The 282,573-nt window shown below is 43.1% G+C and overlaps 20 protein-coding genes across 30 annotated transcripts in view; 9 read left to right on the top strand and 11 right to left on the bottom strand.

Annotated features, from left to right (window-relative positions):
- The window catches only part of septin4b (septin 4b), a 14,924-nt gene extending 3,076 nt beyond the window's left edge, over window positions 1-11,848 (top strand). The window contains exons 2-11 of the mRNA XM_069148008.1: window positions 5,167-5,263; window positions 5,401-5,487; window positions 5,628-5,751; window positions 5,972-6,106; window positions 7,089-7,206; window positions 7,344-7,445; window positions 8,074-8,170; window positions 8,313-8,475; window positions 8,813-8,912; window positions 10,262-11,848. Of these exons, the coding sequence (XP_069004109.1) occupies window positions 5,167-5,263; window positions 5,401-5,487; window positions 5,628-5,751; window positions 5,972-6,106; window positions 7,089-7,206; window positions 7,344-7,445; window positions 8,074-8,170; window positions 8,313-8,475; window positions 8,813-8,912; window positions 10,262-10,330 (1,092 nt within the window). The 3' untranslated portion in view covers window positions 10,331-11,848. The remainder of the gene's footprint in view (window positions 1-5,166; window positions 5,264-5,400; window positions 5,488-5,627; window positions 5,752-5,971; window positions 6,107-7,088; window positions 7,207-7,343; window positions 7,446-8,073; window positions 8,171-8,312; window positions 8,476-8,812; window positions 8,913-10,261) is intronic.
- Window positions 11,849-14,564: 2,716 nt separating this feature from the next.
- On the bottom strand, window positions 14,565-29,832 carry mnta (MAX network transcriptional repressor a). Its single transcript, XM_069148007.1, is given in 12 exon segments — window positions 14,565-14,792; window positions 14,795-14,911; window positions 14,914-15,142; window positions 15,144-15,529; window positions 15,902-16,025; window positions 16,027-16,095; window positions 22,175-22,286; window positions 22,512-22,553; window positions 23,060-23,672; window positions 29,039-29,214; window positions 29,484-29,527; window positions 29,708-29,832. Coding segments are annotated over 10 exon segments (1,839 nt in total). The 5' UTR covers window positions 29,112-29,214; window positions 29,484-29,527; window positions 29,708-29,832; the 3' UTR covers window positions 14,565-14,718.
- Window positions 29,833-31,445: 1,613 nt separating this feature from the next.
- Window positions 31,446-55,461, bottom strand: mettl16 (methyltransferase 16, N6-methyladenosine). Of its 2 annotated transcripts, none has more exons than XM_069148006.1 (10): window positions 55,393-55,461; window positions 54,942-55,089; window positions 44,923-45,110; window positions 43,069-43,209; window positions 41,972-42,087; window positions 41,625-41,767; window positions 38,899-38,968; window positions 37,359-37,448; window positions 32,670-32,843; window positions 31,446-32,309 (listed from the first exon to the last, which is right to left on the bottom strand). In XM_069148006.1, the coding sequence occupies exons 2-10, from the start codon at window positions 55,067-55,069 to the stop codon at window positions 31,689-31,691; spliced, it is 1,671 nt and encodes a 556-aa protein (XP_069004107.1). In that variant the 5' UTR covers window positions 55,070-55,089; window positions 55,393-55,461; the 3' UTR covers window positions 31,446-31,688. The 2 variants fall into 2 exon arrangements, with proteins under 2 accessions (XP_069004107.1, XP_069004106.1); XM_069148005.1 differs by having other exon boundaries at window positions 55,297-55,442.
- Window positions 55,462-55,995: 534 nt separating this feature from the next.
- LOC138197291 (lissencephaly-1 homolog) lies at window positions 55,996-92,156 on the bottom strand. 3 transcript variants are annotated; one of them, XM_069148002.1, is made up of 11 exons: window positions 91,900-92,156; window positions 83,885-84,198; window positions 72,900-72,984; window positions 69,697-69,771; window positions 69,209-69,415; window positions 65,046-65,214; window positions 63,559-63,661; window positions 63,176-63,404; window positions 61,672-61,773; window positions 61,365-61,521; window positions 55,996-60,057 (listed from the first exon to the last, which is right to left on the bottom strand). In XM_069148002.1, the coding sequence occupies exons 2-11, from the start codon at window positions 83,914-83,916 to the stop codon at window positions 59,984-59,986; spliced, it is 1,233 nt and encodes a 410-aa protein (XP_069004103.1). In that variant the 5' UTR covers window positions 83,917-84,198; window positions 91,900-92,156; the 3' UTR covers window positions 55,996-59,983. The 3 variants fall into 3 exon arrangements, with proteins under 3 accessions (XP_069004103.1, XP_069004104.1, XP_069004105.1); XM_069148003.1 differs by lacking the exon at window positions 91,900-92,156 and adding an exon at window positions 90,513-91,393; XM_069148004.1 differs by lacking the exon at window positions 91,900-92,156 and adding an exon at window positions 87,125-87,207.
- A 912-nt stretch (window positions 92,157-93,068) lies between these two features.
- On the bottom strand, window positions 93,069-112,699 carry cluha (clustered mitochondria (cluA/CLU1) homolog a). 3 transcript variants are annotated; one of them, XM_069147998.1, is made up of 27 exons: window positions 112,317-112,699; window positions 106,285-106,472; window positions 105,852-106,023; window positions 105,138-105,281; window positions 104,398-104,525; window positions 104,079-104,233; window positions 103,321-103,446; window positions 102,789-102,936; window positions 102,594-102,686; window positions 101,952-102,386; window positions 101,563-101,822; window positions 101,059-101,474; window positions 100,343-100,444; window positions 99,675-99,775; window positions 99,437-99,589; window positions 99,286-99,348; window positions 98,940-99,184; window positions 98,717-98,801; window positions 98,443-98,596; window positions 98,190-98,329; window positions 98,009-98,089; window positions 97,789-97,914; window positions 97,069-97,190; window positions 96,879-96,972; window positions 96,661-96,795; window positions 96,494-96,567; window positions 93,069-96,275 (listed from the first exon to the last, which is right to left on the bottom strand). In XM_069147998.1, exons 1-27 carry the CDS (start codon window positions 112,438-112,440, stop codon window positions 96,149-96,151), a joined length of 4,191 nt encoding a protein of 1,396 aa, XP_069004099.1. In that variant the 5' UTR covers window positions 112,441-112,699; the 3' UTR covers window positions 93,069-96,148. The 3 variants fall into 3 exon arrangements, with proteins under 3 accessions (XP_069004099.1, XP_069004101.1, XP_069004102.1); XM_069148000.1 differs by having other exon boundaries at window positions 101,146-101,474; window positions 112,317-112,698; XM_069148001.1 differs by lacking the exon at window positions 112,317-112,699 and adding an exon at window positions 111,273-112,273 and having other exon boundaries at window positions 101,146-101,474.
- A 1,070-nt stretch (window positions 112,700-113,769) lies between these two features.
- Window positions 113,770-127,073, bottom strand: ccdc92ba (coiled-coil domain containing 92Ba). The gene is made up of 4 exons (XM_069147997.1): window positions 126,648-127,073; window positions 126,163-126,303; window positions 121,211-121,258; window positions 113,770-118,552 (listed from the first exon to the last, which is right to left on the bottom strand). The coding sequence occupies exons 2-4, from the start codon at window positions 126,293-126,295 to the stop codon at window positions 117,828-117,830; spliced, it is 906 nt and encodes a 301-aa protein (XP_069004098.1). The 5' UTR covers window positions 126,296-126,303; window positions 126,648-127,073; the 3' UTR covers window positions 113,770-117,827.
- A 1,061-nt stretch (window positions 127,074-128,134) lies between these two features.
- tlcd2 (TLC domain containing 2) lies at window positions 128,135-148,333 on the bottom strand. The gene is made up of 4 exons (XM_069147996.1): window positions 147,758-148,333; window positions 147,314-147,396; window positions 144,781-144,863; window positions 128,135-131,924 (listed from the first exon to the last, which is right to left on the bottom strand). The coding sequence occupies exons 1-4, from the start codon at window positions 147,934-147,936 to the stop codon at window positions 131,538-131,540; spliced, it is 732 nt and encodes a 243-aa protein (XP_069004097.1). The 5' UTR covers window positions 147,937-148,333; the 3' UTR covers window positions 128,135-131,537.
- A 7,641-nt stretch (window positions 148,334-155,974) lies between these two features.
- aifm4 (apoptosis inducing factor mitochondria associated 4) lies at window positions 155,975-163,672 on the top strand. Of its 2 annotated transcripts, none has more exons than XM_069147993.1 (19): window positions 155,975-156,096; window positions 156,742-156,832; window positions 156,962-157,071; window positions 157,150-157,259; window positions 157,758-157,802; window positions 157,899-157,980; window positions 158,213-158,325; window positions 158,458-158,544; window positions 158,702-158,793; window positions 158,955-159,085; window positions 159,309-159,424; window positions 159,528-159,599; window positions 159,888-159,951; window positions 160,237-160,313; window positions 160,553-160,670; window positions 160,814-160,912; window positions 161,004-161,079; window positions 161,169-161,273; window positions 162,676-163,672. In XM_069147993.1, exons 2-19 carry the CDS (start codon window positions 156,744-156,746, stop codon window positions 162,704-162,706), a joined length of 1,617 nt encoding a protein of 538 aa, XP_069004094.1. In that variant the 5' UTR covers window positions 155,975-156,096; window positions 156,742-156,743; the 3' UTR covers window positions 162,707-163,672. The 2 variants fall into 2 exon arrangements, with proteins under 2 accessions (XP_069004094.1, XP_069004095.1); XM_069147994.1 differs by lacking the exon at window positions 155,975-156,096 and adding an exon at window positions 156,109-156,590.
- Window positions 163,673-164,060: 388 nt separating this feature from the next.
- On the bottom strand, window positions 164,061-167,488 carry LOC138197286 (arsenite methyltransferase). The gene is made up of 10 exons (XM_069147995.1): window positions 167,357-167,488; window positions 166,496-166,629; window positions 165,940-166,090; window positions 165,725-165,861; window positions 165,547-165,616; window positions 165,376-165,457; window positions 165,138-165,269; window positions 164,916-165,058; window positions 164,597-164,719; window positions 164,061-164,426 (listed from the first exon to the last, which is right to left on the bottom strand). The coding sequence occupies exons 1-10, from the start codon at window positions 167,390-167,392 to the stop codon at window positions 164,349-164,351; spliced, it is 1,086 nt and encodes a 361-aa protein (XP_069004096.1). The 5' UTR covers window positions 167,393-167,488; the 3' UTR covers window positions 164,061-164,348.
- Window positions 167,489-169,184: 1,696 nt separating this feature from the next.
- prpf8 (pre-mRNA processing factor 8) lies at window positions 169,185-185,982 on the top strand. Its single transcript, XM_069147992.1, has 43 exons — window positions 169,185-169,362; window positions 169,985-170,111; window positions 170,231-170,399; window positions 170,565-170,729; window positions 170,863-171,081; window positions 171,188-171,400; window positions 171,617-171,742; window positions 171,868-171,973; window positions 172,284-172,474; window positions 172,616-172,735; window positions 172,853-173,042; window positions 173,254-173,373; window positions 173,745-173,879; window positions 174,042-174,171; window positions 174,300-174,496; window positions 174,879-175,085; window positions 175,575-175,738; window positions 175,859-175,985; window positions 176,309-176,501; window positions 176,694-176,881; window positions 177,021-177,259; window positions 177,429-177,575; window positions 177,712-177,922; window positions 178,049-178,165; window positions 178,290-178,537; window positions 178,652-178,831; window positions 178,960-179,095; window positions 179,328-179,497; window positions 179,727-179,856; window positions 179,966-180,112; window positions 180,262-180,422; window positions 180,656-180,847; window positions 181,042-181,279; window positions 181,489-181,617; window positions 182,051-182,164; window positions 182,293-182,466; window positions 182,768-182,961; window positions 183,133-183,372; window positions 183,546-183,687; window positions 183,855-183,995; window positions 184,088-184,227; window positions 184,719-184,921; window positions 185,338-185,982. The coding sequence occupies exons 2-43, from the start codon at window positions 169,994-169,996 to the stop codon at window positions 185,490-185,492; spliced, it is 7,026 nt and encodes a 2,341-aa protein (XP_069004093.1). The 5' UTR covers window positions 169,185-169,362; window positions 169,985-169,993; the 3' UTR covers window positions 185,493-185,982.
- A 442-nt stretch (window positions 185,983-186,424) lies between these two features.
- Window positions 186,425-194,365, top strand: rilp (Rab interacting lysosomal protein). The gene is made up of 8 exons (XM_069147990.1): window positions 186,425-186,995; window positions 188,493-188,616; window positions 190,086-190,207; window positions 191,228-191,413; window positions 191,722-191,891; window positions 192,109-192,234; window positions 192,348-192,446; window positions 192,998-194,365. Exons 1-8 carry the CDS (start codon window positions 186,669-186,671, stop codon window positions 193,122-193,124), a joined length of 1,281 nt encoding a protein of 426 aa, XP_069004091.1. The 5' UTR covers window positions 186,425-186,668; the 3' UTR covers window positions 193,125-194,365.
- Window positions 194,366-194,838: 473 nt separating this feature from the next.
- scarf1 (scavenger receptor class F, member 1) lies at window positions 194,839-202,105 on the top strand. The gene is given in 12 exon segments (XM_069147985.1): window positions 194,839-195,073; window positions 195,455-195,516; window positions 195,689-195,790; window positions 196,304-196,371; window positions 196,373-196,845; window positions 196,994-197,212; window positions 197,921-198,049; window positions 198,585-198,691; window positions 198,791-198,902; window positions 199,353-199,477; window positions 200,189-200,326; window positions 200,447-202,105. Coding segments are annotated over 12 exon segments (2,754 nt in total). The 5' UTR covers window positions 194,839-194,972; the 3' UTR covers window positions 201,565-202,105.
- An 86-nt stretch (window positions 202,106-202,191) lies between these two features.
- vtna (vitronectin a) lies at window positions 202,192-206,896 on the bottom strand. 4 transcript variants are annotated; one of them, XM_069147988.1, is made up of 8 exons: window positions 206,826-206,896; window positions 205,927-206,046; window positions 205,372-205,821; window positions 205,107-205,246; window positions 204,849-205,005; window positions 204,562-204,714; window positions 203,955-204,491; window positions 202,192-202,969 (listed from the first exon to the last, which is right to left on the bottom strand). In XM_069147988.1, exons 1-8 carry the CDS (start codon window positions 206,881-206,883, stop codon window positions 202,848-202,850), a joined length of 1,737 nt encoding a protein of 578 aa, XP_069004089.1. In that variant the 5' UTR covers window positions 206,884-206,896; the 3' UTR covers window positions 202,192-202,847. The 4 variants fall into 4 exon arrangements, with proteins under 4 accessions (XP_069004089.1, XP_069004090.1, XP_069004087.1 ...); XM_069147989.1 differs by lacking the exon at window positions 205,927-206,046 and having other exon boundaries at window positions 206,826-206,892; XM_069147986.1 differs by lacking the exon at window positions 206,826-206,896 and having other exon boundaries at window positions 205,927-206,351.
- Window positions 206,897-208,566: 1,670 nt separating this feature from the next.
- Window positions 208,567-214,727, top strand: sarm1 (sterile alpha and TIR motif containing 1). 2 transcript variants are annotated; one of them, XM_069147981.1, is made up of 9 exons: window positions 208,567-209,051; window positions 209,275-209,738; window positions 210,383-211,001; window positions 211,084-211,296; window positions 211,406-211,497; window positions 211,593-211,919; window positions 212,026-212,215; window positions 212,763-212,884; window positions 213,214-214,727. In XM_069147981.1, exons 2-9 carry the CDS (start codon window positions 209,275-209,277, stop codon window positions 213,323-213,325), a joined length of 2,139 nt encoding a protein of 712 aa, XP_069004082.1. In that variant the 5' UTR covers window positions 208,567-209,051; the 3' UTR covers window positions 213,326-214,727. The 2 variants fall into 2 exon arrangements, with proteins under 2 accessions (XP_069004082.1, XP_069004083.1); XM_069147982.1 differs by having other exon boundaries at window positions 208,569-208,652.
- slc46a1 (solute carrier family 46 member 1) lies at window positions 214,722-219,173 on the bottom strand. The gene is made up of 5 exons (XM_069147984.1): window positions 218,546-219,173; window positions 217,944-218,422; window positions 217,023-217,106; window positions 216,560-216,716; window positions 214,722-216,423 (listed from the first exon to the last, which is right to left on the bottom strand). Exons 1-5 carry the CDS (start codon window positions 218,977-218,979, stop codon window positions 216,369-216,371), a joined length of 1,209 nt encoding a protein of 402 aa, XP_069004085.1. The 5' UTR covers window positions 218,980-219,173; the 3' UTR covers window positions 214,722-216,368.
- Window positions 219,174-219,741: 568 nt separating this feature from the next.
- LOC138197276 (solute carrier family 13 member 2-like) lies at window positions 219,742-232,785 on the top strand. The gene is made up of 15 exons (XM_069147980.1): window positions 219,742-220,117; window positions 221,816-221,896; window positions 223,591-223,721; window positions 226,307-226,435; window positions 226,600-226,736; window positions 227,277-227,530; window positions 227,655-227,717; window positions 228,109-228,280; window positions 228,904-229,026; window positions 229,126-229,335; window positions 229,467-229,564; window positions 230,772-230,887; window positions 230,979-231,140; window positions 231,706-231,843; window positions 232,152-232,785. Exons 1-15 carry the CDS (start codon window positions 219,883-219,885, stop codon window positions 232,278-232,280), a joined length of 2,178 nt encoding a protein of 725 aa, XP_069004081.1. The 5' UTR covers window positions 219,742-219,882; the 3' UTR covers window positions 232,281-232,785.
- Window positions 232,786-237,090: 4,305 nt separating this feature from the next.
- Window positions 237,091-247,917, top strand: foxn1 (forkhead box N1). Its single transcript, XM_069147983.1, has 9 exons — window positions 237,091-237,245; window positions 240,849-241,032; window positions 241,773-242,084; window positions 242,415-242,501; window positions 242,676-242,797; window positions 243,062-243,158; window positions 245,182-245,389; window positions 245,598-246,047; window positions 247,143-247,917. Exons 2-9 carry the CDS (start codon window positions 240,868-240,870, stop codon window positions 247,454-247,456), a joined length of 1,755 nt encoding a protein of 584 aa, XP_069004084.1. The 5' UTR covers window positions 237,091-237,245; window positions 240,849-240,867; the 3' UTR covers window positions 247,457-247,917.
- A 1,331-nt stretch (window positions 247,918-249,248) lies between these two features.
- On the bottom strand, window positions 249,249-270,126 carry unc119a1 (unc-119 lipid binding chaperone a1). Its single transcript, XM_069147978.1, has 5 exons — window positions 269,644-270,126; window positions 253,408-253,521; window positions 252,132-252,225; window positions 250,710-250,882; window positions 249,249-250,497 (listed from the first exon to the last, which is right to left on the bottom strand). The coding sequence occupies exons 1-5, from the start codon at window positions 269,765-269,767 to the stop codon at window positions 250,385-250,387; spliced, it is 618 nt and encodes a 205-aa protein (XP_069004079.1). The 5' UTR covers window positions 269,768-270,126; the 3' UTR covers window positions 249,249-250,384.
- Window positions 270,127-271,682: 1,556 nt separating this feature from the next.
- On the bottom strand, window positions 271,683-274,653 carry crybb1l3 (crystallin, beta B1, like 3). The gene is made up of 6 exons (XM_069147308.1): window positions 274,540-274,653; window positions 273,141-273,214; window positions 272,916-273,034; window positions 272,689-272,821; window positions 272,096-272,238; window positions 271,683-271,851 (listed from the first exon to the last, which is right to left on the bottom strand). Exons 2-6 carry the CDS (start codon window positions 273,204-273,206, stop codon window positions 271,683-271,685), a joined length of 630 nt encoding a protein of 209 aa, XP_069003409.1. The 5' UTR covers window positions 273,207-273,214; window positions 274,540-274,653.
- A 3,161-nt stretch (window positions 274,654-277,814) lies between these two features.
- cryba1a (crystallin, beta A1a) lies at window positions 277,815-281,002 on the top strand. The gene is made up of 6 exons (XM_069147309.1): window positions 277,815-277,872; window positions 278,403-278,469; window positions 278,623-278,741; window positions 279,131-279,272; window positions 279,718-279,860; window positions 280,670-281,002. The coding sequence occupies exons 2-6, from the start codon at window positions 278,431-278,433 to the stop codon at window positions 280,815-280,817; spliced, it is 591 nt and encodes a 196-aa protein (XP_069003410.1). The 5' UTR covers window positions 277,815-277,872; window positions 278,403-278,430; the 3' UTR covers window positions 280,818-281,002.
- Window positions 281,003-282,573: the final 1,571 nt, after the last annotated feature.

Raw genomic sequence — 282,573 nt, 5'->3', positions numbered from 1 at the left:
AAGCGTATTGATTTATCTGCTTCACGCACAACAGCCTGACGTTGGTTTTCTATTGTCTCCGGATAGGAAGTGCTCATTCTTTTGGTTTGGACAGGCTGACTTATAGGAAATACCTGCCTGTGAGTTTTGCCGATGTCAGACCATTTGCTTTGGAGGACTGCAGGAGTTATGCACTCAATTCAGTGCGAATAAATCCAAGCGAAGGATTAGATGCTGCTGCTTTTCTGTGCGACGGGAGAAAATGGCTTAATGGAGTTGGTGTTTGGATGAGTGGAAATATAAGCATGTAGTAAAATCTTATCAAATGTCTCTTATTTGTTGAACTTCTAGGAAGAATTCTCCTGTTTCTCTTTTTACTGGAGAAAGGAATACAAACTTCACGCCAAATAACAATCCGCTCTGATAGCTCTTGACTTCTGTTCACCTTGTGCGGCTTCTTTCTTGTGCTTTGTTCTTTGTGTTTTTTTTCTTCCAGCTGACTCAAGTTTATTAAATACGGAGGCCGTCAGAAAATGAAATCCCTTTCTTAAAACTTTATACGCTTTAAAAAAAAAAAAGGATTTAATGTCAAGACTAAGAACATCATGGCGTGATGACCTGACTCGTTCAGTGGGAGACGGGAAAGTTGTGTTCCCGTTTTGATTCGATCAGTCTGTCACACAAAGCTGCTCTAGAGCGCGCAGAGGAAACCAAACGCACCACCTGTACGCAGTAATGCCTTCCTCATCAGTTCGGATTTAAAGATGGCGTAACCTGATAGTATCCGCGGCTTCGAGAAGAAATGGGCGGCCGGGCCTCTGAGGTTAGGGTCATGTTCAGGAATGCCACCGAGGGAAACAAAAGGAGACACAGACACAGCCCTCAAGACCGGTAACAGATGTTTTATGTGCGTTGCATGCGCCCAAAACAAAAAAAAAAAAAAAGAAAACGGGAGGAGAAATGATGGCGGTCTGGGATATAATAGCTAATGAGGCCGTATGAGTCGTATCATCGCAGACACCCGATAGTTCACGTTGAGGAGCAACTTGCTGCATAAATTTGCTTATGAATGAGGAAATCATCTTAATTCTTAATGCTTAATGCGGTGCGCAAGTCGGTTGGTATATAAATACTTTATAATTAATTCATTTATTAGTTTAATGAGTGAACTCATTAGCCGAGCTGGCGGTTATGTTTAGCTGATTATGACGGGGCCTCCAGCAGCTCAACTTCTTGCAATTTGGATGCACCTTTTTGAAGAACCGTACTGAACCGGGTGATTGGTTTCATCTCGAAATGATGACTTGTTTGCTTTTCATTCTTCTTTTTTGTAAATTGGACTGTTTGTCAGACAAAACCAGACATCCCTCCCAACCCTCACAAATGCGCACGTCTTTTCCGCTACTTTTTTGACAATTTCAAACATCGACGCGTACAAAACCGTCTCGGTTGTCGTGACTTAGTTTTTGACAAGCAGCTCGGCAGCTCCAATGTTTCGGTGGTCAGTGCACTTCCCTTTTTGGAGGACGTACTCCCCCGTCGGGGTCGGCGTGACGTCTGAACGGTGACGTGTGGCTCGTCAATGCTGCCGATCGATCGCGCCCCCCCCCCCCCCCCCCCGGGGGGGGCCGCCGAGTAGCTCGATTGGAGCTGAAGGACGCCGTGTCCTCTGGGAGGAGGCGTATAAAAGCTGGAGCCTCTGGTCTCTGCTCGTTGCTGCCCGGTGGAGGTGGTGCGATGACGAGCGGTCTACGCCGAGGCGAGAAGAGGCTATACGCGCTGGTTAAAGGTACCGCAGGTGAGGCGCCACGCGAGAAAAGGAGGTGAGGCCCTGCATGGATGCTGAATGCGGTTTTATGATCAACGTTTCTGCGGGACAATTAGTTCGTGCTTTTAAGTTTGCGTCTGCGATCGATGGATGTGGGATTTTAGCTGCAGATTGCGCCTGATGTTGCTGAAAGTTGTTTTCTCCTCTGTCTGTTTTGCAGCTTTTCAATATTCAGTGAAAAAAAAAAAATGTTCTAATACATTTGTGTGCATTTCAGCTGTCAAAGCTTCGCGATCGACCATTTCCTCAATGTAGGTCACAAAACTCTCCATGTTAAGCATTGATCTTTGGTTGTAGCACAGGAAAGCAGGTCACCGATTTCCTAAACTGTGAAACTATCAATGCCCTGAAGCCCTTAACCCCAGTATGATGGAAACTGTAGCCTGTGGGAGGGCATAAACCATCTAGTAATGACAGAGGAGTTTTAGAATTACATGCATTGAATCATGAAGGATATCAAAATTAAAATGGTAAGATTCTCTCTTTAATTATTAGTATCAGACTTAAAGTAGTTTCAAGTGGCGAAAATAACGTGAAATAAACAATACTGGAGCGTTGAGTGGGTCTAAAAATAAAGGAATGTTTTTGGGATGATGTGTGAATTCTTTGGCGTTTGACTTTTCATCGGACCTTGAAGTGACTTTTCATTTTCTTGCATTGTGTAACTGCTGCTGAGCCAGATAATCGCATCTTCTGGCTCTGACATGAGGCGGAGTGGAGCAAATCTGGTGGTGCTTCACACATTTAATAGGACAATACCACAGGAATGAATGACAACTAGAAGTGGGCCAATACTATATTGGAAAAACTGTGGAAACGGACGCCCCTCAAAATGCCATTATGCATCACGCAGTCATCTCATCTGCTCTGTAATCATACCATCTCTGTGGTAAATGGTATGTTGTTTCATATGCTGTTCCTTTGCCTTTATTTAATCTTTTTTTTTTTTTTTTTTTCCCACCTTCCTCCTCATCTTCATCTGTCTTGCCTGGACACGTTCGCCTCCTCTTGTTTTACTTCTCGTAACTCTTAAAAACCTCATGCACCTAATTCCCCCCCCCCCCCCCCCCCCCCCCCCCCCCCCCGGCGGACTCTTGGGGCTCCTTCTCCTTCCCCTACTCGACCGAACACCCCCCCTCCCCGCCCTGTTTTTGGCCCTTGCTAAACCTCGCCACGCGTGTGCTCCCTTCTGGTTGGAGATTGCAGAGTGCACTGCAGCCCCAGTTGCGATGGAGGACAGTGACCATGAGCCTCCGTCTTCATCAGACGAGCACGACTCCCGCCCAGCCTCCCCTAATCCCAGCAGGGACCATGATGATGGTGAACAGGTATCAGTCGCAACCCCCCCTCCCCCCAACAACAACAAAAAAAAAACCCTCCTGAGAGTACAGTTAGAAGATGAAATCCTGACTCGTCTTTTGTTCAAGCCCGTCCTCAGCATCTTAACTTTAATTGTACCCATTGGACCAAAACTCTGGAAACAGCTATATATATATATATATATATATATATATATATATATATATATATATGTATGTGTATATATCTCAAACAGAAAATTGTCCCCGTGTGCTTCGCGTGTCCTGCCACAGCAACTCTTAATCTAATAAAGAGTGCATAAACATAGCATGAGTGCACAGTGCGGGCTCAGAGCTGAATTTAAATGGCCCCGTTGCTCTCGGAGGGACGCTGCATTATTTATCGAGCAGGGAGACTTTTGTCTGGGGGACTGGGCGAGCTGGAGGAACTGGAGTCTATGATACACACAACAGAAGGACACTTCAGCTGTGTATCCTCCGGCAGGAAAAGCTACAGGGTTTTTTTTTTTTTTTATCTTTTATTTTTTAATGAAGAATAAACCACAGGCATGTGAAGATGAACCGAGTCGTCCTTTGATGACAATTATAAAGAAAGCTTGTTGCTTCACATTAGTTCTGCAAAGTTACGGAGCGGCCCTGGAGATTTATAACCCTTAATGTAGGAAGAGGGATTTCACTCGCCGCTTCAAAAACTTTTCTATCACAGCTCAGTCGATATTAGTTTCGTCGTGACCGAACAACACGCAAATCAACTCACTGCAGACGCCTGTTTCTGCTGTTCAGCTCTAACGTGATCCTTCTGATGAATACGGGTCATTCAGCCTCCATCTTTTTCATAGTCAAAGGTTCATCCAGAGTTGTTGTTTTTTTTACAACCAGTTAAATCAGTTTCTTTCCTTTATCTGTCACCTGCTGGCCTTAAACTACAAGTGAGAAGAATCTGTTTTAAATAAACTCAACATTTTCACGTTCGGGAAGGAGACTGCGGCTGGCTCGTGCTCATATTTAAGTATCCGTCGTAGAAGAGAAGATTTCCTCTTGTCTTACTTCTTGCAGTGAATTGTCAGCTTTGTAAATGTCTTTGTTGCCGCGTCTCAACTCTCAAAATTGAACGCCGTCTTCCATGAAATATTAAGACCGTTTCTAAAAAAGTGTACTGTTTTTTTGTTTTGTTTTCCTGCCCTCTGGATCTCACACCCTCCCTTGTACGCCGTCGCTGTGCCTCTCCTCAACCTTTCTCGTCCTCCTCCCGTGTATTTTCCTTCCACCTCGTCCTCCGCGCCGCCGCCGCCTCTCACCCGTCCCTCCCCCCCCACGACCTCGGTGTCCCTCTAGCATTCGAGCCAATCGGACGACGCAGAGGTGGAGAACATTATGCAAGACCCCCAGGACCACCGCCGGGCTCACGATGCGGACAGGGAGGCCGAGGGCGAAGGTCGCCCCCACACCCCGTCTTATCTGCGGCCGCCCGTGGCGGGTAGAGCCCAGTCAGATCCAGGTTCAGACCCCGGCTTGCCGCAGAACAGAAGCGTGGAGTTTGACTTGTCCTCCATCAGTCCCTGCAGGTCAAAGAGCCCCTGGGGTCGATTCGACCCGTATGACAATCACGAGGTAATACGAGGAAGCTCCGTCAAGAAACCCCAAAATAAACCAGCCCCCGTGTGCCTTAGTCGCGCTGTTAGATGCGACACGTCCTGTGCGAGTCCGCCCGCAGGCCGACTGACGCGCTTCACGGGACGCAACCGAGTTTTTAGAGGACTGTGTTCGAGTCTAAAACTGATATGAAGCTTTCTGTGGTAAAAAAAAACAAAGCAAAACAAAAAGCAGTTTATTTGTGCTTATTTGTCTGTTGTTGTTGTTGTTGTTTTTTTTTGCTCTTGTGTTGTTGACTTAATCCAGGGGCCAAACGTTGACATATTGAGACTGGGACAATCTGTCCAACATATTTGGAGTGGTTGGCGTTGAAAAACGACAGCGTCGTATAAGCATGGTAATGTGCGTGACCCTGATGGACTCTCTCGTCTTTGTGTTCGTTTTTAGGACCAGGACAAGGAATATGTGGGTTTTGCAACGCTGCCAAACCAGGTGCACCGCAAGTCGGTAAAGAAGGGATTTGACTTCACGCTGATGGTGGCAGGTAAAATACCACTTCGCACATTGGCGGACATTTGATGTTTAACCCACCTTTTACTTTGAAGAGACTGATAATCACAAAGCTTTAAGCCTCCCTGTCTTTTTTTTTTTTTTTTTCTCTTTGTTGTTGTTTGTTTGAAGGCGAGTCTGGCCTGGGAAAGTCCACCTTGGTCAACAGTCTCTTTCTCACAGATCTTTACAAAGATAGGAAGCTGCTCAACGCTGAAGGTGAGGAACCCGCAAGACTTTCATTTTTTTTTTTTTTTTTTTTTTTTTTTTTTGCTTTGTTGGATATTCTTCGTGCCGCCGCGAGCAGTCGCCGATATTTAAAAAAAAAAACCTGATGTCCGTTTGTGTCTCTCCCGCAGAGCGAATCACGCAAACGGTAGAAATCACCAAACACACAGTGGACATAGAGGAGAAAGGCGTCAAGCTGAAGCTCACCATCGTGGACACCCCCGGGTTCGGGGACGCTGTAAACAACACTGAATGGTGCATGTCAAACATCTTCCAATCATTAAATAAATAACTGCAGTCTGAATGAAACCGTGAGCCTTCACGGCGCGCGGAGGGAGAAGCTCTATTTCAGCGCCGCTGCGGGTAGCGGAAAGTCGGGCGCGGCGGTTCAGCCGCCAGGCGGCCTTCGCTGCCTCGGAGACTGAACAGTCCCCCCCCCCCCCCCCCCCTCCCCGTTTGTGTGTTTCTGCTCTAGCTGGAAGTCGGTGGCCGACTACATCGACCAGCAGTTCGAGCAGTACTTCAGGGACGAGAGTGGCCTCAACCGCAAGAACATCCAGGACAACCGCGTACACTGCTGCCTCTACTTCATCTCCCCCTTCGGTCACGGGTACGACAGCGCCGCAGTTCTCCTCTGGGGATCAGTCGGCCGGCACACACACTCTCTCTCTCTCTCTCTCTTTTATATCACTCCCGATATTGGTGAACGGGGGAAACCCTTTCCTGCTGAAAAGCAGGGGAAGCTCGTTGGACCCGTGTCCCCTTCCCTTTTCATTCCGCCGCACACGTGCTCCTCCGCGGCCTTTTGTCTTTTAGCGCCCGGCCGCCCGAGTAACGAGAGATCCGTCGCGCGTATCCGGTGTTCCGGTATTTACCTGCAGCGCCTCCGGCCCCCCCCCTAAATTGTTAATGCAGCCTCTCTCGGCCGGAGCCGAGCTCTCGGCCGCCTTCGGGTGAATTTAAATCCGGTGCGGCGCTTTCACGCTGGTCAGTTGTTTGTGCCGAGTGGTGCTTTTCAGTGTTATTTTGCGCGCGCTCAGCACCGTTCGGCATCGCTGGTCGTCGAGGAAATCTACCATAAAGCTCAGGCGATGATGCCGCCGCGGTGCATTTTTCGACGTGACAGTGATGGAGGAACTGCTCCCTCTGTTGGTGAGCTTATGACATTACCCATCGCACACCACGCACACACACACACACACGAGCAAACCTTTGCTGCCGCTGGCAGAGACGTCATCTCATGGATTCATTTGAACGTCAAATCAACATCTTCGGGCTGTCAACGTACAATTACAGATCAGACTTGTGGGTTTATTGTTTGACCAAAAAAAAAAAAACCCGCGCGTATGGATAACTGCGGATCGCCACCCAGGATAAATGCGTTGTCCCTTCATCCCGATCACAGTCCGACCATTAACATTTTATTTTACACCATCTTATGAGCAGACGTGGTATCGATCGGTCTTCTGCCGTAACAGTGAATCACCCATTTCCCTCCCGTCTGAGGACTCCTGGCGTTCGCTCGCCGCATGTAGAGAGAGTATTGTGTCTCATTGTCCTTTTTTAAAAGTCTGTTTTCGTGTCTCTTCCAGTCTCCGGCCTCTGGACGTGGAGTTTATGAAGGCTCTGCACGAGAAGGTCAACATCGTCCCCATCTTGGCCAAAGCAGACACACTCACCCCCGCCGAGGTCAAGAAAAAGAAATTTAAGGCAAGGCGATCGATAAACTGTTGACTTGCGCACGGGTAGATCGACAGAGACGTATTCCTTTGATCCACTTTAATCCACTCTCTCCGTTTCGCACGTTTTCACTCCGCGGTTTCGTCTCCCCGCGCGTGTCCTCGCAGATCAGGGAGGAGATCGAGCAGTACGGCATCAAGATATACCAGTTCCCCGACTGCGACTCCGACGAAGACGAGGAGTTCAAGCAGCAGGACCTGGAGCTGAAGGTGAGCCGGAGCCGTCGTTCGTCCTCCCGTCCCCGTCCGTTCGGCAGTTTGGGGTTTTGCGCGGCGCTTTCGTTTAACGGATCATACAATTATCCATCAAACGCGCGTGACCTCGACGGTTAAGCCCGCCGCGGGCTCCGGGGTCTCGGCGAGCCGTCCTTTCTCCGCCCCTCTCGCCCTCTCGAGAGGGTGCAGTCGGCGTGCCCGGCGCGCCTCTCCGTCCCGGGGCGGCCTCCGATGAGAGCGGCGCGTCAACAGACCGAATGGGAAAGCGGCGAAACGAAAAGTCCCTCTTCGCAAATATCGGGGTTAAAAAATGATGACTTGTTCCTCCGGTTCGGATTAAACGGAGACGACGAGGAGGGGGGAGGAGGGGGGGGAGAAAGATGGACGGAGACACTGAAGAGGCAAAACCCGCGACCACAAAACACACCTGCGCTGCAGCAGTCCGGTACTGCAACCGGTCCGTCCTTAAATACCGACACGCCGAAAGCACCTGCCGTGCCAGACACTTTGTTTTTTGTGTTGTTGTTGTTGTTTTTAAAAAAAAAAAAAAAACGTCATTTTGATTTTACGAACCTTTCTGTCGTCCCTCCCCCCCCCCCCCCCCCCCCCCCCCCCCATCAAGGAAAGCATTCCCTTCGCGGTAATCGGCAGCAACACGGTGGTGGAGGCCAAAGGGAAGAGGGTGCGAGGCCGTCTCTACCCCTGGGGCATCGTCGAAGGTACGCAACTCCGCAAATCGCCGCTGCCGGGGGGGGGCGGGGGGCGCCGTCCCGCGGACCCCCGTCACAATCCCGCGAATCGCGTCTCGCCGCGTCCGCGGCGTTAATTCATGTAAATTGATCCTCGCGTTGTGGTCCGCAGTGGAGAACTCGGCGCACTGCGATTTTGTGAAGCTGAGGAACATGCTCGTGCGCACGCACATGCAGGACCTGAAAGACGTGACCCGGGAGACCCACTACGAGAACTACAGAGCCCAGTGCATCCAGAGCATGACCCGCATGGTCGTGAAGGAACGCAACCGCAAGTACGCGCGCACACACACACACACACACACACACACACACACACACACACACACACACACATTACGCAAAGAGAAATGTGCAGAAGAATGAACGTGACTGAGCTGAAAGAGAAATAGGAAACATCGAGACAAAGTTATGAACGATACGGATGTTAAAACGTTTTTTTTTTATTATTGAAAAGTTAAAAGTGTGAACTAAACTTTAAAAAAAAAAAATATATATATATATTTTAAATAGATGAAAGCTGTAACTACTTTTTTTCCAAAAAAAAAAACCAGCTGTAAATATGAAACGGTCCCCCCCCCCCCCCCCCGGTGACCCGTATCTCTCCCGCAGTAAACTGACCAGGGAGAGCGGCACGGACTTCCCCATCCCCGTGGTGCCCGGAGCGGTGGAGAGCGAGACGGAGAAGCTCATCCGAGAGAAAGACGAGGAGGTACGGCACGCCGACCGCGAACCGGAGTCGCGCCACGACCGCGACCCCGACCGCGACCCCGACCACCACCGCCACGAGCCCTCGGACGCTCAGACCAGCCCGGAGACGCGCTCGCCCGATATAGGCGACGAAGCTCTCTGAGGCCCGTCGGCAAGCTCAAGACGTGTTGTTTCTCGGACGGCGCTGGTCCGGATCGCGACGTCCTCTGGGGGTTGACGAGGAGTTGCGCGTTTACCTCGAACGCCGCGGGTCGATTGCGAATTCGAGGGGCAAAATAGAAGTTCTGTAAACGATGATATTTTTTATATATAAAAAATTAAAAAAAAAAAAGCTTTTGTGTCCCGTCAACAGAGCGGGTCACTGTTACGACAAATATTCTTAGAGGAAATGTTACTGTTGTAAGTTACTATTAATTCAATTCTATAGATATGAGCCCGACGCCCAAATATTAGGGTTATTTTAAAGTCCCAGTTCAGCCGAAGGTCGAGCGGACGGGAACAGAGAAGTTACCTGTGGTTTTAGAGGTTGTTCGGTGCGGTCGGGATACGTTGATAGAAAGAGATCCAGCTGATGATATGTTGTCAAATGTGTTTCAAGTTCCTTCCCTCCCCTCCACCTCATCCTCCAACATCTATTTATTTCATTCAATAAAGACATTATTATTTCCCCCCCCTCATTTCTTTTTATTTTCTTTTCTTTTCCGTGTAAACAACATTAAAATTAAAGTCTCACTGTGACGTCATACTTTGTTAGTACACGTGTGATTTTGCCCACGAGTGCTATATTCAGCACCGCACGGTCCAATCACAGCGCAGCGGCCGGCCGGACCGAACATCTGCACACCGTCAGTTCCCACAAAGCACGGCGGCACATTTAACGTGGGGGGGAGAGGGGGGGAGTGGGAGGTGTGTGTGTGGGGGGGGGGGTGACGACATCAGTTTGATTCAACAGAATAAGTCAACATCATTAAAAAAAAAAAAATCATAAGAAGCTAACGGGGCATCGGTTGATTTGATATCCTGAACACGCTGCTTCGGTATTATTCAATATTCCGGCGTGGGGCGGGGCGGGGCGGGGCGGGGCGGAGGAGCCCGGCGGTTTCCGCGCGGGTCACGTGACCTAAAAGAGCAAACTCATCTCCCGAACTGTTATCGATCCGTCGTCGTCCGCGCCGGTCACGTGTCAATAATTTGCCCCCCCCCCCCCCCCCGGTTAAAAAAAAACAAACAAACAAACAAAAAAAAACCAAACAAACAAAACAACAACCCCGCCGCGGCTCGTTGACGCGACTCGAAGGGTCGCATCAAAACCACGTGGCTAACGTGGCTTTTCTCGTCTCTCCTCCACAGCTGCGGCGGATGCAGGAGATGCTGCAGAGGATCCAGGATCACCTGATCACTCAGAAAGACGCCTATTAACGCAGGACCCCCCCCCCCCCCCCCCCCCCCCCCGAGTCAACGCTGTCCACACGTCTCTCCTTCACTGGGATAAAAGAAAAAAAAAAAAAAAGAAAAAAGAAAGAAATAAAAAAAGAAAAAAGAAAAGAAGGCACCCAGGAAAACCTTTCCTTCGCTCTCGAACATTGACATCCTCTTCCGGGTGTCCAGCCAGCCGCCACTCAGCCTCATCAGCAGCATGTTACCAACGTTGGATCGGGAATGGGGGAGGAGACGTTGGAGGAGGAGGAGGAGGAGGAGGAGGAGGAGGAGGTGGTAGGATGTTTCTGGACGTTTGCAGCTTCAGCGACTCTCTTTATCTCCTCCGGAACCCGCAGAGCACCCCGAGCCTCCGCTCCGCCGTTTTAAACCGGCGTCGCCCGGTCCGGTCGAAGGAACCTCTCGGTCTCGGGGTTCGAGGGTTAATTCACATATCGTAATTGTTTTTTTTGTTTTTTTTTATTTAACCACATGATCATCACGGGGTTGTTTTAGGAGCTTTACATCAAAGTACCGGTGACGTGCTTACGATTCTTTAAGCACACTTTTCTGGTGCAAGTTTTGTTTTTAAATTTTTTTTTAATTATTATTATTATCTCTGTAGGTCAACATACATATATATACTGTAATAATTACATTTTGCATATTACACTCCTTTTAAGTTTTCCTGTTTTTTTAAAAAAAAATTTTTTATTTAAATACACCCCGCCGCACCGCTTGACATTATACGTAGAGTCCGTCTCCCCCCCCCCCCCAGAAAAAAGCTCGTCGTTTCACGGTCGACCCCCGCGACCTCGATCGGACAGGAATCTAGATTCGCATGAGGTGAGCGTCCCAAGGTCGGGGGTCGCGTCAAAAAAAAAAAAAAAAAAAAGGCCACGCGGTGTATTTATTTTTGCACGTATTGTGTGAAGGTTACTCAGATTGCAGGTCAGTTTAGTGATCAACTGTCGAGGAAAATATGAAAATATATTTAGAACAGTTGGGGTTGTTTTTTTTAATTTTCTTTTATTTCCTTTATATTGCGGTCGGTTAAAGGTTCTCACTTCAAAGGCTCTTCTGTATTACGTGAATACTAATCTTAATGTTTATCTTCTAACCAATGATAAACTTAATTGACCCAAATGTTGGATTTATCTTCAAAAGTATGATTTTTTTTTTTTTTTTGTAATAACTTATCAAATGCCAAGAGTAATGATCAAAATTACGAAATGAACATGATTCTCTTGCCAATTGTTTCCAATGTCGCAAAGCTTTTCTTGACTCTGCTCTGACTGGTGTGACCTTTCGTTTAAAAACCATATTACATTCCTTCAGCTTCCATCCCGGAGTCAGGTCGTATTTTTGTTTCTGAATTTGTTTTATATTAAATTTGTCTTTTGTTATGCTACATTTTTGAGTATATTTAAGTAATAAATTTATAAATGAAAGGAGGATGGAGAGGGCGATATGTACAAATTCTAATATTGTAATAAAATACGAATATAATTTCATGCTCAATCGGACATTGGGTGTTATTTTCTGATGTGATATTGCATAATTTTGATTAAAAAAAAAAATTCTGTTATAAAAGTTTTTAAGTCACCGAGGCCCTATAATAAATAGATGGCGGTCAGTAAAAATAGGGGCTTTTTTTTTTTTTTTAGCAGTTTTGACTTGAATGCAGCTGCCTCTGTTAAAGCCCCGCCCCCCTCAGGTGTGTGTGTGTGTGTGTGTGTGTGTGTGTGTGTGTTAAAGCCCCGCCCCTCTCAGGTGTCTGTTATGCCTCTCTGGTTTTTATTCTACATTTGATGATGTCACTTGGCGCCTGTGATTGTCAGATGCATTGATTATAGTTTTATTTTCCGGCATAATAACAGTATAAAGCCCCATTTTATTCAAACTCTTTATGTACACAAAGCCCCCCCCCCCCAAAAAATGGAAAATTCTGCAAACCAAAATATAAAAATACCAAAAGAAACAGAAGCAGCCCCAGACATTTGTAAACATAATACAATTTATTAAGTATCTTTTTTTTTTTTTTTGTAATTTTTTTTTTTTTTGTAATAAATTTTAAATTTGACATATTTCCCCCAGCTTTTTAAATAATACAGGTAGATCTAAATGCAGCCCAACATTTACAGGCTATATACAACTTAAACTTTCTCCATAGGGAAAACACGCATGTATATTGTTGCTTCTTCAAGTATCTGCACCCCCGTTAACTTTGAACACATTTTGTTTTGTTGCAAAATGATTTGTAAGTGCAACTGTCCAGGGTCATTTGCATAAAGTCTTAAGGTGGCAAAGGTTTCGATTTATCATTGCACTGAAGGAGTTCTTGTGTGTGTGTGTTGGGGAGGGGGGGAGGAGGAGTGGGATGAGGGGGTGGTGGTGGTGGTGGTGGTGGGTCTCTCTGCTGTAATCATATTGCATCAGATCAAAATACTAAATTAAGGGTTGAATACTTTCCAAAGTGGCCGAATGTGATATCAACGTGGGAAGAGGTCTGTACAGTCGTCGCCCCCGTCATATACAGCACTGTACATGGTCCCAGGGAAAAAAAAAAAAAAAAAAAAGAAAAGAAAAGAAACATAGGAAATTGACATTAAACGGAAGAAGTTATTCTCCAGATGAAACAAGCAACGGTAAATCTTAAAATACAAAAATCATTTTTTTTTTTTTTTAAATGTCTCACTTTACATACACTTGATACTTCAATAAAGTAATCGTATTTTTTTTTTAAAAAAACAACAAAAACAAAACAAAAAAAAAACCGGTTTTAACTTCTGCTAAGTGCGCGCTACTCCGCATCCCGTTCACAGATCAGTACATTCAGATTACATGAGGACAGCACAGCTCGCCGCTGTTCTACTGAGTGCTATGTTAAACTGGCTGTCAACTTTGAGACTAGTAGAAATTTTCACAGTGCTAGCTTTTGGGGGGAGGGGGAGAAAAAAAAAAAAAAAAAAAAGGGGGGGGTAGTCTTGAATAAACACACGTCCGAATGGGTTTACGTCAGCCGTTAAAAGTCACTTTTGCACCGATCCCCTCCCCCCCCCCCCCAGACGCGCATCCTACTACCGTACGCGACACAAAACGGCACGGAGACGCACTGCACCGTATATATATGTAATATATATATATATATTTTTTTTTTTTTTTTGGACCTTTTTTTTTTAATTTTACTTATTCACATTCGACATCTTTAAACTCGTCGCCCTCCGCCGCACCTCGCGGGAGTTTAAAAACTGCATCTTCGACGAAGCCGCTCGTCGGCTGCGTGTGCGTCCGGCGGCGTGTGGATGTAGAAACTGATACTATTTGGCAAAAAAAAAACAACAACAAAAAAAAAAAAAATAGGATAAAACATTAGCAGCAGCTGTGACAAAAACAACAAAAAAAAACAAAAAAAAAACAAACATAACTTTATCCTAAAACACTTAACTTGTGCTCAGTGGCCTTTATGTTTGTAGGAAAGATTACTAGAGAGAAGTAACAATTTGATTGTCCTTTAATTCCCAGCGCGAGAAACCAAAAACCCCGTCCAGACTGCGTATTGTAGCGGCTGTTGTGTGAATAATGTCCGTCGGCGTGACGCTTCACTTGAAACGGCGTTCTTCACACATCGCAGTGGTGCTCGTTTCGGACGTTAAACGCAGACGGCCAGCAGGGGGAGCTGTTGGTGTTTGTTGCCCTTTCCCCCCCCCCCCCCCCTCCAGGACTGCAGCTCCTGTGCAGCAGGAGGTTCAGTTCGGTCCGTGATTTAGCTCCAGCATCTGCAGCATGTGCGCTGCTGGAGGAGAGGAGGAGCTCCCTTAAATCACATTTCCAGTGTGCTGGTATGATGGTTGAGCGCTCTGATCTTACACCGTCTGCCGCTCTGTCCCCGGTAACGTCTCTCTCTTCCCCCCCCCCCCCCCCCCCCCCCCGTGTGAAGCCGGTTCTGTTAAGCTCGTGTGAAAATAACTACTCGCTGTAATATATGCAACAATCGATGGATGGCAAGCGAGGACCTAAGAACTGCACCTCTACGCCCGCCGCCCCCCCGCCGCCCCCCCCCCCCACGCCCACTGTGTACCACCGCACAGCACACGCAACATGATGACTGTCGACCACATGCGGCCAGGCATAACCTAAATTAGGGATCAAGTTTTCAGGACACTGTGGTATACTAGTATTGAAAGAGGGTTTGTGGTTTGTTTTAGGATTGTTCCCGGCTGTAATGCTTCGATGGTAACTCTGCATATTGGCGAGGTCTGCGGCAGCAGCAGAGGCTCTCCTGCCCTAACGGTGGGCCTGCCGACGGCCCCACCCCACCCCCCTCCCGCCTCCCGCCCCGCCCCGCCCCGCCCTTGTGGGCGTCTCGTGGGTCCCTCTGTTGGCAGTGTTCAGGCCAGCTTCAGAGTGCTGATGGGAAAGGAGGGCATGGTCACCATTGTCACAGGGTTCAGCACAGTCTGACCACCAGCTGCGGGTGGTGCGCCATCATTTGGGCGCTCATCGCTGTCTGCTTACCGACGATGGCGGCAGCTTGCTGGGTCGGCGCGGTGCCGTTCAACTGGGGGCGGGCGTGGTTTAGCGTGTGTGAGCGATGTGACCGACCACGGCCGGCTGGGCGACGGCCACCGGCTGGGGGTAGATGGCCGGCAAACGCTGGCCCAGGTGGGCCACCGGGTGCACGGTGATGTGGCCGATGGGCTGGTGGCCGGGGGCCAGCTGAACGGAGTTGGCGGCGGCGGGGGGAGCCAGGTGGGCGATGTGTTTGGGAACCCCTCCCTGTATGACGTGGTTGACCGCCTGGATGACCGAGGGGGTGGGACACCGACGCGTGCGCGATGACGGTGGGGTGCAAACCGGACGTGGCCACCATCTTGGTCTGGGTGGGGATCAAGGGCTGACCGGGAGCGCCGGGTGTCGCGGCCGCGAGCGCAGGCGGAGCGGCGAGCTTCAACAGAGGCTGCGGAGGAGTCACCGGCGGCGGCTGAGGCTGGTGCAGGAGGGCTTTGTGCTGGATGGAGATGTGTTGGGTGATGAAGGAGGGTAGCGGCGGCGGCGGGGGGGGGCGGGGCCGGGGGCTGAGTGGGGCGTCGCGGTCTTGTGCAGCTCGGGTTTTCGTGGCGTGAGGCACAGCGGGTAAGGCGGTCGGCGCTCTCGGTGCCGTCTCTTCGTCCAGGTCATCGTCCATGATGTCTTCGCCCTCTGCGACGCCAACAAACGGGGGGAGGAGGGGAACAAAAACAACCAACAACAACGACACTGTAGTATTTGATGCCATTTGAGTTTGCACTTGAGATTGAAATGTGGTCCCGATGCCGTGGTTGATTGGACATTTTTCGGATCAGAACGGTTACAATATAATAACACGTAATATGGACTTTAAAATCTAGTCTAATGTTTTATACAGGGGGCAAGATGGCAACCTATCTGCTGGCTATAATGTGTGTGTGTGTGTGTGTGGCTGGGTGGGGGGGAGGGGGGGGGTGAGTAGTTTCAGATGCTATTTTAACACGTAGGTCAGATAAGACCATAAAACCCGCAAATCCCCCCCTCCCCCCCCGACCGTCCACCTACCGGAGGCCGTGGAGGTCGAAGCCTGGTCCTCCTCCGGCTGCACCGTCTGTCGAAGGACGCGGTCGATCTCGATCACGTCCATCCACTGGCTCAGGTCGTTCTTCAGCTCCGACAGTCGCTGTTGGGGTGGCGATCTTCTCTCTGGCCAGTCGCTCCATGTCGTGCTCGTACTCCTTCTCTTTACGCTTCAACGTCTGAAGGGGGACGGGCAAGAGGTGAAACTCTCGCTCGTCAAATTGTGAACAGAGCGGCTCCCGCCGTGCTTCGAGCCGCCGCCGCCTCCGCCGCCAACAAATGCACCGGGTTAACGTTTTTTTTTTTTTTTAATTAGGTTCACGTGCGGTGTGATGCAATCGTCCCAATACAACAGCCTCGAAATAAAACACGACTAAACTGACATGGAAAGTAGGAGGTGCTTCCGGGCAGCGGCTCTCTTGTGACCTAATTTGCCCCCTCCCCCCCCCCCCCTCCCCCCACCTCCCCCCCCCCCGAACCAGCTGATACAGGACAACACCAAACACACGGAGCCGGACTTCCCTGCAACACGGCAACATGAGGACAAGTTCGAAAAGTAAATAAATAAATAAAGTGTGAAAAACTGAACCGAACTTTCAACAAAAAGACAAGAAATGTGTGTTTACAGACAAAAAAAATAAATAAAAAAAATCACCTGAAATACTTACTGTCCAACGAAATAAGTCTAAAGCCACACAGACGGGGCAGGAGGTGCGTTTCGACACGACGTTACGCAATTTATTACACGTGGGGACTGTCCGGCGGGCTCTCTGACCCGGTGAGGGAGAAACCTGACGACTCAGGATCACGAAGCCCCCCCCCCCTCCCCCCCCCCGACGGTCGGACTTCCTGCTGGCGGTCACGCCGCCCGTCTACGCTGCGTGTGCAAGTCATCTTGTGAGCCGGATTATAAGAGGCGGCATCTGCATGTGTAGACGTTTCACAGGGAGGTTTGTGCGTGTGTGTGTGTGTGTGTGTGTGGGGGGGGGGGCTTTCTGGGCCACTTCTTTTTAAAGTTTGAGATATCTGCTTGCGTGCGCGTCTACGGGACAATGCACATGTACACGAATAGCAAACGGGGGACAACAGGCGGGCCTTGTGTGACTCGGCACCTGTCTTGCTCCAGGCCTCATCCAGGATTAGAACCGCATGGGCCAAGAGGACTGAGCTTTGGCTGCTTCCCACTGGAGGGGAGGGGGAGGGGGGGTGTTGTTGTTGTTGTTGTCGTCGTCCGTCACCCACATATAAATACAATTTAACAGGAAGTCGTGTTTACTTCTCAGTTAAGCCAAGACAAAAGAAGAAACAAAACGAAGTCGGCTAAACCCAACACGAACCAGCTATTTTAATCTCTTAAAAAAAAAAAACCACGACGTCGATACGCTCGCGGCGGATTTTGTTGTTGCGACAAACGACACAGGCCGAGACGGGACGCGGTTCTCTCGGTTGGGGGAAAAAAAAACGACACGCAACGGTTTGTTGGTTTCGTTACTCGCTGCCCGACACACGTTGCACACGGACACCGAACCGATGTCGCTCCAATGATCTGACATCACGTTTATAAGCCCACCTCTGCTTTCAATACCTTTCTTCAAAGGCCGGTATCCAAACAATAATCCCCCCCCCCCCCGTCTTTTAATAGCACTCTCCGTCATGGCAATGTAATGTGGGTATGCAACTCATTTGGAAGCTTAATGAGCAGCTAAGGTCCCGTCAGTTAATGAATAACTTCCTCCTTACGAAGCGCTCGTAAACATTTCGACACGCGTGTAACTCGGTACACGTAAACTGCTCTGAGGCGGCCGACATCTCCCTCTCTCTCTCTCTGTGTGCAAGTTGGGAAACTCAATACTTCAGTCTGAACACGTTAAAAAAAAAGATCATTGGTCTCAAAACGTGATGTATTGAAATGGCCTCATCTTTTGGTCGTCAGGGAAACTGAAAACCTCTCTAAGGTTTCCTCGGTAACGAGACCGAGCATGCCTCCATGCGCTAAAGATGCCTTTAGTCGATCCTGATCGTGTGCCGGCCTCTAAAAACGCGTTCAAAAAGTCAGTCTGGGAGGGGGGGGGGGTTCATTTGTGACACGTGGACATAAAAAGGGCCGGCTGCCTCCTTTTTACCCTCACACAGCCGGCAGCCTTACAGGAGCTCCGCAAACACGGAGACCCACTGAACTCTCTCCTGCAGCAGCAGACACCGAGCTCGTCTGGTTACAGACGTCCAGCCTGAGATTATAACCACGTAAACCTGATGACACTCTGCAGCAGATGGATCCCACATGACTTCATCACCGTGCTAATCATGTCACCGGGTTGCTAGGACATAAGGTGCCGAGAACCTTTTGATTCTCTGCCCCCCCCCCCCCCTTAAACGGCCCCACCTTCTCCTCCTCCTCCTCCTCCTCCTCCTCCTCCTCCCGCAGACACAAAGGCTTTCGCCTGGGCTCCGCTTGTGTGTGAAAATCTACATCCGCACAGAGATAGGCTGCGTGATGCGGATGTGGGTGTGTGTAAGGTAAACACCGCTCAAGCGCTGTCACAAGCAATGCGAGTGCCGAGCACATGGCCCCACGGAGGAGGGGGGAGGAGGAGGAGGAGGAGGAGGAGGGGGCGGGAGGGAGGGAGGGAGGGAGGCGACAGATAGCGGGGGATCGAGGGAGAGCAATACAAGCTGTACTCACTGACTCACTTTTGCAGCAGCCGGGAACAGACAGCACAAGGCTGGGTTGTTTTTTTTGTTCCCTTCTTCTTCTTAAAGGGCCAGCAGCACGTTAGGCCACGTTGCAGACACGCTGCTCAAAGCCCGGCCGACTGATCGGGCCTCTCTCCACCGCAGGTCTTGTGACACAGTGGTAAAGCATAAACCCTCGTCTTAATGGGCCTTCAAGCTGGAACAGAGAACTTCACGTGGTGCCCGACTTTATCAATAAAAAAAAAGGCTTGTGTGTGCGTGTGTGTGTGTGTGTGTGTGTGTGTGTGTGTGTGTGTGTGTGTGTGTGTGGAAAAAAAAAAAAAAAAAAAAATACGCACTTTTTCACCACATCATTGTTTTCGTGCGAGTCTGCGTTGGTCACAGCGGACCTGATGACCTCATCTCGGTTAACAACTAAACTGGGCAGGAGACAAATCAGGCTGACTTTCATGTAGACTGTGCTTTAAAAAAAAAAGAAAAGAAAAGAAAAAAAAAAAGGCTTATTAATAATAAAGACTGTACTATAAAGAAGAAGCGCGTCAACATGAGAGAACGATGGTCGTTTTTCGAGGGTCGAGGCGGGATGACCATGAAAACGTCCCGGGAAATTAGCGCCACTTGTGTTTTGAAGGCAACGCTTCGAAGGAAATGTGCCACGCGGGCGTTAACGTGAACACAGTCGACGTGAACGAACTGTGCCGTGAATTGGGGACACGACGCGTTTCGGACTGGCTGTCGGTCAGCTCGGAGGGGGAGTAAACCGAGCCTTGTTGTTTACCGCTCCGCGCTCCCTCACTGCTGCTGCTGCTGCTGGCTGCTAAGACCGGTGGCACTGGAGAGTCCTGCCTGTTGCAGTGCTGGGTGGGGGCCCAGCACGGGGGTGGGGGGGTGACGTCACGCGGCTCAGGCTAGCCATGTGCTTGCTGCTCATGTGGCCTTAAAAGCTCAGAGAGGCAGGATGGAGGGAACGAGGGGGGGAGGGGGGGGAGTACGGAGGAGGAGCGCCAGTGCATCGGGGTTTTTGCGGCGCCACTACAGGCTCCAGGGTGGAAGCGTTTAGGAACAAGACGTGACACATTTTAATTACAAAGTGAAACCCATTTATAGCTCCAATAAAACACTGTCACAATCAAGGATTGCATAATCTGCTGGTATTTAATGCTTTCTGGTCACAGAGGATGACTCATTTGCACTCCAAATGTAATGAGGAAGTGATACTCGAGCCAACCGAGAGACTTTCTGTGGAAAGCTTATAAAAATCCAGCCACCGTTGCCGCCGTCTGTATTTTCAGAGGAGCTCTGCTCATTTACAAATTACCGCTGGGGATAACATGCAAGATAAATGACATGAAATGTGATGCCGAGCCTGGAGCCTCTGATTTGAACCTCCTCTGAGCTCTGAGTGTTTTTGTATGCAAGATGCTTCCCTGCTGCCAGCCCAGAGGGGGGGGGGAGGGGAGAGGGAGGGAGGAGGGGGGACAGGGGAGGGAGGAGGCAGTGTTCAGGGAGAGAGGTGTATGCAAGCAAGACACGGGTCTGTACCACTAATGTCAGGATGCCAATGTGCGCACGTGCTCAGTCTTTTCATTTTTTTTGGCCTCCGATCACCCAAAGTTTCCCTCCTTTGACTCCGTCCCTCCAAGTCAAAACACCAGTCTGGCCAATGAAGACGTGTCCTCCAGACAATGTACGAGTAAAACTTCCAAAAGCAGCTGGAAGGGCTATGACCTACAATCCATGAACTGCTGGAGCGCCTGGTGAGCCTTAACTGCTCGCAGTTTTGCACGAGGGGGTCTTAGTCGGCGACGTTTTTCTTTTTCTATTTGCTTTAACTAGATGTCGCCCACGTGCAGCTCAGCTGTTGACAGGAGGGTCGAATAGGCGGGTCAGTCCGCCAGTTGAACACACCGTGTTGCTTAATCACAGAGACGGCCGCATGGAGGGGGATCGGGTGACGAGCTGCGAAACCACACTGTCCTAGTTTTTGTCCGTATCCTCCTTCGCCGACTGCTCAAAGCATCAAACCGGCAGCACGCTGTCCGGTTCAATATTAACGGTAGTAAACATGCGCCGCAGTTATACCATGAAGATAATGTGAAAAATATACAAGATCGATTCTGTAAAAGAGGCCTTCAATGCTGATGAAACAAGCACGGCTATCACTATGGTTACCAAATATTACAGGTTTCGGTTAACCAATCGACTAACAAATAAAAACGACCAGGCGAGTACCTCCTTATACGTGTGGATTAGAAATCACACTTCAGCGTAACTCGACAAACGTAAACACAGTGTAATCTGCTTGACTGCTCTACAATACGCTCGGATCACGTGATTACAATAATTGCAGCCTCGGGCCCGTGGGTCAACCTGTGTCTAAGATTCAAAATTACAGACACGGCAGATATCTGTAGGAAGAGGGGAAAACACGAGCCACTGTAAACACTGTAAACACTGTAAACACTGTGAACACTGTGAACACTGTGACACGCTGAGCAACACAGTCTGAAAGAGTTGACGTGACCTGCGGGGGACCTTCGAACCGGCTGTTTACAACCAGGAGACTCGGTGAGCGCCTGACTTGCACACATGGCCGGTCATACGTGGACGGTGCACACTTAACGAAAGAGGAAGCCTCAGAGATGTAACACAGATCAGAGAGAAGGATCAATACGGAATTTTTAAGGCTGATTAAAAAAAAAAAAAATTAAAAATCGATTTATTTGTTTTTTGTGACCGATACAAGACCATAAACATTTATATTAACCTTACAATTACAAAAATGTAAAAAAAAAAAAATAATAATAATAATTTTTTTTAGATTCACAAGCTTATTTTTGTAATACCTAGTCATGCAAATAATTATTCAATTAACCAATTAGTCAGCTGACAGAAAATTAACCAGAAACTACGCTTGTAATCAATTGATAAATGTGGGTGTTTTTTTTAGTTTTTTTTTTTTTTTAATTGGAACATTTTCTGTTTTCAGCCTCTTAATTGCTGAAATTTGCCTTCTAAAAATATCTTTGAATTTCGGCGTAGGAAGACATTTTGTTTGCCGTCATTTTGACATCTATTCATCACTATCTCCTCAAATTCAGAAATGAATCTACAAATCCTGACAATTACAGTTGTGATCCCACGTTTACTGCGAAGGGGCTTCTGTTGTGCAACTCCTCCGGTACCCGACGCTCAATATGCTGGCGTGGACTCCAAACAATGGAGGCTTCGCCGTTCTGTAATTATCACGAGTGCCAGCGGACCTGAACAAACAAGTCGAAACAATATTCACAAACATGCGCTGGATAATATATACAGGCTGAGGCATATAGGTTGGTCATAATTATCAGGCTATTTGGCACAAGTTTAAAATCGGCGTCGCTGTTTAGCCATCGACCTTTGCGGAAAATATAAAAAAATTAAAAAAAAAAAAAAAAAAAAAATCTACAAATAAAGCCAACGTCAGCGCTGAGAACAAAATACAATCATCAGCTCAAATACACAATCACTCGGAAAGTTTGCACACCTACGGGTAGAAATTTAGTGGCCGAACCACGAGCTTACCTGAATGTATCTCAGCGCACTTCTCAGCACGCTCAGATTGGAGGTTTTCTTCTCATCGATGTTTGGGATGTTCTTTTTCAGCGTCTCAAAGCACTCTTTCAGGTGTGCTCGTCTGACAGACACAAAACACAGAGAGGCAACTTGAGAACGGGAGAGCCACGCTTTGATTCTTTTTCTTTTTTTTTTTTTTCGGTAACTTTCTTGAGCCTCAAAATCACGCTTGGTATTGAAATTAAACTGCTAGAAATAAAGGCATCACTTAATTTCAGAGAAACCTTTAATCAGATGCAAAGACTCACAGGGTACACTATTATTCTAGAAGACAGGTTGAACCCACCTGTTTTTCTCAAGCTTGTTATGCACTTCTCTTGTGCCTGCCCTGCAAGAGCACAGATGAGAGCACGGTAAGAATTTGATGTCCAAAAGGACAACAGGACAATAAAAGTCTAAATCAGCCAAAGACGACGTTTCTTACTTTGTTTCTAGCGGATGGCTTTCGTGACGCATGTCCCATTTAAAGTAACATGTATCATCTCAGCTTAATAATTCGAACTTTAAACTGCAGTTAGTGCGTTAGTGCTTAGAAAGTATTTAACTAACGGGACAACAGATTTCTCTGATGATAATTGATCCATTTTAGTCCTTTGCTGGTGCTAGACCAATAAGAGCTTTACAAATGCTACGTTTTGCTTGGACTTTGAGGTCTACGTTACAAAAGGTACCTCCGGACTCCTCGTCCACATTTTTGACATTTTATGGACCGATATATAAAATAAAATTACAAAAAAAAAAAAAAATACAGATCAATTTAAAACTATCAGTCGCAGCCCCCATTTCAATTATAATACATTGAGTTAAGGAGTTTAGACTTTAGTTTAGACGTACCCTCCGGGCCTTTTCTTGCTGTCCGGGTGGCGGCTGTCGTCAGGAGGACTTGCGCTGCCGATGGGGCCGTTCTGCAGGGGAGCCTGCTGCAGCACGGGGCCCGAGTGAGGCAGTAAGGCGTGTTGCAGCGGCGGCGAGACGATGGAGCCGGGATAGCGCTGAAGGTGCTGCGCCTGCTGCTGCATTTTAGCGTTGTTGGTGTGGGCGACGAGCTGCGGGTGATGGTGGTGGTTGGGTAGCGGCTGCTTGTGGTTGGCGGTCACCACGGTCGGGTGCTCGGGTTTGGGTTGCGGAGAGCACGGCGGGGCCGCGGCACTCTGCTCCTGAGGGGAGTGAGGGTCTCTCTTTGGGGAGGCCAGCGGAGGGGAGAGCGTGGCGACAGGAGGCAGAGTGGGCGAGCCTGCGGGGTTGGGGGTGACCACAGGGGCGGGGATGACAGCGAGAGGCGAGGAGGGCGGGGGCAGAGAGGGCGGTGTTGGGGGCGGGCGGCACTCGGCTCGGCGCTCCTCTCCTTTGGGAACATTGTTGACGTGGATTGTCGAGTTGTAGTTGACATCGGAGCGCCTCTGCTCGGTCAGCTGCTGGAGACGCAGCTTTTCCTTCAGTTCATCCTCTGCGGAAGAAATAGAGGCACGTTCAGTTCCCCGTCGGAAACGGCCACGGGGGAAAAACAGGACTTGACAAAACATTTGGGAGAAACAAACCAAGGCTTCCCACCCACACAATACCTCCAATCCTGCTTGTCCTAATGATAGGATATCAGAATAACAACCCTTCAACATTTAAATTCACTGGTATCTTCACTGCAGGCAGCAACATGAAATGTTGAACTGGACCCAAAACTTGCGCAACGTGATGTCAGCAGCGCACGTCGCGTTTGTCTTTATCAACGCAGCAGTAAGGCCAAAGAAATGAGGACAAACGTCTTCCAGGAACAGCCTCGGATGCTCCGTCATCTGGAGACGGATTGTACCGCACGGGTCATCCTCATGGGATCACGTCATAACAATAATAGTAATAGTACTTAATGTTCAACGAAATGTTATTTCATCTGCGCAGCGTCAAATCACAACATCAGTAAGCTCCGGCTTTGCTTCGTGAGGTCGAGGCCGTTCAACTTCAGAGAGGGAAGCCCAACAAGTCAACAGTTCCCACGTGAGCCACAGAGTGAAGAAACATCCGAGTTAGTAGACAGGAAGATCTTTTCTTTCGATGTCGCTACTTTGATTCTTAAAACTTCTGAGCATTTGTTCATTTGAAGAATCTCGCCGAACTGCAAAGCACACTCTTACAAAAGAGGCCCTTTCCTTTCATAGAGGTACACGTTGCTGTAACACAATACCAGTCACACTCCGCTGGACAAGTTGCGCTGGGGAGGTGAGTGCAAGTCAGCTAACAAAGCCTGAGGGACTCCATAGCACCAACACACATGTCGCACAGTTTGCTATAATAAAAGGTCTGTAAAAGCACATTGCTTCGGGATATAAGCTACCGCATGTTGTGAAGAGTTACAGAAACCCATTTTGGAGGTTAATAATCACCCATCCGAGCCGAGTTAACAGTTGTTATCTGTTTACGCCAAACATTGGGACCTCTGAGTCGACCGTCCTCGCGGCTGTGGAAACGGCTTGTGGAGGTAAGTCCGACTTGCCCGGACATATTACTGAAGAAGCGGGGAAGGCTTGGTAACACACGTCAAAACATTAAATCAGAAAGGTCTCGCAGCGCCGTCCAATCATCTTCAGGACGCCCCCCCTGTGTAATATATGAATGCTGCGTAAATGGGCTGTAGTTGCTATGGCAGCTGTGATACACGTTAGTCGTCATCAACATCGTTACGAAGGAGACCTGAGCACTGCAGCGCTACACTCATCCCTTCACCGAGGAACTCAACAGCCTTTGGCGGGTGAAACTTTTTTTTTTTTTTTTTTGGGGGGGGGGGGTGTTATCACGAACCGATGAAAATGAGATAAATGTTAAATTAAAAGTTAAATCCAATGAAAACAGAGACTTGCAAACCGAAAACCCTACGTTCTCAAAAAAAACAACAACAACATGACATGTTGACAACTATAGCGGTAAATTCAAATGTGACCGTTCCCTGTTGGGAGGGGGACGGGAGTGGGGGGGGGGAGGCAGTGTTGTAATTGCAGACTTGTAGCCTGAATATAGAGAGCTGTCCGTTTATTGTACATCTCCACGTGTCTCTACACTACAGTGCTGCAGTAAATCCAACCTGTGAGAGGGTTTCAACGTTCGGGTTTTTTTTTGTGGAGCGGTTTTAAACAGGTGTTGATTCAACAGGATTTCAGATGTTGTGCGTGTTGCTGGTGAACTGTGCTGAACAGACGGGTGGTATTGTTCTTTAGCCTACCTCCGAAATAACACCACCACCTGTCGCCTGCCGACATCACAGTCAACACCTCTCTTAAGAAACTCCGCTGGCCCTCATGAAGGTAGGTACGGTTGCAGGACTGCTCGTCTGCGCTGATTTTAGACGGATGTACTAATAAAACAAGCAACAGGGAACCAAGAACTAAAATTAGTTACGCTTTTCCCTCGTCGGTGAGGTGTTATAGTCAATTGGGTTCAATTAGGGAAAAAAAAAAAACTTTAAATATGTGACAAACATGACCTCCCCCCCCCCTGCAGTGTAAAGTCCCCCACAGATAAAAAAAAAAAAAAAAAAAATACTAACATTTTATTTGTCCAAAGTTGAACATTAACACCCTGCTTCTCTACACACACAAACCTGTCAAGAGGCTTGGTCCAACTATTACATCAAATAAAGCTTCAAATAAGCTGGGGGGGGGAGAGGGGGGGGAGGTGTGTGCTAGAAGGACTGGGTTTAAAAAAAAAAAAAAAAAATCTATATTCCGATTCAAATCGATCTTCACTTGAATAATCCAATATTGATTCATAAAATCCCAAGACCAATCTTTTAACATGTCCCATTTTACAGGCCTTAAACCGTTGATACAGGAAGCTTTAACCAGGTGAATCTCGCACGACGAGATCTGGGCACCTGAGACGTAGGAAACATCAGCGAGTTTAAATGCGGACTTCTCGGTTGCGTTTCAAGGTTTGAACGTTTCGGAGACGGCAAAGCCGGCGAGTGAGCTGTGCAAAACGGAGAGTGAAGTAATGTGGAAACACCACGACTCTCCGAAACCATTTGACGGGGCGTTATTGTTGATACGCTTATCTACAAAAAAAAAAAAACGTCAGAGCAGAAACAAACAAACTCCGCTCTTGCGTGCGAGTTCACTTTCCAATTTGCTTTGACGAAAAGCTTTTTTTTTTTTTTCCTTTTTCCAAAAGAACAAGATGTTCTGGTGCTGTGCTTGCCGCCTCTCTGGCAGACTGCTGCACGCTCCGTTGTGAGAGACTGATAGTTTAGTATTGTAGTGTCATCACCGCGCGCGCACACAGACACACGCGCGCGCACACACAGACACATACAGACACGCACGCGCGAGCGTCTCTTCTTGGAGGAAAGCTATAAAACACGTAGAAAAAACAAGAGGGTTTTCTATAGACATTATATAACTGCAGCAGCACAGAGAAACACTGGCCTACTTTCCTCCACACAGTGACCTGCTCTACAGTAGCAGGGAGGAGGAGGTGGAGGAGGAGGTGGAGGGAAAGGGGGGGAGGAGGAGAGGAGAGGTTCTCTTTGCAGCAAGGCCGGAGGAGATAGGAAGAAAGAAAGCGGGAGGTCTCACTCTGACCTTGTTCTGGAGACAACAAAGGTTGGAGGACTACAGCCTTTTATCAGAATTTGTAAAAGTCCTGGTTCACCATTTTGCTGAAGTAATTAAGACTCCAGCCTCCACACACAGACACTGGAGCACAGTCTCAACACTTGGCACACGTCTACACCGGCAGGCAAGCTTTAACAACACAGGAAATGAAGTGTAAAGATAAGGAGATCTTGTTTGGCGTGGAGGGAGAGTTGTTCCTTAAATTCTGCGTGGAGTCAGTTAGAAACCTTTTGTAGAAGTAGTTTTAACCCATCTGTTGTCTGAGTCTCGGCTGCAGCTGCACAAGAAGCTTCCGGGGTCGAGAGGCCGTATTATTTTCACTCCCTTGTAAAAAAAAATAAAAAATAAAGTTCACGTGTCTGCTATTATTCACATCTGAGCTGTAGGCAACTTTAAAATATTACAAAGGCAGATGGGCAGTGGTTCCTGGACCCTTTACAGACATCACAATGACGTGTGCAAATTAAACGGTTCATTTTACATGTTCTGTAATTACAGCACCAGCTTCCTATGAGTCTCGGCACGCTTTTGAGAAGATAATCGTTACACAGATTTTGATTCTGGTTCAGGATTGAGGCGTAGAGCTTTTTCATTAATGCCACATGGCTCTTCCAGACATTGTGACGTGAAATTGCTCCAGTTGTCATATTCTTCGAGAACATCAGCATCAGATCAGAGCAATGCAAGGAAGACCTGAACGGTGACGATGACATCGGAGAGAATATTTAGGAAGTCAGAATGCACACTTATAATAACTAATGATGTACACTATTATCCCACAGTGTAGCAAAAGTAAAGGGTTTAATAACGACTACAGAAATATAAAATAAAATGTAGATGTTGGTGAAACAGCTCCGGAAAGTCGCAGGAAATTAAAAAAAAAAACATGTAGCGGCGCGCATTTATTGGTTTTGATTGACATCTGACAGTCCAAATTGTTTCTTTTACTGTAAAATACGCATATTTATTTCGCATTATAAGTGCAAACACACTAGGTCCCTATCTAAAATTTAGCTACCGAGTTACAGCGCGTTTATATTGACGGTTAAACGCGCTCCAAAATGAGTTTACAGAAAACAGCAACGTGATAATAGTCCAGGTTTAACTCGGTAGTGACCCATCTTCTTGATAAACAATCTTTGGGAGGGGTTGCCCAAGCACGCACGTGGTGAAAGGGGCTGGGCTACCCCCGCTGTTAGGATACAGGGGCGTGTTTTTTTTTTTTTTTTTTTTTTTTAAATACGCGTCATCGACAGACATTCAAAGCCCCCTCCACGAGCGTCTCAAAGACCAGGGAGTTTGTTGGTTTTTTTTTTTTTTTTTTTCCACCGTGACACAAACAGACCTGAATGTGTACACACACGATGCAAAAACAGCATCACAACACACAACACCTTGCACGGCTTCAACCAAGCGGGCGGTGACCGAGCAGCACAGAGGATGCACGTCGGGGAGGCTGAAAGTCAAGTCACTTGATCCGACGATGTCAGGTCATTATGTAAAACCAGCTTGGCATTCCCTGCGCCACCGCCCTTTATCCCCCCCCCCCCCTCTCCTCCACCACCACCCTCCACCACCTCCACCCCCGTGTTTTGGGTTTTTTTCTCATTTGGTTTCGCGCGTGCAGATAATCCTTAATGTACTGACCCGGGAAAAGCATAGAGGGAAAAGGATGAGCGAAGTTTACAGTGCTGCTGCTGCTGCGTCCCCCCCCCCCCATCCACCACCACCACCACCACCACCCTCCTCCTCCTCCTCCTCCGTGTTGCACGTTAACTGTTAATGCAGCAGGTTTCAATGCAGTCCCTCCTGACACTGCAGCAGATATGCAGCGCGTGTGTTTCACAGCTCTGATTCGGGTTAATACGCAAACATGAAACAAAGCGGGAGGTTAATAAAAAAAAGAAAAAAAAAAAGAAAGAAAAAAAAAATGCGCACACGGCGTCTGCACAACTAAACGAATATGAAAGTAAAAACTGAAATGCCACAGACAAGACTGAAACCCCATTTCTCTCAGCAGATATATTTGAATTAAAAACACACACTGGTACAGGGGGAAAAAAAAAAAAAAACAAACATCTTTCAGCTGCACTTTTCCCAGAAATGGTTGGAGCTTGTCGCAGTTAATTCTCTTAGTTACCAGTGTTGGGAAGGGAGAAAAAAAAAAAAAAAAAAAAAAAAGAATAAGTCTATTTGTAATAAAACAGGAACTTACCACGTGCTTTCTGTTGTTGCTGGGCTTGCAATTCCAAAAACTTGGCTGCTTCCAGGAGCGTTTCGATGCTCATTTCTGTCCACTTGGAAAGAGCGGCTCGGCGTTTGAAGCGAAAAGCAGTAAAAGCAAACGCGATCTGCGCCTGTGTAGGACAGGGAGAGGTTCCCAGGCTGAAGCTGGGAAAAAAAAAAAAGGGTAATCGGATACCCCCTCGGTAGAAACTCTGCCACTTACGTAGAAGAGTTACAAACAAGATGGCGCTCAAAGTAGTACCGAACAAATAAGGTTTGTGAATCACGCAAGCGTTTGTAAACGCCCACAAGACAAAAGACTCCCTCCCTTCACGAGAGAGACCGCGACAAAACATGGAGCATGATGCGAATGCTTTTCTGCGCTCTGAAGCTCCGGTCACGGGCCTCCGGGGCTGAGTCACGTCCCGTCTCACCAGTAAAATGGGTGCTTCCTCCGTCTCCGGAGCGGCCGGCCGCGCTAAAAAAAAAAAAAAAAAAACACAACAAAATGTTGCCCACGTAGCCGCTCGGGGGGTGCTCGCGCCGCTGTCGCTTAGCAACCACCTTAGATCAACAAGGCAACCGCGTCTCTTAAGCGACACGCGGACCTTCGTAAACGGCTACTAACGGGGTCCGGGGGGCTGTTTGATATCCTCACCTGCAACTCGGGTCAGATGTTGTCGACTTCCTCGACCTGCCGCCTTACCCGAGGCTCGTTTCTGTCAACGGTTTAACGGCGCAACTGCCGGGAGAAAAGCAGCGACGCCGTCAAAGTCGTCTTCCACAAATGTCTGGACTACTTGTCATATCTGCAGCACATTTACATGTCATTAATGTTTCGTCCGCCAATCAGCGTGAAGAACAGCGCGGTGGGGGGGGGGGGGGGGAGGGGGCGGGGGGTTGGCGTCTGCACACGTGGGTCCGAGCGACGCAGCATGTTTACCTCCCGCCGCACAGGCGGACGCGGTTATAATGCAGCTACACGTAGGTCACTACATTTCCCTGTAAAAGGAGGGAAATTATAAATTAGTATCAACTGGAAATAATTGAATAAAGTAACTCAAAATTGTACAGCAGTTTAGTAAATGTTATTTACTTTCCACCGCTGAATGAATCAAATGTCCATGCACTTTGCAGAGGGGGCTGTAGACTACTTCAGTTCCTGTTCACCATGTAGATTAATTATACAAAATGTAATCAACAAATAGAATATGATGTATTACAAGAAGCTTGTTTTTTTTTTAAACAACCCATCAGTATGTGATTAAAGTAAACAGATGTAGCTCCACCAGCTGCAGCATAAAAGTGACGGGACACATTAATGCATCAGGGCAACGAATTCAGGCTTTACTGCAGCATCGCTTTGCAAATACACGATGCAAACATAACCAAGTAAATATGGACTATATAATATGTGACCTGCCAGCAAAACACATGGTCTCGGTATATGTTAATTGCATGGAAACAACTGAGTTATTTTCAATATTGATTATTTTTAATAATTCTATAAAATGTTAGAAAATTGTGAACACATTTTGTCTAACCAACGCTGCCAAACTTAAAGATATGCAATTTACAAATCTGTCAAACAGGTGAAAAGTCCTCACATTTGAGTGGATCAAGGCCACACAGTAAATGTTTTACTTAATTAATAACTCTTATCTGAATTCATTTCCTGTCCCTCATTTAATTAATTTGCCGATTCTTTCAGCTCTTGTTAAATTGTTATTGTAATCACTCTTATTCAAATCAGCCCAAAATGGCAGCAGTAGCCAGAATGATATTTTAAGTTGTTTGTACGTCAGGAAACTTCCTCTTTGTGTCGGAACAGCCTCTCTAAGCAGGAAGAAATAAATATCTTATCCTAAACTTTTTTTTAAATGGTTGAAAAATGATTATTATGATCAGCAGCCAAATAAAATAAAAGGAGGACAAAAGTGCTTGTTTTCAACATCGTAGCTCCACTTTCCTGAGCTCTCACGTAACACACACGCACACACGTGGAGTCAAAGTCCAGCCGTGTACCAGCACATGGCCCTGGGTCTATAACAGTGTTTTCCTGTTATTCACTTGGCCCTGTTGAGGAAGCGTGTCTCCAACGGCAGATGAATAATAGCGTACTACAATACTGAAGGCTCTACAGGCTCAAGAAACACTGAGGGGCTGCAGGAACGGCCTCAATTACTCCCGGCTGTGTGCACATTTAAAAAGGAGCAAAACCGTCATTCCAAAACACAGCGTGTCATCTAGCAGCAACTGCAGGATTAAATCCGAGTACAACAGATCAGGACAGGAAGAGAAGACACACTCGCACTGCCCTCTGGTGGCCATTTAAATGTACTGCAGGTTAAAAGACCACAGGTGTAAAGGATGCACTGCGATGAAGCGAACATGTTATAAAAATGTACATTTATTCCAAAACTTTTGATAACTTTGAGGACAAAATACTACTGAACAGTGATTAATACCTTAACAGGTAAACTAACAAGAAGCAGTAGTTGTTGTCAGACCTTTCCAAAGCCGCCCTAAAAGAAACATCGACAGACAAGCCCTTGACAATCATCTCTAAAATAATACTTTCACTGTTTTACACCTGAATTAACCATTGTGAGCACAAGAGGACCTGTTGTTCTGACTATTCAGGACTTCGCGACAGATTTTAAAAGTGTGTTCTTGAGGAACGTGCAGAGCTGGTTCATCAGGTCTTTGTTCTGACCCTCCACCCAGTGCATCTCAACCACTACATCGCCCTCCTCCTGCATCACACTGAGCAGACACTTGAACAGGAAGTGTTGGACGGCGGCGGGGCTCAGGGGTCGTTTGGAGGGCAGTTCACTCGCTGCAGCAGCCGTTTCCTTCGTCTCCGTTTCCTGTCCGGCTTCAGTGCAGGTGGACGACTCCATGTCCACATCCTCCACTGTCACAGCGTCTAAGACCTCTCTCTGTTCTGCGCTGATGTCCCGGGCTGCCTCCTGACCGGACTCATGAGAAGACGTGGTTTTGTTCTCGGTGTTCCCGTCCTGGCCGCTGCTGTTCGTCGCGGTGGCCGGCTGGTTGAGGGCGGGTGCGGGGGGGCCGGGAGCAGCTGGGGCCCCCGTGGGTTGGGAGCCGTTTCCAGCACAGCGAGGCGCTCTGGGAAGCTCTCGCAGCTGACGCTTCTGTTCACGTTTCTTCTGTCGGCCGTGGATCCAGGTGTTCTCCACAGCTGTCAGGAAGAGGCTCTGCTCGTGCCGCCTGCACGGGACACGTTTGTGCAGCACCTGCAGAGCGACGCACAAGACCACCCAGGTCAATACTTGAGGGGGTGACGTACCACGCCATCTTACTCATTATCGTGGCACACGTTTGACCTCAACAAAGACTGCATTCAAACTGTGAGCTAAGAGTGTGTTCAGAGCGCTGCAGAATACGTTTGTCGTTTTTAATTCTTTTCAGTACTACACTGCACCTTATTGTGAAGTATTCTTCCAAAATGACATCTGTCCTCTGAAGTGCGTATTAGTGATATGAGCCGTGAAGTCTTTGACCTAATGCTGCACAGAGATGCATTCAGCTCCAGACGCTGAATGCACAAACACCCGTGAGGTCCGAAGGGTCCAGAACGCAACACTGACTCTCACCCGCAGGTCCGTGAGCGTCTTCTCCAGCAGCGCGCCGATGCTGTCCACCGGGCCGCGGCCCGTGCAGCCTGCGGCCGAGGCTTTGGCCTGCAGCTCCTTCAGTCCTGCCTTCGCCAGCGTGAACGACAGCGGTTTCCGGGCCTTCTCCAGTTTACGCTTCTTACTGGGAGGAGACTGAGACAAAACAAAGAGAGACAAAGATTTCAACAGCAGTATCTGCACCAGACATTGCTCTGGACAGGTCGAACAGATATTCAAATCAAAAGGTATATTTATTTGAGAGTAAAACAGAGTTGCAAGAGGTCACGGATAAATCAAAAAGGGGCGTGTGCGGTTATCAGTACCACAGAGAGCTGTGGCACTGCAGTCAATAAGATCCTTCATAAGGTGCATGATCCCTTTAGAAATATTCAAGACCAGAGAATTTGGTTCAGCCAATGTAAACAGAGTAAAACGTTCTGCAGATTAGATATCGCTGAAATAGTTTTCTATATCTGCTCTGCATCCTCTTCTCCAGCTCTTCCGTGTTACAAACTAAAGGACGCAGTCAGTGTTTGGTTTTGGTCCACATTTTCAGACGTCTACATCAGAGACAGGAAATGACTTGATTGATAGTAAAAGTTCAAACATGTCCAAACTGAAGCTGCCAGCAGATGGAAGCGTTTACTCGGTAAAAGCTTGTATTTTGGCAAATTTAGAAATCTTGGAGAACAAAGTTGTTTAACAACTGACTGCACCGCTTTCCTTTCTGCACCGGAAGAAAAGTCTTTCAACAAATTCATACACACTGGTCACACGGTCAGGCCTGTGTCTGAAAGTCCAACACCACCAATACAACTCAGTTAGTCATATCCAATAAGAAAATCTGAAACTGGGGAACAGTTCTACTTTTGTCTCCTTCAGAAGAACAAAGCTGTCACTCAGCACTGCTCCTCATACACCAACTTCCATTTCCACCACAGCAAGTAAACACAGCACACAGGATGACATATGACAAACTACGACAGTGTAAAAACTATTACACTCAAATTTCAATTAAAAAAATGTCAATTCTTTTTTTTTTTTTAAACAGGGAATAAAACTGATTGTTAGCAAGTGGTGGGAATATAAATCACCTTTACACTGTGCCACTTAGAGCTCAGATTCCTGCTCTTCTTTCATTTGTTCTTTACATTTTAGTCGGTAATTTAACGAAGCAGATTTCTTCTCTGGACGTTTGTTAAACAAGTCTGGGTTTTTTTTGGGGCTAAAATGAAAACAAGCTGAATAAAAAAACATTCTCTGGCATCAGTAGGATTGATGCACAGTGATACAGATCAGTGCATGACGACATCAAGGACAGATCTAAAGAGGATGGATGATTTTAACACACCACGAGAGGGCGCTCACACCACGCCAGCTCCACCTCAACCTGCAGTGAATTAAACTCTTTCCTTTTTCTAATCCTCTCTAATGTCACAGTAATGGCGGTGGAGGTCACTACTCGACCGTGTCCGACTGCAGGAGCTTTGATGCGATGGTCCGCTACACGTCCGCTGCGGCGTTCACATGTCTGCTGAAAGTGTGTGAGCAGCGGTGACGGAGCAGACAGCATGGCCGACTGACCTACAAACAGCAGAGGGAAGGAGCAGACTGTAACCTTCACACTGTTACGCTGATCAGGGGTTAACTTTCAATGACTCCTGTAGTTTAGCACACTAGAAGACTTTTACTGTAGTCTGTATTTATAATATTTCCTTTGTATTTTATATTTTTCCGAGATGAAAAAAAAGAAAGAAAAGAAATGGAATAAATAAGTGGACACATCTTCTCTCGTCTATGCTGCACTGTCGAGGGAAAAAAAAGCAAAGTGTTCACTCCCACTAAAAGCTCTGTAGTCTCCATCTTTTGATGAGGAGTTAAAATTATGGTCCGTTGTAGATGCACATTTAGAAGAGATGGACACATTTAATTAATGGGCTGACGATGGGTGCTGCCTTGTCTGGCTGCTTGTTAGAGCTTCTTTTATTTCTCATTGTTTGTCCCAGACGTTTCTCCCCTTTTCTCCGCGCTCGGCAAGCCCAGCAGCTCATCGTACCAGGGAGGAAATCAATAAAATCCATCAAGCCAAACCTGTCTGTTTGTATAGCGCATCCTTGACACAGATTCTCACACTAATGCATGGTATATAAACACACACACACACACACACACACACACACACATACACACACACACACACACACACAAAGAACATGAAACCCACATGTAAGGTTTTACAAGCAGACCTCTCCACTGAATCACAGCCTCTTCTGACTCTGCTGCTCTTTCACTCTATTATTAATCCCACTTATCCACTCTACCTCATTGCAGTCACACACACACACACACACACACACACACACACACACACACACACACACACACACACACACAAATACAACATAATAAAAGCCTGGCCCAATTTCCAAAACTAGACATGGTAAAAAAAAATCTTCGAGTCCAACAAGAGCCATTCATTCTCTCCAGATATAATGTTGTTCAATCATCTATCTTGACCCACAAGGTCCATATGCATACACACAACATGCACACGCACACGCGCGCACACACACACACACACACACACACACACACACACACACACACACACACACACACACACACAGGAGAAACAAAATGCTTCTATTTCACCTGCAGGCAAACACTGTAAAATCATATTGTGATCACCGCTCGCCTCCCAACCCCCATTTCCTTTTTGTTAAGTCCCAAACCTCCTGCCTGGACTGCCGACCTCCTGATCCCTCATCCTGCCAGAGGCCTGTATGAGCAACAACAAGCCTCAGGGCTCAGATAAAGCCTGACAGTCTTTTCTGCGTGTGCATCCTCCTCTTTTGTCTGCATTTGTTAGATTTCTTCACCCACATTGTGTCGACCTTCACTCCAGTAAATCCTCGCCAATGGTCTTTTACTTCTAAATTAAAAATAACAAGATCTAATATCATTCGACATCCAAATGTAAACAGTCACGTTGGAGGTTCGACAACAATGACGATGTTACGGCAACTTCTTCTTCCTCTCATGTTGGACTGAGGCCGCTACAGTAACTCACTAGCGCCTCTTGAGGTTCGGGCTTGTACTGCCAGGGCTAGCTGATTAGCATGCTAACCTCAGCAGACACTTGTGCGAAGCAACACAAAGACATCAGCGCTGTTGTTTCTCGTCATTCTGTTAGAAATATTAGTGACAGATTGAATGTTTTAAAATAAAAATCGCACCCATCTGTAACCGAGGCTTGCTGATGTGAGGATTGTTGAACTGTTGGGTTTCTCTCAGTATAATATGGGAAGGTCTTGACCTCGGTGTGTACAACGCCCCGAAATGACTGAAGTTGTGATCTGGTGCTATTATAAAGGTGCAATCAAAAAAATTCAGAGACGGCTAGTGTTGCATGTGAACCACTGGTATTTTGAATTTCACAGTGGGCCTGGAGAAAAGAGCAAATCTTGTGTCAAACTGAGAAAATTTGCAACAGAGACCCTTGAAATGCTTCAGAAAATCAATGTAAATGAAGCAATGAGCCGTGTTTTGAATGACATTCGTGTGGCAGAACGTCGCTGTCCAAAGCTGAAGAAGGCGTGAGGAGCAACCGGAGGGTTTTCTTTGACCCTCGCAGGGTTGTGCACCGCGAAGTCATCGTGTGTAAATCAGGTGCTCGTGAAGGTTACGGCTTCCCCGGGCAGTCTCTGAACTTTTTGATTGCCCTCTTCTAAATAAAACTGAATTGAGTGTGACACCTTTAAATAAAAGAGAAGAGTAAATGCTTGAGATAAAACTGGTGTTGATAATGTTTCGCAGGCCGCCGCGGTGATAGGAGGGTTAAAGTAGGTCAAAGTTGCATGCATGTCACGTATGTTACAGTCTATATGTAACATTAATGAGCACCCCCATGCGCATACATGTGTACCGGACGAGTCCAGAAACACGCGTGCAGGCAGAATTAGGTAGTCGACCATGCAGAGAATCACACAAGCAGAAACATCTGCCGTGTAACCACATACACACAAACACACATGCTGGAGGGGTCTGCCTGGTAATGATGGCGAGCAGCTCCCAAGTGTACATGACGGTGGATCTGTGTGGATGTGGAGGAGGAAGAAGAGGAGGAGGAGGAGGAGGAGGAGGAGGGTAGCAGGAGAAAATGTAGGCCAATCATTCTGCTCAACTGATTTTGTGCTGAAAAGGCCATAAACGGAGATGAGTCCAACAAACAGCCCTCATCACGCGGCCTCTCCTCTACCGGCCTTCATTCGTTTGATTCAATCGGCATTGTTTTTAGTCCTCTCTCTGTTCTCCTCTTCATCTCCAACTCTCTTCCTGTCCAGACAAGTCAGCGTTGCAGTGTGTGCGAACAGTCCTGCCCTGGCAACTGTTGCCTGGCTACAGCATGTTAGAAATCACATGAACATCTCCCCAGAGGAGGGAGTGAGTGCACATAATGGAACGGGGCTGGAGGGAAAGAGGATCGAGGGTGGAGCGGGACTGAGGTGGTGCATTATTGAGGAGGAGATTTTTAGGAAACATCCTCCAGCAGAACAAGAATGTGTTGAAGAGGTGACCTGCTCAGGCCCCGGCTGACCCGAATTATCCAGAATTTTGTTACCCAGCTCCAATAAACGCAATCTGAACTACACGTTTGTACGAACTTACCGGAACAATCACGTCGTCATAGAAACTCCAGGCCAGCGCCCACCTCATGGTGCGTCCCTGGCAGAACTCGGTGTGCGTCACTTTGGGCACCTGAACAAAAGGAACACAGAAAACACAGCTAGGCATGACGCCAGCCGCATACAACCAAAAACAGCATTTAAATATCGGCGAAGCTCAAGTAACCAGGCCAAATATGTTATGATCAAAATATCGAATGCATCAGAAATGACGGCAACAGAAACTAATGACATGCAGTGAAAAGTCTGATTCTTGGATCCCACTGCTCCGGTTTATAAAGAGTCATAAAGGCATTTAAAGCTGCTTCATCTGAACGGTCCAACAGCTTTCAAATTCATAAAGAATAGTGTGCAAAGTCGCATACGGTGTGTCAGGTGGTTATTTTATATGTACGTTAAGAAACATGTTTGTCTGCTTGTCAAGATGTAGTTAATGCATCCATAACAGCACTCCCATCCTCACCAATCCCAGGAAGTAAATACCCCTGAAATAAAAAAAAAACAACCAAAAACATTAAAAGCTAACTCCACAATAAAAACATACAAGATGTGGAGCCTCTGAACTAACCGACAGCCGTGACCGAGGGTTGACTGATATGTTTGGTGTCTGTGATTAAAAGTCACTACAGTTTGAGAGTTAACTCTGCAGCTTATTCTTCTGACTATGAAGCAGGAACTGGTCACACTGGTGATGAGTCGACGAGATGTGCTTCCACTGACTTTTGACTGCCAATTGTGGGTGAGAAAATAACAAGTACGGACTCATGATGTGAAAAAAGCCACAACCCATTTAGTGTGAAAATCCTTGTGCTAACAGATCACCTTAACGGACTCTGAGGATTGCTTCAGTAAATAGGGGGAGGAGGTCTCTTAGAGGAAGATCAGAGGTCAAACCTCTCGGAGCCTAAGGCACGTTTTTATACGTAACCAGCAGTCACATTTTTCTAAATTAAAAAACGCAAAGAGAAACGAGGAGAGGAAGCAGAGTAATGAGTGACGAAGGCATGAGCAGGTTTCTTTTTACACACACACTTTAAAATGAGGCGTCGGCCTCCTCCTGGACGTCAGCCAGCGCTGCACTCACTCTGACGAGCAGCGACGGCAGCCTTAAACCTCCGGCGGAGGGCGGAGGGGCGGCAGGTGCAGAGGAGAGGGGTGTCTTTCTGTTGGTTTTAACCATGTGAGGAAAGACTGGCGCCGAACCAGAGGCCTGCAGCAATCACAAGTCATGTGCTGCGCTATTATTCAGGCTAATGACTCTAATGCATGTTCGCTACAGAGTGCCGTGTGATGCAGCCACGCACTGCAACAGAAGTCGGCTCATTCATGACACCGCTCAGCTGGCAGATCAGAGAGGGCCAATCTGATCAATACACAGAGGGGTGTTGGTCTGACAGCGTTGTAACAAGCCGTCATCAAACCGTGTGAAGAGCAGCGAGCTCCTGCAGGAACACACCGAACACGCCGAGTTGCTGGATGTGAGCGTGTGTTTGTCTTTGTTCTGGGTCTCTCTGGCTACTCACCCCTTGCTTCCTCAGCTCCTCTTTCAAAGGTGCCAGGCTACATTTCTTCCCCAACATGCAGCTGTACCACCTGCGGAAAGAAGAAACCCCGTCAGCCAGCTGTGTGTGACTGTCGGCAGCCGACGAGCCGAGCAGAGATCAAACGAGCAGAGGTGGGCGCAGGGGAGCAACCCAAAGGCGAAGTGAAACATGAGAGACAGAAAAACATCCGGGTGTGCGCGGTCCCACAGTGGAGGAAAAAGCTGTTTTGAAGTCGACCCGTGGTGGAGGCCTGATCAATAATCTCTGCTGTGCAATAAAGACGTGAGGTTGGTCCGGATCAATGAGCAGCAGAGGCCTGCTGGGAAGATGGAGGAAAGATGAACACATCAGGGAGTCGGTGTGGAGGGACGGCTGGTCAAATTCACCGACTGCAATTTTCATTCGTTTTATTTGAAGCTAATCATCTGGTTGATATCTCATCACGACAGGTTGATAAAAAAAAACCAAAAAACATGTAAGTGGGGACTAAATAAATATGTTAGGAACGTGAATATTGAAACAAAGTCCGGCCGCCGTGTTCTCTCCACTTTTATGGGTGAGTTCGGTCAGTTAAACCTCCTCCGACTGTCTCGCTGCGGAAATCCAACCGAGAGAAGCTCCAAACTGATCCGAATATCGACACTCATCCGAGTCGCCTTCATGTGTGCAGTCGCAGCTACTAAGAGCTTGTTTTGTCCTGCTTTTTGCCTCTCAGGCCGGCCACACACTTCTAAGTGGTGGTTGTTGGCCCGGTGTGCAGCGTGTGGGTGGAGACTGCAGGTTCAGCTTCTTCTGCAGCTGCTGTCTCCACCTCCTTCATTCTGAACAGGGTAGCGGGGCGGCTGGAGCCCCTCCCAGCTGACTGGACAAAGGCAAGGTACTTCCTGGACAGGTCAGCAGTCCATTTTAGGGCTGACGCAGAACATGCATGTCTTTGGACTGGACACAGAAAGCCCCCGCCCCGCCTGCAGCTCTGATGCATTTTGATGGGTGCTTTTCATTATTATCAAGATATTTATAGACTAAACAATAAGACAATTAATCAAGAAATATACAAATAACTTGTTACCGAGTCAGTTGCATGTCAAGTTATTACTAAATAAAACTCAACATAATCTCAGAATCATTCAGTCCCTCAATTACACTTAATATGGTTTTAGGTGACATGAACACTCTGGCATTTCTAGGTCTTATTACACTAAGATTAATACAGAAAACATGATAGTCTTTAGTATAAATATATATAAATGTGATGTCCCTGTTAAAAAAGCTCTAACTTTATTGTGTCCCAAAGCAAACCTTTGTACATCACTGACTGACGACAAAGGTGCCGTTAAACTGAGCTCGACAAAATGACATCATGCAAACTGTTTATCTTGTGACTGGTAGAAGGAAAAGGGCACCAACATGTAATCAGGTTAGGGAGGTATGAAGATGCCCAGAGGGTGGAGGGGGGGCTGGGAGAGTAGCATGTCAGCCCCAGTTGACACAATGAAATATTAAAGAGCTCTAATATTCACAGATGTTCAGCACAGTGGGGAGAAACCCCCAGAAGAGATCCCCGAAGGCTCCACCAACCTCCACCTGCAGCTTTTCATGAGTCCCTAAGAGTGCAGCTGCATTAGCATCCCCATTCACGCCTCTCGTCCCTGAAGCACAAGCACGTGATTACAGTCTTATTAGCAGAGATGGTGATTTTCATATCAATGGCACGATGAAACATTACGACATTTCTAACTGCAGTTTTTGGGGATTTGGCTGCATGTTATCTCACCTCTGTCTGACAGTAATTACCCTTCGGTAGAAAGAAGGGAAAGAGGAGCAGGACAGGGAGGTCCATAGAGACACCCCGTCTCTAAGGACCAATCGGAAAGGCTGGCAGTGTTGCCATGGACACCCGGTGGCTCTGGCGTCCCAGCACGCTTTTGGGAGTGACAGTCGGCTCCAGTTGGTTTGGCCGGAGCCTCAAACCTGTTAAATAATGCTGGATTCGCTCTTTCCTCACTACAAAAGTGTCACACAGAGCTGCACAGGAGCAGGCAGGTGTTAACATCAGTCCCTCCCAGGGAGCTCGTCTTTCCACTGAAGCATTATGCACGCGCGCGCACATGCACACGCACGCACACACACACACACACACACACACACACACACACACACACACACACACACACACACACACACATACACACACACACACACACACACACACACACACAGAGCTCTCCCTGCAGGAGGCCGAGCAGGCAAGGCACGTCTAATCAGTTTTATTAGCACCACTCTGCTCGGGTCTCACTCGGCTGCCCCGGTGACAGCCGTGGTAACACGGGAGGGTAAAGTGACGGCCGCCAGAGACGCCCCCACCCACCCAAACACAGCTGTTCCCTGTGGGTTCCCGGATACACAGCGGCGTCAGTGTGTGCCAAAATCATTAAAGCAACTGTGGGTGACAGCTCCATCATCATGCAGCAACCCATCTGCCTATTTTACCTCTTGGTGTCTCCCCTTCACTACAGCTCTCAGCAGCCATTTCAACCTCTTCAAACCTCTCCAGAGCAAAAACGACTGCAGCACTGCTCTGCATCCATCTGCCAATTTAAATATGTATCTGTGTGCTCCTGGAGTTTGTCTGCGATCGGGCAGTTTAGATTCAGTTAGACAGAAAATACACTCGCTAGAAAAAAATATCCCGTCGTCTTGCTCACCGCAGGCGTTTCTTCAGCTGCAGGCTGTCATGAATGATCCTCTTGACAAACTCCAGTTCCCCACCCTCTGCCATGATCTCCGTCACCCCGCCTGTGTTCACTGAGCTGGGAGGAGGTCGCCGTGAGTTCCTAGAGTTTACCCCCTGGAGAGAGCAACAAGACAGACAGAGATTAGGGCAAAATCCTATTAGGAGCCCGTTAATATCATGTAAACAAACAGGTGAACAAGAACTCTGTTGACTCTCCATCAGTCACATCTGTCATGTTCAAAGACGTGCTGAATGATTAAATGTTTAGACAGGACTCCAGTAAAAGATTTAAAATGTTAAAGGCAGGGAAAAGTTGACCTTTGCTTCTAGCTGGTTGGCAAAAAAAGGAGGGTTGCACATGCAGAAGTCGTACACGATTTCTGTCTCTTCTTTCAAGGCGTCCATCAGTAAAGTCTTCTGAGGGACTTTCACAACTGGGGAGAGTAAAAGAAACACTGAGGTGAGACAATGATCTGCAGGCTGGATGTTTCATGAGGTAGCACTTTGACATTTATGATTATCAATCCAGAATATGGGGCTCCTGGAACAGATAGTGTAAAACACTCAGAGATTCGCAGACCAAAGACAGACTTACTGCCCAATTCTGACAGTATAATGAATCTAATTCTTACAGTGTGACTGTTTAAGACCCACACCGATAAAACCTACAGAGAAATTGTCAAATTGTTGCTGGGACAACACATTTTTCTTCTGTATTTTCAATAAACGATGCAGTAAAGATGGACGTGAGCAGATTGATGCATCTGTTTACATCAATTAAAAAAAGAAGAAGAAGATGTACAGTCTACAGCTACAAAGAACAAATTTTAGTTTCTTGATTGTTACAAAGTGTAAAAAAATGCCGAGGCTGAGGATGCCGGTGTCAGTTTGCTTGTTTTGTCCGACCAAGAGCCCAAAACCAAAAGATATCTAACTTACTATCACAAAATGCAAAGAAAATCAGCTAACTCTTCAGTTTAGAAGCTGAAACCTGAGAATGTTTAGTTTAACGAGGTCCCGTCCAATCACAATGACCGAAACCGTGGTTGTATCAGAGCCTGTCACACAGAGTGGACAGTTCTTTAAGAGAGACTAAAAAACGTTTTAAAAGGGGAAACGCCCGAATATTCTTCTTTAAAAAAAAAAAGACGTTGAATTCATGAGCAAAAAACACACTTGGTCAGATATGACCAGCAGCTTACGGTTGGTTATGTTAGCTGAATTTTAATAGACGCTATTGACATTTCTGAGTCTCACCATCATTCTGTAACTGTGACTCAAGAGGCCGCAGTGCAGACGAGGCTACTTAATCCCCCTTTAAGACACACCATGTTAAGAATACACAGATGGCTGCTGTTTGAATCGTCTAATGTCTTGAGATTTGTGATTGTAGAGGATAAGCGGACCACACTGACCTTTGACCAGGTCCGACAGCTTGTTCTGCTCCACATTTTTGGTTGCGTAGTCGAAGCAGATGTCATCCACCTCTGTGGCAAGGAAGAACCAGCCGTTCATCGTGGCTCCCAGGAGGGGATAGATGCAAGACGCCCCGGTGCCTGAACACACAAACACATGCATGTTCCTGGCAGCTTGACAGTGATGTATTTACTCACGATGATGATGGTTACAGCTTCCAGTGGACAATATGGAAATGTGTTGTTTAAAGTAAGTGATTGTGCGAAGGGAAGGATGTCCAAGAACGTGACATGATGTGTTTCTAAAAGAATTATCTTTGACTTAGTGTCCTTAATGGACGATAAATGTCAGTTCCAGCAGCTTTTATTAAATCATTCACATCTAACAAAGACCAAAGCTGCATAATTCAGTCGAAGGCTCAGACAGAGAGCACATCCGTTAGTAAAGGAAACGCCCAGCAGTGATCCATCAACGAGCAGACAGCCCCAGCCTGCTGCCAGAAAGGTCCAGGGTCACCACTCAATGACCTCAGGCCGTACAAAGGACACACACACACACACACACACATACACTTACACTTACACATACACACACTGACATTTGGATGGGATCTGGCTGATTTGTACTGGGAACACTGGGACTGACTGGAATCATTTGCTTCAGGCACCAACTGACATTTCATGTGCTGCTCTGAGCTGCAGGCAGCAGCATAAAAAAAACAAGGGTAGATAAAAAAAAAGAAAAAAGAAAAAAGAAAAAAAGTTCCCCCACAACACCATTCATGACCAACACGAGCACCTGAGTTACACCCGTTTTTATGACCACCAGTCCGGAAAATCTGTGATTTCTCTCCATGCACATGAAACCTGAGCGGGGAGGGCACTTCAAAGCTGCAGCAGAGAGCCGACCCCAGTGAGTAGGGGTGGTGGGGAAAGACGGTTGTGTTGTTGTGGAGGAAAAACGTGCGCCTTTTCAATGTGAGCGGGCGCATTGTCATGTTGGAGAACCATGTTGCCATGGCGTCACAGTTCAGGTTTTTCTGCCTTCAGGACGTCACAGTAGAACTCCGTGTTGACGATCCGACTCTGAGGGATGAATTCACGAATGTCAACGAAAACCCCCTGGTTGCTACTGACCTGACGCACCTTCTTCAGTCTTGGACGGTGACGTTACGCCCTTCAGAAACGCCAACGCCACTAAAAACACCTCTCCAGGCTCACTGCTTCATTGTCGGAAGCTTGCTGAAGCATGTCAAGGGTTTGACACCGAGTTTGATGTGCGCCTTTTCCTCACGTCTACAGAGAAATCACAGACGCACCCTGAACACTGCTCACAAAAACACGTTAAACTCAGGGGCTGATGTTGATCATGCAACGACACTATAAAAATGTACTCATCATAGTTAACTCCTTCCCCGTCTCCGTGCACATCCACCAGTAACAAGAACAGTCCCAACTTTTTGGTCCACAAATAAACAAGAGCTGTTAAATCAACATTTAAATGAACCAAAAAACTGATCAGCAAAGGACCTTTTTTTTTTTTTGACCTTCTTTCATGTTTACAGTTTACAGGTGTCAGAGGAGCCGTGCTGTTGGCTTAAAGGGAAAATCCACCAATTCTACAAAAGTCAGTTCACAGGTCGAGTACCACTGCACGTGTGAACACAGTTATATGGACCTGTTGTTGCTCCAGCGGGACGCTGGGTTTAAACATAAACATGAATCCAGCCCCTCCGTCGCTAGTTTGAAGTGGTCAACCTCAACATTCATCTCAAACCCTGCAGAAACTAATAATAAGTAAAAGTGAGAGGACATTATCCTTATGACACGTGTACAGAACTAAGGCGGTGGTACCGATGTCGATGCCCCTGCGTGGTTGCTTCTGCCCATCGATGAGGTCCTCCACCCAGTGGATGTAGTTGAGGCGCAGGGGGACGGTGGGTATGAGGCGCTCCAGAGGGATCTCGATGGTCAAACCAAAGTCCTCCTTCAGCAGGGTGCAGGTCAGCGCTCGCACCGCCTCCGGCTCTTTGAAATTCACACTGGAGGAAAAACACATGTGGTCGAATGAGTAAAACATTTCGACCTCAAACACCTGGCAAAGGCAGCTGCACAGAAAGCGGAAAACACAAAGCTAAACTTTATCTGATGGAAAGAAGGAAATTCAAGGTTGATTACACAGATAAAATGTTGTAATCAAAAACATTGATGTTAAAACAGACTCCGACCTGGTAGGAAACAGGTTTTACATAAAGTTTAGCCAGCGAAGCCACTCGGCCTCCTCGTCCTCCCACCACAGATGTTTCCATGTTGCCGGCTCCTCAACATTTATCTTGGTGAATATGTGCTGCTGTCACTAACTGGGGCCGGTGGACAGAGCTACATTAATAAAACCAGGTTGTGTCCAACTAGACTTTCACTTTAAAAGGATGATTTCCTCTTTTTCACAGCAAGATATTTTTCAGGATTTTGTTTTCCACCACCGCCTCAATGTAGCTGGTCGTCATAGCGACGTTTCAACACAACACATTTTTGTCAACCAAACAGAAAAGCATCTGCATCTCATCGACTGACCACAGGATTGTTGTTTAATAGAGGACTGAATGAAAAAAAATAAAAAATCGCAGCCGCCATAGTAGCTAAGCAAGATCTGCAGTTTGTGCAGAATGTGTCGCACAATGATGAGAAAGTGATGACGACTCTGTCTGACCAATCAGCTGGCTGCTGTGTTCTTGCGTCACCTTTTAGTATCGGCTCAACTCGCTTTGAACCTCGACAAAAGTGATACCCAAAATTTTTTAATAAAATTAACAAATTACCAGCTACTGTGCGCAACTTTTGCTCGATGGAAAACCAAAGAAGTCGAGGAGAGCAGGGTCGTACCGTGTGGTGGAAAAGAGGCTTTGCTGATCCTCTTGTTTTAACACTGAGGCCACCTGACAGCAATTTACCAAACTGCTCTTAATACAGCACTTCATTAACCTCCTGCTCCTCCTCTCTGCACTGAACCCCCTCTCACTCACACACACACACACACACACACACACACACACACACACACACACACGGGACAATAGGGAGATAAGTAGCCCATCAATTCACAATCCCCTGCTGATGACAATGAATTTCACGTTTCCAACACAACTCAGACCTCCCACTTTTTTATTCCCAGTCCTCAGTCCGCTCGTTTGGCTCTCCCGTCTCTTTCCTCCCGACATGTTTAATGATTTCAGCTGTCACACGAGCAGGCAAAAGAGCGCCAGACAAAACGCGTGGGCGAGATAGGTATAATTAAAGCTTTGCGGAGGGCTTTCGCACCTTGGCAGATGCAATTAGCCACATACTGGTGATGGGAGCATCTGGCACCTCCCGAGTTGGGTGTGAGCATAATCCAGCAGAAGAAAAACAGGTATGGCTGGTAGAGACGGAGCAACAGTTCCCGCTTCAAAAAAATCCAAAGCTGATTTCTTTTTTCACAAATCAATTACACGTAAACAGCTGAGATGTTTTGCTCTTTTAGTATTCAGCTTCTCTCCATAACAAAAAAAGAGTGAATCCCCATTTCCATTTTGTCCATCTTACGGGCCTTTGTGACAACTTCCCAGCCTCCAACTATTTAATTTAAACAAGTGCAAAAACAATCCTGCGTCAAAAAAAAATTCAAGGGGCTTCAGGTAACGGTGACATATGAAGTCCAGTTTGAACCAGGAGGTTTACCGGTGGCGAAAACGCAGCCCCGAGGTTTCTACCGTGAAGAGAGGGATGCGTGCCGTCACATTTGAGACAAGCGCAGTGGTTTTCAGCATGAAATCCTGACGTGTTGCAGGAGACGTTGAGCACGTTCAACTTTCATGTTGGACAACAAATCAAGTTTGAATTCCTTGAAATGTTTCAGCTGACTGCAAGGTGACAGGATGCCTAGCCGTAAAAATATTTCATTACATTATCACAGACTCGCAGCAAACCTGGAGCATGTTGGTATTAAGAGTGGAGGAAAGCGGCGTGTTGGGGGTCCAGTAGAGGCCCTCAGCGCCCTGCGAGTGGTGGGGAAGCAAAACAGACCAAACACAGGTTTTGTGATGGTAGATGATGCGATTTTAGCCACAATGCAAGTCAGGACATGAAATGGTCAGTGAGTGACACTTATAGCTCACAAAGCACTTTATAATTTTTGCCTTACATTTATATACACACACACACACACACACACACACACACACACACACACACAATCAGGAGCAACTAGGGGTTCAGTGTCTTGCCCAAAGACATATGAGCAGGAGGAACCAGAAATTGGACTTCCAACCTCACAATTAGCAATTTTCCCACATCAATATGAAATCTTCTTATGTTAGATGTTAGAGCAGATGAGTGGTTTGAACCTACTCCATGTGTTTTTTTCAGTTTATTGTGAACAAATGAACTGAACCACAGGTGTGAAAGCACCTTCAAAAAAAAAAAAAAAATCAGGAGGTGGTCCCTGGTGGCGCAGTCTCTCTCCTCGTTTCCCCGTCATCTCTCTACAATGATCTGTCTAATAAAGCCATAAAGTGGCCAAAAGACATTTCTTTAAGAAGCAGGTGAATTTATCTGATGAGTTAAAAAAAAACAGGAGACAAACATGCCGCTGAGGTGATTCTGCTCACTGATCTCTGCATCTTCATTCAGGAGTGACAGTGAAGACAAACGACCCCAAATGAGAAGTGATTTACCTTCACAGCCCTACATCAATCTTACCCAGCGTCTCTTCACCTAATGAACATATAAGGTTAATGGTCCAGTTTCAACAGCTGCCGACCTCTCACAGAAAACTACACCTGGTTCCTCAGAGGACCGACGACAGAACCATGAAAAAAAAACAAAAAAACAAATTTGCACTTTAAAAACGGCCCGAGCTCCGAGGAGGAATCGGGCTAATGAGGGAGAAGTGATAAATCAGCATAATGCTCACACTTTCCCAAAATGAAAGCCGGCCTCTCTCATCTGTCCGGCTTTCATTTCTCCTCAGAGGCATCATTAGATAAGGATCAATATTCAGAGAGGAAGCCTGCTCAGGCCAGCCCTCTATTTTTAGCCACTCATGTATGTGTGTGTGTGTGTGTGTGTGTGTGTGTGTGTGCAATGCAGACTGATCACTCCCATCAGCAGCACTGCGAATGCCACATCGCCATGGCAACCCCACCTACCGAACAGATGAGGAGAGCACGCAAATCCGGCCACGCTGGAGCAATGGCTGATGCCAGAAGGAGCGTGAGCGTGCCCGCGATTTACGCCTCCGCTGCCACGTAGGTTCACCGCTGCGAGCTTACGCCATTGACGACGGGGTACAGTGTGGGACAAATCCGAGTGGGACGGTTGTGATGAGATACTGTGTACTCTAACAGCACTGCAAATACTAAAGAGGCTCGTGTTCGGGGGAAATCCAACTGGACCGGGTGAGACGGAGCGACGGTGTCTGCCGAGTCGGTGGAGGAGAAAGAATAAAGAGATTGAGCAGCAGAAAAGTTCCTATTCCAGGCGGATGAAGAGGACGGCGTCATTGAACTGAAGCGGAGTTTACTGCTGAGACAGACACCACGCTACATGATCAGCATGAAACACACACACACACACACACACACACACACACACACACACACACACACACACACACACACACACACACACCTTCAATCTGCGTCCACAGAGAGATGACCTTCAAGGTACATCTACTTCACTCTGAGAGCGCTGGGAAATATTTTGTGCTGATTAGCAGCAACTTCTCTCATGTCAGGTGTTTTTCTTTTGCACACATTGAGTCCTCACAAGAGCAGCAAGGACAGCAGCCCATAAAACTCACCATGAATTTAAAGATAAACTAGTTATGAATATCTCTGAGCTCATTTTGTGGTTCTGCATTCTGCGGATATGCCGAAGAGACGAACCATCAGGATCCCAAAAACAACCAGCACCGAAAAACCATCACGATTATCATTCTGGTTATTTATAGGCTCTTGATATAATTATTGAAATTACTGGAGTTTTGCAAGTGCTAGCCATGGTCTCACTTGTCATTGTTTAACACTGAACATAGGGCGGCACAATTAGTCGTAATAAAATCAAGATCTCGATTAATGATCTCATATTTAAAAGACAACGATTCTGACGCATTTTCATTCAGGACATCAGCTACAAGCGCTCCTACATTCTCCACAAACAATTTACAAGCTTTCCTTGCTTGATCTCAGTATTTGTATTATTATTATTATTATTATTATTATTAACATTTTTACTAGAATATTGTGTAGCCTATATCAGGCACCATTATAGTTTAGTTGTCTTCTGTATCAAATAAAAGAGAGCAATAAACATTTAAATTGACAAACATCGTGAGAGAATTGTGATTTTATTTTTTTTTTGCCTAAATATTAAACAAATAAATCAATTAACTGACTGTATTAGACAAGCCACCAGCATTACAAAGTACTATACAAAGTGTTATATGGAGTAAAAGCAGCAACAGCTGTGAATGGAGGAATGAGGTTTGCTCCTTCACATTAGATTTAGTGGGTGAAATATGGAAATATATCATGTGAGTTTCTTGGATCACAGTAAAAATTCAGCATGTTGACAATTACATTTGTCAGTTTTGAATCATCACAGGTCCTATTTGTCCATTACTTTTTTTCTCTATTGTCAAGAACTTCCTTAATAATATATCTCCGAACAAAACCGGAGTGCAAATTGAAGATTTTCAAATTAAATGTCACCCGTGCGGTTGCATTTTTAATAACCATGCGTGCCTCCTAATCCCACGCCTCTATATCTGTCTGATCAGAGCCCCTTCCTCCTTCCCCCCCAAAAAACTGAAACAAACCAACACTCAAGACTATTTTGGGGTTTATCGGTTCCCCGCTTTAAATCCAATCAAATGCACCATATTCCTGCTGCTGCCTCTGGTCTGAGCGCTCCTCTCCGCTATCAGCCCTCCCCACTGACGGCCCCTGAATGAGGGGACACATATCTCCCATGTGGATTGACAGAGTGTCTCCCCAAGATTACTCTCATCCCCCAACTCTCTGCTTAAATACTTAAAAACCCAGTAGATGAATTCATTGAAAAATACAAAACCACACTAATCCCTCCACTGATGGAACGACGGGCTGACGGGGAGGAAGAGACAAAATTTCTGCACACATCTAACCAGAGCTGCTACCACATAAATGAGACGCAAATCCTGGACATCCGTTCGCACTGCAGGCAAAGAGGACAAACTGGCAACTGACTCTGAACTGTTTTCAATCAATGTCTGTTCAATGTACTTTAATGGTCAAAAAATTATTTAGAAGAAGGTACAGCTTTTTTTTTGTTTTGGCCATTATGTTTTGGTGACGAAACAAATGTGGTATATCATGTTGTTTATAAAAACACTGTTATAAATCCCAACATAAATACGGCACTTGTCACCAATCGTGAGGTCAGCCATGACTTTGTGAGCTGGCCGTCACCATCTTGCTATTTTGGAGCCAGAAGTGACCATATTTGGATGAGACGGGGGAGGAGCGAGAGGTGGGTCTGATCCAGAAACCCCAAGGACACTGAGCCCCGCCCACCAATAGCCGAAACATGACTGCACCACAGGCCTGTCAATCAAATCGACACACACCCAAAAAAAATAGCACTTTTTGAGTCCTAATATCGAATGACAGGAATATTTTCACAAGTTCCACCAGAACCCTGATCAAAAGGAGTGAATCCATAAAACGACACTATTAGAGGACTTGTGGCCTCACTTTTCATACCCGGAAGCTACGTCCACTTTTATATGCAGTCTATAGTTGCAACAAACCATAAACCTCCAGAGTCGTCCAAAAACTGTTAAAAACACGTCAGTAACCCACAGTGGAACATTTTCCTTCATTAACACAAACACAGGCACTGTTGTTCATCGCCCGCACAAAATTTCACTTTCATGAACCAAACAATGACTATTCATTAGCCTCAGGTCAAAGCTAACATGCTAAACTAAGATGGAGAACATTACAACAGCTCAAAGCACCGCGGTGCCAAAGTCCGTGAGAGTCGCAACAGCTCAGGACTTTTAAAAGACTGGTAGCTGGATAAATGGTTTTATAGATTTATCACATAGTTGTTGTCAATATATTTCGGTCAGGTAACTTAAAAACGATCCGCTGTAAGCACTAAATAGAATAAAATAATGTATATTTCCTGCAAGTTTGGCCCAGGGAAGTCAGTCTGAGCCGCCTGCTTTACTTCTGGTACGCAATGCTTCATTTTCGTGTCTGATCATATTTTTCAGTTGACATAAACATTCACACGCGTAACTACCAGCAAGCTATCACGTTTCCTGCTCGTCTAAATTTAAATTCCAGGCTGAGCGTCTCACCCAAACAGTGCCAGCCCATTGTTTGTCACCTGTCTATCTGTCTGTCCACAGACAGACGCAGAGACGCTACAAGCTGATAATTAACACCTGTCACAGACGGATATCCAGGCAGGTTTCACAGCGCGCCCGCATAAGATGATTGACTGGCCACCTCACGAGCACAAAAGACTAGCCCACACCAATATGTTCACAGTCACACACAGATGTTCGGACTCGCTGTAGTGACACCGCGTCCGCCTTCATCTGCATAACACAGACAGACAGACAGACAGACAGACAGACAGAAGCGCTACCTGTCTCGCACAACAGGAACAAAGGAGGACGACAGAAGTCCGACAATGACTGTCAGTTCTCACATTCACCGTCACCGTCTTTTTGTTTTCCGCTTTGTTCTGGTTATATCTACTGAAAGAAATTCAAAAATAAAAGCAGCATGTTGAGACGTCATCCTAAAGAAATAAATAGTAATACAGTTGTGATTTCGGCTACAATACGCAGAGCCGAGTATCTGCGGTAGCGCTGTTAAAACTGGGTTTTCCAAGATCTCATATTCAGAAGTTTCAACGTTTTTCATTTAACTAGATGAAATAGAAAACGTTTCAAATGGTCCAGTGATCAAAAGATTACCAGAAGTATCATATAAATAAGAAAATATCTAATAAAAGAATTAAGTGAGAAAGATCAGACCAAGCATTCAATCAAGAAGCTGAACAAGCATTCGATGTAAAGTTTCTGTGGCAAACAAGGATTTAAGTTCAATATTCAACTCAAAAGAGGAAAAGTATCGTCAACAATGTCGTATAACCGATCAAATCTGGAAAATATAAAATTCTATTTGGAGGATTATTAATTTACTCTAAGGTTTAGTAATGAATTATTATTACTAAAAATAAGTTCCTTTCTCAATAAAATTATTCTGATTACTTGTCTTAGAAAACTATAACGACACATTAATGAAACACGAATCACAAAACACCAGAGTTGTGTTGTCACAGGTTCAAATATCCTCGCCTGACATCTGCCTCTCATCCTACATGTTTCCTTTATGAAAGCGCTGTTATTTTAAAATGAAGTAGAGTCAAAAACATCCCCCTTGAGTCACCTGGATGTTCAGATTTATGTTAATCCCTGGAGACAGCTCAGGACACAGGACAAACTCTGGAGGCAAACCACAGCTCCCAGTGCCACGACTGCACAAACACAGCAAAAGGAAAAGACAGAAAACTAAGAAATGGAGAGCTGTTCATGTTTCTTTCCCACAGCAGCAATCATGAGCTCCCACTGTTTGATGTCAACTCCACTAATCCCACCAGACATACTCTTCCTTTGTTCTCCTGCCTGGACTTTTCCTCATTTCTCAGCAGCATCTCGCTGAAAAGGACACACACACACACACACACACACACACACACACACACACACACGTAATATACATATAATTTGTGTCCAGTTTGAGTGGCACACAGGAAGCTTACTGGCACGTTTTGATTAATACACTAACCTATTTTTTTTTAGCTGAATTGTGAGTTTGATTTTAACCGCCAACTATTATTGTGAAGTCTCAGTAATGCAGAATGAGAGCAGCAGGAGAGGATGAAGTGAAAAAGAAATCTTTTGATGTTGGGTCCATTAATCATTTGTCCAGCGTTGTTGCCAGAAGCTGAATGAGCAGGAAACATCAGACTGAGTCAGCCGGGACGTGAGCGGTGCTGAATGTGTTCCTCGGGTCCTGATACTGAGTGAGGCTGGCATGTTGCGGAAAATAAGGTCAGCTGATGGCCAAAAGTGTGTGGACACCTAAACATTATACCCCTACAGGAGCGCTGGGCCGTTCTCTACAATCATAACAGCCTTCTGGTTCCAGGCTCCCTACAACCTGGCAGCAGGGATTCACTCCACATTCACACCTGCTATGAGGTCAACCGCTGGGCCTGGATGATAATGCTGCATTCATATTACATGGTAAAGAAGAGAGTAGATATAGTGGAGAGTTGTTCACGTGAGGATAAAAATACTGTACACGAAGAATACAGCACTGTATTCTAATTGGATATAATTACCTTCAATTGTTCTCTCACATGAAACCATTTCTATGTGGATTTAAAACAGGCCATTCAGAAACTGCTGGCACACAGTTAGGGCCTTCGCCAATCCCAGCTCTGACTGATCACCATCATACTATGAAACACAAACTCATATATCACTACTTCTGTAATGTGGATGTTTGAAATCTTCTTAAGAGACTTAATATTGTGAGACAAAACAATGAAAAGTAGTAAAACTACACTAGTTCCTGAAACTAAGAAAGTTCCCTATTATCTAGATTCACACGAAAAATGTAAAATTAAAGGTGAAGCTGTCTAAAAGTATGTGGACAGGGACTGTACCAGGGACGATCAACACTGTTCATGTCCTTTTGTTAGTAAGTCTTCAAAGTTGCGTTGCTTGATCAACATTAGCACCCAAGTTACACACGTTTTGTGATCATTGGTACGCGCGTACTGCTGCGCTCCATTCGTGCACAACAGGAACAGTCTCAGAACTTTTTTTGCAAGCAGGCTAGAACAGACCAATCAGACAGCAGGTTAGAACAGACCAATCAGACAACAGGTTAGAACAGACCAATCAGACAGCAGGTTAGAACAGATCAATCAGACAGCAGGTTAGAACAGATCAATCAGACAGCAGGTTAGAACAGACCAATCAGACAACAGGTTAGAACAGACCAATCAGACAACAGGTTAGAACAGATCAATCAGACAGCAGGCTAGAACAGACCAATCAGACAGCAGGCTAGAACAGACCAATCAGACAACAGGTTAGAACAGACCAATCAGACAGCAGGTTAGAACAGACCAATCAGACAGCAGGTTAGAACAGACCAATCAGACAACAGGTTAGAACAGACCAATCAGACAACAGGATAGAACAGACCAATCAGACAACAGGTTAGAACAGACCAATCAGACAGCAGGTTAGAACAGACCAATCAGACAGCAGGATAGAACAGACCAATCAGACAACAGGTTAGAACAGACCAATCAGACAGCAAGTTAGAACAGACCAATCAGACAACAGGTTAGAACAGACCAATCAGACAACAGGTTAGAACAGACCAATCAGACAACAGGTTAGAACAGACCAATCAGACAGCAAGTTAGAACAGACCAATCAGACAACAGGTTAGAACAGACCAATCAGACAACAGGTTAGAACAGACCAATCAGACAGCAAGTTAGAACAGACCAATCAGACAACAGGTTAGAACAGACCAATCAGACAACAGGTTAGAACAGACCAATCAGACAACAGGTTAGAACAGACCAATCAGACAGCAAGTTAGAACAGACCAATCAGACAACAGGTTAGAACAGACCAATCAGACAACAGGTTAGAACAGACCAATCAGACAGCAGGTTAGAACAGCCCACCTTTCACTTTGACATGGTCTCTCCTGTAACGGTAACCGGACAGACTCGGTACTTACACAGGTCTCCCCGTGAGGCTGGTGTGAACGTGCTGCTGGAAGTCCGGGTACTTGGAGGCCAGGTAAGTGAAGTCCGGTGGTTTGTCCTTGTACCGGTTCCGGGGATGCATGGACTTATTCAGAGACATGTCCACGAGAGAGTTACGGACTGAGTAGAAAAAGACAAAAGAGTGTGAAAATTATTACTCGCGAGAAACTTTCTTTACCCGCTGTTTACAGTAACACTCATGACGGTAACAAAAGTTGTTGTTTTTTTTTTACATCTGAAACCGAAGTAAAAAAAAAAAGTAGCGTATTGGAGGAGCTAGTTTGAGGCTAACTACAGAAGCTAACGTGTGCACGTGTGCCTGCTTACCGTCACGGCAGCTTTATCTTGCGGTTGTTAATGTTAATATCCGACCGACGCTGACTTTTTACACTTTTCAAAAGCGTGAAGAAAAACAACACTCACGTTGTCCAAACGTTTTCCCACTCTGTAACTCTCTTCCTGGACGCCGTCGACGTCACCGCTTGACACCGTTGCGCGTTGACGTCATTAAAATAGCCTCCTCCCCCCTCCGCTAGTTTACTGGGTAAATTTATTGTCGTCAATTAGACTTTTCTGTAAAAAAAAAAATAGGAAAATCACTATTTTAAGATGAATTTGATTATATATATATTATAAACACTATTTAAGGCTCTGTGGTTAAGATATATTGTTTAAGAGCCAAAGTTTAGTTTTATTATAAATATGATTTTACAAGAAATTCTTTATTCACAAATGTCAACTGTTGTAGCTTTTTTTTTTCTTTTTTTTTTTCTAAAAAACAAATTGACCATTTTCATATAAAGTTAATTCTCTGCCATTATTTGTTTACTTTTCTGGTCCTGCCCTTTTTTAAGTTTTGTTTACTTTTATTTGCATCATGAAGATTTGACTGTACGTTTCTTTCACAGAAGGAAAATACAACGTAGTTTAAAAATGTTTTAATTTAGTTCGTATGTCCAAATCATTTCAAATACACTGCCGTTTAGAATAACTGAACATTAAATAAACAAGCAGGGCACACGGATGCAGATTTTCTTCTTTTATTATATCGCAAACAATAATGACATCCAGGTATATTGTTAACAGTTTGCTGTGTGAAGAGTGAGACCATAGTGGTGAAAACATCACGAGCTCTCCTGTGGGAGCTTGTTGTGCCGTCTGAAGCCCCTCGGATGTGGTTCACAGGCAGGATACGGGGGACAGAGGGACTTGAGGCTGGGGGGGGGGGCGAAGGACCCACAGACGGGCCGTCAGTCCCTTCACACACCGGAGCAGAGCAGCACAGGGATTGCTTGGGACCTGCTGAATGGCAAAAGGGGATTTTCTTCAACACGTTGCATACAACGTCAGCAGCTGTGTTGTAGCTCATTCCACTAATTATTACAAAATAAACAGAACATCGTCCTGACCTCTGATTAACCACCTTCCTCGAGTGAAACCAAGGAAGGGAATAGGTTTTTTTTTTTAATTTACATTTCATGATCTGGCATGGCATGGCATGGCATAGCGTGGTCCTGAGGAGACTTTCATTTTCAAAAGTTGGTCACAGTGTTTGACCAATAAGGATAAACCAGATTAGAGGGACAAATGTCTCCATTTTTTTTTTTTTTTTTTGGCTTTAGCTAGAACATTTAACACACCGGCATCTTCATTAGCCAAATTGTACTCAAAAAAAAAGAAAAAAAGAAATAGCTCTCTTTACCCAAAGTCTTTATCTCAGACAGAGAAAACAGCTTGTAGAAAAAAAAACAGAAGACCTATGTAAGGGGGCACACACACCAAAGGGAGACACCACTAATAATCCCTGAAAGAGAGGGTTTTTCCTCTGGGACCTCCTAGTCTGCCACAATCCCTCTGCGTTTACAAGAGGAGGGGGGGGGCGCTTTAAAACCTCCTTCAAATAGCATCACACACGACAGAACCAGCCTTTCTACAGCCGAAGAGCAGAGCTGTCTGAACTCACCAAGCCGGCCGGCGACCAAACAGGACACGGCCGTGAACAGGAAACAGTTTGGGAAATACGTGTACTCGCTTTTCTGCAGCCAGCAGATGGTCAGTTTAGTTCAGCACGACGACTAGTTGCCGGGCAACCAGGGAGACTCCAGCTAGTTAGTTGGGGGGGGGGGGACATAGTTAAGGGTTTTCAATTTGTCTTAATTAAAAAATTAAGAAAGCAGGATTAACCGAGTTTATATTTTAAAAACGTCATTATTTATGACTTTTTTTTTTTTTTTTAATTACAGGCACCGCCTAAAGATGTCTGCTGTGTTTAGTTTTTTTTGTCACAGTATAGTTTGAGGAATTATTTTATGGCAAATGCTGCGATTTTTAACTCAAAAATATGGGTTTTATAAGAATAACATCCATATTTTTACAATTCACTGAATTATGAGTGCGATTAGGTTGCCAGGCAGCAAAGTTAACGGTTCCCCTGGAGAAACAGTCCGACAACAATAAAAACACAATTGTCATTTTAACCTACTGTTTTTAGTACTTCTTAAAGAAACGAGGTAATAATGTTTTTTTAGGTGCTGGTAGGCAGGATTATTTTTACTGTTGCCAAAAGACCGACCAACTGTATCCCTGCGTTTCCTCTAGTTTCGCCAAAATAGGTTAACCAGCTGCATTTTACAACTTGCAGCAAAAAAGAAGAGCGGTATCAATATACTCTCAGCAAGAAAGCAAATACCCAATTTTTCAAATTACTTTTTAAAGTTCATCAGTTTCTCACCACATTATTCAAACCAATTAGTCGAATCGGAGGGCTTCGAGCTTTTTACAAGAACCTGTTCGGACAGCTCTGCCTCTGGGTGCAGGTTTACATGCAGCAGGGCTACATCAACAGGGTCACGTCAGGCTCACGGCAGCCACTATTAAGAGCTCGAGCAGCAGATCACCACATCCAGTACACACAGGAAGAGGAAACGTTGGCAAAGAAGCTAAGATAAGAAGATCAGTTAAGCAGTGGATTCTTTATTAGCCAAGAACTGCATTGGAATGAAAAGGCTAATCAAGAAATTATAGGTTTATGCATTTATCAACATCATTAAACTTTAATGTTATCTTCGATCATCATGAAACGACCAAAGCATTAGTGAGAACAGGGATGTGCAAGATTAATGAACCACCTCGCCAGCTACAGTTACAAAGCAAGATGTTTCATTTTCGTGTCCTACAAGCGAAGTGGAATGGTTGTTTCTACAGCATGGACTGGTTTACTCTCGTTGGGACAGTCTCTCCGAAACTCTTTTCCCCGTTTTACAGTTACAGCTCCACAAGGATCAAAAAGCTGAACACTTGAGGAAAGCCACTCGGAAGACGTTTGCATACGCGTGAAGAAGCCTGCGGGCTTTGTCTGTAGCGATCTTCAGGCTGTCGCGTTGTCCTTTAGTATCTGATCCAGGAGCCTTTTTACAACAAAAACCAACTGCAGCATCAGACCGCTGGACAGACAAAAACAGCATCAGCACAGCACTCGGCACGTCCGCCGCTAGCGTTTCCTCTCTAATCCTTATTCCCGTCCAGTTCGTCCTTTAGTAAGATAATACAAAACTGCCAAATCTCTTAATAACAAGCTAAATTTACATTTCATATTTTCACAGAAAACTGACTTTTTTTTTCTTCTTTTTTGTTTTTACTCAAAACCATTTTTTTTTTTTTTTAATTATTATTATTATTATGCAGAACATATAATTCAGAAATTAGAGATCTTTGCACATCCCAGATATCAAACCCGGGGAGGGGGGCGGGGGGGGGGGGGGGGGGGGGGGGGAGAGGAGGGAGGGGGGCCCTCACTTTGACTCCTCGTCACGCCTTTTTCTTTTTCGCAGGTTTATTTCACGCTCGTCTTGCGTTCGTACCCGTCAGGAGGCGCGAAGGGACAACTGAGCCTCTTCAGACTTCACGTATTTCCTATGGTACACCAAACCCTACCGTAGCCGAGCGGTGCGGGCACGAGAAGAGGGGCGGGGGATTCGGCGGGGTCTGACGGGCGAGGTCTCGGTAAATCATCTCCTAAAGGGAGAAGCACCCAACGTCTTCTTTGCGCGCCAGAAGACTGAGCAGAGTCCCTGAACTCTGCTCAGGCGCTGCTGTGATACCAACTCGCTCGCCGCGTCGGGCTTCTTGTAAAAAGCTTAATGAGGCTAATCACAAAGCCACTTTTATGTTTAAGTGGGATAATGTATCTGAAGCCTAGCAGTGGTTCACGTGCCACCGTGACAAGAGTACAAAGCTGTTTTCAAGCCCCCGAGGTCCAAGGACAACAGTTTGAAACATTCGTATATACAACCATTAAAATATTACCTAGTTCCACATGAAGAGAAATGGTATGCACACTTGAGAAGTGATGTTATAAAGCTACAGATTATTTCAATAACAAAGCCCCACGGACGATCGCCTCTCATCGCATCAAATCTGCTTTTTCCGCCTCATCTCTCGAACGTTTCACCAAGCTAGGCACCAACAGACTACGACAGTGAAGGAGAGAAATTAAAAAAAAAAAAAAAAAAAAAAAAAAAAAATCCTAAATAAAAAAATAGACAAAAATAAATCTTACACATAAAGACACTGTCATTTCTTAAATTATCGGTTTTTAGTGCCCTACGTTTTACACCCAGTCAAAAAACATCTGCCTTCGGTTGGTCGGTAAGGCTGTGTGACAGACGGTCAGCCCCGTGTTAAACCTATGGTACTTCTAGACAACGTTATGTAAATTTACAGTATACAATTTTGGATTACCATGCAAGAATACTTTTTTGTGTAACATTTAATAGCTCGATCTACATCCAGGAATAATTTACACAGAAGGACAAAAGTTATTGGACCAGAGAGCGCAATAGGTAAATAACCATGGTGGTAAGTGCAGCCAGAGGAGATGGAGATGTGTGGGTGAGGTTCAAATTAGGAGAGGAGAGGGTGGGTGGGTGGGGATGAAAGAGGAGGAGGAGGGGACGTGAGATCCAGAGGGGCGCCGGGGTAACTAGGGTGGTGGTCCAACGCTCCAGGGTCCAACTCAGCGACACTCCCACACTTTTACTGTTTGATCTACGCTTCCAGTGACCACGTAGGGAGCAGCCTTGTGGAAATCTGTGGAGGGGACAAAACATCATCAGAGCAAAGAAACGCATGATCAAAACAGCTAAACATTTAACGCCGCGTCACTTTCCGCCTCGCCGAAGCTCGTGGATGTTCATAATCAGCGAGGCTGTTCATAAATAAACCGGCGAGCCGACGTGGTTTTTGGAAATGACGAAGCACCCGGCGACACGGCGAGGCTCAGTGATGCGTTTATAATAGTTTTTGGACCACGATGGAGCTCTATGGCACAGAGGACTGAGCTAAATCGGGCTCCGGATCAACATACAATACTAACGAGGATCAGTGCCGTAAACGCGGCATGGAATATGTTTCTCGAGAGGCATTTGACCCGATGACGCGGTTTTATTTCATGTGGTAGCTCGTCGCCTCCCGAATCACAAGTTCAAGATGAGTCATCAAATATCAAATCAATATTTTTGTGCTTATCAGGAAGAGAAAAGAGAGATTATTGATATCTAAATGTCAATAATCTTTTGACATATTTGAACTGTGAATTCACAGATTTTGAGAAGTTCAAACTGGTCTGCTGTTTCTACAGTTATAAAAAAAAAAAACAACCGAGTCAATCACAGCTTTAAAATGAAGGCGTCACCTTTGTGTTAAGAGGTTCGGGTTAAAACCGAACACAAAACCCCCTCGACCAAACACAAATCTGATATCATGGACAAAAAGGTCAGGCTAAGTAATAAGCTGGAAGTAAAATGAAATTCAGTCTTGTTATCAGGCCCCTTGAAAAGCAGAAACATTTAGGGAAAACCTCTTAGTATTATTAGACAGACACTTTTCAAAAAACGGGGAAAATGAGAGGTTGTTGGTTTTTTTTTTTTTTTTCAATGATTTCAAACAAAGGTGCTTTGTGTTTTCCACGCCACACCACGATTCAACACATCAATAGCTCACAGCGGTCCTCTTTGGCTGAAGCAGGATTTAAGAGGACTGGGTTTCAAACGGCTTGCCAAGGAAAAGTTGGCTCAAGCGCTCCTCAGGAGAGTTCCCGAGCCTTGATCTGCTGAAAAGCTGCAGATACGGGGAGGAGGAGGAGGAGGGAAAATGCTGGAGCGCTCGTCTACCTCTTAAAACCCCAGCTGCCAGCAAGCCTCAGGACGCTGGTGGAGAGGCTGGGCTCTTTCACAATTATTCAACCTCCTATCTGAAACAAATATGTGCGAGCCGCTACTCAAAGAGTTAGAACAGAGAGGTTTTCCTGCAGCGCCTCGCGAGACCAACTGGACAAGCAATAACAAAACATGGAGCTTTTTTTTTTTTTTTTTGGGGGGGGGGGGGGGGTTGCTTACCCAGAGAGGTAACAAAGTGTTCGTGGGCACACAGGGTTTTCATGCAGCGCTTGTTCTTGTAGTCCCAGATCCTTAAGGTCTTGTCATCTGCACAGGTCACAATAAACTTGCCTCCGGGGTGGAAGAGGATCCCGCGAACCCAGTTGTCATGGCCAACCTACGAGACGGACAAGACGCTGCTGATGCAGGTGCCACCCAGTTCATCTCATTCACCAAGCAACATATACGTTCAGTCTAGACGTTTCGCCCCGAACTGTAAACACACAAACCGTTCAAATCAAGGCTGCTAGCAAGAGACGGTGCTCACCAGTGTCATAAGGCACATGCCGATGCTAACGTCCCACATCTTGATGGTTTTGTCTCTGGAGCCCGACAGCAGGAAGGGGCCCGGCTTCCCGCTCTTCTTGGACTGCTCAGGCACAAAGGGGAAGAAATATTGTATGCTCAGACGATAAACACACTCGTCAACATAAAAGCCTTTTCTATATATATATATATATATATATTTTTTTTTTTTTTTTTAAAGTAGAAACAGACAAAATTCTGCACATTATTTCTGATCATTTTGAAAACTTATTTAAAAGGAAACTGCATCTTGTTCCACATGAATAAAACACATTTGAAACGGTCTCATCTGTCAGCAGGCAGAAAGAAAGGGATTTGCTTAAATAAATTGATAAAACTGCTACATTTAACACAAAGTGTGATGAACACAGTAATAAAGATGTTTGAAATCCACATTGGAGGTAAGCAGGTACGTCTTTGCATGAAACCATCAGTGACCGTGTTTCACTGTGTTAGTCGGTGTATCCCAAACACAAGACCTCAGGGACATTCAGTGTTTTACATTGCTGGCAACTGCTTTAAGAACATCTGTGACGACAGCCGTCTGTCCAGTTTGATTTAGTAATCTGAAGCCCCTCCGCTTGTTACGTTCAAGTAAAGAAACGGAACAACACCAAGTGAACACAGGTTAGAAAAGGGAAATCTGCCGCAAGGGACTATTTTGTTTTAATCTGTCAAGGCTACAATTGGACACACTCGAGATCACAAGGTATGAGGAGGACTGACTTCAGGCCATGTGGTTCTTCTGTCCTTGCGTGTGCACACGAACGCACTTCGTTTCATTTGGTGGGTTCACGTGGCCGTCAGTCTGAGCAGTGATGTACGAAAGCCTCCGATATGGCTACGCATGACGAGAGGGAACACGCTCCCCATCATCTGATCGTGTGAGGCGAACACGCCAAAATCCCAAACTTTGTCTTGATCGAGTGTCAACCAACAGTCACCCATTTTGTTATTTTGGAGCCGGAAGTGGTCACGTTGAGGCGAGCGGTGGATCGGATTGGGAACCCGAGGACGCTACGCCCCGCCTTCCTATAGCGGAAATCTGACTGCAGCACAGGCCTGTCAATCAAACAGACACGCCCAGAGCATACCGCTTTTTAAAGCCCCATAGCTAATTAATGACAGGATTATTTTCAGAAGGACCGCCAGGAAACTGATTCGAAGGAGTGCCTTAAGCGAATGACACCATAATGACTCGTGGAAAAAAAAATTTCATGAGAGAAGTCGAACAGCAGCCTATGGAGCCGGAGCCCTTTTAGAGCCGACCTCTAGTGGCACCCGGTGGTATTGCAGCTTAAGGCACACCCCCACCCCCCGCCCCAATCAGCCTGACATTTTGGACCCGGAACCTACGTCCACTTTCGTGTCCAGTCTGTGGTCCTGGTACATAAACACCGAGTCCACCTAACACGACAGTGACAGTCTGTCGTCACACTTCAATTGATCTCCAGCCAGTTGTTTACCTCGGAGCCTGTGGCTTCTAGGATGGTGGGGGAGGCGCTCTCCGGCGCCCAGGAGATGCACTCCACCACGTGTTCGTGCTCCCGCAGCTCAGCCTTGCAATCTTTGGAGGCCACAACCCACACGCGAACCGTCTGGTCGTTGGAGCAGCTGGCGATCAGTGTGCCGTCCTGGTTGGGCCGCACCATGCGGACCCACTCCCTGTGGCCCGTGAAGGTCTTCACACAGTAGCTAACGGAGAAGAAAAAACAACAAAAAAAGAAACACACCAGAAGACTTACCAAGTTGTCAGAGTTAAATGTGATGAGTTAAAAGCACGACATCATAGAAAACACATTGCGGTTCTGAGAATGGTTTAAGGGTGGGGTTTTTTTTTTTTCCGTACCCAGTTGCCACCTCCCACATTTTTATGGTTTTGTCCCTCGAGGCAGAAACGATGTGATCTCCGTTGGGCATGATGGCTACAGACGAAACATTGTGGTCGTGTCCTGGAAGACAAAGACAACATCTCGGTAGGAGCCAGAGACTCAATAAAGATTTATGAACCTGTCAATCCCATGGAACATCTGAACCCGGGGGAAAACACAGTTTAATCATTTCAGATGTCAACACACGAGATCCTTTTAATCTTTCCTCCTTTACTTTGACCACCACGATCAAAATTCACTTACAATTTTTACACACCTTCAGCGTCCAACAACCCCCACACACCCAAAGAACGATGGGTTTAGTCATAATTAGCCAATTAAACGACAAGCCAAGCAGCCAATTTGCTAGGGCTTATTTTGCTCCACGGAGAATAAGAGATGCCTAATTACTTAGACGCTAGGCCACGTTTAAGCTTCTAAACAGATGAAGACAACAGTAAGTATAATCCAAAAGGCCACTTTAACTGCATGCGTGTGTCTGTGCACTTACACATGCCGTGAGGCTATAACAACGCGTGGCAGCTCCACAGAAAAGTGCCATTGGGTGCTGAAGAGGATAATTAAACTGCTGTCCAAATCGGCACTAATCTACTTCACCAGTTGGGCGCGTGTGTTTTTTTTTGGTTAAGATGTAAAAGACAGTGGAGTGGATTAATGAAAGAGGAAAGGTTGAGTAGATATATTAAAAGGGAATAGAAATTGGTGGTAAAAAGAAGGATGGGCTAAAAAAAAAAAAAAGAAATGGTGGAGACAAACCTAAACAGCAGGCTCAGTTTAGTAAAAGGTTTTCGACCGTGATCTCTGCACAGGTATTTGCTGCACAGTGAACGCAGCTCATCCAGTGGCAACCAGTGAAATCTGTCGCTGGCTGGCACAAAATGCAGGATTTGCAACGCCAGCATAAATTTAAGAAAGCCAGCGCTTTTTTTTTTCTTTTTTGGTCTGTTCACGGAGTAGGCTTATTATTTCATAAATATTCATTGATGTCTGCTGCACAGTCAAATGTTAATGGGCACTCCTAGTAAAGGTTTGAAGATGAGAACCAAATGATTTGTACGGCCCTACATCAGGAGCACACGTGAACTGCGCCGCCACCCTTTACTTGGCAATTAAGAGCGTAAAAAAGGGGGAGTATGCCGAAGGACTGCTTCAGCGATAGTGCGAGCACAGGAACTGTAGATGCAAAGATGCAAATAAGAATATAGATAGTTAAACTAAAAACCCGATCCAATTCTTTAAGATTCAAAATGATTGCAGAGCTGAATGCAGGTTCCTGCACGCATTTCCAGTCTATCTGTCAAGGGGGCTGCTCATGAATCTCCGCATGTGGAGCCACATCAGCAACATTAAAATCGTTTAGACAGCAATAACACGGAAACCGTAACGCAAGCGTGTTCATGTAGCAAAAGTGCTGAAGAAATAAAATGTTTTTTTATCTTCTTACCATGCATGGTCCTGATGCACTCAAAGCCTTGGAAGTCCCACAGCTTGATAGTCATGTCTGCAGAGCAGGATGCTAGCAGTTTGCCAGTCTGGTCAAATGAGATGTCCTGCACAGAGTCTGTATGGCCCTTCAGTGTGCGCTCAAAGTCTCCTGTCTCGTAGTCCCACACCTGAGGAGAAGAGCGTAGTCTCTCATGATCTTTAAAGTCTGTACATCCACTGAGAAACACACTGTTTTGCTCTTCATATCAAACTGAACCCCTTTTCCAAACCTAAGGCAGCCCCCAGATGTTGCATCATCTGTGGCCTCGTGTCCCATCGATCCCAGCTGAGCAGTCCAGCAGCGGGGAGAGAGACCCGAGCTGCCCCCAACAGTGAGACGTGCCGATGGCACAATCATGAAACAAAGGCTGAACTTAGGACCATACGGTCCTCCGTTTTGGAGACTTTATACACTCGGTGGTTTGAATTACAGAGCGACACATTACAGATGCTAAAAGCGGGGGCTGCATATGCCCAGATGTCGATTAGGGTTACAGTTAGGCCTGATGAAAGCCAAGACACGGGTTTATTGTGCCGAGTGTGGCGCTGCCAGTTGGAGTTCAGACAGAACGGGGAGTGAACACTAGTAAGCCTGATTTTCTAGACTGAGAAAGCTGTTGCGTCTCTGGCTTTTAAGCAGACAGACGGTTTGTCACAGAGGGATAAAGCCTCCTTGGTTCCTCTCTTGGGGTGGGGGATTTTTGGGGCAGACGGTGACAGGAGACCCCTCCTCCCACCCACCCCACCCCACCCCTCACTCTCTCCTCCCCCAATCCTCCTCACTCTCCGCCCCCTCCCTAAAGGAAGCCACAGATGGCCATGAGTTACGGAGTGCACATAGAGAGGTGTTATCCTCAAGCAGTTCAATTGAGTTCATGTGTTTGGAGGTACACCCGGTTTAACGGTCTACAGTGGACGAGTATTCATCAGCAGACATAATCCATCGACGACCTGTTACTTAACACTACGAGGCTGATCATTCTTCCTGGCACTTCTCCGTGGTATTATTTATGCGGCGGCCAAAAAAACTCGCCCCATTTCATGATGAGTAGTAGTTTACGTCTTTCGGTGGACATGCCTCGACTGTTTGTCACTCAAAAGCCAACAATAATACAAAGACTGCCTTTGTAGGTGCCGTTTGTGAAGAAAGCAATGAATAAGCGGAGACTTGAGTTCCCTGCCCTGGTTTAAATGAACCTGGTCTACCATGTTAACCAGGTCTTGAGCGTGCACAGCTCGACACCAGGAAGGCACGCTTTACATACTGCCCACAGCGGGACTAAAGGTTTGCACGTGCAAATCAATGATGCCCTTTTTTTTTTACTTGGTTTATATTAACAACTATGAGCTCAGGGAAAAAATGAACATGGACTCTGTCATTTAAGCAATGCCTGCTTCATTTTATTTGTCAAACTAAAAACTAAGAAATGTCCCTTGATTTGAGTGTGCAAACCCTTTTTGTGTTTTGGACTGAGATTATTAGTCGCACCTCCCCCACTTAACCCTTTTTTTTTTTTTTTTTACGTTTTTGGTTCAGCGTGTTGTTTTAAATACTTTTGCCATCTGAAGATTTTACCTCGAGTTCTCCACAAATAGAGGAACGAGTAGGAAGAACGCACAAAACAAGAATTTAATTTGATTACAGAGAGCAAAAGCCTTTGACAATTAACACCCTGCTTCCCGACGAGGGATGAGAAATATCGGATGGATTAACGGGAACGAAAAAAAAACGTTTTCCGGCTTTGTCTTATTACTTCCTGTAACTCATTCCTGATCGGCTCACGGAAGCTACAAACGCTTTTTCCAAGCGGGTGACACATTCACGAGGACCTCCTATGACCTGACACAACCACATCCACTACAGATACTGGACTGAGGAAAAAGACCAATATTTGGCGCAACGTTACCTACCGTGTTTACTGGTTTACGACTAGCTCAAGTAGCCGTTGCTATTGTAGCGACACGTTACCTTTCTACAGTGAAAAGTTTCAGGAGCAGTAAAGCTTATTTATGAACAATACATGCAAGAAAAAGAAGAAATATCGCATTAGTAAATGTCCGCATTCAGAAGACTTCTGTGATATGATTATTGTTGTGAACATACAGACCGACTCTGACCAGTCAGCACAACTATAGTAAACTAACCAGCTGCACCCAGTACAGTGCAGATAATTGATCTTTCGCAACGCTAAATAGTTTAATAGCAGCTCTGCCCGTCCTTAAAGCTGCAACTTAAAAGTATAAAACTGGTCCGATGTTGGATGAGATTAGATATGCGGGTTGTTGGAGGTCAATTTACAGATATTACGACACAAAAAGGTTCCTTGACTGGAACATTATTGCTTTTAGACTTCGATTTTTTTTTTTTTCACGGATCAAACAAACATGACAAAGTGTTGATTAGTGGGCTTCAGAGGCGGCTAGAATTAGTTACCTTTGGGTTAATTTATTTTTCCCTCCTCCTTTAAGTCTTCATGCTAAACTAAGATAGGCAGCTAACGGCTCCTACACATTAACAGACAGGCAGTTCAGTCTGATTATCAGGCCAGGCTGCCTCACGTCGACCAGCCTCTCAGCCTGTGCTTCTCCGTGCACTTGACAAGAGGTCTACTCCGTGGTTAAAAATGTATGCGGCACTCCTCAGGAGGAGGAAAGTAGGACACAGGGGGAGTCAGGTCGGACCAGGGAGAGATGTGCAAGAAAGCAGGGCTGAATTTCAGATTTGTGCACAGGCCTGACTGCTCCTGAGGGATAGATATCTGATGGTGGGGCAGTCGGGACGGGGCAGCTAATGCTTTAAGTGGAAAATAAATGAGGCAGGATGCTGAGAGGCGGGGCTGCAGCGGGAGGGACGGGTGGGGCTGCAAGAGGAAGAAGATGCCCAAAACGCAGGGAGATCCCTGCTGTGTGGATGTAGCCAAGGGGGAGGGAGGAGGGGAGGAGGATGTACAAGTGTCTGTTATTGTCTCATAAATAAAATATCCAGAACAAACAGCTCAGCAGCGTATTGGCATTGTGCGTTGAAGCAGTGGAGAAACGCTGCTGCAAAAAATAGCCCGGAGACAGACCACGGAGTTTAAATATGGAAACTAGGGATACGTAGATGACACGGGGAGAGATGCTTGTGTCACCGAGGGCGTATCCCGGAAGGACAGTCAGAGCAGTGGAGGCAATGCTGAAGGAAGTGAAGCGCGATGGGAAGTGAGCAGGAGCGAGGAGCAACATTCAACAGTGACACAAAGCTGTGTGGTGGAGCTGCCACCAAGCTGGCACAAATAAAAAAAATGACAAGTCCATTCAATTTAAACCTGAATTGGATCATTGTCATGTGAGGAGGATGATGTCTCTGAAGCCAGACAATTTGTTCTTCGTCTTTCAGGTGTCTTTCCGTCCAAAATCAGACCGTTAAACGTTTGTGAAGTCTTTGTGTCTTTGAAAACATGCTGTACATGCGATATTATGTCTGAACATTTCTCACAAGCGTTAATGTCTGCTCTAGTCCAAACACTGGAGATGAAAACATTAACATAGTCAAATATGACCCATACAGAGCGACAGCTGTGCCATCTGTGCGAGCTGGAGATAGACGGCATCTGAATAATGAGTTTTTGTTGAAATGTTGACAAAAAAAATGTCCTTTTCTCTGTGCATCCATCAGCAGGGTACTTACACCAGCCTGTTTACCACCAACATCTTTATCTGCACTACTTAAACATAACAAGAAATCCAGCTCTGAGAACTCAGTTTGATATCAACACTTTTAATTAACTGTAATTAATGTCTGATAACATGTTTGCTGACACAAATTAGGTTGTTTTTTTTCATAATAAAGTCTGTTTATTATGACGCGTCATTTGACAAATTAAATGATACTGAATAACACAAACCTACAGGACTTCATTTACAGACTTGGGGAGTGATGTCACGTCTTTTACACTTTCCGCCCAAATAACACACTAATGTGGAGACGCTCAGCTCTCTGCAGGAAGTGTTTAAAAACCACAAAAACAACTTTGTTGACAACTGACGACAAAAGATCAAGTATATTCGGTTTCACGGCTGTATTTCAAGGCAAAGTCTGAAAGAAATCCATTTGTCAAAGCGGCGTTTCCCAGCACTGACCTTTATTGTGGCGTCCTCAGAGGCCGACACCATGACACTGAAGACCGGGTGGAAGATGACGCGGGTGACTGGACTGCGGTGGCCACTCAGCGCGTACCTCTCCGGAGGGCGTGGGATCCACTCTTTGGGGTCGCGCTTCTGAGTTACGGGCCCACCCAGCGTGATCTCCTCTTTAGCTTCATTCAGTTTGGATTCCAGTTCCATCACCTGCCCACGGCGGAAAGGTGCAAGTTAGGAAAGCGTACAGTGATGAGCTCATACCTGGATAATTGCACCAGACTTAAAGGTGGAGAGGAAACGCACACAGAACTTGGAAGGCTGCCAAGTTTGTGTTTTGAACATGTTGTTATACGTTAACAGCTGGGTCGACGCTTTCCTTCACAGACCGCCCTTCAGTGTTACCAGCGGATTCAGCAGTAATGTCACGGACTATTCACAAGACTACAATCCCCACAAGCATTCTCGGAGGAGGAAAAAAACCCACAAACCTTCTTTTGTAATCTGATGACTGAGGTCCATTTTTTTTCCAAAAGGCCGGCGTACTTCTTGTCCAGTTCTTCATTCTGTGGAGAAAAAGGGGAGGCATCAGGCAAACAGGCAGAGAAAGCCAATCAAAGTCGCGGGCTCAGCATAATCGGGGAGGCCTGTGTGTGTGGGGGGGGAGGGGGGGCAGCTGGGGTGGCATGTTGAGGTCTTTGGCTATAGTAAGAAAGAACAGGGAATTATTTACACACCCCTCACAGACCAACGCTGACTGCCAGACACCACCAACCTACTGTACCACACGCATACCTACGACACGCACACAAACACACACCCGAGTCCTAATCCATCTCACACAAGCTAATCTCCTGCAGACAAGAAAGGCTTAGGCAGCTTACAGCCACACACCCGGTACAGGAGGCAGCGGTGGAAGTTAACTTGTGGCCGTCCTGGCAGACGGAGGCCTGATTCCACCTGCAGGTTAATACCTCGAGCTGGCCGCTACCGTTTATGTAACGGACTTCATGGCACGAACAGTCCAGTTCTTACTGCCAAGACGAAAACAAACAATGCACTGGCGTGTTTGCTCTGTCGCCACATGCAAACCAAACATCAAATTGGGGTTTTAACCAATTTTAAATGAAGCCACCAAATATTTTCACAATTAATTCTTTTAGTCTGCTACATATAAGCAAAATAATTATTTTCTGTCAGCTACTCATTGTTTCCGCACTAACTAAAATCCAAAACTCAAATAGGCTACTGTTAATTATAGTTTCTAAAATTAAACACGCAGGAAAAACATACTAACAGAGATAAGAGGCATTGCTTTGTGTAGCCTTATTCAGCACACGCACAACCGTTCTGGTGCCACCGTGTGTATATCCATGCCTGGAGGCTGCTACTAACTATCAAAGCATCAAAAACCCACATTGACAGACAGCCACGGGTGTCAGTGAGGGAGAAAATTAGCATTGCTCTCCAATTTCACAGCTACCTCCTCAGCCCGGGCTGGAAACAAAGCAGACATCCTTGAGGTGTGGAGAGTCCCCGGCAATAACCAATGCTTATATTTAACACGTCTCAATGACGAGAGGTGATTCCTCAGGCGAACACGAGGTGTAAAAGAAGACAAAGACGAGCACTGAGCCACTGTGGAGAAATGGAGGAGAAAGAAAACATGGGAGGAGAGCAGGGAATCCAGTTTGGAAAAGTCTGCAATCATCTAATCTGCCATCTGCCTGGACACACACATGCGCACAGACACACAACACACACACACACACACACACACACACACACACACACACACACACACACACACACACACAACACACACAAGTGCCAGACTCCATAGCAGCCCGTCAGTCTATTGGCAGTGGGTAATATCCACGTTCAGTATGTGAGGGTGTTTATCTGTGCATGCTGGTATGTACACTTTCTTTCACGAGGCAAGAAAAAAAAACTAGAGCATGACCTCTATTAATTATTCCTTCTGGCGCGCTCAGTCTGGCATTGCATTAACCTTAAACTGCTACTCACAAAGTTACAAAAGGGCCAAGGTGAAGAACGTTTTAATTCACACCGGGCAAAATCCAACCACATACAGAAATGTAGGTAGTGAGTGTCTAACAATGTGGTGAAAGGGAAAAGGCTCCTCAAAGCACTTGATTGTTTTAGCACGGCCCTGCCAAGGTGTGCGTGCCCGAGCGCCATTACCCCACAGGGTGCACCGATCCCTACGTGCCATTCATCTATTATTCAGCCTGCTTCCAAAGGAGTGCCACATGGAGAACGACTGGGATGAAGACACAGAAACGGGGGTGGGGTGTCATGTGAAGGCAAGTTGGGAGAAAAGCTGCTAGAAGAGGCAGAATAAGAAGCAGGGAGATGAAGAAAAGGCTCACAAGAAAATGGGATGATGAGAATGAGTATTGACAAACATGGGTTGATAAGTTTGTCAAAGAGCTCCTAAAACTGCAGAAAGCACCGGAATCAAATATTAGGAGCACAGTTTGTGAAAATATGTATCGTTGAAATGTGTTGATCGCCGATTTCACTCCAATTCAGGCTTTGTGCTACACTCACGATGATGACGTTAAAGTGGTCACTGTACTGGGTGTCTGAATCTCTTCTAAAAATGCAGTCTAATACAGTCATGAAGGTTATAATGTGCTGATCGTTAGAGCCTTCAATGAGGCAAGATTTACCCTCACCATTTTAGTTGATTCAACTGGTGTTATCCATTTGGAAGTAGATTTTTTTTTTCTATAATTATTCTGTCCATTCACTGCACATTAATACGGGTAGGTTACATAGGAAACACCTGTGTAATACACAACTCAACCACCAGCTACATCCTACATAATGCCCATACAGTTGAATCATCAGCTCTCTAAAACGGTTTAAAAAACAACAAAAAAAACATTATGACCTTGATGAATGCAGGATTTACTACACGACTGCTCTATTAGACTGCATTCATTTTATATGGTTGCTTTGCTTTATGAATTGTAAATTGATAAAATAGCTGCGTAGGGAAATTCAGAGTCAGCATAAAGAAGGAGAAAGGTACAAAGAGGACAAATGAGAAGAACTCGGCCAAAACGTAATATTCAGCAGGTCTGAAGACTAAAGACTAAACACAGCTCTATTACTGTGGTCTTAATCTAAGGAGAAGGAAGATACACTCAGGAAACGCTTTATTATTTACATTCTATCAAGTACATGGTCAGTGCTAAAAGATACAAGTTCATTAACATCTCTGCAATAATGCCAAATAAAACCCGAACATTATAGGTAGCATACAAGTAGACTTTATGGCAGGACATACAGATGTACCCAATAAAGTGGCCACTGATTCTTTTAACCATATTTAAACCCCCAAGTTGATCTAATCAGAAAACAAAAGCGAATAATGTAAAAAAAAAACCTAAAAAAACATGTATATCTATCTCACAGTGGTGCTCTAAATGGAATATTTACAGGTAAATAAAGGCTTCTCTCAGAATGAACTAGCTGAACTAGCTGAAGCATGCAGCATAGAGCCTCTAATCAGACAGAGCGTCCTAATTGGGTGCAGGTGCTCCCGGTCACACTCGAGAACATGTTGACTTAAATGAGACAAAGTTGAAATCAAGGCATATTGTGTGTATAAATTGGTCTGATTGGCTGTGCGGATGTATGTGTCCAACCTTAATCTACTCACATTATCTAATTCCGCCTCCTTCTTGAACGTGGAATACGCTTCTTCATATCCATTGGAACGTAGATAATCGGCTATCGCTCGATTTCTGGAACAGACAAAGAGGAACCATAATTAGTTCTCCTGATTAGCAGACAAGATAGTGGTTAAAGTGCCATGAGGAACGACGGGAGGAATAGAGCTGTATTCAACAGTGTAAAACAAAGACGGGAAATTGGCGCGTCAGGAAACGTGCCAGACAAAGATGTAAATTGTACATGATTTTCACACATCCAGACTGTTATCACACTTTATCAAAAAAAATAAAAAATGCTTTGCATGCATAAATGCAGTCCAACACTACCTATAACAATATACACAGACAGACAGTCTCTCCCGCTTTCTTTCTCTCTCTCTCTCTCTCTCGCCACCCATTTGACACAAATTGAGAACACATCTGTCTGGTTTCTATAATGAGCTCTTGTTGCTGTGGGCAAATAATGGGAATGGACGACTCCCCATGGTGTAGATACGGGGAAAATGAGTCAGTGTACGTCTCGGCAACACTCGCATACACATAGAAAAAGAAAAGATAGACGAATCATGGAGGCAGAGTAATCCCCGTGAACTCTAGGAGCTTCTGGCTACCGATACTTTGCTCCAGCGCATCTCCGTTTCAGGCTTAGCTTACAGACAAAACACAAACACCAGCAGACATTCAAAGACAGCGCACCTTTCAGAGAGCCGGCACAAAAGGTGGTGGGGATGGTAGCATCGGCGTGTAACAGGCCCACTATTTCAAATATGTGAGGAGAGATGGCCAGATAGGACAGACAATAGTCAGGCAGAGCTGAAAGGGAGCAGAGGAAGCTACCTTCACTCTTCCTGTTTTTGTCTCCTGAGCTGCCATGAGAGAAAACACACACACAGCCAACATACGCATTCATGCACACACACACACACACACACACACACACACACACACAGCAGTCTGTTTTACGGCTGCAGACTCAGCAGCAGTTCAATTTACCGAGAGTTATTAATGAGGTTCAAGCCAGGCTCAACAAGTTCAGGCTTTTATTCTCCATCTAATTAGATTCTCATGAGGGTGCAGAAGAGTTAATTATTTATTTTACTTCTTTTTTCCAACCAAGATGTTCCACTTACTGTGTATGCACTTCATGTACTTGGGTAATTCTACTATTGTAAGTAGAGTAGGGCAACACTTTAATTTGAGACTGGGCATAATTCTTTGATTTCGCTGGCCAGAACGGATAAGCGCTGAAGAACTGTGGCAGCGAACAAGACAACAACCAGCAGAAAGAAGAAATCCTCCAAAGACGCTGGAGATCGATTGGCCTCCGCACACCTACCATCGAGAACAACAAGGCAAACCCTCTCTGGACATGGCGGTGTGACCTGGGGGCAGACATGAAGAGGACCGGCTTCACCTGAGGAGAACGCGAGCGACTGGCTCAGGACGGTTTGTTGGCCCTTAAGCATAGATTACATGATGATTCAATATTGTCAGACATCTACTTTTAGTTTAACTGCATTGTGACAACAGAATAATATTTTCTACCCAATTAAATGCACTTATTTAAACCATAAAGGTCGAGTAAAACTGTTTCAGTTAACCCTTTTCCACCGACATGGTGCTGCTGACTAATCCAGAACCAGTTGCACTGAAATAAAGACCGTCCAAAAACATGGCATGAAAACTGCTGGTGAAACACTTGGGAGCACTGAGGTGAGAGAGGATGGGAGGGGTAAGAGCAAAGAAGAACTGTTGAATCTGAAGGAGGCGTTCAGGGAGACTCTGAAATTGCACCATTCAATAAGAAGGATGGGTATTTCAAGTAATGATACTGTTTGATATTCTCTGTCATTTTTCTAGCAGACAGGGTAATTCTAATTCAACATTATTATGATAATTGTCACAGCACTTAAACCCTCTAGAAACCAGAAACCTGCAATAATTAGACGAGAGCTGCACGATCTCTGAAAATGGTTGTTTTCCTTGGCCCTGGAGTTTAAACCCATGGTATGGCCTCTGCTGATTTGATTCTGGCAGAGTTTCTTTTTATATCTCTTTAGTATATCCCCTAGCTTTATCAATGTGTGGTGATGAAGATCTTAAGTCATTAAAAGAAAAGTTGGAATAAGCAAACAAGTAATGTAAACATTCTTCAACGTCAAATGTTGGATGTGTTTCTTTGTGCATTTCCAGCTGCACCTTAAAAAAAAAAAACCTGCATTCAAAAGACAGAATAATTACCTAAAGAAAACAAACTCAAGACACCGAATTCATGAATGCCTAATAAATATGCTCTGTTCCTCAAACAGTAATACAATATCATCTCGGCCCTCCTGTGTTTGTGCACACCATTAATGCCAGGAGACTCCAGACAAGCTGTCAGGCAGGCAAAGCTTTGAGGTGCCAATATGAAGGGGGCCGGGGGGGGTGGGGGGTGGGGGGCACAATCTGTCAGCCCAGCCCGTGCCCCCTGCGCCCTCTCGGTCAGCGTTGAGCACCGAAACACCCTTCTGCCCCTGCCCACCTGAATCCCCATGACACCAGGAGCAAACCTTATTACAGCTCAAGGTTAGCAGGAGGTTATCTACTCCTCAGACAGCCTGCACGTCTAGAAAAACTAGAGAGGCGGGCCGAGGTGTGCGAGCATGTCTGAGAAAGTGTATAAGCAGGTGAGGGAGGCGTTGGTGCGGTGTGGGTGTGTGCGGGCTGTTTACCAGCTGATGTGCTGCCACCACTTAACAACAAGCACTTGCACGAAAGCGTCAGGAGGACAAGCTGGCAGCCAACAGCAGCTACATGTCACTAAAGTCACTGGTGATTTCAATTTTAGATTCAAACGCATACGTTATATGAAAACCACACGGTGGTGCAGTTTATCTTTGTAGCTTCAGGGGACGAGATGGTAATTGTGAATCGTAGTGTGATTTTGCATCATGTAAGAACAATAGAGCACACAGACACACAACCGCTCAGCCATAAAGCAAAACAAGTGAACAAAATGGGGGCTAATATTTATACACACACACACACACACACACACACACACACACACACACACACAGCTGAACAGCAGCAGACAATAACAAAGCCACAGTGCTGGCAGACATCAACACAGAGGACCCACCACCCCCTGCCACCCCGACTTCACCCTGGATGTGCCAGACAAACAAAACTTGTTCATCAGCAGACAATAAAAATGTAAAAAAAAAAAATAAAAAAAAAATCCAATATGCAATGTCCAACGACTGTGAGAAAAGAGAGGAAACATGAGGAAATGAGGGAGAAGTGTACTAATGTCGACAGAAGGCGAGCAAACCGGCTGGTTTCCATGGTTACTCGCAGCCCACAGCATGACGTGATGGGGAGATGGTGAGAAAGAGGGCAGGGCGAGTACGTGGACCGAGAGGACAGACGGGGAAAGAAAAAAAAAAAAAAGGAGAAGAAGGGGGAAACAGAACAATAGAACAATACTGTATCTGCATACTTTCTCTGCTTCAGTGCGATCGAAGAGCTTCGTCTGAGCGCATCATGAATGAACACGGTACTCATCACTGCTTACTATTCCCAAAAAAACCAACATCTCTTTACAAGTACAAGTAATCTAGCGTCATTAAGTACTCGAGGCCCACGTCGGTCACGTCAGTGCCGTGGTCCATCAGATCTCCAGTGCAGCGCTGCTCTCTCATGCAATATGAACCCTTAATGGAGCGAGTGGGAAAGCCTGTGAAACGCACAGAGACACGGGGGAGAGAGAGAGGAGGGAGTGATGCATGACCTCACCCTTCTGAGAAGAGTGAGGTGAGTCAGCCCTCCAGTGACATCACTTCCTCCCAGTTCCCGCTCCATGATCAGACACTTCAACATCCCCTTAGAAATGAGCAACACTTACTAACACAGCCTCTGCCTGTTGACCGACTTCACCACTTAATGTGCAAATGATTAAAGTGGCTGGGCCTTTTTGTATTATCCAACATTTCTGACTCTTTCTTTATACTTTTTATTACACATTTCTAGCAGGACTATCGGCACACTTGAGTTACACCACTTGAAGCGGAAGGTGAAGCCTGGAGGTTGAATGAATAATACTTTCTTCGTAGTCTGAATTAATTTGCTAACAAACTACAAGCTGTTTTAACAATAGCAATCCTTGTAAAGAAAATTTATTTTTATATATAATATATTATGAAAAAAAAAATTGTTGATGAATGCTGAAACTTGGCAACATACAAACAAAACATTAGGGGTGTCACTAATTCTTGTTTCCAGTATTTTAGATCCTGATGTATTTTACATCATTATGTCAAGGTTGTTTTGATTATTCGGTAATTTAGTTTCCAGATGTACACTGGCAACTCATAAATTTATGCTTGCACAGTTCATATATCAAAATGCTTAGTAATCAATAGATTTACTGACTAGCAGAGCACAGAAATTAATCAGCCAACAACCACTGACTTGTCATGGCACAGATTATGATACATTTAACTAACAACACATTAGGAACATAGCACTTCCATTAGCTCCCTCTGCCATATATCTGTCTGCCGGCACAAACCTTACAAAGCAACCTTTCTAGACCAGACTATGTATCGGCCTCCTGATAAATGTGTAAGAGAAAGTAGCTAAAAGTCTACACTCTGAGAAGTCCTTTGGCACATATAAAATCCCCCTTCCTATGGATTACTTCATGAGCGTATATCACAGTCTGTGTTTTGTTTTTTTCTTCGGGCAGACGGTACAACCCTCAGCCATTCACACCGTACTGTGCCATTATCTCTCCATTAGGCTCAACGGGGCCTAATATTTCTTATGTCTGTGCACCAGAAAGGGAACAGAGGTTGTTCCAACCGTTGGTCTCTCTGTGCACATCAAAGGAGGACGGGTCGGTGCTGTGTGGTGACGCAACCACTGTCCCTACTCGGTATTCGAGCAGCAAAACCACAAGCTTAAGAAAAATAATGTCCTAATATTAAAGAAAAGATTCATTTTATTCGTACCTTCAAGTGCAGACTCTGCTAACTTAGTGTGGAAACAAAGGGTGGTACTGTCTTCATTTGAGGTCAAAAGCTGAGCAGAGCTCCACCACACATCCAGCAAACTCAAGGTGGTTTCCAGATTTTTTTTTTTCTTTTTAGTTCATGTGTGAACAAAGGCAATAGACCCATGTTATTCTTTTAATTCTCCTATTTAAGACCTAAAGAAGCAGAGAAAGCTCCACAATGTAATTTGGTTGGAGTTGATGTAAACGCCAGCAAAGAAAACTTTTTTTCAAGCTTGACCACTGAAAGAACCACATGATGTCCTCCACTCCCGGTTCATCCAGCTGCATCTCAGGCTGATCATATCATTGGTAAACAAACTGCACTGACTTTTACAGAACATAAACATCCTCTCCTTTTTTAACGGTTCAGTGTGTAAAGAGCTAAATTAGCTTGGTACTGAACAGCTGATCACTTCTCTGGGAGAATAACTAACAACAAAATCATATGACAGGATTGCGTAACTGCCCAGTTAGAGTCTGATCTCTTTGAAAACTGTAACCGATCAGCTATTTCTCTAGCTTGACTGATGAAGAGGAGCCTCTGGCCTTGGTTACACGGAGACATGAAGCATGTCGCCTGGAGGCAGTCACCACCCAGATTGACCAGCCAATTAATCCATCACATCATTTCAGAAGAGAAGAGAGGTAGAAATGCCCTTCACTAGATGTCTGACTTATTTTTCCATCACAAAGCCTCTCAGAAGGATGATTATCATAATGCAGCTAGTTTCAATGTGAAACAGGTAGGTAGTGGAGGAAAAAAAGGCAGTCTGCCATCATATAAGTTAAGAGCACTGCAGAGGAGATCAAGCCTTAAGCCAGGAGAAAACTTCAAAGAGGAAACTCCCTCTCAGTACGATCCGCAGAAAAGAAAAGGTCTTTCCAGCTCCGTCTTTATACTCAAGAGTAGACTTAATACAAGAGTGATTATTCCTCGGTGTGTGTGTGTGTGTGTGTGTGTGTGTGTGTGTGTGTGTGTGTGTGTGTGTGTGTGTGTGTGAACGCATATAAGATCAAAAGCAGCACAGGCCTGAAAAACCAGCTGTCTGGTCTACACACCAAGATACACACCAAAGTCCCACTGTTTCTATACTGGGCGTGTGGCATGTGGACATGGTGATGATGGGGCTTTGTTGAACGAGCTGAAGCCAGCGTGAAATGGACTTTCTTTAACCCCATGAACCTTGGCTAAACAAAGGATAACCAGGATAGAGCACATATTTAAGAGACTGCTTCCAGTGCAAAACATACGGACAGAGAGGAAGAGACAGCCAGGCTGTTTTTTACCAAACAATTTCTACTGAGGTAACAATTTGTTTAATATCTGTAGTTGTATTTAATGCTATTTCAAGCAGAGCTGCCAATAGAACAGACTTCTTTTTGTCAAACTGGATTTTTTTTTTTTCATTGCGATGAAGGTTGTTTTTAAAAAAAGAAATCCCAGCTGAAGTTTAGAATTTCCCCACAGTTCAATCAGATGTGTTTAGATAGCTTGTTTTAAAAAAATATTATTTTTTTACTATCATGCCTGAATAAAGAAAAGCATAACATTTTAGGAGCCGATATGAGCATTCTTACTTAAAAAATGACGAGGACCTGATAGATTACCCAAATAGTTGCAGATTCTGAATTCCCTAATTAATTAATGGACTGACTGCTGCAGCTTTTTGATGAATACACGTGTGTTATCAAACGCACAAAGAGTGGTTTTGTTGACAGGAAACAAGAACAAGAACGATTTCTGAATCCGAACAATGAACAAGGACGAACACGATACGAAGTCGGATAATCATTGGAAACTTAGAAGTACAACAGTTCCAGGTTTCTACATCCGGTTGCCTGTTCCTCTTTTTTTACAGGGGACAGTGAATGGTGGATATGGCATAATAGTCTAGAAAAGAGGGACTGTTACTGTGCCAGTCCATCTGTGTGTCAGTCCTGGGGCAAAACAAAAAATCAGATCCATATTGCTGACAGACCCCCTGCAGATGCACCCAGCTGTGTTCAGTACACTGAGCACCGACGGGGAGGCCGGGGAACAGACCGTCCAAGAGAAAGTGTCCGTGTGCCAGCCACAAATGCCTGTATGCAAAACCCCGCCCGACCCAGGAGACACCTGTCACACCCAAACACAGACACATGAAAGCTATTTGAAATGCCGCGCCTCTGGATCCAATTTGTGCCGCATAAATGCAATCAGTGCAATTAATGAAAACGGTAGACGCTTTGGCCTTAAATCCACAAATCTGGTCACGGACACTTAAAACTGACAATGCAATCACGACTTCAAGTAGGCGGGTGCACAGCTCAACTCTTTTAAAACGCACCCAAATCGATATCAATGTGCGCTTTTGCCAACACGTGTTTGTCTTACAAAAATATCCTTTTTTTGGGGGGGTGGGTGAATGAATTGAAAAAAAGTTTGACTTGTATGCTGGACGTGTTTTTTTTTTGTTTTTTTTGTTTTTTTTTTAAATCACAACCGCAAAAGTGTTCGTGTTTTAACTTTCTGCACTTGAACGAAGCAGCATGCTTTCACGTTTTGGAGGAAATCCATTGCCTTTCTTGAGGAAGCCTCCTGATAAATCACATGCAGCTACTGTGTCTTGTCACTTCCTGATGCTGGTACTGTTTTTACACTTTATCCCAGCTGCTGTACATTAGAAGTGATCCGAGGCTCAGGTAGACAAAGTGAAGCAGCAAAGAAACTGGAGTCGGGAGCATTATTTGCATGTGTAGGAACACGGGATTATGAGAAGACTAGTACCTGGGCAGGTAAACACGATGGCAGGATATTGGGAATCAGACCAGCGACCTGAACACATGTTGTTTGTCACCGTAAAGTCCTCATACTACTATCGCTTTGACGGCCTCTGGCTCAAATAGTCATCTTTGAATGGCAGCTAATCTGTTATGTCACCACACGTACAGCCGGGGGATGATGGAAAAAGAACAAAAATCACATGAGCCATCTTGTAGCCCGAGACATGGGGGGGAGGCTGAGAGGATTTTCTTTGTAAAGCACAGAGAAAGTTCAAAAGCAAAAGGTCCATCTGCACTCGGGTGCCTCCAGGTCTTTCAAGGGAGCAGATAGTTTGTGTTCTGTGTCTATTTTTACTGAAGGCTGGCGGGTATAAGTCCCCTGACCCTGGACAGAAAGACAAGTGCGCTTTTCATTGGCTAAGCGAGGCCAAAATAGAGTTGTTGTGAAGATGCTGCGCCATCACAACATCTGACTGTGGTGCTGACAAAATAGCACCAGTTTAGGAGACAAAGATTATTTCTCTTTATAAAACATGTTGTTCCATGCTGGGGTAATAAAACTGTTACGCTGCCTTTTATGTCAAACAGAAGGTCAATAACTACTGGAAAACCAAAAACTATAAGGGAGGATTAAATGCAGGGTTTTTTTTTATTATTATTTTAAGAAAGACAATAAATAAAAATTCAATGCCAAATCATTTACGCTAAAGACATACAGCAATGTTAGTGCTCCCTGCAGCCGTTTGATTGCTTGACAGCTGAAGCTTGAAAACACTGAAGAGGGGAAGAGGATGCCTGAATGCAACAGAAAAAAAAAAAAAAATCTATTTGTTTGCTGCCTGATGGAAAAAAAAGGTTGTGACAAAGAGAGGAGGGGGCCCAAAGAAAAATTAGCGTGAATAGCCGCCAGGCAGCCGGTCACTGTCCCCATTACCCACTCTGACTGAATCAAAACAGGCAGCTGGGTTTCCAGGCAGGCTCCCCAAATGATTTAGGAAATTAGATCTTTGGGGCACTTTATGTCCGAATCAATGAGAGCATCAACTGAGCCGAGCGACATCTCCAACGGGCGTAATGCAGCGGAGGCTTGAATGGGACTCAAGTGGTCTCACCAGTTTCCTGTCAGCCACAGGGCAGAGACTTGAGCAACAGAAAAAAAGAGGGTTGCGGGGCGTAGGGTGGATGGGGGGGTGTTGGGGTTGGGTGGATGGGAGTGTGTTGGGTGCATGCGGGGGTGTTGGTGTTGGGTGGATACGGGGCATTGGGTGGATGGGGGGCGTTGGGTGGATGGGAGTGTGTTGGTGTTGGGTGGATGCGGGGGTGTTGGTGTTGGGTGGGTGGGGGGGGCGTGTTGGGGTTGGGTGGATGGGGGGCGTGTTGGGGTTGGGTGGATGCGGGGGCATTGGGGTTGGGTGGATGCGAGGGCTTTGGGTGGATGGGGGGGTGTTGGGTGGATGGGGGGGCATTGGGTGGATGGGAGTGTGTTGGTGTTGGGTGGATGCGGGGGTGGGTGGGGGGGGCGTGTTGGGGTTGGGTGGATGCGGGGGCATTGGGGTTGGGTGGATGCGAGGGCTTTGGGTGGATGGGGGGGGTGTTGGGTGGATGGGGGGGCGTTGGGTGGATGGGGGTGTGTTGGTGTTGGGCGGATGGGGGGGCATTGGGTGGATGGGGGTGTGTTGGTGTTGGGTGGATGGGGGGGGTGTTGGTGTTGGGTTGATAGGGGGGCTTTGGGTGGATGGGGAGGGCAATGGGTGGATGGGGGGTCCTGGCAGCTTCTTCTGAATAGCAAATAGCATGAAAGATTAGCATTCCAATAGACCTCTCCATAACAACAGACTCCTCCCACTGCACTAATCACAGAAAAACACTGAAACACTGTTAGGAATGTTCAGAGCCTTGTCATGTGACCGTTGATGCATTTTTCAATGACACTGCATGACGGCGAAGAAAATAAGAGTCAACAAGGTCATCATCTTAAATCAGAGGCCAAGATCTCTAGCATATTCAATTTTAATCTGTGGGTTTAACAACTTAAATGGAGGGAGAGTCTTATGGACTAAAGCTCAACCAGATCATCTTGCCTCCTTCCTAGGACTTTGTATCTCACAATGAGATGCTTTAACTTTTTCATTCCCCATCTCTGGGGTTAATTAGCAAGCCCACTGACTCAGCAGAGCCAAACTGAACCCCCCCCCCCCCCTCCCTTATTACAGACCCTCTCTCTTTTCCCACTCGCTTGACACATACCACACAGCCCATGTGGAGGTTCTCCTTTGTCTGTATGCCACATTTCAGACATTTTGGGCACATGGTGTCTCTGCAGAATCCCTACTAGTGCTGACGGCGTGCACAAAGCAAATGCACGAACACTCAGGATCCCTGTTCGTTCCTTCGTGTGTGTTGTGGGGCAAAGGTGGGACTCTGAGCTTTTACTTAGGTCACATCCGGCAAATTGTGAATACTTAACATGTCTAGGGGCAGATAGTGTAGGTGGAAGATCAATACATTTGTGCTTCAGGCCTCAGGGCAGCTGAGGAACCTTCAATGAGTCATTGATTCCTCCTGAGGGGGACCGAGGAGAGAAAACTACCAAACATCTGTGTTTTAACTGAATCCTCTAGTCAGTACACATCCCTACCTGGAAGCACACTGATTGTCTGCTCTATTTTATCAATGAATAATGGTTTAAATTACTTTTTAAGTAAAAATGCCCAACTTTTCCTCGGTCTAACTCCTCATCTGTTATGATATGGCAACACGTTTGTCTTTTGTCGGACACTCAAGGGTTGGTCATTTCGTGTTGGACATTTTTCACCGTTTTATATACGCGACTATTTATCAAGAAAAATAATGGGCACATCAATCAATCAATCATGACAATAATTGCTAACGGCAGCCAAGAAGTTATTACTGCTCTTTCCTACTTGGAAACACCCCCCCTCCCCCCGTCTTTGAGAGAAGCACCAAACTGTGTCCATTGTTTCAAAGTTGCAATAAAAAAAATAAAAACAGTTGCGGTATAAGAACAATGTGGTCGAATGAGCAGCTGCATGAAACAATTAAAAGGCAAGAGGCAACAGGTAAATGATAACGCATGAATCCATAAATGTTCAACGTGACGTCTTCACGTCACAGCCACATGCTCTGAAAGGCGGGTTGACGACTTACAGTTCATCTCGTTGCCGTTGTGACAGCACCATGGTGACGGGGCGGTGTGGGCGGGGCCGCGAGGGATCAGTTAGTAAAAGGTGATCTCGTGCAGCTGCCGCGCTCTCCTCAGTCGGGAGATGAGCTGTGCTGATCCAAGCAGCACGGGCGAGGACGGGCTGCGTACTCCAGTGGTAGGCTGGTGGTTCTGTCCAGACAAAAGACTCAAGACTGAGAGGAGGGGAACGCAGGAATCTGCCCCCCAACCGGCTGACTCCAGGGACGAGAGAAGAGGCGAGCCTGCAGACCAGTCACCAGCCGAGTCTACACTGCATCTAGAGGGGAGAGAGAGAGAGAGAGAGAGAAAGGGGGGGGAAGTCAGCATTAGGTATGCATGACAGATAACATGAAGAGGGGGGTGGAGATGAAAAGGTTTATAGCCCAGAGAACTGCGTCAGCGTTTGCACCAGTTTATCAGTCCCTCCAGGATATCGCAGAGTTTGTTTTTTTTTGGTGATTGTCGCGATCAAGAATGTTCGATTTTCCGGCCGATTTTCTCCAAAATAGCGACGGAATTTGCGGAGTTTTAAGTGAGGTTTTTTGGCGTAAAATTGCGAGAATTCGAAAAAATTGCAAGTTTAGAAAAGAAAAATGCGATTTATTTAAAGCACTACCTAATAAAGGAATGAATATGTAATCACTTCCTGGGATAATATTCCTGCTGCACATCACAGAAATATTTTAGCTCTAATCTTTTTTTTTTTAAATTTATTCATTGAACCTGGAGAACTATGAGGCTAAAAGTTACAAAAAAAAAAAGCTAAAAGTGACGTAGCTTTACAGAACAGTCGGTCTGTGACTAATATATAAACAACGACAGCGTCAGCCTTCAAAATAAGAGCTTTAGATGCTGTTCAATTCATGTTAATTCAACACATAGACCTGCTGGGAGCACAAAAACAAAGTGCAGTCTCCATATAGAGCCATATATCAGACATTTCATAAAAATAAAAAATAAAAAACACCTCCATTCCACAAACTGCTCCTTCATTTGTCTTTCCACTTCTACTCCCGTCAGCCTGACATGTCACCAGTCTGGTTTGAGAGCTCAAGTCTGCTCTTGCGGCAAATGCCACACTTTGTGCATACAAGAGCTGACCCACATTCTCCCAGCGACGCACTTCTCTTCTCAGATTGGCAACCGAAAAGAAAAACAGGACACAGCCGAGCGGGCTCGAGTAACGGCCGTGCTGTTGTCAAATTCCCCTGACCCTATCGTCTCACTGCGAGATCATCTGAAGTGCTGGCTGGCCGGGCTGAAGGCGCGATGAAATCAATATGAACATTTGTGTCATCAAAAAAAATGTGTCCGTGTTAATGTGAGAATTCATTTATTGTCCGGAGTGTAGTAGTGATGTGAGGAATAATAAATGTCGACAAAATATGACGCAGCTAACGAAGATGTAATGATGTCCTTTTCCTACACTGCATCGTCCTCTTGAAAAGCTCTTTACCAGAGCAGCTACCCAATGGAATAAGCCTCTTAGTCTACTGGGACCAGCCTTACCAAATCTCTGCCAGACCAGTAAACAAAAATGCTAAATAAGCCAAAAGACTTCCTCCACAGACCCGGAAGAAACGGTCAAGACTGCAGCGAGGGAGACGTGCGGAAACACGTACAGGGTACAATGTGCGCTTGGCATGAGATCTGCCGCATGGGAAAGGCACAGTGAAGGAAGCGGTCGTGTGTCGAGAGTAGCCATGAGGACTGGAAACGCATCAGGAAGCTGCAATGAAGGAAAATTCACACGTTCCTCATTTCAGCTGAAGATGCAGAAGTGACATTACCCGAAGGGAAAATGCCTCCTTTTCACTCCGGCTTTTGTTTGCAGAAAAAGACCACAGCAAAAGTTCACTCTGCGGAATCTATAAAATATGTGTTTGCTTATTTATTTGCGTATTTGACACCGGAAAACTGCTCAAGCACAGCCTAATGTGGGCAACAGCTAACCTCTGCACCCTGATGTCACCACCTGACAGCAGTCCAAATGTCCTCTTACTGTGTGTGGATTACGACGTGCTGGGGGTTTCTGGCCGTTACCCAACGACCCCGCCATGATTCAGGGCCACAGCACTGCAACAGCACAGGTAAAAAAAAAAATGGCTCTTTCTAAAAAGTCTATATTCAAAACAGGCATTTAAGGCATGCACCATCCACATCAGTCTGTACAACCGCTATCGTGTGTGAAAATGAGGTCATCCACTATATATTGATACCTCCCTGTGTGCTGCTGGCAGCTGTCATCACTTTTGGTGTATCCATTAATGTGTTACAGACTCCCCTCTCTGAAAATCTCATTTGTGGCTTCACTATTGAGCAAAATGTTTGCACAATCCCATAATCAGGCTAATTGGCTGAGTGCAAAATAGCGTACCTAGATGGAAGTAGGTATGCGCCACAGCGGTGGTGCATCTATAAATCTGCCCACTGATGGTTAATAATGGTAATGTGTCTTCCTCCCATTGATTCTCTTGTCTTTGTGTAGCAGCAGGAACCGTACAATAACAGGGCCCCTTACAGTGATGGCGCTGACTCTGAAAGATGTTGTTTAATTTGCTGACGAGTTGTTAAAAGGCCGTATTTCACAAATCAGGGAAAACATTGTCCGTCTCTTTTGATTTGAGAAAGCAACAAGGAAGTGGTACCTCGGTAACGTAATGAACCACACCCACTGCGTCCCGTCAAAATCTGCGATCTGTGCATAATCTCAGTTTTTATGAGGCCAAGCAAAAGATGGCACCTGCATGTTTCAAACGTGTGGACCGCCTTGCACAGGATCTGAAAATGGCATAACAATCAAAACACAACTATTTTAGAAAACCCGCCGAGAAAAGAGGATGTTACAGAAAAAACTTTTCACTGCAACAGGAATCTGTGACCAACAAGAAAAATCTCAATTTCAACTGCAGTTGACAACTTTTAAAGGATTGCAATGATCCACATTTATTAAGACATCTACGTCAAATGTAGCACATCAGACAGCATCACCGTCTGACAAAGTTTGCGTGACATCACCAGCCAAATATGACAGATGAGGTGTGTGCGTAACCTTTTTTGACTTCCAGTGCTTCCCCGTCTGAACAAAGGAACACGCCCCTGCAGAATGCAGTACAAGAGGTACAAATAAAAACACCAGCGGCTCCACATAGTCTGAACTGCTGGTGTGACGCGGTGTCCAAGCGACTTATCACAAAACCTACCGTCACAGCAATGCAGACAAAGCTGGCAGTTATCTCCTCATCTGTTTCACAGATTTCTGCTCACGTCATTCGAGAAAGCGTCTCAAACAGCTGGAATCTGGAGCATCTTTTATTTCTGTCAGTGACTCCACCTTCATTTTGTCCCGGGAACGTGATCCTGGAAGGTGTTTTACAAACAACACAGAGCACTGTTAACAAGGTTAAGTAGCTATGGCATGCAAAAAAAAAAATAAAAAAATAAAAAAAAAAAATTGATGCCAGGGAAATAATCAGGAAAATGGTGATTCTGCATTTATTTCAAGGAAAAGCGTTTTCTGCATGTTGACCAAGCACACGGACAACCCAGGTCACGACATCTGTGAAATAAAAGTCCCTTTGAACAACTATTATCGTGCTGTATTATTATTTTTGACGCTACTGAAAAGGATGTAAAACTGTTTTGTCAAATTTCTTTCACAGTTTTACTAGTTAGCAATTTTGCTTTTACATTTCATAAACTTGCAAATCGAAACAAAAACACAGTTGTTCCATGATCTAAACGGGAGTTTGTGGACACATTTAGCTACTGAGGCAGACAGAAGCTTTGCTTTTTGCAGTGCCACCAACACTTTTCACCAATTTTAATTAACGTCATTTTGTGGCATAATATGCTCATATCAGGAGATAACTAGCAACACGAATAGTAATTTAAATACCAACTGGGCATCACTGTGGATAAACATTTATAATGTATTGTGGTGTGCGGTTAAGCAGGTTAATACAACTCTCATCAGCCCGTGCAGAAGCCTGCTCATCGCTTATAATCCAGATTCTTCAAACCAGACAACTGAAGGCATCTGAATCTCCATCTAGGATGTGAAGCCAACAACATGTGACAGAAACTTCCTCAAAGCAACGATACTGAAAGGCTGAATCTTCTGTAAATCACCTCCTGTTTCTGCGAATGGTTGTTCTTGGTAAAACACTCAGACAGAAGCCGTCCAAAGAGCTTTATCACTAACTGATGATGAAACCGGGCCAACATCTGGCTCAGCTGTTAATGTGCAGTCCTTACGACCCGCAAGCTGCTTGTATCATTTAAGTGGGTTGGTAACAATCACCTTCAGTTATCAAATTACACAGTCAGATGACTTCTTTCTTCTGTGGCTAAAAAAAAAGAAGAAAAAAAAAAAGAGATGCTAAATTAGCAGTAGCGTGAACTCCTTAGATGTTTTCAAGCATGGTAGACGCAAGATCTTCCTCACTGGCTGTCAATCAAGCAGCTGTGTTAGTGGATGTAAGAGGCCTGTTAGTTGAGAGGTCCCAACACAAGAAGGACAAGAGACTGAGCAGACAGGAAGCTGACGGGGACAACAGATCAATCACATGCCAATAACAAACCTGCATACAGGTGGGAGACAATCAAGGCTGCTGAACCTCCTTCCTTTATCCACGCTTGAATACAGTTATTGTACAGTACAAACACAAGTTGGCAGTCATTAAGTGCCTGTTCATCTCTGGTATATTTGAATCTCTGCAGCGCGTTCACTTCACACCAACAAGCTACTTGTTGAAATATTACTCTAAATATAGACTGCAGGTGTTTGTCGTCGACATATTAAAATCAAACCTTTTGATTCCCTAAACGACTTCGCAACCATTAGACAGAAACTGGTTGCTAGACAAATAAAAAAAAAAAAAAACAGCCTTTAGGGCTTGTTGGCAGTTGTGTTGGTCAAATGTTTCCTTGTCATATAAAAAAAAAACCTATCTATCAAAACGGTGTGTCAAAGCAGTCATTTGCTGGTTGATTGGCGGTCGCTGTTGGCAGCAGGAGATTAATGACCTGTCCAGCTAAGTGGTGGGCAAGCTGTCTGAAGGCTCGAGCTCTGTGCCACTGTCAGCTTGAGGACCAATGTGGGTATCTGCCCTTCAGCCTGCCACAATCACAAAGACAAAACAGCCTGTCGCTCTTGACATTGTCTGTTGACACAAAATAAAGGGGAGGGCCCCCCAGCAAAAAAAAAAAAAAAATCGACATTTTGCTTCGTTCTGGCAACACCTCCAACAATCCCGTCAGTCTTTTCTTTTACCGAACTTCACTGACAACATTGGAGATCAGTGACTCTCCTGAGCTTTAGTCTCCAGCTGATGAACAAGACGTAACAGACAGCGAGGCAACAACTTCAACTGCTACAACTTTCTATTGCAGTGACATACAATCGCTGCTGCTGCTGCGTCCCCATTGCAGACACTACTGAATAGAGCCTGGCTGCACGGATGCATTTATTCAAATCGACTTCTGATAATTCTTGGGAGTGACTTGGAAAAAAACATTTTCAAGTAAAACTGGCTGACCACATTCACTGGCTTCTGGAGACAAAGTAGTATGTGTGCATTTTACAAAAAAAACAGAGCTGCTGTTTTCATATTAGTTCGTACGCTGTGCACTAAAAGGCTGAACTTTGAGCCATTTTAACATCGAGTTCAGGAAATCAGCCTTTCCTCACATGTGATCGATTGTCAAGCGTGATTCAACTGGTGATTTTCATGTGGAAAAGACATAAAAGCTTTCACAGAAAAAGACATTTCATAAATACACATTGCACAACAGAAAAAGACCTGCCTCTCACCGGCAATGTGACATCGATGTGTGTCGGGTTAAATATTCGGGATAAACAAATATACGCTAATTGTGTTGACAAAAACATAAACCTGCACGAGTGGTGGAAGAAGTACTCAGGAAAAGTAGTAATACAAACATGAAAAAATACTTAATTACAAGTGGAAGTCCTGCATTTAAAATCTTACTTAAGTAAAGGCACTTAAGTACCGTTACCAAAATATAATTTCAGTATCAAAATTAAAAGTACTCATAATGCAAAATGGCCCATTTAAGTGTTTTAATAATCATATTTAGATTTTTGGAGTATCGCTCCATTGACAGGTGAGCAGCATTTTAATGTTGTCAATTTCAACACATTATACTGTTGAAGCGTCTAATCTACGTACATCAATGTATGTATAGAAAATGATCACATGTTTAAGGTATGAAATATTTATCTGAAAAGTAACAAAAGGTGTAAAACAAATGTCGTGGAGTAAAAAGTACCATATTTTGACTATTAAATTAGCATCAATTGAAAATACTGGCGTAAAGTACAACTACCTCTAGATTTTTACTGAAATACAGTCATTAATTAAATGCATTTAATTACTTTGATCAGCAGTAAACTGTTCAGAAAACCACAAAGCTACTTCACCCACAGGTTAAAAAGATATTAGTACCGATGTTTGTTGAAGGGGCAGGTGTATTGAGCTTAAGCTCAGTACTACTAGATTCACAAAAGTCCTGACAACTACAATTACTCGAGTAATTTCTTAATTTCTGGGACAGAAATACTCTTACCTGAGAGGAGAACCCACAGTCAATGCTTCTTTTTGAAGCACGGATTTTTTTTTTTTTTTAATTTTTTTTTTTTTAAACCAACAATTTGATCAATATCCCATCATTCCTGTTGAGCAGCTGCGGATGAGTCCTCACAGGCGCGGCCGGGGAAAGTAAACGAGTCCTGGCTCGAGCCGATGTTTCATATCCGATACCGAGACGAGGACGGTCACAACTGGGAGGGAGACTCGCACAAGCTTGCGAGCTGCCAAAGCGATGACTTGATCTCATCCCGAGAGTCAGCGCCCCGGGTCTTCAAAGTCCTGACCCGAATCACTCGATCCTCGTGAACAGCACACGACGAGAGGGGAGGAGACACGTCCGACACTTTGGAGCACCGGGATTCAAGTAAAACACCGCCTACGAGGTGCTCCACCCTGATTTTCAAAAACACTGTGCCAAAGAAGCCGCATTGAAGCAGACCCGAGACGGGGAGCTTCAGCTGCGGCATCCGGCGGGAGTGTCCGCGGAGGAGACGCACCCGGGGGACCGTGTTATGGAGGGAGGGGAGGACGGCAAAACTTACCGACCCTGAATGGTCGTTTACGGACACATTTTTGCACAACACGTACACAACGAGAGGACGAGGATCACCGTACGCCCTCTCCAATGTGCTTAACGGGTGGCGTGGCAGCAGCGACGTGACGCTGCGCCCATTAACAACAAAACATCCACCCGGTGGGTAACAAGTGACATATTTAAATGACGTCCCATCCCAGACCGGACACGAGGTGTTGACCCGTGAACCTCGTCTGAAGCGGTTGTCAAGGTGTTTCGAGGTTGACAGGTCGCCCGCTACAAACTATGCTAATTACCACGAACTTGAGGGGGAAAAACGTCCAACGCAAACTGCAGTCTGACACCAACATACCTAAAAAAAAAAAATATATATATATATATATAACACAGCTCCTTCACTTTAATATTAAGCTTAACGACCGGCGCCGATCTCCGGTCGACATCGCGATCGTTATCTTTTGCCCGGTGAGCTAAGTTAGCTTTTCCCGGCGACGGCCGTCAGAAAGTTACCTCGTGTCTCAAACACTTCCCTCCGATGTTCATCATTAAAAAATTAAAAAAATTTAAAAAAAAACCCGCAGTCCTGCTTTTTTTAAAATCACTGTCACCGAGAGCACAAGGTTGTTTATCCGGAGGATATACTCCGCCGATACCTTCCTGCTCCGGTCCGAGCGGCCTTATCCGCCATTTTGAGACATAAAAAAAAAAAAAAAGAAAAACCAGGAGGTTCATGAATTAACAGCCACATCGTCATTTTCACCATCTAACGCCGGATTCCTTCGACCCTCCACCGGCTTCACACGACCGACAAAAACCCGCCCGAACTCACCCTATTTGTTTCTGACGTGGGTTATTCTCAGCCCGTCTCCGGCGGTAAACGCGACCCGACAGGGCGTGAAAAAAAAAGTGTTCCGCTCCTGAATGTGATCTTGTGATGAGGAGGTGATCCGTGACCGTCTCCTTCTCCTCCTTCTCCTCCTTCTTCTCCTCAACTCGCTCGCTTTGCTTGTTTTTTTTTTCCTCGTGCGCTTACCGCATTCAGCGTTCGCCTTCGGCCGGGTTACGCGCACGAAGCTCGCGTTCACGGGTCCGGCGGGAGCGCGCACGTCCTTGACAGCAGCAGAAAAAAAAAAAAAAAAAAAATAGTAGTTATTATATCTGCCTTTTAACTCTTACGTGGCTGCTGAACAGCAGACATTACTTTAACATAACAAAAAAAAAAAGAGAGACTTTATCAAATCACTATGTTAATAACTATGTTATGCATGTAAAAAGTGATGGCTGGCGAATTAAAATTGGCTGGAATAAGTTACTGACAATATCTATACAAGCGCTGTCTTTACTTAAGTATTTTCATTTTCTTGCATGTCATGCCTCTGGGTTAGGTTAGGTTAGGCTAGGTTGTTACTTTATTAATCCCAGAGGGGAAATTTTTTTCACTACAGCAGCATACAGAAGCAATAAGATAATAATAGAATAATAGAAAAGCAATAAAATAGCAGTAAATAGCAGTCAAAAATATAAAATATAAAATGCACAGTATATACTATTCCATTAGAATTCAGATGTAACCTGCCCTTTTTTACACCACGACATTTATTTGACACCTATGGCTACCTTGCAAATTTACATGTAAAACATGTGATGAGCATATATGCACTGCTCTGACAGCATTAAAATGCTGCTCACACCTACATGTCAATGGAGCAATACTCCCAATATTTTACATTTGTAAAAAAAAAAAAAAACACTGCGAAATTGACTATTTTGCATAATGAGTACATCTAATTTTCATACTTAAAGTACACTTTGATGACAGTACTTGTGTAGTTTTACTACTAAATGCAGGATTTCTACTTTAAGTATCATTTCATTGGGGTATTGCTACTTTTCCTTAAGTAAAAGATTACACTACATTAGAGTGGTATTGCTACTTTTACGTATTCTAGATACTTGTTCTACAGCTGGCTACTTGAATCAGTTACAAAAACCTCAAACAAAACTTTTACTAGTTTTATTTCATTCATTTTAATATAAAAGCATACTCAGACCAAAAAAATAATTAGATTATTTTGTAGAGAGCAACACACAAATACCACACACCATCAGGGGAAGCAGATTCAAACACTAGGCATAAGAGGCCTTTGTGCATAAGAGATTTCCATCAGTGAGAAAACAAAAACAAAACCCTCAGACAATCATCATTTCGGGCGTCACACACAGAACACAATGCAGTATGAATGGCAGCAGTGAAATGCATAATTTTGGGGATAGATATTAGAGTTTTTTCTTCTCACAACACTGTTTATAAAATAGTTTGAGCTATTTTGCATATGTGAAAATTAAATATTGAATCTTTATTGTATTTGTCAATAAACATTTATTCTCCACCCATTTTGCATTTCAGACATTCAGATTGCAAAGTAGCTGCAAATGCAACATTAGCAAACTATGAGTGAAATAATACACTAGTTTTATTTTTGTATTATTACACCATATGTTTTTCCCACCTCTGATGGCAACACCTAACATAAGGTCTCATGCACTTTTAACAGCTCAACTACTCAAGATTGAAATGTTACACTAAACTCTAATAATGGAGTCAGACTGTCTCAAACTAAATATAAGCTCTGTTAGAAGCAACGTCGAGTATCTCTGTAGACACCTAGTTTCATTGTTCTCCAAGTTTATTCTTATAATTTTGGACCATAATAATGCAACAAAACAAACAAACAAAAAAAATAAATCATATTTCCCTCATTAAATTTTGTCTAAATCAAATAAAGCACGTGTTGTTTTTAAATTTGTGCACTATCATTGCAACATGTCCTGTCGTTTAGGTCGTTTGTCTTTCACAAGAAGTGTTAGTGTGCCACCTTATGTACACTGTTGGTATTACAGTTGGGCGACAATTGGGAAGGGAAGTAAATGAACGTAGATTAAGAAAAATAAAACAAAATCTGATACAAGAAACCCAGAAAACAATATCTGGAGACATGTCACCTTTTTATATTGTGAACCGGGGTGATAATGGATGGAGAAGCGTAAATAACAGGCAGATACACACCACGCTCTGTTATCAATGTTGTGACATGTTTTAGGATCACAATCTGGAAAAATCACTGAAGTAACCTCATTTCCCAGTCTGCAGAGGTTGCCCTCTGTTTTTGTACGCAGGTAATTCAGCCAGCACAGGAAACAGTCCATCTCTGTGCCAAGTAAAAAAACGCATGTTGTTGAAAACAATCAGCTCCAGCACCATCTCTCTATTGCTTTAATCACATACATCTACACGCAGCAACAATTTAGTAACAAATTGCCATGGGAGGGACACATTGCATGTATACAAGCGCAAAGAAACCTCAATCAGTCTTTTTTGGTACATCACACTGTAGCAGACTTCCACTTTTGGTAGCGCTGTGGATGCATTAACCACACAGCAAGAGAAAGTGCACAAAAACTGCTCACTGGTTTTTGCCTCAGTTACATATGAAAAGATGACATGACCCATTAACGGGAAACAAAACAACAACAACAAAAACAGAAACTTCATTGTTGCTGGGAAACACCCAGCAACAATAAATCTCACTACTGCCAATGTTGAGCACCTGTCCAATGATGAGGTTCATTTTTCTACCACCTTCATACACAAGCAGATTTACAACATTGGTGGCCATGAATGTTTTAAGAAAAGAGGCTTCAGCCATTTAACACATTCACCATGTGTAGAAAATATAAAACATCTGGAAAGCTAATGTTTGCTTAGCCTCTAATCAATCTATGCAGCAGCAAAAGCAGCAACAGCCCTGGCCAAAAGATTTTCTGTTGGACTACACAAAGACACACACACACACACACACACACACACACACACATTGTCAAACATACAAACAGACATGCACATATTTTCTTTGTGTGTAAAAATAGGAGATTGAACACAGCTAGTATATAGATAGATAAATCTACTGTTTATGGTGGACGTTTTTCAACTCTGCGTTTCCCCTTAACATCAATGAATTACCTGTCTAAATCCAATAGAGATTTATACATCTTCATCCACTTCTATACATTTTCTATAAAACAGACATGGCTTAAATTAACTGATGATCAACAGGCATAAAGTGCCTTTTTAATTCTCTTGTGCACTTTTACAAAAATCCATTTTATTAAAAAAAAAAAAAAAAAAAACCAACAGCAACTGCAAATGTAATCGAGCTCAATGACCGATTCAAAGCTCACTGATGTGTCACTGTGTTGTTTGCTTTCTCAGAGAAACGGGAACCATAGGACACAGCAGGCACCCACCTGGGATGTCGCAAGTACAAATGATAGAAGGATGAAGTGAATTAACCATCGCGCGTGTAACAATGACGGGTCACTGCTGAGAAGTGGCTCAAAGAAGCTACTGAAAAGGGAATTTACATTCTGAAGCCCCACTTGAAAAACCTTAAATTTAGTGACTGTAGTCTGGTCTTAGTGCACAGTAGAAAGTACCCCTGAGTTCTAGGACAGGGTTAGTGCTGTATCAGTAGCACACCATTGGGGGGGCGGGGGGGTTGGCTACATGCCCGGGGGTCTTTCAGGCTCTTTAGGCACGGGCGGGTCAAAAATGTGGTCCTAACAGTGCTGTGGGAAGTTTGAGTTATGAAGAAGCATGATGTGGGGATTATGGTGCGGTGGATAAGGCTCTGGTATACAATGTCATGGTCCTTCTTGGTCTCCCTCCTCCGGCTGCAACCACACTTTCAAATATAACCCAATTTCTAAGCACCTTGCACCTTCAGTGACTCCATCACCAGGTTCTTGGGCCGGGGATTTTTCAGATTGATTCTATGTTGTTTGTACTTTCTCCTTCCTCCCTTCCTACCTTGTAGGAAACTCCTGCTCTGTATTCCTTTGTCCTACAGTTCATACAGTTTTTCTCTGGACTGCCCTGACCCCACCCTCCCCCCTGTTTATTTCAATGCTGATTTAGACTGCTCTGTTCTCGGGTCCACAGGCTCAGTGACTTGGCTGTTGCGTCACGGACGCTCTTCCACCCTATAGCAGAAAGTAGCTGTTTTGAGGGCTTGTGGATATTAATCAATGGGGATTTTGTCTTCTAGTTCCAGCGGAGTGTCCTCAAGGGGCTCCTCGCTCTTTCCCAGCTCCTGCAGCTGCTGTCGCCTCTGCACCTCTGCCTTCAGGTTCTCCAGATCCTTTTGGCTGAAAAAGAAATATTAAAAACGTCAGCATATGGCTTCCAATAAAGGAACTCTCTGGTCATATATTTAGTCTGATGCCTCAGTCACTTCTGGTCCGGGAGAGCAACAACACTGCATGTTCTCCCATCTTTCCACACCTGATTAACTCCATCAGGTCTTTAACCAGACTTACTGGTTAAGAACACACACGCGCGCAGTAATACTGCTTTCTGACTCTACCTGAGAGGTATAAAGATGATGCCATTGATGATGTTGAGCTGCTCCAGGACGCTCGCCATGTTCGGGGCAGTGAACTGGAAAACGGGAGGAAGTAAAAACATAAGGGCCAAATGTTTTGGACTGAATCATATGGAGGCACAGAAACATGTCGGACTCGGAGCAGGCACCTTGAGGGGCATGATGCTGGCATTGGAGCCGTTCTTGTAGATCTCATTCATGGTTCTCTGCAGAGCGACAGCCTGCTGGGTCAGATACTTCAGGTACTCGGAGCTCTCCTTGGTCTTCTCATGTGCCTCACCCATCTGGCAGGGGAAGAAAAATACATTTAAGATATCACTTCATCACGACTGATAAAGAAACACGTGTCTGCTCCTGCAAGGCCTACCTGGTTCTTGTAAATAGTGTATCCCTCCTTCTCGTGCTGTAGGGCTGAGCGAAACTCGGCCTTGCTCTCGTAAACCCTTGCAACCAAATGATGGCTGGAAAAAGGAAAATATATCATTGCACACGTGACGTAAACGATCATGCCAGTATTATTCCTACTCTATGCACATGAATGGTGAATCTCTCCCCACCTCAGAGCCACTTTGAGGGACCGGGGTCCGTGGTACTTTGTGTTGATGGTCAAGGCGTTCTCCAGGAATCTCAGAGATAAGTCGTACTCCATCACTCCATGTAGCACCAGCCCGATGTTACTCTGAAGATTAGGGAAACAGTCAGCAAGTTTAATTCTGTCTTTTTCCTATAGCAGGTTGGATTTTACCAGACTTAATTACGTTATAAGCAGTTAGTAGGAGGAATGGGTCATCATACTTTAATATTTATTAAAAGATTTTCTTTTTCTTTTTTTTAAAAAAATCTAATAGTATATGCCATTATCGTTCTTCCTTATTTCCCTTGTTTTTACCGGCACCTGGTAGTAATGCATTACTCCCATCAGAAGGTGGCAGTAATGCATTTAAAAGCTATTTGCATGACACCATTAAGCAACATAAGGAGAAGAAGAACACGTTGCTACCAGGCTCTGGAGGTTTGCAGGTGAAACGGTTTGGCGTCGTGAGATTAGATGTCACGGTGCGAACAGCAGAAACGTCCGAAGACAACTACAGCTGTCAAAAAGTTCTGCGTGGAACTCCATCAGAACGTAACTAAAAATGAGGTGCAGTACAAACTCTGCAGGTAAAGCCAGCATATAAGTCTACCAGGTGGATGTCAAGGGGGGGTTAGAAGTCAATATAAAATAGTACTTTTGCTTGAAATGCCCTTCCATAGTTAAACCTCAAGACTGCACTCACGTCTAGTAGTGCCATCTCTGGGTGGTCCTCCCCAGACACCAAAAACATGAGGTAACGAGCGCGATAGAGCAGCTTCAGGGCGGTCGACAGCTGCCCGTTAGCAAAGCAGTACAGAGCCAAATGCATCTGAGAAGTGAAGGGAACAAACGAAGGTTAGACAAATAATAAACACTTTCAACGTGACAAAAATTGAGTTCCTACATTTGGCTTGACAACTCACATATTCTTGGATTGTGTTGGGGTGCTCAATGCCGAGGACTCTTTCACTCATCAGAACAGCCTTTTGCTGGTTGCTGAGCGCCTGTAGGCAAATACACACAAAAGTAATTTAGGGACACAGAACAAAATAAGACTCGTGTCAAAGTGTCCGACAAAGACAGAGTTGGTGTATTTGCGCCTACCTCAGCGTGGTCTCCCATGATGTAGTTAAGGCGTGCCAGCAGGCGCAGGCAGGCACAGATCTCTACGTGCATCGCTCCGTACACATTGTTGAAGAGGTTGAGAGCCTCGTTGATCAGCTCACAGCCCTCCTTCAGGAATCCTGGAAATGAGACACATCTACGGTTAAAAAAAATCCAAACAATATTAATATACATCTCAAAATGCTCTCAAATGCATGGGACTTTATTTCCAGACTCCATCTGTTAAAGTAACCTTGTTGCACTTTGGCCTGTCCGCTCTGGAAGAAATGGAAGGCGTCTGAGGCTTTGGGGTTTACGTGCTTCACAACAGGGAAAATATTCAGGATGTCCTCCTCCGTTAAGGCGGGCTTGTGGCGACTGTCAAAGTTGTACTCCTTTATCAGAATCTAAAAAGTCAAACAAAACAATATATCTTAAAAAAAATAAAAGAAAAGAAGTGCAGGAAAGGTTGTGATGGCCATTTAATAAAGCGATGTCACGGTCCCTATAAACTAAGTGTGTTTTACCTGGATGCCAGTTTTGACTGAGATTTCTCTGAGCAGAGTGATTTTCTGAAGGCCGTATTTCTCCACGACCTGGTCGACACTTTCACTGAGCAAGAAAAACAACAACAACAACGTAGGATATTAGTCATGAATAACCACACACATCTTGGAAATGCATGAATACACGGTCAGCTTGCCAACACTGGGCTTCATCATAGCTTAACACAACAGATGGTGCTCTCACCACTGTATAGTGAAGTGATAGTAGCTCTGCGCCTCAGAGGCGATGTTCTTCCACAGGTCGCTGGGCGTCAGGCTGGCCCATGCCGTGTTGTCACCACCTCCGGGGACCCTGTTGCGACGTTTGCGGCTTTTGCGGCGTGACACCAGCTCGTCAAGCGGCAGGTGGGCGACAGCGTCGGGGAAGGAGCTCAGGAAGCAGTTTAGGAAATGGCTTACAGCAGCGGAGAGGGCAGACAACTCCACGCCCTGCAGGACCACAAAACACGTGAACCATTGAGCAACGATAAATGCAGGTTTGTCTTTTGAAGAAGGCAGAAGACAGATAGTGGACGTCAAGTGTTACAAACCTGGAGGTATGTCTTGAAAATGTGTTTTGCACATCTGGTGATCAGCTCACTGATTCCTATTCTCTGAGATGGGGGAATAAAATAAATGTTATTATAACTGTCAATAAGGATGCGCAGTGTGTGATGTTCAGTTTTGGAGCATCAGACTCACATAGAAGTGCTCTAGCTGGGCTTTAGCAGGAGTCTTATCCACAAACTCCAGAACGGTGCCCAGATAGCGAACATTGATGCCTCTCTGGTGCAAAGCCTCCGTTAGCGTGGCGCCGTCCATGGGCAAAGCGCTGTGGTCCAAACAGTCTTTAACCTGGTTATAAAACACACACGACATATAACTTGAAACTCAGACACACAGACTAGTACGACCTGGATCTGTGGGAAGTGTCACTGACCAGCGATGGGATCTGACAGGACACCAGGAAGGCAGCAGCATCTTTGAGCAGCTGCTTCTGCTTCAGGATGTCATCAGCACTGTCATCTGGGAAGCGCACTCCTGGTTCAACAACATGCACACAAACACACAAAGTCAGTCTTTGCTAATAGTCTTTTATGAAACAATGTGGCGAGTGAAAATGGATAAAAGTGAAGATGATACTTTAATTACTTTGTCATTGCAGTTTCACACTGCATGTAGTTTCTGTCAGCGTCAGTTTTTTCTCATCACTTTAAATCTGCCTTTATGATTTCACAAATAATTGGACCTTAAAACTGGACATCTGATTTTTTTTTATTTTACTCTTGTTTGGCTGGTCTTGAAACAATATTTGTTTGACTTAATAATATTTGCCATATTGAAACCTAAATGATCTTCCCTTATGTATAATCACTTATCAGCCCGAGTTATCTGCACGCACAAAAGCTTTTGGCAGTAACCGTATTTATGGCTGAGAAGCATATCTCTCAACCTTTGAGGCTTCATGAGATTATTATTTTACGTCTATTTCATGGCTACATAACTTGCTTCCTAATCAAACAATTTAAAAATGGATTTCATCGTTCATACCCGTTACAGCTGTTAAAAATCTTTTTCATATTCCATATCAAATGAAGTCACGCCTACCTGGAGAGAAGATGTCTGGGTTGAAGCGAATATCGAAGGATGTGTTGCTGATGGAGCCGACGGCCTTGCAGGCATTGAGGACCACTTCACGGCTTTTGGGATCTGTTTGTGTTTGGAGCCACAGAGGGACAAGATGCAAAAACGTGAAAAGTAATGGAAACATACACATCAGGTCAACGATATTAAACGACAACTTTAAAAGATAGCGATTGAATGAGCTCATCGTCGACACAGCATCGGTTAAGTGTCCACCACCGCTGCAAATCAGATCGGTCTGTTTGACAAGCAGATTACGGAGATTTGGGATCAATTGAGCAGGCAAACAAATCATTGAACATGAGATTATTTCTGCATGCCAAAACACGTGGATTAATGGACACGGCAACTGATTATTCAGTTTGCAGAGAGGGATCCAGACAGGCAGGAGATGGATTGATTCGGGGTCAACACTCTTCCCCACTGCAGGCTGAGGACTGAGCAAGGACAGCGAGTCAGGTGGAAAAAAAGCTACAATGATCCAGTACTCTATACTAAACGCTCTACCTGATATTCCACTAATGCAATGGACACACATACGCACAAACACTAAAATAATGTCTAATCAGCTACTTTTTGGTTAAATACTACTTGTCTCTTTTTTTTCTATGCAGTTATCCACCAGAGTAGCTCTCCCTGCGTCGTCCTGGCCTTGCTTTTTGGGGCATTTCTGAACGTACCAATACCAGATCCATCTTCGGCAACTAAGGTCTCCGCCAGCTCTTTGGCCTGAGCTAATCCTGGAATACTTTCCTCAAGCTCCTTACCCTCCAGTGGGCCCTTGCATTCCCCATTTTGGGTGGCTGTGGCGTCGAGAGGCCCGTTTGTTGCGGGCTTCGAGGAGTTTTCTTCGCTGTCTGTAGTTGCCTGTGAGGCAGCATTGGTGGAGTTGTCAGTGTGGCTTGTGCTTTCTGTGGAGGCTTCTGTTGCATTAGAGGAATCTGTAGCAGTGGTCTGTGTCTGGGTTTTCTCCGCGTTGCCCTCTGTGGATGTTTCTGAGGTTTCCATGATGGCGGGTGTATCAGCCTTGTTCGAGTCCTTATTTGCTTTCTGCTGCATGAGCTGTAACGCCGCCATCTTCATGAAGAGAAGATATCTGGAGAAAATCAACAGTGACACATTATTTACAAAGTTGTGTTTACACCTTCGCAGAAAAGCTCCTCACATCACGCACTACTACTTACCTGTGCTCAACAAAGGCCTCGATGAGCTCCTGGCGTAGACAAGCCAGGCGATGGCGGTGCAGGCGAGGGAAGCCTTGGCGCTGACTCTCTGGAGGCAGCTCCTCTCCTTCCACAGGCAGGAAGTTGAGGTCGGGGGGGAAGGTACGAAGAAGGTCCAGGATATAATGTCTGCCATCATTCCCAATGATGCCTTTACATTCGACAGAGGAGCACAGCTCCACCGCCTCGTTCTTCTCATTCAGCACGTTGTGCCGCTGGACCTAACATTCACAGAATATGGAGACATTGTTAGAGAGACGAAGGGTCTGAATATACAGCTTATGTTGTCACTGACTACATGTTCCCACTTCAATAATCACCCGAGTCGATGCAATAGTCGTGTTACTGACCTTTAGTGGCCTGCTGGTCTTATCCAGCAGCTCCATGTATTTGCTGTGAGACACAACCGTCTTTCCAAAGTCGATGGAGCCGTAGATGACGCTCTGCTCCTGCTCACGCTCCAGGATACCCGGGATGATGGACTGGGCGGTGACGCGATAGCCTCGGTAGTCCACTACTACCGTTCCCAGGGTGTAGAGACCCTCCACGTCCACCGCCCCGTAAGCTCGCACTCCGTTCAAGTCATTGGTGGGCGCGGCGTGGGCGGCTGCATCCCCACCCAGCTCCCGATAGTGGTCCCGCACGTCGAAGCCCAAGCTGAAGAAGATGTTGTTCCAGATGAACATCTGCATGCGTGTTTCCTCACCGGGGTTGATGGCCATCACGTTGCCATCGATCACTGCCATGGCGCCTCGAGTGGCAGCAGCTGCAAAGTCACTGTGGACCTGCAGGAAAAGATAAAGAAGTGTTAGTGATTTAGGGAAAGCATTTACTCCTTAGACTTGCAAAGTATTGCCTGTCAGCAGTTTGGGTGATTCCGCCTCATTTGGTCTTCAAAATGTATTACTATCTACAGATTCAGAGCCACGGGGGCTGATTTAACAAAATAAAATAAACTAACATATATTCACACAATGGGACACAAAGCCTACTTTGAATATAGCTCTCTCCCTCAGCAGGCGCTCAGGCAGGTTCTTCCGGGGCAGCTCCCTGGTGGTCTGCAGCTCCTCGTTCCAGTCTCTGGTCTGAAAAAAAAACCACCAGCGCAAACATTAACCTGTTTGTGGATGAAACAGGTTATGAAAAATGCTCCATGTTTTATCTGTAAGATGTGCTGCTGGGCCCACCTGTCCAGGTATGTGCTCCTCATAACCCAGGCGGGAGGTGTAGGCGTCCTCAGCTCGTACACAGTCCATTGCGTGGTCTACCTGCGGAGCGGTCCAGCTGTACACCTGGAAAGGCGTGGCTATCCTCTCGAACGGGTGTCTCTGGACTCTGCAACAGAAAACAAAATAAAAAGAGAGAAAAACATCACTTCCATGGTTTCTTGCACAGCTGTAAATAGATGTTGGCAAAAGAGTGCAGCATAGGCCAATGAAGAACTCTTTTCGGAGTAGATCCGAATCGTAGTGTAGATCCAACAATAATTTTTCACTTTCATTAACATTGCAAGATAAACGCTATACATCTTCAACTCCATTAGATGGCAGTGAAGGTCAGTCATGCCAAAACAAAGGCCATTCTAGAAATACAATGACAACACATCACAAACACAGGGGATAAACATGCACTTGCTGAAACGTAACACAGCAAGCAGTCGTCATGGCGTGTAATCAGGGACCTAAACATGTGAAGCTAAAACCAATAAGACAGCGTCACCTTTTCTTCTGCAGGGCAGTGAAGTTCTTCTTGAAGGCGGGGCTGATCTGGCTCAGCAGCTCCACCAAAGAATGGCTCAGGAAGCTCGGATTGGCCGGTTTGGGGTTGAATGTGTAGGTTGTAGATCTAAAACATACAGAAGCACATTACTGCCATTGCTCAGACGAGTCTGCTACCAGAGAGAAAACGTCAACGGAAAAAAGCCTGAATTGAGGAGCAGTTTTATTTGAGGGAGGAAGCTCAGTGAGGCGGTTTACTTTCAAAGACTTGCATCAACTACAAAACCCTAAAACATGAAAGGTACTTAAAACATGATGAATGATCTGAGGGGTAAGAGAAAAGAAAGCCTTTCTCCAAATAGCACAGCGTGTTTCCTAACTCTACTTTTTAGTTTAATCCAGTTAAAGCTCATTCTTTTGACTGCTAAGCTTTTGCTGGCATCCAAAATTAGGATCCTGCTAATAGACTGCTAACCAAATGTCCACAATTAAGTGCAGCTACAGGCACTGTATAGCTGTTGTATTTAAATGAGAAGCACTACCAGAGAGAGTGCTCACAGTAGCACCTCTTGTATTTATGATCATCTAATCATGGTCTGATTGTGAAAAAAACGTCTTCCCTTAGTGGCATTTTCAATTATGAATACTGAGGAGTTCAGCCCAAACACTCAGCAAATGCTGAAAATGTATCCGGAGTGTAACGGTAGAGTCAGCTGCAGTGTAAACATGGAGATGTAAGGTGATGAAATGCTGACTGACTGGTTGAGGTAGAAGCCGCGCGTAGAGGCAGTGACGCTGACATGGCGCTCCTCCACAGTCACAAGGTACAGGTACATGAGGTCACCGTGCATCTTCCTGTTTCCAGGTGGAGGGTTCCAGCCGCTCATGGTCAGGACCTTCAGGCACTGCATAGGCTGTAGAGGACAGTAAATATTTGGGCCTAAATTTGAGAAACCTTGGAATAAATTCCTTTTTCCTTAAAAAAAAGAAAAAAGAAAAAAAGCCCTAATTCTTCAAAGACTAAACATTATTTCATCATATATGGCCAACAGGTAAGCCAAGGTGGGCCCCTCCTCACCTTCCAGTCCTTGTTCTGTGGCTGGAGGGGCAACAGGGGGCGCTCTTTGCTGCCGGGCAGAATGTGCTCTGGGGGTGTGCAGTCGATCTGCTCCAGCTCGTTGCCCTTTTTCTTCCTCTTCCCACAATCTGCAACCACACAAGAAGGACCAAGGTAAAAGATTGTACAGAACACCAGCTGTACATCTACTGCCGCTGTGTTATACTCAGCCACACATGGGACCATTGTGAACACACTCAAGCCCTTTTCAGACATGCAGGACTTTCATTAATCGGATTACAGTTTAACATATCTGCACAAACACCCGACTAACTTTTACATAAAAGTTGCTGGGCAATCTTATTATGTCGGGCAGAGCAAGATTTCTACAAGACTTTCAACTCTGAACCGTAGACCTTCAGATGAACATAAAAGCTGCAGCAGCACAGAGAAACATGAAGAGACTGGGAGAGAAATGTGTGTATTTTTTCAGCTGCTAAAATCTCTGAAATAATTTTAATCATCCCAATCTTCATGCACAAAGAAAACAAAAGCAGTTTAACACTGGATTCACTGTGAGAAACAAACAATGGTCATAAATTTAGGCCCCAACTGCAGAGGAAGTTTTAAAATCCATCATCTCTCGAGCACTGTCTAAATTAAGCTGTCCGCACATTAACATAAGAGACACCTGCGTCTGAATGACAAAAAGCCCCAACTTTCACAGACTGGTGGAGCCAACGAGTGCGATGGAGTCATACCTCCGAGGTCTCCGTCAGTGAAGATGCTGAGGAAGGAGAGGGAGTTGCAGTCGACTCCATTGTAGGCGTCGGAGGGATCCAGACTCTTCAGCAGGTCTCTGATGTGACGCACATGGATGCGAGCTTCACGCACCGTGTAGGGCTCTGGAGAAAAGAGACAAACAGGCAGTTTGATTAAAAAACAAAATAACATTGGAAATGAACCATGACTCAATTCAGTTTTACTCTGGTCAGCAGCTACAACCTCACCAAACAAGACACGGCGCAGGGTGTGGATGGGAAGCAAATCATTAAAAGGCCAAATGTTTTGATTGAACTAAAACATTCATCTGTCTGATGGGGAAACACTACGAACACTTTAATTGCTGAAGGAGATGTTGCGTAATGTTGATCAGGTTTATCAGACTTCTTCACCTTCGTTAGTGGTCTATTTGTTCTCACACTACCTGGTCAGTCGTTTTAGGCTATACCAGCAAAGATGAGGTGAAATGTAACAGTGGATGAATCGTTAAGTGTGGAAGGTCACAGTCTGCAGCTTCATGTGCTTCCTTAAAAGACAACATGAGAACAGCTGCTCACGCAATGGTTAATAAAACACGGATTGATTTTGTCTGTGAGGTCAATGACTGCGATAACTGTCTCTTAAACAGGAAAAACACTGGATGAAGCAATGTCAGTAACAGAGAGCGAAACCACAGAGCTTCTGGATCTGACCTTCCACCACTTTGAGCTGCGAGCCCTCCTGCAGGCCCTCTATGGATTTGAGCTCAGCAAAGTTGTCCAGCACGTTTCCATCCAGCTGCAGAGAGAAGCAGGTGCGGTGGCAGGTGTCTTCGCGGTCCATCAATACCTGATGGATTTCCTGGACCATTTCCTGGGGGGACACCTGCAGTAGAGGAGGGAATGAAATAGTTGAAGTGATGTGTATGTACAGCAGATTCAGGAATACTTCCAGTTTGACATGATGTCAGTTTAAAAGCTTATTTGACAGCAGTCATTTGCCAAAACACAAAGTCAGGCTACAAACTATTTTACCAAGGACATGCACGGATTTCATTTAAAAGAAGAAAAGAGTTTTTTCACGCAGTGCTCCAGTCTGAAACATAGTCTAATGTACAACCAATGAATGTAATGAGCTAATCCTTACTTGTAGGTCAAACGGCTCTGTCCCCGGTGCCTGGATCTTAACAGTGAAGCCTGTGTCCTGGATCACTATTACTTCCTGTTCGTTCGAGTCCTCGCCTCCATCTGCCTCGGTGTTTCCATCCTGCTTGGTCTCCGTTTCCTCCGAATGCTCATGAGCCCCGTCACCGTTCACCATGGCTGCACTGTGCTCTGAGACAGAACAAACAGAGGTCATCAGTTGGAGACACAAAACCCAGATTAAAGCAGATACAACTATTCAAACTACTTGATTACATTAACACACATTTTGGCTGCTTGAGTATGTGTGTGTGTGTGTGGGGGGGGGGGGGGGGCGACATGTGATCACACGGTGTCAGCAAACATCTGCTATCTTGCACACTGAATCATGAATTGCGTCAGACAAAAGTCTAGTCGTCACTTTCTTTTATCTGTTGTTTTTGGTCTCTACCAGCTTTTAAAAGGAAATATCTCTGTCCTTAGCTGCTCAATGCCCCAGCAGCTAGTCAACAACTGTCTCTGCTGTTTGGTGCCGAGTCGGTGGTGTAAAGTATCAATTAATCATCTGATCAACAAGGAGAAACTCCTTTAGAGTGGCCGCCGTGCGAACTGAGCCACCCTTTCAACAAAAACAACAGACTTTTCCTACACATAACCGACACACTGCCAGGCTGCCAGGTCACAAACAAAGAACACAAACCTCTGGGTCTGGATGAGCTTACCGATAACCTTGTGAAATATTTATGAACACAGCCAACCAGGCCCTGTGACAGTATGACACTGCTGTTGCGTTACCATGTTCAAACAGACTAATATGAAACCATGATTTCCCTTTAATCATCAACTGTGCTGCCGCAATCTGTCCAAGTACAAACCCCTTCTAAAAAGCTGCAACTACTACACACAAATCATGTACGATTGTATCAGAAATTTGACAATAAGTAACGAGCATGTAGAGGGAGAAAGTGCCCAAAATCCAACACCAACCTGCTGAAGCCAACGCTGTTGCAAAACTGGAGGGAGTTAAGCCTGGAGGCCTTGAGAGGTTGAATGAGGATTTCAACATTCACAAGAGGGAATTATTGGTAACTCAGATGGTTTCCTACTTACGCTGTGCCAAATACAATACCTGCAATTCAGCTAAAGACCATTCAGCAGCTGCCACAGCTCTTTTATGGCCGTCTTAGCCCTCAAAATGACAGTTGGTCACTATGCAAATAAAAACAAAAATTAAACGGCGAGAAGTGTAAACCAATAACAGACACCCCCTCTTATCACATAAACTGAGGATGGATTACATTTTCCATCTCTTCTAGAGTAACAGTCGAGGTGTGGGGGAAATGACATGAATATAAATGAGGTACATGAATTCGAAAGGAGCAGGAGCCGAGCACACAGAGGTCAGGCAAGAGTTTTCTCTCACTGGGACACAACTGCCTGCCAGCAAACGAGTCCTTGCTCTCTCCGTCAAGGGTAACAGAGCGTCAAGGTTACTGGGGAGAGGGGGCCAGAGGGAGGGGCGGGGCTCCGTAACTGGACCAGGACCCCGAGCAGGAGTGAGCGCGCTGAGGAGGTGGTGGTGGAGCGGGGGAAGAAGTGCAGGAGAGAGGAGCGGCAAGCCACGCTCTGAATAACAAACACAACGGCGTCAGAGCAGTCACGCAAGTTCATAATGTTGGAGAGGAGCGAGGGCTCGATGTGGAGCATTTCAGCGGGGGCCGTCTTTGTTTTTGGCATCGGTGCAAGAAACATTTAATTACTCATCACTTCTTTGTCTGAGCCTGAATCAGTGTTTGAGGAGTTAACACGTACATGAAGGTGCATGACTTAAGGCATAATGAAAACTAGACAGGAGGGCATCTTTGAGGGAAACAACACCAGACAGCGACGTCCTCTATCACTTACATTTAATCATTCTCTGACTTGTTAGCAGATCGGACTTAGGACACTTTTTTTGGACCGTCTCTCAACTTATTCCAATAAAACAATGGTTAATATATCAGAACAAAGCGTTTGTTCAGGAATATCAAATAAGGTAGATTTAGTTCGTAGCTGGCAGCATTTATCGTATCAGAAAGGTAACAGACCACCGACCCATAAACACAGTGATTGATGGGTAGGACAGTCACGATCATGACATTTTAGGTAATTGTGATTAATGATTTAATCGTCTTGTGTTATCTGTTCATTTCATGCCACTATTACGGTTGAGGCCAAATCATAGTTTAACAATACACCTCACGAAGAACAACGGCCATTTACAGGGTTCGAACGTTGAAACATATGAACAGCTTCAGTCGTCACTGTGATTACAGTCTGAAAACCCTCATCACATTAAGGTTTGTTCAGCCACTCGGCAGGTCCGACCAATCAGCGGCCAGTGGGCGTGGCTAGGTGTGATGTCTTTGGGGTAGACTTTAGATGCGCAACATACAGTATATGGTAATAAATGCTGATTGTTGAAGGCTGCTCCAGTAGTTTCAGCGTCACATCGAGGTCTGCGGCCATCGCGATGAGACAACTGGAAACAATCGTCAGTCGAGCAGGAACAGACCCAAATAGTCACTCTGTGAATTATGGTCTGGTAACACAGGCTAGCATGTGGCCTCTTTCAACTTATCGGGCTCTCGTTTTTTATTTGGCTTAAAACTCAATTGTGCCGACAGCAGTGCTGCAGGGTTTGACTTTGCAATGAGATCCCCGATTATGTCAAGAGGTCCTCAACGAAATGCATTCAGTCGAATATCAAAAGTTAAGCACCTCAAGATCAACAGACTCCTGACAATTATGTAAAATGATTGCGGTCAGCTCAAGTAATCAGGAGGTTATGAAATAATTGTCTATTGATGAGGCATTTTAGGGAGCGTTGCAAAACTGACCCATTTATTTCCACCCAGTAGTAGAAGAAAGTTCATGAGGAGGTGGAGGGTGAGAGACAAACAATGGAGATGGTCAAGCTACAGTTTAACAGTAAACATGACAAATCAGGATAGCTATTGTCTTAAAGAGAAGGAAGCAGAACCAGGAACGCATCAAGATTTTTCATGATGCATTTCCTGGTGAAATGTTGTTGCCTAAATATGGTTGAGGGAAACCACATTTGAAACCACAGGCGTTAACAGCAGCAATTAAAAACTATTCACAAAATAACAAATCTAATGTGGAAGACTCTTAAAACTATCATAACCAAGCAGCAGGATTAACACGGACTCCACACAAAAACACACTTTTGGTTGGTCAGCTACCAGGCAAAAAAAACCAGACACAATGAAACGCTACAGGAAGCACAGACTGCAGAGGTCACAATTTTACACTGTTTCAAAATAATAGCTCACAGTGATAATTCATATCATCTTTTAGATACTGTGATACTTAGAAATTTGCTTTTCTTTACTTCACCACTGAAGCTCACTTCTCTTGATAACTATGAAAGCCAGCGGCCAACTATCTATCCACTCTGCTGCCCCTGACATGGGGACCATGGCAACACTAACCAGCCAGACAACCCTGAAAACAACAACTCGACACAAGGCCTCTCTGCCGTCACATTTGCTGCACTACAAGGTGGCATCGTCCAGGCGTACGCACAGACCCTGATGTGAATCTAAGTCATGAGATGATGAATGCTGGAATCTGAAATGAGACAAACAAAATTCTTTCACGGAAAGCGAGTCGTGTTCCTCCAATCCTTACGGTTTCCTTGTGAAGCACGACGTAGTTTTACTCCCTTAAATATTGTGCAAAGGGTTCAGTCTAATACGTGAGAAAACTTTCAACTGCTCACAAAGCGTGATGTTTTGACGGGATAACAAACTAAGAAGGTCGGGCACCATGGCGATACCTGGGCTGGTGAGGAAGACTTCAAGCCAGATGAGCCAGGGTGCAAGCGACTCCTGGGATTAACCAAGACACTCTTCACCCAACGGGAGCATTAAGCTCCTTAAAACCACCAACAGTGACCCTCACCTCGATCTGCGCATTCGGTCATGTGCTGCAACTGTTCCCTGACAGACCGTCTCACGGCGGAAACACTGAATTCATTGCAGGTTACAAGCACGGCTGCGGCTAATGACTATTTTTAGGGCTGCGAGATATGGAAGAAAATCTAATATTACAACATTTTTGACCAAATGCCTCAATATTGCAACGATATTGAAGGGATGACTAATGGGATTACACCATATTTACACAAGGAGATTTTTGCTCCTTAGTCATCAGTAATGTGACTACAACAACTGGGTGAAGGCAAATACTAAACCGGGTGAAACAGTCTGACCAGTTCAGAAAATGACATTTACTGTAACACAGCCTTTAAAACCAAGGAAAGACTACAATTATGTCACCACACAATATTATGATATCCAAAATCTAAAACAATATCTCGTCTCATATCATGATCCAATAAAATATCGATATGTCATTTAGGCCATTAAACGTCACATCAAATATTCATCTCATTGTTTTCTTTCCAACCAACACTTCCACATTAAAAAAAAAAAGATTAAATTCATTATTACATGGGACAAAAAGTTTAAAAAAAAAAGAAAAAAGAAGCAAATCCTCACTACTAAAAAGACATCACTTTCCTTAAAGCATAACCTAAACTACTGATTGATTATCAAAAGAGTTGCCAGCTGCTGTCCTCTATTGTTTCTACTCTAAAATGGTGAATATCCTGCTGCATGTTGGAGGGTGAAAGTCAGTTCATACATAAATAATCAACCAGTCGCAGGGAACTGAAATACAACCAGCTTCGACTCTTCCATCCGCAAAAGTGACAGGAGCTCAGGTCCCGAACAGGTTAAGAGCAGCGAGACGTGTGTTCACGTGAAACGAGCCCGTTTCAAGGTGCCACATGTGACACACAAAGACAAGAGACTCCTGGAGCCGCTGGAGTCCACTTCACCCCTGACAGGCTTTCACGTCGGCTCCATCCGCCTCCACCTCTCCGCTCGTCTGCGGGCTGCGACTTTTATCTGGCAGGTTACTCACCCAGTCCACTCCGCTGTTCATGTATTATTAGCGTAACCTTCCCTCTCACCGTGCGTACACCATCATGACTTTTTTTTTTTTTTTTTTTTTTTTTTCAACTGCCACCAACTTCCGCTTCCCGGTCAAGGAGGAACACTCGATCTGATCGTCCCCGGCGGGGTGGACGGGGAAGCCGGTTAGATGGGTTACCGCCGACCGCGGGGCGATTCGTCGACCTCACATCAATTAACGCAAACTTTTATAAGCGCAGTAACGACGTGACATGTATGTCAAATTAGCAGTCGGACGCGTATCCTTGGCAAACGTGATCCCATGAGTGCGCCCCCCCCCCCGTGTTCATGCAGCAGTGGGAGGCTCCACTGAAGGTGACCTTCAGGTAGTTCCTTTGACATGCTGTTACCAAACATGTGCGTCAATGCGCGTTCACTCAGCCCCAGCTGATGCATCGTGTAAACCGACCTGACAATGTGCAAACAAAGCCGCTTTTGTACCGCCACGGAAAACGAGCTCCGCTCGGGAGCCTGCGCTCGGCTCCTTTGGGGGTTTTTTTGTTGGCCGTTAAACGGCGGTGGCGACCGGCTACGTGCTAGTTAGCTAACTTAGCCGACTGAGGAAGCTAATGCTAGCACACCGGCTAAACGTGTTCGCGTTCACCCAGATCGCGCACTCGCAGAGCCGCGACAGCGGCTGTAACCTGCCGCGGAGGTTGCCGGCATGCTAATTAACACACACAAAAAAAAACAACGAGTAAAGACATTACTGCACCAGTTGGTTTATCATCAGATGGTGCAAAAGAGTTTACAAAAGGGGGCGGGGCGTAGACCACCACCTTGGGTCTGAGGACTTTTAAGCGACTTAACGTGAATGTCGGCTATTTGGGCGAGATGCTGCACAACAAACAAACAAACAAACAAAAAAACGTGCAATAAGCCACACTTGATGCGCTGGGATGCCGCTCTGCGACGGGAGTCTTTTCACTGCGTGCAGCAGCATCGCAGGTGTTAATGTGTGTGTGCGGTGTAAGCAGGCTGCAGCAGGGCTCACCGCAGCCGCACGACTCCTTCACACGTGTCCTGCTGGCTTCTTTGCCGTCCTGGGCTCCATCCGCGATATCAACCGGGTTACAGTCGGGCACTGACGCCGGGATGTCATCCGTCTTGCTCACCATGGTCGGCAGTCGTCAGTGTGGCGGCAGAAATCTCTTTCCCACCACACACACACACACACCCTCCCCCCCCCCCCAAAAAAAAAGCAACTCGGTTTGAATATGCGAGTCTGTTAATGATGCAGTTCTGCAAAAAGAAACGAAACAAAAATAATCTCCGGCTAACGCAGGCTCGGTGGCTACATGCAAAGGGTACAGGCTGGCAAAAACAAGTCTACCGAGGAAGGACGGTGCTGTACATTGGTGGAGCTCACACGTGGTTTTCTCCTCCCCTCCTCTTGACCTCTTTGCCTTTGCGTTGCACTTCCCCACCCACTGAGCGCGGCGCTACGGAACACCACATGCGACAAATTCAATTTCACAAACTCCTTTTTTTTGTTTTTTTTGTTTTGTTTTACTGTGTAGATTTTCTTTTGCACTGGAAAATAAAATGGGGAACATGTGGTTGGGTGAAAAAAAAAAAAGATAAAGCATCGCAATACTATTGTCAGCAACACAAATAGAGACTTCATTGATTTGAGTGATCTTTCACAATTTAGGTTCAGATGTCATCAGCACTGGCTTTTAACTCCCAGCCAGCTGAGGCCTGTGCACAACTTCTTCACTAATACATTAACAAGTCTGTTTATGTATGATACTACCTAACCTGGTTGCAGACCTACTGTCTGCTAATTTGCTTAAACTAGAGCGATTCTGGATTTCTGTTGATGTTTTTTGTTACCTGGTCCCTGAAAAACGTCGTCTTTATAACATTAAGAAACACAGGTTTTCATGTCCGATTGTAGAGATTCTTTTATTCAATACCTAATGAGAGCCAATTTGGACTTGATTTATTATATTTTTATTACAATAATAAAGACAACAAATTTGACCAGGTGCACTTAGCGGTCCTTTGGTAGATATAAATTTAACAAACAAAACAAAAAAACAGAGAATTAGGATGACTAGACCCGTTTTCACCCCAAAAATTCTAAACATTTTACATCTTGTCAGTGATTTATAAAGTATTCTGTTTGTCACATTTATTTTTATGTAAAATAAACAAAGAGCTCTGTGAAGTTGCTTTAGCATCATGTTTTCAGTTTACTGTCAAAAACATAAATAAATCGTGTGTAATATTAGTTTTGTTTTCTAACCACACACTCCTTGAAGCTCACATGTACTTTATCTTCCAGGTGAGACTCCAACATTAAACTGTGATATGACATAAATTATCCAGCACTTCACTTCTGTCAAACTGGAAATCATTTAATCGCTTGCAAAATTATTCTCTTGTCCCTTTGAATCAGGTTTGATGGTAAACTTGCCACCCAGGAAGAAAAGGAAACAGCAGACTAGACAATCCTCCACTTTATTCCAGTTGTGAGTACAGTAGATCACTGTCGGAAGCTAACACAGTATATGCGGTAATCGGTCAACAGCTTAGGCTCATCCATGGACCGAAAACAGAAAACGACCCAGAGCAGCATCTGTCTGCGCTTCATGCCGGGTACCACACAGCCTTATTGCTCGAAACCACATGATATGTCAGACATGATGCTTTCTGGTGTCTCATACAGTCCACGGAAATGTTTCTGTAAGATGCAAAATAAACTTGTTTGACCTCAACCAGGACGAGAAAAGATGACGGTGCTGCTACTGCTGAAATATGTCCTTACTATTATGAAGACTACAGTTATAGCAGCGTTCAGAAAGATGGAAGACGTTCTCTTCTCTGTGAGTAAATTATTATGTTTAGCATGTTTGATGTGAGATATACTGTGATATTCTCTGAAAGGTAAAAACAGAAAACTGGGCTGTGAAAATTGACTCGCTTTACCTTAAATGTTAATGAAAAGACATCTTCATTTCGGCGTTTGTCTTCCTGTTAATGTTTTAGCTTTGGCTCTTTAGCATGTTCCCTCATTAACTCTGAGTTGCACACACTGTAGCAAACATGCATACAGCAGCAAGGATTTTGATTATTTGTCAAGGAAACTACCAAAGTCTGGATCAGATGATGGTAAAATGTAGGATACAGGATGTTAAACTGAGTACAGAGAGTTAAATCTAGCTGCTGCTTCATTTGGACGGCAGGTGAAGAGATGAAGTCAAAGAGTCTAACAGTCTAAAGTTCAGTTTTCCTGTTGGGGGGAGGGGGGGGGTACAGTTTTCAACACGACAGCTTTGCACTTTGACCGTCGCCTGTCTCGTAAATCTTGAGGAAGAATAGTGCACAGTCATGCTAATAGCCAACCAGCTAAAGAGGTGAATGAAAACCCTCGTCACATTTGCATGTTTACCAAAAAGAAAAAACAAAAGAAGAGACAGGTTTAGTTCATTTTCTTCCAGACAGTCTCGGGTGCCTATTAGCTGCAGCACATGCAGCGTACTGAAACCTCTGCTTGGAAATGCCTCCAATAAACTGTAGCATAACAATTAGTCACGTTAAGGTTCAGTGACAATTAAAACATTAAAATCAAACAATCCATCAGACAGTTCAGAAAAATATTAAGCAAAACAGTTCAACGGTTACAAAATACAAAGTTAAATAATCAGAAAAAAAAGTGTCCTTAAACCAGCTGGCATGATCTACTAATCATATAGAAATATATTGATATATTGCTTTGTCAGTGGTGTACTCCTAAAATATAATGCTAAACTAACCAGTAGCTGTAGAAGAAAAGCCTCACAGCAGCTAATCAACATTAAATTCATTCTTACAGGACGTTTAATACACTCACAGCAGTTTCTGATGCTCAGATAAGTCACGGCTCAAGTCTGACACAGCTTTGAATAAAACACTCAGGGTTGACATACAGTAAATCTTCATAAGCAAATCCCAAACAAAGAGTCTAAAGGACACCATATTTGAGTAGAGACATATTTTTAAATGTTCACACTATTTTGTGTCGAGGTTGCATTTTTTATAGCAATGACTCCTCTGTTATAAGGCAGTAATTACAGTGGGGTATGAAATGGACAAAAGTGACTGATATATGTAAGCAACAGCTTAAAAAATATTTCCTACATTAGGGTATAGTCAATTACAGTGTTAATTTGACCTCTTTTTTTCTTTATTTTTTTACTGCTCTCTTCATGCTGTTCGCTCGCTGTTACACTAGCGGCCACCACCTGCATGTGACACACAGCTCTCTGCTGAGCCGGCCTTCTTGTCCCTTAGTCCAGTCACAGTTTTTTTTTTTTTCTGCATTTTAACACAGCTACTTTGTATAATTTGTAAATTGTGTGAAATGGAAAAGGAACTCCGTCCCTTAAATTCATGAGATGCAAACCTACAGTCCTCTTTGTTGTTTGTCCATTTTTCCTGAGGTGAAAACAAACCCCAACACAACGACTTCAAACAAGCCCCCATCGTCTGTGTGTGTTTAGTACACAAACCACACCTGAGTAAAACACATGGTCCAATGAGTAGGAGCTGATCACCACCTGAACGTGGCCCGTTCACACAAAGCAGTCACTTCAGAGGAAGAGCGGCACGCGAGTGCCTCGATGTATCGTTTAGTAAAATATACAGACTCAAATCTTTTGTCGTTTAGCCCGAGAGGCAGAGTTTGCACAAAGCCAACGCCTGTCTGAGCTCTCCTCCACCTGAGACAGGCACTGATGCAGATCTTTAAAGAAACAGGAAACAACTGATTCATTTCTTATTTTTTTTTTGCAATGTGATCACTAACTAAATAAAAAAACCCACAAAGAACGAGAAGGTGTGATGCATTTCAATAATGTGAATGGCGGTACTGATATTCTTCATGTTGTGTATGTCGTATGTGTGATATATGTGACAGTTTTTAAGTCCCTAAATATTTTTACAGTGGACCTGTGCTCTGGGATAAATAATGAGAAGAATGGAAGTTAGCAGACACCGACCTCAATGACCTTGAAGTACATTATGTTATGGACACTTTTTAATGCAGGTACAGGTAGGCGGTGGTAAAAATCATTGTGCATTTTCAGTCAGTTGGTTTGTAGTCAGTTTAAATCACGGTTCACTTTTAGATCTTTTTCACAGCACATATTTTGACTTGTTTTAGTCTGAAATCACATCCTGTTTCCTACACAGTACTCTACATTTACTAACCGCCATTTTATTTGGGTGCTCGAATACGACCTCTTTCACAACTGAAGGAACTAAACACTATGGTTAACCTCCTTTTTATGTTGTTTTTACTTTTGTAAAGCACTTTGTGACTTTGTCTATGAAAAGCACAATCCAAATAAACTTTAATCATTGACTTCGTTCACTGTCCACCTGTTCACTAAACAGTGGACAGGACCAGGTCAGATCGGCTACTTGATTACTACACTGCTGTCTGTTAAAAATCCAACAATGCAATGTGCTGTAATTTACAGATAGAAAACTCCTGTTGTACGACTCTGTCAGCAGCTGTCAGTGATAACGTAAGATGATGATTATTACGTGTCCAAGTTTACTGCTACTTCTTACTGGTAAGTAGAAAACTCTGACACCTGTTATACAGGTTATACAGGTTATACAGTTGTGAATGAGTGAGCAGGAGCTTGCAGTGCATGCTGATATGTTGATGTCATTTGTATCATCTGATGTGATAAAGGTCTCCTTCACCACGGAAAACTAACTGAAGCATAATTATAGCTGCTCCAGGCAGTTATGACCTTTCATGGTGAGTTTTCCTCTCGAATATTGTTTCCTGTAGTGTGGCCCTCTGTCGCCGGTGCTTTGGTTTGACGTCAGAAACAGACAGAAACAGGTAAAGAGACAAGTATTTTCTGTTGGGAAGGTGTAAAATATAACATCGAAACAACGGATCTATGATGGTGGCCATGGATACAAAAAAAAAAAATCTAACTAAAAATAAAAGAATTCCAAGTTACTGTTTGAGTTGTATTCATAGTATTCATAGAAAGGAAGACATACTTCTTTCCAAACAATAATTTCTCAGACGTGCCCATCACCACCTCAGATATTTTCAGCCGGCCACACAAATGTTTGGCCACATGGGGTGATTTATGGTCGGCCTTGAAAGATCACAGATGGTTGGGTCTAACAACTGGGCTCGTCGTCTAAAAATGGCTGCCACCATAAGTAAACTCACTATCACCGTAAATCAAAAAGGGGCTTCTTTGAAATACGGCCCCACAGTGTACGGAGCGTTTGACAGCAGTGTAAACAGATCGTTCTATTTTCAAAGACTGGCTTAAAGTTACACTTCATGACTTTTGCTTTGCAAGTTATTTAAGGTTATATCAAAGTTTATAATAAAAAGTGTCTATAGTAGGTGTAATATAATGAAATAGATCAAATCAGTCTCAGTATCAATTCAGTCAAGGTGCAGAACAACAGTTAACAGCGTTAACAGTCAGACAGAAGATAATCATACTGTAGTTAAAAGCACACGTCACAGTAGTCACTAATCTGCCTTCGTCTCGGCAGCAGGGGGAGCTGCTGCTGAAGATACCAGTCTGGCAGCTTCATCCTGGAGCTCCACTGGCCCCTCCCCACCTCCTTCCTCCTCCTCCTCCTCCTCCCTCTCCAGGCCCACTGGAGGCTGTCTTTGTGCCACAGCGTGCCTGGAGCGAGCTCTGTGCCGTCGAGGGTGGAGGAAGAGAGCTGGGTCCGGCATGGCTGTGGGCTCTGCGGGGCCCATCACTTTCTCTACTGGCACACACTCTCGGGCGCGCTCCACTCTGGAGGATGCCCGGACGCTCTTACGTTTGGGTTTGACCACAGGAGTGGAAGGGGAGGCTCCTGAGAGCATCTGTGTAGAAACGGAGTCCTGCCCGGCACCGTGCTGGGCCGCCTGACTGTTGGCTCTGGCGAGGAGACCCTGCCTCTGCTGCATCCGCTGGTGGTGCAGTTTCTGCCGGGCAGCATGCAGCTGGAAAGAGAGGTATGCTGCTGCCTCCGTTTGCTTCTGCAGCTCCGTGTTCAGGATGGTTGAGCAGTGGCTGCGGCGTTTAAGCTCCTCAAGAAAATGCCGTTCCTTCTGCTTGAGATTGGCTCTGAGGGCTCCCACCAAAACCCCTTTGTGACTCAGCTCCTTACGAAGCTCTCCTAAGGTGCACTCCTGGTCTGCCAGACGGTTTTCCACCTCCTGACAGCGGGCCTCCAAGAACTCCTCTTCCTCCTGCAATTCTGATAAAGAGATAGACCACAAATGCAAATGTGAATTATTAATTTATAATAATATATATATATATATATATATATATATATAATTTATAATATTTTTAAGAGTTTTGAAATTCAGTTTTTTTTAATATAATAATCTGAATACTTTCTAAATATTTCCTGCAATGTATAAAGGCATCGGCACATACTGTGCATACACACATCATACATCAAATAACTCAGTGTACATATCTCTTCTCCATAATAAAAAAAACTAAGCTTTGGTTTGGCCTCATCAGCTCTAATCCTTATCACATCACAGAAGAACAACTCAGACAGTGTCCAGATTATATTTTGGCTGAGATCCTATGAAAGTACTAAATGGGATAAAAGTATAAGTATTTGGAAAATCACCAGTTTCCACTCAAATTCTGATGAGGATAATCTGTGACCTAGAAAATGACAGTGGCTTTTGAGATGGTGCAGACAGTTATTGGAAATGACACGCATTTGGGAAGGCTAATAATCTGTCCTATCCCCAAATGACAGGCTGCATCCATCCTGCGCAATGTACAAATCTTTAGTCTTTATCATCTAGCATATTGTATATTATGATTTCTAGATTTGTGTTACTAAAATGAGTCCAAAAAAAATCAATACATTTACTGCTAAAATGATTTCTGACAAACCCGAGAGTACCATCATAACAAACCTTTGAATTTAACTCTTCATTACAGTCAATTAAACGTCAACTCAACAAGTTCACTTGATATTCTATACCTAAACTGATATGCAGAAACCACTGACTTTATGGAGCTTACAATATTCCATTTCCGATCTCACCGCGTCAGAGACTTATTCGACTGCATCTTTAGGTTTGAAGCTCCACGTACAGCACATCACTGGAAAACATTGTGGAGAGTTAAAACCTGCTTTACTTCTGAACAGCGAGGGACAGTCAATGCCGCACCATAAAGCCTCGGCATCCTGTGCAGCACAAAAAGCTAAATCTCACAATTAAGCACTCATTAAAATAGATTTTACCATGTCATCAACTCGCAGTGACAGAGCATCAGTCCCAACATAGCTACAAAATCAGACCACTACTCGAGGCTTGAACCTCTCTGCCACGGTCAGGTTTAACACAGTATACTGCTTATTTTTCTTTTTTTTTTTTGCCTCTGTAGACAACCTCTGTGCTCTTTCATTCCAGTAATATTCCCCAGAGGAGAGGGAGGTATGGACGAAAAGCCCTGAGTCAGTGCAGTAACCTCCGGGCTGCCTGAGCTTGCCTAAACAAAGGGAGATTACATTCACTGACCCCTCTAGACAGAGAAATCTGGTCTGGTTTTCTGGGTAGGAGGTTTGTTGAGACCTGAAGGTGAAACTGTAAAGCCTGGGATCCATATTCGGCTTTAGTGTGATAGGGTGCTTTACACACTGATAAAAGCTTACAGTTTGAGGTTAAAGCTGCTCCGTCTTATTGCTTTATGGTCTCCATTTACTGGTATTTTAATCTTCCTTTTCTAGTATGTATTTTGTTCCTTATTTATTCCTGGTGTCTTCCAGGACCGATAGGTATCAGGCTTTCTGGTGCCATCACCACACCCAGGTTGAGCTCATATTCTAACTATAGACTACCTAATGTGATCTTCATATCCTTCCATACCCCACTTTCCCTCCTCCATGTCTGCAGCTGACCACTCTGACGCCTTGTTTTTTCTTAATCGCTTTCCTCTCCACCTCTCTCTTTCCACTTCTTCCTCTCTCTTCTCCTGGCTCTACATCTCTCTCTTTCTCAGCAAAGTCTGTAAGTGGACACTCCCACTGGGAGCTGGAGGAAAAAAACGAGAGCAGGAGAGAGAGAAAAAAAGAGGATGGATCAATTTGTCAGCGTGGGAGGAGAATAGAGGGCTGTGCTGTATTGATGGATCCGGGGATAACCTGTCTTGAAAAAGGAGATGGGATCTAATGGTCGAATAATGCAACCGAGCACGACTCGCCTGGGACTCTATACAAGCACACACACGTGTACGCGGCCTTTCGGACTGCTCTTTTTCTAGTGTGTGTCTAATTCGCAGTGACAAAATGGTGCCTGTCTCTGCATCGAGCCGCCACAAACATCCGTACGCCACGAGCCAAACATGTTGCGCTGTGCTGTTTTTCCAGCTGCGTTTGTGTCTTCACAGTGAGACTCCATATCGCCGTGACCAATTCTTTTCACACAGAAAAATTGCCTGCGTTCAAACAACGAATAAACACAGATGGGGAAACACAAGTGCACCCGTGATCTGGCCTGTGTTTGGCTTGTCAGAGACTTCCTCGTCCTCGTGGGTGAGGAGAGAGGACAGGGAGGCGTGGGTCACAAGAGGGAGGAGGGTGGCTGACAGGGATGTGTCCCCTGGGGGATGGGTGGGTGGAAGGACAGCGGGATGCAGGCACAGAGAGAGATGGACGGTTGGGGGTTGAGGATGAGTGCAGCGGGGACAAACTAGCTCAGGGATGTTATGAACATGCATCTGTCGTTGGGTCTCTAAAGCAAAGGAAGATGGCAAAAATCCAGCAGATACAAATACAGTCAGGCAGAGACGGAGAGAGATTTATGTTAGACGAGGGAATGGAAGAAAAAAAGGCCTTTAAAGTGAGTGGATTTGAGAACTGAATAGATTTTTTTTAACATACCTATTTGGCTCCTGCCCGGGGGCTTCACCTCCAGCTCACTTGTCAACTCTGGAAAAAACAAGAGAAAGACAAAAACAGAGGACAGAGGTGTTAAAAGAGAAAAAACATCATATTGTTGGAGGTTAAATATAGACGCTCAACGGTGCTGAAGTGTCTTATTAAAGCAGTATGCTGACATTTTCTGTTTTCTGGTTACCATAACAGATGCTCGATGCAGTTTCTAGCACATCTTCAGCGCGCTCATACATAATGTATGAAACAAAATCTGAAACTTTACATCAAAGATGAGAAAGTCCTGCTACAGTCTGGATGGAAAAAAAAACCAAACACTGTCTTTACTGTAGCTTTAAAGATATATGAGCACTATTAGAATTCCTCACAGAAATCAATATATATTTAAGTAAAAACTAGCTCTGGTTCTAAAAACTATGCACTGTGGTTCAAGAGGAAATGCAAACCAGTCAAACAGAAACCCCAAAAAGCTGAGAAAAATGCTCAGCGTTTAGTATCGTGAGCTGCGCTGCATTTACAAAAACATCTGATCACATCACAGCATTATTCCTGAATTTCTGACAAACATTCGAGTATCATTTCGACCCAAAACTACTGCTTCAAACTGGATCATATAAAGGTTCAATTTATGATTTCATGTCATTTGTGTGAGGAAGTGTAATTGTTGTTGTGTATTTTGCGGTGATATTTGTGCCCCTCACAATTACTCCTTTAATCTGTGTGACACTGTAGATGGCTTTTATGTCTTGCATTAGTGGATGGCCTTTGAATCCATTTCACTTGTGCCATGTAAAAAATAACAGGGAGATTAGAGACACTCAGCAGCTTTTCTGTCTGGATGATAAAAGTATTTCAATCACAGCCATTACTGTATTACTTTTTTTTTTTTTTTTTTTTTTAGCAGTGTAGGAAGTCATAGCAGTGAATGGTGTGATTCTTCTGATCGGGTTTATACAAATATCACATGATGGTTTTTGAGGAGATAATGTGTCAGACTGGTGTATAGCCATCAGTCTTTCGTGGTGTTGGACTATATTGAGCTCAGAGACTGTGACGTGGGTGTGCGTGGGACAGACTGCTGGTCTCGTCTGGCCTGTCAGTCATCTCGATGGTCATTCAAAGTGTCCAGACTGCAGCAGGGAAATCTCCACAGTAAGCATATTCAGCGCACACTTCAACACAGCAATGTAGAGATAAGCTTTATTTAATTTTCCCAGAACCAGAAATATTTCCTTTTCAATCAGGTGCCCTGAGATTAGGAGTTCTGCTTCAAAATGAATGAATTTTTCATCCTCACGTTTTTTAGACACTGATGTTTACTAAAAACTCGTATTCTCTTAAGATTGTTTGTAAGGAGATTTTGGTTACAAAGCTGTGAATATATTAAAGCATATTATTGGATATGTCTCATCAATTATGAGTAGTGAACTTAAGGTAATATTTGAATTATTTTCAGTGTATAAACATAATTTAGATCAAACTAAAACATGACGCGCGTTAGATATGCCAAGCCTTTCTTCTCATGCTCTCACTGTCACACCCTTCATCCTTTTCTCTGCAGTCGGCATAACACGCCCACACATGCAGCTGGCATGAAGGGAGAGGCACAATGGGGAAGGAGAGGGAAGGACGGAAGGACGGATGGAAGGACGGACGGACGGAAGGAAGGAAGGAAGGACAGACGGAAGGGAGGGAGGGAGAGAGGAAGGAACGAGGGAAGGAAGGACGGACAGACGGACGGGAGGGAGGGACGGAGGGAGGAAGGGAGGGAGGGAGGGAGGGATGAAGAACTAAGGGGGCAATGAGGAATTCCTGACAGGCAGATTTACAAAGATTGCTGGTTAGGTGACGTTATTATCATCACCATTCACAGCTGCGAGGCGCGTTAATGAAGTTCATTAAACTACAGGAAGCCGATTGCAGGAAATATTTCTTGAAACAACAGTGAAACAATGAAAATGTGGCACTCAGCACATTGCAGCATCCAGTGTGTGTAACTCTTTGTAGGTCACCGAGTTTATCTCCTGCAGCCCAACAGAGCATTCAAGGTTTTTTGTTTCATCGATTCAACCTTGAATCTTGCAAAGATATCTTGAAGGGCAAACACGCACACCGCCGACTGATATATGCGGCGCACAATAAACACATTATATCAGAGAAATAGACCCCATTTCAAAAATTAATTTAGTTCGTAGCTCAAGGACACGGAAACACAAGAGCCCTTACGCTGATGAGGAAACTCCAGGAGTTCAGAACAATAATAATAAAAAAATAAAAAAAGAAGTCAGCTGTACGATGGCAGAACTAATATGCACGACATCATCGTCAGCTCAACCTTGCAGTACCCTTCCAGGCTACATATTAGTGAGCTGGCAATAAACACATATCACACCGGCAAACTGCGGGAGCCTATCCACATCTACTGTAGCATTACAGCCATTATTCAGATGCTTCATTAACTCATTTATATTTAGACCCCAAAAACTGATAGAATCCCTCCAAGATGTACAAGTTATATGTACTGATAAAAAAAAGTTCATGAGATGCATTCACATCCACTTCCAAGTGCTAAGAACAGGATTACAACTGCAAATTGTTAATCTTTGTCAAACCCTTTCAGAAGCAAACATTCATGTGAACAAAAGGCAGTACACACAAAAACAGACAAAAAAAAAACCGACAGTTCCAACTTCAACAAGGAATCTGCCATTTTCAGTTTCTCTGTCCTCCATGGAAACTTTACAGAGTGACCATTTCATCTTACTTTGCCTTCAAAAGACTTTTGCCAGGAAAACCCTTCAACAGATTTTGAACTCTGGCACAGGAGCATCATAAGAAGCTTTAAAGCTTCTCAGCAGAAGGAGATGGTTTTATGAGTTTTCAGTGAGTGTGGTGTAATAATGTCCCCGCGTATGCAATCCCTGCAGAATGTGTTTACATAAGTTCTGGGGAAGAAATATTGTTGTTGTCATTGACAAAGTGCAGTAAAATTCCCTGAAGACTTCTTTATTAATAAACTATTTTTTTATAAAGCAAATTACTGTCTTTCTGAAGTTTTGGTCACATATTGTGTTGTTTCCTCGTAGCAGACTGAGCACATAAACATAGCTGCACCTCAGTGAGGACCAAAAACTAAAAACAATCTGTAAAAGCAGCATGTGGGCCGCCATCTGCACTTACAGCGGGGGAGACAAAAGACAAGGAGCAAAAAAGGTGGAAATGCTTTCTCTGTTGGTGCCATCACCACCACGCACAGCTGGACTGACCAGATGTGACTGTGCAGCAGAAATACAAAATGATTGAATGTTTTCAACACAACTGGTCACACTGGCTCTGAGCCAGCCCTCCACCCCCACCTATCTACCACACACACACACACACACACACACACACACACACAAAACCCTCTCCCGTGTTCTCCCCCTATATCCCTGCACCACAATCCTCTTCATATGAATTACTAAAAGTATAGGATCGTTGGATTAACCAGCGATATGTTTGCACCCTTCTCAGGATCACATTGTGTTTGACAGTACACACAAATATTAACTTTGTGGGGTAAACATTTTTTTTGGAACAGAATAGGATCAGCTCCCATCCACACAATGTATTTGTATGTAATCAATCATTAACAGGTTTAGGTTCGGGTGAGTGTTGCGATTAGACGCGGGGAGAAAACTCCAGTGGATGAACTAAATTCAATACAAAATCCTCACAAGAATAGTAACACCAGTGTGTGTGTGTGTGTGTGTGTGTGTGTGTGTGTGTGTGTGCGCGTGCGTGCGTGCGTGTGTGTGTGTGTGTTCATATGCACTTGCATGCTTAATTAAATGGAAGGCATATCCATTAGGCCCCCAACAGGAAATGATGCAATCTACGGGAATTGTAGCATGACATCACCATGTAGTCTTTGTCTCGTATTGACTGATGGTGCTAACACACAGGAGAAGAACAATAAAGACTACACGCACACACACAGACACACACACAGACACACGGGGTCTTGGGGGATTTAGTTTCTCTATTTGAAACGAAAATGACGACTGCACTGCAGATTGTAACTGAATACAGTGTCACAAAAGCAGCTTACTTCCCCTTCAAAATATTATTGTGGTAAAAAAAAAAGTGAAATCATTCGCATTAGCTTGATATTACGTGAAGCTCTCTGGATGGAGTCAGAAGAATATCTTTGTGCAGGCTTGATGGATTATTGTAAAGTTTAAAAACCCATTAAAAAAGGACTTCTTTCTAATTTTCCATCAAGCCTGTTACTCAAAATCTTAGTAAATCTTCTCTCTGAGGGTAAAAGGTCAACGAGAGGGGTCCTTGCTAATTAATAAAGACCTACAGCAGCTAAAAAGAAAACGCAAGGAATGCGAGAACAGGATTAGCCAAAGAGATCCTTCACTTAAACGTGAACTCATTAGAGCTGAAATGGTGAGTCAGTTATCGACAGAAAATTTTAATTCTGAATACTTTCAGTCATTTTTAAAGAAAAATGTCATCTGGCACTGACTCGTGAAGATTTGCAGTTTTCTTCATCATATATGACATCAAATTAAATGTCTTTGTATTTTTTTTTAACAATACACACTATGACAACTCACTCTGGTCTTTGAAAAAAACAGGATGGGCAATTTTTCATTCTTTACAATTCCAAAATTAGTTAGTTGCAGCTTTACAGCTCTCAGACACAAATCAGTGATTATATATATCCTTGAAGCTTATCCATCTATGAAGTAAAAAAAAAACAACAACAACATAGTGACACATATGTCTATAAACACGTACGGCACAGAATGTGAAGTAGTTTAAAGAAGTCAGAAAGTATCTTCCTCTGAATCTCCGAGTGTTGTGAAAGCTATATGTCTGGGATGTAAAAGTCTGGAGTCACATAAAAGTTTCTTGGCTGTCTATTACAACAACAGGAAGTCCCTCACCTGAGCACCGTTTCTGCAGGGACAGGATCTCCAGGTGGAGGCCATGGAGCAAAGTGAGGTGCTCCTGCCTGAGGAAGCCCACGCTCCTCTCCACACTCTCTATCTGCCGAGACAGGCTGCTCTCATCACCCATGGCCGCGTCTGGAGAGACAGAAGGAGGGAATCAGAAGGATGACACCGATAGGTTTTCTGTTTACTCCACCACTATCCATCTGTCTCTAAGAGACCACTTTCATAACTTCATATTACACTGAACTTCCGCTGCTAAATGTAACTCTGTCTTGCTGTGAACACTGCAGCCACAGAAACGGAGAGAAATGCACGTTCTGAATTTAGGTCATGCTGGAGCTATAAATAAGGTATCGATGACCAGAAGATGAACAGAACTGGGAGAAACCACGCGGCTCCTGTCAAGATGCGGTCAGATCGAGGAGCTCGATAGGCTTTGTGTTCGATAAGAAGTCGAAGCGAGTGTCTCTGCTTACCTTTAAATTGATGTCAAGTACCAAAATTTAAGAAATAGGATTTGCAAACGTTAGGAAAACGTCCTCCGATCCGGGCATGCTGGCCTCCAGTGCTGGTCCAAATCCTGTAGGCTGCGGCATTCACCCAGAGACATTTTATCTGGAGCGTTAAAGTGCTTTTCAGCAGCATGTGACGCCGTTTGATTGGAGCAGGAAGAGGCTGGATGGCTGCGTAAAAATGCAAAACCACCACGACGACGCATGGCACCGAGGTCCTCCGACAAAACTGCTGCTTGCTGCAACATCTGCGTCGAGCATCAGCAGGAGGAGGATGCTGTTTTCGAATCGGTCGATATGAAAACCCGCGAGGAAGGTGCGCAGTCCATTTTGTTACGCGCGCACCTTCCCTCGTCGTCGCCCACCGACTGACACATCCCGCTGCTGGAGGAGCTGGGTAATGAGGAAAACAAGTCGACGTGATCAGAACACGCGAGAACGTCGTACGACGGAGTGACAGCCGATTGGAGGGACCAGCCCATCACGGCTGCGCGTCGACGCTGGAGAGGAATCGATACAGAGCTCGTGGGAGTAGGCTACAAAGAAAAACACCAAAACTTTATGATCTCATTTGGATAAATAAACAAATACGAATCAACGTATAACGTTAATAGAAAACAAACATTTTAAAAGTCTGCCTCCTGCAGACCGGTCAAGTTTTTTTTTTGTTGTTGTTTTTTTTGTATTTTGGGGCTTTGTACACCTGAATGTGATTCTAGCACCATGGACAGAGATACGGCAGGCTGGTGCAGTGGGGCTCAACATGTGTCCCGCGGACCTTAATGGGGGCTCCTGCTAAGTTAGCTGTTTACTATGTGTTTGCAAAAACTTAAAAATACCCAAGATATCATGTATTGTAAACAAAGGCTGTAAACACTGTTCTGGGTCCATAAAATCTACACTGTCACTTTACAATCACCAGTTTAAAAAATAGTTGAACCTCTGACAGCCGGACGGAGTACAGACTGGAATTTACACTGATTCACAATTACCACTTAAGGTACACAGTGGTATTACAAGACAGGACTTCAATTTTACATATTGAACCTTTATGGTTTAAGTCATTAACCCATTGAGTCACACTTCCATCCTCCAAATCAACCAATTGTGATTACAGAACACAAGATACAAACATTTAATAATAAAACCAACAAAAAGCAGGAAAAGAAGAATTTAAATAGAGTTTAAATGTCTCGTAAAAGTTGCATGCTTTTCAAAACGAAAAGTACAAACTTTTAGTTCACCCAACTGCCCATTCTTTTTGTATTGTTTCAGGTTGGTGCTCTTCAACTAGGGGCAGCTTTTGAATAAATCCCTGTCGTGTTTAAAAAAAAATTAATCCAGCATTTCACTGGACGGTTTGCCTAAAGGGGAAAATAGTATGATTTTTGCTTATCAAGATGATTTACTGTGTTATGAGATGCAGTAGTTGTACAACTTGACTTCTGGAGTTAAAAACATAACATTTATTTATTTAATTGTATTATCACAGCAAACAAAAAATGTTATTATACAAACATAAATAGGAAATTTAATTACAAAACAATTTCTACCAAAACATGAAAAAATGAAACCGTTATATGTACACGCAGATGATTTTGCTTTCAGAATTTGGTCTTAAATGCTTGAATATTAGTTTTTTCTTCGCTTAAGAGTAAAGTTATCAAGCTGCACAGTATCAATAGTCTCCAGTTTATGATGAATAACCAAGGACATAGTAATACAAAAAGTATTTGTTGGTTGTGATATAAAAACCGGTCTCTCCTCTAGCTCCAGTAATGCAACGGTGAGGATCAATACAGTCAACCATCATATTTATTGTGCATGATGAGGATTATGAGGCTGTGTGGCAATATTTCTAGTTCATAACCGCTGCAACTTTCTCTGCAACTACATCCTGAAATAGTTTCACCTGCCAAAAAATACAAAGCATCATCTTGAGGCCTCAGTACAGTCGTGTTTGGAAATCCAAGAATCGCACGGTAAAAAAGAGCAGGAAGTGGCGTGCAGAGAGCAGTACAGGAGCTCGTTTCATCTGGACTTGGCTGCTGGGTTTTATCACATTGAAGCACACAGCAACATTATGAATAAATATGGCATCATAAAAGCACAAGTTCAAACACATTACAGCCTTATACAACACATTCACAAATGTAAGCTCGCTTCGCTCGTTATAAAAGAACTTCAATTGTCTTCACTACAACCACAAAGCTGCCCTGTAAATCTGAAGAATTGAAAAAAACAAGCCCAAATCAACATAATGGAAATAAAGGCTGGCATTAGTCACAAAAACAAGAATCCAAACTTAACCATTTTCTCCCAATCAGTGCTATTTCATTAGTGCAGTGATGTTTTGAGTTTAAAGCAGACCGAGTAATAGAAAAGGATTTGATTCGTGTCACATAATCAGCTGCAAGTGCTTACACCAAGATGACCATGTGGGTGTGATATTTACTTTCAACTGCAAGCAATTGTGTTTACTTCATACTGAACATGCTGCTTGTAATATGGTTGGACAGCCTGGTTTTATGTCTTGAACATCAACAGATTCAAGCTGAGATAGCTGGTCTTGCCTTCACACACACCGGCTGAAGGAAATTGTATCTGGGGCAAAAAACAAAAAACAAAAAGAAAAAGGTGGCCAAATGCCCTCCAACCAAATGACTCAATCACAATCACATCAGCTTCTCTATAATTAACATTTTACAACAGGAAAGCTCATTGAACATTGTGTTAATTTCATCTTTATTCCACAACTTTAGTATAAACAAATTGCAAAGCTACACAATTAACCAACCAGTTTAAAAAAAAAAAAATTAAAATCAAAATGCACCAAATATTTCCATCCCAGTGAAGACTGTAATGCTATAATTTGAGTTCGAGTAGGCAGCCGTGCGTATAACAGTTTGCTGTATTCACAGATCTCAGACCCGTTTGTTCTGATAACTACCTCAGGAATTTCTCTGCATCTACCTGTTCTTATTGGCAACTTCAAATTAAAGGCGGGATTGCACATCTACAGGAAAAGTTAAAAAATAAAAACATCTCTGGTGCTCTTGGCTTTGCTGAGGTCACTGAGGTGATGTTAACGAATATGACGTCCTACATTGGCTAAATGAAAAAAGGCAAATCCTGTCTGAAAGCTCCTACTGCAGACTGTCCATCGGGAAACACCGGAGGAATACATGCGTTAATGGTCGTTTGTAATACAGAACTATCTACGTCATTTAGCCTTTTTTTCCCTGTCATATCGCAGGTTTCAAGTGACTGACGGCTGATGGACAGTGATGTCACTGGGTGATTGTTGATAAGAGGTCGGGTGGGACCCTTTCTCCTTTTCTTTTTGCCATTGTAATTGATCCATGAGTCAACTGAGCCAGGCGCTACTCCATGTTTTATTCTGCCAAGATCTACGGACACAAAGGCGTGGTTGGTGGACAGTGCTGTTGCCATATCTGATGGGAACAAGCTGCTAAGTATTATTTTATTTTATTTATTTATTTATTTTTTTTAAATTTGATTTTGATTTTATTCACTTTATTAATCCCCAAGGGGAAATTTCTTCACTACAGCAGGGGGGCTCTCAGGGGGGAGCTGCTGCAACAGGCTGCCACTAGCGCGGCGCCAGGTAACCTGACCTGAGGTGCATGTTTTTGGATGATGGGAGGAAGCCAGAGAACCCGGAGAGAACCCACGCAAGCACAGGGAGAACATGCAAACTCCGCACAGACAGGCCCAGGACCGGATTCGAACCCGGAACCTTTTTGCTGTGAGGTGACAGTGCTAACCACTGCACCACCGTGCAGCCCAAATTAGGGTTATATTGTACAATTACAATGAACTTGAAGCCTCGTATGACCGATTCATGATTGATGTTCTTATTTCCTAAATGTTTAAAACAACTTGTGGCAAATTATCGTATCTATTGAGCTGGCAAACATCATGCCGCTCTGGATCGGGTCATCAAAGAAAAATCTTTTCTGCTTCATTTAACCGCCACTTAAAAGGTATTTTATATCAATTACATTGTTACCTTATTCCCCTCCTTAAGCAAGGATTAGCATTTGCCGTATAGACAAATATATAGAGACATATTTTCTGGTAATTCATGATTTTCTTTGCTAATAACAAACACTCTGCCAAACACTGACAGCAAAGCTTGTGTTAGAAAAAAAAAAAAGCAAATAACTGTTTGAAGTTCTGAGGTAGCAGGCGGTTTTTAGTTATAGAGATTTGGTGGAAAAGACATTCACCTCTGCGAGTGTTAAACAACAAGGATTCAGATGCCACTGATGTTTTTACTGTGGTAAATTAACCATTAACAGCATAATGTGTAAATAACCTACTATAGATGTATCTTCATATGAATAAAAAGCTGTTGTTAAAATGTAACTTAAGCTACTGTGTATTTGTTCCTGGTTCCAGCGGCTGTGTATATGAGTGTGGGAGGGTTTTGTTTAATGAACAGTACGTCTCCACTTGTCACGACCTACATTTTACACCCTGTGGAACAATAAGGCATTTGGTGTAATTTCACAAGGCCTCGAATTGTTCGCATGAAGATGGCGCTGGCACACAAGCACAGAACCCAAACCTGTCAGAACTACAAGTGACAGATAAATGTAGCTTTCAGCATCATAGGCGTGTGGTCGGTGTTTGAAGCGAGGCCATTGGATGACACTTGGATGCATGTACCTGTACAGTGTGAGAGATAGAAAGATCCCTCAGTCTCCCAGCTATGAATGTATTAGAAACAGGCAAAACGGTACCGAACCTCGGTGGCAGGGTGTCAGTAGACGGTAACAAGTGTGTTGTTGAATATAATCCTCCTCGTGCTTCTTACCCCCCTCCTCTCTACATTTCTTTGTCCTTCTCTTTCTTGGTCTCCCGGGTGCTGCTCTTTAAAAAGTCGCTCCTGAGCAGCCGACAGAAGAGGACAATATTCATGGCCGTCATGATGGCCATACCCACGCTACCCAGCGTGTAGGCAAGGAGGGGCACGTTGTCCCTGTTGATCACCAGCCAGCGGGTCATCCAGGCCAGCGTGTTGATGCGGAACACCACGTATGTGCCCAGGTTGATCATGCTGTTGACCCGGTACAGTGTGCCGGCGGCAAGGTTGGCCATGCGCAGGATCTGCCTGAGGTGCAGGAACACAGAGTTTATCTCCACCAGCAGGGCCACCACGGCAAAGCCCACGTAGTGGCACGAGACCACGGAGAAGCCAAAACAGGCGATCACCTGCAGAGGAAGAGGAGCGTCACAATTGGTTGTGGCAGAGCATTCAACAAGAAAAGACTTCAATTCATTATAAATGTGCTGGATGAAGGGTTATCATCCGAGCCACAGCCGTCCCAAACTAATGTATCAAGGAAGTTCTACCTTTAACTTGAAGATATACACATGGCCCCTATGATTGATTTCAGTGCTGATGTGGAAAGCCGCCACTCCCACAGCTCATTTCTGCTGAGCAGTGCTTATGAAAGCCTGTGATTTAACGAACACATACACTCCACAAGGTGGCAGCAACTCCTTTTAAAACCAGTCTGAAAATGGTAAAAACCATCAACTCCTCAAATCCTGTCTCCTGTTCAGCCAACTCTCCACAGGAACAAGGCACCAGGCTCACACCAACACTCATTCACCAGCTTCATTCACACTCAGCACACACTCACACTTGTAGATTGTATTTTCAGACTTTGTAACAACTAAACTTCCATGTTAGTGCATTAAGAGTGGATGTTGGCAGTGAAGACGAGACGGTGAAAGAAGAGCACTAAAAAGTAGCCAATTGGTTGGTCACTGGGTAGTTGTTACGAGTCATGGGATACAGTGTGGTGTGAGAAAATGTCCTGAACAATCAGTCACGGCTCATTTGGAAATGCCTCTTGTGTTTGTGCAAGTGTGTTCCTTGTGACGTCCCATGATGTCCCCTCTAACGTGGAAAAAAAGGTCATACAACTAGTTGTTGTACGTTAGACAACAAGGCATGTGAGGAAAGTCGGGTGTGGCAGTCAACACTATCCCTAACTGCCAACGTCACATTATAGCAGATGCATGTTACTGACGAAGAGGTTAAGTTCAAAAAGGTTTTCTTCACTGGACACGCTTCAAATTACCTCCAAGTTTAACTCGTGATAGGTTGTAAGGTTACAAACTACCTCACATTAAAATGTCATCAGAATAGTTTACGATGGCATCAAGACAACACAGTGTCCTAGTTCACAGCCAATAAGATGGATCATTCATTTTAAAAGATAACTCGCATGAACAGCAGTCAATTAAAAGGGGAAACTTTGACCTTAGGTGGTAGTGAAAATCACTAGACTATTGAACCCTTGGAGCAGAAATCATCATTAAATCTATTAGAAATCTGGCAAGAAGTTGCCAAAGTGTTGGACAGACATCAGCAACCTAACGCCTGTTGCTATAAAATAACCCATCACTATGAATTGAACAATGAAAAGTGATTTTTTTTTTTTTTTTTTTTTTAAATTGTGCCCGACTGACTGACACACACAATATTCATAGTACAATACAAACGCTTCACCAGTTACCAGCTCATAACAACGGCAATGACAAACAATGACAGTGAAAGCAACACAAACAGCCTGCCTCATCAAAGTCAGAAAAGTAGAAGGGAAACGGCTTCGTCAACAAGACGGGTTTTTGTTCAGTACAAAAATAAGACACACACACGATGTCAGTCACTCGTCTGTGACATTTCACCGTGGTAGGACAAGTGTCTCAATGGAGGTGATGCAGACGCTGACTCGGAAAACTCCTGGATAAACAAGGTGTCATAATGACACCCTGTTATCCTTGAGGCTGGCAGCAACCATCAAATAATAATAATCAAACTGGAATTTAGGGTTTTGTCAACATTGGTAAGCAAAGCAACTATAATTCTTTGTTCCTAGTGGCTTTAGCTCTAGAGTGGGGCTTAACAATAAAATGTTCCCTAATTGATCTTTTTTTGCTAACAAAAAAATACAAATTGTTTGCAGGGCTTGCACATTTGAATTTCTTTCTATGGCAACCGAAAAATTCTGCCCACTTTTAAGAATAAAACATGAATTAGAAAAAAAACCTAATATCTTAAAATCACAAGTAATCTGCACCTGTACTTGACAAAATAATTTTTGACTGAAATAAAACGAGATGGAGAATCCTTTATTTGTGACAAAAACAAAAACGCTGTCATGCTGAAGGACACTGTGCTTTGTTCTCAGGTCACACGTTGTGACCGATGTGATAGCAGACAGCAAAATACAACTCCAAAACAACAAAGGGCAGGTATGGATGATGGATGGATGGATTTTAAATCATTTTAACTGACAGGATCCAGGAAACATTTACCAACTCACTGGCAAAAGCAGGTGCCAGTAAATTGAACAAACAATCATTGATAGATAGATATATGCAGTTCCGTGCACATAAACTAAAAAAAACCTAAAAAAAACATTATCTCGCAGTGAATCCATCTTTCTAAACAAGAGGAGAATCAAAATTCAATTATTATTGCTATTTATTTATTTTTTTAAAGTTTGTCCTCAACAGAGCAGACAGATGAAACAAGCTATGAAACGTGAACCTATACAATCTGGTGTCCTGTCATTTCAGTTTATAGTCAGGATACCCACAGAAAAAAACAACATACCAAGGGATGTGTTTTCAGGTTATGAAAACACACATCCATGGTGGTTTGAAGCCAAGACACCAGGAGCTCTGAGGATCGTTATCCTGTTATCCTGAACATTCAAAAACAAGACCATGCACTCTGATTAACCTGTGTAAGGACCCGCTTACACACACACACACACACACACACACACACACACACACACACACACACACACACACACACACACACACACACACACACACACACACACTCACCCGAAGGGCAGGCCACAGCTTCAACCATATTAACCAGTGGTCTTTAGCCTAGCTCATCTACAGTTTAAGATAATCTGCGCCGATAAACAACAAAACACAGGACCGGAGGTAAAAACATCTACGATAAGATGATGGAGAGGAATTCAGTCACAAAGGCTCTCTGTTACTTCATTAAGTTGCAAAGGAGATAGAAGCAAATAAAAACCCGACATCCTTTGGCCAATGAGATCCTTCCAGAAGTTCACACGGGCGTCTCATTTTATTGGTGCGTTCTATCAGCCAATGACATTTGTCCGTTACGTTATCTTGGTATAAGCGCCAATAGTAGAGCAGCTCACAGGGCGACAAACCTCTTCACCACAGTAATACATTTTCTTTTCAAGGCTCCTATCCGTAAATGAACAAGTGAAACATAAAAAGCTTGGACCTGAAAACTGATCGGACCATAATAGGTTATCATCGGGTGATAATGTCCCCGCATGACCAGCAAACCAGATACCAGGCAGCTCGCCAGCACTGATCCTGGTGGCTCTCTGTGAGCATCTCTTAATCATCCATGAAAGATGGGGGCCAACTCCCACTTCCAGCCCTGCTGTCAGCACACAGCACTGAGGGGGACTTCCGGTAATCCCCCCAGCAGCCCCTGGATCTATCATGAAGGGATTGATTCAGCATTACCTGGATTTGTCACAATAAGCTCGGCTGAAGCTTGGCTTTCACTTACAGCAGCAGAGCCAGCACTGTCCAACTGGACCCTCAGTAGTCAGCCAGAAACCGACATACTGTAAATGACCCCTGTCGTTATTTCCAGTATTTCAACCACAATGGAACAATAACAATAAAAAAATAAAGTGGTGCTGCTTTAATGTGATCTAAAAAGATTACAATACCAAATTAAATTGTTAAATTTATTAAATTGAGGCGAGAATTAGTTAAAGAGCAAGTGTTATTGTGTGGGCGTGGGTCTGAAGTTGGAAATTTGAAGCTCCCAAATTTGAGGACGATTATGCGATATGAAAAAAGTCTTCAGAACAGCTACCGGAACTTGTGAAAAAATATTTTTCCAAACTCCAAAACGAACTTGAAATCTCAACTTTTAATTAGAATTGAACATCTGTCTCATACAGCTTGGCATCAGTACACCTTACATTATAGCCAGCTGTGTAAATTTGAGACAAAGGGCTGAAAAACAAAGCAGTGCGAGTGTTTGTTCTCTGCATGTTCTCCCTGTGGGCTCAATTAGATGTACTGTAGACTCCGGTGAGGGACCATCACCCCGTCCCTCTTTCAGGGGGAAACACTGGGTGTTAAGATGGCAGGAGAGAACAGTTAGAAGTATGGAGATGCCGAAATCAAAAGCAAAAAGGAGCTCTGTTGTGGAGAGAGAGAGAGAGAGAGAGAGAGAGAGAGAGAGAGAGAGAGAGAGAGAGAGAGAGAGAGAGAGAGAGAGAGAAAAGTCTTTGCTTTGACTTCAAAGGAAACAACAACACTTGCCAGAGGTCAACCTTACATTCACATGATAAGAAAGTTTGTGGTAAGATTACAGGTATTGATTAGTTAAACATCACAACAGTAATCAGTACTCAGGAGACTGACAGGTGACCCAAGGCCAGAAAAAGCTGATAAAAGGTCTTTTTTTCAAACATTGTTGCAAAGCAAATGGTGAAATAACAGCCAGAAGTCCATGTTTTTTCAAAATTGTTGAAACCCCCCCCCCAAAAAAAGCATCGATGTTGATGCAAAACGCAGAAATCAAAACAAGTAAAACCGCTTTGCATATGCACCATTCAATAAACATGACCTACGCAATCAGCGATACCGTTTTTTGGGAGTTTGCATATAATAATCATGATGAATGAATGTCATCTTATTAATCATTTACTGCTTCAAAAGGTCTGCACTGATAAACACATATGCATTATTTCCCGTCCTTCTAAGATATAAGCTCTCCACACTGTTGCTGTTCCTAAACATCCACTACTGGACAGGCGTTGCTTGCTTTACACAGCCCAAGGGGGCAGTAAAACGTGGAGAGGAAACCACGACGCAGCTCCGTAGAGAGATGCCGGCCATCTGGCGATGGGCAGACCGACGGCGGGCTGATGAGAAAGGCGGGAGGGTTATACAAAGAGTCAAAGTCCTTCAGGAGAACGTGCAACTGGGAAACATGAGACAATAATGAACCCGCATGCACAAGAAGTCCAAAGTTTGACAAAACACACAGGCTTGTCTAGAGGTCATAACTACTATCATGCGACCCGCATGAACTCCGTCAGCTGACAGCATTCCACTTTCAGCGCCTCCCAATCACACACATCTGGTCACGAATTCAACAGATGCGCACAGACATAATTATTCTGCGGAAATGCAATCAATTATCATCGTGTGGCTTTTCATTTGCAAGTGTGCGCACGCTCCATTTCAAGTACAGACTTAAGGGAACGGCGTACGTTTCCTCATTTTCACGTGGAACTGACTGTTTGGTGAATGTTGCTCACTTAAAGTATTCAGTCACTGGGTTTGAAGGGAGGAGCAGTGGTTTGCATTGCCTCCACAGTGCTGTATGTCTCAGGCTTTACCTCTGAAAAGAGTGGCCAAGGACACATTAAAAACTAGCGATGCCTTTTCCAGTACATCTTTGCACTCATTAGGACTGACCGGGAACCACCTGAAAGCTCTTTACATGTGATGATATTCCCAGACGTTCCCAGTTGAAACACTTTCTCTCTGCATTATGATTTGATACTTCAAAGTTTGACAAAAGGCAGAAGAGATAAACATCCCCCTAAAGAATTGAGAAACGGCACTAATTACCATCCAGTGGTGCACCACCATTGTACTTCCAAATGGAGCAGCAAATGCACATTCTTAAAAGAACAGTTCAGCATTTTGGCAAATAAGAATTTTTTTTTTTTTTTTTTTTTACTGAGAGTTACGGTCTTTACTCTGCGGGGGAGTTTTTTTTTCCCCCCAAGATTAATTTACTTGTTAGTATATTTTTTTTGTTCATGTCCCAAGTGTTTTAGTGCAGAACAAGAATATTAGATGGCGGAAAAGCAGGTTTTTCTTTTTAGAGGGAGGATTTCTGAGTTTTCGCACGCGAGCAAAGGCATCAACCAATCGGTGTGTTAAAGTGGAGCAGCTCTTCTATGTGCTATGACATATACTGCACTCACGAAGCACAATATGCAACGGAGCAGAAGCCATTTCTAGTTTTCTCATTTAAGTGTAGAGATTGTTTGAAAAGTTTTTCTGCTGTCTTTTAAAATTGCGGGTCGTTAGCCCGATGCTGTAGCAGCCGACCCGTTATCCTCAACCAGACATGCCAACCTTGCTCTCCGTCTCTCTCTTTCCCTAAAGTTCAACATCTGCAGGTTTTAGTTTGCTTGACATTTGTTGATGCCTTCAGCTCTCAAACACCAACATTTCTTTCCCATCAAATGCATTACATACACTATTGATGCAACAGACATTCACTTCCCACATTTATCCTTTTAAAAGGAGACGTCACATCACAACTCCTAATGACAATGTTGATCGTGTCTCCAGCCTCCCGATGTTATACATCAGAAGTTACATAGACAACCATTTCAAGGACAACATGCGCATTAACGTCGCCAAACAACTAGCCCGGCAGGGTAGTGAGTCGGTTTTGTAGTCTACTTTAGGGCCGTGTCATTTTTTTTCTGTCATGCCTCCGCCGTGTTAAAGGCCTGAAGATGTGAAGACTGACACCGCTCTCATGTGTCTAAAGTAAATACATAGACAGCAGCCCGTTGGTTTATCTTGGCACAAATACTGGAAAGGCAGCCTCATCCAACACAACCACATATCCATTTTTGAACAGATTTTTCACTGGAATAAACAGATACGTAAAAACCTATTTCCAAAAAAGTCAAATTTTTCCTCAAAGCAATTACCGTATATGAAATACAATATTTTTGTAATAAACAGGTCTTTAATGCTTGGCATCAACGCAACCAGGAAAAACTAAAACTGACAATCACTGGAGATATCAGGTTTGCTGTGAAACCAAGACACAGAAGTGGTTAACTCCACTTAACACAAATATTCAATGTAAGATTGTTCCTACGCTCTAATCTCGCATGTTTGTTCACCCTCCCACACGGCTTTTGGAACCATATACCAGTACTGTGGTCGTCCCACAGCAGCTGGACCTCAGCCAAGTTCGTTCTCTACCTTTTTAATGTTTGTGTTCTGGATCACTAGGTGTGGCACTCCTGAAGAACTAATGCAGAGTTGCTACTTTGCCACACCGTGCTTTTCATGATTGACTAATAGCATGCTGTCTGATATATTCCTCAGATTTCAAAACCCGCTGACTGCTTTCACAAACATCATTCCTGGTTGTTATGCAAACCGGAACAAATGTCATCTCTTTTTCTTTTTTTTCTCAATGGACACTTTTGCCTTTTGAAACTCTTTGGAAAGCATGTGTATACGACTGTAGCACAACTGCTCTTTTCTGACAACTATAGACCGAAGACACGTTATAGCAGGCTTGTTCACACAGCTTGATTTGCACTGCAAATTCAGGCGTGTTACACATGTAACAAGCCTTAACCTCAATCTATACTTTGTTGCTGAGCCATTACCTGCCGCTTAGCAACTTCTCTGTGGTTGATAGAAACAAGAAGTTTCCATTTGTGGATATTTCTGTTTGTTGCCTTTGCATTATAGGAGTGTGAACTGATACAAACACAGTGGGCAAGGACATTCCTCAGTACTAGACATACCATGGGGAGGGAAAACTAAGCCACAAAAAAATAAGATACAATTCCATAAATGCACAGAGGCTCTCTGGGTTGCTGCCATGTGAGGGGGCGGCGCAAGCTGCAGAGAGTAGGTGGAGGAGTGGGGAAGGGGGAGATGTTTGGAAGTCATACAAGGATATGGGGGGGGGGGGGGCATTTTGTGTGAAATATGGAGCAGCGCTGCAGCACAGAAATATTTTGAGGGAGAGCACACACTTGCAGAAGCCCTCTCAGGAAGTTAGAGGTTGTGGTTGTGTGTGTGTGCGTGTGCGTGTGTGGGGGGGGGAGCCTGAGGTTCATGTGGAGACCAGATGTCAATTCTACTGTGGATACACGGAGAAGGAGGGGGAACCATCGGGGTTTCGCACCAAAAAAAAAAAAAGACACACAAACAGACAAAAACTCATGTACATGGTCCATTCTCTCTCGCTGTCATCATTATCCTCAATGTGGCCTGGTGTCTTGGTATTGCGCAATCTAGCTCAGCTCAGCAAACCGTTTGTTCGACTAAATGACGCAACATGCGTACTGGTTAATCAGGTTCTAAAGGGAGAAAAGATGGAGAGGATCTGTAGTCATGTCATTCCAGTGCTGTGACGCCAGTGACAACCGAGTACGGTATGTTCATATATCCAAAAGGTAACATTCCCTGTTGGCCTCATGACACTGCGTCACACTCCACCCACAAATACCCATTTTAGTTCCTAGTAACTTGAGACAAGTTCCACTCATAGCTGAGGTTGGTACAAGAGGAGCCACTAAGACCAAAGTGGGAGCGAGATTGAATTTGAAAATTCAGCAGAGAGGATTTCTAGGTCACATGGATACAAACACACAGACACGTGTTGTTGACTCGGTGATAACTAGAAATCCGACAATCAACTGGATGCCTTAAACGTGTTCCTTGTCAACATACTGTACACCGGAGGTCTCCAACCGTTGCCTCTCCGAGATCTACTTTGACTAAATGAAAGTGTCTAAAAGCTACTCCTATTTAGTAAACGTTTATACACATAGCTGAACTCCATGCAGGCCAGCCGGATAAGCTACTTTTATGTGAACACTTACAAATTGTTCCTCCACACATTTTATAACATAAGAGCTTAAATTCAGGTTCTGTCCTCTGATCTCTGTGTGCGTCACTCAGGGTGGAGCTCAACCGCCGCTGCACTGTTTCAACAAGCTCAAGGTAAAGGGCTTGAAAGACTTAAACTTGGCACATTAGTCCATGATCTATTGTGGCATTTACTTTACATAATCCAAACCTAAGGAAATGTGACTGATAATTAATAGTTGCATATTTTTTGTGACCGGCCACTTGGGATGATTGTTGCAATGTTGGAAATGGCAGAGGACAGTTGTTAAGTTAATTACTTCTCCAGGGTGTTAAAAAAACCCACTATCATTATATATTTGTGCATTTATTTATTAGTATTTCATATCACTAATGTCCGTCAAAATCTAAGAGCCCAAAAAGTATAACGCTTTACATTGGAAACGGCACCGATCATCAAATAGTAAATCAACCTTTTATGCCCTGATCTGCTTTAGAGGCGTGTTCGCTGTGGCCCCTCCCTGCAAAGATAATCAAGTTCTGCTTAATGAGAGAGGGGAGAGACATTTATGGAAAAAATAACAACAACAAAAAACAGAAAGCATGCTGCAAAACCTCCAACTTTGCGAGAAGGCAAAAAGAGAAGAAGGGCCAAACTGGCTCTTGGGGTTTCCACTTTGTATCAGCAATAAAAATCTCAAATGAACAACATTGGACATGGCTACTGTTACTCGCATGCTTTTATCCTTCGTGGAAAAATAAAAAATAAGCTGCCCTTCTGCTTCTGTGTGGCATTCTTCTCCTCTGGCTCACATTTTTAGTTACAAGCTCACTGTTTCCAGGAGTTATTGGCGAATGAGGCTGAAACGGAGGACTCAACATGGGGAAGAATTGTTTTTGAAACTTTGGTTTTACAGTACTATACAATTAGTTTAACTTCAGTTGCCTTTGGTGTTAAACGCAACTAATTCATTCACACCACCAAAGTCACGCAATAACACAAACCAATCAACTCCTGCGTGCTGCGAACTAAAATTTCTGTTTATCAAACGGGTCTGGTTGCTTTCAAGACAGCATATTGTAGATAGATAGAACCGCTTTCTAAATGCTGAAAATGCTGTCTGACGGCAAATTAAAGTGGTGAAAATATTGTAAATGCAGCGTACACTTAAGCCAATTATTTGATGTGGCCTTTTTCTTTTTTTAAGGTAGCTAAATTCAATTTTGTTGCTGATCCTGTCCACAGCAGTACATACTTTAGCTTCTCCTCTGTGCCTGTATGAAAACAAACCTCTATCTACTGCAGTAGATGGGGGTTGGCATGGAAAAACACCTCATACAACCTCACTTAAAAAAAAGAAAAGAAAAAAACCCTACACAAGGCCCTTGAAAGAAGCCAACCTATTTCTAGCAAAATTATCGGGCTTTCCTGTTTGCCGAAGGAAGCACAAGGTTACAACAGATGGGATCAGGCGTGTTGTCTGTGGCAGGACCCACATTCTTCTCAGACAGAAATAATAAAGCTGTATTCTCAACTTCACTCAATAAGGGGGAAAAAAATTTAAAAATAAAACTTTCCATGGAGTGTTTGTCTTTATTATTTCTCCTGCATGGCGACAGGCATTAGAAGAAGAAGAAAAAAATGGCATATACCATGCGGATGAAACCCTCACAGTGGATCACAGAAGTGAAGACATGAGAACCAGGAATTATGTGGATTAAAGCTGACAACCTTAAAAGACGTGGTAGAGGTCAAAAACAGACACTGGAGAAGAAAAGTGACGATATAAAATGGTGGTTATAATACTATCTACAACATAACCTTAAATAGGTCTCTGGCATTACACTGCTCGGTTGTACATTACCAACATTTACAGAAGTGTGACAACTGTAGACGGTGTTCAGAGTTTCATTGAAGACACCACCTTGCATCCAGAATTTACAGTCATCTTAACCACCTTGTTTGTACAGTCACATAAGATTTGTCTGTAGCATGGCACATATGTATTGTGATGCTTGCTGGGTTCCCATGTATTAATATAAAGAAGCACAGGACCAAATCATGTCGTTTCTATCCGCCTCAAAATTAGCTCGTCTCCTCTACCACGTCGCCACCATTACATTTTTAGTCTGGATGTGCCATTGTTTAGCCATTATCATTGTAGGAAAAGGGAATGGAGAAATATGAATCTGTCGGCTCCCAATATTAGGAGAAGATTAACTAGAGGGCAACCTTCTGCTCTTGATCGTAAGCCCAGCTGGTCCTACCTGCTTCAGAGCTAGCCCACTGGGAAACCTCCTGGGACTTCAGATGACCAGTGTTTGCAAATCAATAACTGACCTGGTTGTGTTGCTTTATGAGCCTGTATTACACAACGATCTAATTTATAACTATGGCATGAAAAAAAATCCAAAGAGGCCAAGATTGCCAGGGAGCTGAGGGAGGATGGCCTTACATTAAAATTAAGTAGCGAACATTGTAGAAAAGAATGAATGACAGTCTTTATGATGGTACAAAAGGGAATAAAGAGAAATCGAGTTAGCTTGCTGAGAAGCACAGAGAGCCTTGTGAATGAGAGAAGTCTCCGTCCTTCCCACACGCTAATGACAGTCTGAAGCCAGCTGGCGTGCCCAAAGCCCATTCACGGGACTTCCAGGAAGTGAAGGAGGAAAAAGACAAGACTCCCGGAAAAAAACAAAAATAGACACTTCTATCTTCTCTCAAACTCTGTCAAGCCTTTGTCACCAACAAACGGGCGGTGTTAGAGCCATTTCCTCCAACTAATACAAGACTAGACTGTGAACAAACATGAAATGTTGATTTCTCACCTGGGGGGCAAGAAAAAACAAAAAACTTTTACCTCGTTTACAAATTATGTTGACAAGAAAAAATGACCACAATTAACAGGTCGGCTGTACGGCAGCGTTGCTGGTCTATCGTTACCCATGACTTGCGGATGAAACGGCAGCTGGTGTGCAAGCACTGTGCAACATGTGTTGCCTGTTAACTGTTTAAGAAGAGACCCCCCCCCCCCCCCCCCCCCACCAGAGTGTCCAGTGACAATGGAAGAAGGAGAGAGTCGGGCAGAAAAGAGCACCTTCTTCCCCCCTGCAGCATTTAAACAGCCTTTCCATACAGATTCAGACAGGGCAAAATCCAGACATAAAGCATTTGGGGTGTTCATAGCAAAATATCTGCAGCACTGTTAAGTCCTGGAGGATGAGAGATTTTAATGCATTATTAAAGTGTTTGAGCTGTGCGACAATTCCCCTGTTGACACTCAGCAGTGCAGTAAGTCCAAAAACTCGATGAACACGCACGGCGAGGAAATGTCAAAGAATTGTCCAACGCAGTCTTCATAGCTCTTACTGTCCCTGCCTACTACATCATTCAGGAGTGGGAGATGAAAAGATGAATCCAGAGATTAAAGTGTGTTGATACAGGTATTTTACCAAGAATGTTTTTCATTTACAAATGTGAAAGTGGAGCATCAGTTTGCAATATGCTTTATTTTTTTAATTTTTTTTACATAGCACCTGTTACATCCTGGGTGACCTGATTTCTGATTTCTACAAAAATATTTCCACACACTCTCGGTCGAAAATGTGTCAACACCAAAAGATATAGACATCATCAGGACTGCTGTACAAATCTACTCTGATCCTGGCTGAGATAATTCCAATAAAAACTTAAAACGGCTTTTGTGAGGTGAGTAATACACTACAACAACAAGAGCGAGAGCTTGGCAACACCCAACGCCAGCATGGTGTTGGGTGTAGGTCACGCTGCCATGTAGTTCTATATTGGCTCTTTAGGTCGTTCCCCTGTAGGTTTTCATGGTGTTAACAGTAAGGGTTAACTCATCTGAGCTGCTCTTCCCTCAGGAATATATCTCCCTACATGCCCGCCTGCTGAGGGGTCACCATGTCATCAAGACGATTGGCTTTCATGGGGATCTGATAGAAAGTGTTGCGTGATTCAGCGGATAGTGAGAGGATGCGTGAGGGAGTCGGGAGGAGTTCAGCATTCTGAAGGAGTGGAAGGCATTTGAAAGAATGGGAGGAGGGCTGTGACGCTACCACACTGGAACAATTGTCTCTTTGTTGTTTCTTCACTTGTTCTTTGTGAAAAGACAAGAAATGCAGGTACTTTGTCTTACACATGTCGACGCTTCCGACAGGTGCGTTGGGATTTTAGTGTTCGATTTGTCTGTTGATTAATTGCTGAATGTTGAAATCCAAGGAGTGAGAAGCTTTTGAATAGATAAGATCAGAACTCCTGTTTTTAACAGTAAAGGTGAAAAGCATTTTGGCCAACATTAATAAAAAGCTTGTTTTTACACGCTGCCGTGATGCTTGAAAGACCTACCACGACATGATGAAAGAGGAGCTCCCAGGACTGGCTCAGCTTCTGGCTGAGCGCCATGTCAAAGAAGTCATAGATGAAATAACCTGTTGGGAAAAACAACAGGCGGAGGTTAATGTCATCTTTCGGTTGAGCAATTCATTAATCAACCAACAGCCTCTTTTGATTAAGCGTGTCAGGGGGGCCCTGCTTCCATGACGACAGCGATGGCAACCAAGATACGTCTTGGAGAGGGGCTATTCATATCCCCCACCCCCACCCCCCCCGTCCCGCCACCAGCCGTAACCATGGCGACAGCTTTTCAGAACTCTGGAAAATTAATGAAGGCGTTGAGGATGGGAATGGAGGTGCACAATGGAGCTCGGGGCTTTGGTGAGGCTGGAATTAACCCCATTATGTTGGAAATTAGACATCAGGATCCTTCTGTCGATGTGACGACATGTTTGGGTTCATTTCACCATTCACAAATATTCTACCTGCCGCAGAACAAAGAATCGTTAAAAGATAGATAGATCGATAGATAGATAGTTACTTTATTAATCCCACAAAGGGAAATTTTTTTAAAAGATGACAATCAAGCATTTAACTGGTATTTGCATTATTCGATTTCCATAGTTCATACGATTTCAAAGAGTTCGGGTCAAGTTCTGCCACAAACAGCCAATTGATTGAATTGAACATGGGACATATTGAATAAAAGTACCAGTTAACTGACATCTCTTGTCTCAGCCCTTTGTTTTTACAAGGATTCCTTCACTACTGTCTGACATACCCGTTTTAAAAACACTCAGAAGGAAGAATGGCTGAGAAAGAGAAACAACAACAACAACAACCAAAAAAAATAAATAATCAGTCTTGGGTTTTTTTTGTTTTTTTTTTAAGATGAACTCTTCTTATTGTGCAACATGGTCCGGACACCAATGTAAAGCCCAGACTGATGTCTACACAGAGAATACAGGAATTCTTTTCTTAAACCAGTTAGTCAAACAACATGGTTTCAGGCTGATACATGACTACGACAACACTGCTGGAAAGACTCAGCAAAGCCAGTAAAACTTGATTAAGACACCTGGCTTAGCCTCATACCGGCCGTGTTACTGTGGCACCTGAACGTCACACTACTGGGGCGTTTTGTGTGAGAGGTCTGGGTAAACTAACTTGCATTCCTTTATGGGTGTTTACTTTATACTGTATTAACAAAATGTAGCCATGCAGCAACATTACTATCAGCATGTATTTTTTTTTTTTTTTTATTAGACGCAACTCGGTACTCTATTGAACAGGTGAAACACCACGGGAAGAGAGAATTACTCTTTATAAATGATCATTCAGAGCAACAGAGAAATGTTAGTGTTGAGGAAAGATGAAAAGAGCTCAAAATTAGCCATAGGTCTTCATTCAAGAAGTGGAGAATCATTAATGGCGTGTCATTGGGAGGTTTGCAGCCTGGTAACACAGTCAGGATGAATCCACAAATCTGGAGCACAAAACTCTTCGGAAAACTTCTCTGGTGGGGAGGCTTCGGGAGAAGCACTCGCATTAGAGCCAACGACTCCCCTTTTTGTTGCCACCGGTATCTCATGGATAGTTTCCATAAATCAACTGACTTTTTTTGCGTAGTTGCTGACTTGGTGATGTCACATGACTGTACGGGGTTACGCCCGGTGCCATGGGCTGATCATAATGCCCCTCATTGATCTCCACATAACAACACTGCTCCTCATTTCGCCAGCCTCCAGGCCCGGCCTTCCTTTAATAATGTCAAACATCCCAGGAATCCTCCGGGAGCGCTGGTTGCCTGGCACAGATCCAATAAATTTGTGGATTGAAGGAGGGCCCACGTGCCACTTGTTGCTCTCGAATACTTTGAGCATTAATGAGAAAAAGTCAAAACAAGGCGAGTTGTTATTTCAGGGCAGTGGCATGTGTACCGTGGTCTGAAAAATCACAATGACATCAGACAAGATCTAATTATGCAGGTCTCTAATGAGGTTTACAAAAACTAAGAGGAAAATTCAGTGTCGCCTACATTGTGGATATTCATATTCTTCAAGAACGTCAGTCAATTTTACACTAAACAGCCAGAAAACTTGAGAAATGATGCAGCACATCAACAAGTCAAAGGCTGATTCATTGCGTAAGGAGTGGCACTGGTGCATAAAAAGGTCTGCCTCATTCTTACAAACAATGCAAACTTTGTAAAAGCACACTGTGCAAGTTATTAACATAAAATTAATTTAAAAGCTTTCTTGGTCAACTGATTAAACTAATGCAAGTCACTGTCAAGCTCTGACTTGCATTAGGTAGTTAAAATAAAACTTTTACATGCACTATATAAACCCGTTGATCTCCAACGGCCCTGGTATCATGTAGGAGATTGAGCCCAGATGGGATGGGTAACGTCCCGCGCTCACTCCTCCTCCCCCCCCTCCCGAGGACGGCAACACCAACGTGTCTGAAAACACCTTCCACCAGCACCACCTGCAGCCCAGGCCTTTTGTAAGCGCGTACTGAGCACTGGAAAAGGGTTACTCACCGATTGAAAACGACACCAAAGCGTGAGAAAACACGGAGTGAGTTTTTATCAGATCTTCTGCCATTTGTGGATGAAGGAAAAAGCTGGAAAGATTAAAAAAAAAAAAAAACTTTAGATAAATTGTTTCAAATGAAAACACAGTCGGAGGAACTTTATTTGAGAGCAATATTCACATTTAATCCAGTCAACTTTCAGTGCCAGTCACACATTAATCTATTTACAATACGAATCAACAGTGTGGCAGAAAATAAAGTTTGCTCAACAATAAATAAATTAAACGATCATAAAATTACGTTTAAATATATTTAAGAGATGTTAAAATGAAATCGCGCCGAAAGATCCACATTCATGTTTGCAAGCTAAACATGTCCAAACAAATTATTTCCCATCGGATTCCAATTGAACTAAAAGATAAATAAATAAATCTTGTTGGGCTGAACTTACCAAAGCACCCCCCATATCGCAGTGATAAAACTGTGAACGCCCGATGTAGAGATGTTCCTCCATTTCCACGCGTTCCTGCAGGCGGACTCGGGTACGGGCAGTTTACCGACCCCCGCGTTGACCAGTCGGAAAAACCCGACCGAGCCGCCTGTCGTTAAAATCACCGAACTCAACTCCATTGCTGAAACGTTTGTCCGGGAGGCGAAGATGTCCACGACTGTGACCCACAGACAGACAGACAGGGGGCTACTCGTTAACGACAAAAACCGACACGCTCGCGTTAACACACCGGCAGTGTGTCCCCAATCATTTCTGATCACCCGTCAAGAGAAGAGGAGAGAGGCTTCTCAAAGGCAGAAAACACGTGTGTTTCCTTCGCGGTTATTGCCCACTGCGAAAAGGCGTGGACACATCTGTCAAAGGGTTTCCCACTGACATTGACTGAATAATAACAGATGTTTCTGTCTCTAATAATTCAAGAAAAGCTCTGTGGTCTCCGGTGGAACCGGTAAATGTGAATGATGAGTGTAGGTGTGAAGCCTTGTTTACAGTTGTGAAACCGCCCTGTTGTAAAACCCCATCCCTTGCTTGTGTAACTTTTTGACATCAATAGAAACCAAACAACAGCGTCTCCCCGCCTACTATAAAGGGGCGTGGCTAAAAGCACGTTACATATGTTGTGCTGCGTTCAAGTGCTGCCGGAAAGCTCAGGTTTGAGACATAATTTATCAATGATAACCTATTATTGGTTTTGAGTCATTGTTTTTCACGGAAAGATATTAAAATTCTCTGATTATAGTTTCTCAAATGTGAATATTTTCTGTTTGATACCAAAATATCTTTTGGTTGTGGACTGTTGTTCGGGATCAAACGAGACATTTTAGGCTGCACGTTGGACATTGGACTTTGGAAAACACTTGTCGACAGTTTTCACAATTTTCTGACATTTTAATGATCAAACATCTAATCAATTCATTGAGAAAATAATTGTTATTTTCAGCTTCTTTTATTATCTTTCTTTGATCAGATACATCTTAAAATGGAAATTTTGCCAGATTTGGACTGCAATTAGGGAAAGATACAGCTGCTTCTATTTTGACATGAAAACTTTGATCTCTTTTGTAAAATGTTTTATATTTCTTAAAATTATGTCATATTTTGGTATTTTTACTGATGGTCAGGTACTGTTTGGGCATTAGTAGCCTATTAAACAATCTGAGATATCCAGCCCTTCAAAATGCACTACATTATAAAACCATGTTAGTTGTTCTATGTTCCTCTTTGAAAAGCCTATTTCTTAAAACACCCAAAGCAAATTTATGTTGAGTTTACCCTTTGTCACCCACAGATTTCTCCAGCAAGGAGGTACCTGTCTGAGGCTGATGAAGGTTAAATTAATGCCAGCCTACTGATGATTACATTTTTGTAATTACTATCTATACTGTGAAGAAAATATATCAGCTGACATCCTTGTGAGAAAAGACTGAGTTTTTTTGGACAGAATTTTTTTATAGCCTATTTCTGTTTGTCTCTTTTAGAGAGAGCCGTTAATTACCAAAGCCACAAAGGAATTACGATTAATTCTTGTTTTATTTTCAGTGCTTATTAGCTTCGTACAGTTGAATTCCTTCGATAAAACAGTAGCCACCAATAGGTTTTTAATACAGAGTATATACCTTTTAGGAGAGGCAGAATGCAAACATGCCTCCGTAAAACAGACCGTCCACCCGAGGAAGTTATATCCTACGAACAGTTCTTTAAGGCAACACTACTACTAACGCAGACCGGCACATCCGGGAACTTTGCTTTTCAGAAAAGTGCCCGACCCCTTTTGGACTCTCCATAGACTTCAATGTAAAATAGCGTTACAAAACCAATCTGCTGTAAACCACCTGATCAAAATGACTTTGAAAATGACACGATGGAACTATTTCTAGAGGTCATATCTCTCTACCTGTCATAGAACACGCTGTGTAGATAAATAATTTAAAAAAAAGTTTAATTGTATCCCTCCTTAGTTATGTCACTTCCACCTTCCCTTATATAGAGTGGTGCCGTAGAGCTCTTCCATCAGGATCTTTTTGAGAATATAACGGGGAAACAAATCGGAGATAATATCTTCGGCGCCGGATAACGAGCTGTGGCAGGAGAAAGTGTTTCACGAAGTTCACTCAGAGCTTTAGGGTTAGGAGCCGACAGTCTGGTTAACTCAACAGGTAAAAGATTCTACTTCACCAAGGTTGCTGTTAATGGTTCAGATTCCACCTTGGCCTTTTAATGGTGATTCAACTTCTAGTGAAGTTGAAACGTTTGGAGAAATTGAAAACGTTTTGCATACACAACACATTACAGGAAGATATTTAATATCACTGCAGACTCCCTTGAAAACATGTATAGCTACTATCCAAAGAATGTCTGCGGCAATTTTGGTCGCATTTTAATGAATATTTATGGACGGTGGAGTTATAGGTTGCAGTGAGCCGAAGGTTTGTCACAATGCAGATTAGCTCCTGGGAAGATTGGTGGTGCAGTGGTTAAAAGTATTGCCTCTTGGTAAGAAGCTTTGGGGTTCGATTCCTCCCTTTGGTATGACTTTAAAAAAAAAAAATCATGCAATTGCATGTCATCCAAATTATGAAAAAAAAAAAAAAGAAGTCATAATACAGTAAAAAGTTACCTAAAAGTCATTTTTGGGTCACTTTTTGGTCGCCACGCCATGGACACACCGATTGACGAAAATAAATTATTTTGATAACTTTTAATTCCAAACATGTTAAGAGGGCACAGACTAAATTTCAAGTCGGTCTGACAAAATCTGAAGGAGGAGTTTGTTAAAGTACAACGTGTGAATCGCCAAAACAGGCGACTAAATTAAAAATGGTGGACTTACTGTTGAGTTGACGTAATGGTGCAATGTAACTTTTTTGTACATCTTGGTGTAATACACGTGTCCAACGAATTTGGTGCACGGAGGTAAATGTAGCCGCCGGGGCATCTCTTTAGGGGGCGCTAGCGAGCCATTTGGCCACGCCCACTCGTGACTCCACTAGAATACGAAATTTTTCGCCGGGAGAGATGTGTGTACCAACTTTCATGAAGTTTTTAATATGATAAAGCCTCCAAAAAGGCAATTCATTTGTATGAAGAATAGGGAACGAGAGAAATAATTCCTTGGATAACAATAGGGCTTTCGCACCTTCGATGCTCGGGCCCTAATAAGTGAAAATGAAAGGCAACCGGATCAGCAGTTGTTGTCAGTTTAGTAGAAACGGTGTAGAATTAGAAAGCAGATAGAATACTCCAATCAAAGAGCAGGTTAAAATGGACCAATGGGAGGGTAGGATAGAACCTAGCTCTCTGATTGGTCCATTCTAATCTTCTCTCTGATTGGTCTAAGCTGCCCTCTGATTGGTCTATTCTATCTGATTTCTAATTCCACACCATTTCTACTAAACTGACAACAACTGCTGATCTGGTTGCCTTTCATTTTCACTTATTTCCATTATAAATATATATAGTTCCAAATTACACATGGCTTTTATCTTTTATCACCAATTTTATCGGTGGTCTAAAAGCGAGAATTCTTCAGCTAAAACCCGCTAAACCGTTTCCCATTCATTCTCTATGGTAGTGCTAAAGAATTTCCCCTTGGGGGATTAATAAAGTATCTCTCTCTCTCTCTCTATCTCCATCTCTATCTATCTATCTATCTATCTATCTATCTATCTATCTATCTATCTATCTATCTATCTATCTATCTATCTATCTATCTATCTATCTATCTATCTAAACTACTACGGATGTAATATACGTTTGGCCACTAGAGTGCGCTGCACTATCGTTTTCTAATAAGCTGATCTTTTATTAGAAACTCGGCTGTGACCAGGAGAGAGACGGTTTCTGCCTAGTTAGAAGTGTTTGAAACTCTGGTGAGTTGAAGCACACCTCCCGCCAGCTTGTTAGCTGCTGTGACGCCAGACAGAAAGCATCATACACACGGTTCAGAGTTCAGATACTATTCAATAAAACAATCGGGAATATGAGAATGTGCATGTTGTATGTTAAAATGCAATGTGATAAAAAATTATGTATAAAAGTTATGAAAAGACATGTTGAAGCTCATCCGTTTATCAACGTTAAAACTATGGGACGCCGCTGCCCATTAAATTGTTGCATTACAACAACATCTTGATTGTCTGATCAACTTCTTGAAGGAGTGAAATGTTTTAGCGACTCTTCTGACGAAGCGCCTCCACTTGTTGTCCTTCTTAACTTTGCACTTGGTCTCGGTGTTGACGTCTTTGTTGTTTTCCTCCGAGCTGATGGTCTGTGGACCTGTCAACTCCCCGGAGGGTGGCTCCTGACTGGCTTCTTGGTTGTGGTCTTCAGTGACTAGTTTCTCACCGCTGGTCTCATTTTGGACCTCCTGCTGATTGACGTCTTGGTTGTAGACTTCAGTGTCTGTTATGAGACTGTCAGTGTAACAACGGACTGGCCGCTTACTGACATATAGGTCGCAGTGTGCAGCGGCTAATAGGGTACTGTCGCTGCAATAACCGCCAGGCTGCATATAGTCTTTTTGGTCGCAGTCCTCTTCGTCCTTTATGACACTGCTGCTGTCGTCGTTGGAGCTCTGAGGGTTGCTGGATGAAAAAGGGATGATGTAGAACCTTCTGTGGTTGGATGCGCAGATCGGCGTCAAGGTCCAGCATCCTTTTAATCAGGTTTACCGGAAGGTGTAAATCGCTGTGGGGTCCTGTCCTCGACGCAATCAGCGTCTCCAGGTCATCAAGACGCCGGAGCGTGAAGCATCTTGTTTCCATTGGTTTCAATCCCGTCTCGTGAAAATATTCTCCTGGCGATTTTAAAATCCAGCGCTGTCGACCGTTTTTTTTTTTATAGTGGAAGTAATGTGTTGAACCCGTCGCACGGTCCAGGATGTTGTCCGCTGGCTGGCCCTAAGTTTCAATGATGAATCTGAGAAGGTCATAGTCTACGTCCACGGGGTACATCGGATACCCTACGGCCATCTCCACAGCTGTTACGCCCAGAGACCACATGTCAGTGGCCTCACTGTATGGCATATGTAACGCCACCTCCGGTGCCCTGTAGTCGATGGTCTGCAGACAGGTACCAGGACGGGCTGTGGATGCCGGATGTGCAAGGCCAAAATCAATCATTTTAACCTTGATTGGCAGCTGACGGCGGTCCACTATCATGATATTATCGGGTTTGAGGTCTGCGTGTATAATTCCCTCTGATCGCAGGTAATTCAGGGCCGTGGCCAGCTGGTGTACAACCGGCTTCAGCTCTGCGATGGGAAGACCCTTGTGTTTTCGGTCCTTCAGGTAATCGTAGAGACTTTGGTCAAGGAGTTCGAACTCCAAACAGATGTGCTCCTTGTGGAAGAAAAAGCCGTTCCACATCACGATACTGCAGGTGTCTGGATCCAGACACCTCAGACGCTTCAATACGGCAATCTCCAATTTGGCCTGTTTTACGATTTCAGGGTGGCTTTTGTTTATCTTGACAGCCACCGTCTTGTTGCTTTCTGTGTTACGGCATTTGGTTACAAAACCAAAGCTGCCCTCCCCGAGGAAAGCCTCCACTTTGTAGCAGTTTCTGAGTGTGCTTCCTTCATAAATCTGGAGCTCTTCTGATGTTTTGTTGAGAAACATGTTGACGGGTGTTTTGCAGGAAATTGTTGAACAAGTCGAGTGTTGAACTGTTAAACGAACGCGAACGAAGAAACTTTGTTGAAGGTTGAAGCTCTGATAGGCACTGAAAGAGTCTACACAAACATGCAGCCTAGTAGTCCACACTCTCTATGACATCATCGAACAATCTATGACATCATCGAACCCTCTATGACATCAACAACAAAGGCCACGCCCACCATTCTAGTGTGTGTGTGTGCGTGTGTGTGTGTGTGTTGGGTCGTCATGTAAATGTAGTTTTTACAATGTTAATAAATCCAGACATTAGCTATGCAGGATGTGTATCACACTTCGTTTTGTTAAATCTATATTATATTTGATCACTTCCGCTCCGTGTGAGTGTAAATTAAAGCTCATTTGCATGTCGTGTAGATTACAGTTCCGTGTCATTACTTCCTAATGAGATGTAGGTTGCAGTGCTACACGCAAGTTCACCAATCTCCTCAGCACTAACCACTGCACCACAGTGCCTGTGATGTTGTGACTTTCTTGTGTGCTTTTGAGGACAAGCCATAATATGACTTTTATTTCATATTTTGGACGGCAATGCAAAGTCATCATGTCATCCAAAATCTAACAAAAAAGTCATACTATAGCATGTCGTCCAAAATATAAAAGCAAAGTCATATTATAGCATGTTGTCGGAAACATGAAAAAAAAGTCAAAAATTTGAAATGGTTGGAAATTCATTTTTTTTAACTATGTGCTATTGTATTGTAGTTTTTATCCAAAATATTAAAAAAAAAAAAAAAAAAAAATAATAAATAAACTAATACTATGGCATGTCGTCCAAAATATGAAAAAAAAAAAAAAAGTCTTTGAAAAGCAAAGTTCCCGGATGGTGCCGGTCTGCTGTATCGGCTCACAAACTGTCGTGGATTCATGTTGAACAGTAAGTTTATTCCACGCGGAAATAGAGAGCAAGGAAAGCGTGACACTTTGATTTTGGAACAGCTTTTATGATGCACTGGTGCTGTTGGATATTCTGGTTGGACTTCGAAGCTCAATGAATGTTTCCTTTCCACTGTGGAAGAGACCGAACACAGCGCTGTTCTCAGCCATCACCTGGTTAAGAGCCAAACCCTGTTGTGATATAAATGGTGATTTAAATAAAGGGTCAGGTCTGTATAATAGTTGATCGGTGTGCACAGAAAGATTCACAAATGTATTTCCGATGCACACGTAAATATTTCTTGTTCCGAATATAAGTAACTGGAATATACAAATACGTGTATTTAAAAGCAGCTTTTTGTATTATTCATTAAAAAAAAGTTACAGTTATATACAAACTGTTTACCTTGCATTAACAAAATTATTATATTTCGTGAACCTCACTGCATGTTTGTGTGGATCTTTGAGAGACTTTTGAAATGAACCGATTCTCAAATGCATTTTTTTTTTTTTTTTTAAACAAAGAAACACCTGCAGCCAGTCGGGTGTCTCCTCAGCCGACCAGATGATTATGATTATGATTTATTTTGATCTAGTGCTGCTCATTTCATTGTATCGACCTATTGATGTTAATATATTGATCTGTTGTCTTTGACAGATGGCCAAACTACTTCATCTATGATTATTATTTTTTTTTTTAAAGTTGTGTGTATGGACTGGGAAAGATGCAAATAAATTCTTGGGACCAATAAAGAAGTTCACGAGGTCCACCTTCCCTTGCCACATACAAATTCAAAGTAAGGTACACATGAATGCATTTATTACTCCCCAATAATATTACAAGTATGTATCGCCGTATTCTGAAATGGGCTAATGTGACGGCCCAGGTGGATTATGTAATTTCGTAACCTTGCGTGACCTCTTGAATAAGTAACAGCTTCTTCTCCCACTTAACGAAATAAACACTTTTCTATATTTTTATGATAAAAAAAAATAACCCTTTCCAGTGGTGGAAAGTATATTTACTGAAGTAAAAAACCTGAGGTACTTGGGTATTCTTACTTTATGCAACTTCTACCTTATCTCAATGAATGCAGGACCTTTAGATGCAGTGGAGTAGGCCTTTATTTCACGATGTGGTATTAGTACTTTTGCTTAAGGACCTGACTACTTTGTCGACCACTGCACTTTTCTGGAGAGTGAGCTGCCGGGGTCGGCTAAGCTCGGTCTTGTCGGCAGTGTTTTCAAACGTGTGTCAACCCTTTTATATGCAGTCTGTGGCGCCAACACGGCGGCGACATATTTGAAGTTTGTCAGCAGCTGATTCTAATAAACTATTTTTGAAGTTAATTAGTTAGTAGCTGCTAAAAGGACAGGTAGTTGGACGCCATAAGAGTAACGACTAACAGGGGTTAGACGCCAAACATGTTAAATACCTGAAATGTATCTAATGCAAATACAAAACTGCCACTGGGGGGAGTTTATATAGACAACTATCTATTTCTCTAACTGCTGTTGCTCATCCTTCAGTGGCTCAAATGATCCCGACAGTCCCTCCTCGGCTACCGTCAGCAGTGGGAGGAGCTCGCGGGGACCACGGGGCTCGGGCCGAGTGTCACGCGGGCAGTTCTCGTGCGCTCGTTCTTACGGAGCACTGTCCCGAGGAGTGACAGGACCAGTCTGATGCGAGGGATGCTGCTTTTCTGCCCGACGTCAGGTGCAATAAACCGGGTGAGAACAGCGTTAAGCTGCTTTACGTTTCTGTATTTAATGCTGTTACATTATTAGAAATATTGACATTTAAATAATGTATCGCAGTTGGACAATATGGAGTACCAGGGCTTGATAGTCCATAGATTATTCTGATTTCAGAATGACAACATATACTGTAAACTTGGATTTATGTTTTTGTTAACTTCAACACATAGTTGAACACATAATGTCCTAATTTTTTTTTTAATGCGCTTTGGATGTTTTGATTCTTATCCATCACCTCTGACCATCAGAGAGTCAGAGAGACATCTGATCATTCCCAAATTCACTCTGCAGAATGAGGAATGTCTTTTTATCACTATTTGTGAGGTTTACTTAAAAAAAAAATAAAAAAAAAAATAAAAAAAAATGTCTTTCATCCTTACAGGTTGTGTAAAAAAAAAAAAAAAACATTTTCTGCAAAGTGAATTCGTTTGCACAAACTATTCAGCAAACGGGCTCAACAATAGCAGGTAAAGACGGTAAATTACAGGTGCTAGCCTCTACATTGCTTGTTCTTTGCAAAACCTGTTTATGTGGTCCACCTACAGTTAGTTGAAATTCAAGTACATCGGTCAATCAATGGCCATGTTTTTTTTTTTTAAGGAGGTTCTTTTCTTCCAGGAATGAATCAGCACCAAGAACCAGTGGACTCTGAGGAGCAGGAGGAAGTGACTGAACTGATATGTCAGGAGCCCGATCTCAAAGATGGACAGTAAGCCACAACGCATCTTTTCTCTGGACAAAGACTTGATCTAGCCACTGCTATCAGTGATCAGTGAACTTTGGTTTCAGTTTTATTGTATTTTGTTCACAAATTTTTTAACTTTTCGTGTTTGTAAAGAATGAAAGAAGTAACAGTGGGGGACCAGAAGGTGTTATTAGTCCGTACCCAGGGTCAGTACAGCGCTGTTGGAAGCCAGTGCTCTCATTACAATGCACCTCTGATTAAAGGTAAAGCTTCGATTTGCTCAGTCTTTCTTTCTTTATATACAGCGCTTTATATCCATATCTGAAATAATGACTTTCCAGGAGCATTGGTTGGTGGCAGAGTCAGATGTCCTTTTCACGGTGCCTGTTTCAATGTGAGAACTGGAGACATTGAAGAGTATCCAGGTCTTGACTCTCTACCCAGTTATAAGGTAAAAGAACATTAAATAGAAATTTACTACTCCTTCAACACTCGTAAATTCTGGAGCGATATGCTCTCCAAATTAAAATGAAGTCGCATTTGTGATAGTTGAATAGCACAAATTAGTGCATTTATTTATTTCTGTTTAATGTGAATTGATAAACACTAGAACTACATTTAAGCTTGTCAGATAGATTAAGCACAGATCAAACAAAAGTATAATCGAACATTACTATGTATCATTTGGATTCAGTGTCTCAGTATCAGGTAGCCACTAAAACAGTATATTTGGACTTGGAAGTTGATCAAACAGAGGAAGTGATAAAACAAAATTTTGCCTTGGTAGCCCTATAAGTAGTTTACCACAGTTTTAGTTCTGTTTCCAGATGTTATTATTGTTCAGGGTACTTTCTGACCCTTTCAAATCAGCTGTTGTCAACATTTTAACCCTGGGAACATGATTCTTCACTCACAGATAAATGATCCTTAATTTGGCTTTATTTAACAGGTCAAAGTTGAGGATGGAAAGGTGTATGTTTCCATCAACAAAAAAGTAAGCTACATAAGTTAAAGAGAATCACAGATTTCCTTTGATTTTGTGTTAAATACACCATTTTTTAACAGACCCTTGTTTGTTTGTTTCACTCAGTCTCTGATGTTGACCAAGCGAGTGAAAGAGATGTGCAAGATGATTCCAGAAATCAAAAATACGATTCTTCTGGTAGGAGGGGGTAAGGACATAAATACACAGTGAGCTTAAGCATTTAGTGCAGAGTTGTTTTATCTGAACCAACTGGCAGATTAGAGGTATGGCACCTTGTGGTACAGAGTTTGGGTCTGCTTAAGAATTAAGCCTGTGGATTTCTTTGGTTTACATCAGTGAGTAACTCCGTTACCAAGATGAAGAAAGAGACTACGCACCCTCTGAAATATTACACCGAACATTTTTTTTTTTATTTTTAGGCCCTGCCTCTTTGGTTTGTGCTGAGACACTTCGGCAAAATTGCTACCAGGGTCGCATTATCATCGTAACCAAAGACACCTTGCCTCCATTTGACAAGCCCAAACTGAGTAAGGTAAGAATTTAACAAGAATGAAAACGTATCCATCACATGAGCTGTATTTAATTGATGATCGTCCTACCATTTGAATGAGTTGTTTTTCTGTCAGTGTTTGTTGTTTATAGCAAACGGCTTTGGGTCTTTCAGGCTTTGAATGTGGACAGCAGCAGCATCCTCCTCCGACCCAGTGACTTTTATCAACAATATGGGATAGAAGTGTGGACACAGAAAGAGGTGAGAAGCAAAAAAGGAAACTATTTTTCATATTTGTGACGAGGTCTCCCGCCATCTTAAAAGAACGGATCCTCTCCGGGGGAATGTTAAGATATGTGGGGTTTAAGAGAACATTTGCTTCCTGCTATGAGTGCAGTGTGCGTGTGTTGTGTTGCAGGTGGTGTCTGTGAACACAGCTGACAAGGTGGTGAAGATTAATGATGGAACTTTGCAGCTTTATGATCAGCTCCTCATCTCAACAGGCTGTAGGTGAGGGTCATACTCATAATACCTGTTCCTCAAGTCTTCCATGAACAAAAGCAAACTCACGGTAGGTTTTAGATCAATGAAAAACATATGTAGTTGTTGAGTTGGGAGGGTTCCACATAGTAAGAGCAATATAATAGTCCTTTTTTTTTTTTTGTTAACAGAGCGCAGCCGCTCAGCTGTCCTGGTTCAGATCTTGAGGGAGTGAAGTTACTGCAAAGTCATGAAGATGCCAAAGAGATTCACAACTCCTGCCTCGGACGGAAAGCTGTCGTCATCGGAGCATCCTTCATAGGTCATTAAATTAAAAAAAAATATATATAGAATTATAGAATAAAATGATTCATCCTTATAAAAATATTCAAAAAAAATTGCCTATCGGGTTAACATGACGCTCGATATTAAATGAGTTATTCGAATATTTGACTGCAAAATAAAGCTGTTTTGCTCCACATGTAAGAACACCTCGGGCACTCCAAATGCGCACCTCACTGAAGTGCTTTCCATTCACAAAATAGGTATGGAGGTGGCATCCTACTTATCGGACAAAGCTGCCAGTGTGTCTTTGATTGGCACTAGCAGATACCCGTATGAGCGGTCTCTGGGGCCAGAGATCGGCAAGATGAGCACGCAAGTAAGAACCAGTGATGCCAGCAGTCCGTCACTGTTACTGTTGAAAGTGATTTTATCCGCTTTTATTAAACAAAACAATTAAAACACAGTTTTTCCTTTTAAAGATGTTGGAAGAACAAAATGTAAAGTTCTACATGAAGGATGGAGTCACTGAGATCAGAGGGGAGAACGGCAAGGTAACGCTGCCTTTACTCTGTTAGCATAGCACCGACATTTTGACTTGTTATAGCAGACAAAGCACAGGTAACATTATTGATGTTTGAGTGTCCCAGTAAACCGTGACAGTGAGCCAGGAATACAAGGACGCCGAAACTGAAGCGGCTAAAACACTTTATTTACTTCTGTGACTTTCCAGTTGTGACGTGTTCAAGTGCTTTCCATGAATATACCATCGCGATTGCCACTGAAATCTAATGTACAAGTTGTACGTCTCAAAATGTAGTCTTCCCTCCCCCCCACCTCAGGTGAAGGAGGTGGTGCTGAAGAGTGGTACAGTCCTGGAAGCTGATGTGGTGATTGCTGGAATTGGTAATTGTGTTTTTTTTGTATTCAAGGTGTTGGGATGTACACTTTTTTTTTTTTTTTTTTTTTTTAATCAATATAACAGAATGTGAATGAAGTTTGGGACAGTTTGAGTGTTTGGATTTTTTTTTTAATATGTGGGCAGCTGGTGGTTTGTTAACACTGCAAACACAGCTCTGCTTCGTCAGATGTGATCACTTTAATCAGGTGATTCAGATCTTTCCTGAGCAGTCCTGCAAAAAAAAAAAAAAAAAAAAAAAAAAAAAAATCACACACATATCTGTTTTTCAGGTGTCACCCCCAACTCAGACTTCTTGGCAGGAAGCGAAGTAGAAGTGGATTCAAGGAAAGCTGTGATTGTTGACAAGGTAACAGTCGACAGAAGGCATAGCCTGCAGCCAAACTATAATGACTTTGATATTGACGTAGCTAATGAGACATAAACATGGCTTTACATTTACGACTTAGGCTGACGGATGCAGCTGATTTAAACTGCTCGTGTCTGACATGAACATTGCACATGATCTGAATCGCTGCGTATATAATGTTTACCGTGTTTGTCTAATGTTGAAGCTCTCATTGTAAACTCCTTTATTTATTCTAATAGTTCATGAGGACCAATATAACCGATGTTTTTAGTGCTGGAGATGTCACCTCGTTCCCTCTGACCATTCGTGGCGATCAGAGAGTCAACATTGGTCACTGGCAAATGTCACAAGCTCAAGGTACACCAAAACTTCCTTTCTTTCATTCTGTTGAGCTATTTATCTTTTTTAGACATCTTTTTATTCAGTCAAGAACCTGTTCTGGATGAAAGTAATTTGATGCCGAGGTTTAATCTAATTCTGTTTTTGTTTTTTTGTACCAGGAAGAGTAGCAGCCCTGAACATGCTGAAGAAACCAACCAAAATGGAGTCTGTTCCTTTCTTCTGGACTGTGTTGCTTGGGAAGAGTATCAGATACACAGGTAGAGTATTTACTAACGTCACCCTTTCATTAGAACATTTAAACCCAGGCTGTACTGAATCTCTGTTCCTCCTTTCATTTCCTCTCTCTAGGCTATGGGGAAGGATACACGGAAATTATATTCAAAGGCAAAGTGGAAGAAAGGAAATTTCTGGCGTTCTACGTGAAGTGAGCAGCTGTGAAACGATCCCCGATACAGCTGAACACTAAATCTAGCTGATTGTGTTAAATTTCTCTGTTTCCTCGTTCGCTAACAGGGATGAGGTGGTGGTAGCTGCAGCCAGCCTGATGTTCGATCCTGCTGTAGCTCGTCTTGCAGAGCTGATGGCTACCGGTCAGATCGTAACAAAGGCACAGGCACAGTGAGTGACGCCATTCATTTATACAAACTAGAATATGTATTCATATACTTTATGCACATTGAGTACATGAAACCACGATGAACGCCGACGCTGTGATATCGGTTGTGTTTGTTTATCACTGGTAATGGGATAGAGAATCTAAATTCAAAACGTTGAGTCAAAATACGCCCATGACCCGCAAGCGGGTTCCGTTTCAAAGCTGGGGTTGTTTTCTGGAAAATAACACCACACCACCAAAAAGTACACCGCTGTCAGTCTCCCAATGGCTTCTATGCTGCTTTCCTGAGGCGCACAATGTTTGCCACCGCCTGGGCCTCTTTTGCCCCCCCCGTCTGCACCGGTAGACCCTTCCCGGTGGAGGCTGCGGCAGGTGGGGGACGATTAGTTGGCCTCATGAGATGGCCGTCGCGGTCAAAATCAAACCCCAGTCTGGGCCCTGCTCCCAAACCACACAACCCCCCCGCCCCCGTCGTTACCTTCACTTAAGCGACACACTCCTGGCAGCCTTCTCTGAGGGCTGACTTAACGTTAGCGGTGCACACGGACGACAGAGCAGGGTACCCGTCCAGTGACACCCGTTTCCGACCTACCGCTCTGAAACTCAGCATGGTGCAGCGGCTTTGCACTGGTCACCCTCTGCGCACCACACAAGGAGGCGAGTTGTTGGCTCCATTGCTGGAATAGCAACTTTTCCTCTTGTGATTTTCGCTCCAATGAATCAGACCTAATATCTGAAGGGACGCCACGCACGAATCTGAGTTTGTAGAAACATCGTCTTTCTGAAATGACCCTTTATTGCCCTGAAGTATCCGTCGCAGGCCAGATTTTCTAAAACATGGATACAGATCAAACAGGAGATGCAAAAGTCTAGTGTTCTCTCAGGGCACTTGAAAAGCAAAATGCTACAAGGTTATTATGGAATTTCTGCACAATCATACTAAAAACTGCCTACACCAGCTTCAACCGTTAAACCTGCACTAAATGTTTTATTTTCCTGCCAGTAGTCGGCAGCAGAAACACACGTGGACACAACATTGATCTCTCATCCCGCAGATATGGAGCAACATTATCTCTCATTTGTGTGTTTATGTGGTGAAGCAAAACAGTAAAACTGGTAATAGTAAGATATTGTACAAAGCAGCTTTAACTGTTATTATTTATAACAATTATAGTATAATTTAGTTGGTATTGACTAAGGAGACTTGCAGGACGTTGAAGATACACCTGCACCAACAGCAGAAACTGATTGGAAACCTGGGTTATAATAAAGTCACGAAGACACGGGGATATAATAGGCTGTATTGGGTTCGTAATCGTCACATCCCAAATCAGGGATTTAAGACCTGTGACCCGAATACTTCTCACCGCTGAGCATTTATTTTCTCCCTTTCTATCTGCTCAGGGCCGACGACCTGAGCTGGCTGCAGATGTAAAGAGAGGTCTGCAGTATCCGAGAGTAACGCCTCTCAGCGATGATGGATGCCCCCCCCCCTCTCTCTCTGTATTGTTTTCACGCCCTCTTTCTCAGATAGAGCAAATTTAACTCCTCCATTTACTGCCTCAGGCATCCTGAAAACCAATCAGACTTCTGATGTTAAAGCGCTGTCGCCTTAGTAGCAGGTGAAGCTATATTGAATTTTCTCTTCGTGTGCACTTGAAAAAAAATCGGATCTCACTGCAGTGAGCAAAGTTGACTTGTAATCTATATTTATTTTAAGGTTTTACTGCCACTGAACTACCAGCGTGATGTCTCTAGCGTTCGCTGCCGCAAATTAATATTAGCTACGCATCATAAATATGTCTGTAACTCTTTTCAGAACTTGAGTCCTGAGAAACATTCAATTTAGTGGTATCGTCATAATTACATTAAAAGTAAACTGATAGTATTTCTATACAATTTTCTCCACTTAAAACATTTTGAAAACACACACAAACATGCACGCCACTTACAAATAGTTATAAGTGACTTATCTAAAATCTGAAATAGTTTAAACCTTCAATTAACCGATACAGTGATAAACATGCTGAATTTTATTTTCGACATTCCCGTTTCATATGCACTGTAATGCCTTAATTAATTACAAATGTTTACAGCAGAACTGCAGTTGTTTGTTTAGTCTTTGTCACGTACTGTAAAGCTGATTCATGGATTTAGTCTTTGATTTACTTTTTGAAATGAAAAATAAGGAGAAAAATGTTAAGACAGCCTAACTAACTAACAGCTTTCAGTTACTTAGAAAATAACTCGGGGTACTTTGTATTGTGTCACGTAAACTCTTAAGACTTAAATTAATCTGTTAGTTAAGAGTTTCAAAATCTGATTATCTACACCGTGTTTTATTGATTGTTTTCTGCCTCTGTGAGTTGGTTCTGTTACATAAATAAATCATTGCTCATGATGTGCTCAGATGACCTTTGCTCCATTTTTTGTTTAAGGTTTCCACAGCGTGACTTTTGTTTTTTGCGTGTTTATATAACGAGTTCAGTCATATTCACGTGTTTATATGTCTTATCAAACACGAGTGAGGGATGATATCTTTGTATTTTTTTTTTTTCCACTTCTGTTGTCAAACCTGTTTTTCTGTGTTCCTATAAACATTTCATAAATCATCCAATGTCCATGAACACGGCAGCTGACTCAACAGTTTTACTGGCTGCGAGTACAGAACAGATTTTAGCTACACAATCGTTGTGAATCATTATTCCGATTTTATCTGAAGTTAAGAAATGAGCTACTCTTTGTTTTAGATGTTCATTTTGGAAGTTATTGAAGCACAAGCCAGCAGATATTTTGTTGTTACTTTATTGATTCAGCCATTTTATTTTCCATGAAAATGCATTTTAATGTTAATAAACACAGTTATTTCAGGTAATGTTACAGTGACACTATTAACTATCAACACAATGGCAACTACAGATAATGTGAAAAAAAAAAATCTTCTTCACTACCTCGTTAAAATCATTTAATTAAACCTTTGAAGACAAAATCTACAAATCAAAAACTTATTGTTCCAGTTATATTTGTTCAGTTATCTTAAGTTTTGAAAGCAGTTTCTCCCGGATGCAGCAGCCTTTTTATTTACATGTTTTGGAGCATTGTTTCACAGAGGATCCCCGTTTGTCAGCCAATAGAAACGGGTTGAGGTGGCAGTACTGGAAAAAAAACAACAGTCATCGACTTATAAAAATCTTATACTGTCAGAACTTGTGTTGCACAAGAGCTATAAAAGGTTATAAAAGGTGTGTCACATGTATAATCTTTCTTTATATTGCCCACAATTTTCAAAACATTCTCGCCGCAGTAAACCTTGAATGACAGTTACCTGCGGTGTTGACTCGGAGCTGGACTCCGGTTGATCCAACATCTGGATTTTGAAATCGGGAGAGAAACGGGAACTCCGGAGGACAGCTGCCATCTCTCCACTTACCTCCATCGCCACCTCTTTCTGCACAGCACACAAGCAAACAGTGATCTTGTTTGTCCAGTGACATAAAATCTTACTTTTTGATGTGGATACGCACGTGTTTTATCTGATATTAAAACGAATTATAGATTTATCGTTTCACTTACTGGAACAATAAACCACAGGTTAATTAATGTCCCTGTGTAAATACTGATAAAGCAAAAGGTGAGTTTTATACCTTGAAGGCGTGGGATGAATCAAAGTCTAGCTGATCTGGAAAATCTGCCACAGTTCCTTTGTAAGTCACAGTTGCATTTGACATCACTGGACTTTTGGGCAGCTTAAAGAGCCTGTATGTGCCTGAAGCATAGCTGATGTCACCTGTGAAATGAAGACCGTGCTCAGAAGTAGAAAAATATTCTCATGAGCTGTTGAAGTTGTCGAAGTTGTCTTCTATTACCTGCTTTTGCTTTGAGCTCACAGTCGTGGACCATGATTTGGCTCGCAGAAACAAGGCGCGGGGTGCTGAAACCTACGCTGTGGGCCAAAGAGATGAGATCTTTCCAAAACAGAGAGCCACCCATTCCCTCACCTAAACCAGAGAAGAGAGAGGTGGTAACCAGAGGATTAGTGATGCAGACATGCATTCTTGCCTTTTACCTCTCCAACTTTAGATGATGGTGCAGTGCTGGTTTTACCCCACAGGACTGCATCCTGCCTCATGTGATCAGGAACGACATTGCTGGCATACATGTCACTGAAGTAAAGCTCACCACCTTCCTGTGTGAAATAAGTGAGTGCTGAGAACACTGTGTTCCTGTACTATTCACACATCTTGGACTTAAGTTGCAGTGACTCCTCAGACGAACCTTGAGGACGTTGTAGGCTTGCTGTAGCACTGCTCTTTTATCTGGACACAAACAGATCACACAGTTGGATCTGAACAGATTCAAGAGAAAAACACTTTTGTTTAAAAACCTATCAAAGTTTGTAAAGGTAAAGTTTGTAAAAAAATAAAATAAAATAAAAAGTCAAATGTGAACCTACAGCACAACATCCGTCGAATCATCCTGTATGCCAGCTTCACCGAGCTTCTCCATGTACCCCTGGACAAAAGTGACGTTGGGCTCCTCATAGCCAAACTTCTTCTGATGATATTCAACATACTGACGAGACACTGTGACCTAAAGGAACACGAGCTAAATCGGTAAAAGAAAAAATTCAAGGGATCAAGTTCCACGTGCGCATTCGTGTGCAATTACCAGCTCCTCTGTCATATCGATGCCGGTCACAAAGCCGCTTGGTCCGACAAGTTTACTGAAGGCATAACAGTCTCTGCCGGAGCCGCTGCCCAGATCCACGACTCTGCAGCCCTCAAGCTTCGCTGGGAACGGAAGACCACAACCGTAGAACCTGGAGAAAAGATGATTTAATAACAACAGCAAAAGTAAAATATGACCAAACACTGAACGACACAGGATGATGTTCAAAGAGACCTTTGTCAGAAAGTATTCTGTCTAACATGGTTCACAAATATGTAACCATGAGTCATTCCTCAATAAGCTTGTAGCATTATCTTAACAGATCTAAATAATTTAAAAACTTGACCCGTCTCCTGATTGTGGGTTATTATGGCATGTTATATTTATGTCCTCTGCGTGTTGGATAATGTTACAGAACAATCCCCTAATGATTCTCTGATTCTCTGTTTACACCTGGACGATAATTTATACACAGTTCTGAGGGATTAATAACATAGCTTTTGGTCATTGCTGAAAGAGGTTTGAAATGAGAGTGCGTCAAGTTTGTCCGGTGTACCTTTTGGTGACCTCAGGGTGAACCTGGTTCAGAGCATCTGTGACACTCCTCCGCACTGGGCAGGAGGATACACTGCAGGAGGCGGCGCTGGTCTGCAAATCACCAGAGGACTCCAGTCGACTGCCGTAGTATTTCTGCACGGTGACATTGATCAACATATGATTAGTCTGTAATTCAACTGCACTGCTTCACCGTTGTCCTGTTGTGGGTCTAATTCTGCGGTCACATTGAAACTAGAATTACAAACATCACATCCTCACTACCACGACACAACGCCACATTATAATCAGGGGATTTGCTAAATTTTGTATATTAATTTAAGACGTTTCTTTTCTTTTGTTCTCTGCCTGCTGAAGTCAGGACACGCAGTCTCTGTGATAGCTTTCGTAAATGTTTGGTATATGTTTTTATATTTGTTCAACTTTTTGTCTTGTTAGTGTATTACTTTTCCTGTGCTCATGTCTTCAGGCCTTAATGTAGTCTGCCTGGTTTGATTAAAACGCACATTGTTGTGAAGACGGCCACGAACGAAGCTGTTATTTTATTAAATGTGTTAACCAAAGGCATGACATTGTAATTCAAGGACCACAAACCATGCAGAAGTTAAACACTGAATTTAGTCCCAAACTTTCTAGTTATGATTTAATTGTTTATAATCTTGACGAACATCTGGAAAACGTTTTAAACATCATTGTTCCCAAAGAAGCAACACAGCAACTCGGATCGTATTCACTTAGTTTAAAAACAATTCTCCATGGGTTGGAAATGAAACATGACCGAGCGACTATTATGCAACGTCCCAACAGCTTTTGAAAATGAACACGAAGCTTGAACGGTGTCTGACAGTCAGCTCTCAAGTACCTTCACATTTTCCCGGACGTCGTCACAAGTCGCCATTCTGCACGAAGACTATTAAAAGCTTTAAAACTGGCTTCAAACTGATTTCAAAAGCAAACACGGTGCGAATAAGAAGAAGTACTTTGGTCAGGTCTGCCCCTTTTCCGGTCAGTTGTTTCAGAATAAAAGCGTCATTACTTATAGTTTTAAAGCGAAAGCCTGAATCGGTTTCACAAACAACTTCTGACGATAATATTTTTATAATTTCATATAAATTATATATGAAAAATATTATAATATTTTTATAATTTCATATTTTTTTAGCGAAACAAAATGAGAAAATGAAAGCGTGGATAACTTTACTATGGAGCCGTCAAAAAAATAATTTAATAATTTAGACTATTTTGGGAAGTTAAGTGAGGTATTGCACCACCAGACTTCGGTGTACAATAAGTTTGTTTTAACCTTTTTGTGTTAAACTGTTAGTTTATAAAGCACAGGAGGGCTTGTGTCCAAATGTTAAAGAATAAAAAAGGTTTGTCTTTCAGAGCTGAAGAGAAAACCCCAAACAGGAAAAAAAAAAAAAAAACTTTATTGAGTTTGCTACTAGGCCAATCTGAGAGCAGTTTAGAATAGACCAATGGGAAGGCAAGATAAAATATAGAATATCTGATTGGTCTATTTATCCTTGCTTCCCATTGGCCTATTCTATCCTGCCCTCTGATTGATCCATTCTGTCTGCTTTCTGAGTCTACACCGTTTTTACTAGGTAGGTAGGTAGGTAGTTACTTTATTAATCCCCGAGGGGAAATTGTTTCGCTACAGCAGCATACAGAAGCAATAAGATAATAATAGAATAATCAAAAAGCAATAAAATAGCAGTAAAATAGCAGTAAAAAAATATAAAATGCACAGTATATACAGTACAGTATATATCTATATATATTATATACAAACAACCAAGAAACACAGTCAACAATGTATTTGTTATGTGATAGATTTTGCCAGAGGTGAGTTATTGTACAGTCTTATTGACTAAACTGACAACAACTGCTGATCTGGTTGCCTTTCATTTTCACTTATTGCCATTATAATTCCATTTATGATAATAATAATATATATAACTATTATTATAAATATATAGCTCCATATATCAAATAACAAATGGTCAGTACTTGCAAAGCCTTTTATCACGTTGGCGGTCCCAAAGCTTTAACAACGTTGTCAATTCACCCATTAATCACATGTTTTCACCAGATGTAAGACTACAGTGTGTCTGTGTCCAGATGTAAATGTCGCTTGCGTTGCATTGACAGCAACAGAGAATCAGAGGAAGTTGAGACTTTTCTCCCAAAATTTCTGCTTTAAACTAACCGGTTGAAATAATAAGGCTATGCCGGAGACTTGCTGTGTAGTTAGTTGCACCAACAATGATGGGAAAAACTATTACCTCCGATTAAATATGACCCCTAGACATGGTGCCGCGGTGTCATTTTTTAAAAGTAATTTTAATCCGGTGGTTTACAGCAGATTGGTTTTGTAACGCTATTTTAGATTAAAGTCTACAGAGAGACTCGTATGTGGTCGGGCACATTTCTGAAACGCAAAGTTCCCGGATGTGCCGGTCTGCTCGTCACCCTGCAGGTCGCCCTCCAACACTGCAGGGAGCAGTCGTGCACCGGAAACGACGAGCATCCGGGTACTCTCACGATCGCGCTTCCTCGACGCCGGCGCATCTTTTTCTACGTAGAGCCGCACTTCGTACGGAAGGAAGAGGCTTTCGTATCGGGCGTAAGTGGCGTAAGTGACGTAAGTGGCGTAAGTGTTGTCTGTGACTCCCACCGGAGAGCGCTCATCGTGGGGCCGCCGTCGGTAGTCGTGCGTGATGCGTTTGTATGAAGACAAATCAACACAAACACTGATATATAGAAAAAAAAAGAAAGAAGAAGAAAATACGGCGAGAAATGTTGTGGTAGCTGAGTGTGTGCGGATCAAGACTCTTCAGATCTAATAAACTGAAGGTAGTGAAGGTACGTGGTGCTGAATATATATTCCGCTCAGCCATTAGCCGCCATGCTAACTGTAGCGCCTCCACCACGCTGGGCCTGATCGGAGGTTTAACATTAGATCGCGTCGTATAATTTACCGAACAACATCAAAAAAATTTGTTCACTTTTAACAGTCTGCTGCTTTTATAAGTTTTTTTTTTGTTTTTTTTTTGCGTATTTTGGTAGTTTTTTTTTTGTTTTTTTTGTGCCGCTCGGGAAGTTATGCTAAGCTAATTTAGCCAGCAAAGTCGCGAGCTGGAAGCACGATTACACGTCAGATGCAGAGACGCGTCCGCGTGCAAGAGCTGCGTTTTGTATCGTATCAACACGTGAACGTAATCGATTATATTGGCGTCAAGCGGTTTCTCGGACTTTGCGACGATTGGAGAGGATTGTTTGTTTTAGGACAACTTTACGGCGACAAATTGTTGAAGGCATCCCCAGAATGAGAGCTGTAATACCAGTTTCTCATCAACATGACGTTAACCTTGAATTAAAGTACATGTAATTGTTCTGATTTGACCTGCGCCTCCCACCCCATCTCTGTGGTTTTAACGTCAGTGTTGATAGTATTTCTTTTGTTTGATGTTGTTTTGTTGAGCAGTGAGGCGCCATGGCAGCGACCTTCCCCTACAGAGGGATGCCGGCAGCGATGCCGCCCGGTGTACCAGGCGTGCCCCCTCCTGCACAGGTCCCCGACTTCATGTCTGAGGAAAAACTGCAAGAGAAAGGTATGTTGGTTGTCACTCAGTACATCTCTTTTATCGTTTTGTTTAAAATTAGCGTGTCACATTACAGATGGGCAGAATTAACATTGCTATTATGCATTCATTGTTTTCCCGCTTTACAGCAAGAAAATGGCAGCAGCTGCAGGCAAAGCGCTATTCAGAAAAGAGAAAGTTTGGTTTTGTGGACGCTCAGAAGGAAGACATGCCACCGGAACATGTCCGCAAGATCATCAGGGACCACGGAGACATGACCAACAGAAAGTTTCGTCATGACAAGAGGGTCTACCTTGGGTAAATATCAAACCTGCAGTAGCAAATGTGTCTACACAAAATATTGATCAAGTTTGTGTTTTCTTTTTTCCTGCATTTAAAGCCTATTTAAGCCTAAAAGTTGTTTGCTTATTTGTATCTCATCCTGTACCTTTTGCTTCTTTGTGTGTTTGTTTTCTTGGACAGTGCCCTTAAATACATGCCCCATGCAGTTCTGAAGCTGCTGGAAAACATGCCTATGCCCTGGGAACAAATCCGAGATGTGCCCGTACTCTACCACATCACTGGAGCTATTTCCTTTGTGAATGAAATCCCTTGGGTCATAGAGCCAGTCTACATTGCTCAATGGGGGTAAGAGAGAGTGTGGTATATCACGCATTACTTTAGTACCAGTTGGGTTTGCCTGATTTTTGTAAACCTGAAAATACACATAAAGTGCATTGAACACGTTTACAGTCGTCGGTATCTCTTATCTTGATCCCAGCACCATGTGGATCATGATGCGTCGTGAGAAGCGCGATCGGCGGCACTTCAAGCGGATGCGTTTTCCGCCATTTGATGATGAGGAGCCGCCATTGGACTATGCTGACAACATCCTTGATGTGGAACCTCTGGAGGCCATCCAGATGGAGCTTGATACTGAGGAAGACGGTCCAGTGGTCGAGTGGTTCTATGAACACCAGCCGCTCAAAGACACCACCAAGTAAGCACTCGCGTCTCCGTTCAAAGTCAAGGATTTAAAGCACCCATATTCAGCTGATGTGTTTTGCTTGAAAAATCTAAAAATCATGAATTTGTTCCCTGCTCAGGTTTGTGAACGGCACCACCTACCGTCGCTGGCAGTTCACTCTGCCCATGATGTCCACTCTCTACCGTCTGGCCAATCAGCTTCTGACGGACCTTGTGGATTTCAATTACTTTTACCTGTTTGACCTCAAAGCCTTCTTCACTTCCAAGGCTTTAAATATGGCCATCCCCGGAGGACCGAAATTTGAGCCGCTGGTCAGAGACATCAACCTCCAGTATGTATACATCAACCTCCTACAGACTTTACACCCTTTATTTTACGTTAAAGCCACTTAGAGGCTTATAAATGAAAACACACTTGTTGGACTTTTAAATTTTCCTTTCATAAAGCGATTGCTTTTTGTAATTGTTTTGTAATTTTGTCTCACTCCAAACATAACAGTTGTTGGATGACTTTTTCCTGAGCTTATTCTTATCCGTTTCTCTTGCAGGGACGAAGACTGGAACGAGTTCAACGACATCAACAAAATCATCATCCGACAGCCCATCAGGACGGAGTACAAAATCGCCTTCCCCTACCTGTACAACAACTTGCCGCACCACGTCCACCTCACCTGGTAAGAAGTGAATGAGTGAAGATTTCCATCAAGTGCCATCTCATTAAGACAAAATTGCCTTGCTTTGCTCTTAAAGTTACAGTATCTATTGGCTGTGTGACTTTTAGTTGACTTTCATTCTGCAGGTACCACACACCAAATGTGGTATTTATCAAGACGGAGGATCCAGATCTTCCGGCGTTCTACTTCGACCCGCTGATCAACCCCATCTCACACAGACACTCTGTCAAGGTGAGTGTTGCAGATTATCCGACTGGTACCTTTTTCTGAGGAAAGACGAGTGTGATTACGTTAGAAAAAGTCTACCGTGAAGTTTGAAATGATATCCTCCTACAAAGGCGCACTTGCATTGGCCTGCTTGCCTGTGCGTAAGAACTGGAGGAACATTATAATGAATGGTGACTTTTTTCACTGGCTGCAGCTGCAGTTGAGACTTCACCGTTCAGATATTGCTTCTAATTGTTTGATATTTAGATGAATGACTCTTTTTTACAAGTTAGTAACTCTGAAATTCATATTTCTGTTTCCTGCTGCCACTCAGAGCCAGGAGCCTCTGCCCGATGATGATGAGGAGTTTGAGCTTCCTGAGTATTTGGAGCCCTTCCTCAAAGAGACGCCCCTCTACTCGGACAACACAGCCAATGGCATTGCTCTTCTTTGGGCACCGAGACCCTTCAACCTCCGATCTGGCCGCACAAGGCGAGCCATTGATATCCCCCTCATCAAGAACTGGTAAGAAAACGACCAACAGGCTGGAACAAGAATAAATCTGCTGCAATTTACTGATCGAAAACAGACGAGTTGGCTTTGTGGAAATATTTATTTTGTAAAATTCTTAAGAGCTATTTAATGGTATGTTAAACTATTCCTCAGGTACCGCGAGCACTGCCCTGCAGGACAGCCGGTGAAGGTGCGCGTATCTTACCAGAAACTGTTGAAGTACTACGTACTCAATGCTCTCAAACACAGACCACCCAAGGCCCAGAAGAAGAGGTGAGCATCATTCCACATTTACATTTGGTTTCCTGTTAACCGGTCGTTGTGATAAAAGCAGAGTTTTGCTCATTAGCCAGGTTTTTTTGTAAAGATTTTCCTTTTGTTATCTTTCAGGTATCTCTTCCGCTCCTTTAAGGCCACAAAGTTCTTTCAGTCCACCAAGCTGGACTGGGTGGAGGTCGGCCTGCAGGTGTGCAGACAGGGCTACAACATGCTTAATCTGCTCATCCACCGTAAGAACCTCAACTACCTACATCTGGACTACAACTTCAACCTGAAGCCTGTGAAGACACTGACCACAAAGGTACAATCTCCAGGGCTACCAATATTCACATTATCATTTGGTTGGAGGCTTTACACACAAAATAATCTGAAGTTCCACATTAAACCGTGGTTTAAGCTTTGTTGTTGTTGTTGTTGTTGTTAAAAGTCTCAGTCTATTCTGCTGCCAGTAGTCGTCCTCACTGCTCTAACCAGTGTTAAACTACAATTGTGTTTTTGTTTGTTTCCTCCAGGAGCGAAAGAAGTCCAGATTCGGCAATGCCTTCCATCTGTGCAGGGAGGTGCTGCGTCTGAGCAAGCTGGTGGTGGACAGCCACGTGCAGTACAGACTGGGAAACGTCGATGCCTTCCAGGTCAGTTCAACTCAAAATTTTGCTCAACACATCCCAACTCATCTGAGGACTAGCTACACTTACTTACATTATTCATCTGCCTTTTGGAAGTGTAATATCAGCAAATGTACTGACTGGACTGACAGTGTTATCTGTTGACTTGTAAAGTCATGGCTTTCTTCCTAATTGTTCAGAATAAGGTTTTACTTTCACAGGGGACTGGCACACACACAAAAAAAAAAAAAAACACAAGGATGTACTTGCATAACAATAAAGGGTTTTGTGTAGTTGGTCCTTTTCCTGTTCGTGAGAATGTGTTAGTTTCAGTGGTCAGACATGACTTGTATGGTCCTTTTACCCAGTGATTTCACAGAGCTCTGTCTGTGTTGTAGTTGTCTGATGGGCTTCAGTACATCTTCGCTCATGTGGGTCAGCTGACGGGCATGTACCGCTACAAGTACAAGCTGATGAGACAGATCCGGATGTGCAAAGACCTGAAGCATCTCATCTACTATCGCTTCAACACTGTGAGTAAACACACAATAAATCCGATTATTGGAACTGTTTTGGAACACAAGATATGTCGGTGTCCTAAGAAAGGATTTATGTTCCCACAAACTACAAAAAACGGAATATTGACAAGTGACTTTGCATCTTAAAGTAGATCGCTATTGTTTATGTTTGATCAGGGTCCTGTGGGCAAAGGTCCCGGTTGTGGCTTCTGGGCTCCGGGCTGGAGAGTGTGGCTCTTCTTCATGAGAGGCATCACTCCACTGTTGGAGAGGTGGCTGGGAAATCTGCTGGCCAGGCAGTTTGAAGGTTTGCATGCATATTTTCATATGACTCGTTAAAAGCAGCCAGTGATGTGACCCGAACACAGTCCGTGGTATTTGCTGTGAGAAACTGTGTCAGTTTAAGCAGCAGCTTTGTTGTGATTGCCTCAACAGGACGTCACTCCAAGGGCGTGGCCAAGACCGTGACCAAACAGCGCGTGGAGTCTCACTTTGACCTGGAGTTGCGTGCCGCTGTGATGCACGACATCCTGGATATGATGCCTGAGGGTATCAAACAGAACAAGGCCAGGACCATCCTGCAGCACCTCAGCGAGTCCTGGAGGTGCTGGAAAGCCAACATCCCTTGGAAGGTCAGTGTACTGGGATCACTGTGACCGAGAACCATATGGAGGAGGGGGGATGGTCTGTCGGAAATCAAGATATCAGTGATTTTCTGTTTGATTGAGGATTTGTTTACTTAAGTATCTTCAGTAAAATGTTTTATGTGTAATATTAGAGACTACAGACGTTTTTAGCACTTGTTGTTTTGGATAACGCAGACACTTGGGACAACAGACGGTGCTCTAGTTGTTGATTAGAAATATCAGTGAACAATACTTTCCCATATAAAAAGTGTCTCCACTGTATTGGAGCAACTTCACTGTAAGAGTCACACATGGGTGCTTTTAAATAGTTACTTTAAGCCAAGTAAGAATTTATAAAATACTGACATATTCCCACCCCCGATCTCAGGTGCCCGGTCTGCCCACTCCCATCGAGAACATGATCCTGCGCTATGTGAAGGCCAAAGCTGACTGGTGGACCAACACAGCCCACTACAACCGTGAGCGAATCCGTCGCGGCGCCACCGTGGACAAGACGGTGTGCAAGAAGAACCTGGGCAGACTGACCCGTCTGTACCTGAAAGCTGAGCAGGAGAGACAGCACAACTACCTGAAGGTAAACATTCACAGAGAACAGCTCCGAAAGGAAATCAGTGTTTATAAACGGTTGCATTGATCGCTTCTATTTTTGCTGCTTTTAAAGGAGTGATCCACATTTGGATTTACTGATAAGCTAAAAGTGTTGCAGACTGTCAGCTTGCTTTGGCAGATGGAAAAACGAAATGTAATGTACTCAACAAATTTAAAGTGGAGCTTCCAAGTCCTCTTTACAAAGGCGCACTTGCATTGGTCCGCTTGCCTGTGCGTAACAACTGGAGGAATATTGAAGTGAATGGTGGTCGTATTATTGCACTTGCAGTTGCAGTTGGCGCCGCACCATTCACACATTTATTCAGATGATTTCTGTCATGATCGTTAATCAGTAGAAATGCAAAACCAATAAATGATCAAATATTTGCTATTGCATCTCTATATTTTTGCTACCAACGCAGGCTTCTTCACACTTTGCCACATTGTTATTGAAGTGTGTATCTTATGCCCACAGGATGGTCCCTACATCACAGCAGAGGAGGCAGTAGCCATTTACACCACCACTGTGCACTGGCTGGAGAGTCGGCGGTTCTCGCCCATCCCTTTCCCTCCACTGTCCTACAAACATGACACCAAGCTGCTGATCTTGGCCCTGGAGAGGCTCAAAGAGGCGTACAGGTGAACATGCTCAGTACATGACCAACTTCATCAGCAAATGTTTCTTCACAGCAGGCAACACAACCGCAGGGGATGTTTGTTTTTGTACATTACTCAGTTTCTATTTCTCTGCCCTCTTAGTGTGAAGTCTCGGCTGAACCAGAGTCAGAGGGAGGAGCTGGGGCTGATCGAGCAGGCCTACGACAATCCTCACGAAGCCCTCTCCAGGATCAAACGTCACCTGCTCACACAGAGAGCCTTCAAAGAGGTCAGGACGAACGCCTGGTGATAGTTTCCTTTGCAATCATTTCATGCAATTTAAAGCCTTTTTTTTTTTTATAAACATTTCACAGGTCAGGTTGCAAACAATACAAACAAAAGTTGTAGCAAAAAATGTAGCAGTATTTTTTGGCTTATTGTGTAATAAATAGACTATAATGTGAGCGATGCCTTTGTAAACCACTTTAGAATATGTTTGCTGTAAGCTCCCTGTCATAGTTTCTAATTTCTTTGTTGGTGTCGCAATGTTGTTGTTTTATATATTCATATTCAATTCCTCTGTCAGTCTGAGAACGTTTTCTTCTTTTGCAGGTGGGAATTGAGTTCATGGACTTGTACAGCCACCTGGTGCCAGTGTATGACGTGGAGCCCCTGGAGAAGATCACCGACGCCTACCTGGACCAGTACCTCTGGTACGAAGCAGACAAGAGGCGCCTGTTTCCCCCCTGGATCAAACCTGCTGACACCGAACCACCACCTCTGCTGGTCTACAAGTGGTGCCAAGGTCAGGCTTCGTTATATCAGTAAATAGTTACCATATGACATCTGATCATATTGTGTAATTCCTCCGTGTGGAAATAAAACTGTCAATAATGCTAATAACATGGTTTCAGAATCTGAAAACCTCATTAGCAGGAAAGAGTTTCAAGCTTTATTTGAAAGATGTGTTGTTGTTGTTTTTTTTTACTCTGTTTAGGCATCAACAACTTGCAGGACGTGTGGGAGACTGCGGAGGGCGAGTGCAACGTGATGCTGGAGTCCCGCTACGAAAAGATGTACGAGAAGATTGATCTGACGTTGCTCAACAGGCTGCTGCGTCTTATTGTTGACCACAATATTGCTGATTACATGACAGCCAAGAACAATGTGGTCATCAACTACAAGGTATGTGGACTCATTCAGATAACTCTTTTGCAACTAGATGCCCTTTTTTTAAAAAAAAATATTTTTTATACTTGTTAAAGACAAGGAGTTGAGTTTAATTGGTATTTGTGCTAAATATTTTCCTCTGTCTTTCACATAGGACATGAACCACACCAACTCTTACGGCATCATCAGGGGACTCCAGTTTGCCTCGTTCATCGTGCAGTATTACGGCCTGGTGATGGACCTGCTGGTGCTCGGCCTGCACCGTGCCAGCGAGATGGCCGGCCCGCCTCAGATGCCCAATGACTTCCTCAGTTTCCAAGACACGGCCACAGAGAGCGCCCACCCGATCCGGCTGTACTGCCGCTACATCGACCGCATCCACATCTTCTTCAGGTGAGATTAAATCGCCGAAATGATTTAGGACCGTTTCATTTGTACTTGTATTGTTTTGTCTTCCTAAAGTTTGTGCAATTGTGACAACAAGTTAAAAAAAAAAAAAAAGGAACCTTTTTTTCCCCCTCAAGAAGGAAATTGAGATAAAACTTTCTCTTGGGTCATCCAGGTTCTCCGCTGACGAGGCCAGAGACTTGATTCAGAGGTATCTGACGGAGCACCCGGACCCCAACAATGAAAACATTGTGGGCTACAACAACAAGAAGTGCTGGCCTCGGGACGCCCGCATGAGACTGATGAAGCACGATGTCAACCTGTGAGTTGGACTCTTCAGCCAGTAGTCTTTGTTAATTCGAATCTCATTCTGTGTGCAACATTTTACGTATTTAACCAGACTGTCAAGATGTTTGAGACAGACAGCCATAACTTTTTTCCAATTTTATCCTTCCCAGTGGACGTGCAGTGTTCTGGGACATCAAGAATCGCCTGCCCAGGTCTGTGACCACAGTCCAGTGGGAGAACAGCTTTGTGTCCGTTTACAGCAAAGACAACCCCAACCTGCTCTTCAACATGTGCGGCTTTGAGTGCCGCATCCTCCCCAAGTGCCGCACCAGCTACGAGGAGTTTACCCACAAGGACGGTGTCTGGAACCTGCAGAATGAGGTGAGGAGTTAAGCGACCGATGTGGATGTTATCAAACAGCTGTGCTGCTCAGACTTTCTTCTGCCTTCTCTTCTCTCTTAAATGGTTGTTTTTTTTCCCACTTGTGTTTTTCTTCTACTCGTGCAGGTCACTAAAGAGAGGACGGCCCAGTGTTTCCTGCGTGTCGATGATGAATCGATGCAGCGCTTCCACAACAGAGTGCGTCAGATCCTGATGGCCTCTGGATCCACCACATTCACCAAGGTGAGCAGGACGTCTTCCTTCCTGTAAACGAGAGCAGTAATGCACAGTTGGATACAAATGAAAAGGAACAGAAGCCATAACCACATAGTCAAAATATTTCAGTATATCTGGTTTTTATCTGCAGATTGTGAACAAATGGAACACGGCTCTGATCGGTCTGATGACGTACTTCCGCGAGGCTGTGGTCAACACCCAGGAGCTCCTGGACCTGCTGGTGAAGTGCGAGAACAAGATTCAGACGCGTATCAAGATCGGCCTGAACTCCAAAATGCCTAGTCGCTTCCCTCCTGTAGTTTTCTACACTCCCAAAGAGTTGGGAGGTCTTGGGATGTTGTCCATGGGCCATGTGCTTATCCCACAGTCAGACCTGCGGTGAGTCGTCATGTAGATCTGCGTTCGCTTGATCTTTTGTCAGTAAATTCCTGTGTAAGCTCATTCAGCTGTGGTGCCTCAGCAAGTTGTACAAATTGTCTCTGTTTTTACCAGGTGGTCCAAGCAGACAGATGTGGGCATCACCCACTTCAGGTCTGGAATGAGCCACGAGGAAGACCAGCTGATCCCTAACTTGTACCGCTACATTCAGCCGTGGGAGAGCGAGTTCATCGACTCTCAGAGGGTCTGGGCCGAGTACGCCCTCAAGAGACAGGAGGCCATCGCCCAGAACAGGTGTGTTGACCTGTTTTTAAAGAGCTGGATTCATTGAGGCTTGCTCTTGTACACTGATCGAAAAAATATTTATTTCAACAATCGTGAGCGTAGACGAGACGAATTGTAATGCGCTTTCTTTGTTCCAGGCGTCTGACTCTGGAGGATTTGGAGGACTCGTGGGACAGAGGAATCCCTCGCATCAACACACTCTTCCAGAAGGACAGACACACTCTGGCCTATGACAAAGGCTGGAGAGTCAGGACAGATTTCAAACAGTATCAGGTATGATGGAAACACTGATGAAGAAAATAGCTTGAGAGTTTTGAGACTTGCTAGCATTTCTCAGTCCCAGATACAGTCGACACCAGTTGTTTTGACTTTAATACTAATATGAACGTACCCAATTGCTTACAATTTTGATATCAACATATTGGCGCGCTAATATGTTGTTTTTAACATGTAACACCAACATGCAGCCACTGACTGTCGATGTCTCTGTCTTGATCGAGTGCAGGTGCTGAAACAGAATCCGTTCTGGTGGACTCATCAGAGACACGACGGCAAACTGTGGAACCTGAACAACTACCGCACGGACATGATCCAGGCGCTGGGCGGTGTGGAGGGCATCCTGGAGCACACCCTCTTCAAAGGCACTTACTTCCCCACCTGGGAGGGTCTCTTCTGGTGAGAGCACTTTGACACCAAGAATGTTAATGAAACGCATAAAGAATAGAAAAGAGGAACTACCCAAGACATTTAATGTGCTATTTCAATGTGATTGACAAACATGTTTAAGTTTAATGCCGCTTTTACTTTGTGTACAAACCTCTTGTGTTTATAATGGCCAAGAAACGTATTTGTTGTACATCATATTCATCGCATTAAAAACCCAAATTGTCTCTCTGGCCTTCAGGGAAAAGGCCAGTGGCTTTGAGGAGTCCATGAAATGGAAGAAGCTGACCAACGCCCAGAGATCTGGTCTCAACCAAATCCCCAACCGTCGCTTCACACTGTGGTGGTCGCCCACCATCAACAGAGCCAACGTGAGTCCACACAGCAGTTCATAGTTTGTTTTTTTATGTTGTCACAGATTAAAACTTCTGGACCGGGTTATATATATTTTTTTTTTTTCCTCCTTCTTTTTGTTTCTAGGTGTATGTGGGTTTCCAAGTGCAACTCGACTTGACGGGAATCTTCATGCACGGCAAGATCCCCACGCTGAAGATCTCCCTCATCCAGATCTTCAGGGCTCACTTGTGGCAGAAGATTCACGAGAGCATCGTCATGGATCTCTGTCAGGTCGGTCCTGTTCGGACTTCTCAGCGCGGCAGTTAGCGCATAATTTAAAACTTCAGTTTATATGTCTAAAAAAAACAAAAACATTTCAAAACAAATGTCTCTCACTCTGCCCACAGTGTGAATGATATTTCTGTTTTTTTGGTTTGCAGGTCTTTGACCAGGAGCTGGATGCTCTGGAGATCGAGACGGTGCAGAAGGAGACCATCCACCCCAGGAAGTCGTACAAGATGAACTCGTCCTGCGCAGACATCCTCCTCTTCGCGTCGTACAAGTGGAATGTCTCTCGGCCGTCTCTGCTCGCTGATTCCAAGTAAGGCTTAGGTTGATATTTACGTCACTCACTGCATCGTTACTGACAGAAAAATGGTATCGTTCTTGAAAACTCTGAATGTCATGTCATCACTTTCATCACCAATGTGAAGATTTTTATCTTTTTTTTTTTTTTTTTTTTTTTTTTTTTTTATATACCTGTCATAATGAAAGCATATCTAAACATCATATACCTAGTCTCGTGTGTATTTAAATGTTCCCCTCCTCCTACAGGGACGTGATGGACAGCACCACGACACAAAAGTACTGGATTGACATCCAGCTCCGTTGGGGTGACTACGACTCTCACGACATCGAGCGCTACGCCAGGGCCAAGTTCCTGGACTACACCACGGACAACATGAGTATCTACCCCTCCCCCACTGGGGTGCTCATTGCTATTGACCTGGCCTACAACCTCCACAGGTGAGAATTGGTACACGCTCAAACACGTGAGCAGTTATGTTTGCAGATAACGGATCAACCTAAACATCGAGGCTGTCATTTTATCATTTTGTCTTGTTTTTAAATGAAATTACTGGAGTTGAATTGTTTTTGCTAGTGTGAGGTGGCTAACACTTTTCCTTCCTTTTTTTAAAATTTCTACTCCCTCTGCATAGTGGTTACGGTAACTGGTTCCCTGGAAGCAAGCCGCTGATCCAGCAGGCCATGGCCAAGATCATGAAGGCCAACCCTGCTCTGTATGTGCTCAGGGAGCGCATCCGCAAAGGTCTGCAGCTGTACTCTTCTGAGCCCACTGAGCCCTACCTGTCCTCACAGAACTACGGCGAACTCTTCTCCAACCAGATCATCTGGTTTGTGGACGACACGAACGTCTACCGAGTCACCATTCACAAGGTGAGGGGGGGCGGGGGGTGTGACCATTTATATTTCCCTCCACAGTCATAAAACAGAGTTGTGGTCTCCTAAAAAAAATTGTTTTGTAATGGAGGTTTTGATTATTATTATTTTTTTAATTGTCTGGATTTGCTGACTTTAAAATATGCACACAAAAAAAATAAAAATCTTTGAATTTAGTCACATGTATTCTCCATCTGTCTGCACAGACCTTTGAGGGAAACTTGACCACGAAGCCCATCAATGGAGCCATTTTCATCTTCAACCCCAGGACCGGCCAGCTCTTCCTCAAGATCATTCACACGTCTGTGTGGGCTGGACAGAAACGTCTGGGACAGGTGCAGCGACGCTCTACCTCTACTCACGTTGATATACGCCAGCATGGCTTTTGTCATTGATTGAGTTCTATTGTGTTTATTTTACTAAATTGACCTTTTAATTTAGAAAAAGGCCTCTTACTATTAGACTAGTCTAAATTTAGTTTTCCCTTGTGTTTCACTCTTATAATACTGAACCAATACAAACAATTTGAATAAAATGTAATTACCATCATTTGCTGATGAGAAGGCAAAGTGCTGCTGAAATTTCAACGGCCAATTTATTTGATGAAATAAGGGACTATGTACCTTTATGACTCGGTTAAGAGGCACAGGCGCTCTCAAACACCTTCTTATCCTTTGACATGTGGTCTTGGGTATTTAACAATAATACAGAAGTTGTCTTTTTTTCTTGCTACACATGTATAACTTGATTTTTGTTTCATCTCTTTAGCTGGCCAAATGGAAAACAGCTGAAGAAGTAGCTGCCCTGATTCGCTCCCTCCCCGTAGAGGAGCAGCCCAAACAGATCATTGTAACCAGGAAGGGCATGCTGGATCCTCTGGAGGTGAGATTCTTATATGCTATAATAATTACAAGCCTTGAAGGATCATCTCGGTGTAATTTTTGGAAAGCTGAAACCACAGTACAATCCTCTTCCGCTTGTGATGCCGTACTTCTCTTCTCTTTGTGCAGGTCCACTTGCTCGACTTCCCCAACATCGTGATCAAGGGCTCGGAGTTGCAGCTGCCCTTCCAGGCCTGTCTGAAGGTGGAGAAGTTTGGAGACCTGATCCTGAAGGCCACGGAGCCGCAGATGGTGCTCTTCAACCTCTATGACGACTGGCTCAAGACCATCTCGTCTTACACGGTGAGTCTCACCCCCTCCCTTCCTTGAAGAGTCAGACCGGGATTAAACTCGTAACGCCTACATTGTGTCTCTGTGGATGTTCTTTCGCAGGAAAATAGCAACGTTATACAAAACTTATTAGAAAGCATCTGTGTCCATCTACTTTAAGCCGTGTTTACTAGAGAAACGTGCCTTTGTGGTTGTCAGGTTATACCGGAGCAGACTTTTCATTATAACTCATTAGGATGCCTTCGTTTCTGGTGACATCATCTTTACTCCCCTGTGTGAAAAGTTTGTGTTTGGTTGTCTGCTCCACCTGTAGGCCTTCTCCCGACTCATCCTGATCCTCAGAGCGCTCCACGTCAACAACGACAGAGCCAAGGTGATCCTGAAACCTGATAAAACAACCATCACGGAGCCCCACCACATCTGGCCTACGCTCACCGATGAGGAGTGGATCAAGGTGGAAGTGCAGCTCAAGGATCTCATTCTGGCCGATTACGGCAAAAAGAACAAGTAAGTGCCGTGTTCCTTTACAAAACGGAGGCAGCATGTGGCTCAAGCAGCGGTTTTCAATTATCGGGACCGCAGTTTTTAAGGACGCAAATGTTCTCTTCTGTAACTGGATGGAGCAAAATAGAGATGGACTCGTTTTTAAGAGTCAACGCTTCCTTTCTCTCCATCCAGTGTGAACGTGGCTTCGCTGACCCAGTCCGAGATCCGTGACATCATCCTCGGTATGGAGATCTCTGCTCCGTCACAACAGCGCCAGCAGATTGCCGAGATCGAGAAGCAGACCAAGGAGCAGTCGCAGCTCACCGCCACGCAGACCCGCACTGTCAACAAGCACGGAGACGAGATCATCACCTCCACCACCTCCAACTATGAGACGCAGACCTTCTCCTCTAAGACTGAGTGGAGAGTCCGGTACGCAGCCAGCTCATTTTAAATGTCACACTATGTTTAGAGGCATCTTTTTTTTTTTTTTAACTCGGGTGTTTAGTTAACGAACAATAGACATCGTTTGCTCGTTTCAGTAAATGGTTGACTGGACAGCCGTCATTTCTGTCAGCTGGCTGTAATGCTCTTTGTCCCTTCAGGGCCATATCTGCCGCCAACCTCCATCTCCGAACCAACCACATCTACGTGTCATCTGATGACATCAAGGAGACGGGCTACACCTACATCCTGCCCAAAAATGTCCTCAAGAAGTTCATCTGCATCTCAGATCTACGAGCACAGGCATGCATCCAGAACATTGCACTCCGTTTAACTTCTGTCTCTGAACCTGTGACGTGTTCATTTAAATCCCACTGCTGCACACTTTTACCTCCAAGGTCCTTTTATCACACGTTTTGCAAAGTGAACAAACCGTTGCCGTGTAAACTGACCATGTTGTGCCGGTCCAGATTGCAGGATACCTGTATGGCACCAGCCCACCAGACAACCCCCAGGTGAAGGAGATCCGTTGTATCGTCATGGTGCCTCAGTGGGGGACACACCAGACTGTCCACCTGCCCAACCAGCTGCCCGGACACGAATACCTCAAAGTAAGACAAAGAAACCTTCCAGCTCACTCTTCGATTTTTCTGGTTAAACTCTGTAACGGTTCTAAAAATACGCTTTCTGTTTTGTCTCGCAGGAAATGGAGCCCCTTGGTTGGATCCACACGCAGCCCAACGAGTCACCGCAGCTCTCCCCGCAGGACGTCACCACCCACGCCAAGGTCATGGCTGATAACCCTTCTTGGGATGGAGAAAAGACCATCATCATCACTTGCAGGTAGGTTTCATTGCTGGACACCTGCTTGTCTTTTCTATTCATGCAGGTGTTAAGAGGCCGCAGTAAAAAATCTGGTGCAGTTTTCTCCTGAAATATTGGTTCCAAACTCGATACAGTGGTCCTGCGTAGAAATTACAAATCCGTTGATGTTTGATTAAAACCTGGCTGAGAGAGCTTTGCTTAGATTAGAATTTCCTGGAAAATCTGTCGATAAATTTAAATCTGTAAGGATTTTTTGAATTGCATTTGGATATCAATGGTGTCCTGTGGCCAATATTAAAGCTATCAAACAATTAAATGTCTGATAATAGATGCAGCACTGTCGAGAAAAACAAATTCGGGAAAGAATTTTGCTGCCTGCAAATAACAATATATTTCAAATCAGAACACAAAGGAAAACTAAGCTTCTGTTTATTTCTTATGTTGGAATTGTTACCACATAATAAGCTCGATGGTGCTTAACTGCATTTTTTTTTTCTTCTGGTTTACAGCTTTACGCCGGGCTCCTGCACGCTCACAGCCTACAAGCTGACTCCCAGTGGGTATGAATGGGGTCGACAGAACACAGACAAGGGCAACAACCCTAAAGGTTACCTCCCGTCCCACTATGAAAGAGTGCAGATGCTGCTCTCTGATCGCTTCCTGGGCTTCTTCATGGTGCCTGGCCAAGTCTCCTGGAACTACAACTTCATGGGTCAGTAGCCGAAGTATTTCCTTTTGTTAGATTAACTTGTATTTTATCGGACTGGCTCACTGCCTGTGCTCTAAAACCGAGTTCGGATCCGTGGCACGTCCGTCATGACCTCAATGCTGCTGTTTGTCTTTTTTTTTTTTTTTTTTTTTGATAAATCGGTGCCAGACATTGATGTTTCCGCTGTGTCCCATGGACTGTTTCATTGATTTTTACCGTTTAATTGTGCGTCACGGCTCAAAAACTGTCAGTCACTTGGTATTTAAATAATATAAGTTATGGCTGATTATAAGGCAGCACCGTCATGCTCGAGTCCTGCGTGGCATAGTGCTCAAACCACTGAGAAGCGTGTGTGTGTGTAATCAACAAAGGACCTGCACAATCTAAATACTGATTTTTGTCAACCCGTCCCGCTATAGGCGTGCGCCATGACCCCAACATGAAGTACGACCTGCAGCTGGCCAACCCCAAAGAGTTCTACCACGAAGTCCATCGGCCCTCGCACTTCCTGAACTTTGCCTCGCTGCAGGAGGGCGAGATCTACAACGCCGACCGCGAGGACATGTACGCCTGAGAGCCGACGTTCCGCTCCTGACGTGTTTTGTAGAGAGAGCAGCGCTGCCAGACTCGTGTGGAGTCCGACCAGAACAGCCCCTCTCATATTTCTATTCGACACATGTAAACTGGGATGTTTGGAAATTTGTATGTAAAGGCTTTAGGACCATTTGGATATTTTCTACAAATGTTGTTTTGTTCTCCTCCTTTTTAAAGTTAGGCTTCTTTTTGTGAGTCTTTTGAATTTTTTTTTTTTTTTTTTTTTTTTTGTGGCTTCTCGTGCATTTAAACATTTGTGCATTTACGTGTAGTTTTCAGTACACAACACTTTGGTATTACATCCGATGATTGACGTTATTTCAGAAAGAACTCGCTTCCTCGTATCGCTTTGAGAAATGAAATTGAAAGTTGCATTTTCCTGCCAGTAATTCCCCCGTTACTGCGTTGTACTGTACATCCTGTGACATTGTAGTGTGGGTTTAAATAAAGATCCCCGTTTTTAAGAAACATCCATCTGTGAGCGTCCTGATTTCTAAAACGTATAAAGCAGAGGGGAAGTGAGACTTGTATGTTCCTTATGACTGTACTGGGGAACTCTTTTGTTTGTTTGTTTTGTTTTGTTTTTTTGGCCTTCCTTCCCTCTCCGGAGAGGTTAAAGGTCAAGTTGCCTCCACTCAGCCACTCCTCTCTTGGTCAATTGAACATGTAATGTCCTGTGTGTGTGTGTGTGTGTGTGTACTTTCCTATAGTTTACAGTTCAGCATTTCTGAACGCAGATCCACGCAGGAAGCTCACGCTCCGCTAACATGCATCTGCACGCTCGACCTGGCGGGGCGAGTTTCTGCATGCGTCCCCGTGTGCTCTCGTTGCATTGGTCGGAGCAGTAGGAGGATCCTGCAGCGAGCACGCCGCGGAGGAGCTGCCCCCCCCCCCCACCCTCCCTGAACTTGTAATAACACTGCCGACCGGAGGCCTCGTTGTTTCATTTGTTAGGCTGCTGTAAATGTGAGCGAGCCGATTGAAGTAAATGAGAAAGGCGTCGTCCGGAGAGGAGCAGGTCCGAGTTCATTTGAACTTTTACGCCAGTTTCAAAGTCGTCCGCGTTCACATGTCGCCGACGAGTCCGCGTCGCTTTCGGTTGCGGACGAAGGGCACGTGAAAACAGCGCTTGGCCGTTGCCGCCCGGGCGCGGGACATGGACACCGCGACCAGGACCGCGGAGGAGGGCTGCTTTCACAGGACTTTCTCCGCGCTGACCGTCGACGACGTGTACGAAGTGGCCAAGCTGATCGGCGTCGAAGTGGAGAAACTCATCGACGGCTGCGGCAAAGAGAGCGTCGAGGGTCTGGTGCCCAAAATCGTGAAAGTGCTGGAGCTGCTGGAGAGCTTCGCCTCCAGGAACCACGCTCACAGTCTGAGAGAAGAGGAGCTGCTGAAGACCTTCGAGGCCATCCAGCTGCAGCAGCAGAAGAAACGCGGAGGCAAAGAAAGCGACGAGGGCGACGACAAGCGTGTTATACGGGTGAGGGACGCGAGCTCTCAGTCCTCCCACCATTTTGTAAACAATCGCACGTCCTCCTCACCGCGTTATAACAACGTGACAGCGGCGCAGCAGAGCTGCTGCTTCTTCTTCTTCTTCTTCTTCTTCTTCTTTTTTTAACAGCTCTAATATAAGTTCACGTGACATTAAACTACCTGACAGCAGCAGGCCACGAGTTACATAACCAACACTTTTTTATTTATTTATTTATTTTTTTTAATGTAGAGACAATATCACTCCATGTAGCTTCAGGCATGGACGATGTGGAGGCAGCTTGAACCCGACATTTATTATTTTAACGGTATCTGGTACAAACTATACCTGCGTTGCTATTATGACGGCTGTCGGTTAAACGGTGTGACCGATAACCGACCCGCCAAAACGTCCCAGCCGTGCAGCCCGGCCTGTGTCGTCAAGGCAACCGCTGAACGTCTGTCCCCGTGCTTAACGTAGTGATGTCAGTCTACTGGTCAACAGTGAGCTCATCTAACGTTATCGTTCAACTTTTTATTTATTTATATATATATTTATTTATATATTTATATTTATAAAATCCATTTATATTATAAATCATAAAATCTATTTATATTTATAAAATATATATTTTTTTCTTTTTTTTTTTTTACTTTCCCTCAGAGGTGTCTGATAGGTGGTGTTTGTCAGGACAGGTCAGGTTCAGAGCTGCAATTTTAATCGAACTGTATAGCGGTCAAATGTCTCTTACATTCACGCCAAATCAGTTCACACAATGTTGATGAACTGCGTCTCTTGTCAGTATTTCACAGAATGCAGAGATTTAAAATGTGTCTGGTGGTCCCAGAATTTAGGGAGATAAAAAAAATAAATAATAATAATAATGCTGGCGAGAAATGAGCCCTTTCAGAGGTTCAGAGCTTCTGTACGTCCAGCGCAGGAGCCCGACAGTTTATTACCTGTTTCATGGCACGTCAACACATCATAGGACTTAATCATTGTGAGCCTGTGTGACCACAAATCATTCAAATCAGTTTGTGAAGGCAAAGTAGTTATTTGTTTGAAAATACTTTAATCACCCTCTTATAGGCTTAACAGTAACTCTTATGTATTTGGTTTATGCCGCTTCACCTACTGTGCATTGTTTCTTGGGTCTCCATCATGTAAAATGTCTCGGCACTGCTTACATCGGCATGCCCATTCCTCTGCACTTTAATCGTAGTGTTCGAGCATTGTAGACAAGACATCATTGTTGAAAGTAGACGTAGAGGCGCGGCCCCGAGAAGTCAGACTTTGCTGTTGTTTTGTTAAAAACACATCTGTAATGCCTTAACCACAAAGTGACACACCCGTTTGGACACAGCTTGCTTTGCTGAATCCAAATTCAGGAGAGTTTTTGCAGCACACGGGGCAGTTACGTCAGATCTATTTATGTTTTCCTGAAACTGTGGTGTCCTGTTTCTGAGGTTATGGTTTTACAGTCTTGGCCCCCGTCCTCTTGAGCAGGAGCTGCAGCAGAAGGAGCAGCAGTGGAAGAGGAGGTGTGAGGAGCTGCAGGTCCAAGTACAGCAGCTGCAGGAGGACAGGGAGGAGCTGCAGAGCAGGCTGAGAGGCAACCATGCACAGGAAGGTATGTCTCGAGAGGTTTTGTTCAAACTTCACAGTTAGTGGGCTTAAAAAAAAAAATGAAATGATGAAATGTATATGCCACAAAAACAAGTCAGCATGCTTTATGTCCCATGACTTTCAGAAGCACTGTAAACTGCTGGGGTTCGCAAAGACATTTTTACAAATAGGATTGCATTAGGAACAGCATTTTTCTTTGTTCTCCAAACAAGCAAATGAACCTCAAGGCCATTTGTTTGTGCATCTTTGTGCACCAGTCCAGGAATGCAGATGCATGTAAAAAGTATCTACAGTGGAGTACAGATTCACCGAGGCTGAAAGCAGTCAAACTGGTCCTTCCAGTATTTATGGTGACATTATTTTTTTCGAGGTGAAGCAGCAGAACCTCTCACAGGTATAAGTAGGCTCAGACAAACTGTGCTTACACTGCAAACATAAAGCGCACACGAGGGAAACACAGTCAACATTACACTGTACACAATTTAAGTATAGTAATAAAGGTTTGCAGAGTAGTTCTTTTAATAGTATTTTTTCGTGTTAATCACCAAATTCTTGCAATTTAATTTGACAGTATTTAAAAAAAACAACAACACTGATAATGAAACGACTAAAACTAAATGACTGAAAAGTGCGTTGTTAGTGTGCATTATTTACATTTCAGATTTACTTTCTGTATACTTTAATAATTGTCTGGAAGAAGCGAAACAAAAAAAAGAATCTCTTATGTCATATTCACGCTGACAAATCCCAGCATGTAGAAAACCGACCACAGTAATGTGCTGCAGTTGGTGGAGTCACATTGCTGACTCTTGTTTTCTTGTACTGACAGGGAAACATGCCTCTTAATACTTATGTAATTATATTTGAAACAAGCATTTGTGGCAGGTCAATGTGATCGTAAATTTGATCTAATGACTGTGACTGCTATCCGACTCATACTGTGCTGTTTTTTTTAAAACAAGAATGTAGTTTTAGGGGACTACTAGGTATGCATTAAAAGACATTTCTTATGTTTTGATGTTGCGTCAGTTTGTCTAAAGGGTCATTTGATCCAAAATCCTAAAACAAACATCTTACCTTGAATATTATCGTGCTATGTGATAGCTTTGGTTCTATTTGCCCAGGCTTCGTGATATCCAGAGAGTTCAGCCTCCACTCCAACACGATAGAAGTGAATGGAAAGTTATTTGTGGTATGTTTGCAATAAAGACGTAATAGTGAGACGTCTTTCCAAAGACAATGTCCTAGTTGCTCTAAATAACCTACAGTTCTCATTGTGAACCGTTTTACTTTTAGTGGGAAAAAAACAGCCGATGATTTATTTTATTTATTTATTTTTTTGCAATTTCTGTGGATTATCCTAATTCACTGTCTAGATGCTGGGATGAAGATCTCAAAACCTGGGCACATAAAATAAAACCTGTGTGTGTGTGTGTGTGTGTGTGTGTGTGTGTGTGTGTGTGTGTGTGTTAGACCGTGTGCAGCGGCAGGAGCGGGAGGTGATGCTAAAGCTGAAGGAAGTGGTTGACAAGCAGAGAGATGAGCTGAGGGCCAAAGTCCAGGAGATAACCACCATCTCGAAAGAGGTGGAGGCGGTAAGAAGACACAAACATAACATATCATTGTTTTTTTCTTCCTATGAATGCCGACACATTAATGGCAAATGTGTGCGTCGACTCATTTGTTTGTTTCCGTGCGTATCAAATGGACACACAAACAAAGTTCTGTTTCCTGACAATCATGGGGACTTTTCTCCTAGAAACAACACGGTTTGTTGTATTTCTGTTAGTGTGACAGCATTGTAACAATGTTTTGTGATATTTGCGCATATAAACACATAACTACACAGTCACATGCCACATGCAGCATCAGATCAGAAACTGCATCATGTAAACCAACAGCAATAAACACACTGGGGAACAGAAAGTATTTTAACAATCAGGGAAAGAGGGCTGAGAAAATCCACGTAGTTACTGGGGGAGGATTTAAGACGCCCTTTAGACAAGTCAAGGCACTGTTTTCAGCCACACACAGCTACTCTGTGTGTGTGTGAGTGTTTTCACGTGTCTGTAAATTTGTCAAGGCATGTAATGACACATGATTTACAAAGCAGCCATAACCGGGTGTGTTTGTTAATGCTTAGCTTTTTGTTCAGTCAGTTGACTTGAGTGAAAGAAAAAAAAACCTCACTTTATGGTCAACTGGACCCATAAAGTGGTTTAGTTGACCGTGGGTTGTTGTTGCATTTGCTTGGTTAAAATGGCTTTTTTTTTTTTTTTTTTTTTTTTAATCGTAAAATGAATGCTGCATTTGTCTTGACATTGTGTGATTCATTCCCTGAGCTCTCCGGCCCCCAACTTTCTGTCCAAACGTTCCCCTGTTGGTGCTGCTGTCAGCCAGATGCAGACAGATTGCCCATCTGGTTCAGCCTCGGTGTGTTGATTTGGAGTTTAGCTGTATTTGTAACTGGTGGGAAATATGGAAACTGTCTGTGCTACTGCTCTTGCTTCAAATTTCAACTTTATGAATCTATGTGTGTGTGTGTGTGTGTGTGTGTGTGTGTGTGTGTGTGTGTGTGTGTGTGTGTGTGTGTGTGTGTGTGCGCGCCGGTGCAGCTCCAGGAGCAGCTGGACCGCTTCATGAAAATGAACGCGGAGCTGCGACACAAGCAGGACGTGCTGCAGGCCCAGCTGAAGAGCACCGTGGAGAGGAAGGCCGACATGGAGGCCGACATGAAGGCGAAAAGCAAAGAGATAGAAGACCTCCAAGCTCAGCTGGACAGAACCAACAGCAACAGCTCTGTATGCAGGACACTTCATCCATGTTTTATTTATGTCCAAAAGGATTATATGATAGTCTACTTGTGAAAATGAAAATGAACGCGTGCTTGTGTTGCAATTTCAGAGATACATTTGACATTTCTCTGTGGTATTAAAAATACATCTGAAAATGTCGTGCAGAGTAAAGTGCTCTAGAAAAGAGAGACTTACTCCGACCGAAACAAACTATCAGTATGTCGCTCCTCTTGTAACGAGCCACGACCTGACATTTTGTTGTTCAAGTAGTTTTGAAGTTATGTGAATATGATGACTGTCTGCTTTATTATCAGTCCACTTCAAGTAGAACAGCACACGAGCCAACGAAAACGACAACAGCTGACCAGAAGGACCCCGATCGGCCGTGTTTCACCAAGAAGGAGGTACGGGACATCATTTTTGAGAGGAACGAGCTCAAAACCAACCTCTTCCTGATGCAGGAGGAGCTCAGCTACTATAAGAGGTGGGTCACGTGTGTGTGTTGTGTTTTGTTTTGCTATCCTTCAGAGAAAAGTCTTAGTCAAAGATATTTTTGAAGTTGCACATTTTGTTCATTTCAATGCAGATGCACAGATTGTCAAGTGTGTGGGTGATCTTTTTTTTTTTTTTACCTCCATACACACGAGTTTTGACAATAATTGATTTTACATATAAATGTAAATGATGTCATGTTTCTGCAGGGAGATACTGAGTGAGGAGAGGTGTCCAGGTTTCCTCTTAGAAGCTGTCCGCTCTGCCATCAAAAAAAAAAGAAAGCTCATTAAGGCCAAGATGCTCGGGATTCCTGCAATTGAATGCAGCAGCAGGTCTCTCTTCCACACACAGGAAACATTCATCATATGATGCCCAGAAAGATGTTCAGAAAGTTGTTTTCATTGACAGTTTTTTTTCCTTTTTTTTTTTTTTTTTATCTCTCCAGTGATGACGAAGAGAGGAGTTTTCTGTTTGGGCAGACGGAGGTGGATGGTACAGTAGTAGACGGGATGGACAAACCAGCTGAGTCACGCATTCGAAACCTGTGAGTACAACTTCCATCTACCTGCTACACTGCTTCGGTCAGACTGGAAACCACAATACTGGTTTGCAAAAAGCCAGATAAGATGTGTTTTCTTTTTAGCTTTTGTTTCGACATTTGTCCCTGCGTGTGGTTTCGCTTTGATAAAATCTAAGTTGCTTGCATGGGTTCACTATGTTGATTAATCCTGCTATTCATCTGCAGAAGTTAGAAATAGCATTGTCTGCTACACGTTAACTGAAGCAAAAAGCAGATATAATAATAAAAAAAAAAGAATAGATTACACTTTTAACAACCGTAGCAATTTGCACTGTAACTCATTGAATGCAAAGCAAAAGCAATAAAAACTTGAAAGGCTCAAAACATTAAAAAAAACAAAAAACAAAAAAAACCAAATCAGAAACACTGCAGACGTCAGTGGAAGTCCTGGTTTCATCCCTCTGCTCAACTCTGTCACCGCCCTGAGATGCTGCTCAATCTGTCTGAGTCTATATTTAGCTGTAATCCCCGACTGCAGATCTGACCTCATGCCTGTGTCTGCTACTCTGTCGCAGCTTTGGCTTCCTGACTCTGGCGGGCAGCGGCCGGAGTCCCTCCCACATGAGCAACTCCGCCTCCAGCTGGGAGATCATTGGAGACTCGGAGGCCAACGAGGAGGCACAGCAGCGGCCGTCTTCCTGAGCCTGGAACCCAGTTTTCACTGTGAGATTTGTCAGACACTCTTTTCTCCTCAGTCACAACTCCTCCTTCACCTTTTTAACACAAAATCTGGGCGTAGTCCAGAGAAAAAAGGTAACAAGGACATTTGAATACGGACCCGGAGTGTGTGAGGAAAGAGAAGGTGTGCGCGTCAGCTTTCTCTCTTTTTTGTTTTGTTTACGTAAACCAGGAATTTCCTCTTTTTTTAAATTTCACGCTTGGTATGAGTCTTCTTATTTCCCATAGACAAACAAAAGAACACTGTTTAATGACAGTATATATGGTACAACTGAATCTAGTATGAAGAGGGACGCTTTTTAGGATTTTAATTTTTTTGAATTCAAGTGTTAAAACGACAATCGTGTTATTCTTTAATGTCAGAAAAGTCTTTATTCTTGGTCATTTTTGAAAAATCTATTATTGCAAATAGATATTTATATATATCCTCAAAATTTTTTAACAAAAACCAAAGACAGTACAAATATATATTTCTAAAATACAGCTTTCCACTATATTGACGTGGTACACAGTAAATTATATTTAACTCTGTTGCACAGGAGGGCAATCGTTTATTTTATAACTCATAAAAATATTTTGCCACAAAAAAATATCACATGACTCATACCTCAGCAGGAGAATTTTTAGGCCATGTGTTTATTCGTGTATTTTTCATTAGTTGAAGCACTTTTATGCGTTCAATTTCTTCCAGCAGTGAGTGTTTAACCCTCAAGCCTTAACTTACTGCTTGTATTATTCAAAATATATTTTCTTAATTTACAGCCCTGACACACTTGGTTGGTGTGTATTTGGTGGTGGTGCTATAAATGTGGGTTTGGCTGGAGTATCAGCCTCCGCAGATTGAGTTCTTGCTTGTGGAAATGAGAAGTGGCGCTTCGCCACTTTCAACAGACGAGTTACCATAAAGTCGCCACTTTTCCTGTGTCTGAGCCCCCTGTTCGCTCTAAATGTCTGATCATAGCACTACTCAGGCACACCAGTATTTGTTGAGGGACCCTGTATAAGCTTCCAATCAGACCACCTGTTCCTAAAACACTGTTTGGAATTCATTTTTGTAAGCATGTTTGTTATGATGATCATTTTGCTGATGAAAACACTTAAAATGTCACTTGCCATGTGAGTTTGATTAAAAACAACTCGAAATGTCGATTTTCTGTGATATTGAAATTTCAATCAAATCCATTAAACAGAATACATTTTAAAAACTGAAATCATATCAGTGCATTTTTTTTTCTCCCCATGAATCATGACAAACGATGGCACGTATCGACGCTGTATGAAAATTCATTTTAACAGGAGCTCAAACTGGTCGTGTGACCATCTTTGTTCTGACTTTCACGACTCATACGGAGGACGTAAGCTCTCCATCCTCTCCTGGAAGACTGTCAACACTAGCTTCTGGGAAAAAGGTGAACATCATGGTTGTGTTTGTGTTTGTACGTGCTCCACCGGTGTGTGTGTGTGTGTGTGTGTGTGTGTGTGTGTGTGTGTGTGCGGCGTGCTTTCTGTGTTAGTGTTCGACCGTCTTTAAAAAGCTCTGTGTCTGGCTGAATAGAAGGAAGTGGCTCTGACTTCCCCAGGAAATGGGAAGAGGAAACCCGGAGGCTTCGACCTCTCTGGCTGCGCTGGAGCCACAAGACGACTCACCGGAGAGGGGGAAGGAGGGAAGGGTGGAGGGTGGACAGACAGAAAGATACTGCCTCTCATTGTGCTCTCCTCCTGAAGTGGAACAAGTTGAGAGGAAAGAGATCAAGTGTAGACATAAGGACAGAAAGACATTAGGTCCCAGCTTCTGTTTTTCTGACTGTGGAGATGAAGCTTGTCCTCGCAGCTCTGAGTGCTCTGCTCTGCTGCTCCTTGTCCTCCGTGCACACCCTGGATCCCGCTGGGAAGAACGTCTGCCAGAATACGAGGTACACCACAAACTTTACTTCACTCACACCTGCTGTCTTTTTTTTACTGTTTTGCTGAGCGATGTCGGCAGGAACCAGTTGGTTGCTTTGTTTTTTGGCGTCCCCGGGTCGACTGAGAAAACGAGCTTATAAATACTGTTTTTGTGACGACCTTTAATGCCGTGAGAGTATTTCTCTGAGACCTCCACTCTCTCAAGGAGCACAGGACTATACTTTACAGCTCCTCGGGTTAAATTCAGGCTAAATGCTCTTAATGCCTTTGCTTCTACTTATTTTCCCAAGTTATTTCTAATGCTTGCGGTTGATTTTTAAACACAACAGTGTTTTATTTAGTAAGTTTCAGAATTGTAAGTTTGGTTTGATTATTGTCTGCACATTCAGGGATCCCTCCACCCTGGTCTGTTGCCCTGGATGGCGTCGAGAAGGAAAAGACTGCACTATACGTGAGCTCAACTATTCTACTGGACAGCAATGTGTTGGGATTATCCTATTAGTGTCTAACTCTATATTTTCTTTGTTTTCTTGGTTTCGCTCTCTCTCTCTCTCTCTCTCTCTCTCTCTCTCTCTCTCTCTCTGTGTGTGTGTGTGTGTGTGTGTGTGTGTGTGTGTGTGTAGCTGTATGTGAGGGTGAGCAGGCCTGTCTGAAGGATGAGATCTGTTTATATCCTGGAGTGTGTCGCTGCCCACCTGGCTACTATGGAGCTCAGTGTAAAACACGTGAGTTACAACGAACAACAGCGGCTGTTTGGCATCAGTAAATTGATGTGACGGAAGTGACCATTCAGGGTCCTGTTGTAGCTGATGTAACTTAAGGTGGTTGGAAAAATACTGTGTTTTAGTCGAGTGGTTCTCAACATGGGGGTTGGGTTCCTTCCAGAAGCCTGAAAGTGTGTGAGTTGATTAATGTGGTACAAAAGAAGGAAAAACAAAGTTCTGTTAACTTAAGTTTTTGGACTGAATATTTGCTTCTTTTTTTTTTAATTTTTTTTATTGGCATGAATCTATTACAATATCATTTTACTAAAACCTTAGTTGCCAGTAACTATTCATTTCAAATCTAGTGGAGTAAAATCTATATTTTTCTCTTAAATTTAGTAGAGTAGTATGATATAATGTGTAAATGTCAAGTAAAGTGGAAGAACTTTGAGCACTTAGTTGCTTTCCACCACTGTAAAAACCCATTATTCTACTGTATTAGTATGCGTTCACTGTTCGTTTGGCTGCCACCAGGCTGTCCTCCTGAGTTCTGGGCCCCAGACTGTCGCAAGGTTTGTCAGTGCTACCCACACGGGCGCTGTCACCCCCGTCACCGGTGAGTGTACCTGCAACCCCAACCGCTGGGGTCCGCTGTGCCAGTACACCTGCAAGTGCACCCGCCACGGCCACTGCCACCCCGTCCACGGGAACTGCACCTGCGACGAAGGCTGGTGGATGTCAACCTGCTCCAAGCCGTGCCAGTGTGTCAGCGCCGGATCTGTGGGCGCCGGCTGCGAGCAGCTAACAGGCCGGTGCCAGTGCCACAGGGGCTACCGGGGGATGAAATGCCCGGTCACTTGCAACTGCAACCAGTCGCCGTGCAACCAGCGGACTGGTGTGTGCGAGTGCGAGCCAGGCACGTGGGGACTCAGCTGTGACCAGAGATGTAAATGTGACCTCACACACAGCAGCTGTGACCCGGCCACCGGTCAGTGTCTGTGCCACCCGGGGTACCAGGGTTTCTTCTGCAAACAGCCCTGTGAAGATGGCACCTATGGCACTGGCTGTAAAATGAGGTGTGTGTGTGTGTGTGTGTGTGTGTGTGTGTGTGTGTGTGTGTGTGTGTGTGTGTGTGTGTGTGTAAAAGATACATTCTCACCTGTGTGTTTTCATGCTAAACCTCCAGGCCATTTTTCTCACGATAAACTCTGTGTGTCTCTGTAGATGTGGCTACTGTGAGGACAACCGGCCGTGCACTGCGACCGACGGCGCGTGTGCTGCCTGCGAGCGTGGCTGGAACGGAACGCGTTGTGACCGCCCGTGTCCGTCTGGTTACTATGGCGACAGCTGCAAGGAAAAGTGTCCACGATGCAGGAAAAACGAACCCTGTGACCCAAAAACTGGGAACTGTTTGAAGTGTGATCCTGGATGGACCGGACCCAGGTGTGCCAACATGAGCAACAAATCACATAAACTTAAAGCAATTACAGCCAACTGCTTTAACTAAGTACATCCTGAGAGATTACAGTCTGAATAATAATGAAATGTTAATGTGATTACAGCCGACTTAAATAATTGTATTGAAATACTGAGGCTGCCTGGATTTTATTGATCTTAAGAAATACCTCGTGGTCGGTGGTCATATTGGGTCCCAACCCCGAAAGTCTTTCATAAAATATTGGCATGTATATTTACTTCTGGTTTTTATTTATTTATGAAAATTCATTTAAGACCATCTCTCACATTTGATTGTTATTTCTGTCAGACTTCCTTTGGTTGGATCTGGCAACTGAACACCGTTATTTACTGGTGTGTAATGCTGTTTGTTGGAGGCTCCAACATCCTTGATTCAGAATAGTACGATTGCTGTTTTCTGGTAACACTTAAACCTGCAGCAATGCTGTCTCTGCTTGAAACTTCACAATTCAAAAGTATCCAGCTTATACAGTGTACATCCTGTTTTACATTTTGTGAGGTTCTTGGTAATAGAGAATGAACAGAGATTTTTTTTCTCAACCTGCAATGTCCATAATTCTTTCTACGTGAGACAACATCCACAAAAGAAGGAACATCAGTTTAAACCGTCCTACATGCAGAGGTCGGGGTTTATGATCAGAAATCAGTGTCCTCATTTTTTTTGTCCTTGTCCAGGTGTGAGGAGGCCTGCTCTGACAGGACGTTTGGAGACGCTTGCAGCTTCCTGTGTAGCCCTTGTGTCCATGGTAACTGCCATCATGTGACAGGAAGATGTGTCTGTCAGCCAGGCTTTCAGGGAGAGAGGTGAGCTGGGTGGTCGCACCACAAAGAAATGTTTATCTTCGGGAAGAATTCATGTAGGTTCACTTAAAACACGCACGCACGCACGCACAAACACACGCACACACACACACACACACACACACACACACACACACACACACACACACACACACACACACACACACACACACATATGAAGTGTTGGAAAAGAACCTGTGTTGACATCCTCCAAAGAGGATACTGCTCAGACTTTCAGATATTCCACCCGTCTTGGACATCCTCTGAAGTCCAAACAGGGTCCTACTTAAACGTTCGGACGTCGAAGCTGTGAAGTCGGGAGTACTTCTGTTGTTAAGATGAACTACACCACATGGTTAAAACATGATAAATTGTGGTCCCTTTCATCTTTGTCCCTGTGACGTCCCACTGTTTACATGCCATAAGATTTTTCGCTGAGTATTAGCGTGCGTCATCATTCAACGTTCATACACAGCCTGTTTTGTTTGCTGTGGTTTTGTAAATGTGTGATTTGCCGTTTTTTTTTTTTTTCTTCCAGCTGTAACAGCAGCTGCCCTGCGCTGCAGTTTGGGCTCAACTGTTCCTCCGCCTGCGACTGTGGTGAGGAAGTCAGCTGCCACTCTGTGACGGGTGCCTGCCCCAACAGTACGTCCATCCATCCACCCCATTGTTCAACCATTTTTATGCATATGGGTTTACATTTGTGTGCCTAAAGGAACTTCCCGTACGCTCCTCGTGTTTCAGGTGGTCGAGGCGCTGTCATTGCAGGTGTGCTGGTTCCTTTGCTCCTGTTGTTTCTTGCCGTACTGTGCTGCTGTTTGTGTTGCGGAGGAGGTCCTGTTGATGGCAAAGACAGGTCTGTCCTCACTCATATTTATCAATATTATGTTTACTCAGCATAGACAGTAAACCAGAACACAACTGCACGACACTGAGGGAAAACCGTTCGTGCTTTGCTTCATGTATGTGAAAAAAAAACATGTTACGTTCAATTTTACGTATTTAAAACACATCCCTCCCATGATTTGTGCCAACTATTTTTTATTTGATGTGTAATCTCACTGCCATACATTCCATTTCTGTGCAATAAATCACGATTACAGATCATCAGGTGACCCAATTTTTCACATCAAGTGAAATCTGTCGCCCCTCCCAAACAGCCCTATCAGTTTAGGTATACCTCAAATATCAAGATTTCAGGTGCTCAAAAAATCTTTAATATTTACCATAAAAAAAGCCATTATTAAGTTTCCCATTGGTGTGATTACTAAACCTACCTAATTAAACTAAACCTTCTTTGTCCTAGGGAGACAGTGGCTGAGGGCGGCTTGTCGGTTCGGATGAAATATCACGTCTACAGAGTCCTGGCAAACATCGGTGCTTCCCTCCCCTGCATCTCTGGCTGGTCCTCTGGCCTGCCTCGAGTCACTGGTCAGTCCCAGCACACAGTGTTCATCGTGTAATACACTAATACCCTGTAATTCATATTGATTGTGCACAAACTCCACAATTTCAAAAAGTTGCACTTCTGCATCGTAGGGCATCACAGCACCGCAGGGACCGTTCTGTAAATCACTTTGAACATTTGAGGTCTTTTAAACCTTCACTGTCTGTTGACGAAACAGCTACACAAATTATAAAGTGTAATATTCAGGTCACTCGCTGAAGCTGTGTGAAACACCAAAGTTCAGTTACTCACCTATTTACCAGTTGCCTCTTTCTCAGGGTTACTGCAGTCATTGAAAAAAAGTGTCTGACCCATTTTATGGACTTCATGGAATCAGTCCAGTTTGATTATCCAGTTACAGTAAAATTAAATCGATATTTTAAATTACAAAATGCAGTTTGAAGGAAGAACTACTTCGGTTATTAATGCAAGACTATGGAACTAAAACAATAAAGTGCCGAACTATGAACTCTGACACATCTTTACTGCATGACTTTTCAATGTGGAACATAATCAGAAAGTTACAAATGAATAAAATTTAATAAAAAGTCTCTGAGCTCCTGGGAAATTAAGAGAGTCAAAAATCTTTAAAAACCCTACAAAAATTTAAATAGGGGGCAAGCTTTGTATGAATTGGGCAAATACTATCTTTTTTCTTGTTTAATCTACTTTGTATGTCTCATATACACACACAGTATCTCACCATGACCCAGAGCTGAACTTCAACCACAGCTTCATTGAGCCTCCTTCCTCTGGCTGGGTGACTGACGGGTCGTCCTTCGACAGTGATGAGGAGGAGGGAGAGGCTCTCTACTGTGTCCCTCCAAGAGAAGGTAGGAGCACAAATACTGCCCACCAGACTTTACATTGCCCTCTTTTGGTGGTGAACAAAACCACTATTGCAAACTGTCTTCCGTCATTGCTCGATTTTGCACCCTCTGTCTCTTTGACAGACATCCCAGCCGTGGCAGGTGGAGAGTTCCAGGAGATGAGCTCAAAGTGTAACATGTTCTTAGACCCGTCAGGCTTCAGCAGCGAGGACATCACCTCACCCTTCAACATCCCTCGCACCTCCAGCATCGCCAAGTCCAAGCGGCCGTCTGTCTCGTTTGCAGAGGGCACCCGCTTCAGCCCCAAAGAGAGGCGTGGCTCAGCTCAGGACCCCGGCGCTCTGCTACGCAGCAAACCCAAATCACCCTGGGGTGTTTTAATGCTGTCGGCCCTTCAAAGTCAGATAAGAACCGGGGAGGAGGCTGGAGATGAGGGTGAGGAGAGGGAAGATGGGGTGGATGCCCAGGAGACAGATAATCAGGAGTCCAGCTGCGATGTCACAGACCAGGAAGTAGACAGAACCCCATCCCGAGCCCACCCGCAGGGTCCCGGGGCGTCAGGACGAAGACGGACTATGTCCAACACAGCTGGTCATAAAGGGACCCAGCTGCCATCATCTGCCTTTGATGTTCAGGCGGGGGTGTCTCAGAAGGTCACCACGGTGTACGTGACGGTGGGAAAGGCAGGGAGACCCGTAACCAAGACAGAGCCGAGCTCTGAAGGCCCCGTTCAGGCCATGCTGCGAAGACTTGGCAGCCTGCAGAGACAAAGGGAGCAGGAGCCTGGCAAGCCCAAGCCGAAGGGAGCTGAAGGGATTACCAAACCGCCCAGGAGGAAGCTGGGAGCTCGGGCGAGTGTGTGGGAGCAGGGAGGGCCGTCTGAAGAGGAGGCCGGTGTTTGTAAACCAGTCAGGAGGAAGCACGCCTCCCACAACTCCTCTGACACAGCTGCCCCTCACGACACTCCACCAGCAGAGAGCCCTACTCCCAAACGGCCTCTGTCGTCCATTCTGCAGAGTGTGCCCGAGGTGGCCTCAGCTGACCCAGGGTCAGATCTGAGGGCTGAAGGAGACACGAGGCAGAGTGGGCACCTGAGTGCAGGACACGCTGAGAGCAACTACCTGACTGTGGGACCACCAGGAGACACCGGGAGCCTCACTGAAATCATCGCCAACGAGGGAGTGATGGTCAGTGTGAATGATGAACCCTGTTATGAAAATGTATTGATTAAACACTCATAACCTCTGAGAAACTACGTCAGCAGGTCTGATACAAACACGACTGCATATTTATGCATGTGCAGTTACAACTTTACATGACAAAGTGAAACGCTTCGTATGAAATGACCAGGTCTTTGAATTATGGTGCTTTATGGTTACACAGTCCTGTACAAGTGTGGCTTACATGATTACATTTAAGCAGCATTTTTGATGTATGTTAACCTTCAGTGTAAATTCTATACAATATAGATAAAACTGTTATTTATATTAGATTTCAAGAAATCTCCAGATATCAGATGTACTTCCTAATAACAACACCATCGGTTTCATTGTTTTTGATAATTTCAGCAAATAAAAGTATTTTGGGGAATTTGTATTTATGTTTTGTAAAGTCTGGGTTGATCCAGGAAGACAGGAACAAATAACAAATATCCTGACAGCTGTGTAGAAAGTATCTGATCAATGAAGAGTTGTTAATATCACTGGACATATATCATTTCAGTGTCAGTAAAAAAATCTGAATCTGCCTTTGTAATGATACTTTATTAGGTATAGATGAAACACAGGTAAGAACAGACTGTAACAGATTGCGAATGTGCAATCAAACAAACAAACAAACAAACGTGACTTTCTCTAAATCAATACATCCTGTACATCTGTCAAAACTGCTACAACTCGATTTATTTTAGTTTTGTTCTGTCTTATAAGTCACTAGGTGAAAGAAAAGTGGAATCGTAAAAATATTTTCACATCTCTGAACTACTGTCAAAGTTTGTCAAAGATAATGAGAAAATAAACATTTCAAATTTTGTAGATACTTGATCTAGGAAACATTTGTGACTATGACACTATAGCAACAAAGAAATGAGAAGCAGTGAATATAAAAAAAGACATAAAACCTTAAAATGTTTTTTTTTTTTTTTTATTAGAAATGTAACTTAAGATTTAGCCATTGCTGTTAGGCTGAAGCTGTGCTCGGATCACCTCTGCAACCTGTGGCTTTCTCAGCTGAGCCTCTTTTCATTATAGCTCAGTTTCATAAAGTTGGTGTGCTGATGTTGAGAACAGATGAGATAACTGCGCAAGTCCATATAATCAGCGAGCTGAACTTTGGCCATGGGGCAGTTTGTGGACTCTCTGGTCTCCCGTATTTGCTGAGGTTGATTAGCAGCCAGTTATATGTTACACTGAACACGTTTCACATGCTTTATACATCCAACACAGACCGTTTCAGTGAAAATGACTCTTCCATTATACAGTATTGCAGTCATAGTTATCACAATAAAAACACAACATATTCAAAACTACTTTTTCTCTGATCCAGTGGTGTCAGAACAGCTGAACCAGTACTTGGCGATGGATCTGGGGTACGGAGGCATGCCAGGATCAACTCTCTTGGTGCTGAGGTCCACTCTGTAGTATTTATCTATATATAGAGAACACAAACAAAGACAGTCATTCTTTATATCTTGACTTTGGAAAGCTAGTGTTAGTAACACCAGAATATTTCTTTTAAATGTAATACTTATTTTTTGCTTACAAAGATTTCTATGCTTCTGCACCACCCAATAGGGGATGTGACCTGGGTTTAGACTGTCAGGAGATGAGGTTAGTTTTGCCCTACTGAGGATGTGGTTCCAATAGTAACCCAAAAGACCAACCCAAGCTCAAGCTCAGGCTCAAATCAAGCTTGTAGCTGTTTTACCACCATCCACAATTTATTTACATTTTTTACAGCTGTGGGTTGCTCCTCTGTATCCTTTGCATTGTGGGAGGATAGTATGCATCAACAATGTGCTCAAAAATCAGCTGTATTTTGAATGCATACGGTCTGCTTTGAGCTAACTGAAACTGATAACTTCTTTCGTGTCCTTCACTCTCAAAACCGGCTCAGCATTAGCATGTGGGAGTATCATCACTGTTAGAATCCATCAAAACACTTCTTTATTAATCACTTTTGTTTGGTGAATCATAAACCAGGAAACTGTACTGCATGTCATGTCAGAATCACACAGAAGCACAAGAGAGTGTGAAAGGGAACCTGAGTAGCCTAATTTTAGGCGTCTGTTTCTAACACGCAGCATGTGAAACTAGTCTAGTAAAAAAGTCTTCTATGGTGAGAGAGAGCTGGGTAAAGTTTGATCAAATTAGTTCCTGTTGCCTGTCCCAGCTGTCTGCCCTCTACATCTGTAACTCCACTCAGCTGAATTAAATATCTGTTGGTTTTGGACACCAGTAATCAAAATATGTCAACTTGGCTTGTGAGAAATTGTGATGTGCGTTTCTGGACAAAGCAATTAATCAATTAACTAATCAATGCAAGGCAGTAGTAATGAATGAATCAAACTTAGTTCAATTGTTTGCTTTGACCTTTTCTGGTCTGAATGATCATGTAAAGGAATCTGTGTTACCTCCTTTAAAGAAGTAGACGCTTTGAATGGGCATATTCCTTTGAAGGAACCTCTGGTACGACCTGTCGTCTCTGGAGTCGTAGTTGCCTCTGTTGTTCTGGCGGTAACCATCTCTGCGTCTGTCCTGGTCCCAGTCTTGATCCGACCGTCTGTTCCAGTTTCGCCCAAGCCTCTCCTCAATCCCCATCCTCCTCTCTGCCAGTCTCAGACCCATCTCCATCCCCCTTGCAGCGAAGTCCTGACCCATGCCTATCCCCCGCTCAGCCATGGACCCCCAGAAGGGTGAACGTCGTCGCCTCCTCCGACCCCACTGCCGTCCATTCTGCTGGTTCTGCTGGTTCTGCTGGTTCCACTGTTGGTTCTGCTGGTTCCACTGTTGGTTCTGCTGGTTCCACTGTTGGCCTTGCTGTTGATCCCACTGCTGTGTTGATCTCCAGGGAGTGACGTAGATCCTGCCTGCCATGGCGGAATCCACGGGAGCCTTGAGGCCTTTCCAGTCTTTATCAATGAAGTGGTGATTGCTATGATGCTGAGGCACTGAAGAAAACAAAGCAAGTTAAGCTGCACATTTCTCTCTAAACAAATGGTCTACAACAGCACAACTCACAGTCAGAGAAGAGCTCGCTGAAGAAACTTTCATAGTTGGTGTAGTACTCATCAGCGTAGCGCCTGAACAGTGTGGACGGAGACGTCTCAGACATCTTGATGCACTCCTCATGAGACGGCTGGTGCAAAAACTCATAGATGTAATACTGGTCCCCTGGAGAAAGCAACAATATGCCACATGAATATTATTCAACATTCTAACACTATGTTAATTATATGACATAAGGTGAGCCAATATCTAGAATTAAATGGCTGAAAATACACAAGAAACAATATTTGTGGCCGTACCTTTGAAAAAATAGACCTTCTCTTTTGCGTGGTGACCGGGCGCTGGCAGGGCAAACGCTGCATCCACATGATCAGGAATCTTGTCAAAGCCAACGCTGATATCTCGAGGATAGTCCTCATCCATTACACCGTTGTCAAACCTCCAGTACCGGTTTCCCTGATGAAAGATTTGATTCATTTAAAAAATGTAATTTGTAATAAAGCAGAGTCCTGACATACAACTAACTGGTAATACAAGGTCATTTTGTGTGCCCCCACCTTAAAGATGTAGCTCTTGCCCTCACAGTTGACGCGGGTGAATGCAGCATCAATTCCCCCGCTGATGCCCCACACGTCCTTGATGAGCTTTGGATAACCAGGAAGCACCGACTTCTGGTCCAGTTCAAAGAAGTACTCCCCTGGATCAAAAAAGGTCGTACTATATTCAGTCATTACCATCCTTCTTAGGTAGACCCCTAAAAGGTTGTGAAGTGCCAGAACAAATGTGAATTACGTCAACAATACTGTCCAGCCTTTCACCCACCTCTGAAGGCGTAGACGGAGCCATTTTTAAGCTGCATAAAAGAGTCGAAAGGCCTGCCACTGCAGACCTCAGCGTCAGGGTCAGGGGCCGCAGTGGTGGCCGTCGTCACGGGAACAGTGGTGGTCTCAGCTGCTGCTTCAAACTGAGAGGCTTGAGTCGTGCTGGGGATCTTGTTTGTTGGGGGAACCGTGCGTGAAACGGGGGTTATCTTTGGAACAGGGGATCTCTGAGTGATGGTGTCCATCTGTAGCGGGGGTTGGGTCATTTCTAGTGTGGTGTGTGGGCGTCGCTGTGGTCTGTGATTGAAGTCTGGGACGGGGCGACGTGTGGGCTGCAGCTGACGACCGATGACCGTAACAGACGGGCCGTGTGCTGAAGGTGGAGGGGTCGGAGTGGTGTCCTCAAACAGCTCATCGTCATCTTCTGCGAACACAAATGTGTCTCCGCGAGCTGAACGGGGGTGAAAGTGGCATTAATGACCATCTTTCCCTGCAGCATTTTGAATTTTTTTTATAACATGATTTTACTTTGAAAATTTGAGCAGAGGTTTCTTACTAATCCTACCACAGATGGCCTCAAAGTCAGAGCAGCAGCTTTTGTAATACTTGCACATGGAGTCACACTGGCACTTCTTCAGAGAGTCAAAGCCATTTTCACAGCGAGCCAAACAGGACTCTAAAGAAAACATGACATTCGCTGGATTTTTGTGCTGCCTCTGTCCATTATTTGTGCGTCTGAGCAAATTCATTTCCTCCTTTAGTTAATTAAATTAAATTTGATTACAGCTCCCATGAGGCTTTGACAACATGCCAATTACAAAGACTCATGAGATATGTTGTTCTTTTTATGAACTGATTCTTTTTTTCATTGTCAGTAGCTCTGTGATTTTGATGCATGCTTGTATCCTGTTTTTAATTATACATGTCATTAGTGATAAAACTAATAGTTAATTGGTTAATTGATCAACATATTTAACAAAAATTATTTGATGACGGTTTAACTGTTAGAATCCACAGGGTACAGTTTCATAAGCATTTGCAACTCTTTAAAATTTTATATAGTTTTTAAATGTAAATATATTTGGTAATTTTGGACTTCTCGTCAGACAATACAAGCACTCATTTTCACTTATTTTCCAAAATAAAAGACTAAAGACTTTAGTTAAAGACGAAACAATTAAAGATTATTGATCAAAAATAATCATCGGATTACCAGTTAATAAACATGACAATGTAAATGAATGAATAAGTTGGTAACGTTAACTGCTTTATCTAGCATGTAGGTGCCGATAAAAATCTTCACAAACTCTAATTCTGGACACAATAATAGACCCAAAGTCAAGTCTTACAAAAACACGGTAGCCTAATACTGAAGAAGGAACAAAAACGCACCTCCATTTTTATTCCACCAAATACTTTCTGAACTCTAAAACTGATTTTTAATGTTTGACTTACCGTCTACAGCAAAAGTGTCTGCGATCAGAGCGAGCAGCAGCACGGCCCACAGCCTCATGTTGCCTCTGTTGTGTCGGAGGACCGAATGATAAAATAATGTTAGACCGTGTGCTCCCAATCATTGGAAACATGTGTCAGTCACCCCACTTCCTTGTTTGCTTTAACCTTATTTGCAAACCTCTTTCTACTGGAGCAAATAAAGACAGACAGAGACAGCAAGAAATAGATAGAAAACAAAGGTTTAAACCACATGACCAACTGTTGACCCCCGCCCAAGTTATTTTTGTATTTTCACTGTATGCATCATTGGGTGTTCACAGACGAGTGGTTTTCTCTCTGCAGCTTAAATATCCTACTTAGTTAGCTACCTCATTGTTTATCAAATGGGTTAAGGTTCAGATGAGGCCTGAACTCAGCTTGTAATGGTGTTATCATGAGGCCTCACTGAGGACAGAAGAGCGCAGTGCTGGAGTGCAGTCTAATAAAACAGTTTAACACAGCCTTACAACACAATAAAGACTTTACAAATGCAGACAAGCAAGTTGACTCCATACTTACTTTTGTCATGTGTAAGTGTTCATCATCACAGATATACTATTTATAAGAAGACAAATCAATTATGTGATGACGTTCGATAAAGAACACATTTAATGTAACTGCTTCACTGAATTTCCTCACAAGAAAAGAAGTGATTGAAATCACCATCAGAGGCTAAAACAAAGTCCTGACAGCGAGCGTTACCTCTGGGCATCTATTCCAGGATGACCATAACATTTTTTTGGGTCTTTTCTACAAAGTTCGTGAAATTTGTTGGGCAGTGACATCCCTGATCTTTAACCTTTTCGCCAAGAATTGATTAGAATTGATGATAGTTGATTAATGATCTCTGTTCTGTTGCCTTGGTGGCATTTCGAGAGACACTTTTGACATGAAATTTTGGACAGAAATGAACTAAGTAATGATACTCTCGCTGTGACCAAGGAGGTACTTCACAGATTACATACGTATTCTTTTTAAAATCTGTAATTGCACTTTTGGTTAATAGTCTTTACTGACATGCTATATTCACATAGATAGTTGTTTACAGTTATATCTGTTATTTCCCTGTTTTTGTTATTGTGAAGTTTCTAGGCTGAAAAATATTTATTCCAAATTTATATATCTGCTTAACCGTTTAATTGTTTTCTACAATTTCTATTTTTCAACATGGTCAAAAAAGATTTTTAAAATCCAAACCACACAACCATGAAAAACAATTTAGATATCTTAATTCTAATCAACCTCATCTAATTTAATTACCTACCTTCCTGTCATGTTATTGGTTGCATGATTTTAGTTCCCTACTCAGGTCTTTGCATTTGACTTCGAGAAGTAAAAACGGTACAATTTGGATTTGTATATTGTTTCATTAAATGCCTATTTTTCCCTTTTAACTTTGTTCCAATCAATTACCCACTGCTTTTATCATACGATCAAATCATATGGGTGATTTTTGCACAGATTTCTCCACTTTCTCTCCCACTTTTATGATTCTGAAGCAGAAAGCATATTTATTTGGGTTAATAAAACTGCATCTGTACTTTATATTTCTCTGTGACTCGGAGGTTTTTCTCCAGTTCCTCCAGCAGAGGGCCTGCAGTGTTTACAGACACCCCAGTCAGATGAACATGCTCTGACCGGGCTGTGATGCAGGGAGGAGAGAAGTGGGGAGGAATAGGGTTGGGAGGGGGCTTCTTTTCCTGTACATCTCCGGCAGTATCCGGAGCCGGTGGGCGGTGCAGACCCCTGAAGAAACAGGCAGCCTGCGGAAACTGACCGAAGGATGCGGTAGGTCAGGAACTACTCCTGGAGAGAAGTATCATATTTGATGTTTGTGTGCAGAAAAGAAGCCGCTACAGTGCGCCGGAAGTCAAATCGATGACAACAATAAACAGGCCTCCTTTGTCTACAAAACCTCAATGAATGCAAGAGAAGAAACAGACAACAATAGTTCATTTTCTTCTCAGCTCTCCAACCTTTTAGTTTGAGGTCTTGCACGCTGATATTTTGCCTCTTGAAGGACATTTCTGCAAAAAAGACTGTTAAAACCATCTATTGTTCGGTGGGATAAGACGGACAAAGCAACAGCTGTGAACCAGGACGATGCGTAAACATCCCGCTGACCTGCTCAAGATCTGCTGATGAGTCTTTAAGGGATTACTGCCAAATGATTACATCCCCCGAGAGGTGATGCAATTTAATGAAAGCTGTCACTTTTGATTTACAACCGAGGCCTTGCTTAACGCATCTGTTGGAGTGGGCTGTGTTTACGAGGCGCAAAGCCGGCTGGGTATTAGTGTAAGGACCACAGGCTTCAGTAAACAACAACATCTGAGTGTTACAGCAGTAGCGCCCCGTCTCTCTGTCGTAGGCTGGTGTGTATCCGCTGACACTTGTTTTCCGCCGGTAGATGCTCTTATCTCTGACGCTCTTCCTGTGGAGGCTCTATCGACATTTCTCCATCATGTTCAGCTCAGAGAGACTCACAGTTCCGGATTATGTCAGCCGGCTGCAGAGAGGGAGGAGCGGCTCCGGATGCGACCCCAAGGCGGTCTCTCCGGGGATCAGTGCCGACGTCCAGGCGGTTTTGGACACCTCACTCCCCGCCCTGCGCTCCGCCATGAGGAGGCTGAAGTCAGCCAAGGAAACCTCAGATTCAGATGAGACCCGCAGGGCCATCGCGGAGACCTTCCAGCTGGTGGAGGAGGCCTGGGTTTTGCCCACCGTCGGCCGTCAGGTGGCCGAGGAAATCTGCAACATGATCCGACTGGACGGAGGTCTGGAGCTGCTGCTTCAGCTCCAACAGACACCTGCTGTGGAGATCACCTATGAGTCTGCAAAACTGCTGGAGCAGATACTGATCTCAGAGAACAGGTACAGTCTGTGGGAACTTTAACTTATACTGTTAAACACATCAGCTCTGCAAATAATATGTTCCCTTTTTAAAGATTTTAATGTGCAAACTTCTGGGATTTTGTCACATGTTTTGTACAAGGATAGACAAACCACCACAAGCAACTCAAAAGTAAATATGAAAGTTAAAGGCAATAGTTATATTTCTGTTTTCAACCCTAACTTATCCTTTTAAGTTTTAGGGCATGTTTGTCTAATTAATTTAGTTATTAAGTTGTTAGTTTATAAAATATTAGAAAACTGTGAAAAACACTTATCACATACTTAACATAACACGATTGGTTTTAAACAACCAGCAGTCAAACAATAAGCTTTACAGTGATATAAAATGAGGAGCAGCTCATCCTCACATTAGAGAAGCTGGTACTCATAAGTGTTTGATCATTTTCCTTGATAATAACTTCACAACTGTCGTTGACTTTATTGATCAACAAATTCATTGACTGTCTAATCCTTTAATGATTGCATACATTGGTATTACCAAACACATATGTCTGTTTATACCTCCTTTGTTCAATAGTTTACTGTTCATTTATGACCCTGCAGTCAGTCTAACAGATGGTGTGAGTTCGGGGTTGTTACCATATCACATACTCTGTTCACAGGGACTATGTAGCTCGCTTGGGTCTGGGGGTCGTCCTCAACCTGACTCGACAGCAGGACGATGCTCAGCTAGCTCGCAGTGTGTCTGGCATCTTGGAGCACATGTTCAAACACACCGAGGAGACGTCCATCCACCTCATCTCTCACGGAGCTCTGGACACCCTCCTCTTCTGGTGCCGCAGCACAGACCCCACTGTGCTGCGGCACTGCGCCGTGGCACTGGCCAACTGTGCCATGTATGGAGGCCACCGCTGCCAGCGATGGATGATCGAGAAAAAGGCGGCCGAGTGGCTTTTCCCGCTAGCTTTTTCCAAAGAGGACGAACTCATTCGCTTCAATGCCTGCTTGGCAGTGACTGTGTTGGCTGCAAACCGAGAAATCGAGAAAGAGGTGGTGAAATCAGGAACCTTGGAGCTGGTGGAGCCCTTCATCGCATCTTTGGATCCGGATGACTTTGCCCGCAGTTTATTGGACAGTGCAGACTGCATGCAGGGGAGGACAGCATCTGATCTGCAGCACCTCCTGCCATTACTGGATGGCACAAGACTAGAGGGAAAGTGCATTGCAGCCTTTTACCTCTGTGTTGAGACGAGCATCAAATCCCGTCAACGCAACACCAAGGTACAGACACTGTACATTTGCACTCACTTCTCCGGTCTGATGTTTTTGTTGTGCCTGAGCTGTAATTTGTCCTCCTTTCAAGATATTTCAAGAGATCGGCGCAGTGCAGAGCCTAAAAAGAATCGTCATGTACTGCAATAATGGCACAGCCTGCACCCTCGCCAAGCGGGCGCTGAGCATGATGGGAGAGGAAGTGCCGAAACGAATCCTGTCGTGCGTGCCCAACTGGAAAAGCTGTGAGGTGCAGACGTGGCTGCAGCAGGTTGGCTTTAGTGCCAACTGTGACCGTTTCCAGGTGAGTAAAACATCCGAGAGTCATACAGAAAGATGAATACAGGTCTATCATCCAATAATCCACAGGTCAGTTGGTCTGTCAGTGATGCGTCAGTCATCTTATTATACAGGAGCTTCAAGTGGACGGAGACCTCCTGCTGAACATCACAGAGCAGGAGCTGAGCTCTGATTTGGGTATGATGGCGGGCCTCACCCGCAAGAGGCAAGTGGTGAAAACCTTTCAACACACAGTGAATGAGCAATTTACTGGTCTTAATTACTTTTATGAAAATACCTCTGTTCTGCCTCATCATCCAGGTTTTTAAGAGACTTGCGTGTGCTGAAGACTTACGCCAACTACTCCACATGTGACCCAAACAACATGGCTGACTGGTTAGTCGAGGTGGACCCTCGTTTCCGCCAGTACACCTACGGCATGGTCCAGTCCGGAGTGGATCGCAGCAGCGTCCTGCACCTGACCGATCAGCAGCTCCAGCACGACTGCCACATAGACAACGGAGTCCACAGGGCAAAGATACTGTCTGCCAGCCGCAGACCCTTAAAACCGACCCACACAGATGCCCAGCCTGCAGGGCCCGACGTGTTCATCAGCTACCGCCGGACGACCGGCTCTCAGCTGGCCAGGTCAGAAGGTCACTTAGGAAGAGAAAATATAAAGAATTTAAATAGGACAGGTGTCAAATGTGAAAGAGGCAGAAAGGGTGACTGACTTCTCTCCTCCCACCCACAGCCTCCTGAAGGTGCACCTACAGGTCCGAGGATACAGCGTCTTCATAGATGTGGAGAAGCTGGAAGCCGGAAAATTTGAAGACAAACTGATTCAGAGTGTACAAAGGGCACGCAACTTCATCCTGGTCCTGTCGGCCAACGCGCTCGATAAGTGCATGGGTGACACCGCCATGAAGGATTGGGTGCATAAGGTGAGAGGTTTTTCATTGTCTTTTGTTTTGATATGGCTGCTGAACATATTTATAGGTTCAGATCAAATCATATCATGAGTCTGGACAAACATGCAGGTCAACTGCAACAGACAACCTAGAGGCAGTAATTCTAATTGGACTTAAACTTAAAACATCTTGGATATAGGTTAGAATGTATACAATTTTATATCGCGACTAAATGAATTAAAATCAAATATGAATGTTCTAGCTGAGGAAATTCAAGTTTTAATAGTGTAGAAGTTGCCTACATGCTTCCATTAGATATTTGCTCTTTCCCTCAAGGTTACACATTCTGTTATGAAATTTGGTGTCATCTTGTCAGTTACCAGCTACTCTCCTTTCAGTGGGATCAGAAAATGTCACTAGCTTTTATCTGAAGAACGCCTGAACATTACAAGAACCTGTGCAGTCTTACCATTCATATTCTCTATTTGAGCTGTTGGGTGATGAGTCCAGTCATTTGCACTTTTTACGCTTGGATGTTACATTTAAATATTTCATGAAGAAAATCGAACTTGTCTTGCAGGAGATAGTCACAGCCCTGGCTGATAAGAAGAACATAGTTCCTGTCACAGATAATTTCATGTGGCCTGACCCCTTGTCTCTACCGGAGGACATGAGAGCTATTCTCAACTTCAATGGCATCAAGTGAGTCACTGTATACTCTACTATAACTGGGACATGTTGGTGTTTACCGGATAGTGATGTGGATATTTTAATAAGGAGGGGAAACCCTTTACTCAACCGGTTTAACACAGCTGTTAAAGAATGTTTTGTTGTTGTGCGACGACTACACAGTCCCAATTCATACTACCAATCTCTAAAAGCCTCACATTTTTATCATAAATATTTTATCAGTGCATGGCTTAACATTGTTTGTGATAGGTGTTTTTCTCAGATCTGTAAAATATCCATTAGCGGCAGCTTGTTTAATTGAACGCACCTCATCAAATGACTGCTGCCGTCTCTTGACACAGATGGTCCCATGAGTATCAGGAGGCCACGATCGAGAAGATCCTGCGCTTTCTGAAAGGACACCAAGGCCAAACCGACGGCCCGGACGGCTCCGAAGGCCAGAAGAAGAAATAAATTGACATAAACCAAGGTTTGACCTCCGCTCTAATAAATATGCATGACGCCAAATTCCACGTCTTACGGTGACATGTCCGGCAGCTTTCCTCGCTCTGCCCAAACACATGTGAAGTGAATTTGATTAAGTTTAAATGACAGAAACGCCTAAATGAATAGACTTAATCTGCTATAAACAATAGTGATGTTTAAAAAGGGATTTCAGATTGTATATAGTAACCTGTAAGCCTTTAATGTTAGCGCCCTCATACTGCTGTATGCGAGTAATCAGGTACAGTATACGCCTTCTGTATCTCAGGAAAATAACTGATAGACCAGCCGTCATTGGCACCCAGCAAAATCATCAATAGCAATTTCTGAAGCATCCACTAATACTTCTGTAATCATCAAGGTTAACATATATGCAGTATTCTTTTGTTTAACCTGTAGACATTAAAAGGAACAGAGCAGGTCTCTGATTTTACTGACATCTCTGTTTTGTTTTAATGTTTGGTTTGTGACAGAAAAGAAGCCTTTCTCAGCAGATTTACTGCTTTGTTTATGATAAGAGAGACATCTGTGGCTGTAATCTAAGCTGGCTGCATGACATGATGTTGTACAGAAATGAACGAGTCACTTCCAATTCAACCAAAAACAAATTGAAAGAGTGAAGGGGAAATGAACAATATCCATTTAGTATTAAACATATCTTTCTGTTTTTAAAATGAACATTTAGATGACTTAGACGTAAACTGTTCCCTTTGTTTTGAAGATTTATTGTTGACTGCTGTGAAAACATAGTGTATTACTACATTCAACGATCACTTATTATTGCTGATTTGAGATCATTTTAACTACAGTTTAGCCTGCTGAGAAATTATTAGTCCGCTTGGAAATTAAAAATGTATCCCTGTGTCGCAAAAACAAAAATGAATGCAGCAATATGATCTCTTGTACACATGCAAAGATACACCTGTAAAGATCGAACCCATGACAAACATCCTGCTCTAACGATGCCGAGATAAACACATGATTAAACATTTTAGTCTTGCAAATTAACATCAGCAGTATTCAGAATGTGTTGGTCATTATTGTTAAATACATTTATATTACTATAACTCATACAACAACAAAAAGGCAGTCACAGGCTCAAAATGATGCTTCTGTAAGTGTTCCTTCAAAATAAAAGTAGAGCACTTTTCTTCAGGGTATTTCTTTGGTCTTGCCTTAATATTGTTTGCCTGTAATGCTCATCATAGAAATGCATCTATGAAATGTTCTGTTTTTTTGACATCACCTTTTTTGTTAAGTAGTAACTCAAGATTTATTTGTTTGTACCATACTGTTTCCGGAAAGTGTGAAACAAAGATTTGCTTCGTTTATTTAAAACATGGTCAAAAATAAAACATGTACAAAATTCAAAGTGAAATTCTTCATTTCAATTTTACTCAATTTACATGCCACATGTAAACAGAAACAATTATGAAAATAATGTTTTTGTTTTTTTTACACACACAATACAAAATGATCCAAATATTGCACAACTGATTGAAATGAACAATACAGTTTAGTTCCATGTACGTCTGAAAATTGGCTTTGATCACACGATCCGACCAAACTGCAGTCCCGTGTCAACAGGGATTTTCTTGCAGATCAATTCACCGTCACTCAGTCAATACTTCACTTAACCTCGTAACTTCCCTTTTTGCATTTTAATGCTGATTTGGCAGCTCTGGTTCCCTCACTGTGCAACAAGGACGTGACCCCTGTGTGCGTGTCGGCTATGAGCTTGCGCTTTGGGGATATCTGGTGTTGGTTGTGGTGAGGAGGGGGACTCTTCAGGGAGTTTGGACCTGACCTATCCACTTTATGGAGGAAGAGGACGGTAGGAGGGAGGGTGAGGTGTATTTATTACGGATTACTGATGGTTGGGTTTGGAGAACTTCACCGTTCGAGGATTACTTTGATCACTTCTACCAACGGGTTTGGGATAGCCCTTCACATGGCTGACCCTCCACTCGAACGCGCAAACAGGAAGAGCAGAGAACTCTGATCATTTCGCAAAGAAAAAAATAAGATTACTAGTTTCAAAATGTGCTGCTACATGTAAAAGTCCTGCATTCAAAATGAGATTTTCAGTGAAAATACAAAAAATATTAGCATCAATACATATAAAAATGTAAAAGTACTCATACTGAGTGGTCTATTTCAGACTATTGTATATTATATATTGGATTATTAACTAATCTGTTTGATGTTTTATCTGATAAAAATATGGCTCATTTTGACTAATCTATATGCTGCTGCGTGACTTGTTAATTACTCCCAGTGATTAATAAAATCTTGTCGCGGTCTTTAGCCGTCTGCGTTGTCCTTACACACGTTATTTTTGTAGTTTTTGTCCCTTTTGTTACAGTAAATCATCATGTGAAACAAAAACAAATCATATGGTCCATCATGTTCAACGATTTTGCGACATTTCAGCAAGCTGCATCGTGATTGATGAAACAAATTCCACCAGCAAAAAAAAAAAAATCCAACCTAATGAAAAATTAATGCCACTTTTGGCATGTTAAAATTCCCTTCTTATATGAAAGGGCTCATTGACAGGATACTGCCCTGAAAAATATTATTTATAAGAAACAATTGGCAGAAGAGTTTCTTTCCCTGTAAAAGATCCTCTGTGGTGACTTTTTAAGGAAATAAGATGTGTGCAAACAGTGCAGGTTGTGTGAAGGTCTTGATGAAATGAATTGATAACAGGCTGCGGTCAGTTTTAGGGCCAGTGAAGATATTACAGAGCCCGAACGTCCACGACCTCATGACTAAGACGGAGGAGGTTTAGCAGTAATGTCAGTCAGGAGGTAGTTTCTTCATCCTTTGGTCTCGATCTCTTTGGTGATACTAGTTGGAAGAAAATCCCACCGCTGAGATGGCTGATTAAAATCAACTGGCCCATCCCTGTGTTAAGACCAAAGTGTCTCCCAGTTGTCCCCACATGGTGGATGTCCCTGTGTCAGAGCTGCTCACCACGATGAACGTCAGCTCTCTGCCTGTCTTCAGGTCAGGATACTGTGGAGTCCCCGGGGTCTCTCCTCTGGTCTAAACATCGCAGTGTCCTTCGAACACCAACATGAAAATGGTGATTACATTATAGTCCTAATTTTAAAATGCATGGAAAACGTATTTTCTTTTTGTTTTTTCATGCAATAAACTCCAACAAAAAGACAGTCAATGAGACAAGCACAGACTCACCCAATTATCCCTGCTGGGATGAAGAGGATGATGGCAGCAAACAGGAAGGGGAAGCCCTTCATGAAGTGAAGGCTGGCAGGGTACAGGGAGTTGAAGACGCCACTGCCCACCAGAAAACACAAGCTCTCCACACAGGCAACAGAGGCGAACAGGGCACCTGGGAGGAAGGACAAGCACACAGTTCGGTTTACAAGCTGCACAACACACGCTGTCCCTCGTGACAAAGGAACATGTGTTTCGCATTAAACTGCAGTGTCGCATCACCGATCTAATTAGTTCACCGACTCATTCTGCCACTGCAAACACACACACACACACACACACACACACACACACACACACACACACACACACACACACACACACACACACACACACACACACACGTGTTAAACCATTTTGTACACTTCAATACAATTCGGCTTTAAACCGGCATGGTATTTGTACACGATGGGTGACCGACCTTGCTCTGATGGGTCCACCAACTTGGACAGCTTCGACCTGATCACAGGCGTCGCGGCCATGAAGAGGAAACTCAGACCATAACCTGGGGACAGAGAAATGAACGGACTGTCACTTTGGTACACGAGTGAATTTTTAAATATCCCTGTAAATATGAAGTCAGTTGAATTTTCCCATTTAAGTATTTATAGTTAATGTCAGTCAAATGTAAAAACAATTTAAACTCTATTTTCTCATTTGGAATTTCTTTGTGTCACACGAAAATCATTTCATTTTCCAACAGTGAAACCATCATAACAAATAATGACTTTCACATTCATATTTTTTTTTCTCATTCTGTCATATGATGTCCTGTACATACAGTGATTGTGCAACAGATTTAAAATGACTTAAGTCCTCACTACAAGACACGTTTATGAATGATGTTAATGATTCCCGGGAGCTACAAGCAGAGAAAGCGCTGACGTTTCTATTGGCTGGTGCTCAAGGTTACCAACATTCACAGGGTATGTTCAGTCGGCCACTTGCCGAGTGTACTTGTGACGGCCCTCGCCTCATAAAAAGAAGTGAGATTATTATTATTCGAGCAGGGAAAGCACACGGAGAGAGATAAGGAAGATAACAAGGAAACATTATTTACAGTTTCGGGACTGTTTAACTTTTACTGTAAGGGATAACAACAGAAAAATATTCTCCTGGATAAATGCTGTGTCTTTATAAAAGGTGAAAAATGCTCCGTCATGCTTCAACAAAAGCCGATTCTGTGCTATGCAGCGTAGTAATCACACTTCAGTTGTATTATCCTGCCTTCATTTTTGAGAATGAATGTAACACAAAGAAAATCTTTCAAATACAAAACTTTTGAAAAGCAAACAATTTTGAGAGGAAATTTGTGTTAAGCTGTCACTTCAGAGCCTCTCACCTGCGAACACGAGCTGTGTGGTGTCGGCTACAGAGAAGACCACCAGCCCAGCGATGTTGGAGGTCAGACCCACGAGAGCCACCCAGGAGTCCTCCAGGCAGCGCTGCATGATCTTCAGCCCCAGCAGACTGGTCAGGTAGGCCAGGTTCTGAGCTGCCGATCCGTAGCCGATGAGGGCCGGCCCCCAGCACAGGGGCGAGCTCAGCACGTACAGCACGTACAGATCTCTGCAGCCGAAGTGAACGGTCACCACCACAAAGAAGCACAGCAAGTAAAGCCACAGCTTGCATCTGTGAGATCTCCCAGCAGCCTCGGCGTTGCTGCCTCCTGTTGAGAAGAGGTGCCAGACAGCTTTATGGTGGCGAGATGCGAGGAGCTTGGCGCTGGGGTCTGGCACGACGGATTCGCGGACAAACAGGTAGGCATACAGAGATGAGGCCAAGATGGTGGCCAGGACCAGCCAGAACGGGTTGATGTAACTGAAGAAAGTCCAGAAATGAAGCAGAAAAAAAAAATTACGTTTACTACTTTCAATAGTTTTGCAAAGCGCATTGGTGTGAATGATACTTCTCAAAATACTGTTAATAACAAACATTTCTTACCCTTGGGCCTTCCGCCACTGCCCTCCGATGATGCTGGCGAGCATCCCTGAAAGGCCAATACAAGCCTCCAGGACGGCCACCCTGAAGGTGCGGGACCTCCTGTCGCTGACGTCAGCCACATATGCAAAGCAGCCCGCGAGGATGGCGTTAAAATCGCCCGAAAGGCCGCTGAGCAACCTGCCCACGAAAAAGTAGCCCACGGGGAGCTTGAGGTACATCACCACGAGGTACACCACCGTCTGCAGGGCCAGGCCAACGTTGGCGAGGATGAGGACTGGTCTGCGACCTGCGAGGTCACTCCATGAGCCCAGGAGAGGCACCACCAACAGGCCAACAGAAAAGCCCCCCAGGTTGATGTACAGGTTCCAGTGGGCTGTCAAGGTTTCCACCTCCTGAAAAAAAACCACAAGTGCGACCCAGTCAACCAGACTCATGGGGTGAAGTCGACAGCATCAGCAGGGACGCTGCGATGGGACAGAGTTGAAAGAGAGTCGAGCTCTGTTTGCTTCTTAGGTGTCCTTTTGTTTGTCCATGTGTCCGATTAGAAGCATACGGCAAACTGCCTAATCTGTTTTAACACTGCTGTTGGCGCACCTGGTCACACTGTGCATGTTCATCATAGCCCTCTTGCTCAAGTTTCATCTTTTGACCGCTGTTCCTCTTTGCCAAGCTATTTGTGGGTTAAAACACGGTGACCAGTCTTTTCTTGTGATTGTTGAAAAAGTGTTAATTTTCTTCAATCACTGCATGTGCATTTCAGACACCGATGATTTTGGTGACAACAGAGATTTTTTTTTTTTTGAATGAAAAATGCTTCTGTGCATTACTGTGGCCTCAGCGTGCCAGGGTAGTTTAGGTTTTGTATGTGCTGCTTTTTGTCTGTGAAATTTCGTGGTGCATGATTATTGGCTTATAACGAAGCACAATGTCTGTTTGAAGTTAGTATTCATATATTTGATCATTTTGAAGTGCCTGCCAATGCAAAGGTTGTCGTGTAATCTCTTTGTTAACGTCACAGCTCCATTTCTAAGATTGCTTTGCATGCAGTTATATCAATCAATGTTTTTATTTGATCTTTTTAGGATCTGTTCACAGAAAAGTTGCCTTTTTTTATTTATTTTTTTTGCTACTTCCCTTCTCACTGAAGGAATATGACCGGCCACGTTAAGACAGAACTGCGCCTCGGATGTGGCGGACAGCAGCAGCTGGCTGCAGCGGGACTCGTGACGTCGGGGAACCGCTACCGGCCGCTGACTACCTTCTGGAGAGGGTCCGGAGGCACCGAACCGTTCGTGCAGTCCGACCTCTTGGAGCCATTGTAGCCGAGATCATCGCTGATGCGGTCCCACAGATACTGGGTGGTCAGAGGTGTCTGCAGGGCCAGAGAGAACATGGACAGGAACATCACCGGCTCCACGGACACCGGCAGGGAGCATGTAAACCGCGGCCGGTCGCAGCAGGTGCTCGGTTCACCGGGCGCCTCATTCTGGTCCTCCGTTGATGCGCCGTCGAGCACATCTCCGGGAAGGATCGCTGCGGTGTCCGGCTCGTCCATGTCGAACCGCCTGAACCGTGAGCATGAACTGTGTCAACGCCACTCACTGGTTATCAGGGAAACACCGGCGCGTTAACCGGCTGTGTCGCTGTAGCCGTGCGGCTAACTAGCAGACCCTGTTAGCCTGCATGAAATCAGCTGACTGGTGACTGAACTACCAGCTCAGCAAAAAACACGGAAAAAACCCATGAAGCGTGGACTGAGTAACCTCATCTGGAAGAAGAGGTGAACTACACGTTCATGTTTTTGCTGGAGGCTCTATATCAGAGGTCTTCAACAGGGGGTCCGCGACCCCTAAGGGGGTCCGTGAAATTTTTGGTTGATTAGACAATTTTTAAATTTGTATTTACATTTTTTTTATTTTTTTTATTTTTTAATTTCCACAAATTTAAATACACATTAACATGAATCCAACACATTGTAGCGAATGGATAAATGGAGAAAGATGATGTTATCTTTCAGTCAGAAATGCACACATTCAGCGACACACAGGAGCTCTCTCATGCTGGGCACCTGTTCACTCACAGGGCGAGACTAGCCTGGACCTGTCCCTCCGAGCCTGGACCTGTCCCTCCAAGCCTCCTGCACTCCTCCAGTTTGATATAAAAAAAAACTTTTTATACAATATATATAGTAGGGGGTCCCTGCTCCATCTCTCTATCAGTTTGGGGGGTCCTTGGCCTGAAAAACGTTTAGGTTAGGTAGGTTAGGTAGTTACTTTATTAATCCCCGAGGGGAATTTTTTTTCGCTACAGCAGCATACAGAAGCAATAGATAGTAATAGAACAATAGAAAAGCAATAAAATAGAAGTAAAATAGCAGTAAAAACTCTAAAATATAAATATAAAATATAAAATGCACAGTATATACAGTACAGTATATATATATATATATATATTATATACAAACAACCAAGAAACACAGTCAACAATGTTATTGTTATGTGATGGATTTTGCCAGTTTAAAGACCCCTCCTCTATATATATTATAGTAGGGACGTGTTTTTGCTAATGTAAGTTAGCAACATCCTTAAATGCTGTTCCCGAGCTTTTGTACAAAAACAGCAAAATGTCAACCAAACATTAACTGTATAATTTTTTATTTCCAACCAAACATTAACTGTATAATTTTTTTTTATTTTAAACCAAACATTAACTGTATAATTTTTTATTTTCAACCAAACATTAACTATATTTATTTTTATTTTCAACAAAACATTAACCCAATCATTTATATTTTCAACAAAACATTAACTATCACTTTTATTTTCAACAAAACATTAACCTATCATTTCTATTTTCAACCAAACATTAACTATCATTTTTATTTTCAGCCAAACATTAACTATCATTTTTATTTTCAGCCAAACATTAACTATCATTTTTATTTTCAACAAAACATTAACTCTTATCATTTCTATTTTCAACCAAACATTAACTCTATAATTTTTTGTGGGATTAATAAAGTCAAATCTAATATACTTTGTCCTTCTTGCCACGTTTTGGTTGTTTTTATTGTTGCGGAGGATCGTAGGACTGCTGTCAACACTTCTGTTATTTTTGTAACAAAACAGTTTTCTAAATGAACCCAACGAAATTCGAAGTTAAGTTGAAGGTCTTAAACTTTAAACTGTGACATTTTTATAATGAATGAATGCAAATAAACACCACATTGCAATGTTTACATCCTTTGTGTCTTTCGGTGTGAGTTAACAGGTTGGACTGCTGACTCTCACTCAGCCCATACTAAATGGACTGCGTGTGGTGACACCTCCAGGGCCCCGAGCGGAAAGCAAGGTACTTCCCTTCCTATAAACCGGTCACATGCTCTGTTCATGTTTTCTGCTGTCATCATCCAAAACATCAGAAGATAAAATCTGATGAAAGATTTATTTACCATGAGGTTTGCTGCTAATTCAGGATGAAGACCGTCAGCGTGACATGACACGAAGAGAAGGACAGAATAAACAGCATCGATTTGTAATCTGTTATGTCTTTAATGTTTATCTCGTTACAAGGCAGTCAGGACAGAAAATGTATGATTGTGTTTTTTGTCTTTTATCTGCCATTTAAAAATGCAGTACTTCTGCAGCGAACACAAAATTAAGTGAGCTGTGCTTGAGTGACTAATCGTGTTGAAGTTACAATCTTGATGGTCTGTGTTTTGTTTTCCTTGGTGGAGATAAGCGGTAATTATCGTTGTCTTTTTGGACTTGACTTCCCAGAAATTGAAGTGTTGTGTGACGTTCAGTTGTCGGTTAAGGATCAAACCTTTTGTGTTGGCTCCGTCTTCCTTCTTGTGTTGGTTTAACTTAACAATATGAACATACACAGTTCCAAAAATATTTTATTATAGATTTAATGTGTTTACCTTTTATGATTTCAGTCCTCTTGAACTACATTTAATCACGTTGGCTGTCTAGAAAGTACAAATCAAAAACCTTGAGACTAAGCGATTGTAGATAAATGATTAGTCAGAAACATTTGAAGTAAAAATGTTAGCGTGACATGTCTCTGTTTATTTATAACTTTTTGAATCTCTGATCTCCAACCGTAGGCAACCCATCACATCTCACCACCCACAATCCCACCCAAGTTACACATTTTCAAAAAAATCTTAAAAAGTGTTTAATCATTGACATAATTTTCTTTGTGCAGCTGTGAGGAACTTTCAACTTTGTTTCCCTTTCACAATAAAACAGCAAACATCACTCTCTTCTGCAGAAAACTGCACGCTCACACGCACACACACACACACACACACACGCACACACGCACACACACACAAACACACACTCTCACACTTTTAGGGTGATCTGGTTTGTCTACATTTCAGCTCCAGAGAATCTTTTTCTTTGTACTCATCGCCGTTTGACTCATTTTCTTTGGAATCATAACATTGCTTTTTGTGTGTCACACCCAAGTTATTCATAAAACCTTTTACCCTGTTCTCTAAATACATTTTCCTTTTGATCATCCTTCAGGACTTACCAGGCACATTCAGGGCTTCTGTTTTCATTTGGTTTATTTTGGGGTTAAACAGCTTTACACAGTCTTGCATTTCATGAGTAAGTGTTTGCAGTGTGCCTCACTCACTTTAATACCCAGTGTTTGAGCCTTATTCTTCACATTGCTACATCAAATACTCGCAGGTGTGAAATAGTGTGGAAATGTATTAGCCCTGTGACAAGTCTTTTAGTCATCGCCATTTTTTTTTTTTTTTTACACACGACGCAGACAAAGCAGCTCACATTTTAGAGTCAAGAAAATAAAGATTAGACTTTCTGGAGATTGCAGCTTGTTGTTACTTCCCTTATCTGCCCCATTGTAAAAACACGGAAGTGCACCCTCACTCTGAAGTTAATTTTTAATTTTTGTTCAGTGATATCCTGCATATATGGCTCTATATATATACTGGATCTTTATTTGTTACTGTGTCTTTGATAGTTTGTCAGTGTCACAATTATTTGTTTTCATTATTTTCTTCAAAGCTTTCGCTATATATCACATCATGGGGATCGTGCGTGGAATCCTTAAATGGCTCTGGAGGTATAGGAATTACATAGTGATAGTCCTGACACCTCTTTTACTTCTGCCTCTGCCAATAGTCATCCCAACACCGGTAAGAAAATGAACATAATGTGTTTTTTTTTTTTTTTTTTCCATCTGTTGTAGAAACATCTCAAGACAAAGTTTTGGATGTGCATGTGTAATTTCATGATGTACATTACCCAAAAGCTATACAATACCTACTGTATGTTAAGCCACAATGATGATTATTCAAAAACCTCAAATGTTGGTGTCAAGTTGCCTTGTGCAGGAGTCTTGTAAATGATCAGTGCCTCTCAAAACCTTTGCCACAACTTTAGATAAAAACAAGTTGAATACCGCTCACATTTCTTTAAATCAAATACAGCAAAAATAATGTACTGCGCGTGAAATCGAGGGCAGCGTTCAGCTTTTTGTCTCCTTCAGGAGAAAATTTTGAAGCAGTTTGGAGAACATCTGTAGAAATAATGATCAGACACCTTACTGTCGATGAATTCCACCAAATCATTACGTGCTTTCGTGTTTTTGCTTTTTGAGTTAAATAAGCTTGATATGCATCCCAAGGGCATCATCACCGTACATTTAACAGGTCTATCTGGTAGAAGATCTGACTGATGCAGATCAACTCACAATCACACAATCACAGGCCAAAATTCTAATTGCTTTCCAGGTGTATTACCGTCTCGTATCTGATGTTTAACTTTTGGCTGGAGGTGTTCTGAAAACACTTATAAACATGCTACTCATTATGTCCAAGAAAACAATATCGTAGCTGTCCGACAAAGTGCGACTCAGGTCTAGATTGACTACAAATATGACAAGTTTTATCACAGACATGAGCAGACTGTGTTGTAGATGATCCAAATTCCCGGTGAGTCTCCCTTTAGGCCCGAGACTCTTCAAGCTCTGTTTTTTTGTGCTTTTCTGTCTGCAACACCTTTAAGTAATGTCCACCACAGCAGTGGGCGCTCACTACTATCTACATACCTGCTTCGTGTCCTTCACTGTCAACAACTTAGAAAAACTCTTCTAAGGAGGCCTGAGTAGATACACTGGTTTATTATTACACTCAATATTCAAATCTTGCACATGATTTATGTCAGTTTATATAAAAAAACGTCTGATATTTGTTTGTGTCCTTGCAGGGTATTAGATTGTGAGGCAGCCCCACTTAGGTTATATCAAGAAAAAATGTCTGCCTTATCATGAGAAATGGTTATATTAATTGTGAATTACACTTAGAACACATACTATAATCAAATAGGACATGCGACTGCTTCTGCTGCTTCTATTTTAGCAGCCTGTACTGCGACAATAGTTTTTAAGTTTACAATCCAAGAACTGCGTGATCAGCTGGAGGAAATAGTGCAAAGGACACAGTACTCTGACCCTAGATGCCAAAAGCCTGTTGTAAAACTCACTGTGCCTGATAATGCCAGGGAAGTTTTAGGAGACATTTTCCGAGTGCAAGAGAATGATAATGGAGATAATTGTTATTTGAAGATGCCGCATGGATAAGATTTGTTTTGCAGAGAAACCTCTAGAAGTTAATGAGGCAGATTAGAAAAGATTGTGCTGTCATCACTGTGGCACTGAAATATATTTTTTATCATGTCATTTTACTATCACACATGAAGAGGAAGTGAGGCCAATCAGGAAAGGGGAATATTTTCTGACCAGACTGGTTTTACAACACAATTTCTGAGAAAGGTTAGGTTATGTATGGTATTTCAAAAACAAAATTGTATTCTGATTATACAAGCTGACATTGAAATTGCTTCTACTTGGTATCCTAAATTAAATGATTACATAGTTTCAATAATTCTCTATTTTCTTCTGTAGCCATATTTCACAAGACCATTATGTCAAAAGGAAAGATGTAACCTTTGATAATCAAAAGGGATCAAATACATTGGTCTGGAAGTATATCTGTTGCTTTACGTTGTTTTCTTAGCTGTAATATGTCCAGGAAAGAGCCTCAATCAATGACCCTTTGTTCCATGTAATCTTTGAACAAATTGAAAAGTGGGATCATGTTCAGGGGTTTAATGAAAGACCACAATCTCTGTCCCTATCAGCTCAAACACAATTCATTTATTTGGATAGATATGGTTCTGTTTGCTGCTCATCTGTTTGGTCTTTATACAGCGTAATAATACATTTTATATCTGAACACACAAAAAAAGTAACACTTCCTTTGTCAAGCACCACACGTATCAATGTTCATGAACATAATAACAGGGCACAATAACAAAGCAATTGAACAAAGGCGGGAGAGCAAAGAAAAGAACACTTCATTTTTTGTATGTATTTTGAAATTTTCTTGAACATGACAAAAGTTAAACGGGAGTTGTTTTGATGTTTGTCCTTAATTACAGGTCATAAATCGGCCATTAGACAGGACGTTGATGCGAAATTGGACGGTTGTTTTGCAAAATCTGAGGTTGATAAAAGTGGGATATTGTAACTGAGCTATAACTGGTTACCCGAGTTTAAGAGGTGTGTGGTGTGTTGTAGTTCCCATTGTGCTTTGATGTGTTCATTTCTCTCCAAAGTAAATGTCAACACTCGTGTCCATCAGCCTTGTTACTGTGTAACATAAACTATATACTGTGTATTAAGCATTTTAAATGATGAAGTCCTTGTTTGTCTTTAAAGGAGGCAAAATGTGGTTTTGTGATCATCCTCATGGCGCTGTACTGGTGTACAGAGTGTATCCCTCTGGCTGTGACGGCCCTGCTGCCTGTTATCCTCTTCCCAATGATGGGCATCATGGAATCAAACGAGGTATTTCCAATCTTACAAAGTATAGAGGCTGAATAATGCATTTGAGTTTTCTTTTATTACTTATTTGGCAGGATCTCATGTTTTTCAAGGATCCTGAATATTTTTTACTCTTCAACCATCTTCTGTTTGGGTTCCTTCTGACTCTTTTTGTTTTCATTATCCAGGTTTGTATCCAGTACCTGAAAGACTCCAACATGCTTTTTATTGGTGGGCTGCTGGTAGCCATCGCAGTTGAGCACTGGAACCTGCACAAGAGGATCGCCCTTCAAGTTCTACTGATTGTGGGGGTGAAGCCATCACTGTAAGACACTGGACATATATGCATTACACATTCAATACGTACAGTATACTACCATAATGCAGGCACCGCCTCTGTCCACATACATGCCCGCGCGCGTAAAGTTACGACCATAAAAACAGTTTGGTGAGTGTGTGTGTGTGTGTGTGTGTGTGTGTGTGTGTGTGTGTGTGTGTGTGTGTGTGTGTGTTTGTGTGTGTGTGTGTGTGTGTGTGTGTGTGTGTGTGTGTGTGTGTGTGTGTGTGCGTGTGTACCCCATCCAACACCTTTGGGATGAATTGGATAGCTTGAAAGCCAGGCCTTGTTGCTCAGCATCTCTGTTGCCGAACGGGAGCAAATCCCTGCAACCGTGCTCTAAATGTTTCGGGAAAGTTTTCCCAGAAGAATGATTAATAGGAACATATTAATGCCCACGGTCAAAGAATAAAATGTAAACAACAACACACTGTGTGAACTGTCGTGTTGAAGTGACCACAAATTCTCGGCCGTGGCTGTAGTGTATATATCGATGTTGTTTCATCCAATTCTTTGTTTCATTTCCAGCCTAATGATCGGTTTCATGAGCACCACAGCCTTTCTGTCCATGTGGATCAGTAACACAGCTTCCACAGCCATGATGCTGCCCATCGCCAACGCTGTGTTGCAGCAGCTGTCTGACACAGAGGCCAACGCTGAAGAAAGGGAATTCAGGCTGACTGCTGAACAGAATGGTCAGGTCAACCCGGCATTTGAGATGAGTGACATCAAAGAAAGTATTGACAAGAACCTCACACCAACGTACAGCAGCATCGTCATGGGTGCGTGTTCAACAGTTACAGTCGGGTTTCTGTACTCTTTAATTTGACATTTTTCTCATTGAAGAGATGACTTTTCAAGTTCTTGGTTATTCTTTTATTGTTTCTGCTATCATGGTGTTTGCAGATGCAAATAAAGATCAGGACTACAAAGACATGGCAGAAAAAAAGGAAACTGATGCTGCTTCAGGTGGGTTTTTTAAGTTCGTAACTGCCTTGTTTTAGAAAAGAAAGGAGCCAACAAAAAAATAAAGGTCAAACTTATTCAACAGAACATAGAAGAATACAAATATTGCAATAAAGGCAAACTTTGTTCTTGCTGTGTTTTTGTAACAGATCTTGATACCTTGCAAAAAAGCCCTGGGTCTGTTTATACTATTTCAGCTGCTGCCTTACTAAATGTCAAAATAAACTTTTTACCGAACTCCTGACGGCTAATAAAATGTGTCATGACTGAGTTAAACAGCACAGAAGCTGATAAAGCGTGTAAGACAAAGTGGTCAAAATCATATTACTGTAAGAGACACTTACACAATTAAGATGTCTTTTTGATGCTAATGGTGTCAGCTCTGTTCCCCCAGAGGTCTGGGACAGGAGCCCAGAGGCCGAGCTGCGAAAACTGGAGAGGGAGGAGAAGTATACAAAGTTGTCGAAAGGCATGAGCCTCTGTGTCTGTTATGCTGCCAGCATCGGAGGCACGGCCACCCTTACTGGAACCACTCCCAATGTCATCCTGAAGGGCCAGATTGATGAGTACGACCTGAACCTAGACATATAAATGCACAATACGATGGGCAAACCTTTTGCATACAGATTCATCCTCTAGTCTTGGACTGACTTGACTTTTGTAAAGAGAACCACAAAAAACAGTTGAAATCAGGATTAGACGCAATTTGAGGAAACCAACCAAGGAACTCAGTCATATCTTCTTCTATTCTTCCGTTTATTCAACACCACGGTCTGTAGTTTTGCGAACATTTGCTCTGATAAAATATGACTCACAGATTGCCTTTTTGAGATTGAGTGATGTGGCAACAGGACTAAACCAGTTTTGATCACCCACGTAGTATTTGGATACAAAATGCAACATATACAACGAGTGGTCTGGGTAATAACTAATGCATTTGTTTACACTTCCACATCAGTGGTTTAACTAACTGGGTCTCTATAGCTTGGTCTTGAAAAAAACCCGGTCGAATCTCTTGAAATTCACAAGTAGATTTAGTAACAAAATGGTTAAAACAAAACAGATTTTTAGTCATAAGTCAAACAACAAAAATAACATGCTAGGTAGAAAAAACTAAATTGTCCTTATGGGTGAGTCCAGCCAGATATTTGGGTGTTTTCTGATATTTTCTTTTTCTCATCATCAACAGACTCTTCCCAGGAAATGGAGGCATAATTAACTTTGCGAGCTGGTTTGGTTTTGCGTTTCCCAACATGCTGCTGATGCTCGTCCTGTCTTGGATGTGGCTGCAGTTTATGTTTTTGGGCGTCAAGTAAGTTTCATGGACTGGAATCGTACTGTTATTAAATATTTTATTATGACCACAATGGGAATAAAATCAGTAATATACTTTTGCCCTGTGTTACTCCAGCTTGAAAAAGTCCTTTGGATGTGGCTCAAAAAGAGCTAGTGACATAGAGGCTTACCAAGTAATCAAAGATGAGTACAAAAGCCTGGGCAAGATGAACTTCGCTGAGGGCTCTGTGCTGGTTATCTTCATACTGCTGGTCCTTATGTGGTTTACCAGGGAGCCTGGGTTCATCCCCGGCTGGGCCACTGTCCTCTTCAACAAAGACAAACAGTGAGTCAAATAGCTGTTTGTTCCACAGCTTGGGACTTACTCAAAATATTGAATCGGTATTTATGTAATATTAATATGTAAATAAGTGAATTAAGATGTGAAACGGATGTTTATATGTTGTTTCTCAACAGGTACGTCACAGACGGCACTGTGGCCATATTCATGTCATCCCTCTTCTTCTGCATTCCATCCAATTTTCCCAGATGCTGCGGGAGGTCCAGAGATGGTGGTGGGTCAGCTGATAAGTTCATCATGATTTTGTTGTCTTATAACAGGTGCTTTGATATAAACGCCTCCAAAACGTCTTCAAAAGAGGCCTTATCACAATTACGATGCACTTTTTTCAGGATGCCATTTTAAAGGTATAAAATTAGAACATAAAATGTGTTATGGCTGCATAACAGATTTCTTGTTGTTTGCTGAGCAGCTCTGACTTGTATTGAAAAATCTATAACTCGAAGGAACAAGAGTATACACGTTGAAGCGAACTTAATCTCTCACAGATTTCCAGCATACGTTCACATCTGGACCGCACAATGGAAAGTGTTCACTCACTGTTGCGTCACATTTTATGTTTGCAGCAAGTCACATGAAGATAGTTGTGTGGTTTTATGTTTGTTCTCTTTATCTGTGTTCGGCGCCAGTCAAAGATACAGTCAATAACTTTTACTGCTTGTGACAACTCATCTTGCTGATTTAGTGCTTTTTATAAACTTTATCCCGGCTCCTTCCTGAGTTGTAGTGTGATAGCCTCAAGGTCAAGCCTGTACAACAGCTCATCCTTTACCGTGTTCCTTAGACACACTACTTTTGTATCAGCTATTACTTTTTCTCCCTTGGTAACTTAAGTTGAGCGTGTCCTGCTCCTGCCTATAAGCAGTACACTCTTTGCTTCTCTTTAAGAAGTGGAAAAGCAGAGTGTTTTGTACACTGAGAGGTGACATAATGATTAACACGCACTTTAAAACACTGTGATGCAGACTTTGAGGTGCCAAGTCCATTTGAGAAATGAGTTTAAAAGTGTAGGTCCAGTTACAACAACCCATCAAAATATAGATTTGGTGGCTTACGTTGGTTTCTCTTTATCTTTATGGAGCATATTTATTGTCACAGTATCTTATCTGGAGGCAGTAAAAGGTTTGCTTTTTCTATTATTTGGTTAGATATATAATAATAATAATAATAAAAATAAACTTTATTTGTATAGCACTTTTCTAAACTTCAGTTACAAAGTGCTTCACATAAAATAAGCCATTAAAACAAAACAACAAGTGAATTCTAACAAGTCTTAACAACACAATGATCGTATACAACAATCATAAAAACAAATTAAAAACATTAAAACCGGGTATATGAGAAATATTATTTAAGACTGTCCTTATTAGTAGTTGAAATTAAAGTCAGCTAAAAGTAGAACTTTTGTCTTGTTCTGTTAGGGTTCCCGGCTGAAGCCCCGAAACCGCTGCTTAACTGGGACATTGTCCATGAAAAGATGCCTTGGAACATCCTTTTGCTCCTTGGAGGAGGCTTTGCATTGGCCCACGGAAGCGAGGTAATGTTGTTGATCATCAAGAGCACATTTTTCTAAAGTTAATCCTGTGTATGTTTTGACACTGATGTGTGTTTTCCCACACTGCATAAAGAAATCTGGACTTTCTGTGTGGTTGGGACAAAGTCTCATACCGCTGCAGACCATCCCTCCTTTTGCCATCTCCATCTTGCTGTGTCTGCTGGTGGCCATGTTCACCGAATGTTCCAGCAACACCGCCACCACCACGCTCTTTCTACCAATCCTGGCCTCCATGGTGAGACATAACAGGATAATAACTCAATACTAACTCTCACAAACATCCAGTGCATAAAGTACAATGTTCCAGTACCATGTTACCGGTAACATTTTTGAAACCCTTTGAAAGCAAGCTCAAAACTATGGTAATTTTTTTTCCCATAGGACGTATGATACATTTCTGACAAACTACATCATCACCTAAATCAAATCCTGCCTGTTTTGATATATCTACAGTTTGTGACTGTTCCAAAAAGAGGCTCAAAACTTAATAACATACATACTGTATGAAAACTTAACAAGCAAGTCCAATCACATAGTTTGTGTTGTTCAAGGTGATTATTGCAGTATAATATCTATGCAGGCATTTACATTTGTTTTTTATTATAAATTTGCCTGGAAGAATTCAGAACTTTAAATTTTTTCATTCTTTCTGTAACTTCTGTAGCAGCATAGGATATATAACAAATCTATCATTGCTGTCAAAGAGTTGCTCAGTTTACAAATGTATCAGTATTTCAAAGAAAACCTATAATACTTCTACCTTTCCAGTTAACACCCGTGTGAATGTCCTTTTTTTCCAGGCCACTGCCATTAAGATCCACCCGCTGTATGTCATGTTACCCTGCACCATCTCTGCTTCGCTGGCTTTCATGCTGCCCGTTGCCACCCCACCCAACGCCATCGCCTTCTCCTACGGCAATCTTAAAGTCATGGACATGGTAAGACCTTTCAGAAAAGACTGATACCCTATAAGTGAGCATGATGATGTGCACAGTGTTTTGGATGAAGGGTCATATCCAATTTTTGGATAAGCAGCTTATGGTAATCCTTAACTCTGATGATTATTATCCATTTGCATGCACACAATATCCTGCATATTAGCATGGAAACGGAGCTCAGGCAGACTTGGCAGTAAATGCAATGCAGTAGTTTGGTAAATTGGTATTAATTGATGATCATGAGAAGACTGTTGCTTTGGATCAAGGTTAATAATTCCGTGTACATGTTATTCTTCTGGTTGTTCCAGGCCAAGACTGGATTCATCCTGAACTTTGTTGGGGTCTTAACCATCAACCTTGCCATCAACACATGGGGTGTGGCCATGTTTCAGCTCGATACGTTTCCAAGTTGGGCAAATGCCACCAAAACTCCTTGAATATGAACTGGAAAATATCTGCATATTTATCAGGATGCCACCATTGGAGGACTGGGCTGGCAGGTGTCTCTGTATATTTGTATTTAAAGCTCTCTTGTACACCCCAGCCAGTACAGCCTGATGCGCACAGAGCTCTGTCCTGGAGTACCGACACAGACTCTTCTTATATCCTGGATATGCTGCCTGGAAACTGGAGCAACATTTGTTTATGTTTTGACTGAACCAATTTCAGTTCATTTAGATAAATCATCCTCTGGACAGTCAACCAAGCAGATTAGAAGATAATGCATTTACCATCAACATTATCATTTCTCTCTTGGATTAACATTCACATGCATTATACACTGCAAGCAGAGAGCATCGGCTCACATGAAACCAGTGTTTATGCAAGTGGAGGCCAGTCTGAGATGCAGTGAGTAAACTGCTGCAAAACTTTCACATTGTGAGTTCTCATTGCATCTGTAATAAACAGTGTTGCACCATCTGAAGGTTTAACCTATTTAAAATCACCAGTGATTTTGTTTTCTCATTTACCTATGAATATATCAATGTAAACTGTTATTCCTATTTTGCAGAGGTACATGTAGCGTTCTTGTTAATAAACATTGTGTGTGGTTATGTGTGTAAATATGGTTCTCTGAGCAAAGAGTTTATATATACTGTATGAAGGCTGGACATGAATGTCTTGACATGAAAACAATTATTCTTACTTCCTCAGTTGTTTACTAAGAAATTACACTCACGGTACTACAGGGAAATTTAATTATAGTTTAGTTACTCAAACTAATTTGAGTGTCTTTATGTCAAAGACAGAATATTCAGCCTCAAAGAAAATCCATCTTTACAGTAGAGATGCTGCAAGTCCAAGGGTTCACTGCTGATTGTTAAATTTAATGATGGGCTCAAATCTCATTAGCATCCATAGGATTAGGACCACTGCGCCCCCAGTTGATTTAAAGAGACAGAAGGCAAATCCCTTCAAAGGGTCAATGTGGGAGAAATTCTAAATGATTGAAGGTAAGGAAAATCTGTGACAGGAGACTGATTGAAAGCATTTCACTTAACTCCTTGGCAGGGGGCCGTATATCTGCTGTATATGAAGGCTGGGAGCAATGAGGGATTTTAAAATGGTGAAATGACACTACACAGAGGTCAAGGGAGTAAGCAGTTTTGAAATCCAAACATTTTTTGTTTAATCTAGGGACCATGCTTCTGGTAAAGGCTGAATGTTGGCATCATTCAAAGGGAAATCTACATCTCTCTCTCGTTAAGTTGGTTCTCAACGTGATGGAAGTTAATGAAGGTGCGATGGATGTCTGTTATCGTAGGTAAGACAACATATTTATGTCATAATATGTTCTGTCTTTTTCTTTACATGATGTGAGTGGCTTGTATGTTAGATTGTATGTGCTGCAGTACCTTTTCAGCTGCAAAGCTCAAGTAGATTTTTAGTATTTGGTTTAGGTCTCAGAGTACTGACCATGTACAAAAACTATCGATATATGAATCAATATGATGCATTACCATCTACAATTATTATGCTCGTTGGAAAGTCCTACGACTGGAGTGTATTTGCATTTCTCATTCTGTTTTTTAAACATTGGTCATGAATATCATGATTAACTGTGATAGGGAACATAATATAACAGTCTTGTACAGCTTTTACGATGTAAAGTAGCTTAAATTCCGCTGTGACAGGAAAAGTTAATTACTGAATTTATATAACCCTTTTCTGAGCCAAAAAAATGAAGTATTCGGTGGTGAAGCTCACTGCCTCGGGGACTCGCAGTGTTTTCTCCTTGAGTTTTCACTCATAAATCACTGATTCCCATGACTTAAAATATGGAATTTGACTTAAATTCTGATTTGATCTTACACGCATACTCAGATTTATAAATGCATTAAAAGAAAATCATCAGAATTGTTTGGGTGGTAGTAAAAACACAAGTCTGTCTGTCAACAAACATGTTGTTTCATACGTTTATCCACTCAGACAGGTTTAGGTGTGGGTTGGTGCAAGACATTTTCCAGAGAAATTCTTGAATAGATGATAGAAACAATGTATTGCGAAAGTACATGAAAATAAAACAATTAGCATTCTTTCATCATTAAAATGCTTCGAGAGGGGCATAATGCCACTTCACTAAGATTGTAAAGGCAAAACCTACCGTTCGATATTCCTGAATTTGGAAAGGATAACAGATCTACGATATTTACAGCAATCATGGAGGTCTGCTGTTATCAAATTGTCATTTATTGATTAATCTGCATCACTCCATTTCTCCCAGTAAAAGCCTCGGGAGAAGAAGTTTGCTACTTTCAACCAGTTGCTGGTTTGATTCATTTTGAGTGTTCGGCTCTATTATTTTAACATCTGTGGTTTAGTTCTTGCTCGTGACCATTTTTGACTTTCCCCACATCTCCAACCTGTCTGTAATGTCTGCTGTTTAAAAAAAAAAAAAAGAGCTCTTTTTTTTTTTATGCTTCACTGACAATTATTACTCCTGCTGGGAGATGTTGATGATTAAACCGAGGTTGAGAACTGGGTTTGTGTTGCTGCTCTGCTTCTGTGTTCACAGTGTCTCCAAAATGTAGTCTTACCTCAGTGATCATCAACGTATTGTTCGTGTCACTCAACGCGAACAAAAGCAATGACAATGACAGAACTTCATTCCAGTCAGAATGAGTTACAGCAGTTGTCTCCAAACTCAGGCTTGGGATCACCAAAGGGTTGAAAGATAAATCTGAGAGGTCTTGAGGCAACACACGAAGCATACAGTATTTCTGCTACTCAAAATCTTAAGTAATATTTTTTCGGTTTTCTCACTTTTAGTTTTTTTTAAATTCTTTTTTTGTTTATTGATTCCATACTAAATGCCAACATTTTTAGAATATTTAAATTCTTATGTTGAACTACTTAGTTTAGCATACAAACATTTTAAGGTTACTATTAAACAGAAAGTGCAGCTGATGCTCGTGGGCATGTCACTAGTTTTGCATGTATTTGAGTTTTTCTGGTCTAAAAATCTGGCCTGATAATTGCGCTTGGTAAAAACTTGACGTATTCCCAAATGTATCCAACAGTAGTTGAGCGTGGAGCACAGTGGTGACAGACACACCAACACGGGCACAGACTAGTCGTCCAATATGACACATACACACGACTCGACCTCAACCTCAACTATCTGTCACTGCAGCAGAAAAATACGTCGCTACTGTTTGTTTCGTGTTACAACTGTTTAGTTGTAGCATGTAAATGTCATCGAGGCCACATCGTATCACACAGTCAGTGCAATAACAGCAGGTGCTTTCCATGCGCTGCATAAGTGTGATATGTGGGTGTCAGAGAACTCTTCACTGCAGCAGTTCATGCCTTGTATGACCTTTTTATATTAGTCATATCCTGGTTGGCAAATAGCAAAAAATAGCATGCATACAAAGATACACATGAACCATGAAGTATGACTGCATATTTCAAATAGAGTTACCTGTTACCATGCCATTCCTTAAGTGATGAGTAAAGGATTGTATAAACTCACTGACTTGTGATTATCAGAGCAGCTTTGTTGCTTTTATGATTATAAAAGATCCATCACATGATCTAGTTCTGGAAAACATGATATTGCAACTGAGAACACCTGAGCAATTATTTTCCTGAAGACAATGAGACTTTCACTGAAGGGCCCCCTGGAATCTGTTCTCATATCACTCCCTCCTCAAGAACTCTGTCTTTGGCAGAAAGAGCCTTCGGCAGTAGCTTCACTCTGCAGAGGCCTTGCACTGTAACACAAGAGTTTATTCAATCTGTAATTAATCCTCTATCTCTCTGTCATTCTGCCTCGCCCTCTCACTGAGGACAGGGTTTGTTTAAGGTATAGCTACGAGCTAAGGCTGCTGCTGTTCCTGGTTCATTGGGAGGATAGGATAGGAATCTACCTGCATTGACATACCTCGAGTCCCTCTCTCACTTTCTGCTTCATCTCTCCACCTTCCTCTCTCTTCGAGCTTACAATGTCACCATTTAAAAGTCTACTTTTCTCAAGAGCATGAAAAGACACCCATGTGGAGCATCTTAAAACGTGTGAAGGAGCTGCCTGGTGGAGTTGAGATTAGTTTGACTTCACATCCTGCAGACTGCAGCAGCCTGGCTGGTGGGTACGTCCAATAATTACAACGATAACTGTTGTTGTTGAATCAGAGACTGACATTTCTTGACTGACTGCTTCTGTTTACCATAGTAGTTTGCATATTGTGTTGTTGTTGTTGTTTTTTGGTGCGTCTGGTATGTTGCAGGCGCCCTTGCAGGCTTCAAACGCTCCAACGTTCCTTCCTGTGTTTACTTGTGCACATGTTTGTTTGAGTACTCAACAGTTAAGTGGAAGATGATACACATTTAAGACAGTCTTTGCCACGGGCAAGCTCAGAAAGCATGGCACGGTGCCAGCTCTCTGCCACTGGCTGTGATCGTAGTGTATCTTATGTCCCATTTAGACAAGTAGTTATTCAGTCAGGCAAAGAAAGAACGATGGAAGGAGGAAGAGAGCGCTGCCAGCTGCCGATGACTGCACCGGCAGATCTTTGGGAACCTGTTGCAGCAGGTTTTTCTTTCTGTGTATCTTATTGCTGGGCTAGTCTGGACGAGTGCCACACACACACACACACACACACACACACACACACACACACACACACACACACACACACACACACACACACTCTCTCTGAGGATGATATTCTGAGCTGCCAAAATCTGAAACCAACCCATCAACCATTTCCATACACATCTAGACAGTCAATCTAATCGAAGTGCCTCACTGTCAGGGTGAAGGATGCTACAAGTGCACAGGCCCACGAGGGAAATGGACGTAAGGCGTCAACAGAGGTCACAGGAGTGAGTGAGCAAATTCGACTGGAACTACAGCTTCACAAAGAAGAGCGAGGGCAGCTATTGAATCCAGAAGTTAGGTGAGTGTATTTGACAGTTTTCCAACATGCGAGTTATTCTGTGTTAATACAGTTGGCACTGCAGTAGGAGTTGAATGTTGGCCAACCTCTGTAAAACTTTGAGTGGCAGCAGAACAGTCAACAGAACTGTCAGTTTATAATCCTGACAATTAATTCTATGACAATCAGATTTACTATTGTTTGTAACAATTTTTTTACACATTTACAATCAGCTATTTCATACATTTTTTTTTGTAAAGCTGTGACACCATAACGTGCTGATGGCTACACTGACCCTGACAGTAGATGTGCTCCAAAATGTTGGATTAGAAAGACATCTTTTGAACCAGAAGTTAATTGAAATAAAAAGTATATATATATTATGTATGGAGGATGACCCCGAGGATGAATTATGGCACCACAGCAAAAAATATTCATAAAGAAATACAAAAAAATTATAATAATTTTTCCAATTAGTGACCATCATCAGATTTGGTGCAGTGACAGACGATGAACTTGTAAAACCGTCACACTCAGTCATGTGTGTGTGATTTTATCACAGATGATAAGAAATGACCGAAGAGAACAGGAGGTAAATTCTTAAACGTCCCAACCAAAAGTCAGGCTTTAGATCTTTCGATGAAAGTCTAGTGTGGTAGATGGTTTTATTCTCTGACGCTGCATCCAGGCTGAAGATCCCTGCGACAATACAAACACACTGCACGCTATGCAGCAAGTGACTTACACAGTGCTTCAAATCCCACATGAGCTCAGACAGTTGGCAATCTGTAGACATTTTTTGTTAGATGTATTTGTCTTCTCCTGTTTGCCAAACCACAAACTTTTGTTAATTCATTCAAACCATAAAGATAAGATCAGAAAGTCAAACTGCTTTGGTGTCTTGTGTCTTGCTGGTTGCTTCCACTTGTGAGAGCATAATTCCCTTGTATGACTTTCATCCCTCACAGGCATCAGCACTGGTTACACAACAATCTGTTACAAAATCAAAACACAAATAGTAAGATTTGCATATTAAGATGACATGTTTCAGCAGGAGGAGGAGGAGGAGAGTGCAGGTTCATGATTTATGGAGGCTTTATGTGTTCAGTAGAAGGATGGTAATGATGGTGCTGATTAGGCCATGGAGCCTTGTCAGTGTCACTGTGAGCAATAAGCTGTAGCTGGTGGTGGTAAAGATCATTTTAATTACTTTATTAAACGCCGCTTGATAGTTTTGTTCTTGAGTGCTGTCAAATAAATAGTACAATAGCAGTGCAGGTAAAGTAATAGAGGTGAAGTAGAAGTTCTACTGCAAGTACATTTACTTACAGTAAATCTGTAAGGAAATCTGCTCAGTTACATTTCACCACTGCAAACGGTCCAGCAGAAAGAAACGTCCATTATGAAACAGTCTAAAATTATTTTTCACAATGATTAAGAGTATCAGACGTGACATGTTTACTTTACTCATTTACTTCGAAGATAATTCATTCCTGAAATACTTTGGCTGAACCTACAGAAAGAACCACTCCTAAGTTACTAAGGAATGTTAAGTGGTCACATCTTATTGCGCTGTCAACTCACGATCAGGAGCAGTGCTGTTTACATTGCATCAAATATTCTCTACATTTGCCAACAAATACAAACGAATGAAACCAAATGATAGAATCAAGCGACCCAGAGCTCATTTGAACCGTTCGTGGACACGATTCTACAAAAAACAGATGCGTTTCTGATCCTGACTTCTTTCTCACGGCTCAACCAATTATTACTTTTGTGCTCATAAACCATCTGTCCTGCCGCAGTTTGAGCCTCTTGTGTGTTAATATTACATCTCAGTCACGGAACTATGGATCCAATTATCCAGAAATAAATATCCTGTGATATTGCTGTTGTGAAGGGATTTCCAAAGTCCTTGAAGACATTTAAATCCTCTGAATATATTGAAGATGTATGATCAAGATTTTTAAGTTGTGACCGAACGTCATCATCCAGGTTTGAATAACATGTGCTTGCTTCTTTTGTAAAATACAAATATAATATTATTGTTATTAGTAGTAGTATTATGAGTATTAATATTTTTTCCCCCTGAAAACACACATCAATGTCCTGAGATAACTCATTGCATTTTTTTTTTGTAATAAAAATTTGTAGTCCATGCTGTGCAAAGTGAGCAAACACATTGTCTTTGTGTTGGATCAGTAAAAACAGGTGCAACTTTGCAAACAGGTGAAATATTTGTTTTAACATGCACAATTTCTTTACACACACACACACACACACACACACACACACACACACACACACACACACACACACACGCACACACACACACACACACACACACACACACACTGAGGTTCCCACTTCACTTTCTGTAAGTGTATCCGTTCTGGCCGATGACCGTGTGTCTGTCAAGCAGATGAGAGGATTTGTTGCCACAGCGATGAAAAAGGCGATCTCTCCACTTTCACCTCGACACTTTAGCCTCCTTTGATCTGAGCAGAAAGCGCTACGACTGCTACTTCTCTCTCTTACACACACACACACACACACACACACATTACAAGAGAAGCGGCGGATTCCACCTCGATCTGCCTCAGCATTATTTGGCTTTACGTGACCTAACAGCCACGGTTTGTTGGCAGTTTTAATGAGCTTGGTTTATGTGGAGGTTGAGTTCACCTTTACTGGAAGCGGGGCCACGTGTCTCTCGCCTCCGCTGGGATCAGATAACACTTCTTCACACTCGGTTGGATGAACTCCTGCCCCATGTACGTCCACTGTTGTCATGTACTGGCAATGAAAATGAACTCGACTGTTCCCACGCCTGCGCTCATACTGTCAGGGGACGGGGTTTAGTGTGTCTCCCAGATTTACAGAAGAGTAATGACGGACAAGATATGATCTCAAAGGATCAGTGAACAGAAGAGACTTTTCAAAACATGTCAGAATCGCTTCCTGTCGTATAAATCAAATGTCACAACTTTCCACTTAACTTTTCCTCTCTTATTTAGTTTCCACATTTTAAAGGAACTCTTTGACATTTTTTGGTTCTTTGCTTTCTGGCTGAGAGTTGGGTAAAAAGATGGATACCACTTTCATGTAGCTTAGCTTAGCATGAAACTGGAAACCGAGGGAAATAGCCGGTCTGCTTTTTGATACTGCACACTGCGCCCGGTCAAGAGATAGTCTGGCACATAACCTACTGTTAAACCACAACTTGTCATTTTTTTTACACCTCAGTTATTGTGCATCTTAAACAAACAATACACAATATGTTTACATGAGAGCTATAGAGCTGCTGCTAGGCAGATTTGGTTAGCGTTGCTAGCTGTGTCCCTGTGTTTCCAGTCTGTGTGCTAAACTAAGATAGACTAAGCTGAACAGCTGCAGGATGTAGCTCCATCCTATTTATCACACAAATATTCAGCACAATCAATCTTATCCTCTCATTGATACACGTCCCAATAAAGCGTTTCGAGCTTTGCGTAACATTTAATTTGAATTGTAGCCCCCCCCCCCAAAAAAAAAAAACCAACTCATCTTCAGCTAATGATGTTGATGCAGCTTTCCTCTCACAATCAGCAGGTTTTTTTTTTTCTTTCTCCACTCTCTTCACAGGAGTGTATTTTGGTGCAGAATGTCACACTCACCGACGTTTTCCCCCAGCAGCAGCAGCAGCACCGGCACCACCAGCACCAGCACCAGCAGCACCAGCAGCAGGTCTCAAACATCAACCCCACAGGTCGGCCTGCACACCTGTGAGCCCCGTGGGACCTCCTGCCAACACATGGCAGAATCACAGGTACTGAACCGCCGTAGGCATTTCTGTTTCAATCCTGTGGAAATAGATATTCAGTCCTGACGTCGCTGCTGTCTGCTCTCCAGTATGTACAGATTTGACAGGAGGGAGTTTTTTTTAAAATTGAACTCAATACACACTTAATAAATCACCTTCATGGAATTTCCGTCGACAAACCTGCAATCTATCAACATTTCTTTTGTAAAGTAAACTAATACCTTTGCAGGACAAACCATATTCGATGGCAAACTCTTAACAGAATAGTTCATATTTTTCTCCTGCAGGTAGGTATATATGTAAAGATTGATAGCATACTCATAAGTTTTAATGAGATGTAACACATAAAACTACTTCAAGCAACCGGTTAAAGGTTGGAAGTATCCAGGTTGACCTCGATAGAGAGTTAATGTATGGCAGCTTATGTTACCTGGCCAGGCTAAAAAATAAAAAGGAAAGAAAAAAGAATGGGTTCTCCTGTCCCAGAAAAGTAAACAAGAAAAATATTTTAATATATGTGAATGAAAGGCTGAGACAATTCTCTGTGGTAGAGAGGAGGTTTTCAAGTAGTGACCTAAGGGGAGTCCCAGTAAGCATTGCATCATCGTCGAGTCTTGATTTAAAACAGGAATGCAGATGAGACTTACACACCGATGCCGCCTCTGATAGGTTTCACAACAGTTTGTGTAAATTGTAATTTGCACTTTTAATGATGTGTATCTGTTGTGATGATGATCACACCACAGACTAAAAAGGGCGGAGATGTCTGCTTCACCCAGCAAGAGAGCAACACCTTCAGCTTGAGTACTGCACCTGTGAATAGGAGGCACAGCACCGAAGGGGCCTTCGGCTCAGGGTCAGGGGTCAGAGGGTCCGTCGACTCCGACCGTTTCCACCCGTACCGCCGACAGTTCAGCGATGGAGCAGTGGCGGCTGCAGGTTGCTTCCAGCAGTGCTCTTCTTCCTTCAGTCGTCTGCAGGAGGTGTGCAGTCCTGACACTCATTCACACAGCAGCGAGGTGCCGACATCCTGGGACCCGTACAACGTCAGCATTCAGGTTTCTGGACTTATTTTACACTCATTTGCACACTCGCCTACCCAATCCAAAGCGAGTTGATATCGGGAAGGTGATTTGACGACTGTATAAATCCTACTGTATGGAAAGGGAAAAGACACACACATACCTGCACACACTGAAGCATTTCAGGTAACATAGGAGAATTAATTTGAATATAAATGTTAAAGTGGCTGTAATTCATATTATTAAAATAATTCATTTAATGACACTTTGAAAACATTGTCAGCAATTAAAAAAACGGAGCAGCACGATTACACAAGTTTTGATGGCTTCTCCGAACACTTTGTTTTTGTTTCTTAATATTTGTAGAGCTCATACCCACCAGCTGCTCCAGTGGAGCCCGCCTGCTTTCTGTCTCAAAGCTATGCACCCCACAGCTCATCGACTCTACAGCAGGTGAGCGAGTAGAGGACAGGATGTGTGACAATTAATAAAAAAAAACAGGAGTGACAGATGTGGCTTAACTTTTACAATTCGACGGTATCGCAGTGTGTGCAGAGAGTGGTTTGGAACAACATTTTACTTGCTGTCAGGTCATGATTTTGTTGTGTGTGTGTGTGTTCTCTCCAGGTCTCATCTGAACTGTATCCGAATAACAACCAGTCAAAATATTCTCTAGAAAGTCTCTCCTCTCAATCACACCAGGACAGCACCACACAGTTGCTCTTCCCCAAACCTGTTTACTCATACAGGTAACACTGCATCACATTTCACCAACATTTATATTTTTGTTTACTTTTTATTGCATAATCACATTTAAAGCAACAATTTTCTATAGTTCTTAAGAGATTATCATCTTCAGGTTAATCTGCTAACATTAGCTCTTGCTTGAAAGTTTTGAAAAATAAGGAAATTTCATTCCATATGGTTGCAGTACTTAATTTTGCTTTTTGTGCTTTTTTTGTGTCTAAATATGAGTAAAATGCTGACGTGAAATCTCTCCTTTATCACTGCAGCATCTTGATTTTCATGGCTCTGAGGAACAGTAAAACAGGAAGTCTGCCAGTCAGTGAGATCTACAGCTTCATGACAGAACACTTCCCATATTTCAAGGTACTTCAGTACATGTTGTCTTTATAACACTCACTGAATTTGAACACGTTAAAACTGTTCGGCTCATCAGTTGCACCATCAGAAAAAAAAAAGAGAGAGAGATTGACATTTATTTAGTCTAAATCTCAGTTGGGATATGAAACCTGCTTCCTTGGCCTCATGAGAACAACATTCCCGCTGACTGAGTAAATCTAAATGGAACAATGTGTGTGCACAAGTTTGCATAAGCAGGTTCTCCTGTTGAATCCTCTTCTGTAGCCTCTGGGTGTTTACAGTGGGGTTTTTTAAAGGATCACCCAGACCACGTGTGTTGTAGTTGACATTAATTACACCTATTAAATCCCTCTAATGACTAATGTCACAGTGTGCTACACCTGCAGCTGGGTGGCTCTGGACCACATGGGCAAGAACCTGTTAAGGCACCAAGCTGGCATGGGCAGCAACCATTGAACCATTCAGGACATCAGATGTGATAATTAATTTTGTTAAGAAAGTAGTTTGCAGATATATTCGTGTTATGAATTTATTATACATTGTGCATTATTATTGATTAAATGAGGCAGCTGCAGGGTTGAACCTCAGTTTAACCCCTGGGCATCACAAATACTGTAGATTTTCCAAAGAATTTCAGCTATCTACAAATCAGATAAGTTCAGACTCACCTCTGGAAAAAAGCTCAAAGACTTGCTGGCATTCATTATTCAAGAAGGCACCTTATACATGGCTTCTTTCCAAACAGCTGCCTGTAACATTAAACATTGGCTGCAGGGCTAGAAAATATACAAGACAGATGATAAAAGTGATATTCAAAGAAAAGTCAGGTGCATTTTGCAAAAGCTGCTCTGAGATACATCTACATACTTTCTGAATAGTGTCAAGGATGTTTCACTTCAGTTCACTTGAGTTCAGTGGACACTTGTTATGGCATGCAGATATCATTCACTGAGCAGATGGTGGCAAGATGAGTATATATGTTGTAATGTTTCCTCAAAGCAGGACTGGTTGTCCTGATTTTGTTGGATGCATTGAAATGAATTTGTACCAAATCTCATAATATTTAAATTAGAATGTTTGACACATAGACACTGAAACTCAATCAAGCAGTTGGAGAGAGCTGCAGCGAGGCCAGATTTCTTTAATGAACACCATCAAGAAGGCAAAATAGGACATTTCAAAACAAAAAACAGTAAAAACAAATTAGACTAAAAGGAGTTTTTGTTTTTTTCCATTTGGCTGGTTAGTATTTTGCAACACTTTGGTCCTTGAGGGCAGGTTGAACGCCTCAACTTTGAATAGATTGCCATGAAATTCTGTGCGAATATTTTGTTCTCAACATGATGAATTGTAATAACATCCCTTAAGTTTTCATCTAGCACCACCATCAGACCAACATTGGAATTTATCCAACACCTAAATGTCTGCTAAACTAACAACATCCCCATGAGCCTCAGCAGCATTCAGCATGCTAACATGCTAAATTAAGATAGCAAACATGGTAAATGTTACAAGTCCTAATTATCAGTGTTAGCATTGTCATCGTAAGCATTTAGGATCACAGAGCCACTAAAATGTCTGTAGACTAGTCAGCTCTCTTTGGCTCCTTTTCACTTTTCAAAGGAGCAAAAACTTCCGTGTAAGTAAAAATATAAGTCAATTCATACTTTAATACATTTCCACAAGATAAACTGGTTTCAGTCAGTTTTCAAGAAAAATTGCAAAAAAAATGTCTTCCATCCTGTCAAATGCAATGATTTGCTTCTTTCCTTTAGTGTTGCTTATGATTGAATGACTTTGGGGTTTGAAGGCTGACATGTCTAGGAGGTTATATTTTACACTTCTATTAATAATGGATGTTTTATACTGAAAATGATTTGAGGTGTCCCGGCATCGTAGCGATTAACACGTGCATGTAACCCTACCCTAATCATGTCATGTCATCATTACTTTCGACGTCTAACATGAGGTCATAAAGCAGCAGCTTTAACCCTCTTCCACATCTTCTGTATTCCCTTTCTGTGTTCAGACAGCTCCTGACGGATGGAAAAACTCTGTTCGGCACAACCTGTCCCTGAACAAGTGCTTCGAGAAGGTGGAGAACAAAAATGGGACCACTTCTCGTAAAGGCTGCCTGTGGGCTCTCAATCCGGCCAAGGTGGAGAAGATGCAGGACGACCTGCACAAGTGGCGTCGCAAGGACCCCGTTACTGTTCGCAGGAGCATGGCAAAGCCAGGTGGGTCCCCCCGAATGTATCAGACGTTGTCAGTACTGAAGAACACGACATTTAAAAAAATGAAGTGCAAAATCACTTTTTTCAGAAAAATGATTTCACCAAGAAATCATTGCATTTGAATCGGTACAAACGTTTGACTTTTAAATTAGGTTTTGATCAGATGATAATTTTTGTACATCTAATTTGATTCCAACTTTTTTTGTTACAGAAAACCTTGATCGCCTGCTGGGAGAGAGACCAGAAAAATTCAGGTCTTTGCCACCTTACAGCGGCCCAGCTTCGTTAGCCAGAATGGCCCATATCTACAACACCACCTCGTTGTCTTGTACCCCAGCCCAGCTTCGACCAGCATGCCAACCCATTCACCGTTCACAGTACGCCCATATTCAACCTCAGCAGCCCTGCTACCGCCCCCCTGCCGCTGCTCACCCCAGCCACTCATTTGCCATGTACTCACAGCAGCCTGCAGCTGGCATCCCATCAGCCACTGGAGATCTGAACTCACCCGTGGCTGGGATGATGCCACCTGTTTACAATGCCGCCCTGCAGGCTGAGTACGATGTTGTCCCCAGGACCATGCAGGACTTACTGTTGGAGGGAGACGCAAGTTATGACGTCGACACACTCGACCCCAGTCTGACTGACCTGCAGCTGCAAGGTAAGAGAGGCGGATAAAGACAACATAACGGAGAAAAAAAACAGCAGGAAATATGTTAACTTTCACTGTGGGATCTAATTAGAAATCAGGCTAAAATGCAGAAAGCACTCACTGTAGATATTGAAATATGTGCAAGTCTTATGTGGTGGCATCATAGTGTAAGTGATGATAAGTAAGCAGAAGAATGCGAAATATGTGAAAAATATGTAGACGCTCATTTGGAAATAGTCCCTCAGTTACATAGGTTGTCCACCAGAGAGCACTGACAAGTTTATTCGCTGTCAAATGTCCTGCTTGGTATGTAAATGCTGGTTCAAATTCTTTATTCAACACAAAAAAAGTAAAAAAAAAAAAAAAAAGGGTTTATATTATGTGTTTATGTACAAAAATGCTGTCTTTATCAGAATATTTCTCTCTTTAAAATTAGGATCAGTGTGAAGCATCTTGGTTCACCTTATGTTGTTCATAGTCTCTGCTGTAAAAAAGGTCTTCTGTCGATCAATGTGAGGTTTTTGTCAATCACTGTATTGTCTTTATTCTGTAAATGGCCTTTTGTCACAGCGGACATTTAGACTTACTTGTCACAATGGGAAACAAACAGGTGTTACTAATAACATTACCAATGGCTCTGTTCTCTTTAAGTGTCCCAGTAAGTTGTGATAATGACCCTGAAACTGAAGCAGCTAAATGAGATTCAGTTATTGATTTTACCATCTACAACTCTGCTCTTCCTATTGTCACATGTCAAAATGTACCACTGACAAGTTTTAATAAGGTGTCCAGTCAACCAAAGATTTATACTTACTGCTTACCTAGCTGTGGATGCTTATGTTCTTTAACCATGCAATTAGAGAAACAAGGAAAGTTCAGTCTGATTAAAGTCTGGATGGGTGTGCTTGTGGCCTTGCCTCAAACTTTTCCCAAGGAAATCGAGAGGAGACCAGTTTTTTAACAAGACGTGAATTAATCCTCTACCCTTTAATTGTTAAATGACAGTGAGGCAAATTGTTGTGCGGCTGCAGCATCTTTTTGCTAAATAATGGAAAAAGTGGTGCGCTCCAAAAATCCCTCTAACGTTTCCTAACCTTTCTGCAGGTAACTTGTGGGAGGAGTTAAGAGAGGACAGCCTGGTGTCGGAGCCTCAAGTTACCACCACAACTTCATGCGCTTCCTCTGCCCTGCAGGACCACCACGTCCAGAGCAGCTGCCTGCAAGTCCCGCCTCCTGTCAGTCAGACGTCAGCGGTGACTGCCGCCGGTCGATGTAAAGCAGAGTACGAGGACGTAGGCGTCAGACTAAACTTCGAGCCTCATGGCTGTTTGAATGGACTGCATCATGGGGTTTATTCAGGAGTGGAGAGTTTGACCGGGTATCTGGCCTCCTGCACCACATCCATCTCCTTATTGTAAACCTTCGGGCTCTTTCAGCGTCACTGACGATTAATGTAACGCGAACAGACAATGCTGGTGCAAGCAGCTCCGTGCCTCAGCATTTTTTTTTTTTTTTTTTTTTTGTGGTCACATGACCTATCAAACCGTCTGTTTAGCGGTGGGTGATGGACTCTGGAGAAAAAGGTTTCTAAAGAAATTCACAGTTTGCGTTCACATCCACAGGTCAGCTGATAAAAAAAATAAATAAGAGCGCTTGTATATTTTTTGTCTGTTTGAAAACCCATTTCTTATCACCCATTTTTTTCAAGTTCCAAGAGCCCTCATTATATCTCCTGTTGAATTAGCAAATCATAATAGTTTTGATAAAAGGAAAAGTCAACAGGGGAAGAAGTGATAAATAAATATTACAATACATTTCCTTATTGAAAACACTATTATTGACTGTATTTGTGAATTGATCTATTTATTTACCTTTTAAAAACTGTTGTCATGGTGATTTACAAATTTCATGTTTTTGTTGTATTAATTCATGTTTTGCTTGATATTTATAAAGATATCAATTGTTTAATTTTGTCATTTGTAAATCTATTTTCCACTACAACTAAATATGAATAGGATCACTGTTTATTAGTTAATAAATTCTTTGATGCATACACATGTCTGCATATTCTTGTAATTTATATTTATTAGTTCATATAGAAAAAACCTGAGACAAACCAGCTGCAACGGTAGTCAACACTAAAGTCAGAAAATAACTCTCAAAGATGAATATTTTTACAATTTATAAAATAGGAAAATGAAAACTATGTCACACAATGTCAAAGGAGTTGCTTGTATCGATGAACCGCAGGTCCCCTCAGATTTATAAAGCTAGAGATTTTTTGGTTCCTTGTTCAGTTATCTCACCTTTACTGTTTCGGTTCACTGTCACTGATCTCATCGTTGTCTTTTCAGTTGCAGCAGGCAGCTGTTTCCAAAGAAAACAGCTCTTCAATTTTTGCACTGCTCCAAAATGCTGACAGAAGCAATTAGCAACCAGCTGGTAAACACAGTGGAGCATTTGCCAGCTAAAGAGCCACATATTTCCCTGAGGACTTGGTGGAGACCAAAACCAGAGCTAAAAGGGTGAATATTGACTCCAAATGACTGATAATGTTGCTATGAAAGTTTTCCACTGCCTCTTGATGTCCATAAAATCAAGTTATTTCAGGTTTAAACATGTCATTGAATGTTATGAATTATTCTTGTGTTAAAAATCTAACTTAGAGAATTGTTAATTTTTCGTTGACTCCAATGTGATATGGACTCAGCAAGAAAAAAAAAAAAAAAAGCCTTTCAATTTGTTAACACTGACTTCTGTTAGTAATGCTTGTCTGGTCAATAATCATAGGCGTCATGGCAACAGTGCAGTGAGATTGTTGTCACAGAAGATGGCAGCAAAGATACTTCATGACCAGCAGCCTGTTGCACATGCGGAATAATCCTCTGATGTATTGGTCATATCTGCTACTTTCTGCTGCATAGTAGCTCAACAAACATGCGGAAAAATACAGTATGTAGACCACCTGCAAACTTAACATAATTGACATTATTTTAAAGAATTCTATTTTGTTGAAAGTTGAAGAATTGCAAATTCCCCTTATCTTCAGTGAACAAATAGGTATTGTGTCCAGTAACCTAAATGATCAATATTAGTGAAGTCATAGATTCTGAATTTTTCTAAGACAACGAATTAAAAAGAAATTCAAAAAAATGTTTTCTGTGTAATTGAACTATTTTGAAAAAGAAAAATCACCATACATACATTTTTTTATTCCAATTAAAGTGTACACAAGGTCTGGAAGGGAAGGTAAAGTATTAAATTTGAGCAACTGAACTAACATTCGGTGAGGCTTCGTTTCTATAGCTCCCATAATAATAAATAAATTAAGATGACAAAATACAACTATCAGCAACATATACCTAAACTATGGTTCTTTTCATTCATTTAATTTTGAGTGGATAGATTTGTACTCTCAACAAATCTTTTGATGGAATCTTTGATCTTTTATGGAAAAAACAATATATGTATATCAAGGTTCCGGAAAAATCCCATATTTATTGGAATTTCGGCTGTCAAAACTTTACATACTTTTTTATTTTGTAAAACATTTATCATAATTAAAGTATACACAGTGTTCAGTACTACAGAGAACGTACTGGATATCAAAAGGGGTATCTGACTTTTGGCTAATGTATGCTGTCTGACATTTCAAAATGGCTATTTATTTAAAAAATACTCCTGACGTAGTAGTACTATGAACATGAAAACATACTACAAATGACACACTCACATATAGACGCACATCGTTGTCATTCTTCTGGACGGTGACAGATCACAGGGGGAGGACTGAATCATTCAGATGTGCGCTACTACAAATTTAAGAAACTTCAGGAGTAAAAATGTAACGCAATTTTTATACCTATACACTATAAATATACATCTGAATGGATTAATATTTTTAAAATCTTTTTATGGTCATTTCATTTCTCTCTTTGTCTACTGGTTTCCGCCTCATCTCTTTACGTTAATGTCTTTCAAAACACACAAAACTAAAAGAAATGATTTCCTGACGAACAAGTGGAACCCACATATACAGACTGAAATCAACACTATGTACAGACACTGCATGTGTTTGCTGCCCACACAGTCACTCGCGCACACTAATGCAAACTGATGATAAAACTGGCAGAATTCAATGTTCCTGCAACAAGAGGCAAAGGGAGAAATCTGATTGGCCAGGCAGCTGAATACCTGAATGGAAATACACGGAGCTAAGAGGAGGGGGGACAAGAGTGTTTAATGCCAGTGATTTGTCCATCAGTTCAACTGTTTCTGGTCCTGAAGTGGTCGCTGGATCATGGAAAATGTCTAGAACAGGTGAGGGAGAGAGAGCGGAGGTCTTCCTACGGCCCCCCACTGTAGGAATAATCTGCCTTGTTGTGCATCACCAGCTTGTTGTCCACAAAGTAGAAGCTGTCAGACTGTGTCTCGTAAGGGTGCAGGATCATCTCACGCACTGAGAGAAGAAACAGACAACATTTGGGTTTTGTAACATCAAATCCTCTCTGTGTGGGTGTATTTGTCTCTTGTGGTTACGAGAGTGTTGGAGTATTGTGTGTGTGTGTGTGTGTGTGTGTGTGTGTGTGTGTGTGTGCGTGTGCGTGTGCGTGTGTGTGTGTGTGTGCGTGTGTGTGTGTGTGTGTGTGTGTGTGTGTGTGAGACACTCACTGATATCCTCAGACAGCGCGGGGAACTCGTAAATGTGCTCGCATGTGTTCTTGCTGCTGGGCATGCAGAAGCCGAACTCGAAATCAAAGCTCTTTAGCAGCTGATCGCGGAAGTAGTGTCTCTCAATCATGCGGAAGTTATTGATGGGGGTGTCTCCCACTGTGAACTCCACTCTGCACACACACACACACACACACACACACACACACACACACACACACACACACACACACACACACGGAGAAGATAAGCCCACCAACATCAATGAAAACACATACTGTCTGTAAGCTCAGGTGACATTACGTTTATTTCAACCAGGGCCTTTCTTTGTCATTTTGGCCACCACTTCTAACCGTCCGAATATTGTGATACCAAAATAACTGCCGACGTGCGAAATCACAGCAACATCATTCCAACAACGAGCAGTCAGCTGATCAAAGAGGTTGTAAACAAGCTAACAGCTGATCTGATTCTTTATATTTTTAGATCATTTATTTTTGTGATCTAACAGATGTTTACTTTCTATTTGGAAGGACGTTTGGACGACGTGTAAATCAAAAGACCGTGACACTACCTGCTGCGCAGCCGCCAGCACGGCCTGTGGAAATACTGGATTTAAATGTTGGTTTTACCAGACAAACATCACTGAGGACATCAGTGACATCACAAATGTGTAAAACTGAGGTTGTTTAAGATACAACCCACTGCTGAATAACAGGCACAACAATTATGTTTTGATTTCCCCTGAACGCTGTCTGACTGAATCATGAAGTGATATGCAAAGTTCACAAAGGGAGCTTCAAAGATTAACCAGGAAGTGGAAAATACTTTTAATGGTTGCATTTGCTTTCTTTTTTTTTCTTTTTTTTAACTAACCTGGGAGACTTTTTACAATCATGGTAATTATGATAAAGAAAATTTACAGACAAAACAAAGGTTGTAAAAATAAACTGATTCATGCTTTAAATTTGCCAACAGTCAACACACATCTTTTCTAAGGGCTAAACAAAAACATTTAACATTACAATATGCAGAAAACAAATTATATATAACACGCACTGAACTTTTTCACAAAGCCCACATTATCTCGAATATTTGGTGGTTAGGTTGGACAGAAATCTGCAGTCAGTCATGGAGTGGGAGTCTGATGATGAGCACCACTCAGGAGTACTGACAGCTATTTGGTGCCTGACTCAGCAGGTGGGCTGGGCTGCTCTGCATGTTCACACTAATCATCGTCAGCCTGTTGTCCCACACTGAAGCCCACACAAGCCTCCTGCATCCGGTATGTGTCTTCTGTCAGAGCAGCAGGGCTGATCGGACATTATCGCGTCACTGCGGTTCAAGACCGTGGAACACATTTCTTTCTGGCACGCGAGTGTCATTTGGGAGCAAGAAACACACACTACATGTTTGACTTACGTGGCTCCAACCTGTCGCAACTGCAGGAAGGCTGGGGTGAACTGGTATCGGACGAAGCGGCCGGCGTTGGGGTCACACTGCTTTTTACCTCCAGCTAAAGAAGAGGTGAAAAAAAAAATCAGCTGTCAGCTTTTTGAGTTAGATTCTTTCCCCAACCATTATTAGACACTTATTTCACAGAAAAAAACTTTTGTATTTAAACAACAGTACAATTCAAGGTATGTGCAGGCTTTTCTTTGAAAATATAAAATACTTGACAGTCATCATTTTTGTAGCTATCCTATGAAAATCCCAGGAACAAGAATAAATGCCCCAAAAAGTGAGATACACCCAATTTAATATCGTTTTCATAATATAGGCTTTCAAAATGTCTCTCAATACCAATTTTATAAAATCCATTTTAAGAAAAGGAAAATTGAATTATACATTGCAGTACAATTTTTAGTTAGCTTATGAAAACATTTTTAGAGGGGGAGAGTGTAAGTGAGGCTATCTACTGTACGGTAGCTACAATTAACAGATGTCCCTTAAACACCTCCCATGCACGCTATTGGGAGACTCTACAATTTACTGATTTCTCGTGAATGCCTCACATTCAGTAGACGCTAGCTAAGATTTATGTAAGTTGAAGTTTAATATACAATCTATGGTTGCCACAGGTTAATGACGTCATGGCTGCCACGCTGTTTTGTTCCATCCTCTGCGCACCTGTGAATCCAATCCATCATTTTCCCTCGACCTTTGTACTTCTGTCTTGGGTAAGTAGGCTGCATTTTTTTTTTTTTTTCTTTCCTCTGTTTTAATTGTTGTTATGTCCTGCTTTGTTTGCTGTAGCCTGCAGTCAAAGTTCATATTGCTGGCTGTGTTAAAAATGCATTCATTGTATGGAGGAGAGCACATTTCTTCTCTTACTTTAAACATCAGGGAGCTGAATGTTGAAAGGGTGATCGTGTAGAATCCGGAGTCTATAAAGGATGTTTTATTTTGAAAATTGACAAGATTCTGTCTGACTTCCTGTTCTGCTCTGAGGGGCAGCTTCTGTCAGAAATACACCCGAGCGTGTATTTTTTTTATTAATGGAGCCGAGCAGAGAGCTGCTTCTCGGACGTTTTAGGAACACACTGCGGTTTTAAAATTAAGTCCTGAACGATAAGCCATTTTTTGGATAGTAGAGAGTATTGAAGTAATTCATTGGGTGTCATAAGAGTATCAAAGTTTGGTACCCAACCCTCCTGCCATATAATCTGTTATGTAGTGGATGAGGTTTGGAGCTCACCTGGTGTCGGAGGTTTAGTGATCTCAAACAGCACAGTCCCTGTTTCCATGTCACGGATCTTAAACCTGGTGAAGTCGATCATGTGGACATTTTCTTCTGGAGAGCAGAGGTAATCTAAAAAACAAAGAAAGAATGAGGCTTCAGGCAGGATTCACATATTCTGTTTTTATAGATAAATTCACAGCGTATGAAGCAGACCGTTCATGTCAGGCTGCAAACTCAATCAGTACAAACTTCTGCCAAGATACAGACATATCTTCTGTTACCAGCAGCTCTGAACTCATCTCATTTACATCCATTAAAGCTTTCGCCGTGTCCAATACCTTCTTCTGACCTGTTTTGAATGCTCAGCTCTGTAACCTCACAGCTCTACCAGCTGTTTTATAGACATCATATCTATGTCTGCGCCCCGAAAACACAAAATTCACTCTGACACCAAACTCTCTGAGTACCTCAGCTGCTCTAATTTAAACCCGGACAGCAGTTTAGGTCGCACATTGTGGACTTTCAGCCTCACTCAAGGGGATGGAAACACATTAGAAACAAAAACAAAAACTTAAAAAGAAAAATGTATTTAATCTGCTTGTTCTGATTTACAAAGAATCAAAGTCTTTCTGCTGTGTGACTAAATCATTCCTGTGGTCATATAAAAAAATACATAAATAAATATATATATGTATAAAAATAAATAGTCATTTAAAATATCCAGAATTAGTTAATAATTTCTACAACACAGGACATGTTTATTCTTAGACACTTGATTCAGACTAGGAAAACTGAAAATAATAATCATATAAAAAATATTAAGAAACTTCAGGAAGAGCAACAGATGAGGAAATAAACACTGTTAAGATGATCTCACTGTATTTCAGTGTGATTTAGTGGAATAGTTTTATTTATCTATCTGCTGGCCCTACGGAGAAATAGACTGAGGAAGTCCGCTGGTCAGGTGTGTCTTTTATTTCCATTCACACATAGACACCAGACACATTTTCAGAATACAGATTTACTGCCAACATTCACATCCCACCATAATGTACTTCCCATTATATCATGATTTACAGTGGGAGGAAGTTGACTTTAAGTATTTTTAAACATAACATGTTTAATGTCTGACTCGGGTCATTTTAGGTTTTTACTGTTTATTTTGTGTAGTGTTTCATTTTATACTTGTTGAACATTACAATTTTTTTTTTATTTTTTCCAGTGCTTACTATTATAGATAGACCTCAGAAATAAATGAACAACAGTCCATAACAACACACAGACTTCCTTACTCTCCTATAATATTGCTGACGAGACTCTTTTCATTCATGGTGAATATTACTTTCCGACAGGGTTTTGATCACATCGAACAGTAGTGTCGTCATTGTTGGCCATGTCTGAACTGTGTGTGTGTGTGTGTGTGTGTGTGTGTGTGTGTGTGTGTGTGTGTGTGTGTGTGTGTGTGTGTGTGTGTGTGTGTGTGTGTGTGTGTGTGTGTGTGTGTGTGTGCGCGTGTGTGTGTATGTGTGTGTGCGCACGTGTGTGTGTGTGCGCGCGCATGCATGCGTGTCCATGTATATTTGCGTGTGTAGGCATGTGTGAGACACTCCCTTCCCAACGGGGCAGGATTAGCCCTAAGAGGCTTATTGTGTTTTATCATCACTCACACACACACACACACACACACACACACACACACACACACACACACACACACACACACACACACACACACACCACTGTCTCATTAGGGTTATGGTTTGAGCAGTTATTATTAGCAGTCTATGTTGCATAAAGTTTTCTTACTGATGTTGTCATGCAACACTTTTAATAACACAGCAATAACTGAAATCCACAAAATTTATCATCAACATGTATGAAAGCATCAGTGGATTAGAGCATGTGAACACACACACACAAACACACACACACGCACACACGCACGCACGCACGCACGCACGCACGCACGCACGCACGCAAGCACGCACTCACACACACACACACACACACACACACACACACACACACACACACACACACACACACACACACACACACACACACACACAAACTGGAACAGTTATATCCTCTGCTATTTGTGAGGGTTAATGAGCAGATGGACCACGCAGGCTTTAGCCACCTGCTCTAAGATATTTATAGATTCTTTCATAAAGCGCAGCGCACAATACCTGACACCTCGTCTAAAAATGTCCCTCATGAGAAACATGTCCATTTAGAACTTACTACTACTAATAATTTAAATGAGATTTAAAACAAGTAAGACTTATGAGTCTGTAGAGCTTCATACATTTTTAAGTTGGTCATCAACTAAAGAAAAGAACATCGTGTGTTTCGCTTGAGAAAGTTGTTTCATCCCGTAAGGTTGTCATTGTTCAAGGAAATTATATAAAGTTGACTAATTTAATAGTGTTTACCATACAAAGGCAAAGGTAAATAAATATATGTCTTGGTTTTTATGTAGGTAAATCTTTCATTGGAACCTCTTTTTTCATGCTTTTTAAACACGTTTGGCCACACACCTTTCTGAGTTGTGCGCACTAACTGAATGGGGACGAGAGGCTTCTCTGTAAGTAGATAGTAGTTTACTGATAGTATGCATTTGAGGTGTTTTACAGATATCTGACAGTAATTTGCAGCTACAGCAAAAATAACCAGAGTTACACACTGTTGTGTTTTGGTTTCCCTGAGATGGATTTAAAGGGTGTTTATGAAGAACCTTTCAAGAGCAGGACGTGTTTCCCTCAAAATAAAAACGGAAAACAGACATAAGATATGTAAATACAAAAAAACAGAGATTTGATCTTAAAGCCCTTATAGCAGGATCTCAATTTCAAATTTTATGACCTATGTATAATTCATCACACCATCATTAGAGTTTTGACTGAGCCTCCTTGGTTTCAGCTTTCATTAACTTAGAACTTTAGTTAATGCGTTTGCAAGCGTTGATAGTTAGACATATCAATCTAGGTTTAAAAGATAAAGTAAAATAAACAAATACAAGTCAAAGTCAGTAGTAATAATGGGTTAAGGACAGAAGGATTACTCAAATCAAAGAAAAAAAAAAGGTTAAGGTGAAGTAGTTAATGTTATCTTTTTCTTTTTATGGTCACTGTACTGCAGAATTTTGGTTAGCAGTTAATAGTAGTGAATTGCTTTTTAATTAAACTCTGTATGCATATGTGCATGAATACGTGCAGAGCCTGCCTGTGTTATTTTGTGAGTATGCACACATGTATCTGTTGCATCTCTCTGCACTTGGAGTGCAGAATGAACTTTGCTCATCTTTAGTAATGATTCACGCTAAAATGGTGTACATTCGTATCCACGTAGAGTGTTTCCATGGTGAAACATCACAAGACTGGTCGAGAGATTTCCATCTAAAGCTGCTCTGGCTTAAAAAATGCAAAGTCTCTTTATTGCCTTCCAGACTAGTAAGAAGGTTAGAGGGCTGGTGTTTGATGCAGTGCCCTCGAGTGCCAGTTCACTTCATGTGAGGGGCTTATCCACTCTGAGAACATCACTATAAGCCTACTGTTTGCCTGAGACTGTGCTTCCTCTCAAGCAACAGCGAGGTTACACCTCCACACAGGCTGTACAGAGTGCCAACATACTGTGTGGCCTGAACATAATCACTGGAGAGAGTTCATTTGAGCCCCACATATTTAAATTATCATCTTTACTGGAAGTCAGTCATAAACCAGCTCAAACACTGTCATGTAACACTGTGCAAAATGACTTTCTTCAGTTCACAGAGAGGAGCACTGTATGTTTACGCCGCTCGTAATAACTCTGTAACATGATTTTATACTATTTACGGCTCCTGTTTAATATGACAGTAGATGAGTGATGAGATGAACAGCAGGATCTCGGCCAGACTGACTGATATAGGGACGAATCGGAGGGGAAAGTGTTTACACTCAATGTCCTAACACAAAAATAGCTTCTGTAATTGCATCCTCAACATGATTTTCAAAATGGAAGCTGTATTAGATACGTTATATCTAAAACTATATAAGACCGTCTGTGTGTAATTCTGCTGACTCTGAGCAGAACCTTCTTATCAGGCTGTACTGAAAGTAAATACCCCCCCACTCAAACTCTTATATTTGTATCATAATGCGACAAATAGAAACGATAAGGATCAATCAAAACTGTAGGATTTCTTTAATTGTGACGTACTGTTGATGAGACTAATCCATCTCTCAGAGTATGTGACACAATTTTCTGAACATATTTATCTGGTTTAGCTGAGGGAAAAAAAAATATCGTAACTATATTTCTAATCATTTGATCATTTTAAGTTAATTGAAACATCTTCTGACAGCTCCGATTTTCATCCCCGAACTATTCTCACATAATATACAAATACAATATATATATAATATGTAAAACTACTTTAGGAGAGGTAATTGGTAAAAGACTTTGTTTCCCGGCATAAATTCAAAGTGAGAAATCTTTTCCCTCAATGTAAAGTCCATAAAGGATGGAGCCTGTCAAAAAGAATCTTTCTAAAGAGTCCAATTTATCATTTCCGATAAATGATTACTAAAATAATTATTTATTTGGAAATCTGTTGGAAGAGTACCATGAACTGAGCTTGCTTTCTTTAGGCGCGGATGACCAATAGATGTATTTTGTGAATCAGAGAGGGATTCTTGCCAAACCTTCTTTAAAAACACAGATGAAGCATCTCGTCTGATAGCACAGCACATGAAGTCTCTTTCACCCGGCGCAGAGCAACAACTCGCACACCGCCGCGTCACTCCGACAGTCACGAGAAGCTCCGACGACACCGGCAGATACCCTTTGATTTCACAGACTCTGCACATGGAGGAGCTTGACTGGTGACAGTTAAGCGTGCTGCCTCTCAGAGATGTGCAGTAGTGATAGAAATGTGCCCTTTTCAGATGCTCAGTGTTTGGTGACAACAAAATGAGGTGTTCACTGTGGGGGAGGAGGGGGGGCACAAACTGGATGATGAGTGTCATTTTCAGTTAGAGATACAGAAACACAAGACAACAACAGCGACGGATGACACAGGTACGAAGACATCTGTGGAAAAGGATTGTGAACATGTGATGAATGTTGCCTCTTTTATAAGCTGCAGTTTGTTTTGGTCTTTTTTTTCTTTTTTTTTTACGAGCCAAGTTTCACAGTGGTAACAGAAGCTAATATTCCTCCACTTGGGAACATTCAGGATAATTACAAGCTATATTTCTCATTTCGGCCAATTCAGTCACTTTTGTTAAGAAAAATTTCTGATTTCAAACTAGTTTCTGAGAAAACACAGCTGGGACGAACCCACCAACCAAATGATCACTGCTCATTTACACGTCATCTGTGAGAGCACTTCAATGGTATTTAAAAGTGCGCAGTGTTTTTCAGGACTTAATTTTTTAAATAATATCTTATTCATGAGCTTCTGATAGTCAATGTAGCTATGCTGAGAAATGTCTTTTAAGAAACAATGAAAAAACAGTAAAAAAAAAAAAATAGACAAAGCACTGCAGCGGAAGGACTGGAAACCTGTCTGCATTTACCAGAAGCAATAAAGAAATATTTGGACATTTTGGTTGCTTGTTTACTTCCTGCATTTAGTGTCAGATGAGAAGATCGATGTAACTCTTATATCTGTTGTGTAAATATGTAGCTGCAGCCAGCAGGTTAACGAAGCCTAACCATGAAATCTTCTGGCCCACAACCCTCCATAAAACCACAAGTTGCTGTTTTTACACTTTGGCTTTTGTACTAATTAAATGCACAGAATAATGAAGTCTAGAGTATGTGGTGGGCAGATTGTTATTCACAGAAAGAGCCAAGCTCGCTGCTTGCTGTAGATGCACATTTAGTGCAGAGACGCGAAAGTGGAATCAATCTCTCCATGTAACCCTCTGCAAGAAAGCGAATATGCGTATTTCCACTAAGCGCTGGAAATCCACGGTGACACAGTGTGACGGTCACAGTGACGTTATGCGTTGGTTTGTGAACTGCCGTTCTGAAGCTTGGAGTTCGACATATCTGCCGTCACCATCTTTGCAATTCATGGGCCAAAAGTGACCATATTTGAACGAGCTGGGGAGGAGCCAGCGGTGGATGTGACTTGAACTGATTGGAAACCAGAGGACACTAAGTCCCGCCCACCGATAATGGAAACCTGACTGTGCCACACTCCTGTCAGAGTCTATGGAGCCAGAACCTCTAAGGAGCCAACCCCCAGCAGCCCTCGTTGGTATTGAACTGATCAATTATCAGACCCGTAAGCGACATCTGCTTTTATATACGGTCTATGATTTTACGATGTCAAACTGTTCCTTTAAAAATGAGCTGTGGTCCCAAGACGAGGAGCTTTGATGGTGTGAAAAAGAAAACGTTTCGCTTCAATCATTGTCCCTCTAATAGTGAAAATGAAGCGGAAATACTTCATACCGTTATAATGCATCCATGTACAGACAAAACCTCCAAACCTTTAAAATAACTTGGAGCAGAGGTCTTCAACAGATGGTCCGCGACCGCTGGGGGGTCTGCGGAAGTACTGCAGGGGGTCTGTGAAATGTTTGGTCGATTAGACAATTTTTTTTTTCATTTTTTTTTCCCCCACAAATTTTAATGTCTTTAAATACATGAATCCAACACATTGTAGCGAATGGATAAATGGAGAAAGATGATGTTATCTTTCAGTCAGAAATGCACACATTCAGCGACACACAGGAGCTCTCTCAAGATGGGCACCGGTTCACTCACAGGGCGAGACTAGCCTGGACCTATTCCTCCAAGCCTCCTGCACTCCTCCAGTTTGATATAAAACACAATTTTATACAATATGTATAGTAGGGGGTCCTTGGCCTGAAAAACGTTGAAGACCCCTGTCTTAGAGTATTATTATTAATGGAATTGGTTTGTAACATATTGTCATGCACTAAAAAATTGGATAAAAGGCTTATTTTAGTCAAATAACCCAAAAGACACCACGATAAAATGTTCATACTTGACCTCTTTTTTTTTCTCCTTCCTCTTCCTCTTTCTCTCTCTCTCTCTCTCTCTTTCTCTCTCACACACACACCCACACCCACACAAAGTGCTCCACTTCACTTCCTTCAACACTGTCACCTAGCAACGCTCCTTCTGATAGCGCGCCAGCTCGATTAGCCCGTCTTTTTCCTTCCCCTCATCCACCTGCCTGCTCCACAACAACAAGGTGCAGCAGTGAATCAAAGGAGAGCATCTCGGGTTTGGCATCAGTGGCATGCAAATGAAACGTCTGGGATCTGATGAAGGTATACCTGAGGCCTCCTTGTGGTGGATTTTACAAGCCTGAACCACAGGAAGAATGAGATTGTGCAAAATATCAAGAGGTGCTTCAACAGTGACTTCAGTTACAATATAACATTACGATAGTTTTTTTTTTTTTTTTTTTTTTTTTTAATCTCTCTGGGGATGGGTGTCATTATCTCTCGTTACAGGTGGTCTGCCATGATTACACACTACACTATTCACGATTCAGCATTTACTTTCAGGTCTCACTGTGATTTCCATGTTTCTATTTTTCTAGCATTTAGACTTAAAATCCAACATTAGACTTTTGTTAAACATGAGGATTCTCACTGAGCTTGATTATGTGTTCCCTCTAAAGAGAGCAAAATTAGCACAAAGTCTTGAGTCATGCTGTGCTCCTGTGTTCACATACACAGAGCCTGTCTGACACCAAAGTGGCATTCATAAAGAGCAAGCGAGCTGCCACTTATAGCTCCTTAATCCCCGAGATTAGCCCGGAGTTACAGACTTTTAGCCACAGGGATTGACTTCACAAGCCTTATTCTTTCCATTTGACTCCGTGGTCTTTCATAAATGCCGAGACCTTGTGTTGAATTAATCTCAGAACATGAGGAAGAACAATGCAAACATGTCTACTCGTCTTCACGTTAAATTAATACATAGCCGAAGGCAGCCAGTGACCTTAGCATTACACGTAGATGTTAACATGGTGATGTGCAGTGCACCTGTGTGTGGCAGGCTGTTTCATGTCTCAGTTAACAGCTCCTGTAGGCAAACTGGCAAGTGGTGAGGTTCATGGAGGGGTTGCATTCTGAGCAGCTGAATGCAGATGAGTTTCTTTTGTCGTATCATTCTCTGAACGACACAACAGAGGAGAAATAAATAAGATTCTTCTTCTGAGAGAGCAGACTTTGTTCTGATCTAAGCTTCTGCTTTGAGATTGACGGTGAACGATGAAGCCCTTGACGAGAAAAGGCAAACTGCCTCCCCCGAAATACAAAAACAAAAACAAAACCTTTCCTTCACCCATAAAGCAGTTTGTTTTACTCTCTGGCTCAGACTTTTTTTTTTTTTTTTTTAAGATTAATACCAGAGGTGTCTGTCCACTAAATATGAAGCTACAACCAGCAGCCAGTTATCTTACGAAAGACTGGAAAGGGAGAGATAGATTTTATAACACCACCAGCTGTTTCCTGTTTCCAGTCTTCATGCTAAACTGAGCTAAACTTAATGTTTGTTTAAAAGTGTAAAATCACCACAAAAACTACAAAATTTAAAATGAAAAAAGATCTTTTTGTCAAAGATGAGTGGGTTTGGTTTAATCAGTGGGACAGAGGTTAATTTTTACACCGAGCATGAAGAGTCTGTTCCTCAGGTGAATCGCACCTTTTCATTCCAGAGTATGATCTACCTTCGGTCTCGCAGACACGCTGACAGTTTGTCACATTTATGGTCAGGCTGAGAGAGCGTCCCTCCAGGTTCGGAGGGACACTAATGAATTGTTTGTCCTCCCTCAACTGTTGCCTTTGTCTCTGGACACGATCTAAAAAGAGAAAAAGCCTTGCAGGAAGTTCAGAGCGTGCATAAACGGATTTGATTTTAAGCACAGCATGAAACAATGAGGAAAAATGCAACAATGTTTACAAAGTATTGATGTTGTTAAGTGAACAGTTCTCCAATTTTTAATCAGAGTTGTTCTGAGGGAAATAGATATAGATCATTCGATCGAAGCTGCATCTTCAGCAACAAACAGTTGAAATACTTGTGTGTTTAAGCCTTTATTCAATATGAAATAAATAATCATGCAAGCAAATATGAACGTGTGATTCCGACAACCCTCTTGTGCTAGAGGTTATTGGAAGCCACTAAAATATTTCAGCTGACGAACACAGACAGGAGCCAGGCGAAAAAGTAAATCCAAGTTGTTGATTTATTTATTCTTCGATTTATGTCTACATTTACAAAGTCTGTATGTGCCACGTATGAAAACAGAAGTCCCTTGTGTCAGACTGTACGGTACATTATAGGAGTAATACATTTATAGATTACATTTTTAAAATTGCAGGATGAGTAAAAGGCTCTCAGCTGTGCAGAAAAACAGAATAAAGTTGGCTGCATTCTGTCCAGGATCAACAATATTTAATATTCACATTTCTGAAAAATGGTCTGATGAGTGGTTCTCAAGTCATACAAAACATCAAAGAAGTTTTAAAGGAATAGAAAACCCTTTTATGCTCCACAAAAATAATTTCCTCTATTTGTTTTGTTATTGATGACTGAATCAATCTATGTTTTCTTAATACTTTAAATATTCCTCAAATACAACAGAAAGAAAGAAATCACCGTTTAGTTTTTCTAGACATAGAAATGGTAAAGAGTCACAACTAGACGCTGTTTTGTTCCAAGCAGCAAACAAGGCTGAGAACCACTAATTTAGGACTTGCATCTTAATGTAGAAACCCCAAACAGCCTTGAACATATTACAATGCTCATATTCATGTGCTCTTTGGAAGCCTGGTGGCCGACATGGTGATCTGGCAGCAGGAAGGAGCATCTGAATGTGGAGAAATATATACTGCTGCCTTCTGTATTTCAGCCTGGGTGTGTCTAAAATCAACTTTCAAGAGTGTTGCAAGAAAGCAAAGGCCACAAACTTTAGGGATTATACACCTCTTATTGGTACCAAAAGCGTTTTCAATGCTTCTTTGCATGCTGGGCTGGGACGATATGATTAAGTAACAAAACTTGAATAAGCCTAAAATAAGTACAAACTTCATATTTTCTCTCTCAACTCAGGATTAATTTTATGACTGCAACACAGAGCTTTAGTCAGAGGATGAGCCCGAAATATTAATGCCAGCCAGTAATCACCGAGTCATGTGTTATTGATCAATAACCCTGTCGGACACTGACATGTGGTTCTGCAGTCTCACATAATGCACCTTTACCGTTGTAAAGTTGTGTAAAATAAAACTGAAGGCCAAACAGCCGCGAGAGACGGTTCATGTGACTTGTGTTGTTGATGACTGACGTGGATGCAACGAGCCCTCCCTCTCCACCTCACATCCCTCTGAAAGAATAACCTTGCGACAGCTGTGCATGAGAGATTAAGAGCCGGCCACACCAATCAATTTTAATTAAAGCTGTATCCATTGTGTTGGCAGACATCACAGAGTGGAAATCCCGCCCGATGTAGATAAAGCGCTGCTCTGTGTCCCAGACTTATTAAGGCCAAATAATTGATCACCCATTAGTGTAAAAGGAACAAGACTGGTTTGAGTAAATCATCCGGATGAGGCGAAATTACACACCAGTGATCCTGAGAGTCAAAAGTACCCACAGTCCAACAAAGCATTCAGTGTGGTCGAGCTTCTCCCATCCCGTAAGATAATCATTTTAAATTTTGATGGTCTCTTTCTTCTATTCGTCCACATTTATTCTCGCAAAGCATTTTGGTATCGCTGTTGTGAAAGGTTTTTGAAATTTTGGCAATTACATAATAAGGATTTGCGAATTTGCATGTTTAGGGAAACCAAAAGAGAAGTCACAATCACAGGAATTAAGAGATTTATCTTTTGATAAATAATACACTAGACATTACTGTCAATTGCTTCTGTAAATATAAGTGAATGGAGCTAATTTATTACTCCGTCAAAATCTAAGATGTGTTCTTGTGTTGTCAGTTTGGTAATCCCCCTCTCACAATCACTGATGATGAGGTTAAAAACTCCAGCAAAACAACAAACTAATAATTCGACCTTGACCTTCTTGATTTGTCGGCCTAATCCTCATATAAAGCAGACTCCACTAATCACATTTCTTTCCTCTAACTAACTGTAACTTGCAGACCTTTAATGGACTGGACTAATTTCATAGTTTCATAGTTCTGGTTTCACCTGCAATCTCAACATGAATGCACTAGATGGCCTGAAACATCTTTGTCAGCAAAAGCCTAATTTGAGGAGTGAAAAAGAGATGAAGGGGGCAGATGTTATGTAGCCTGGACGCTCACAGCTTCTGTGGTTTAATTTGCAATCGTCCCAATAGTTGCTCCTGTGGTGTCCGGACATGCCTTCAAACTTTTACTTCAACCGGACTTCCTGGATCGTATCTCATTGACTCGCTGGTAGCGTTGATCGTTAACGCATTACTTAGTGTAATGTGATCACTTTCTCCATGAGGGAGGTTTCCACGAGTTCCATTCATACTGCAATTTTTAAAGATGTGAGTCGGTCTGCTGCGTGGACGCTCGCGGTGCTTAAGAGTCCATGTGGTCACACAGTTTTTTGTTGCACGCGGACGTCTGTAGACTGAGCTGCGTGGTCCTTCGCTGACTTGATTAAATGAATCAGTTCACTTCACACAAGACCTACATTGCCCCTCGTGAACACGGATGCAGAAAGCAAGAATTTTATTTAAAGCTCTGTCACTTTATCATTTTTATATTTTTTTTCCCCATCTTGCCAAAGTTAGCGCTAAATGGAGGGTTGACATCAGTTGGGCTCACTGCATTCAGCCGACAGGCTGGTGTGGGGAGGTTGTTGTTCTCTACTAAAAAGTGAAACGTGAAGCATGGTAATTCTAACGTTGTCATATTCACTTTATGAGTCTTAACTAGCTTGCTAATGTTAGCCACAGTCTGGTGTCACCTGGTTTTATTGAGAGTTGCAGAGTGTGGGAACCACACAGGTGAGGAGAACTGTGTGCAGTCAGGCTGCCAGCCATCCACCCCCCCACCCCCCCTTTAACTCCCTCCCCCCACACACACAGCTGGGTTTAAATACAAAACGTGTGATGTGTGGATGTGGAGGGAGTGTCGTTGTTTATAGGCACCTTTGACTGATTAACCTAATTAGACCTAATTAAAATCAGGTAACGGGTACAATTGATTCTTTTTGCTGCTGAGTAATAAGTAGACCATTTTAAAATATTCTCTCAATGAATACTGTATAATGAGAAATTGATTTCCATTTTCAAATACCTTCCTACACTGCTCATAGAACTGTAAACGGATGGCACCCATCGCACACAGCCACTTGTAGTGTTTAAACAGGACAGTTTTCTATCTGAATCAGCCCGCTAACAGCATGTTAGGTCAGTCATCTGCAGCTCTGCAGTTGCTCTGATCCAGCTGTGGAGGGTAACTTTAAAGTTTGCCATCTGAATCTTAAAAGCATTTTCAGTAAGAGGCACAACAGGAATGTGTCCCTCTCTTGCAGCTGCACTTTAGTGCATGTACACGGAAAAACACAATTAGACATGGTGGATGATAGGAAAGAGGCTTACAACAGAGACATAAAGAACACTGTCCACAAAAATTGTTCCAGATGTGCTGATATGATAAAACAACGGAAGTTTCTTTAATAACCTATGTTGGATTATAACTAAGGATAATCCTATTTCACACTGCTGTTATCCATTAGTATTTATTGTCATTTTTAATCTAGGATGACAGTAGCAAACATGACGTGTGGTTAGTAACAGCGGTATGTCCGTCTGTGTTTCTGCAGTCATATCATCAATCGTACATCATGCAAACAGTAAACTGATAATGTGCCATTTTTCATGTCACAGCAGCGCTTCTCGTCTGCCTACATTATATTTCTTCTCTGCTCTGCCTGTGTGACAATGAGGCACTGTGCCTCGCTTATCTGCTCTGAACCACCGTGACAGACGGGAGCTGGGCTGCCCCAAAATGGTGGCATTCACTTCCCAAAAGCACAACTGGAGAAGTCATTTACGCTGGAGGATGAGGCATTTTCTGCACCCCTTTTTTCCAGATGCAAATTTCTTTCTCTCCGAATTGTGCGACACTGTGATTATCTCTGTCTTTTTTTCATAGTCTAAAATGATTGAGCCCTGGAAAAATTTCGGGCATCCATGTGCTCCGATCACTTAACAGGAAAAAAGGAAGTAGTTTAAAATTCATTTGTTTAAAAAAAACAACAACAAATCATCCAAGCAATGATTTAAATTCACAGAAAAGTACAGTGCTAGCAGGTTAAAATAGTCATCTCTGACTATCAACTAATTAATTTTTTATTGGATAATGCACATGTTTTATTTCTTTATTCCAATTTTCAATTGTGTAAATCCAGTAAATGAATCAGTAGGAAACTCACTAGCTACATTTCTAATCTGACATTTTGGCTCCGGGGTCATTAATTAACTGAGGTGTATCACTTCATTGCAGAATGCTGTGTTACAACCATCCTGACATAATCCAGATTACATGTCAGTGGAGAGCGGAGATTACTGCACCATCATGAGTGATTTAGGAATTATCGCACTGATGCAGACCCAGTATTGCTTCTCAGCCGATGCGGTACCGAATGAAAACGGATGTGATTGTCTGAGAGACGGATGAGAGCAGTGAGAGAGAGTTGGTGTTGTGATTTTGGGGGGTTTTGTGTTTGATTTGAGTTCAGTTTTGACTCCAAGCATCACTGTCAATTACTTCTGTAAATATAAGTGAATGTAGCTCATTTATTACTACATCAAAATCTAAAATGTTTTCTTGTGTTGTCGGTTTTGGTAAAAGATCAATCAATCGCTTTGAGAGTAAAAGTCGGTTTGAATCCTTTTTTTTTTTAAATGTTATTTAGGCAACCTTAACATTTTGAATTCATTTCATTGGTACGTTGTGCATTCACATAGTAGGCTGTAATGGGGAGGTAACTTCTTTTGTGTGTCATTACACACAAAAGAATCTCAACACGAGGTCCACCAGATCATTTCAAAAAAATTTCAATGACAAAGATGATGAGGTTAAAAACTCTAGCAAAAACAACAAACTAATAATTTGACCTTGACCTTCTTGATTTGTCGGCCTAATCCTTAAAAAAGACTCTACTAATCACATTTCTTTCCTCTAACTAACTGTAGCTTGCAGACCTCGGGTATCTACTGGCTCAACAGTGAGTTTGGACTCCAACCCACCTCCACAAACGGTGTCACGTACACTACCTTTAACGGACTGGACTTATTTCATAGTTTCGGTTTGACCTGCAATCGCAACAGGAATGCACTAGATGGCCTGAAACACCAGCGTGAAACATCCTTGTCAGCAAAAGCCTGATTTGATGAGTAAAAAGTAATCAAGGGGGCAGATGTTATGTAGCCTGGACGCTCACACTGTCAGTTTTCATCACTGTGATTTACAGTCTGGAAACATTAAGGTTTACACAGCCACTCTGAAGGGCGGACCAATCAGCGACCAGTTTTGGATGATGGTCGATGCCGATTGGTGGAAGGCTAATCCCAATATTTACAGAAATAACCTGAGGTCTTCGCCCAGTAGGACGCAGTGACTGGAAACGATTCCCTACGGAGGGTGACCAGACCCACCTGAGGCCTGTACTACGAAGCGGGTTCAACACACCCAGGATATCTTTCCGTTATCTGGTGTTAACAAACCCTGATAAACGAGATCACGCTTAACGGTCACACGAAGCCGGTTAACAACAAGGATGTGACGGTAAAAAAAAAAACGCAAACTGTGAAAATGTGTTGCCCAAATTGAAAGGCTACATATCACCTTACCATAAAATGCACGGGAAGATCTGACTCTAATTACATGTATGTAGTTCATTTACTTATTCAATGTACTTTCATGACGTGTATGACAGTTTCAGCATTATCATTTCAGGGTCTGGAGAGACACTAAGAAATAAATATGAAAACATAATTTAAAACGGGGAATTTGTGTACTGACATAGGGTATACGTAGGCTACGACAAGTAGGAGGCTTCAGAGCTTCAGTCAGTCTCTGCTGCAGGATGATATCAGTAAAAAACTCAATGAAACAGAATCTATATCTCATATAAAACTCTCCGGGGAAAGACACAGCGGTATGTCGGTCTCTGAACACTCTGACCTCCTCAGAGGCACCGAGCTCCACGCCATCTTCTCTGATTGGTGATGACATTTTTCGGAGAGAACTGATTGGTCGGTAGGCGGTACTTTTGTACGTTTACCATAACGCTTAACAACCTTAACATAACCTGCTCCAGAGCGGGTTAGCTCTGCAGCGTAAGTTACCATGGCGATGTATGCCGGTAAGAAGTGAACCAGCTTTGTAGTACTGAAAACCCGGAGTTTAACCTGAAGGCACGTTGATAACCGCTAATCCTGTTTGGTAGAACAGGCCTCCGGTGTCACACAAGGCTAGACATTATGTCATACTCACATGAATGACATTCACAATCAAAGTTTTATGAAATTGCTCTCCTCCAACTCTGCTAATATAGAAGGTTTGAAAACAGGCCTACTGGTTGAGCGTCTTTCTGTGGCCATCCTGCTTTCATTACATAAAATTGAAACAGTTTCTGTCATTTGATAAACAACAGGCCGGTAGTAGTCTTCTCTTGTTTTTAATCCAAGCGACTACTGTCTGTGAGGAGCTATAATCAGTGGATCACATCTCCGGCCACCTGTTACCTCGGCACCACAGGTGTCTGAGGTGAGGGAGTAGTAAGCAACAGTTTTTTTTTTTTATCTTCCAGCAGGACTTTGAGAAGCACACCAGGAAGTACAAACACTCACCTTCTCTCTCCGTGTCAGTGCCTACACATGTCGACAGATAAAAACACCTACAAGCACTGAAACACACACTGAAGCGGGGATTGTAACACAGGTAAACTTTGCACACCAGCGAGGTCCATCCTCCGGCAAACAGTCGCTGACCTTGAACAAGACATTAAACCATTAACTGCTCCCTGACTGTAGTACACACTGGTTTAAAGTGGTAAGTGTTATTTAAAGCTATAGAGACTCTTTGAGCTCCTGTCAGACTGGGTCGCTGTCCATGGTATCGATCTAATTCCTCCACACAGACGATTCAAACTGGATTTAAAGGCAGGTACTGAAAGGTATTCTGGACGAAGAAGCATCTAAACACGAATCTGCTCGAACTGTGCGGGTTTAACCAGTCATCCAGTCGCACCGCAGGTTACTTACTCTTGGTGATCTTCTGTAGCCCGAGCACATCCTCGGGCGTTATTACGGTATTTCTGCGCAGTTCTTCTTCGGTTGTAACCGGGACCCCCATGTCTGTTGAGTTGCAGCCTTGCTGCACTTTCATGTCCAACAGAAGAGGGCTGTTAGGCGCGCGACCTGGCAGGAGCAGGGGCTTTCTGATGCTGTCGGCGTCGTCGCCGCAGGAGCCGATTTACTTACGTCGGAGCCTTTAGTTGCGCGCTGGCTAATACACCGTGCAGCAAACAGGCTGTGTGCTGCTACAAGAATAACTCATTCTCCGTGCCTCCTCCCCTTCTCGATCCGGTAAAAGATAAAAATCAGCCCTTAGCTCCCTCCCTCCCGCGCTCAAGGCTCATCGGTTCTCTCACAAGCTATTTAATCCAAATCCTGTGGCTTTAAACCGACCAGTGGTGCGTGGCTGACCGTCTGCGCGCCTCGTCATCTGCCCATACACCAGTTCGTGCACGGCTGCGCTTTACCCAACACCACGATTGTTTCTCACCTCGGGGATGAGCTCTCAGCTACCTCCCGCGTGGAAGTTAGTGTCAGAAATAACCTCCGGAAAATCTTTTGTTTATGAAAGCGTTTACCGCTGTGTAATAAGAGATGTTGCAAAAGTAGAGAGCCGTTAATGTGGCTCTTACAAGGCTGTGGTCGTTCCTTTTAGAAATACAGACTGGACTGTGAATTACAGCTTTCCAAAACTCAAGGATGAAATGAAATGTCTTGAGGCTTGAAGTAGTAATATTAATGTTAATACGAATTTTGGCCATCTTAAACACTTTATGTTACATATTATTATCTTACGCACAAACAATTAGACTTTGAACAACATCAGCACTCATTTACAGTTGTTTTTTTTGGCCTTTTGATGCATTTAATTAATTTATTAGTGCAGCTTAAAGCTCTGATTTGGTCTCTACCAACTGTCAAGGGATACAATTATGCTGTGGTTGCGAAATAATCCACTATGTACACCTGTAGTCACAAGCTTTATGTCTGTTTGGTGCTGATCAAGCTGCGCACGTTGGGTTTTGGGAGCTATGTTATGGATGGAAAATCAAATAATGATAATGGTGTTCATCACTTCAAACCTCCCTGTTCACATTACTTTGATCCAGTTATTTGAAAAGGAATAATTACTGATAAAAATCTATGTCTAAAACCATATAAGATACATAAAAAGGTCAAACAAAAAAAGAAAAGCATGTCTTTCAGGTATCATAATTTTATTTAATTTTTGGTTTTCCATTGGAAAGTTGCTTTCCAGATGCCAGCATCCCTGAGAAAGTATATAATGCAAATCTTCTGGACAGCCCCATCAGTGCGCTGAATCAGGCCAGCCAAAAGATGTTCACATCAGCAAAGCACAACCCTGCACTTCCTCCTGTTAAGTCATGGGCTGACCAATATCCTCCTGTCATTGAGGCTTTTGCTTTGCGATGAGGAGATAGTGCCTCCTTCTGCCTCTCAGACATACTGCAGGGCATGTGCAGAGTTGAGAGCTGTCCATGGTAGTACTTTATGAGCAGTGATATGATTGTCTATCCCTTTACTCGCTAAAATGTGTGGATCCCAGGAGAGGGAGAGCACTTTGGTGAACAGGCTTATTGGCATCATTTCACCTTGAAACACGTAGGCAAGTAGATAAAAATAAAATTAAAATCAAAATTTGAAAGTGTGCCTGCAAATAGCACTGAAACAAACTAATAAACACAAACTGTTCAATCTACTCTTCCTCTATAATCCGCCCTTAATAAATATGATAAGTCATATAATCTTTCTATGAGGTCTGTAGACAGAGAGCATTGCTACTGTTTTTACCGGCGTTACAGTCACCCTGGATGTCTGTGACAATAAGAACTTCTCATCCCATTCAGAATCGTTCACAGTGCCACATGCTTCCAAATCCTACCAGTAAAATCAATAACAATATTCAAAGGCCGTTAGCTTGTGTGGCTAAGTGGCTGTTGAAGAATTTCCAAGGGATGTTTAGCAGCATGACAAGCTGGACTCCTCTATGCGGTCATCTCGAAGCAGCCCCTGCGGTGCGTCTGCATGTCTCTCACCCTGCGGATGGACTGGATCTGGGGGTGGTGGGCTCCCCACTCGTTCCAGTGCTTGAAAGGGCCCATTTCAAACATGTACTGGTAGCCACGGTAGCCCGGGTACTGGTAGCCCACCCAGCTGTGTGAAGAGGGAGAGAAGCAGATATGAACCCCAAAGCTTTACTCCTTACTGACTCCTTACCTCCTTACCTTTCAGATTTCATATGATTCAGATGGACATCCTCGTGTGTTTGTTTGAACTAATTTTGAACTGGATATTGTTGCGGTCCTTGTTTCCCAAATTAAGACCAGTTTATCTGTTTTTTTTTATACAAAAACCAGAAGCAAGCCCAAAGAGATGACAAAAAAAAAAAAACACTTACGTTCCTCCAGTGACCTGAATGCTGGCAACACGGTCCTGGAAGCCATAAGACCACAGGCTTGGAATATCCTCATCGCACACTTCCATCTTACGACCCTCAAAGTTTGTACATTCATACAGGCAAATCTTATGGTCCTGGGGGTCCTGTAAGAGAAATGTATCACTTTTCAGTTACTAACTGTTTTCCTGAACATACTGGAGACTTTCTGTCATTGATTTTAGGCAAGAAAGAGATTAAAAGTAACCAAGGTCTCCTCAGGATTACTGACACTGACATTTACGGTTAAGTACAAGTGATTGTGGATTTGAATAGAAGTGTTTTAGAAGCCAAGACCAAACGTCTAAAGGGAAAACACTATCCTTGTAATTGTCTTCATTTCTTTTCTTTTTTTTTTTTTTTCAAATTGTAGCGGCACAAAAATGTCAGCTAATAAAAGCTTTAATCCAAAAATACTGGCTGTGGAATGAGTCTATAAATATAACCTCAACCATAAAAAGCACTTCCCTATGTGCCAATAAAAGATGGATGAGAGGTGCAAATGGAGGCTGACAACAGAAACAGAAATCAGCACTTGCAGGCTGACCTCAGCTTACCATTCGGAGGGGCCTGACCGACATGAAGCGGTCACACCTGTAGCTGTTGGACCAGGTGTCCCAGCGGGGGTACTCTCCCTTCTCAAGGATGAACATTTCACCAGTCATGTTCTGCTGCTCGTAACCCACCCAGCTGGGTGGACAGACGGGGAGACCGTTTACTTCTAACAAATTAGGAGAGAGATTATATTGTAACACATGTTTGAATTGGAGGTTTAGTGACTTACGGCCCACACTCCACCCTGATGGAGCCAATTCTTTCGAAACCCTTCTCGCACAGGTCACGGCACTCTGCGAACAGGTCCATCCTACGGCCCTGGAAGTTCTCGTATTCATAGAGATACATCTGAAAAGTAACACAAATTTAGGACGTTAGTTTCTAAAGTCACGTGCTTTGAATGCCTAGTTGTTTGCTTTTCTATTATTTGATGAAAAACAAGCCAAAGAAGTACCTTGGTGTTACGCAGCCCGATGGCAGAGTGGCTGCCAATGCTGCCCTGAGCACCTGAGTGAGACATGATCAGCTCTAGAGAGAGGAAGCGCAAAGTCAGCCAGCCGTTTACAGAGATCATGAAGAGGGTCACTGATTCTTGACTGTCTCAATACAGCACGTTCTCCAACACAGCAAGAGCGGAGTGTTAAAGGATCGACATTCAAGCACAAGATTTGCTCTTGTTGAAAAGTAGAAGGACACTTGATATACAGCATTTATATTCATTCATTCATTCATCTCACATTCTCAAGTGTCACTGTCACAGCTGTCCAACAGCTCTCAGCAAATGCCATGAACTGAAGTAGCTCTTGATATCTAAATGTAACAGGAAACGATATAAAAATGTTGTCAACCAAAAATCGTCTCAAATACTTTCTTTCCCTTAAAAAAAACCCATGTTGTTTCTTGAAAAGCATCTTTTCTTGTGATGTTCCTAAAGCTGTAAAGTGACATTATAGAAAAAGTAGATTTTAAGATCTTAATTTATTTTGTGATGAGCATACCATTAAAATGGACCTAATTCGTACTTAATTTATCTGCATCCTATCGAAAGCGTTATCTAACACCAAGCTGAAAAGCAATGCTTTAAGTCAACTCCTCTTCTGACCACACCCAGCTTCACTGCTGGAGCTCGGTTGCACCTGCACCCACATCTCACGGTGGCATCCCACTGTACGACACACAGTGGAGTACATTTCTACATCACTGGGACAAGGTGAGATCCTCAACCATGTGAAACAAAATTTTCAGGTGGTCTTAAGTTGAAAGTGGTTCAGTGTGTTATAATATAAACCACAAAGTCTTTTCCTCTATTTCTTTACCAGATTTAAATTTGAACAACAAACTGGACACAAATTTAAGCATATTTCTGCACAAATGGGCATGCAAGCATTTGTGTGACAACATAGTTTGGTGAATGTAATTTTTAGTTTTTGTTTGGGTGTTTCAAGTCCATCAAAACAACTCCGCTCTCGAAGTTGTATTTCCTGAGTAAAGTTCCAAGTACATCCGCTAAAGATTTATCCTTTCCATTAGAGCAATAACGGTCAATAACCGTAAAATGCTAATCCGTCAAAACCTGGCTTGATCTAGTTTTTTGGAATTAAAGGATTAGTCTCTTATCTTTCTTATAAATTTACATCAGGGTGACAACTCTAAAACATGAAATTACACCCTACTGCATTTTATGTTAGTTTTCCACCTGCTCAATCCAAATTTTAGGTTTAAGAGAAGAGCCAGTCCTTGCGTGGTTCTTTCAGTCTGAAGTTTGAGTAGTCAGGAAAACCACAATATTCCCCTTAATGTCCAAAGACTAGCAGTTCAGAAAGAGTTAAAAAGACCTTGGAGTGGAAACTTACAGTTACAACTGCAGGCTGAAACGGACCGACCTTTGGAGAAAGTGATGGACGCAGGCCTTGTGAGGAGGGATATATATATACATTCACATCCACACCGCGTCTATAGAGGCAGGATTCGGACTTTTTATTGGCTGCAAGCTGGGCTGCAAGCTGGGTCAAAAGTCACACTGCTTATCTGTGGACAAGTCGGGCTGACTCAGCTGCTCATTTTGTTGTCCAGCACTATTGTGTGTGTGTGTGTGTGGGGGGGACGCCCCGTCCCCTGTGCCCCACAGTCACTGCCATCAGCAGAAAGTTTGCTTTGCACGCACACACACAGTTACTGATGCAGCCACCGCTCTCACGATCTGCCCCTCAATTTATTTTGTAATTATTTTCAGTTTTTCTATCCTTCCCCTCTGTCATTTTCACGTCTTTCTCTGTGATTCATTTTGTCTTTCATCTCCATATTCTCTCTCTTTCTCTTGATCCTTGGTGCAGGCCGTCTAAAGCCTTTGAGCCCTGTGTGTGTAATGTGCTGACTGCATGAGCGGCATCCGTCTCTTTTGTTGAGACAGGCGAGTGTTGGACACTCTTTTGCGCAGTTACTATATTCACATTTTGTTTGATGCTTCTATAATAATTAATCTTACATTTAGGGTTTAAAACCAATTTTGGATCTCTCACACTTGTTGCACCATGACCTCGTAAATTCTTGCAAAACCAGTGGCTGATGTTAAGTAGGACAACAAATCTAACATCTTTCAGACATTCATAGAGAATACACAGGGAGAAAAACAGAGACAACTAAACCGAGTTCACTGTTTCAAAGAGCTCATTTTATAAGAACATTTTGTTCTTACTTGAATTTCAAACACAGAATTTTTTACAAGAGTCCTTCCACAGGACTGACGCTTGGATTACCAGTGTGAAAATACATTCGCAATTCATGCCTTTTATGTGATTTATTTAAAATGGTAAGACCACAATTTAGTTTCTGCTTCTGACTCTTTTCTACTTCGGTGTCCTCATTTTCTCTACACCTTTGTAAGTCATGCTGCATTTACAGACAAAAAAAAAGTGTTTATTTGATATTTCTACAGCCTACAACAAATACAAAGTAGCCCGGTGGGAAACGTAAACACTCTCATAATGTTCCTGGGTGTGACTAAGTCATTATCTTTCATTTAAAAAAAACAACAAAAAAATCCTACATTTATAGATGTTTAGATCTACAGCCATGAGTTTTGTACACACTTCAGCTTCATGTTGAACACAGAAAAGGAGGCTTTTACATTAGTGATAACACGGGCAATATGAAAATCCTACAGCTTCCTTCCCAGGTCATCTCTCATCTCTCAATCATTTTCCAACTGAGGTAGCGATGGCTATGGGTGTTTCTTCCTTCTTTCCTGTTCCATGATGTCTGTGGGGTTCACAATGCTTTATCATGGTTTAATCTGTACCTCAGGTCAGTGATGTCTGACATCCCAACAGGATGTGTACCATGGTTCGTCTCCCACCGTGGATCCTCCCTCATGCCCCACCTGTTCAGGGAGAGTGACATAGACTGCAAGAAGGATATGCAGAGTGGTGCAAACTTCTGCAGATCGGTTTCAGTGATCTTTATTTTAAGGAGGTCCCACCTTGTCAAGGCCACTTGTGTCTCCATCTTCTCTCTTTATCCTCCACGTTCCTCACTTCTGTCTGGTTTGCCTTTGCCGACTGTTGGAAGTGGGATGTCCTGAGGTCTGGACTCCCGGTGCAAGCTCCAACTATGCCCCTTGTCCTGAGGGGCACTACGTGTGACACATTTGCATTATCATATGATTTTGTGTGATCACTACAAAATGCATTACATACTTTTGAACTTGAAAACATCCAATCAAATCTTTTTTTTTTTTTTATATAACATATAAAACGAAATGCTTATGATGATGTCTGTTTCTACCCAGACTTGGCTGTGATCCAGCTTCATCAACATGTTTGTCCCTGGAGCCTGATAGGTCATGATAAGCCTGCACCTTCAACTCCTCCACTGGAGAGGACAGGGGGCGCTGTAGCCAGCCAGATCATTTGCAAAGGCCCACTAATGTGAAGCTTGGAGGGATTCCCAGCCACTTTCGAAGGTGTTTATTTATCTTCCTCTGATTTTGCCTCAGTTGTTTTTCAGTGCTGAGGATGTTCTTTTTGCCTCAGAGTGTGTTATCATATCACTTCCTCATGCACTTGGTTGGATTTTCCACAATTAATGTGCTTGTTTTCCTTTGAACCTGCAACTTGAACCTCTTAGTCATTTCCCCTTGTGTGATCACTCTCCATGTGGCAGTTCTGTAAAGCTGCGTCAACAACCATCATCTCATTATTCTGTAGAAGATTAATTGATTGCTATTTAATGATAATTATTTTATTCCCTTGTTCATTTAAAGTTGAGACAGCTTTGAAAACAGAGACCTGTAGAGAAGCTTTTATGAAGTGCTTGGAAGAATTTCAGTTTTGTATGATGTACAACATGAAGATACTTTTGTCACAATGTAGGCATGATTATTATTTATATTTACTGCCTTAAAGAGAAAAAAAGAATATGAAATCACATTTAAAAAGAAAAGGAAGAACAATGTACAATGTAAGGTCAGTTGTCACTGACTTGTCTAAATGGATAGGTGTGGTTGCAAGTTCCTTTGTATGCTCTGAATGTATGTGTGAGTGCATGAACAGGCCTTTACGTGTCTGTGTCTGTCCATGACTGTGTGAATGCACCACTGAGCACATGTGTATAGAGGAGTGAATGAAAGGGTGTCAGGACCAGAGATGGGGTCAGCAGAGGAGGACCTGATCCACAAGGACAGAGCACAGTGTGGAAAGACCTCGGTGAGTATCTTGTTAAGGTTGTCCAGATTGTTTATTAGACACTTGTGTCTTTTTAGATCCAGATTTCGAATACCAGGTGAAGTTTAAGAACTAAAGTGAGCCTGCCTTTTAAACTTTTATGCTTTCTACTTGAGCCTGAAATGTGTTTTTCCTTCTGAACCCAAGTCGATGATGATCTGTTTCCTGGACTAGGCTGTGCCAGGACTTGGTCCGGCCCACTGGTCATGGACCATTTGGAACTTGTGCTTATCTGCACTGGGCACGGTGCCCTCCATCCAGTCCCCACTGCAGCGAACTAAAGCCCAGAAGCTCAGTGCTGAACAATGACTGGAACAGCAATGTGCTGACTCCTGCCTCGACCCACAGGCCCAGCTGCTTTTCAGCACCGGCATGTATAAATAGGTCCGTTTACTCCGGGGTCAGGACATCGTTTTTGTGGAGCCCCCTGTGAGCACTGAACAGCTATTCTTTGGGGCCGGTCAGGTAAGCCCTCTATCTCAACCCATTCAGCCGACAGCCTTGTGCAGACCATTGTCACTTTACATTTTTGTGTCTTTTCTCTTTGTGTATTCTGCTGAACCACATAAATGTATAGACTCACGGCAGACATGCACATGCATCGACATACTGACCATGCACAGGGAGAACAAATCTGCATTGTGCCTACATCAAAGGGTGACTCCATCAAGTGTGAGCGTGTAGTTGGCTTTAAGAAACCCAGACACGTGTGACGTCAGGTGTTTTGTTATATAAGTCAAATTCCAATGCTGTAATAATAGGACCAGGTGATGGATTATTTGCAATCTATTTAAAACAACAAAAAATATACATATCACAGGGACAGTGTATAAAATAATCCTACATCTTGCATATATAACTGACAATAAAAAATAGCTGAAACACACTGTAAGTGGTGGACGTGATAAAATGTGTCTAAACCGTGATGTTTCTCTCAATTAGCCGTGAAACACTCACAATATAATATAAAACTGTCTCTGCTCTCGACTGTGAAGGTAAATCAACACGGAAATACACAGTAGCATGGCTCTGAATAATCCCAACCCGCTGGGACCATGGAAGGTGAGTTTGATGTCTTGTCATGGATGACTAACAAAAGCTGATTGCATTTTCTAATTTCATGCCTGGCCTGATATTGTCAATGATGTCTGTACGCACATCAGTGCGTGGGTGCGACATGTGCATACTACATGTATGCATTTGCGTCCTCTCCAGATCACAGTTTATGACCAGGAGAACTTCCAGGGTAAGCGCCTGGAGTTTACCTCAGCCTGCCAGAACATCATGGAGTGCGGCGTTGATAACATCCGCTCCTTGAAGGTGGAGTGTGGCGCGTAAGTCAAACAAAAAAACTCTGTAGAAAATTTCACACAGTATGAAATGTCTCGCAACACACATTTTAGCTGTCATTTAAAATACTGCAACAGATCTGATGTAACAAGATATTGATGCCATCTTGCCTCCAAAGAATCAAGTAACGCATTTGTTTAATCCAAAGGGTTATATCTGAAATGACTACTTGGTCTTCATGTGTTCGGTAGTTCACCCCTGCCCACTGAACATTCACTATTTGCCCTTGTTTGTTTCAGACAATCTGGTTAAAATGGTCCTGAGATATACCATAGAAAACACGTATCAAACAAGTGCTCATCAGTCTGTTTCACAAAGGTCCCAATGATCCAGTGTTGCTGTGTACATGTGTCTGTCTGCTTGTTGGGGACAGCTGGGCAGGATATGAGCACTCCAGCTTCTGTGGACAGCAGTTTGTGCTGGAGAGAGGAGAGTATCCTCACTGGGAGTCGTGGAGCGGCAGTAACGCCTACCACATTGAGAGGATGATGTCCTTCCGCCCCATCTGCTCTGCTGTGAGTTTCTGTCCGAAACCGGCAGGTTCTGCTGTCTCTCTTTCTGACTTCTCATTTGAAAAGAAAAGAGTCAGTTAAAAAAACAAAACAAAAAAACACACTGATGTGACTCATGAGAGTGACTCATTTGTGACGAGAATCCTGGTTTCTTGTGTTACAATCCTACAGAGGGACTTACTACAGCTGCAATTAAACTGTGGTGCAGTGTGGCCTTGTAGATTGTTGCAAAATTGGACAATTTCCACATTTTAGATGATTTTTTTTTTTCAACTGTTTTCTGCCTCTAAGGCTTTCTCTGGCATCTGTAGGGTAGTGACTGTTGATGTTGAAAGAAAAGTGAGTGAAAAGCAAATTACATTGCAGACAAGGGCATGATCAACATTGCTACCTCACTTCTATTGTCATCTATGAAACTAACAACTCTGACTGATTCTTGTGCACACAGAACCACAAGGAGTCCAAGATGGTGTTGTTTGAGAAGGAGAACTTCATGGGACGCCAGTGGGAGATAAACGATGACTACCCCTCTCTGCAGGCCATGGGCTGGGGCAACAACGAGATTGGGTCCATGCAAGTTCAGAGCGGCGCGTGAGTCTCGTTCTTTACTGTTGTCTGGCATGTGAATACCGTCAGAATTGAAGAGAATGATAAAACACAGTATTATTTTGCCACATGGCAAAATAAAATAGAAAACTGGGTATAAAATAAACCCCAACACAACTTTGGTAAAAAGAGTATTTCATATAGTTGATCCTGCCATGAACAGACCCGACATCTTGACCACAACCAAATCCTATTTTTCAACTGAACTTTTTACTTTTTTTTATTTGGTGAATATTATAAAATTATCCTCAGATTGTTTTTGATTATTTACTTGTCAAAAATGCACCGCCACGCTTTAGGCATAGTTCACAGAAAATACCTTATTTATTCAGCTTATACGAGATGCTCATAATTTATTTTAGGTTTACTGCTTAGCCTACGCATTATGTTTTAAACATAATTTTGTTTCTTCAGTTTCACCCTTTGGGTTAATAAAGCATACGGGTTACTGTTCAGCTTCTAAGAAAAAACAAAATGCGATAGTGCCCTGATTCAGGTCTTATTCACTTTAATGGTATAAGATAAATACATTAACTTTTGATTTCACTGAATAATAAAAAAGATATTTGTCTGTCAACCTTTGATATATAACTTTGAATGGAGTGAGTGAATGAACTCTGTCAAAATGACACTACCAAAGAGGTCTATAGTATTTCATTGCTGCCTTTTCCTCAGGTCGTTTGAAGTGTGGTTATTTTCAGTCTGAATACATTTCATATCACGCAGGCTGTCTCTGACTTCCTGTTTAAAACCACATATTTATCATTAATTACCTCTTTCCTCTCCTCATCCAGCTGGGTGTGCTACCAGTTTCCAGGTTACCGTGGCTACCAGTACATCATGGAATGTGATCGCCATGCTGGCGAGTACAAACATTACAGAGAGTGGGGCTCCCATGCTCAGTCCTTCCAGGTGCAGTCGCTGCGTCGAATCCAGCAATGAGACCTGCTGCCTCCTCTCCCAACCTCTCACTCCTTACCTCCTCCAAATCCTCCTCCTCCTCCTTTTCCTCTTTCTCCCTTCACCCAGTCATTCCAGCACATTCTGGTGCTTTACCATCAAGATGTTTAGAGCACTTTTGTTTAGTTTTGTTGCCAAATGAAGATAAAAAGAAATTAAGTGAAGAATTCCAGAACAAAAACGGGCACTGAAGAGAAGCTCCTGACTGATGAGGAAAGAAGAGGAGGGAGCTGAAAGGCCTCAAGGTGGCAGCAGGGTGATGATGTCCCCCAGTCATTGCTTCTCATTTTTGTGGGTAAAAATGGTGCTACCAGTGATAAAAAAAAAAAAAAGAATGAATGGGCAACTTAAAATAAAAAGAAATACAAGCGTCTGCTGCTAACCTCCATGGTGCTCAGTTGTGGTTTATTTTCATTTTTTTGTTTTGGGTTTTATGTTGCAGTACATTTTTATCTAAGGCTTCGTTATTTGATTACAACCAAAAGGAGTCAAGAGATGCTGTATTCACATAATGTATCGTAACTTGTCCACCCATTCGAATGGACCAACCACAGAGCAGGTAGCCAGTACGATATGTAAAGAGAATTTAAAGTGAATCGGAAATCAGATCTCCACAAAAGTGAGGGTGGTTCACTTCTGGCTTTTTGATGCTCCTCTTTTGTACACTGGTGCACAACTGATTTCATCTGTGGAGTTCACTTGACAGATAAAACCGAGATAACAATTATCATAAAAAAATGTTCAGTGTATATGTGTATAATAGATTATAACGCGTGACAAAATGTGCTCTCTGTCTGACCTTGGGCGACTCAGACAGCTGGTTTAGTTGCGGTTCAGCTGAATCTGTGATCATTTTGACACGAAAATCTGAGCACACAGCTGCAGATTAAACCCCTGCAGTTATTGTTTATCTGGACCCTCTCTAAACCACACATAAACAGATGCAAAGTGACAAAGTGACAGACCCCTGGGTTTTGAAAATCTGCTGCAAAGAATTTGGCATTGTATAGGTTCAGCAAAGCACTTAAAACCAGGCACACTGGAATTTTTTTTAAAGTGTACAGAGAAAATGCAAAAGGCAGAATCAGAAGAGTTAAGAGGAAGATAAAAATAAGTTGCTGGTTATCTATTGGATTGGATTCCTGACATAGAGCCAAAATATTCATTTGTTCTTACACATACATCCAAAAAGGGATATAAATATCTTCTCATGTCCCTCAAAAACAGATGAAAGGTTTAGACTGTAAATGAGGACATCAATAATGCCCATTCTTCAAATGTTTATGAAATTATTAGTTAACCTTAACAGCAATTAGAAGTGTGCAATGTTTAACCACCCTGGATACATAACTTCATAACCACCTCCTTATCACACATCTTTTTTCTTGCAGATCACAGATCACTATGTGCTCACAGCCTGAAGAAGTCTCAGAGTTTACTGAGACTTTTTCAGGCTGCAAGCACATTCAAATCAGGGGATCCAACAGCCTCATCTTTTGTTTGTTATCGTAGCTCATGGTGACTTTTTTTTGGTCAGCTTTGGACATTGTAATGTTGTAGAATTTGCTGATATTTAGTGGGGTCCATTCATTCTTCCCTCCATCCATGCAGTGCTTCCCGTGTCAGTCGCTGCCATACAACCACAGAGCAGAATATTTCCACCTCAATGCGTAACAGTTGGTAAATGGAGCTTTTTTTTTTTTCTCCACACATATAGTTGGTGATTTTAATTTTATCT

The sequence above is a fragment of the Embiotoca jacksoni genome, unplaced genomic scaffold (assembly GCF_022577435.1).
Source record: "Embiotoca jacksoni isolate LCO1_2020_lvr unplaced genomic scaffold, fEmbJac1.0.p SCAF_14, whole genome shotgun sequence".
NCBI lineage: Eukaryota > Metazoa > Chordata > Actinopteri > Embiotocidae > Embiotoca > Embiotoca jacksoni.
Note: the sequence above shows the minus strand (reverse complement) of the source record. Positions and strands in the feature narration are given on the sequence as shown.

What these genes read in the sequence shown, in the direction of transcription:
- mettl16 (XM_069148006.1), bottom strand. Translation starts at nt 55,069, where the DNA reads ATGTCTCTGAATAAGTCCATGCATCCCCGGAACCGGTACAAGGACAAA. An exon ending in ACGCAGGGGCATCGACATCG is followed by an intron (nt 43,210 to 44,922) that starts GTACCACCGCCT and finishes TTGTGTGTTCAG; the next exon opens with GCACCGGGGCGTCTTGCATC. An exon ending in CAGCTGAAGAAACGCCTGCG is followed by an intron (nt 38,969 to 41,624) that starts GTGAGCAAGACG and finishes TTCTTTCCGCAG; the next exon opens with GTGGTACAGCTGCATGTTGG.
- LOC138197291 (XM_069148002.1), bottom strand. Translation starts at nt 83,916, where the DNA reads ATGGTGCTGTCACAACGGCAACGAGATGAACT. An exon ending in GTGCATCAGGACCATGCATG is followed by an intron (nt 63,662 to 65,045) that starts GTAAGAAGATAA and finishes TTTGTCTTCCAG; the next exon opens with GACACGACCACAATGTTTCG. An exon ending in ACACTTTGTTACCTCTCTGG is followed by an intron (nt 60,058 to 61,364) that starts GTAAGCAACCCC and finishes TCCCCTCCACAG; the next exon opens with ATTTCCACAAGGCTGCTCCC.
- cluha (XM_069147998.1), bottom strand. Translation starts at nt 112,440, where the DNA reads ATGGTGAGCAAGACGGATGACATCCCGGCGTCAGTGCCCGACTGTAAC. An exon ending in CGAAGATGGATCTGGTATTG is followed by an intron (nt 100,445 to 101,058) that starts GTACGTTCAGAA and finishes AAACACAAACAG; the next exon opens with ATCCCAAAAGCCGTGAAGTG. An exon ending in TCATGGGAGACCACGCTGAG is followed by an intron (nt 98,090 to 98,189) that starts GTAGGCGCAAAT and finishes ATTTGCCTACAG; the next exon opens with GCGCTCAGCAACCAGCAAAA.
- ccdc92ba (XM_069147997.1), bottom strand. Translation starts at nt 126,295, where the DNA reads ATGGGTGATGAGAGCAGCCTGTCTCGGCAGATAGAGAGTGTGGAGAGG. An exon ending in CCTGCAGAAACGGTGCTCAG is followed by an intron (nt 121,259 to 126,162) that starts GTGAGGGACTTC and finishes TGTTTTTTCCAG; the next exon opens with AGTTGACAAGTGAGCTGGAG. An exon ending in CCCGGGCAGGAGCCAAATAG is followed by an intron (nt 118,553 to 121,210) that starts GTATGTTAAAAA and finishes TCTCTTTATCAG; the next exon opens with AATTGCAGGAGGAAGAGGAG.
- tlcd2 (XM_069147996.1), bottom strand. Translation starts at nt 147,936, where the DNA reads ATGGAGTTGAGTTCGGTGATTTTAACGACAGGCGGCTCGGTCGGGTTT. An exon ending in GCGATATGGGGGGTGCTTTG is followed by an intron (nt 147,397 to 147,757) that starts GTAAGTTCAGCC and finishes TAATCTTTCCAG; the next exon opens with CTTTTTCCTTCATCCACAAA. An exon ending in TCCTCTTTCATCATGTCGTG is followed by an intron (nt 131,925 to 144,780) that starts GTAGGTCTTTCA and finishes CTTCCTCTGCAG; the next exon opens with GTGATCGCCTGTTTTGGCTT.
- aifm4 (XM_069147993.1), top strand. Translation starts at nt 156,744, where the DNA reads ATGAATCAGCACCAAGAACCAGTGGACTCTGAGGAGCAGGAGGAAGTG. An exon ending in CAATGCACCTCTGATTAAAG is followed by an intron (nt 157,072 to 157,149) that starts GTAAAGCTTCGA and finishes ATGACTTTCCAG; the next exon opens with GAGCATTGGTTGGTGGCAGA. An exon ending in CATCGGAGCATCCTTCATAG is followed by an intron (nt 159,086 to 159,308) that starts GTCATTAAATTA and finishes TTCACAAAATAG; the next exon opens with GTATGGAGGTGGCATCCTAC.
- LOC138197286 (XM_069147995.1), bottom strand. Translation starts at nt 167,392, where the DNA reads ATGGCGACTTGTGACGACGTCCGGGAAAATGTGAAG. An exon ending in ACGTCCGGGAAAATGTGAAG is followed by an intron (nt 166,630 to 167,356) that starts GTACTTGAGAGC and finishes GTCACCGTGCAG; the next exon opens with AAATACTACGGCAGTCGACT. An exon ending in ATTCATCCCACGCCTTCAAG is followed by an intron (nt 164,720 to 164,915) that starts GTATAAAACTCA and finishes TGTGCTGTGCAG; the next exon opens with AAAGAGGTGGCGATGGAGGT.
- prpf8 (XM_069147992.1), top strand. Translation starts at nt 169,994, where the DNA reads ATGGCAGCGACCTTCCCCTACAGAGGGATGCCGGCAGCGATGCCGCCC. An exon ending in ACCGAGTCACCATTCACAAG is followed by an intron (nt 181,280 to 181,488) that starts GTGAGGGGGGGC and finishes CTGTCTGCACAG; the next exon opens with ACCTTTGAGGGAAACTTGAC. An exon ending in GATTACGGCAAAAAGAACAA is followed by an intron (nt 182,962 to 183,132) that starts GTAAGTGCCGTG and finishes CTCTCCATCCAG; the next exon opens with TGTGAACGTGGCTTCGCTGA.
- rilp (XM_069147990.1), top strand. Translation starts at nt 186,669, where the DNA reads ATGGACACCGCGACCAGGACCGCGGAGGAGGGCTGCTTTCACAGGACT. An exon ending in TCTCGAAAGAGGTGGAGGCG is followed by an intron (nt 190,208 to 191,227) that starts GTAAGAAGACAC and finishes GCGCCGGTGCAG; the next exon opens with CTCCAGGAGCAGCTGGACCG. An exon ending in GAACCAACAGCAACAGCTCT is followed by an intron (nt 191,414 to 191,721) that starts GTATGCAGGACA and finishes CTTTATTATCAG; the next exon opens with TCCACTTCAAGTAGAACAGC.
- vtna (XM_069147986.1), bottom strand. Translation starts at nt 206,119, where the DNA reads ATGAATTTGCTCAGACGCACAAATAATGGACAGAGGCAGCACAAAAAT. An exon ending in CTCCGTCTACGCCTTCAGAG is followed by an intron (nt 205,247 to 205,371) that starts GTGGGTGAAAGG and finishes TTTTTGATCCAG; the next exon opens with GGGAGTACTTCTTTGAACTG. An exon ending in CGTCTACTTCTTTAAAGGAG is followed by an intron (nt 202,970 to 203,954) that starts GTAACACAGATT and finishes CTCTATATATAG; the next exon opens with ATAAATACTACAGAGTGGAC.
- sarm1 (XM_069147981.1), top strand. Translation starts at nt 209,275, where the DNA reads ATGCTCTTATCTCTGACGCTCTTCCTGTGGAGGCTCTATCGACATTTC. An exon ending in CCAACTGTGACCGTTTCCAG is followed by an intron (nt 211,297 to 211,405) that starts GTGAGTAAAACA and finishes CTTATTATACAG; the next exon opens with GAGCTTCAAGTGGACGGAGA. An exon ending in GCGGGCCTCACCCGCAAGAG is followed by an intron (nt 211,498 to 211,592) that starts GCAAGTGGTGAA and finishes CTCATCATCCAG; the next exon opens with GTTTTTAAGAGACTTGCGTG.
- slc46a1 (XM_069147984.1), bottom strand. Translation starts at nt 218,979, where the DNA reads ATGAGTCTGGTTGACTGGGTCGCACTTGTGGTTTTTTTTCAGGAGGTG. An exon ending in CAGTGGCGGAAGGCCCAAGG is followed by an intron (nt 218,423 to 218,545) that starts GTAAGAAATGTT and finishes GACTTTCTTCAG; the next exon opens with TTACATCAACCCGTTCTGGC. An exon ending in GGTGGACCCATCAGAGCAAG is followed by an intron (nt 216,717 to 217,022) that starts GTCGGTCACCCA and finishes CCTTCCTCCCAG; the next exon opens with GTGCCCTGTTCGCCTCTGTT.
- LOC138197276 (XM_069147980.1), top strand. Translation starts at nt 219,883, where the DNA reads ATGCGGTCCCACAGATACTGGGTGGTCAGAGGTGTCTGCAGGGCCAGA. An exon ending in TTTATGTTTTTGGGCGTCAA is followed by an intron (nt 229,027 to 229,125) that starts GTAAGTTTCATG and finishes GTGTTACTCCAG; the next exon opens with CTTGAAAAAGTCCTTTGGAT. An exon ending in CTCTTCAACAAAGACAAACA is followed by an intron (nt 229,336 to 229,466) that starts GTGAGTCAAATA and finishes GTTTCTCAACAG; the next exon opens with GTACGTCACAGACGGCACTG.
- foxn1 (XM_069147983.1), top strand. Translation starts at nt 240,868, where the DNA reads ATGTCACACTCACCGACGTTTTCCCCCAGCAGCAGCAGCAGCACCGGC. An exon ending in CGTACAACGTCAGCATTCAG is followed by an intron (nt 242,085 to 242,414) that starts GTTTCTGGACTT and finishes TAATATTTGTAG; the next exon opens with AGCTCATACCCACCAGCTGC. An exon ending in GCTCATCGACTCTACAGCAG is followed by an intron (nt 242,502 to 242,675) that starts GTGAGCGAGTAG and finishes TGTTCTCTCCAG; the next exon opens with GTCTCATCTGAACTGTATCC.
- unc119a1 (XM_069147978.1), bottom strand. Translation starts at nt 269,767, where the DNA reads ATGAAAGTGCAGCAAGGCTGCAACTCAACAGACATGGGGGTCCCGGTT. An exon ending in CACTAAACCTCCGACACCAG is followed by an intron (nt 252,226 to 253,407) that starts GTGAGCTCCAAA and finishes CCTCTTCTTTAG; the next exon opens with CTGGAGGTAAAAAGCAGTGT. An exon ending in TTGCGACAGGTTGGAGCCAC is followed by an intron (nt 250,883 to 252,131) that starts GTAAGTCAAACA and finishes GTGTGTGTGCAG; the next exon opens with AGTGGAGTTCACAGTGGGAG.
- crybb1l3 (XM_069147308.1), bottom strand. Translation starts at nt 273,206, where the DNA reads ATGTCTCACTCAGGTGCTCAGGGCAGCATTGGCAGCCACTCTGCCATC. An exon ending in TCGGGCTGCGTAACACCAAG is followed by an intron (nt 273,035 to 273,140) that starts GTACTTCTTTGG and finishes GTTACTTTTCAG; the next exon opens with ATGTATCTCTATGAATACGA. An exon ending in CGGTCAGGCCCCTCCGAATG is followed by an intron (nt 272,239 to 272,688) that starts GTAAGCTGAGGT and finishes TTTCTCTTACAG; the next exon opens with GACCCCCAGGACCATAAGAT.
- cryba1a (XM_069147309.1), top strand. Translation starts at nt 278,431, where the DNA reads ATGGCTCTGAATAATCCCAACCCGCTGGGACCATGGAAG. An exon ending in TTGAAGGTGGAGTGTGGCGC is followed by an intron (nt 278,742 to 279,130) that starts GTAAGTCAAACA and finishes TGTTGGGGACAG; the next exon opens with CTGGGCAGGATATGAGCACT. An exon ending in TCCGCCCCATCTGCTCTGCT is followed by an intron (nt 279,273 to 279,717) that starts GTGAGTTTCTGT and finishes TTGTGCACACAG; the next exon opens with AACCACAAGGAGTCCAAGAT.